General features: G+C 41.8%; 1 protein-coding gene across 2 annotated transcripts; it reads left to right on the forward strand.

Moving 5' to 3' along the window:
* The first annotated feature begins 55,732 nt into the window (after window positions 1-55,732).
* On the forward strand, window positions 55,733-224,865 carry SOL1 (carboxypeptidase D). Of its 2 annotated transcripts, none has more exons than XM_087666366.1 (15): window positions 55,733-56,252; window positions 96,734-96,821; window positions 96,965-97,060; window positions 146,583-146,613; window positions 146,864-146,920; window positions 147,025-147,120; window positions 147,878-148,000; window positions 148,378-148,470; window positions 148,556-148,602; window positions 148,732-148,857; window positions 157,816-157,918; window positions 187,145-187,207; window positions 187,309-187,389; window positions 223,673-223,736; window positions 223,990-224,865. In XM_087666366.1, the coding sequence occupies exons 1-15, from the start codon at window positions 56,183-56,185 to the stop codon at window positions 224,397-224,399; spliced, it is 1,548 nt and encodes a 515-aa protein (XP_087522492.1). In that variant the 5' UTR covers window positions 55,733-56,182; the 3' UTR covers window positions 224,400-224,865. The 2 variants fall into 2 exon arrangements, with proteins under 2 accessions (XP_087522492.1, XP_087522491.1); XM_087666365.1 differs by having other exon boundaries at window positions 55,734-56,252; window positions 148,366-148,470; window positions 223,990-224,864.
* Window positions 224,866-278,197: the final 53,332 nt, after the last annotated feature.

Here is a 278,197-nt window from a genome sequence, read left to right on the forward strand (position 1 = left end):
CGCACTGCCACATTAAGGATGTTTAAGTTTAAAGAGAAGGCATGTGGGGATCAATATAACAAGTTACTAGACTTTTAGAAGCCACAGCATATGTCAAAGTCTAGATTTCAAACTTATTTATATAAGGCATACAATAGTTTTTTGCAATGTGCTTAGTACTTTTAATAAACCTTGAAATTGTCCATTTTACTAACTATTCATGTAAAATATGATCTTCTTCTTTTTGTGATGTCCTTAAAAGACACTCTAGTTGTTTTCAATGTGCTTAATATGTCTAGTTTATTCTTTTCTACAAAAATATATATATATGTGGAGAATAGTAGTGAAAGCCTAAGAGACTTCAAAAGATGTATAGATTGTTAGATCAAAAGTACTATAATGGTATTGCATGCAACAATCTCAAAAGCTTTTGAGAGTACTTTTGGTAGATGTATATTTTCTTATCGTCTTGACCTAGTTTTCAAATGTTTTGCATCTGAATCAAGGTCTTCTTTTTCTTGAGATAAGACACACAAACATTGGCATTCCCACAAAGGGGCTTCATAGCTCCGAGAGTTGGGGGGCAAAGGGTGCCTTTTCTACCCTATGAATATTAGCCAACAAAATTATCAAGATCTATACATAATGAAAAGTGCATTTTTGTTACTGAAATTTTGTGTTCATTACTTAATTTTCAAATGTTTCTTGTTGCTTTATATCCAACAGAGCAGATTCACATTGAATTCCCTCTTACTTGAAATGTTAAAAGTATATTTTATATGAATGGTGTGGTTCTAGATGTTGATTCCAATTCTAAAAAGCATGCAAATGTGTAATTAGCATCAACTTACAAATTGCAACTTCATTGCTTGGTTATGGGTTGAAAAACTTTTCTTTTCTCCATTTCAATTCATTTTTTGCATTAAGCTAAATACTTTTCCTTTTTCCATTTCAATTGATTTTATCCAAGAAGGTAAATAGTTAAACATGAAAGTGCAATTCAGAAAGGAGCATCACAATTGGATGAAAAATAATTTCAATAAACTTTAACGACTTTGGGTTGCATCACTCAACATGATTAGTAGGTAGATGTTTTCTAGGTAATTGTCTAGGAACATCCTTGAAGACAAGAAAACAAATTATTATTGGCTTTCCTGTGTGTGTTTTTAGTGAAATCATTGAAGAGAAGAAGACATAACATGCTTGAAAGTTTGAATATGTTTGACAATCAACCATGCATTTGCTTGGAAATGTAAGCAACTTTTTTTAAAGTGGAAAAGTAAAAGTTTGATCATACCTAAAGTGCCATATAACTTGTCATATTCACATGCATGATGCTATTTGGAAACAACATGTTTCTCTAGATGATCTACTTGAGATGTCATTGAAAGCATCTAGTTTATACCTAAGGATGAGTTTTCTCTTTAAGGCACATACTCATGCTCACATGATAATGTGTTTTGCAATTGTTTCCTACTTCCTATTCACATTGAAGTTAATTATGTGTTGTTCACTTTGTCTCTCTCATGGTCATGTAAATTGATCTACTTGCATATGCAATGATGGCTTCCACAATACAGGCTTATACATGTGTATCATTGTCAAAACTATTCATCAAGGAAGTCATTATTATGGTTGTTTGTTTATGATCTCAATTTTGTAAATTTTTGGCTCAAATGGGCAACTCTTAGTGGGGGTAAAGGCACATGTGCTTAGCTGCCCATATATTAGTTACACTAATAGTACCCACATACCCACACACCTCTACACTACAGGTGGTGGGCACCCATCACTATCACTTCATTCTTTATTCTTTCTATGACATTTGAATAAAGGGAAGGCCGGTCACACATTGTAACTATTGGAGTTCCCACATATTGTGTGTGTGTCTCTCTCTCTTGCTCTTGCTCCTTCCACCATAGCTCTTGCTTTCACTCCATGCTTCCACTTCAGGGATCCCTCCCTTCAAGTGGCATCAGAGCAATCATCCCCAAGAGCTTGAGCCCAACCCAACATTGCTTCTTGTGGAGAAAAGATTTAGTTCACAGTTTCAATGGTAGTCATGGATTCTTCACCTCGAGGTATGATTTAGTGTGTTTCTTCTTCCCGTGAGCAATCCACCGTCATTTGACAATTCTTTACATTAATTTTGTAGACAATTCATTACTTGGTCAGTACTCCTTGTTTTCAACTTGATTTGGCAATTGTTTTAGGGAGAATGTTTGTAGTAATCACATCAACCTTCTTTGATAGTTTGTGCACTTGTTTGCCTTCACTATGGCTAGTGGCTCGAGTGATAGTGCTATCCTTAATATTGACAAGTTGGATGGCACTAACTATAGCTATCGAAAGGCCCAAATCTGGCAAGTTTTAGGGCAGAAAATACAGGTTAGGCCTTTGAAACATAAGGATGTCAAGGTTGAACTTATTAATGCAAAGGATTGGGTTGAATTAGATGAGCTATGTAAGTCCACCATCATATTATCCCCCTCTCAGCAGGTTTTATAAGATTGTCTCTAATGGGTAGTCTACATGGGATTATGGGAAAATATTCGCAATGTCTATGACAAGTAGAGTCCCGCTTCTCAAATGTATTGGGACAAAACAACTCATGGACCTTCGCATAAAGGATGGCACTTCTATGTCAACTCACTTAAATGAGTTTCATTCCATTATCATTCATTTGTCTTCACAGGGAATTGAACTCAAGGGCACTCTATTTCCCTTGTTCCTCTTAGATACACTACATGAATCATGGGATACCTTTCGTATTACTATGTATACCAGCATACCTATTGATGGGTTACCATTTGCAAGATGTAGAGGGTGCACTCTTGACTGAAGAGGTTAACAAAAATAATGTCAATGCTTCCTCCATCTCTCATAATTTGATAGTTAGAGGCAATAATGGTAGGGGCACTAATGGCCACCATGGGAGAGACTCTCAACAATCTCGCTCTTAGCCACGTGGTGTTGAGTTAGCTACAATGGAGCTTTTGTGTAGAGATGCATGTTGAGAGAGAGAAGAGACAAAGACACAAGATTTGTGGTACTGAACAGTACCTCAATAATGTTTTAGATAGGTATATGTACTATGTACAGTACGAGCAAACATGGTCACTGTCCTTTATCCGAACAACCTGCTCCCTAAAGGCAATATATCCAAAGGTAGAGGAAAAGAATCAGCTAAGTCTAAGCATGTACAAACCTAAAAAGACTATACCTATCCAATACCCATCATTTGTTGGCAATGGGTGAACTTCTCTGCTAGAAGACCCTTCATAAGAAGGTCTGCAAGGTTATCATCAATGTGCACCTTGACTAGCTCAATGCTCATGTTGTCAAGTACCTCTCTAATGAAATGATACTTCACCTGTATGTGTTTTGTCTTTCCATGAAAGACAGGGTTCTGTGCTAACATGATAGCACTCTGACTATCACAGTGGAGGACAGGAACCCCAGTAATCCCAAGCTCGGCAAACCAAACGTGACAGCCATAAGGCCTCTTTGCATGCCTCAGTGGAGCCACATACTCTACCTCCGTAGTAGATAGTGCAACACACTTCTACAGCTTGGATATCCAAGAGACAAATCCCCCTGTGAAGGTAAACACATACCCTATAGTGGACTTCCTGCAGTCTGCATGTCTAGTATAGTCTGCATCCGTAAAGCCAACAATAGATGCCTTTTTCTTACGAAAGCACATGCACAAATCATTTAATACCTTTCACTACTTCCTTATGCTTCTTGCTAGGGTTTTCCATGTACCTGCTAACCACTCCCACTGCAACGGCAATGTTAGGACGTGTAGCAACCATAGTATACATCAAACTGCCAACAGCGCAAATGAAGCATACGGAATCTTGGCCATTTCAACCTTTGCATCATCAAATGTAGGGTTGTCCTCTGCACTGAGTTTCACATATGGAGGCAATGGAACTCTGATTGCTTTTTCCCCCCTCCATATTGAAACGCTGCAAGATCTTGGATACATACTCCTGTTGAGATAGATAGAGTAACCCCTTCAATATGTCTCTAAGTATTCGCATCCCAAGGATGTGATTGGCATCACCAAGATCCTTTCATGTCAAAGCTGCTCCATAAAGACCTTGCTTCAATGAATCTAAGGCATGAGTATCCCTACCAGCAATCAGCATGTCATCAATATATAGAACCAAGATAATCAGACTGCCATCTGTTGCCTTCGGGAGAGAAGATCTTATCAAAGTCAATTCCATGTTCTTGCTTGTACCCCTTTGCAACCAATCTTTCTTTGTACTTTGGTGAGGAACCAGAATTGGCCTTCATCTTGTAAACCCACTTGCATGGAAGGGTTTTTTCCCCTTTAGGCAACCGCACCAAGTTCCAAGTAGCATTCTTTTCAGGAGATTCCGTCTATGACAACATGGCCTTGAGCCACTTCTTGTTGTCCAATCTAGTCATTGCTTCCTTGAAGCGTCACGGTTCACCACAATTCATCACACTTAAGTATCTTATCAGTCTAATTCTCTACCAATGCCAAGAATTTTTGAAATCTGTCAAGCACTTCGTCCTTGCTACGAATAGGGTAAACCCATACCTTCCATGTAGCATCATCAATAAATGTGACAATGTATTTCTTTCCTCCTAGAGATAGCCCTGGCATCTGACATACATTGGAATGTATTAACTCTAGTATTAACCTCAAAACAGGAAAAGTGAAAAAAGTGGAGAAGCACAAGTTAGGAGCTAAAAGAGGTGGCTCAGAAGAAAATCAAACACAATGGAAGAAGCAGGAAGGGAAATGCCAAAAAGTGCAAGGGTGGCCTCAAAAGCTAAGTCAAAGGCAAAAGCGCATTTTTAAATGCAAAATGCCCCTAAAACTTTTTGTAAAAGAGCACCAAGCTCCCTCCTATGCAAATTATAAAGGTAGATGGACGGTAGGAAGGAAGCTAAGAAGATAGAAGGACAATGGGAAAGAGGGCCTACGGCCATGTAAAAAAAAGTAGATGGGCGGTAGGAAGGAATCTAGGAAGATAGAAGGACAATGGGAAAGAGAGCCTAGTCGACCATGTAAAAAAGGGGATAAGGGGATGACCACACAAAGGGAATTAGGATTAGGGCTTTGTATAAAAGGCAAAATGTGAATGAAAAAGCTCATTCTTTGGTGTGTGGCAAAGTGGACTCATCTTCTACTCTCCTTCTTGCTTACTTGTGTGCACTTGAGAGAGGGAGTGTGAGTGTGTGAGGGAGTGAGTGTGTGAGGGTGAGGAATCAAGGAGAAGAAGCTCTCCATTATCTCCTCTCTTCTTCTCTTTTCTTCTCTTCTCTTTTCTTGTCTCGTACGCAGCTATCAAGGATGAAGCTAGAAGGTGGAGGCTTGAGGTTGCTTGAGGTTGCTTGAGCTTGCATGACGAATGGTGGAGCTACCTGTGTGCTTGAGGAAGGAGGCACCTTGGTTCCATTGCTGGGACCAACAAATTCAAGCTTGAGCACTTGCGCACCTCAAATCCAGCGACAAAGTAAGGGTTTCATCCCCAAACTAGAGCTTAAGATAAGTAGGAGGTTTTGGGCTTTTAATCTTGGCGACAAGTAAGTATTTTGGTTTTTTAATGATTAGGCAAGTAGGAGGAATAATTTTAGTATTTTGCTTTTGATTTTTGTTGCATTTAGAGTAGGTTAGGACCAAGAAATCAAAGGAAAATTTTGTAGGTTTCCTGCTATTAAACATGCCTAAACAGGGAGAAAAATGGGAATAAAGAGTGCTTAGAGGTGTTAGAATCTCATGGGGAGTGATCGGGTAGATTAAGGCTGAGTCTAGCAAGGGTTTAAGACCCTGGGAGGCAAAGGGAGACCTATTTTCAGGTTTTGCAGTAGAGAGAGAGAGAGAGAGAGAGAGAGAGAGAGAGAGAGAGAGAGAGAGAGAGCTTGAGAGCTTGTGCAAGATTTGGTGCTTCTGACGAATTGATCGAAGTCCACATGAGTTTTTTGCTTGGATCAGGTGTGTAGAAACCTTTCTGTGTATCTAACCTTGGATTCTAGTGAATCTTGCTAGCGTGCATGGCCAAAAATCATTGGCACGAAGAGATTTTTGTTGCCGTTGTTTATGGTGCCAAGCGGATTTGGACACAATCCGCGAGCATTCCATTCCCAAAATCGAACACTCAGACACCCAACAATCAAACCACTACCACCCGTCCAATCCTGAGGATTAGACACTCAAACCTATGACCTTGTCCGATTTTGAAAATCGGACTCTTGGACCACCCTATCTGATTTTGGAAATCGGACACACTCAAATCAGACCAACCTATCCTGTCCGATTTTGAGAATCGGACTCCCAGAATCGAATGCACGAAATCGAACACATAAAAATCAAACCAACCCATAATCGGATTGCCAAAATTGGACCACTCAGACCTAGACCTCATTCGATCGGTCAAGCAATCCGAAATTGGACATCCGATTCTGATAATCGGACTTCTAAGAATCGGACAAAAAGCTATCAAAATCGGACAAGTGAATAGAGTACAAATTTGGCTACGAATGGTCCTTCAAATCATGCATGGTATTTAGTGTAACGGCCCTGAGGGCTTGGGGGACTACCCCCTTTTGGACCCGCACAAAGGGGGGCTCTGCCCCCTCCACACCTCCCCCAAGTAGGCTGGAGAGAAAATGCACGTTGTGACATGTCCTCCAAATTAGATCCTAGTGTAGTAATGGATCTGCACAAGCATAGATTCTCACTTGCAAAAGAACAACCAAAAGCCCTTACAAACAGAGACCCTAGAACGTCAATGGGCCAATCTAGCCAACAAGGGCAAAAAAGCCACACCACAAAAACATATATATGTCGCATTCGGACTATATCTAGTCAAAACAAAATGCAACAATATCAAGTTACAACTGTGAGGATGACTAGGCATGATAGCCTTGACAATAGAGCACCTTGAATGGCACTGCACAGATGACCTATGACATCAGTAGAAAATCCACATACGATTGTGCGGTTGGGGACTCAAAGGCATGTATTAGAAGGCTTGAACTTATAAGCCAAGACCCAAAAGATAAAGACATAGTACCACCTGCTTATCTTAGGGTCAAACTCACCACAAAAAGAGAGCACAGTGTCGATGCTCTCATCGATGAAGGAGCATATTTTAATATACTGACCTATGAAGCATGGACTCTACTAGGCCAAGTAGAGCTCAAACCGACTAATGCAACTCTTATTCCTTACGGGGGGACACCTACAAGAACTTATAGGGAAGTGCAGAATCCTTGTAACTATTTAAACGGAAAGCTTGCCTATCCTATTCCATGTTCCTCCAAATAGTACAAATTGTGGAAAGGAAACCCTCCTAGGAAGACACTTCAAAAGGGTGACGAAGTGTGAGGCCAATTATGTAGCACAGATGAGGACACACTTGACACTACCAAGTGTGAGGATAATCACAACCTTTAGCAAGCGTGACGTCATCAAACCCCGAAGGAAAGACAAGGAATATTTTGACATACCGAGCAAGCCTAGTAAAGAGAGTAAGGGCTTATTGAAAGATTGATACAAGCGCATGTTGAACAGAGAGAACCAGTGAGCAAGGCCATGCTTGAAATAAGAAGGTTAGGAGACAATGCCAAGGATAGGCTTTGGACTTACAAATATCATAGAGGACCACAAAAAAATCCTAAGCCTTATAGACGAAGGTTTCAATGGAGAGCCAGCACAACACCGCGATGGATATCCAAAATGTTGCTATGTGCTCAAGCGTATTACGCAAGTAACCAATGGATGTGGGTACCAAAACCCCTTGCTAAACCACCTTTGTCAGCTGAGGCTAGATTGTATCAAATGCAAAGAAGCGTAGGAGGAAATCTAAATGAAAATCCGTCTCGAGTCAAAAACATTTTAGTGACTGAGCCCCTCACAATTGAAATCAAGAAACCAAACATGACTATTTGTTGAAAGGTTGATCCTCAACCTAGCGTGCTTAACAAGTAGATATCAGATGTAACTATCAAGTATGCACAAAGACCACTACTACCCAAGGAGCCTTTGACTTCCTAAGAGGATAATGAGCACCATAGGCGCAATGTTGCTCATGATAAGGTTGATTGCTCAACAAAGCAAATAGTAAAATCGTCTAATAGCCCACAAGCAAATCTTCCAACCAATGCCAAGTCCACCTAGGAGTCCTAAATGTCCTACACCCTCTTCCCCTAAACAAACACAAGAAGCACGACACCAGTTGTCAAGTGCAACTTCTCAATCCCAATCTCTATCTCCATCTGAGCTTCCAAATATCCAAGACATGGGACATGACACCACCCCTAATTCTTAGCCTAAGGATATACTTGTGCAATCCGACTAGCTCCAATCTACACAAGTGAATGCGCAAAGGGCAACAAAAGACATGACCACTTCTAATCTGCCTACCTTGACACCACAGTCTACCAACATTAGCAAGTCCATTGAACTAGTTGTTACTACTTCCAATCAGGAGAATCACAGCAGTCACAGCCTTTGGCCGTGATGGCACCCCTTGTGCGGAACGTGTCCTTAGCAATTCACCCGCGAAAGAGATGTTGCAACCAATATCATTGACACCTCCAGTAATTTCGAAGCACTTAAAGCCTAGGCTTGAGGAGAAATCTCTCAAAGATTTGGCCAAAGAAATAGCACATCTAACCAATGAGCCAGAGATGAAGTGCATGAAGAAGCTTGATCACAAGCTGACAGCCATCACACATGTGTATGTCCATGTGGACATCAAAAGGCCAACACTAGAGCACAAAGCTCATAGTCAAACCCCTAATAGCAACAACATGTTTGCTCCCGCTATGTAGCTTTTTTTGAGAAGTCATTAAGGACATCCCAAAAGCCATAGATAGAGAATTGTGCTTTTTGATACCCTCACTCTATACTGCTCAATGTGAAACAAATAGGGAAAAGCTCGAAGCAATCAAACGAAAAGGGAAAGGACAAGGTAACTTTGTGCAGAAATTATACTCCAACCAAAGTTTGGTAGCCAAAATTGGCCACTGACTAATGACACTCATTGAGCAAAGGAAAGCCCTTTGGACATCGATACATGATCCCACATACGTTGCCCTGACCTCTTTAAGAGTGTTGGCAATGGTCCATGAGGTTCAACTTTCTACTATTGTCCAAAAACATCCCTTGTATGATAAACTGTTTTTAGAAGAAGATCTATAAGTAGTTAGCAAGCTAGAAGTAGGAAGCATGGTACTTGATGTTAACACATATGTCTTCTGCCTCACTCAAGACCTTGCAATCCTAGATCTCTATGCTTCCCATTAATACAACCATGACTTCTTCAGCTGGTTTCGTCTAAGCCTACATGATAGAAATCCTAAATCATCTCTCGATTCTACACTAGAGTTACCCGAATCTCCAAATCAAGAGAAAAATAGCTATAAACACAATATCCACTCTGATAAGAAGCAATGGAGGCATGTTCCAATGGGTAAAGACAAGAGTCTAGAGCAAATGCTCAGACCAAGAGCAATTGGAAATGCAATCGAGGAGCTGAATGGAGAGGAATTAGGTGAAGACCTAGACTCTCAAAAAAGAGAGGCAGTTGTACCCACACAACCTAGCGAGGTTGTTCAATAGGCCATGGCTATGTCCCATGAGGACATACTAGAGAAAGAGAATGATGAGGCCCAACCAAGCACATCAATGGCTAACCTAGTTTAGGGTCCTGAGTCTTTAAAGGATGCACCTCGATTGCCCAAAAAAAAAGATGAGAAAACAACGAAAACAATGGCAATTGCAAGTGGCTATAGACACCAAGAAGATTGAGACCAAGAGCGATGAAGCTCTGAGGAATAAAGCATCGAGTCCACCCACAAATGAACCCATTTCCATCTCTCCTAATGGTGGTGAAACCTCAAACACATCCATGTATTCTAATAAATCAAAGCAACCATTACCATCAACAATTGCTTGCAACACTCAATCCACCGATAGCAGAACTTACATTGACCAATCACGAATAGATAGAACACTATCACAACAGGTTGATGAAACTATACTAGTCACATCTGAGGAGAACCATGACACAATAGTAGCAAAGCCTCAGGAGAAACATGACCTCAAGGACAGAAGCAATCCTAGCATTGACAAATCTTACTCATCTAGGACTGAGCCCCCAGCTATGCTCAAGCCTAGGGAAACTCTCAAAACCTTGCATGAGATAGCAACTGAGCAAGACCTCATAGAACATAAAAGTATCACAGAGAGCTTGACCGAGTTGGACACTAGACTCAAATTATTCACACATGCCTATGTCCTTGCAAACATGGGCACATTCCCTAGGGAGTAGCTTGAGGAATATTTTTTATATCCATTATCCTAGGAAGAGCAAGAATATCTTAACGGGCACTATGACAAGCTCCTACATGAATGCATACAACTCATCTCTAACAAGGAAGTCGACAAACTACGCTTAACTGTGACATTTAATGAAGCGCTTTTCCTACCAACTCTCTTAGACATAGAGCAACTAAAGCAACAATCTGAGGGTCGAAGTTAATTTGAAAAACCTTGGTTTGAAAACCGTGCTACAATGGCCGAACTTGGAGCCCACAGTCTTAAAGGAGCAACTGGCCAAATGGCAGTCTCAAAGAGACCCACAACCTATGTGGCGCCAACTTCCTTTCAAGTATTGACTACCATTTGGGGTATGGACTTAGCTAGAACTCGCCAAGAGAACTCTCTAATTGATAAAATTCTCATTGAGAAGAAGGAGCTACATGTTGCCAGTAGACTCGGATAAGGCACCATGCTACTCAATGTTGCAAAATATCTATTGTTATTAAGTAGGCTGTCACGATTTTACTAGATATGTATGCCCCACTCCAATACAATCCTGAGTTCCACATTTGGTTTTCATCCTCAGAAGTGACATGGATTCATAAACATGTACATAAATAAACAATGTGTTTTGTGACTATGTATAAATAATACCAAAAGAAGCAAAGGCAGCACACATACACAAGCAATGATAATCAAGCGCAGGTGATATGCATCGAAGTCAACACTATGGGATTCACATACGTGATGTATTTTTGAGCTGCACCTATTCATTATGGTTGAAGCATATGACTTGCATGTACTCTCATGAGTTGCCAAGTGAATGCAGGACGATACAAGTCTCTATATGAAAGCATTCAATGTCCAAGTCACCACAAGACCACCAACCCCACAAAAAGAACCGTTATGGAGAAAGCGATAGAAATACCAAGAAATAAAGAGCCATGATGCAAGCCTCACTGGAAGAGAAAATCACCCCTACAAAAAACACACATTGCATTTGAAGCATGGCCCAAAGCATAGTCATTGGTTACTCTCTCTTTCCTGGCCAAACTCTACATCCGAGTAGGAGCCACGCTCTCAACAATGACAAACATTTCTTCATCAACAAGGATTCAATTCACCAAATGATTTGTCCCTTGTCCATGCACAGCTCACTATAGTTGCTACCTCAATTGTTTCGATGTCTCACATGTTACAAAGACGAACCTAAAATGGCAAGGCAAGATTAAAGTAGCAAGCTCCCATTCACGGAGGAAGAGCAAGAAAAGTATAGCTTGATGGTAGAAACGAGGGGTTTCAACTAGTTCACATTCAATCTTACCCTAAACCTATAAGATGCCATCATGGAGGAGCCAGTCATAAAACAAATCATGGACCAGTGCAATCTATAGAAGTATGTAGAGAAGGTTGGACAGGCTATCAATTACAGCAAGTGCACACAATTTTCAAGGAGCTTCAATGCCAAAAGAAACTATGGCATGGTGTCGGTAAGAAGAGGAGAAGAAGCTTGCCAAGTAGAGGTGGAGTTGAGCCCTACGATGGTGGAGAAGGCCCTAGGTTTAGCCAACAGCAAGACTGAGAAACGCCCAAGGAGGGATGTGTATAACATGCTGGGGGTGAGCTGTCACCAATCTAAGAACAAGAGGGAGACAAATTCCATAAGGAACAATAGGACAACATGGGGAGAGTTACTAATAAAATGGATAATTGCCAACCATCTCAACAGCAAGAGCGAGAGGGGACAGTCAGTGAGCAGCAAGGCTCAAAAATTGTCGAGTCAATGGGAGAGGAAAAGATCACTCTCAAAATCCCCATGAGAATAGCTTTATCCGCCTCTAAAGGAAACAAAGAGCTGCAAAGGGGTGAGGAGGAATCAAAGCGACTAGAAGAAGAGTGTAGGAAAACGCCAAAAGAGGAGGAAGAATGACTAAGGCAAAAGGAGGAGGACAAAAATGGAATCAAAGATTTAGCCTACAAGCTAGCACATTCCAAGAGTGAACGCCTCCTAGTGGAAAGTAAAGTCGTGCCTATCAAGACAAGAAGGCTGGAGTAGCAAAGCACATCCTCCTTGAGCACGTTGAATGACACACAGCTGAAAAGCAGAAGAAACATTGGAACAACTAAAAAGAAAACTAGAGCTACCAAGGAAATTCTCTTAGACCCCCTCGAATTGTAATTATTGTAGAGCATCAAGATGATGTCTAGAGTGCTCTCTCCCAATAAATCTCCCGAAAAAAAAAGGCACCCACAATCACAACACAACACCTAGGGGTCCTCAAATTAGGTACATCCAATGACCTTGGTCAGTTGGCTGCGTCCCTAGTCCCCTAGCCCTTTACACATCCCCCACAATTGTTCATGACACATCAAGGGCAGGACATACCTAGGGTGCTTGTCTCACCTATGGTTAAGACCTGTCACCCTGAACCATTTGCACAATTCTTTTTCGCACTACATCTCAGTACCATTGCAATCAATAGTGGTGAGTAAGGCATGAAAGACCATGAAAAGTACATCGTACTTTTCAAACACTACAAGTAGCCACCAGCTACCAAAAGCTAAGGTGTCAATGAGCTCAATTATGCAACATCCTATTGTCAAAATCACAAATGATGTCTCAAGAAGTCTTCAAGTATGCTTCTCCTCAGCATCGATAATCTTTTCCACCCCATTGAACCCTCGCTTCATCCACACATTGCTAGAGGAACCAAACTAACAGTCTTCTAACTATGTAATCTCTAAGTATGCACATGCACTCACATAATATCTACACCACAATCTATACATAGTTTGGGTCCTCAAGAGCAGGACAATACTCCTCGACCTGTCTCCCAAACTCATCAAACTACATCTTGTGCACAATAAGAAAACTAACACTAACCCCTAAGGAGAGACCATATGAGAGGCTTTCAATACCACTTGAGATATGAATATTGTTGCATCACCCATGTATGGCTCCACCTACATTCACACCTTCAAGTCTCATGCCCCAAAAGGATAAGCATCCCCATCAACCTTCCACCCAAGACAAAAAGTAAATTGCTCTTAGAAACGTGCCTTGCACTAATGGAGAACCATTCAAGGCACTCAACATGTTAATGTGCACACAAGGGAGAACCATTGAAGGTGCTCATCCCCTCATGTAGGTGCCACCAAGCAATAATTTTTTCCATGCATGCCTAATGTCAAGTGCTTCAAAGAGTTAACAATTTGTCTTCAATTGACATAACACCTATATGGATGAGTTTCATACATGTCAAAGTTATTTTGATAAAAATTTCAAAGTGTTAAAAAATATATTAAAAACTTTATTGAGGAAGTTGTCAAATTGGACTATTTTTTCATAAAATATCCTTAATGATGCCCCTAAAAAAATACTTTTATTAACAAAAAAACATCTTTGTTTTTTTTTAAACTCATATTTTGTGTTACTATAAATCCTTGAAAATTATTCATTGATAAGATTTATTCAAAGAGAACTTTTGCTACAAGACTAGGGTTAGAAGAACATGAGGCACCATCTAAGTACCCTGCTTACCAAATTTTTGGAAATAAAGGGGCTAGGGATGGGTGTCCTAGCCTCCCATATTAGAGTTCATAAGGAAAAGAGATGGAGACAAAGGCTCAGGCCCAAGGGTAGCAGACAGCTCCCTTCAGTTCATTCTACATTATCCACACACAGTCACTCACAAGTCAACTGTATGTACAACACACACTCAAAGATAAACTGACCTAAATCTAATCATGGTTAAGTCAGTGTGACTTAACCTTATTCACTAAGGTAAACAACTGACAGAAGACAAATGAGCTTGAGTCTCAACACTCCCCCTCAAGCTCAAGTAGGATACTTGACTCCAAGTAACTCTCTAAAATACACAAACTTATCTTTACCCAATGACTTGGTAAAGATATCTGCAACTTGGTCTTCTGTCCTCACATGGACCAAATCAATGTCACCTGCAATCACTTTTTCCCTGATGAAGTGATAGTGTACCTCAATGTGCTTAGTCCTAGCATGATAGACAGGATTACTGGCTAGGAGCACACTACTCATGTTGTCACAATAGAGTGTGACAGGCCTGACTTCCTGCATGCCTAAATCATCAAGAAGCTTCATGAGCCATGCTGCCTCACATGCAGCTAGTGCAGCACCTCTATACTCTGCCTCAGTACTAGAGAGTGCAACTGTAGGTTGCTTCTTACTGCTCCAGCTGATCATACTACTACCAAGGGAAAATGCATACCCACTAGTAGATCTCCTGTCATAGGTACTTCCTGCCCAGTCAGCATCTGTATATCCTGTAAGCTCCAAAGGCTTACCATGCTCATAGAATAGACCATAATCTGATGTAGCCTTTACATATCTCAAGATCCTCCTCACTGCATCCAAGTGTGGCTTCATAGGCTTCTGCATGAACTGACTAATCACTCCAACTGAATAGCTAAGATCCAGTCTACTAATGGTAAGGTAAATCAGGCTACCCACCATTTGTCTATACATAGTGACATTCTCAATCTCATGTCCAATATTTGCAAGTAGCTTAACATTTTGTTCCAATGGAGTGCTCAATGCTTTGCAATCCAACATACCATACTTGGTTAACATATCCTATGTATACTGCTTCTGCAACAACTAAGTACCATGAGATGTAGAGATAACCTCAATCCCAAGGAAATACTTCAGATCTCCCAAATCTTTGACCTAAAATTCAGCATGTAACATTTCCTTGATCTCTCCAATTCCTGTGACATCATCACCTGTAATGATTAAGTCATCCACATAGATGACTAATACTACATAACCAGCTCTTGTCTTCTTTGTGAATAGGCTATGATCAGCATCCCAAGTCTAGGTGCTTGCTTCAGTCCATATAATGCTTTCTTCAATCTACACACATATGTAGAAAATCTGGATGTGTATAGCCCTCGGGCTGATCCATGTATACTTCCTCAACCAAATCACCATTGAGAAAAGCATTCTTCACATCCATCTGATACATGCTCCATCCTTTAGATGCTACCAAAGCAATCACTGTCCTCATGGTTGCCATTTTAGCAACAGGACTGAATGTTTCCTCATAATCAAGACCATATTGTTGTGCATACCCTTTTGCCACAAGTCTTGCCTTGTACCTTTCCAATGTGCCATCTGATTTGCATTTCACTTTGTATACCCATTTGCAATCAATAGCCATTTTTCCTTCAGGCAATTCAACCAAACCCCAAGTGTCATTTTCAGCCAATGCCGAATATTCCTCATCCATTGCCTTACACCAATGATCATCCAAAATAGCTTCAGAAAACTTTGTGGGTTCCTTGAAGCTAGTGACTTTTGCCATATATGCATAGTGTCTCACTGTGTAACCACTGTATGTAAGCCTATCCATAGGCTTCCTTACTCTTTCTGATCTCCTCAACTGAGGTGCAGTATGAGACTCTCCTCTCTCATGAGGTGGTATATATCTATGTCTCACCAGGAGTCACAACTGATGGAATACCAAACTCACTATCCAAGCTGTCAGTACTAGGTGAATCATAACCACAAGTGAGTGGCCCTGTAACATCATCAAGTTTTCCTTTGCCTTTATCCACATCTCTCCCCCTCACTGACATACCCGTGTCAGTGGACAAAGATGCTGAAGTCCTCAATCTACCTGTCCAAGGACTAACTGATGTAGTAGCATCTTTAGAAGACCCAAAAATTTCTGCACTTTCATTAGTACCTGCATGTATATAAGGCTCGTGATAGCCATCCTCATCATTCATCACAGTTATCTTCTTCTCATGCCATGATTTCAGCTCATCAAATACCACATCTCTTGAGACCAATGTCTCATGAGTGGAAGGATTGTAGCATTTGTACGCTTTCCTATCTTGTGCATACCCAATAAAGATGGCCTTTTCTGCCTTTGGATCGAGCTTTTTCCTCTTTTCATCTGGAACATGTACATATGCCAAGCATCCAAAAACCTTAAGATGGCTGATGTTTGGCTTTATCCCATAAAGCCTCTCATAAGGAGTCACCTCATGTATACCTGCTGTTGGTGTACGATTCATGACATACACTGCAGTCATTACAGCCTCTGTCCAATATGCATTTTTTAGGCTTTCTCATTCAACATGGCTCTAGCCGATTCCATGATCACCCTGTTTTTCCTTTCGGCCACACCATTTTGTTGTGGTGTGTACCTGCATGTCAGTTGCCTTTTAATTCCATGAGCTGCCAAGAAGTGATCAAAGTCTTTAGAAACATATTCTCCACCACTATCAGATCTCAAGCATGAGATATAGCAAGCCAATTCTTTCTCCACATGTCTCTTAAAATCCTTAAAAACATCCATGACATCACTCTTGTGCTTTAGCACATACAACCATGTGTACCTACTATAGTCATCTATGAATGACACATAGTAACGTGATCCCCCAAGAGATGCATTCTGTGAGGGTCCCCATACATCAGAATGTGCAAGCTGTAATGGTCTAGTAGTAGTGCTTACATGCCTCATAAATGGAAGCCTTGATTGCTTTCCAAATTGACAAGACTGACATACATGTCCCAATTCCGCATGCTTGAACTTAGGAAGTCCAAGTACAACTTGTTTATGCTGCATATTCTTCAATTTTTGAATATTTACATGTCCAATCCTTTTATGCCATATCTCAATGTCCCTTATTGCAGCATTTTCATGTGAGTACATAGCAGCATTCAATGCTGGAATTTTCGTATCCAATGTAAACATCCTGCCATTTCTTTTGCCTTTAGCAATGAGTTTGCATCCTTGACCATACTCTTCAATGTAGCATCCATCTCTATTGAATCTAACTTGTAGATTTTGTTCAGCCATTTGTCCCACAGAAAGCAAGTTTTTGGTTATGGAGGGTACATGCAATACATCATAAAGACTCTTTTTCCTGTCACCATACATCATCAAGGGAACAATACCTGTATGCATAATGTCATGCTGCGTATCATCCCCTATGCAAACATATCCATGAGCACCTTCTACCAATGTGTCAAACCACTCTCCATGAGGAGTCATGTGGTTAGATGCCCCTAAGTCTATATACCATACATCATCTGCTTTGTCGTGTACAGGCAACCCTTTCTTCACATGTTGCATTGCAAACAACCTATCATCCTCATGCATACCACTAGAAGAAGCATAATTACCATGTTGCTTCCCTCTTGCTCTCTGATCATTCTGCTTTTTGTAGCAATCCTTAGCTACATGCCCGTATTTGCCACAATAATGGCAATCCTTATTTGCATTTGATTGCTATCCATAACTCATTTGAGGCTGCTGCCAAGTGCCTCTTCCTCTAGGTGAATAACCTCCTCTTCCACGAGTATTTGAGGCACCTCTATTTGCTTGAGGCTGCCTATTTTGCCATCCAGTAGCTTGCTGTCCACCACGGGCTGCATATGCATTTCCAGCACCTCTTCCTCAAAAATTTGATCTTCCTCTTCCACCTCTACCCCTTTGATTTGAGTAAAAGACATTGTCCCTACTATTTTTAGACCCACTGGAACTTGTATTAAGTCCAAGTTTCACTTATTCATGCAAAAGAAGTGCTACAAGTTCATCAAAGTCAGGCTGCTCCTGACGCACTGAAATGGAAGTATCAAACTGCTTATATTCCTGTCCAAGTCCATGGAGGGTAGTAGCTACCAAATCATCATCCTCAACTTCAGCTCCAATTAATCCTAGTTGTTCTACAATGGACCTGATCTCACTGACATAGTCCTCAATAGACCTTCCATTCCTGGATATGTGGCTGAACTTTTGCTTTAGTTGTGTCTTTCTTGCATGAGTGACATGCCCATAATTCTTCATCAATAAGTCCCAAGCAGCTTTTGGGGAAGTACAATTTGCAATTTGCATAGCCTTTGTGTCTGACACACATAGTGACAACCAATGCAAGACCTTGCTGGCCTTTTCCAACCAAGTCCTGTGTGCCTTCAACTGATCCTGTGTTGGAGGTCTATCTTCCGGTAGCTTGGGCTCATCTTCAAGACCTGTGATGACTAGGTCCCAATAGCCTCTTCCAATTAAAAAATTAGACATCCTGAATTACCATAGAACGAAATTGTTATAGTCCAGCTTCTCACCAACTATCTGAGTGATAGTATCCTTCTCTCCTGTGTTTGCCATTTTAAAGCCTTAAGCTTTGCAAAACTAGTCAATTTTCCAAAATGCCACAGGCAATATACTTCAATGACTTGTAGTGCAACTAGTTTTTAATGTAAAAATGCATGTGCTTCTGTTTCCATTCAACTGCAGTTACAATGCATCAACAACTTTGCATAAGAGAGCATCAAGTACAGATATTAAAGTTTCACTTGATACATTCACTGTTGCTACAGAATTTGTCTCCAACAAAGCTTTTACATGCATCAACAATGGGTCTGTAGCCACTGCACCTGCAGATATTACCCACTATGGCAGATTTGCAAGTATCCGTATTTGAAGTGTCAGACTGAGCATTGTTCAGCCAAGCATACATGACATGTATATTTCAAGTGTGCATTGAGAACCATGAGAAAAATGCAATTCTTTCTTGCTCTACATTTCTCTACTGTGCCCTAGCGCCTGTTTACAAGTGCAACTGAATAACCCGTGAACTTGTCGTATGTTTGTGTAGCAACAATGTGCTGCTTCTGCAATTCAGAGTGTTACCTCAAGTTACCTCTGTTTTAAGTAGTCAAGTCTTGCTCCTTTTGCTATGTTTGTTATTTCAGAAGAGCTGAAAATGTGGATCCCAGTCAATGGTAACATCAAAGGGGAAATAATAGCATCAGCCTCTATTTTGGCAACACACATGTCTTCTGTTCAGATAAATACCATATCTTCAATAGCAGTTTCTGTGATTTCTTTGACAGTAAAGTGTTTCTTTTTTTTCTTTTCTTTTGTCCTTTTGGGAACAAAGGATAGGGAGATATGGATACAAAAAAATGTATCTCGAGAGGCTATTGTGGTATATGTATTGTTAAATACTTCTGAAGCCTTGATCTAAGCTTCAGCCCTGGTGCAGAGTAAACTAGTTATAAGCTCCAAGTTAAAGAGCTTCAGAAACCTTTCCTGACAGATGGGGCAATTGGGTGACCTTCCCATCATGAAAAAAAACTACAGAATTGAGGACTGTTTCTATCATACCACTACTTCCACAAATAAAAAAAAAACTTCCTATTAATCTGCTGCTTTTGCAAACCAAGGGCCTGCCTACCTGTAGAGTTTGCACCAGGCTACTGCTGCCGTTAGATGCTGAGAATGATATATGATCTATGATTGCTGCCGTGAACTGGCCCACTGACCATCACATGAAGTCAGCACCAGAACTGAGAGACCATCTCGAGATCCTACCCCCGGATTGCTTCCCAATACTCGATAACGCACCAGCTGCCCTGTAGCGCTCTACCATTCCAGCCCCTACTCGAAAAGCTTCTCCTGATCTCGAGTCCCAAGACCACGCTCCAACTCTAGCTTTGCATTCTGTACTACCTCCAGGATACAGTCCCAATGGCGTCGATTCTAAGATAGAATCGCTAATATTAATCACATGCTTCCTCCCTGGTATTAATCGCATACTTTGCGGCAGCCATTAATCGCATGCATCCTCCTTGGATTAGCAACTCCTGTTCCTCTAAAGTTTATGCTTGTACCTTTGGCAATTCAGAAGCTTGCCGAGTCCTGTTTTTGGTGAACCTTTCAGGATTGTCATTCATCCACAGGCTCCTCTTCTTCATTTGAGCAGGTCTCACAGAGGATGGAGGCTCTGATACCATATTAGAGTTCATAAGAAAAAGAGATGGAGACAAAGGCTCAGGCCCAAGGGTAGCAGACAGCTCCCTTCAGTTCATTCTACATTATCCACACACAGTCACTCACAAGTCAACTGTATGTACAACACACACTCAAAGATAAACTGACCTAAATCTAATCATGGTTAAGTCAGTGTGACTTAACCTTATTCACTAAGGTAAACAACTGGCAGAAGACAAATGAGCTTGAGTCTCAACACCCCATGCATATAGGTGAAGGGATGGGCAACCCCCCACATACCCCTTGATCCCCCACTCACCTCTCCATGGAGAAGAAGGGGGAGGGGGATGCCTAAGCAACTCACATCTCTAAACATTTCTGACATGAGAAGAACAAAATCAAGTACCCCCCTTAAAAAATCTTTTTGACATGAAAGGGTGGGGTGAAGAGGGGAGAGGAGGGAGGAGGGAGGGCCATGCTTCTCCCTGCACATCTGTGTTCGAGAAAATGGATGATGGGTGGTGGGTGACAACTTATTTACCCCTCTCAAGAGAAAAATAGGGACCTCACCCATCTATGTGAATGCAAACAAGTACAGTGGGCGGGGGCTGGGGGTTGGGGGCCTGGTGTTGTTCGATGTCCCCTCCTTCCCCACCCCTCTCCTCCCTCTCCCCCCTCTCGCAACATTTTCTTCAAATAAAGGGCCAAGGGGGAGGGATACATAAGTGTTTCCCTCCAAAATATTTTTGAAATGAGAAGGGGAACCAAGCATCCCCCCTTCATAAAAGCTTTTAAAATGGGTTTTAAATGAAGTGGCTATGGGGAAGGGGGGAGCTATGGGACCATACTAACTCCTTGCCCATCTGGATGAATGTAGACGAGCGAGATCAGGCTAGACTCTATCATGACGGATTATATCTACCCCATCAATTGAGTCCCCTCCCTACTTACTGCTTCTAGGGTTTGACAGGCAATTGAGTATTCAGTTTGCAACAGCTCGATGTGTGGACTATTCAGTGAGATATTTGATGAGAAAGTAGCCCATATAGTAAGCTTGAATTGCCCTATGCTCATAGGAAAAATGGCAGACTGTCTGGGTAATGACAGCAGTACGATAAAGGATGGGAACAGATAGGACAGTGAGGTCAAATTCTTGTAATGTCGGGCTCCAAGGTGAACAATGTCACACTTTGATGTGATAGGAAGCTGCACTAGGAGCAAAGGAAGAGTTTCCTAGAAGACACCTTGAGCTAAAATTGCATGTACAATGGGATCTAAGTGCTCAACTGAAGGTAGGTGCAGTCTGGTTATGGCTGCCACAAGGTCCAGCTAAAATTTGAAGTTGAAAATGGAGACATGAGATGAATGTGAGATGGTTAGAGATCACCAGAGTGAAGGGAGACTAGAGAGTTAGAGTATGAGCTGTGCCATGCCCAATTGGGCTCTGATACCATGTTGATAAACACGAGATCTAAAGCATAGCAGAAGCTATGGAGGATGGAAGATGAATGTACAACTCATGATTACATAGCCTTAAATAGACAAACTATTACACAAGTGAATTAGGTCACAAGATAGATTAGCTTGGACTCATAAGCACATTCTTGTGTAAGATGGACAATGACACTGACAATGACTCAAATTGATAGTTCCATTACCTTGTTATAAGTGTCAACCAAGTACATGCCATTATAGCTTTTTAGATAATACAATTCTCCTCACTATGCATATGGGATTCTGAACATCTCTTCCTAGAGCAAACATTATTAGCCTCTATGGGCAATTATCATTTGCTATTCTCAACACATTATGCTTATATGGTAAAGGTAGTTGAGGATGTTGAGCCTACTTGTTTTGGGGATGTTGTTGGTCATGCTCATTGGGATGCAGCAATGGATGTGGAGATGCCTGCATTAGAAGCTAATAAGACTTGGGATTTGGTACCCCTGCCTAAGGGCAAGAAAGCTATTAGTATAAGTGGGTTTACAAAGTCAAGCATAATACAGATGGTTCGGTTAGCAAGTATAAGGCTAGGCTGGTTGCAAAAGGCTATGCTCAAACATATGGCATATATTATGAAAAGACATTCAGTCTAGTTGCTAGGATGGCACCTGTTAGATGTGTGATTGCCTTGACAACAGAGCCAAAGGGTGGAGTTTGCAACAAATGGATGTTAAGATTGCATGGTGAATTGTAAGAAAAGATGTATATGGAGAAGTCAACAGGTTATGAGGATTTAGAGTATCCCACATATATGTGCAAGTTAAAGAAGATGCTCTACAGGCTGAAGCAAGCACCTGGAACGTGGTCTGATAATATCAGAGAGTATCTTGTCAATATTGGCTTTTATATTTGTGATGCATATCACTCACTTTATGTGAAAAGGGGATTGCAAGTTTGGTCATCATAGTCATCTATATGGATGACTTGATTATTGCAGGTGGTAGTGACAATGGAATTGTTGAAGTTAATGACTTCTTAAAGAAGAAGTTTGAGATGAAGGATTTGGGTGAGCTTAGATACTTTCTTGGTATTGAGGTGATCAGATATGATGATGGTATATGGCTATCCCAAAGGCAGTATGGCTTGGATATGTTGTCCAAGCATGGTATGACAACATGTAAGCCTCTTTTAGTACCATTGGAGAAAAACGTGAAGTTGAGTGTTGACATTGGGGATGAGATAGAAGACTCTACTATGCTAAGGAGGATAGTAGGGAGTTTGATTTACATGACTATCACAAGGCCAGACTTGAGCTACGATATTGGCCTTGTCAGCTAGTTTGTGCATATGCCTAGAAATCCTCATTTGGATGCAATTAGACGCATATTGAGGTATGTGAAGTCCACTTTACATTATGGACTTTTTTATGGGGCAGGTAAGAATGTACATGTCTTTGGATACACAGATGCAGATTGGGCTGGTACAGATAGAAGATCTACTAGTGGATTCATGTTTTCCCTTAGTAGTGCAGCAATTACATGGAGCAAAAAAAAGCAACCTACAGTTGCTTTATCAAGTACAGAGGTGGAGTATAGAGGTGCTACTATGGCAACATGTGAGGTGGTATGGCTGCAAAAGTTATTAGGTAATTTGGATGTGCAAGTAGATGGTCTAGTTGTCATTCATTATGACAACATGAGCAACATACAGCTAGCTAGAAATTTAGTGTTCCATGCTAGGACAAAACACATTGAGGTGCACTACCACTTTGTGAGAGAGAAGGTACTTGCAAAGATTGACTTAGTATATGTTAGCACACAAGATCAAATAGCTAACATTTTCACAAAGACATTGAGTGTAGAGAAGCTTTCAAAGTTTCGAAGCTTACTTGGAGTTGCAAAGATAGAGTTGAGCTTGAGGGGGAGTGTTGAGATGGCAAGCTCAACATGTGCAGACATTGATGATGGCTCGATGATGGACCACTTGGCTAGATGGGTCCGCACATCTACACTTAGCACGTCGGTGGTCATTATGATACTCGCATGGCCAATGACTTATCACCTGTTATATTTAGTTTGTTACATCTATCTACATTTGGCAAAGATATAGCGCGAGTCAATTAGCATAGTCTATTATGCACTATGACTTAGCAGGCCACTTTCCTTTATGTTGTATCTTATCTATACTTTGTGTACATTGTATAGTGTGTGAAAAAAGAAGAAAAAACTAGAAAGAAAATGCTTTGGCTTCCATCTCTCTTCTTGTGTTCTTGAGTGAGCTTCCTCTTGTGTGTACGATGTGTGTTCGATGCAATATAGCTAAAGCAAGTCCCCCCACAATGCGATTCTTGACATGTGGAGGTGGCTAGTATTTTTTGATGCAATTTCCATTAAAGAAGCCAATCCCCTTCCCATCTAGTATTTCGAGCTCCACATTGCTAGTTCTACTGATTTGACGGACCCTGAATAGCCCTAATCCACGAAACTTTATTTTTTTCTTATGGCCCTTGATCAAATATAGCAACACCAATTCGACTTTTTCAAAATTGTGTTGTTTGACATACTTATCGAACTAGGCCTCCCTTCATGCCTTTTCACAAATGAGTGCATATGTGGCAATAAGATTAGTTTCAGTTAGTCTTTCCAATTCATTTAAATGTTCAGTCCATGCCTCTTGGCCTTCCCATCTCTCTTGAATAGCTATCTTCTGCAAGCTTGGAACAAAGAACTCGATCAGTAAGATCACTTCCTTTCCATAGGTTAGCTTAAATGGCATTTTTTCGATAGCCATTTTGTAGGCCATGTGATACACTGACAAGACTACCATTAGCTTATTGTCCCAATTGCTATATGCGAAGTAGAGAGTTTTCTTCAGCACATTGACTAAGATTTTGTTTGTAGTTCTTGCTTGACTGTTGGCTTGGGGATAGGACGGTGATGACTTTCTATGGATGATTAAGAAGATGGACAACATGTGTTTGATTACTTAATTGATGAAATGAGTGCATCGGTTGCTAACCAGCTAAATGGGGCAACCAAAGATGACCTACTCCCAAAGAAACTTGGCAATGATACTTGCATCGTTTTCCTTATTGTCCTAGCCTCTACCCACTTTGTGAGGTAGTTTGTGGCTATTATGATGTATTTTGCTTGTGAATACTAAGCAACAGGAGTGACGAGTCCAATGAAGTTGATGCCCCACTTTTCAAATGGTTGGCATGCTATTACTAGCATCAACTCCATCTTGTCCTTACATATGGGAACTTTGGTGTGCTGGCACTCATCGCAATGTCGTTTAACAAACTTAGCAACATCATGGGACAATGTTGGCCACTATAATTGGGACTACAAGACCTTTTGTGTAGTGGTGTCCCCATTGAAGTGTCCTCTTGCAATTCTGCCATGTTCTCGAGTGAGCACCTCATGCATTTCATTCTCACATACACACCGCCTTAACAACCCATCATGCCCTAACCGATAAAGCTATCCTGCAATCATATGGTATGGCTAAATCTTTAAGATGAGCATCTCAATCTAGCTTTCTCGATGGGGCGATCAAGGATCCTATTCTCCAAAATCTGCACTATATCATCTGCCCAATATGCCGTGAGGTCCACTTTGAAAAAAAAAAATTCATTGGATACTTTGAAAAGGTGAGCATCAAGAAAATTATCCATGGTGCCTTTTCTAGCAATCTCTCCTATGGTTATGCAAGACATGTGATCTACCATGTAATGATGTTTTCCCTTTCGCACAACCATTGAAAAGTCAAACTCTAACAACAACAACAACCATCTAGCAATGTATCTAGTTGCACAAGGCTTGTTAATTAGATAAACTAATGCCTGATAATCAATGAAGAAGGAAAATGGTATAGTCAAAAGGTAATGTCTAAACTTTTTAATAGCAAACACCTTGCCAACCCTTCTCCTCTATTATTCAATAATTCGTCTCTACATTAGTGAGCTGCCTACTTGTGGAACTCATTGGGAAATCCATGTTATGTTCGCCAAGTTGGCAAAACACTACCTCCACTGCAAATTTTGATGCATCAATATGCATATGGAAGGTAATGGTCAAATTTGGGGCTGATAGGATAGGTGTTGATGTCAAAGTCTCTTTAAGCCATTCATAAGCTTGCTGGCACTCCTCTGACCATTCAACTACAATCAGTAGTTTGTATAATGGTCTAATGATCAGAGCGTAGTTCAACATGAACTATTGATAGTATCCAGTATGGCCCAGAAAAAAGCATTGAACTCTCCTATAATTGGTCAAAGGTGGAAGATCAACAATCACCTTCACTTTTGAGAAGTCAGTAGCAATTCCATTCCTCAACACAACATCAGAGAACTCTTTTAAGAGACCAACAAGATTAACCTCCTCATTTGTGGTTAGGTTGTCTGCTATTAACATTAGAGGGGGTGTTTTACCTTCGCCAGCCAAGTTGACCTCATTAACCTTGGTAGGTCCTTTGATGGTCTCATTGGTTTAACCTTGTCTCTTTGCTCCTAGTAATACCACTATCCCATCACCCTTCCTAAACTTTGTGAATTATTTGTGTAGATCTTAAAGTTTCTTATGCCCTTTAGAATTAGACTCCTTAGATTGTTTCCTTGCCTCCTCCTTCAATCATCTACACCTCAAGTGGATTCGAAGGCCTCCTTTGGTGCATTGAGTCCTAGGGGGTTTTGGAATTTCCATTAGAGCTTATTTTAGAGTTGGATTTTAATTCGCAACCTTCACTGGAAGAAGGAGTCTCACAAGGTGGTTGGAGCTCAGATGCTAATCCTATTTTATATAAACACATGATAGTAGGTTGGGTTAGCCCTAGGAGCTCGTAATCCACTATATTTAGATGTTTATACTAGGTTTTCCACCCTCATTACCCCTTTCTCTATCCTAAAGGCATTGGTACCCTTGGGCTTAGAGTCCGTAATTATCTATTCAATGGTTTTCTTGTCAATCTCATAGTCTATGGTTTTTGCTTCTTCCTCACTTTCCTTATTTCTAGAGTCACAATCCACATACTCGTCATTGAAATCCTCTTGCTCTAAAGGCTCATCCTCCTCTCATTTATCATCCTGACCATTTTTATTTTCTCTTAGTAGAGCCCAATTGTATAGTAGGTTAAAATCATGCACTCGGGTCCATTTCCATCTTATTTCTTCCAAGAGATGTGACTACTATACAAGCCCACTCACACCTCACTTATCCTTCACTCATACTCACACCTCATTCATACTCCTCTCTCACTAATCCCCCACCTACTCATCCACACTCATCTCTCACTCATCCCTACTCACTCATCCTCCCTCAACTCTCACTAATCACCCACTCATACTAACCAATCACTCCCACACTCACTCACACTCCCACTTACACACACACTGTTCCTCAAGGCTCACACATACTTGTCTTACTCACATTCTAAATTTGAACCTCTTGCTTTACTAATTTGCATCAATGTGTCGTCATTACTTGCTACATTGTTTGCATGACATGGTTGTGATACTTTGAGGAACTGCTTGTACCCATGCACATTGAATTGGAAAGGAAGAAAGCATGATTTTGCACACCTCACTCTTGCAATTTTTAAAATCAAAGTGTTGCAAAGTGCCTTGATAACTTGTGGGTTTTGAAGTAAATATCTTAATGACTTAAGAACTCAACAAGGAGTTTGTTAAACTAAGTTACCACCTCATCATATTGCAAGGACCTGGCACACATTACACATATTACCTAGGCAACCTTGGCAACACACACTGGGCTAACATTACCTTAGGTCATTTAGGATCGTAGTGCATAACCACAATAATAAATTTCACATTTACATATTATACACATTGCAAGTCATTAGGGGGGAAATCGTCCAACCAAGCTGCCATCATCATGTGCTCCATTCCAATCATTCCAAGGGTCCAATGAGTAAAATATTGTCGACCAAGCTACCATAAGTCCTAAGCCCCCTTTGAATCATTTTGAACCACATTCAAAGAAAGTGCCAAGATTGCAACAATTGAGAGGAGAAGCCAGCCACTAAGCCCATAATTTCACCACTTGCACTTTTAGTTCAAGATCACAAGACCAATTGACCAATGAGAGACAAATTTGAAGGATAAAGACTCCAAGAAATGAAGTTGCAAAATCCAAGAAGAACTGACAAGCCTAGAGAGTTGAACGAGAACACCCACACCAATAACCACATAAGACCATTGCAAGAAGAGTTGAAGAGTTTGTCATCTAACTATTAAGAGCCTTACACTCCATTGATGTGCCTCATACTAGACTCAACCTTAGGTCTTGAAGTCCTAAAACCTAATGAGTCAACACAAATGAGTGAACATTCCCATCCATATATCCATTCATATATTGCCAGAGCTAGCAACACAAGAGCCTAGGCCATAGCTAGCAAATTGGATGGTGATAGATCAATTTCTAAGTGCTAACCTTAGATGCATTGAGTGTAGCATCACTCACATTCATCATGACTATCCAACATGCAATGTTTCATGTAGTACCCTAAATAGGTCTACCATACCTAATATACAAAAGGTCTAATCCACACACACTGACCCAGAAGATGAAGAGCTAATCCCTCCTACATATCTTAGAGTCAAACTAACTGCCAAGTGAGAGCTCACCATTGGTGCTCTCATAGATGAATGCTTAGATTACAACATCTTGACCTATGAGGTATACAGACAACTTAAACTTGTCCCAACCGATGCAATTATCAAGTTGTATGGAGGATCAGCCTATTTCCTCTAAGGATGATGCAAAATTCTCTTAATTGTTGAGAGTGAAAGCATGCCCACAGTGTTTTATGTGCTTCCAAATCGAGAAGATATGGGAAATGAAGTCTTGCTTGCAAGACCTTTTAAGCTTGCAACCACATGCATTGTGGACTACAAAGCACACCGTATATACCTAAGCTTACAAGACGTGGTGATAATCACTGCTTTCAGCAAAATGGACATTGTCTCTTCTCTCTAGAGAAGGAAAATAAGCTTGTATTAGTGCCAGATCATTAAACACCTAGAGAGGACATCCGAAGAGTTATTAATGAACTACTCAATGAACACAAAAAAAGGACAAAATGCTCAAGCAGGAAATCTCTTGGAACCAAAGGAAAGGCCACAGCTACTAGAAACACTGCCACAGCTTCTCAAGCTATTAGTAATATAACTACATGTAGAAGAGGAAAGAGATTTAGGGCAAGTAATTGAAAGCATTAGATGGAGAGCTAGCACAACAGAGTTGTGGGCGTCCAAAGCACTGCTCCATGCTCAAGGGTTTTATGTGGGAAATTGTTAGATTGGGTTACCAAAACGCTTTGAAAAAGGCACTTGTAAGAAAATGATTAAGGTGCGAATTAGTTGAGATTTTGAAAGAATGAAACCGTCAAATTTGGTTGCTCAAATGTGATTAATGAGATAATATTTCATTCATTGAAGAGGTCAACCATTAATTTTCCCTCATCTTTAATTTATGTCAGGGTTACCTTTTCGGCTGATTTTGTCTTGAAACTTGGGAGAATTTATATTCTTGAGATATATCCACCTATATAGCATTTGTCTACTCCCACATCTCCTTTTCACACACTCTTTTGCCATTCTCTTCTTTGTGCTCACTTTCTTATCACTATGAGATTCATTTGTAATTGATTTGCTAAAATGTTTAGCAATACCTCTACAAGTAATACAAATGTGAGCACATGCAAGTACAAACTTACGATCCAACTAGATCCAATTTATTCATCTTGGAGAAGTTTGACTCATGTGTCCCAACCGGCCATGCCATAAGGAAATACTTGGTTTCTCGGTTACGGCAACAACATGGTCATGCACACTAGGCACATGGAGAGGATACAAAGTATTGTTCTTTGAGCCTTTAGCAATAACCTTAGATCCTCTATAGATCTTCCATTTCGCATCACCAAAGGTGTTATGAAATCCATCGTCATCTAACTGTCCAGTACTAATCAAGCTCTTCTTGAGCTGTGGTACATGCCTTACATTCTGAAGATTGAAGACATATCCATGTTGAAACTACAGTTACACACTGCCAATGCCTGCAATGTCACATGCATAATTGTTCCCAAGATGAATAACACCATGTTGACCTCTTGTATAGTCTGTAAACCACTCACGGTGAGGGGTGACATGAAAAGAGGCACCTGAATCCAAAATCCAAGTGTGCATGTCATCATTTGTATCAGCTCTATCAAAGCATGTGAACTAAAACATTAAGAGACAAAGAGTACATCATTCCCACGGTCACTCTCTCATGGCTAACTACATTCACCTCTTCGATCTTTACACTACTCTTCTTAGCAAGCTAACTCTCTTTCTTCTCTTCCTTGTTGTCATCCATCTTCTTACCCTTCCCTTTCTCTTTCTTCCATTTATAGTAGTCACGTTTGAAGTGACCCTTCTTGCCAGAGTGATGGCATCCAGCATCCTTATTATGTGATTTATTGCATCCCTCACTATCAGATTTTCCTTTCTGCTATGATCTACCTCTAGTATGCAAAGCATTGGAAGACTCCATGCAATGTTTTTCCGATTCATTTCTCCCATGAGTAGAGCACTCTCTACATCAGCATATAAAAGCATAGCACTAGAATTGCTCATAGCAGTCTTGAAGGTATCCCAACTCTCTAGCAAAGTGCAAAGCAAGAACGTAGCTTTGAACTCATAATCAATATTGATCTTCAAAGTGGCAAGCTGGCTGAAAATGGAGTTAAACTCACTAAGGTGAGTAGACACTGCAGTACCCTCTTTCATACTCAAATCCATGAGTTTCTTCAACAAGTAGACTTTGCTTGCAACACTCTTATAGGCATACAATTCTTCCAATCACTTCCAAATGTCTTAAGTAAAATCCAGCCCTTTAATATTAAGCAGCAAGGCATTAGAAATCAATAGCTCGATGGTCGAGCATGCAAGCTCGCTCAGCTCATCCCAGTTGTCCTAATCTACATCAGCTTGTTTTTTTCCATTTACTTTAATCGACTTTGCTTGCTTCTTCTACAATAAGATATTATAGCAGTGCTTTTGCCAAATTGCAAAGTTGTGTTCTCCTTCAAGCTTCTTGATATGCATAAGATGATTGTCACTATTGCTAGCCATGATTCACAGCCAAATAACTGGATGACAGTAAATGACAGCTAATGCCAAGCAATGGAAGCTCTAAAATCCACTTAGTAGTATGTTAGGAATATCCCCAAGTATGTAGCAGTAAGAACATACATCGGTTCATTGCCCAAAATACCCTCAAAAGAATTCAATGACAGTAAACATACCAATTTCCTGACAAAAACAGAGTGCAGTCCTGAAATTCTTGACAATCCAAGTGGTTGTCTTGCAATTTAGGAGTGCAGTCTTGACATTTGGAAAAAATCTAGTCCTAAAATTTTAGAACTGAAATAACCTCTCAGACTGACTGAGATTGAGCTCCAAAGATCATGCAAAGCTACTCAAAACATCACCATAATGTTCTTGCATAGAAACATATTAAATTTCTTGACATTGAGGTATGCTGTCTTGAATATGCAGAAAACTATCCTGAATGTACAACAATAGACCTATAGGTAAAGCCGATCCAAAAATGAGCTTTTATCACTACTCAAATGCATTTTGGGATTAAATCCAAGCATGTAACATCAACCATAAGCATGAATACATGGTTTAGAATGCTTGAGACCAAGTCTAGAAGCAAGACATAATGCATATGCAATCAAAATGTCATTCAAACCTATTATTCCAGCAGCCAAATCTCTATCAAAACCAAGCAAAATGACAATTCTAATCACCCCAAAATAATCTCTAATCATGGGCATAACATCTCCAAGTCATGTAGCACCAAATGGGCATCAGATAGTCATCGCATAAGTGAATCATAAGCATTATTCACTCAAGAAATAGTTGCTGCCCTATTTCTAGCCACAAATATGTCTGCAAAATGAGTCAAATCCTTGCCAAGATCAGCTCAAAATGGCCTCAAAATAATGACACATGGTTCCCAAAGCATCTAGTCTCAAGACACATCCAAATAGCTATCATATGAACATCAATCTCAAGAGAGCAGATGCTACCCTATTTATTACAAATCTAAATATTGTGTATTTCAGACCTGAAGCTGAATGTATATCAGTCCCCAGTCTAATACTACACTTCAATGCTCAATGCTAAGCATTAGATGCAAAGTCTAGAGCACAACCGTGATGCCAAATGAAGAGGAGTAGCTAATGTAGGTCCTAAGCATACAGAAAACCAAATCTGCATATCCACGTTGATGGCACTTTCAACCTTAAAGAGATTGGAATGCTAGTCCAAGTGCTGAAGATGATGAGAAGGGTTCCCAAGTGGCCGATGATGGCTACCAACAAGCTCAAATGAAGAGAAAAGATTCAAGCTTTAAGAAGAAGCTTCAAACCTTACTGCCATGCCTGCGGACTTTTTCATAGTGAACTCTTCTTTAACTCCAAGCTCCTGCACCTAAAGAAATGCCAAGCTTCTAATTGCATGAACCAAGCTCTAATACCATTTTGTTGAGTTAGTTGCAATGGAGCTTCTATGTAGAGATGCAGGTTGAGAGAGAGAAGAGACAAAGACACAAGATTTGTGGTACTAAAGAGTATCTCAATAATGTTTTAGATAGGTATATGTATTATGTATAGCCTAGCCCTTACAGTAGACATGAGTGCTGCCCTTTATCCCAACATGCAGATAGTCTCGTAGTAAGTCTTGTAGCCCATAAGTCCTCATTGACTTGTCATTACTGTGGGAAAGCAGGGCATAGTCTACCACATTGCCATAAGATGCATGAGGACAAGCACAAAGAAAAGGACAAGTGTAAAGTACAAGACAAAAATGATGATCGTAGCATTATCCTTAGCAAGTCATATGTTAAGATTAAAGAGATTAATACTATGCATACTAATTCTGATGATGATTTCATACTTGTAGATTCTTCTCTTTATACTTCAGAGCTGAATGATGCTTTGTCAGGGTATACTCAATGTTGGTTGATAAATTCAAGGGCTTCCTTTCATGTGACCCCTCATAGAGAGTGATTTTACTCCTATGTGGTTTGACTAGATCTATATGTTTGGGTAATGACCTTGCATTGGAGATAGTTGGTATTGGTGATGTCCAATTGCAGTTTGATTTAGGTTGCATGTTTACTCTTCATGATGTACGTTATATACTAGCTCTCACAAAGAGCCTTATCTTTGCTACTGGCACTTTTGGATGGTTATGTAGTTTGTTGTGGTGATTCCTCATGGAAGATGACCAATGGGAATCTTGTCATTACACATTGTGTTAAGTCCAATACTCTCTACCCCTTACTTGTATTTGGGTCAGTTGACCATATTTTGGTAGTGGATGCAATTCCATATGTATCTCTTTGGCATCATCACCTTGTGCATATGTCATTGAAAGGAATGAAAGATGCTTACTCGTTTGCAATACTTTCCACCCCTTGACTATAAGTGCTTTGAGTCTTGTGATCATTGTTTATATGGTAGCCAGATACGTAATATGCATAAAAAGTTTGGTATGCCACACATAGGTGAGTCATTGGCTCTTGTTCATTTGGATATATGTGGTCCCATGCCCTACAAGTCATTAGGTGATGCAAAGTATTTTGTTACTTTCATTGATGACTATAAGCATAAGGTTTGGGCATATCCTATTAAGTAGAAATCAGAAGTCTTAGCTACATTTCAACGATGGCTTACTTTGGTTGAGAACCAATCAATGTATAAGCTAAAATGCCTCATGTCTAATAATGGGGGTGAGTATGTCTCTAAAGCCTTTAAGCAGTTTTGTGATGAGAGGGGCATTAAGCATCAATTGACTACCATGTACACCCACCCCAAAATGGTATGGCTGAGCACATGAATAGGACGATTCATGAGCAAGTCCACAATATGCTTAGCTAGATAGGCTTACCACAATATTTTTGGGATGAGGCAATTACTACTGCCATACACTTGATAAATCGGTCCCTATGTACTACTCTTGACTATCAAGTTGCAGAGGAGGTATGGTCTAGAAAACCTCTCTCATGTGCTCATTTGCATATCTTTGGTTGTGAGGCTTTTTGCCATATATCCAAGGACAAGCACAATAAGCTAGATCCTAAGTCTAGGAAATACATCTTTCTTTGTTATGGGAATGTAGGTGAAAGGGGCTATTGCCTATGGGATCTACACACTCAAAAGGTTATCCGATGATGTTATTTTCCATGCGAAGAAAATGCATAAGTAGCCTGAGCATGTCGTTGAGGTAAAGAGGAGCCTCCTACTACTATACAGCCACCTAGACAGCCTATACCAGCAGTGGCTCATGCTCCAATGGCTCAGATCCCTATGCTCCACAGGATGTGCATGCCCCATAGCCAGCTTTGAGGCAATCTATTAGAGATAAATGATAGTCTGTATGGTTTGAGCCCTCTATGGATTATGTTATGGTGACAGATGCTGGCGAGTCTCTTACTTATGATGAGGCCATTCACAGAGGTAATAGTCACTCTTAAGAGAGGGCCATGCAATTAACATATGACTCACTACAGAAACATCATACATGGGATTTGGTTCCTTTGCCTAGTGGCAAGTGTGCTTTGCCATGCAAGTGGGTGTACAAGTTGAAAAGTAAACCTAGGTGCCCCAAGCCACGATACAAGGCTAGATTGGTTGCTAAAGACTTCAATCAGGAACATGGTGTGGACTTTGATGAAGTCTTTTCTCTTGTTGTAAAGATGACCTACCCTATTCTTGGTGTTATCTTTGGTTGCTCAACTTGACTTATATCTTTGTCAGATATATATTTAGACACCTTTTCTTCATTGGGACTTACATGATGAGATTTACATGGAGCAACCTAAGGCCTTTGTAGACATTGGTAAGGAACACCTAGCGTGCAGATTGCAAAAGTTTTTATGGCCTTAAGAAAGCACCTAGGGAATGGTGCCATAAGTTTTATGCTTTTATATATTCACAAGGATATGGATCCGTGTTTATATAGAAGAAGGCTCGTGATGGCAACCTTATGATTTTGATCCTCTATGTGGATGATATGTTGATTGATGGGAGTGCTTCTAATGAGCTAGATGCCTTGAAAGGTCAACTCAAGAAGAGCTTTGAGATGAAGGACATGGGACATGCCTCACATATTCTTGGGATGCACATTATGCGCGATCGCTCTAAGGGGCTCCCCTACTTGTTATAGAAGGAGTGCATCCAAAATGTCCTTGAGCACTTTCATACGCTAGATATTAAGCTTATTGGCTATCCTTTATCTTCTCATGTGAAGATTAGTCAGGTCAATTGGCTACAGTCTGATGCCGAGATGGTCAAGATCCCTTATGCATCTGCAGTGGGCAATTTAATGTATGCCATGATAGCCACTCGTCTTGACATAGCATTTGTAGTGGAAGTTATGGCATGCTATATGGCTACACCTGGCAGACAACATTGGGATGTCATCAAGGGTATCATGAGATACTTGAAGGGCACAGTAGCTATGTGTATATGTTATTATGGCCAGGATACAAAAGTCATAGGATACACTGACTCTAATTATGTAGGACATGCAGACAATAGGAAGTCCACCTTTGGCTATGTCTTCACCTTTGCTAGAGATGTTGTTTCTTGGATATCCAAGGTGCAAAAATGCATGACCCTATCTACTATAGAGGCAGAGTATGTTGCAACCATTGATGCTTGCAAGGAGGCTCTCTAATTAGGCTGTCTAGTGAGTTGGCCAAGAATTCTGTCTTCCATGTGTAGATGAAGCACATTGAGGTGTGTTACTACTTTATTCGAGAGGTTGTTGATGAGGACAAGTCCATTTAGCTTGTCAATATCTCAATTGATCAAAATCTTGTGGATCTTCTCACTAAAAATCTCTCAATGGAGTATTTTGCATTCCTTAGGAAGTTGATGGGTGTTGGATGATATGACGTCTTCCTCATCCTATTGTACTTATGTACATTTGTACTTTGTCACTTTTTTCTTATTCTCTCCTCACTAGGGACACATTTGCCTTTAAGTGGGAGGTTGTTAGGAGTAAAGGCACTTGTGCCTAGCTGCCCATGTATTAGTTACACTGACAATACCCACATACCTGCACACCTATACACTACAGGTGGCAGGCGACCATCACTATCACTTCATTCCTTATTCTTTCAATGACATTTGAATAAAGGGAAGGCTAGTCACACACTGTGACTGTTGGAGTTTCCACATCTTGTGTGTTGAGCATATGGGTAGTAATAGATAACATTGTACTGAAAGAACAACATGCTTGTGCACAATTCTAGCAATACATTTATGCAACCTAGTTGTGGCAAGCCATATGGACAAATTATTATTGTATGTCCACCATTAACACATTTATAAAATCATCATTGGATTTTCTTGAGCTTTCTTTTAGGAGTACCCCTTATATAGGCTAGTCATGTGCCCTATAAATTATAGATTTGAAAGTTAATCTTAAGCACATATAAGTTTTACATGGCCCTTACATACCTTCGTTGGGATAAGGTCCAATAGCCAAAGACCGAGTAAGCACCCCTTATGCTAGTATATACCATACAATCATATATAAGTGAAGATAATCAAGAATAAGAGTAACTAAGTATCCACCAAAAACCTATATCTATGCTTCCTCTCTCACACCCTCTTGCTCTCTCATTGCATTGAATCCTCTCTCTCACCCTCTTGCTCTCTTTCTCTCTCACTACATTAACTCTACACTGCACCATCACTTGCTCTCAATTACTATCATAATAGCATCCTTGGGAGCTTGTGATTGGAGCAAGGAGCATAGGGAGTCAAGTTTCATTGTGAAGTTTAGGATTCAAGCTTCATTATGACATTCATCATTGTTTGCTAGATTTGAAAGGGTCACAAATCTCACTATTAATGGACTCCCCGTTTAAGTATAAAGAAGGGAAAATACAAATACCCAAGGAAAATAGGTGAAAATATTGGCTACACAACTAGGTATATAAGATGTATGGGGTTCCATTTTTGCACCATGAGTTAATACAAATATCCTTTCATCTTCAACTTTTCCTCCTTCAACTTTCATGGTTTCCCCTACCTTCTCTCTCCTCTTCTTGGTATTCTCTCTCTTCTTCCTATCTTTGTCTCTCTCCTCCTAGTCTTTCTCTCTCCTCTTCTTCCTCTCTTTCCCTCTCTTCTTTTCATTCTCTCTCTCCTCAACCTCCTTCGTTATAGTTGGTATGAGAGCCTTGGTCTTTGATCATCTCTTCTTTCTCTTTCCTTGTATCCAATTACATTTTACAAAAAAAAAAAAAAAAAAAACCTAGTTTAGATAGGTACAACAAGGACAAAAGCTATAAGAAGTAGTAATGGAGTACCACAGGGTATTGGCAACCTTTCTTGGAGATCTCATAGGAGCCATGGCCATGTTGGAGGTACTCAAGCCAAATTTAGCAACTCATTTTCAACTTTGAGGTAAAATTTTAGGGCTTCTTGGTTGCAATAGCCTTTGGGGTAAAATGGTGAAGCTAAAGACAAACATAGTGCCCTTGTAATAACCTTCATTGGGACATATTATGATTTCAATGTTCAACAAGTATTCATTTACATTTGGAAAGGAGATGGATGTTGTCTTGGCCATATCCAAGTCACTGATAACTTTTTGAACTCTAAGTTTTGTAGTGCTTTGCTTTTTTAAAGGGGCTCCTCCATTAGCACTTTATGTAGATTGACGCATCTAGATCTACCATTGGGTGATTACACCCTTGTATCCCTTACCGATGTAGGTTCCATCTCCACAACTAACTTGTCAGATTGTGCAGCACAGTATAATGATTCTTTTACGCCTAATGCTAAGGTCATTAATGCTATCCAAGTTTTGAAGTAGGTAACTCTCAAGCCATTGATGCATGTTCTTGCTTCTAGGCTAGCATAAACATGTTCTTGACACGTTGCACTATTCTTAACCACACATTAGGGCCACTTTGCTACTCCTCCTCTTGTTGTGATGAACACAAAGCAACACAAACCATGTATTTTCTTAAAAGGCAATGATTACTGTTGATCCCATTAGCTTCTATAAGTTATAATTGCAACAAATAGAAACTAGTAGAAATTGGCCTCCAAAATTGATCATTGAATCATAGGCAAGGTCCTCTTGTAGCTAAAATCTATTGCTCCAGTCGTAATTAAAGGAGTGTTAGAGCCATCTGCATCCATATTTGATCAAGTTGTAGTTGAAACTGCCTTGAACATCCATTTGCAGAATTCTCTGACATGATCTACACAAACTCTACAAAGAGGTTTACATAGAGCTCAACCACCCAAGAAATGTTGCTGTTGAGCTCACGGATAAGGCTAAAATTCCTTGTCATTTCTTTGGTATTTTGCTTTCATGATTCTAATTGCTCTCTACTAAGCTTTTTATTCTAATCCAAGATATTTTGCACTTGACTAAAGCTCTTCTCGAAAGTCCCCCAATCATTATGTAATCCATTGACATTAGATTTTGTCAAATGGAGAAGTAGAGTTGATATAGCCTCTCCTCCTTGATTTTCAAAATTTTTTGCACTTCTATTAACATCCCATGAGAAACAGGGACTGTAGATGGTCGTGCAACACTTTGTCCCACTCCTATGAATCATCCAAGCTAGAGCCTTTCCTACAATCATTGGATAATTTAAAGAATGTGCTCCACTATATCATGAGGTACCAGTAGTTAACACTGTTGTAAATGCCAATACCCATACTTGCACTGAGGCATAGAGTTTTTCATCGTAATAGCAATCCCTACATAATTATGTTGAGAAAGGCTTTACTGGTGCGCAGATCGGATGCCGTATGCTTGCGTAGTGAATGCCGGAATGTCCCCAAGAACAAAAGAACTCTACTTTTTGCACAAAACTCAAGGTAAAAAGCATGCACGACATGAACAAGAGACCAATTGGGTGCAATCTCCCCCTATGCCTTGTGTGAGCGCCCCACAAAGCATGTATTTTATGTATTAATCATCTTCAAGCTCAAATAATAGCCCAAATTACAAAATAGCAAGCTTTTAGCTTTTGAGTTTGCTTTAGCACAAAGTAGGAATAAAGCTAACGGGCGATGCCCAAAGAGTCTGGCATACCCAATACAATGTCCAAGTACAAATAACATAATCGTGCGCCCATGCGCATACAAAATAATAAATAAATATCTAACGCCTCAATAAATAGGCACGACAAAATATAGGCGCCATGCCTAAGTTATGCGCCCATCAAAATATAAATGATAAATCGAATACTCGCTATCCTCCAATGCTTTCCTCCGCCACTGCTGCTATCTCTACACATCAACTGAAGCATTTACAATCGTTAGTAAAATAATACAATTAAACCGACAAAAGTGAATACCTAGCAGTCTTCAGCTACATAAATAAATCAACTGGTTAGAAATCAATCCTAACCTTAATTTATTACGAGTGCGTACTTTAAACTCATAAACGTTTATTAATTTAATATGTATTTTGTGGAATCACCCACTATGGAATCACCCATGTACACACTAAATTAATGAAACGTCCGAAAAGGATAGGCGTTCCCATCAACTTCTCGCACAAAGAATCCACTTTGTGTATGAGCCCCGGTCATCAAAGTTTACGGAATCCACCGTAAAACCTTACGAAATCCACCGTGAAATATGCCTCCTGGCATCATACCCCCGGGGTGCGATAGCAATTGACCTCAATTGCTATTAGCTCAATGTGGAGCTAGCAGAGTGGGGAAAGCATTTAAGTCTCTAGCGTGCATCCATTGGGCTTCTTCTACAGGATGGTTCTTAAATTTGACTAGATATCTAGAATATCTTCGGCCAGTTCTAGTGGTCATAAAGTCAGTGTCTATGATAGCTTTAGGTTCAAGTATTTCAGTCTTTTCCTCTAACAAAGGTGGGTTTTCATAAACAGGGTGTACAGGTAATTGGCCTCTAAAGGGTCGTAATAAACTAATATGAAATGTACTGTGAATTTTCCAATGAGGTGGTAATTCTAACTTGAATGCATTGTCATTAATTTTATGAATGATCCTAAATGGTCCATAAAATCTAGGTGCTAATTTCACAACTGGGTATCTATCTACACTTTGTAGTCTACATTTTTCTATTCTCAACCAAACATAGTCATCAACTTTGAAATTCATTGCTTGTCTTTTCTTATTGGCTTGTTTGGTATATGATTGCTGGGCTTTGGCAATCATGTCTTTAACCTCATCAAAAATAGTATTGTGCATACTAGCGATATCATCATCACTCTGAATTCTATTTGATAAAGATGCAACATGTGTAGACAGTCTATAGCCATAAATCACTTCAAACGGTGCTTTCTTTGTAGATGTGTGCGGTGTATTGTTATACGCAAACTGTAATAAATGCAAATATGTGTCCCATGTTTATGGTTTAGAAATTGTATAAGCACATAAAAGATCTAAAATAGTGCTATTAGTGGCTTCTGTTTGTCCATTAGTTTCAGGATGAAATGTAGATGAGAAATCAATTTTTGTGCCTAGGTTAGCAAACAAAGTAATCCAAAAGTTATTACAAAATCTAGAATCACGATCAGAAATAATAACTTTTGGTAATCCATGGTTAGTGAAAACAGTTTTCAAAAACAATTGTGCTGCCTGTGATGTTGTTAAAGTTTTCTTACATGGAATGAAATATGCTTGTTTACTAAACCTGTCTACTACTGTCCAAATCATATCATGGTTAGATTTAGTATTAGGTAAACCAGTAATAAAATCCATAGAAATTTGTTCCAATGGTCTTGATGGAATAGATAAAGGCATAAGTAATCCATACTGTTTACCATGATATCTCTTAACTCTTTGACAAATCAAACGTTCAGAAACAAAGTTAGATACATCGGTGTCCATATGCGGCCAATAAAAATCTTCAGTTAATGTACGTAAAGTAGATATGATACCTCTATGACCTTGATATGGAGGACAATGAATCTCATTCAAAACAAAAGATCTGAATGGAACTGTAACACATAATCTCTTTTCATAAAACATGAATCCATCATTATAAGATAGTGAATCAATAAGAATCCAGTTATTTTGAACTAATTTATTCCAATCAGCATGAAAAGTAATGTCCTGATGATAAGTATCTTTCATAGGAGTTAAAGAATCAAATGATATAACAGAAATATTATGAATGGCATGTTTTCTACTTAATGCATCGGCCACTACATTTTCTTTACCGGGCTGATATTGAATGATAGGATGAAAACTCTGAATAAAGGCTGCCCATTTGATATGTCGGTCAGATATTTGAGGTTGGCTAAGTAAATGTCTAATACTTTTTTGATCGGTCTTAATCATAAATTCAGAGCCCATTAAGTAGTATTTCCACTGTCTTAAGGCTTGTAATGAAAAATTACGCACAAACTTCCTGTAGAAACTAGCAAGACCTAGGAATGATCGTAACTCATGCACATTTTTAGGTATAGGCCAATTCAATATTGCTTCTATTTTCTTAGGGTCAACCTTAATACCATCAGATGATACTATATGACCTAAATACTCAATTTCTATTTTAAAGAACTCACTCTTTTTCGGATTTGCATACAGTTGATTATCTTTTAATAACGGGAAAATCAATGACAAATGTTCATAATGTTCTTTCTCATTTTGACTAAACACCAAAATATCATCAAAGAAGACAATAACACAATGCTGATATTTCAAAAATATACAATTCATCATTCTACTAAATGTAGTAGGTACATTAGTCAATCCGAAAGGCATCAATAAAAATTCATAATGACCAAATTGTGTCCTAAATGCAATCTTGAATATGTCAGACTTATCTAGTCTCACCTGATGATAATCAGATTTAAGGTCTATTTTACTAAATATGGTAGAACCTTGCAGTTTATCCATAAGGTCATCGACTCTAGGAATTGGATACCTATTCTTTACAGTGATCTTATTTAGAGCTCGATAGTCAATGCACATACGATAGGTATTATTTTTCTTCTTTACTAACAGAACAGGTGCACCAAATGGAGAACTACTAGGTCTAATCAATCCTCTATTTAGTAATTTCGCAACTTGATTCTGAATTTATTTTTGCTCTATCTGGTTATGCCTATATGGTGCTTTACAAGGTGGTTGTGTACTAGGAATCAAATCTATTTTATGATCTTCTCGACGTGAAGGGGATAAACTAGGTGGTAGATCTTCTGCAAAATAGTCTTTAAAGTGTGCAAGAAATTCTTTATGCCTAGGGTGCATATGGTGTTCTTTAACTTGCAGTTCATTCACCCAAATGAGATAAGATTTACTACTTTTGCGTAATGCACGTTTAGCTTGAGTATGCGAAAGCAGTGGAAAAGCATTAGATGCATGCATACCATACAATGTAATATGTTTTCCTTGAAATTTAACATTAATTGAATGTGTAGAATAATCTATATCAGGGTTATGCTGATGACGCCAAGGCATACCTAAAATAATATCACTGGACTGTAGTGGTACAACTAGAAAATTTCTTCTTTCAGTGTATTCACCAATTTGAATCTCTAAATCATGCACTTCCTGTGTACCATTATACCTAGTGCCTAAGAATGTTGCTTTGATGTGATAATGCATAAGTACAGTCTGTAACTTCAATTCTTTTACTAGCTTTGCAGAAATAAAATCATGAGTACTACCATCATCATGCAAAATAATCTTTTTCTTTCCATGCACTAAACATTTCATTGTTAATAAAGAATGTGGAGTTGGCATACTTGGTAAAGTATCCGAAGGAGTGGTAATGTCGTCTTCATCTTCCGTGAAATCGGGCATTTCTTCATGTTCGTCATCTTCCATTGCTCCAAGGTAGTTGATATGGACAGGTGGCTTCTTTGAATGACAATTTGCTACTAAATGTCCAGGTTGGTGGCATTTATAACACACTATAGGCTTGGCTTTGGTTACAGGAAGTCTAGGGATATTAGGATTTGGCTGTGGAATGGGCTTAGGGTTGTGATTGGTATTGGATGGTAAAGCAGGTGGTTTTGCCCAAGTTTTACGGAAAGATGAAGGAAAACGACCTTGATTAAATCTTCTAAAATTTGAGTTGAATTGCTTAGATCCATAGTTACCATTGGCTTGGAATTGCTATGGACGCTTGTCTCTTCCTCACAGCTTGTCTTCAGTGTCATGAGCTAATGAAATTGCGTCTTCAAGAGTTGCAAGCTTGAACATATTAACTTCAGCGTAGTAATGCCCAAGTAGTCCAGACATATACTTGCGCTTGTGTGTCGCTTCATATACGTCTTCAAGCATGCGTAACTAGAGTAATGCATTCCAAAAGTGTTCGGTGTACTGAGGAATAGGCTCATGATCTCGTTGCTGATGAAGGTCCAATTGCTTTATGGCTTTTTCATGGAATTGTGGAGGAAGGAAATTCTGCATAAACTTCTTCTTGAAATTCTCCCAAGTAGTGGGACAATCTATACTCTTACGAACCACGGTCCACCAAAGAGATGCTCTATCCACTAAATGATTAGTGACACACTTGATTTTATCTTTTTCTGCATATGTTTCCTCATGAAAGTAGTCATCGAACTGACTAATGAATGCAAGAATAATTTTTCCCTCTCGAGTGCCATTGAAAGTACGGAATTTGAAATTTCTTTTACTTATCTTTGTTTCCTTGCAGATGGATTGAGCTTCGAGAGTCGCGTCGATGGTACGTCGAATAAGGTCTTCAAATTGAGGTTCCTCTTTGTCGGTAGTCGTCCTTTGTAAATTAGCCAACTGAACTTGCAATGCTTGCCTAGCTCGTTGTTCTTCATCCAACTGCATCATAATTAAGTCCAGCTTTTGCTCCATTGTAGGTTCAGGTAGGTCGCCTTCAACCATTAAATCATCCATATGTGGTTCCGTCATCCTGCAAACTCAAAAGACCTCACACTCTCAAAATCAAATTAGCAGGATGAGCGTAGCTTAAGTTTGGGTGTACAAGGCTTATATATTTTTGGGTGCAGCTTTCACAATCTTCGTCTTTGACTATTGCGGGATTTGTAATCTTTGAAAAAAATCTGCATTTTATCCTTCTGTGTGTGCTGAAAATGCTTCAGCAAACCTGCGTATGCAAAGAGTACCTTCCAATGAACAACTTTGCAGTTCGGAGTTTCTGCGTAGGGACAGCCCTTCTATGAGTTTTGAACAGAAGTCAGTTTTGACTTCAGATGACTTGTCTGACTTACAGAGTTGCAGACTTATGTGACTTGCAGAGTTCCAGGACTTGCAGAACTTGGTTGATTTATCTAACTTGCAGGATTTCGACTTGAAAGACTTGCAAAACTTGGGAGCTTTTATGTGACTTGCAGAATTGATAGGACTTATGTGATTGGAGCTTAAGTAACTAAGCTTTTAAGCTTAGTAATTTAGAAAACGTCGAATCGTGGGGGGGGAGGGCATTTTTTCAGCTGGCACAAATTTTGGACTCCTCCTCTAATACGTCGCGATGAATTTTAGAAGCTTTTAAGCTCCTCTAAGCTTTGTAAGCTCTAGTTTTTTAAGCTTTGAAGATATGAAAATTGAAACTTATCTCTGCAACTCCACGACTTGTATGAGAGGATGTAGGAATGGTCCTCCGCTGCTGCAGACCGGTCCTTCGCGATCTGATGATGGAAACAGAGGTTCTTGACTGCCAGGAATCCACCCGTATTGACCGTTCGCGACGAGATTGACCGTAGAGCTCGATCGTTCCAGGAGCTCCGCCTTCACACAAGATGGGTAGTGATTGGAAGCTCTTGATCTCAGCTTCGCTCTGATACCACTGGTGCACAGATCGGATGTCGTATGCTTGCGTAGTGAATGCCGGAAGGTCCCCAAGAACAAAAGAACTCTACTTTTTGCACAAAACTCAAGGTAAAAAGCATGCACGACATGAACAAGAGACCAATTAGGTGCAATCTCCCCCCATGCCTTGTGTGAGCGCTCCACAAAGCATGTATTTTATGTATTAATCATCTTCAAGCTCAAATAATAGCCCAAATAACAAAATAGCAAGCTTTTAGCTTTTGAGTTTGCTTTAGCACAAAATCGGAATAAAGCTAACGGGCGGTGCCCAAAGAGTCTGGCATACCCAATACAATGTCCAAGTACAAATAACATAATCGTGCGCCCATGCGTATACAAAATAATAAATAAATATCTAACGCCTCAATAAATAGGCGCGACAAAATATAGGCGCCATGCCTAAGGTATGTGCCCATCAAAATATAAATGATAAATCGAATACTCGCTATCCTCCAATGCTTTCCTCCGCCACTGCTGCTATCTCTACACATCAACTAAAGCATTCACAATCATTAGTAAAATAATACAATTAAACCGACAAAAGTGAATACCTAGCAGTCTTCAGCTACATAAATAAATCAACTGGTTAGAAATCAATCCTAACCTTAATTTATTATGAGTGCGCACTCTAAACTCATAAACGTTTATTAATTTAATATGCATTTTGCGGAATCACCCGCTATGGAATCACCTATGTACACACTAAATTAATGAAATGCCCGAAAAGGATAGGCATCCCCATCAACTTCTCGCGCAAAGAATCCACTTTGTGTATGAGCCCTGGTCATCAAAGTTTACGGAATCCACCGTAAAACCTCACGGAATCCACTGTGGCACGGAATCCACCGTGAAATATGCCTCCTGGAATCATTTACAAATACAAAAAAACCAAGAGGCATATAGATATAGCTCAGAACAATTGTAAAATGACTTAGATGCAAGACTCAATGGTTGAGCTGGATAAGGATGGTTTTAAAGCCTACTGTCATCCTTAGATTTGCTATTACCACCATGAGTATGCATAATTAAAAACTATCTGAGTAGTGGGTTTGAGGTGTGATCTACTATTTGTGCAAAGACTAATCACTTTTCATCAAGAGGAGCACCAGATATAGTGGCTCCTAACTATGCAATGGATGTAACTGTTATTCCAACACCACATAGTGCAAGCATCTACATTGTTATACACAATGAAGGAAATTGTGTTTGTGTGTGATCACAAGGCTTACAACATTGAAATTTGCATACATTGAGGCAAGTTTTCATGTAGTATCTAAGGGGTTAATTAAGTAGGCTTTCATCAATCAAATTAAGAATATGAAGCATGAACATGCATCCATTGAAGTAGGTTGTCGTGAGTATCTAAGAGGTCCAATGGATACTGAGCAACTACTCAATAAACTCAATCATGCCTCCTAGTTCTAGCTCCTTTTCTCACTCTTGGCATCCCAAAATGAATGCTTTGAATTCTATTCTATGGTGACATGAAGCTCTCGGGACGACTGAGAGACACAACCAAATAATTGAGCAACACAGTAAATTAATGTTTATGATGGACTGAGTGATCTCAACCATCTTAGCCACCAATACTCAAGCCAAGGCAAACAATGACCAACTTGCCAGCCCTTACAACTCAAGTTGCTCAAATGGTTGCACTTAAAAGGATGGCTAAGTGTGATTATGAGCAGCAACATGGGCATTCTCATGGAACTTATGAGTATCATGATCATTGGTATAGGTCCAAGAAGCAAAGGTAGCAGCATGTGCTTACTCATGGTTCGCATGCATATGATGATTGTGCATATTATGAGCAACATCATGCATCTGATGCATATGCATATTCTTATGAGCTGCATTATAGTTATGGGCATGGACAACCATCTAGGCAGCCTTATGTACATGGGCGACATCATGTAAATGTATATAAGTATGTACATGGGGAGCAACATCACTATCAACAACAACAGAGTGATCGATATCATCAGCCACTTGATCATTACTATGAGAAGTATGAGCAACCTGATGCTTCCCACATACAATGCCATGAGGAGAGCATCTCACTACAACTTCATGAGAAGGAGACCCTTCAATCCAAGGCCTTCACTTTGACGGCGTTGTAATAGCCACAAATGTGGGGATCATGGATATGCAACACCTAAGGGTTGATGCAGTAAATGCAGTGGTGATTGCAATCCATCAGCATGGTGGTTCTTGATGAGCTTATGGAAGAGCCAATGTATGCTATCATGCTAGTCATTGAGGATCAGCTTGCACCACAATCAGTGCTCGAGGATGACACCATGACTCATTTCTATGATACATAGGATGCATTGAATCACAATTTTCTTTTGACCCTAATGGTAGTGTGGAGATCCATGCTTGTATGGATGACCCCTATGCTCGTGATCCCTACCATGCAAGTTATCCATTTGATCCCAGTACTCTATCAATCCCACGCTTCTAGCCTTGTAATACGTCCTACTTTTGGTTTTTGAGGACAAAATCATTTTAGGTGGGGATGGAATGTAAAGCATGAGAAATATAAATACCTAAGGAAAGTAGGGAAAAATACTAGCTACATAGGTAGGCATATAAGATGTATGGGGTTCCATTGTTGCACCATGAGTTAATACAAATACCCTTCCATGTTCATCTTCTTCTCCTTCAGCTTTCATGACTTCCTCTTCTTGGCATTCTCTCTCTTCTTCCTACCTTCCTCTCTCTCCTCCTCTAGTCTTTCTCTCTCCTCTCCTTCCTCTCTTTCTCTCTCTTTTGCTCATTCTCTCTCCTCTTGGCCTCCTTCATTATATTAAGTTAAACAAGTATTCTGATTAAGGGAACCATTAAATAAGGCTTGGTTTGGGGCTACCATAGCTGAATTCATAAGTGTTTGGATAGCAAATATAGTGGCCAGATTCATAAGTGTTTGGATAGCCAATAGAGGTTTGATTCAATGCAAGAATACCTTGGTTTTGAATGCTCAGGGAGAGGTTTTGATTCATGTACTCAATGTACACAAGTAGGGGGTTTCTTAAGCATAGGGGTAGCTTGCTAATGAGAGCAATGGGTCAGCAAGGGTTCTACTTATTGGAAGCTCAATGCCTGCTTGTAATTGGAAGCTCATGACTTAACTAGGGAGTTTGATGTACAATTTACGAGTTGAAAATGTCTCTATTTGGTGCATTTTCTAAGTACAAGGCCTAAGTACAAGGCAAGATTGATAGCCACGGGCTTTAGACAAGAGAAGGAAATAGACTTTTGTGAGATCCTCTCACCAATTATCAAGATGACCACCCTTCGTATGATACTTACACTGGTTGTGAAAGAGTATATGGTGCTTATACAAATGGATGCTAATATAACTTTCTTACATGGGGACTTGCATGAGGATATCTTTATGCAGTAGCTAGAGCGCTTTATTGTAAAATGTACGGAACGTTTGGCATCCAAGATCCACAAAAGCTCACATGGATTGAAATAAGCTCCTAGGGAGTGGCAACATCGATTTTATGGCTTTATGAGATCTTAACGATGCATTAGGAGTGAGATCAATTACTACTTATACACACGAAAGGCTATGGATGGTAGCCTTATAATCTTAATAGTTTAATCAGAAATTAGTCTAATTTCTAAGAAGTTGCTCATCGATGTGGATGCATTAAAGTGTTGCATGAAACCTTTGATATGAAAGACTTGGGGGAACGTTGGTCCCATTCTTGGCTTGAGGATTATGTTAAACATAGATAAGAAGATTCTCTATCTATCTTAAAAGGAGTACATTGGGAAGGTACTTGAGCATTTCAATATGGAGAGGGGAAAGGCTATCAATGTTCCATTGCCTTTTTATTTGAAACTTAAGCAAGAGGATAGGCCTAAAGTTGGATAATCAAAAGGCTAAAATAGCCAGTTACCATATATGTCAGCCACCATTGATCGCTTGAGATATATTATGGTTGCCATACAACCAAAGATTTTTTATGCAATGGGAGTGGTTATTATCAACTTTATAGAAAACCTTGGCAAGAAGCATTGGGAGGAAGTGAAGAGTCTTATGAGAGACTTAAATGGCAATAGAGCTATGTGCATATACTTTGGATCAAAAGGCACATTTGCATATCCAATGTTGATTAGGGAGTGTGGACTCTAGGAAGTGAATGAGATGTATTCTCTCTCTAGTTGGCACGGAATCCTATCTTCCTTATGAAGATAATGCACATTGAGGTGAAGCATCACTTCATTATGGATGTACTTGATTAAAAGTGGATTAAGCTTATCAAGGTTTATATAGATGATAGCCTTACAGAACTTCTCAAAAAGAGTTTATATTTCAAGCACTTTGCACACTATATAGTTTTAATAGGCATTGGATAGTATCTTCACTTGCTATATTCTCTTAATGGCACGTTAGTCTTCAAGTGGAAGGTTGTTGGAATAAAGGCCAATAGCCAAAGAATGGGTGGCCATCCTTTCTACTAGTACACACTATATGGTAAACATAATGAGAAATAAGTTTGACTAGTCCTCACCATGTGATGTAACCCTAGTCAAATGAGGAGTAGAGACATCACACATGGTATCAAATCAAAAACTATTAATGGAGTGACTGCAATTGTTGATTACATTGTCAATAACTTATGCTACAAGTCGGTGCCTAACTTCTTGTCAAAATGAGGACATCTCAATGAAAAAATCTATTGTGCAAAAGTGTATATGTGGGGGGGATATTGTGTGTGTATATGTGTGCATGCGCTTATGTGTGATTTAAAAAAGAAAAGATAATATAAGTTTGGTTGATTGCTAGTTAAATTGGCTAAGTTAGTTTAGTTTAGTGATGCATGTTAATAATTAGTCAGTTAATTAAATAGGTTATCTTATGTTGATAATAATAATAATACTGATCAAACTTAAAAAAAGAACTAGTAACTAAGGTAAAAGAGGGGAAGATAGGAGGGGTGCCCCCCACACACAATGTCATCACCATCGAGTCCCCTCAATCTCATCTTCATCATTTCCCCTCTCCAAGTTAAGCATCATTTCCTCCCATGCCAACAATGAAACCGTCGCCCCACCCTCTTCTTCCACTTATCTTTGTCCTTCCACTAACCCATAGGTGACACCCCCTCCCTCCCCCAAATTTTCCAATAGAAAAATATAATATAAGTCACCCCACATGTTTAAACAAATAAAAATATACTCAATTAATGAATACCCCACTCTTATATAAAGAGCTCCCTCCCCTCTCCTCCCCTCCCCTTTAAAAGGACCCCAAGGAAGGCTGCGAACCACAAGAGAGAGAGAGAGAGAGAGAGAGAGAGAGAGAGAGAGAGAGAGAGAGAGAGAGAGAGAGAGAGAGAGAGAGAGAGAGAGAGAGAGAGAGAGAGAGAGAGAGGTGATGAAAAGATTGAAAATAAAGAAATATATAGAGAGAAGATTAGAGAAAGAGAGAAGTGATAAAAAATGAGAGAAAAGAAAGAACAAGAACTAGATAGAGAGTGAGAGCATCATGGGTTGATGCACAGACGATGAAAGGAGATGCATATGCATAGGAGCATGACAACTCCCCCATTTTCTTCTTTCTATCTTTACCATCCATAAGATCTAGGTTTTTTAATGTAAAATTTGTTTAAATGTTTTACAAAAATATCATTATAAAAAGATCTGAAATGAAGGATGAGTTAAAAGGGACTAGGTTGATGTGTATTGGCTAGACCTAGATGATATCATGTTATTTTCATGTATGAGAACATATTGTTGTTAGAGATGCATTTTATATCCAAAATGGTAGGGCTAGCTAAGGCACGAGCATGCATATTATATGAAGTTGACTTATGTGGCATTTGGTGCCAGTGTAGATGGTTAAGGTAGAGACTAGAAGAGGAAAGTATGGCAACTAAAACAAAATTATTGGAAGGGTGAGTTAATAGGCAAAAGTAAGACTATTCTTAAATATTGATAACAACATCACCATAAGATGCGATACGAAGATTAAAGGGTTTACACCTAGGAATAATTAAAATTGTTCTAGTGAGTAGATAATCATCTTTAATATCACCCTAGGGTAAAAGCCTTAGAATTGTTGAAGTAAGTCCAATGAAACTGGAAGAGACTTAAGGAAACTATGAGGACCTATATCAAAAGAATATTACCTCAATAGGGAAGTGGATTGTTTATAGTTATGCTTGATTCCCTGAGCTAACAAGGATAGTCAAAATAAAAAGACAAATAACATATGCAATGGTATCTTGAACCCTACCTTATGATTGGAGTGAAGTGTTGTCATTGGAGATAGGTATCATGCAATAAATAGTGTGTATGGATATGCTATTAATTAAGATAGGGATTATGCAATGGTGTCAAGCTAAAATGTTTGCAAATGCCATGGTTTGCTTAAGACAAAATCATTATTTAGTAGAAATGCGTGTGTCGTGGTATAGTTGGTTGTGGATGTGATTGAAGAGATTATTATTGACTATTGTTGATGTGATGTCATTGAGAGGAATTAAAATATAAATAAGTAGAGGCAAGACTGGTATTGTACCCCCCGATGAGTCTTGCCAAGGTCAACTTTATCACCTAACTAGTTATTATTGTCTGAAGTGTGAGATCGCTACACTTAGATGATGATGTCAAATGTTATGAGGAAGGTTCCCTCCTATGGTAGCATGGTGCCATATAGGGGCTCTAGTCATGTTATCACTAAATCCTACTTGGCTATGATGAGAGAAGAAATCCTTACTAGGCATGGTTTATGGGTACTGGAGAGATCTCGATTCTAGAAAGGGGAAAGGGTTAATGAAAAATTATCTTATGTAAATGTTTGCCTCCAAGGATAGTGAGAGGAAAGGAAGACTAACAAGATGGAGTAACTCGTGTTGGGACTTTATAAGGAGGAGGTAGACACAATTTGTGAGAAACTAACCCTTAGATGGTAAATATAGAATATATGAGCCCTTATGAGCTATGCCCCTACAAGATCCCATGAAGTGATGTAAAAAAAGGTACATTTGCTACCACTAAGAATCAAGATCAATAGCAGTTTGCAAGAAGTGTCTAAAATGACCATAATATATGATGCAATAGCTCTAGCTAGGGTATGAGAGTAGTTGAACAAAATTGGCAAGCGACATAACCAATGAACTGGTAGTGACTCAAAATTTAGATGAAAAACATACTGAAGCAAGATTAGTAGGATCTATGCAATGCATTATGTCACGAGTGGTCATGATTGCATTCATTATGATAATAGAGATGCAACATGTGATCGTCTAATAAAAACACAACTACTGAGTGGTTTCTTAATAAAAATATATATTGCTACTAAAGGATTAATGGCCCAGTAATTGATGTACTACCAATGTCATAGAAACACTAACAAATTATCTCAGAATGTAGTTGTCATCACGAGCATTGCCACTATCCAAGAATGACACTTGTCACATGTGCCTTTTGCAAGAAATTAGTGCTTGCACATAGAAGTTATGTTAAAGGCTCCAAAATACACCATGTGAATAGTTGCAACTGGAGACTTATTTTGTGTGATTGTGCTTTAAAGATGCCCACCAATAAAAATGGTAAGATTGAAAGATCCCATGCAAGTAGTGTATAACATGGGCTAAAATAATCATAGAAATAAATGTGCACTATGACAATGGCACAAGAGGGGCAAAAAACTCAATAGCAAGTGGCCAATCCAAACTTGTATTTAGCCACAATGATCAAATAAGGGAACTATTAGTCATGGCTTGATGCACACTGTTTTCCCTTAGCATGGTTAGTACCTTAGTCATAGTAGTTCTATGTGTGAAGTAGTCTTTAGATGCCTCATGAAGTGTAGTTATGTAGGCAATTTTCAGGCATGATGTGAAGAGATATCTATGGTGTCTGTCTTATCTTTATCAATCCTAATGCTCATGACTTGTTGTATGATGGATATTCATGATGATATATGAGTTTTGGCACTTGGTGGGCACGATTCTCTATGTTTCTATCTATTTTTAGCATATTCTCTAATTTATGTTTTTGATTTGTTGATTATTAGTGTTGTAGTATGTATTCCCATGCATGTATGTCATTATTTTCTAAGTTTCCTATGAGTTGCATGATGTGGTATTAGGTATTTTTTGCACTACCTACAATAGTGAGATGTATTTCCATATGAGGCACTACATCAGGATTATGTTTTTCCATCATTCTTACCCTGCATCTCTTATTTCTAAGCCTACTTAAAAAACATCTCTCTTCGATGCTAGAAATCTACAATTTTTTTTGTCACAACTTGAAGTAGTTACAATTGCTTGAAGTAGTGATATATTATCTGAAGAGGGTGATTTAGTTCACAGGGTTAATTTTGCCTTTCTACTTGTATGATGAACAATTACTCTATTATTTTGTCTAGCAACAAGTCTCACAAATTGAAGAAACCATTTGCAAAGCAACAATAGTAGGAGTTTCTGAAGATTGCAAGAGGAGAAGCATGAAGATTTTCAATCATAGATGAAAATAAAGACAGGTTATTCGCAAAGAACTTTCAAAATGTAAGAATTATTGCACAAATACCCTCCCTATAACAAAATCTGGCTAAATCTAGTGAGAAAGAGGAAGCACTATCTTTTGCCTACTATAGGAAGCCTATGCATGATTCGTGAGAGAGCATTCAGGTTTCATTTTTAGTTCTGAAGTTTAGATTTTCAATTTGATTAATTGCAATGAGTAAATCGAAGGAGAAGAAAAAGAGGTGCAAAGTTTGTTTTGAGTCTAAACATACTTCAAAGAACTGGTTTTATGTTCATGGGTATTGTGAAGAAGGAAAATCTTGCAAGTTTGATCTATGTAATGAGTTTGATGGTATTTGCAATAAGTTTTCATTAGTAGTAGCAAAGAAGGGTTCAAGTTTGAAGATGGATAAAGCATAAGAGAAGTTGGATTCTTTTGAGGATATATCTTCATGATGATCATGAAGGCAAGAAAGTAAGCTCTTGTTCAAGTGTTAAGCATGTTGGGAGATTGCTTACAGTAGTTGAAAAGCTCAAGGAAAGATATGGAGATGTTTTAGATTCAGATGAGTATGATAGACTTTTGGGCATGATTACTAAGTTGCAAAGTGTCAAGCAACATGAAAATGTTAAAAATCAATCCTTAAATTACGATGTTGTGAAGGCTGATATCACTAAAGTCTTACATGATATCAGTAAATAGGTTAAGATAAGGGAACTTACATATGATAGGATTCATGATATTGATGCTTTATCTTTTGTATCACATGAGCATCATGCACAAGAACAAGTCCATCTCGTTGATTCTCATGACACTCATGAGGTTCTTTGCCTATCATTGTCAGATTTTCTTTCTTCCATCATATTTATGCTATGCATACTTATGTCTTATGACTATCCTTTGAGGGGATTATGCAACCATAGTAGAGGGCTATAAGTATCCTACTCGGGTGGCTCTACTTATCATTTCTTTGTGTGGCTTACTTCATAGCACAAGGCTATAAGTAAGGCATGATTTATCTCATTAGGTATGTCAACTCTTGATAAGGCATTTGACACCATGACATGCAAGGGTTCGAGTCATGGCTATACCAACCATCCACCAAGCTATGCCAAGTGTTAGCCATGGCTTGATGCACTATGTTTACCCTTAACATGGTTAGAACCTTAGTCATAGTAGTTCTATGTGTGAAGTAGTCTTTAGATGCCTCATGAAGTTGCATGCCTCATGAAGTGTAGCTATATAGGCAGTATCCAGCCGTAACCTGAAGAGGTACCTATGGTGTCTGTCCCGTTTTTTAATCATTCTTGATACTCAAAACCTGTTGTATGATGGATATTCATGATGATATATGATATTTGGTAGTTGGTGCCATGATTCTCTATGTTTCTATCCATTTTTAGCATATTCTTTTATCTATGTTTTTGCTGATTATTAGTGCTATAGTATGCCATTATTTTTCGAGTTTCCAATGAGTTGCTTGACTCAATATTAGGTATTTTCTGCACTACCTACAGCAATGAGATGTATTTTTTAATGAGGCAATGTAGTCCTATTATGCATTCCACATAGATTTAGGACCGCAAAATAGGAACGTTGTGTGAATAGTAGTTCATATTTACATGTTGTGTAGAGGATATATTCTGTCATTGGGAGCAAGAAATGCTGAGTTATTGTTGGCAATTGTGTTAATAACAACAAGCTTTGTTGTTGAGAGATGAGGCCAGGTTGATAGCTACAAGGATATCCACATGGTGGCTCATTATTGGACATGATTATTGTCGAAAAAGATGAGGCCTTCAATGAATCTAGGTAAAGAGAAGAAGCATGCATGGTCAAGAAGGAAGAGGGAGTGTTGGGGCAAGGAACAAGTGGAAACCCCCTTGCACATGAGGGCCACTCCAACACCATGGAGGAGATAGAGCTCAACTTTAGAGGCTACAAAAAGCTTTCATTCCTTGTCATGTGCACACTACCTTAGTTTAGAACCTAGTGTCTCTCTTTTCACATGCCTAGCTACTATGATTGGATCTCCCCAATTGCTTAGCGAAGAAGCATAATGCTATAACATCATCACCTATTTATCCACCTTTGACACAACTTTGCTAGTAATGCTAGTTGGAGTTGCAAGTGTGATAGTAGTTGTTGGTAACTCCAAAATCCACACTCTATCTCAAGGTTGCATTCATTATACTTCAACTGCATTGGAGTGAGTCTTGAGATGAGTGATAAATGGCTCTTTGTGATGCCATTAGATTGATGGTATGGCATCCTAGAAGCATAGCAAGAGATGAAACATGTGCATGGAAGAAGCACATTCAAAGGTGACCTTAGTGCATCTCTCTCTTTTTCACACACATTGAGGAGTAGCCACTAAGGCTAAGCAAGAAGAATAACAAGGAGACGATAGAAGAAAGAGGGCTAGGGGCATGTTAGTTGTTTTTGAAGCACGTAATTAGCTAACGAAAAAGCAAATTGCCCCCCAATCCACTCGGAAATGGGTAGACTTCCTTCTCGAAAGAAAAAAATTTCACCCAAAAAAGATAAGTGTGGTAGGTCCAAGGACTTAAGTCCACCACATAGTTAATAAAGGCTTTCCATAATTATACTAACCATGTGAGAATTTCACTTTTTTGTGCATTGCCTCTACCACCTGTGCACAAAAGTGACATAGCTCTAACAAGAAGAGTACCTTTTTCCACCACTAATTTTTGAATCTTCACTCATTAGCTTCTCTATCCTAGTAGCATACCCTTACAAGCACAATTTCGGGTTTTTCGGTGTCCGTGTGAACACCCACTTTGTGGCAAGGGTGCTTTTGGTGATGAGGAAAAAGCAAACATGTCATATGAGATGCATGCAAGTGATAAGAGGAATAAATGTCAACTAGAGTTGATGAGCAAACTGGACTTCACACGAGGAATAAATGTCAGCTAGAGTCTGATCATCAAACTGGACTTCGTCTTCCTAGCCGTTTCCCGTGTCATTTTCTTCCATTTCGTCTGACAAGATCAAAGGAAACGGGAGAGTTCTGACAGCAAAGACCACAGGTGGAGACGGAACTGATTTGGTTCACCGATCGCTTCGAACAAGAACGTAGTTACAGATCAAAGGCCAATCCAGCGTTCCGTTCTTGCAGATCAAAATCCAATTCACCATTTGTTCCTTGCAGTGCAGCAGAAGAAATGCACAGCTATACGGGCTGACAAGATAGGGAGGACCGTAGCCTGAGGCAGGCCAAGAGCCAGAAGCTGAAAAGAATCCTGTAAAAGAAGAAAGGAGCTGCTGTATGGTGTAGCAGGGAGCCGGCAAAAGTCGGTCATTACGGTGCAATGGAGGCCCTACTTTATCTTCTCTGGTTCTTGGGGACAAGTGCTTGTATATTGCAATGCATTTTAGCAGGTGCACCTATTCACATACCTGCATACGCATGTATAATTCAAATGGAGGCAAAAGAATGTCGCCTTTAGCTTGTACTGCTATTGATTTTATGCATTCAGCAGCTAGAGTTAGACAAAAGTGGTAATTAGCATGGATTTATTGCGACACAATGGCACATGCCTTTTGCACATGGCTTGTGTACTCTACCAGTTGAAATATTTATGGTTTGTGCTTTTGTTGCACTTGTTTTCTTACTTATCTTAGTTCCAGCACTTAGCTCAGCATTATGTGGACTGCTCCAGAAACTTGCATTTGCTGCTGTCCTGATTTGGGCTGACCCAGGCTATTGTTCCTACTGCTGGGTGGCAGTTTTCATCTAGGTGACTGTTGGTGGCCTGTGTTTTTGCTGCCAGACCCTGAATTTTGGTTTTCAGCCTGCGTTTCCTGTTGACCTGCTTACGTTTTTCCTGGACAGCTGATGTTTTGTCATCTGCAGTTGATGTTTTGCTGGTTGTGCAGTTGTTTCCAACTTCTTTTCGCAGATCTGCTCTCTGATGGTCTGTGTTTTCAGCTTGATCCAGACACTCTCAAAGGAAGGATCGCACGTGTCCATTGTTGTGCTTTTGTCACTACACTCTCCTCACATCGGTTCTTGTCTTTGTGTCTTGAATTGTATTGCTTGAGTGTTGAATTCATGATATTGAGTTGTGCATCAGCAACTCTCTCTCTCTCTCTCACCCCTTACCTTCTTTTATTTTCTCTGCACCTCACCTCAATGGCAAGGAGTCTACTGATGATAAGCTTAAAGGATGTGACTATCTTACTTGGAGTGCTGGCATGAAAGCTTGGTTTGTTTAGAAGCACATGTGGTATTTTGTTGGTATGTTGTCTCAGGAGCCATCTTACGACCTTGAATGCCCTCTCCTATTCTAGATGATTGGGACAGAGACAACTATGAAGATGGAGTTCTTTCTTGGAAAATAGACACTTCCCCTGCATACTTTGCTCTTCTTCAATGCATCTCTAAAGAAGTCCTTCTAGTGGTTACCTCATGCAAAACAGCTGTGGCTCTCTATGGTCAACTTCAAACTATGAAGTTCGAGGTGATTGATATGATTTAGTCAATTCCTTTGTTAGGTGACACAGATATAGGATCAACTTTGACACAGAAAATCTACCGTTCTAGAAGCACATCTTGTAGGGATCAATCTCTACAAGCTACTTGTCAAGTTTGATGGTGTGGCGAACACCTTACAAGCTAAGTTATTGGCAACATCTTTTAGCTTTGATCATATGACCTTTGTGCTACTTGAGCATATTGCTTCTTTGCAATTATAGGGGAGGTTAACATCTCAATATGATTGTAAGCAGGGTGCTTTCATAGCTATAGAGAGGGGTGACAAGCAGGAGAAGAAAGCTTAGTGTTAGAATTGTGGCAAGAAGGGGCATCTCCAAAAGGATTGCAAGGAACTAGCGGTATAGCGGAAGGAGAAGGAGAAGGAGAAGAAGAGTAAGGACTCATTGTCTTTAGATTTTGATTGTGACTTAGGCCCTTTGGCAAAGGCAAAGTCCAAGTCTATGAAGGCCTCCTCTTCTACGGTGAAGGTAAAGGCCTTAAGGCCTCCCCTTATGCCTTCTAGCCCTAGCAATGTTGGTATCCCTTGTGACTTTCTAGTACTAGAGAGGGTAGCTATGGTGGGGCTTCCTAGCCTCACTCATTGTCTTCAGATTTTGATTCCGACTCAAGCCCTTTGGCAAAGGCAAAAGTCCAAGTCTACGAAGGCCTCCTCTTCTATGGTGAAGGTAAAGGCCCTAGGGCCTCCTCTCATGCCTTCTAGCCCTAGCAATGTTGGTATCCCTTGTGACTCTCTAGTACCAGAGAGGGAGTGTGAGAGGGTAGTAGGTGGGGCTTCCTAGCCTCATCTATATGGAGGCGCAATTGCCCGAGATAGTGGCTTCCCATAGCGTTCAGTGCAATGGACCTAGATTATGGCTTTCCACAGTCTGGCAGTTTGAAATCCTAGAGTTTGCTTGACTTCTAGGTTCACGGTGGGCTATTTTTTGTGACAAAAAGAGCGGACTTTGCTCCTAGTTTGAGCTCACATGAGGGGACACTTTGGCAATTTGGTGCATAGGGAATCCATGGTCACAAATGCATTTGTGGGGCATTAGCGACCTGCATTGAGATTTGGCTATTTGCATTTTCTGTGGTTTAGGATTGGTATGATTGACATTTATATCAATGTCTTTTCGAGGCACCTTGGTGGTGGCTTGCACATCCATTGCTTCAATATCCATGGTCCTATTTGTTGGCATTGTAATATGTACTATGATGCGTCCTTTATCATTCTATACTTCATTATATTGATCGCCAATGATTTGAGAGAGGGTGTTAGCAAAGTCCATATCTTGGGTGTTAGAGTATTCAGTGTGGGTGCCAAGTCTCACAGCCAACATCCGTTTCATTTTCGTGATTGGTCACTGTAGGTTGGCCAACTGCATTTAATACACCTTGCATTGGCTGATTGGTCATTTTTTTGTATTTTAGTTCTAACTATTGTCGGCAGTCCCTCCTCAGTCATGACATCATTAGATATGATTCCTTCAACATGCTTGTTGATTAGTGAAGAGAGGGAGATTCTTGCGATCTATCGGCTGCACACTCAGCCCGTGCCATTGTACTGTTCTTGAGTCTTGGTATATGGATTTCATTTCCGAGTTTAATCTCTCCGAGTTCTCATATTCTATCTATTCTTTTCTGTTCTTTGTGTATTGCAATTTACATGAGTAGCATCTCTTTGCTTTTGTTGCTCCATAGTTTTCTAACAATATACTGAGCTTGTTGGAAGTCCATCCAAAATTTTGTGTTAAGATATCGATCCTTCGTGCTTAACCTCAACTAAATTGACATTGGCTGGTCACTTTCGAAAAGGCAATATTTAGAAAACATATATACATTTACATGGGAGAAATTGCACAAATATTGCTGGCTACTGTTATCAAGGACAGTGGATCCTTCATAGTAGTCATTTTGCTAGATGGTAAGGTGGACTTTTGTAATTATCGCAAGCACTTGCTAAGAGGTGCAATACCTCATTGGGTATGATTATTTTGTTTATCTTTTTGATACAATCTATAAATACAATGAGAATGTGATAACATTCAGATACACTTTGCTTTCTTGTTAGTAGCATTCCTATTGGTGATCTCCCCTATTGTGACAAAGTTAGGGTGATTTGTTGGGCAAGATGTTAGTTATAAGATGGAAGACTCAAATTGACTCATAAGCCATGGATGAGTGTATATGTCTCAAGCTCAAGAGTCATAAGATATAGAACAAAACTTGTGAGGCATCACTCCCAATCTAATCACACATGGGATAATTGAAGTGTTGGGCTTACGTGCAATAGATGGGTCTTTGATAGACTCTTATTCTTTCAAGAGATCCCTTTCTTTGAATGGCTTTAGGTTACCTCTCATTGAACTGGCTCATACATGTATCATGTATGTATGTATGTTCCAAAGAGAAAGTGAGGTTTAAATATCTTTATAAACTACTAAACTATTTTGTTAGTCCCGACCTTAGTCTTTGCTAACTATTTCTGGTTGTTAGCCATTGCTTATTATTTTTGTAGTTACTTTTTATGGTAGTTGTTATTTGTGACAACTTACGAAAATGGTACTCCTAGTAACTTCTAATGTCCTTGATAGTTACCTTCATGTTTTTGACTCCAACAATGACTATTTTTGGCAATGATAATTTTTAGCAACTCCTATTTTAATAGTTCTTGAATACATTTGTCTCCTCCTAGATGAGTGCAATTTCTTTGGCATTCAATGTTGAAGGCAATGTGCACCATAGACATGGAATGCTAAGACGTAGTTTGTTGGAGGAGCAATGGCTGTTGTTGATGGACATGTAGCTCACAATGTTAAAGGTGCAAGTTGCACTTAGCCTTGGGTTGATGATGGTTTAGGCCATGGTGAATGATTTGAGTTTTGTAGATGATTATGTTGTTGTGAATGGCAGTATACTTGATTGGTGGGTCCTTTCCATAGCAACATGGAATGGCAAGTTTTGGGTCTCCCATCTGTGTTCCCTGCCCCTATTCCCCATTCCATGCCTATTCCATGTGACTATATAGCCACATGGAATGGCAAATCATTGTGTTATCTGTTCTCGTTTCTCGTTCCATGTTGCTGTAGTCCTTCCATATTTATCATGATTGAGATGCCAAGAGGAGGGATTGTTTGGTATAGAAGAATGTAGAATTGAGTTTGGAATAGAGATGAAGATTCAATGTTCTCCATGAGTGTTGATACTTGCAATAAATGTGAGAGTGCCCAACGGAAGAAGAGCACGAACATGGAGAGAGAAGGGAAGAGAGAGACTAGACCGATATAAACTCAAAAGCAAGAAGGAAAGAACTTCATTGATTCGAATAGAATGCTGAATCCAAAGGGGATCGATTAGTCCTTGCACATAGCGTGAAGCGTCAATGAGGGCAACAAATCAGGCTGATGATGGAGAATGCACCGAATAATGGAGGACAGCCATTGAATGATGGAGGGCAATCAACAGATCGAGTGTGTTGGAGGTTTGCAAGCAAGGTTGTTACCAATAGAAGAGGGGGCCACTTGCAAGAATATGCCTAGATGTATAAACAATCTAAAACTATAATCAAGGTTGTCACCTTTGTCAAAACGCATAAAATGACAAACATACAAAGTATCTAAGTTCCTAATATCCTTGTTCGACTTAGACTGAGGTACACAAGCATGAGATATCTATGCATGACACGAATGCTGCGAACACCCCCTCTTAGATCTTGGATGTGGCTGAAGGCTAAAGAGGATGGAATGGATCTAGGGGTAGTAGGAGTACCAAAGTCCATTGATGAAGAAAACTTTGAAGAATCTCACAATCCTATGAACCCCCCTATGAAACATTGAGGGCCAGGGAATCCAAAATTGCATCACTGATATTGACCCTGCTTGAATGGAATGGAGGGCATGAGGGAACCACTGGAGGAGATGGTGGGAGATGGGATAGAACTTGTGGGATATATGGTGCACAATGGAGAATAGGTGTTGCAATAGAAAGTTGCCTTAGAGGGCTTTGCACAATGGAAGGGGAATGGAGTTTTTATAGCCTTCCTCTCCTGCTAACTTGTTGCAACTTGCAAGAATGGATTTGGTAGAAGAATCCTCAACAGAGATGGCTTGCTCTCAATGACAACTTGGATACTAAGTCTAGTAATGCCATGAACTAAGAGGAGATGGAAACCAAGTTTGGAACATGTGGGACTTTTGAAACGGAGGTCAATGGACAATCAAGCAATAGTGGCAAAATGCCAACACCACAAATAGGCACTTCTGAGTTGTCACCTGTAGTGACTGTACCCTCTAATGAACAAAGATCAAGCTTGGTGCTGATCTCCTCAAGGAGTCGTATGACCTCGAAGCACCATTGTCAATGCGCCAAGGCCTCTCTAAAGATGAGACAACCGAAGAAGAAGGCTCCGCCATTTGATGGATGTGAAGGAACATTGGCTCATAAGTAACAATTGGGACAAAGGTAGAGGAAGGCTTCAATGGTGTAGCTCCATCCTTCACTCCTTGACGAAGGTAAGTGTATCACTTCTCCTTGGGGATGTGAGGTCTTTCCATAGTGAGGACACTTTGGGATTTCCTTTTTGCTCTCCCTTTGAATCTATATCAGAATCTGAAGATTTTACAATTATTTAACGTGTTTCTCTTCTTGTTCTTTGCCTTCTTGTCCTTATTGCTTTCTCTTGAATGTATAAGAAATGATTTTGTGGATACAAATTCATCAATTCCAATCTCCTTGAGTTGCTCTTCTTTTTCCAAAACAAGTGAGGTAAGTTCCTTCCAAAGAAGAGTGTCTTGAACTTTGGAGGTGAGTAAACTAGTATAGAAAACAACCTACTTTGGAGATGGGAGATGAGTAATGAGAATCATAGCCATATTTGTTGGGTGTAAAGGCCCTTACACTACTCCCGTGTATATATTTCTTTACACATGTGAACACACCCTTGCGGGTGTAAGTGTACCATACCCTAAGTATAAATACATTCTTTCATTCTTTGTGTGTACCACATTGGTACACACCCATCTCTTGACTCTTCATAGGTGACAGCTGGTGGGGCCAATTGTAGGTATGATCGATAGCAGCGACGACATGGGGGCAGTTGAGAGGTCAAGAGTTGGACTGTTCGACAATTTTTGGACTTTTTTGACAGTTTTTTTAATTGTGTCTTGCAAGCAGCCCCCCTGCTCATTAACGGGGGTTCATATGCACAAGCACAAGGCTCGGATCTGTGCAGATTTATGTCAAAAAAATTGGGGATTTTTTCAGATTTGATGCTGGTCATGCAGAACAGTGACATCTAACCCAAAAATTGCAGACATTGTGTGCATCTGCTTAAAAAAATTGGGGCTTTTCTTATACAAGTGAAATTTTGCTCACGTGAGCCAAATTCACTGTGATTTGTGCACATTTGACCTCAAAATTTGGGGGTTTTGCAGTGAAATTTCTGCAACATTTACCCATCTTTGACACTGGGATGAGGAATTGATGCAATTGGGGCAGATTTATTGCAAAATTTTTGGGGCTTTTTGCATTGGTGTGCATTTTGAGCCAATTTGTGCTTTGACAATGAAATTACAGCAGATTCACTACTGAGTGGGAGAAATTTGGACTTGGGATGCATTAAATGTTGTAAAAGGGCAGCTTCTCTTGGTACATGTATTGCTGAATGCTCATTATGCAGTGAAACAGTGGTACATATAGTACTTGAGTTATTTCATTTGGGCATTATGGTGATGTATTATTGAAGTGGGAGTTGTCATTTATGCAAATGTATCAGATTGGATTCATGTACATGCTGTAATCAGCACTTGGGACTGAAATTGCAGCAAAATATTTGCTTCTTGGATACCTTTGGAAGTTCAAGTGTGTGTACTTGCTGTTATATTCAACAACCTTACCATTGGTAGAAAGTATTTAGCATTTTATTGTAGTCTTTTATTGATGAAGATGGCTGGCAGTGCATCTAAATCTGACACAAAGAATTTTTTTGGAATTTGTAAATTTGATGGCAATGGCTTTGATTTTTGGAAAGATAATATGTAGGGTATACTTTTTTTGAAGGATTGTGATGATGCTTTGGTAGAACATAAAATTGTTGCTTTGTCAGATGAGGATTGGGCTAAAATGAATAAAGAGAGCCATTACTTACATTAAAATGGCTGTCACAGATGATATCTTGGTTGATATCAAGGGACTTACCACTGTTTGTGCAGTTTGGGAGAAACTCAAGGCTACGTATGAGAATACAACTTGTCAATCAGGTATATCTCATGCAAAAGTTAGTCAACTTGAAGCTTGATGAGTCTAAGCTTGTCTCAGAGCATTTAAATGCTTTCGCTGGTATCTTGAGTTAGTTACAGGATATAGGCTTGCTGGCTTTTGATCCTAAGTTGAGGGCGATTTTCTTGCTTATAACTTTGTCAGATTCATGGGAAGCATTGGTTGTGTCATTGAGCAACAACTCCAACTTGACATTTGATGGTGTGCATGGTTCTATTCTCAATGAGAAGATTAGACGCAAGGCAAGTGGGAAAAACAATGGATCAGCCTACAATGTAAGAGGACGAATTGAAAAGAGGACAAATGTAGTGAATAAAAACAAAAATCGTAGCAAAAGCAAGGAAAAACATCAAGATGTCACTTGCTATCAGTGTGGATGCAAAGGGCATAAAAAGCCCGATTGCAGGTACTATAAAAAGGAACAAGAACGCAAGAAGTAGACTAATGCAAAAGGCAAAAAGAATGAGAAGGATGGCAGCTCTACCCCTAAAGAAACAAAAAAGGCAAATGTGGTAGCTAATGTTGTTATTGAGGAGATAGAATAAGATAAAGATACTGATTTGCTTATTGCATCTTCAAATTCATATGCTATGATAGTGGAAGATATGCATATTACTAAAAGGGATATGATAGATGCCTTGTTGTTTGCTCATCATGGTTTGTCACTATCGTGGATTGTTGACAATGGTGCTTCATTTCATGTAACTCCATCTTTGGAGTGTTTTTCTTCTCATGCAGTAGGTAACCTTGGGAAAGTCTACCTAGCTAATAACCATGCATGGGATATTGAAGGAATGGGCACCATGCACTTGGCTCTTGAAAATGGTTCGGAATTGATTCTTCATGATGTTAGGTGTGTACTTGGCATTAAGAAGAGCTTGCTTTTTGTTGGGCAACTAGATAGCAGGGGCTACTTCACTACCTTTGGAAGTGGAATGTGGAAGATATAAAAAGGATCTATGATAGTCACTAGAGGTGGTAAAAAGGGAACTCTACACTATCTTCAAGGCACTTCTTGGAAAGTTTATTGTAGTTGCAGAAGTGTAGTCACACATGGAGTTATGGCACAAGCGTCTTGGACACATGAGCCGAAAGGGTTTATAGGCACTTTCTTCACTTGGAAGAGTTGATGTGAAAAACTCAAAGCTTGACTTTTGTGATGACTGTGTTTTGGAAAAATATATAAAGAGTTCATATTCTCATGGAGCCTCTAGGAAGGCATATATCTTGGATTTAGTCCATTCTGATGTATGTACCATGCTAATAAAAACTCATAGTGGTTTTCGTTATTTTGTGTCTTTTATTGATGATCATTCTAGAAAGCTACGGGTTTGCTTGCTTAAGTTGAACAGTGAGGCATTGGACGCTTTTAAAAAGTTTTATGCATTTGTTAGTACTCAAAAGGGCTTAAAATTAAAATGCATTAGAACAAACTATGGGAGTGAGTATGTATCTAAAGAATTCAATAAATTTTGTGATGTCAATGGGATTAAACGAGAGCTTAGAGCTCCTTATAATCCGTCATCTAATGGTGTGATTGAGCGAATGAATTGCACTTTATGTGAGAAGATTCGGTGCATGTTGTCCAAAGCTGATCTCTCGTAATCGTTTTGGGGAGAGGCACTTAAAACCGCGGTACATATTTGCAACCGATCTCCACATCGTGCACTTAAAAGTGGCATCCCTAAAGAGGTTTGGTCTAGCAAACTTGCTTCATATGACCACTTAAGGGTCATGTACATGTACCTATTGATAGGAGAACCAAACTTGACACGAAATTCCACAGAGGCATCTTCATGGGTTATAGAGATGAAGGTGAAATGAGCTATAGAGTTTGAAAAGGTGCTATGCAGCCGAGATGTGGTATTTATGAGTCAAAGCTGCTGAAAAATGCTGCATCTAGTGACTCAGACAAAAAGAAAGTGAAATTTCAGCATGATCAGCAACTTGAACAACCATCAGCCACCACTGAAAATTCAGCTCCATTTGATGCTGGTTATGATAATCAGTGTACCATCATTGAGTGAGATTACAATGGGCAGCAAGGGGATGCTGAAAATCAGCTTGGGCAACAAAATCAGCATGTTGAAAATGAATTATAGCAGCCTGAAAATGTAGTTTAGCACCCACCCAAATAATGAGGTCATTGACATTCCTTTGGATGTGGATCCATCGCTGATAACACAGATCATTGGGTGAGGAGATCTACACATGTCAGGAGACCTATACCTAGGCTTGATCCCTCTCTGGATTGCATTTTACTCACAGATAAGGGTGAGGCTCTCACATATAAAGAGGCATTATCATGTGAGTTAAACCAAAAGTGGGAGCTAGCTATGTAGGAAGAAATGAAGTCATTGTATCAGAATGATACTTGGATTTGGTTTCATTGCCCAAACATAGGAAAGCCATTCCTAACAAATGGGTCTATAAAATCAAGTGTGTGGATGGCAAACTCAAATACAAAGCTAGGGTTGTGGCTAAGGGCTATACACAAAAAGAGAGGATTGACTTTCAGGAAGTCTGTTCACATGTTGTCAAAATGACCACTCTTTGGATAACGTTTGCTATTGTAGCATCTATGGATCTTGAACTTGATCAGATGGATGTTAGAATTGCATTTCTGCATGGTGATTTATAAGAAGAGTTGTGTATGAAATAGCCAGAAGGCTTTGTTATGCCAGGAAAGGAGCACTTGGTGTGTAGGCTTAAGAGAAGTTTATATGGTTTGAAATAAGCTCCTAGATCGTGGTATAAAAAGTTTGATGCCTTCATACTCTCACATGGGTTTAAAAGAAGCAATGCAGATAACTACTTATATATAGAGAAGGTTGATGATGGAAGCCTTATAATACTTGTGCTTTATGTGGATGATATGCTTATTGCTGGTAAGTATAAAAGCCAGGTTAATGCACTGAAAAGACAACTGAATTTAGCCTTTTCCATGAAGGACTTAGGTCCAGCTGAACACATTTTGGGCATGTGTGTGACAAGAGATAGAGAGCAGAAGCTCTTATTTCTCTCACAAGAAAAGTACATTAGCAAAGTACTTGATCGTTTCTCTATGGCAGATGCTAAGCCACTTGGTGTTTCTTTACCACCATACCTTAAGCTTAGCAATATAGATTGCTCAAAAGATGATAAGGCGGCCGGCTCTATGAAGGGTGTTTCTTATGCTTTAGCTTGTGGGTCACTCATGTATGCTATGGTTGCCACTAGACTTGGCATTGCTCATGTAGTGGAAGTTGTGAGTAGGTTTATGTCAAATCCTAGCAAAGCACATTGGAAAGCGGTAAAATGCATCTTGCAGTACCTTAAGGGCACACAAAGAAAATATATTTGTTATGGAAAGGGTACATTAGATTTGTAGGGGTATTGTGATGGAGATATGGTAAGTGACTCGGATACTCGCAAGTCTACTAGTGAGTAGGTATTTACTTTAACTGGTGGGACCATTTCTTGGTGCTTTAGATTGTAAAAGATAGTAGCAATTTCTACCATTGAGGTTGAATATATTTTAGCCACTGAAGCTTCGAAAGAAGTTGTTTGGCTTGGTCGCTTGGTCAAGGATTTTGGGCTGCCTACCAAAACACCTGTCCTTGGATGTGATAGCAAGCAAACCAAAGGGCAAATTGGTTTGAAGGCTTGCTAGTTAGTTTTGACAGCAAGAGGCACTTACATGGCACTTCTGCCTTGACTTACCCAAAACAAGGTGCCCACTCTTGATGATTGCTGAAAATGCCCAAATTGATAGGAAATGTGTAACTGTGCTTGAGAGAACTAGCTGCACCATTGTAGTTTGACAATGCCAGTCTAGGGGATGATAGTCTCTAACAGATACACCATGCCTTTCATGTGAGCTTGTTGAGGCCTTTTCATGGTGATGTGCCCGAGGATGTATTTGCTGAAATTCAACTAGAGGTTGAGGAGCTGGGTGAGATTTCGATACTTGGGTAGATTTTGGCACATAAAGAGAGATAGATTGGAGGCAAACTTTCCAAAAAGTGTTTGGTGAAGTTTCAAAATTATTCACTGATGGATGCCAAGGCTTTTCAGTCAGAGCCTAGGCTGAGTTAGGTTCAGTAGATTAGGGGTCCGGGGCATTGCTTGATGCTGAAGGGGGAGGTCATACTTCCACTTCTCTAGTGATGGACAGCTCTCGTGTATAGTGGATCTTGGATGTGTTTAGCATGCATCTAGGGTACTTCACTAACAATATGTCTACCATGAGGTTGCTATTTAGTGTACTAGTCATTGTAGTTGATATGCATATGGTATGGTTTTTCACATGTAGCTTTGAAACTATACATTTGCATTCGTATGCATTAGTGTATGATGATGAGAGATTGACTATGAGTTGCTGATTTTTAGTGGTTGGTCATAATTTCTCAGTGGTATTCAGTTGGTGTTGTGGAAAACATTATGTTTGATGAATGCCATTGATAGTTCAACCATGGTTTATGCTCAGTATATGCTTTGCTATGGTTGTGTGGCTACAACGGTTGAGATATGCTAATGAGAAATGCATTGCATGGGTTTCTGGCAGTAGTTTTGAATTCTTTATGAGTCTTATGTTTTTTTAAAGTTGGATGGAAATTTTGAATGAGTGTTTGATATTAGCATGGTTAAGTAGGAGCGGCCAATGTTGTTTTTACTATGACCCCTTTTGAAAAATTCCAATGCAATATGTTTTGCTTTGGCATATTGTAGTGCAATTGAGGATGATTGCAAGGATTTCAAGGGGGAGTTTTGTCTTATGAGGATGTGAAATTTTGGTGCTTTTCTTAGCATTTGATTAAAAGTTAATCAAATGTGCAAATGTGACTTGCACATGTGATGTGCAAGTTAATTATTTCAAAATGTGGAACCCAAGACCTTGAAATATTGTTAGAGGTGGATGTAACAATGGAAGCATAAAAATATATTGAAATAAACTGCTGAACAGGGCAAAAGGGAGAGAAAAGAGAAAACACAAGAACGCTGCAAAGGAGAACTTAGAGATGGGCTTGGGAAATGGAATCCATGTACCAAACATGAAACAATTATATACAACGGTGAGTCATTGGTTGCGTGGGCATTGCCACCGACTCCCTATCTCCAACAGAATCATGTAGTGGAATCTACATGTGGTGAATGAATAAACTATGGAGGAGGAGCCCAAATATATAGGACAAAATAATAAAGTTATCAGGTTGGCTAGCATTTAATGCTGGTTGGCTAGTAATAAATGCCCAAATGGTCACTATAATGAGAAATTAAAAAGATCTAAATAACACTAAAATGCCAATCCCGCTACTACACATGTCCAAACACACACATAAATTGACTAGCTTGCTAACACTCCCTCTCAGATCGTGGGTGATCTGATACGATACAATGATACAATGATAATGACTCATCATAGTCCATACAACAAAGACCACCAAAATAGGACCATGGATACCCAAGCAATGGGTAATCAAGCCACCACCAAGGTGCCTGAGAGAGAACTTGATATCGATGTTGATCATATCAACTCCTGAAAATAGAGAAGAACCGAACCATAACAGCTTGTAGTGTTGGTCAACAATGCCTTGCAATAGCGTCTATGATTATCTTGTCAAAAATGCCTTTGAGCATATGTAAATATGGATTTCCCACCTTTAGCCAAGACCACTAAAGTGTCTCTCTATGTGAGCTTGGACTAGGGGCCAATCTTGCTCTTTGTCAAGTAACAACCCATCATGAACCTGGAAGTCAATCTTGACTCTAGGATTTCAAAACCTATGAGACTTTGGTTGATGCACTAGGGAAGTCCTTCTTTGGAATCTATGCACTTATATACATGTATAGATGAGGCTCACCTGCCCCATCTCACTGCCCTCTCATACTCCTCTCTAGCATTGGAGAGTCGTGAGGGATGACTGCATCATGTGTACTAGAAAGTAGTAGGAGGGGCTGCTAAGCCCTTACCACAGTGATTTGAAAAAATGACCCTTTCGAGCTTTAGCCTTTGCCTTGGCCAAAGGATCCGACTTGTCGGAGGAGTCCATATTCTCCTCCTTGTTCTTCTCCTTTGTCTTTCTTGAAGCCACTAATTCTTTGTAATCCTTGTTCAAATTGCCATTTTGACCACAATGATAACATTGGGCCTTCAACTTCATCTTCCTGTCACCCCTCTCTAAAGCAGTAAATGCCTCTTTGGAACCACTATATCAGGATGGAAGCCTTCCTTGTAACCACAAAGATGCCTCATACTCAAGTGGCATGGAGATATGGGTAAAGCTCATTGGCATTGATGGCATCTGGGCCTGTAAAGCCTTGGGTACTCCAAACTCCAAAGGGAGCTTGTAGAGCACAGTCTCCACAAGATGAGCCTCTAGAAGGGTGGATTGCATATGACGAAGTTGATGTTGTACATGTGTAACATGAGGAAGAATGATTGGATAGTATCCTTCAGCTCAAACTTCATTTGCTGGAGCTGGCCATAAAGGGTAACTGCACGCATGGTTGAGGGAGCCTTGTACAACATCTGAAACTTCATCCATATCATTGAAGTAGTCTTGCACAAGGTGAGGGACGGAAGAATCTCTTTAGAGATTTAGTGAAGAAGAGCAAAATATACACATGTATCATTAGAATCCCATGTGAGCACAAATTCTTCATGGTTGTCCTCATCGAAATCATCAGGAAGAGTGGGGCGTTGAGGATGCACAATACCTCTAGAAGCAACGTCATATACTTTCTTTTGCACAAACCATGCTTTCATAAAGGCACTCAAGGTTAGGCAGTCAGGGCCATGTAGTTTGTCATGAGTAGAACAAAGGGGGGAGCCATCTGGAGAGGATAGAAAGAGATGATAAAGGAAAGAAGAGGAGTAGAGAGAGAGTACAACCAAAAGACAAAACAGATTGCACTGAACAAAGTTCACACGTAGTGTAGAGATAGTTGATTTAAAAAAACAAAACTGCTCCAAGAGGATAAAATCTGATCAAACACAGCCAAAAGGTGAAGATTGCAGCCAATAGAACCTTGTAAATACAGTCATCCAGCATGTAGGAGGAATGAATGCAGAACACACAGAAAAAATAGACATTAATTGCAGCCATACACAGTAAAATAATGTAGAAAATGCAAACACAGACTGCGATAGACAAAAGACAGGCAGCAGATGGCTGAAAACAGGCCAATGTGGATCAGTAGCAACTTGCTAGTCACACAAGCAACAATAGATAGAAGGAGATTAACAACGATCAGCTCAGAAGAGTGATGGAAGACCTGTAGCTCCAAAAAACAGCAACAACAGTGTGGATCCTGAAACCTGATACCTTATTAGAAGTGGATGCAACAATGGAAGCATAGAAGGATGCTGAATAAATTGCTGCCAGGAAAGTGGCTCCAGACGCCGGACTTCGAGAGAGAGAAAACAGAAAACACAAGAACACCGCAAAGGAGAACTCAAAGATGTGCTCAGGAAATGGAATACATTTACCAAACACGAGACAGTTGTGTACAATAGTGAGTCACTAGCTGCATGGGTGTTGATACCGGCTCCCTCTCTCCAACAGGACTCTGCACTAGGATCTACAAGTGGTGCTTGAATAAACTGTGGAGGAGCCCAAATGTATAGGATCAAATGATGCCAATAAAGTGATCAAGTTGGCCAGCAATAAATGCCCAAACGATCACCATAATGACAAATAATAAATACATAAATAATACTAAAATGCTGGGTCCACTACTACACGTGCCTAGACTCACACATTAGTTGACTAGACTACTAAAAAATATCAGTTGGTGCCAAAGACAAAAGTTATAGTTAGTTATGCCTGATAGGTACTAGGTGGTAAAAATGTCAGATTTGCACCCTCATGGAATATGTGTTGATACCCTTTGATCCATGATCCGGGCTCCCTAGGCATTTAAACTGTCATTAAATGCAATTGTTGCCCCTAGGTCCCAAGCACCAAGTGACACTAGGGTTTTTTGTGATTAAGTATCATTGTTCATGGATTAATTCTTTCATTCTCATTCATTTTCTATTAAATTAATCACACAATTGCTCCATGCTTGAGCCAATAGTGGTGTCAGAGCCACATACCTTTATCACTCTCGCCATTACTCGTTATCATTCACTACCAGCCATTGCCATTGAGCTCTTTCCGCTCAGCTGGCTGCCCGTGAGCCATCGCCCTCATGACGGCTCTAATTCTATCATTGGCGATTGCACTTTGTGCCACTATTGTTGCATATTCTTTACCAATTGCTGCTCAAGGTGCAACTGTTCCTTTCATTGTCTCCACAACTCAGACTCCCGATTCAGCTCCACCATTGCCGTTGCTACTTTTATGAGCAGACAACTAGCTATTTGATTGTTAATATGCTTGTCTTGGCGATTGTTCTATTGGTCTAGGTTGCCTATCTACATGCCTATCCCTATCAAAGATTTGCCCTAACACAACTTGACTGCCGCCTTCAAACATGTTGCGTGTCACCCTCTCTTAAGTCATTGACATGACCTGTAGTCGCTTCTTCAATTGCCACATCACATACTTCCTGTTGTCTATCCTAGCCGACTCAACTGTGCCATTGTCCCTCGACCAACTGACCTGACACGCTGCCGTTCATACGTCTTCGATAATTCAACTGACAACTTGGCTTGTCATTGTTGCAAGTCAGTATGTCACCATTGCGTCACTTGTCCTATGACCTTGTTGCGTTGACTCAAATGACTCCTCTTGCCAACCAAAATGGTCCCTGGGGCCTATGGCCTTTTCGCCATATCAAACACGATATCGTGCCACTTGACTGACATTAATCTTGTCGCTTTTTCAAAACTTGGGATTCTTCATCGACATTGAGGCTTAATTAATCATTGGCATACAGAGTACCCATACTGACGTTGTCTTCACGCTTCTTCATCATTGGGCTGCTAAAATTTGGGGCTTTTGCTTCAAATCATCTTCTTTGGCTGCGGCGCATTGAAGATGTCCTTTACGGGACTGTTCATACCCATTTCCATCAACATTGAGGACAAATTATCTTAATTTGGTACATTTATTGGGAAAATCTCTTCAAATTCTATTGCTGTCCGCGTTATCGAAGCGTCTTAGCCACTAATTTCTGATTTCAGCATATTGCTGATCGCCACCTTCATCGGTTAATATTTTATTTCTGAAAATAATTATGTTCTGCATATTTTGCTCTCTCCTCAGTAGGAAAGCAGCAATAAAAAATTATTATTCTTCGTATTATTGGACTTCATTGAGGCGGGTGGCATCTCTTCTATTAGCGGCTTATTCTTATTTGGGCATGTGTTTGCCCTCTCTTCACTTGGAAAATATTATTTTATTGCTGATTTTCACTCATGGCCAGCAATAATAATGATTTATTGGGCATGCTTGGTGGTGTTGATAAGCTCAATGGCACCAATTACCCAATGTGGTCTTACATGATGTGATATGTTCTTGTTGTGAAGAATCTATGGTATATTGTGAACGGCATTGAGTAGAGGCCGGTTTCTCCAACACGGGCACCACCTCCCACCTCTGCATTGTGAGGTGGGTCTCATGATGCTGAATCATCTTCCTCTTCCACAATGCCTCCCACTCAAGATCAAATTTGATGGGATGGCTATGACACCCAAGCGCATGCCTTAATTGCTTTATTCGTGAAGAGAGGTATCATTCCATACATCCGATCACGCAAGACAGCCAAGGATGCATTGCATAAGCTTGCATCATTATATCAAGTGCGTAATGAAGCACACATTGCTTACCTATATAAGCAGCTTGAAGATGTTTTCATGGAAGGTGGTAATATGGATACCTATCTCACTGGCATTAAAGATCTTATTAAATAATTATTAAATATTGATGAAGAGGTCCGAGATAATCAGCTTGTTTCTATCACTCTTAATGGTCTATTGGAGTCATATCAAGGTTTTGCTACCACAATGCGGTTGGTAACTACGGGTAACCAAGTTACCTATAGTTTCGATTTGCTTGTCTATTGTCTTGATATATATGATTAGCACCTTGCTGAATATCCCATTGACAATTCCTTATTAACAAAGGAATCCTTCCATGATACACATTTATGGCATTAGAGGCTCTAGTTAGAGGATATGGTCAAAAGTGTTTCAAAAATTCACTTGCCATTAAATCACATTTGTGAAGGATATTTACTTGGTAAGATGCACCAATTCTCCTTTCTTAAGGATTCTCATATCCATTTGCCATCTATTTTGCATCTCCTTCATAGTGATGTTTGTGTTCCTATGTGGACCAAATCCATTGGTGCATTTCTATATTTTATCACATTCATTGATAGTAGATTCTGATTCACTTGGGTATATGGGCTGAAATCTAAGTTTGAAGTCTTCTTTTGCTTCAAGACTTTCATTGCCATGTTAATTTGCATGATTCTTTTTTGGTTTGATGCAATTCTATGTGCCACTTGTGTTTTGAAGAGGTGTCCCACGAGAGCTTTACACACTATCACTCCTTATGAGGCACGGACTGGGTCCAAGCCCCCCCTCTCTCATATGAGGATTTTTTAATCATTGGCATATGCTGGTGTGCCTTCTCAAAAAAGATATAAACTGGATGCTAAGGTTGTTCGTTGCATATTTATTGGCTATAGTGCTGAAAGTAAATGGTACGTTCTTTATCAACCCTCTACAAGTAAGGTTATTGTCAGCCAAGATGTTATCTTTGCTAAAAATGCTTCTCATCCCTTGCTGGACTGTCAAAAACAGCCAATTTTTGATGTTTCAAACATTTTTGATAGCCTACTTCCAATTTTCCAAATGGTTCCATGGCTAACTCTTCTTCTCAAGCTTGATTTCCACCACCTATAGATACATTACAGCAGTCTATTCAGCCTGATTTACAGCCACAACAGCATCATGATACTTTGTCCGAAATGCCTCTTACACTCTTACAGCCCTTCTTGGAGTTCCTCCACTACATGATTTTCAGACATGTCTTTTTTTACTATTTCCAATTGTCGTTTGCATTCTGTGAGTTCTTCTCTTAACTTTGTGATGACCATGTTTCTTTCATGCATGCCCCGTTCAATTTCTTCTTTCCATGGCACAAATTGTGCATAGAAATGCCCTTCTATTTCAGCCTTATATTTCAATAGCATTTGTGCTTTATCAGCCTTGATGGGGCCTCCCACATGGTGCCCAGCATTTCATTTATACATATTCTCATTTGCTTTTGTACTATTTCTAGCTTGCTGTCCTGCATTTTGCAAATCTCATGAAGTGCATTTATGCAAATTTGCGCATTTGAGTCAACCATGTGTTTAGACTGGCTCCATACTGCACTATGTTTTCTGTCTTTCTCCCCCCTCATGTGAGAGGTGTTGGGGGATGACCCTGCCATTCCCCTTTGTTGCTACAGGTGAAGTAGTACAGACAGGTGGTGATCAGATGATGATTAGATTGGTGGACAGTAAAAAAAGTTTGCTATTTTAGGAGATTTTTAGAGAGAAAAAGAGAAATTATAGTGAGATAACTTGTGAATTAGGAGGAAATCTTCAATCTTTAGCCAATCAAAATGAATAAACAAACACTATTTTCTGGAAAATGTTGTTAGTAAAAATTCTATTATCTCTCTTGGCATTAATGTGAAAGCCGATCCAAGGGGTTAGGCAAAAAATATGAGATCAGTTTTTGAAAAGTGTTTTCCCCATAAAGGTTACTGAAATTAAGCACAATCAGATGCACAAGACTCTGTTTGGCGAGCATGCAAAAGCCACAACAAGAAATAAAAGTCCCCCCAAAAAACTCAAAAGTCTAACAGCAAGAAAAAGTAAACACATTGAAGCCCTTGAGCAGTAAGAGCATCCTGCACCATCACGCACAAGTGGTGACCATCAAACTCATGAAAATAATCTCTAACCATGGAGTAGCCATATCGGTGATGATAATCCTTGTGGAGTGTTGGGATAAAGGCCCAGTTTAACCTTCGTTTATAGTACATGCACATTGTACATGTGAATGCACCCTTACATGCTGTAAGTATAAATATATTTTATTCTTTGTGTACCAACACATTGTTGGTACACTCATATCGAATTGTACTTCACTCTGCTCTCTCTCTCTCTACACGTCACACTCACACTCACTCCTCGAACTTCCGTCACTCTTAGCTGAGCCTCCCAACAACTGGTACTAGAGCTCAAGGTTGTGCACGTTTCCTGAGACCAAGGGTAGCTGACAGTGTAGGTAGCTCGCGAGTAGGTCGTATTGAAGACAATCGACTGCAACGTGAGACAGGCAACAACTTGGCGAGACAGGCGACGCTAGCAGGCAGCACGGCTGCATGATTGCATGACAGACATGCAACTAGGTCCAAAACATGGCGATTGTTCCAGGCGGGTCGTGGGTTAGATTGTTGACGTCACTAGGCGGATTGGTCGTGACAGTTGATAGGCGCCGGCGAACTTCAACGGACTGGTCGTGACAGTTGACAGGCGCCGGCGGGCTTCAGCCTAATGCAACGCGGATTGACATTTGTCAGACACATCTGACATATGGATCAACGGACTAGTCATCCCGGTTCTCTGTTTTTATTGAAAGCATTATTTTCTTCAAAATCTTTTTTTTGAAACTCCTTTCTCTAACCGGGGGTTCACGCATGAAAGCACAGTTGTCAATTTTGTGCAAAATTGAGCTAGAAATTTGGGGCTTTTCCCAAATTTGACTTTGTTTATACATGTCGGTTATTTTGAAGTCGGAAATTGCAGACATTGCGTGTGGTAACCTCAATTAATTTGGGGATTTTGCCAAATTAGTCAAAATTTTACTTTTTTGAGCAAAATCTCTTGGCAGTGGATCCCAAAAATTTGGGGCTTTTCATGTATTGGCAAAATTCTGCTCAGCTGGGTCAGATTGACTGATATTTATGCAATTTTAGACTTGAAATTTTGGGGATTTGTGTAGAATTTGGTAAATTTCTGCATTTTTGCCCTTGTGGTGGCTGGTTCCTGTACAAACAACAGAGATTTATTCTTGGTGGAGAAAAAACAGCAGTGTATTTTTGTTGGTTCAGCTTGTGCTTCTGTAGTTTAGTGCATTTACTCTTGTGTTCGTGATAAAATGGTTGCAACTTCTTCCAGTTAAGACATCAAGAGTTTGATGGAAATCAAACGGTTTGATGGTCATGGCTTTGACCTTTGGAAAGACCGTATGCAGGGCATTTTGTTCCTAAAGGATTGTGAGGATGCTTTGCAGAAAGATAAACCCATACTAATGTCTGATGTAGATTGGGCCAGAGTAAATAAAAAAGCTGTGGCTTACATAAAGATGGGTGTCATTGATGACAACTTGATAGACATTAAGGGTTTAGATACAGGGTATGCAATATGGGAGAAACTGAAAACTACCTATGAGATCACCACACCTGTTAATTAGATGCATTTAATGCGCAAGTTGATGAATATGCGACTAGATGAGTCAAAGCCTATAGTTGAGCACTTGAGTGCATTTACAGGGATTCTAAATCAGCTCAAAGATGTAAATTTGGACTTTGATGATAAGTTAAGGGCGATCTTTTTGATCATGACACTGCTTGACTCTTGGGAGACCTTGGTGGTTTCACTTAGCAATAACCCTAATCTCTCATATGATGGGGTGAGGGGTTCTATCTTGAATGAAAAAATTAGATGTATGTCTAGTGGAGAAGGTAGGAACTCAGCTTATAATGTAAGAGGTAGGGCTGAAAAGAAAAATACAAGTGCAGGACAGAGAAACAGGAGCAAGAGCAAAGGAAAGGAAAAGAGTGACATTACTTGCCATCACTGTGGTTGGAAGGGCCACAAGAAACTTGATTGCAGGTATTACAAGAAGGAACAAGAGAGAGAGAAGAATGCAAGTGATAAAAAAAAGAAGGAAGATAAGATAGATGCATCTGAGGCAACCAAAGGCAAAGAAAAGGCCAATGTGGCCTCTAGTGTGGTCATAGAGGAGCTTTCAGATACAGAGGCCGATGTATTATGTGCAGTTGATTATGATTCCCTTGTACCTCACATGCAGGATATGTAGATTACCAAGGCTGATGTGATTGATGCACTTTTGTCAGTTGATGATGGTGTCACTCAGACTTGGATTGTAGACTCTGGTGCCTCTTTCCATGTAACTTCTTGCTAGGAGTGTTTTGCTATATTCAATGTAAGTAGCTATGGCAAGGTGTATCTTGGAAATAACTATGCTTGCAGCATTGATGGGATTGGCACTGTACACTTTTCTTTAGACAATGGTCAAGAGCTTGTGTTAAAAGATGTTAGATATGTGCCTGGCATTAAAAAGAGTTTACTATTTGTTGGTTAGCTTGACTTGCATGGCTACACCACACTGTTTGGTGGTGGTTTGTGGAAAGTAAAAAAGGAATCCATGCTGATTGCAAAAGGAACCAAGAAGGGCACTTTGTATTGTTTGTACTACTGTAAAGCCTTGAATGGCAAGTTTCTTGCAGTTGCTGAAATTTGCAGCCACTTGGAGTTATGGCATAAGAGATTAGGCCATATGAGCCAAAAAGGACTTGATGTCCTTACCTCTCTGAAGAGGGTTGACGGAAAAGGCTCTAAACTTGACTTTTGTAATGTGTCAATTTGGAAAGCAAATAAAAATTTCCTTTTACTCTGGTGTCTCTAGAAAGTCCAATGTCTTGGACTTAGTGCATTCTGATGTATGTAGTATGCCCGTGAAATGGTTGGGTGGTGCTGCATATTTTATCTCCTTTATTGATGACTGCTCCAAGAAGATTTAGGTATACTTGTTGAAAAAGAAAAGTGAAGTGTTCGTTGGTTTTTAAAACTTTTCATGCATTTGTGACCACTCAAATAGGTAGAAAGCTGAAATGCTTGAGAACTGATAATGGGGGTGAGTTCATATCGATTGAATTCAAGTTCTTTTGTGACTTGCATGGTATTAAGAGGGAGCTTACAACCCCTTACAACCCTTCTTCAAATGGGGTGGTTGAAAGATATAATAGGAATTTATGTAAAAGAATGCGGTGCATGCTGCCCACTCTGCTAATCTCCCTCAAGAATTTTGGGGAGAGGCACTCAAAACCACAGTTCACATTTGCAACTGCTCTCCAGACAGGTCCTTAAATAATGGCATCCCTGAGGAGGTTTGGTCTGGCAAATCGGCCTCATATGACCATTTACACATATTTGGCTGTGATGCTTTTCGTGCATATTAGAGATGAGTTGAGGAATAAACTTGACCCAAAATCCACCAAAGGCATTTTCATGGGCTATGGTGATGAGGGTGAATTTGGCTACAAAGTGTGGTTACCTCAGTCCAAGAAAATTATTCACAGCCATAATGTTGTGTTTAATGAGGCAAAATTGCTGAAAGGTACTTTAGCCTCTAATGAAGATATGAAAAATGTGAAATTTCAGAGTTTGCAGCCATCTATCATTTCAGAAAACGAGCCTCATGGTGCTGTACCACAGGCTGAAACTGACGATCAGCCGGTTTTTTTTGAGCCAGATTAGCATCTATGCCATCAAGTGTCTATTAACACTAGCACTGCACATCCATTCCAATATCTATCAAAGCATTTTGTAAAAGGGATTAAACACTGCCATTGAGCAAAAAACGCCAATTGGTAAGACCTTCCCGCATCAGAAATAATTTGCTTGCACTATGCACAAAGGCCCGATGTCAAATTCTATGACAGGTCAGATCCTATAAATGCTTGTCTATCCATTGAGCCAAATAAACTCCCAAAAATCATGTATCTCAAAGCTTTGTATCCCAAGAATTATGTCATGAATGCCAAAAAGAGCTTGTCAAGTCAAAGCCATGCAAGCACAAAGATCATGTCAAGAAGACTAAAGCAAAAAGAGAAGTACCACACATCAACAAAGGGAATAAAGAGCACAACAAAGGAAAAGAGCATGAAGACAAAGAAAACCAAGAAGACCAAGAAGATCAAGAAAAACAAAGGATGCCAAAGAAGCAAAAGAAAAATGAAGAAGATAAAGAAATTTCCGTTGCTGACAACAAAGAACTTTCCCTTAATGGATCATGTTTTTCCTATAGTGGATCTCTATTTCCCGTAGTGGATCTTGTTTCCCATAGTGGATGTAAAAAACCCTTACTAAAATGTAAAGTTTCAAGCCTTAACTTGACTAGGTTGTCAAAGAGCTAGTCTCTCGGGCCATGTCATCATGTAGGGGGGGCGAAAGCCAGCAAGGGTAGGAACTCATCATTTGAGAGGAGGTGTTGAGAATAGCAAATGATGCTTGATATGCATGCCTATAGAGGCTTGATGTGTGCCCAAAAGAGGCTTGCCCATAAGTGGCTTTGTATGAGAGATATGACAAACATGTATGCTCTAGGAAGAGATGACTGAATCCCATAAGCATAGCGAGGTATAGTGGTACTATCCAAAAAGCTATAAAGGCACGTACTTGACACTCATTTCAAAGAAATGGTACAATCAATTTGAGTCACTCAAGATTGTGTTTATGAGTCCAAGCCTAATCTATCTTGGAACCTAATTCACTTGAGTTACAATTTCTCATTCTGATCATGTATCGTGTGTTTGATTTGCGTCGACCATAGCTCATCTAGTTCTAGGTCCGTGATTCTCAACAATTACTACTTTCTTACTTATACAAATCTTTGTGTGGCTGCTTTGATCCTCTCATTGTAGATGGCTTTAATGAAGAGAAATAGGCATGCAAACACATGCAATAAAAGTGTAAATTGAAGGCTAGATATGGGAGCTTTCGCTGAACTGCCAAGATCCACGGACTGCTTATTGTTTCAAGCGTTTCAAGCGAGCTCTAATAGCTACCTCTCACATAGCCGACGCGCCCTTGATCCTACGAGTGTAGTGAGCTTACTTTGATGCCAATATGAGTTGCCTCCTCTCTTTCACACTCCGGTAGCTCCACGATCCTAGATGCTAGCTCAAGCATGCTCAAGCCTCCTCCTTCTCCAAGCTCCAACCGCGCGCGCAAGAGAAGGAAAGAGAAGAGAAGATGATAAAGAGCTTCACCCCTTGATTCCTCACTCCCACTCACTCACTCCCTCACACTCACAATCATTCCCTCTCTCAAGAGCACACACAAGCAAAGAGAGGAGGAGAAGAGAATAAGAGAAGAGCTCTTGTTGGGCACACATCAAAGAATGAGCTTCCATTCACTTTTTGAACTTTATATATACAAACCCTAAAACCCCATGGGCGCCCATCCTTTTTTACATGACCGGCCATTGTGGCAAGGTCCCTTATTCTAATTTCCTCTTTTTGCTTGATGCCCTAGGTCTATATTCGACTATTCTTTTACAGATGGCACAGGAGGGAGCTTGGCGCTCTTTTACAAGAGTTTTTGGAGTTTTTGAGGCACCTTTTATTTAAAACTACGCTTTTGGCCCCGGCTTAGCTTTGGAGACCGCCTGTGTTTCCTTGCTCCTTTTCCATCTTCTTTTTGCTTTTTCATTCGTCCTTTCGCCTTCTCGGCTTGGGTTTAACATTACCTCCCTCTGAGACAGGTGCCAGTCCCATGGCACTCTTGTCGAGTGTTTGTGTTTTAAGAGGCAGTTAGCGGAGCAATCATGTGAGGGCAGGGCAGCATGTAGACTTGGGTGCTCGTGGAAGCGTGGTAGTAAGGTTGGTTGGAGAAGTAACGGATAGCTAGTGGTTGATGGGGGTCTCCGAAGGCGGTGGGTAGGCACGCTGGTGGTGCCTGGAAGGACAGGGGGTGGTGCTCCACCTAAGGAGAGGGGTGTCTATCTTAGTGTATAGTGCGAGTGGCTCAGGGTGACAGGTCTAACCATAGGCGAGTGGCCTCCCTAGGTATGTCCTGCCCTTGATGGGCCCTAAGCGTGAAGTGGGGGAGCAAAAAGGGCTAGGGGTTTAGGAGCGGAGCCGGCCGACCGAAGCCACAGGGCACGCCTAATTTGAGGACCCCTAGGTGCAGTGATTGTGCTTTATGTGGTGCTGAGTGGTTGTGGAAGTGAGTTGTTTTGTTTATTCCATGCGTAAGGGTCCACCTGCACGGTGTGTTTTTTTTTTTTTTTTGGTATTATACTAGGAGAATGATAGCCTGTACCTAATCTTCCTTGTTTGATTGAGGTGGAGAAGGGGGTCGGATGGACTTGCTAAAAAATTGACGGCTTTGCATGTACCCTTTAAGGTTCACATGGACGTGGAGAGAGGTGGTGGAGAGGAAGGGATGGTTGCACCTAGTAAACTGGCTGTCGTTCATATCTTCTAGGAAAGCTAGGCAAAAGGAGGGAAGAAGGCTAGCTCTCATCATTAGGCGCGCCATGGTGCAACTATCAATAGCGTTGGGGTAAAAAAAGAGGGGAGGCAAGCTACGCTCTTGTGGGGTCGGGTCCTGCTTGAGTAATAGCTTAAGTAGCCTAAGGTAATTACAGGTAGTTATAAAGGCGGAATTGGGATAGGAGGAGAAGTCCGCGAGAAAGCGTGTCATGGAATCATTTAGGCTTTCTAAGTTAAAAAGGAGGGCATGCTCGAAGGAGGTGGCGTTGGAGTTGTAGACGATGGGAAAATCATGCCGCCCATGGAGGGTGGCAACAAAATCCACACCTACCCCGAGGATATGCCATGAATGTGGGGTCGTTCCTCTTGTAGGGTAGGGTGTTGCAAAACACCATCCAGGCGAGCATGCTAATATCGCACACTCTCCTCCTCCAAAGAGGTTGGCAGTTGTAGCCCTGTATAGTATGTGGTATTTCGAACACCTTGTCTTGCCAAAACTCTGCTTCCTCCGTGCCCCACAGAGTGGGGATCTTCTCTCTTTCTTCCAGCCATTTTTGGCCCAGTTGACCGCCAGTTGCGATCACCTCCTCCATTACCTTAATTGATAGGACCCTCCTCAGATTGTTAGGCATGAGGAAGCTGAAGGTGAAAGGGTCCTTTTCATTTTTTTGCCGTTCCCAAATCACCAGCTCCGCGTGGAATCTCGTAGGGAGGTCATCGGGGCACGGTGGGAGGGGTGCGGATGGCTGCACGACTGGTTCTACTGCCTCCTGGTTTCTTCAACTAATTTCCTCCATCGCTCCCTGAGCACGGTTTGTTTGTCTGAGGGCGGGTCAATTTGTTGCTGTGCTTGATCATGTGGCGAGGGGGGTTGTGGGATTATCTCTTCGCTGGTTCTCCTTATGACGAATTCAATGTCAGCCTTCTCCCCTTGCCGGTTGTCTAGTTGCGTTCCTTCCTTAAAGGCGAGTGCGTCCAACTCCTGGGGGGTTAGGCTGGCCAATAGTAGGTACTTTCGTTGCTCTTCTAAGCCTAGCCTAACCTTTGTAGGTTGGGGTGGCATCTGTAACCCCGTATGCAAGGCCCTGCGTACGATGCTCAGTTTCTTCTGTACCACCTCCAACGACTCCTTTCCCTCTGGCCGGGTTGTGTCTAGTAATGCGTTGAGGAAGGCTTGTTGTTGGGTACTGAAGGCTGTTTGGACGACGTCTGCTTTACTTTTTGCCAGGATTTTTTCTTTTTCCACCAAAGTGAGACGCCGCGCCAGTGTCTTCACCCGTTTCTCGTTCTGCGCGGCCCATTCCTCTGCCCTTTTGTTCATTCCTTCCATGCTCTCCCCTGCTTCTGTGCTAGGGTTATGAGCTTCTGCTCCTGGGCTAGTTCTCTGCTCATATTCTCATGCTCTTTCCTTTCGAGGTGTAGTTGATCGGTCATAGACTCGATCTCTTTTCGCTGCTGCTCTCTCTCTTGTCTTCTCTTCTCTTCTTTGGCATTTAGTTCCTCCATCATTTGCTCGATGTTGGCGGTTTTCGCCTCCAGTTCCCCATGTTGCATCAAGAGGAGCTTGTATTTCCACCGCATCTGTACCAGTTCTTGATTTTTCTCCTCAAACCACTGTTTGTAGCTTTCTTCCATGTCTTCCTTGGCTTTTAATTCTTGCTTGAGGTCAAAGATTTGTCGTTGTTGCAGGGCTATTATGTGGGTTTTCTCCAGCTGAAAGGCGGCTACTGACTTCTTTTCCGCCACCAACTCAGTCACCGCCATTCTATTTTTCTCCTTCACCGTCTACAATTGGGAGAGCAGCTCGGTGACGTACTCGTTGTAACTGGCTGGTGGCGTCATTGTTGTGTGGGTTGGGGTGGTCGAGGCCTCCACTCGCGGACGCTTCTGGTCCTGCCTCGACTCAGCATCTGTGGCTGGTCTCTTTTGCCCCGTGGCGGTGGTTTCTGTGCTCTTCCTCTAGGCCATTTCTTTACTGATGAAGTATTGCATCCAAGCCACGAAGTTGGAAACTTCCATGTTGGTGGGGATACTGGGGGTGAGTATAGTTGGTTCGGTGGAGGGTGCTATGAGGGTGGGGATAGGGTGGAGGAGGGCCTTGCCTTTGCCTTCCAAAATTGCGGGCGGTGCGACTTCTGGTACCTGCGTGCTAGTGCTAGGCCCTTTTTCCCTCAGCTGGCTCCAGGCTCCTGGATCATCAGCCGTGCACTGTTGCTCAATGGACCGGCGTGTGGCCTCGGCCAAGTCCTCCTCCTTCTTTCTTCTTAGTTCCTCTTCTTCCTCCGCAGCTCTTCTTTGCCTTTCTTTTTCGGCCTTCCTGTATTTTTCCTTCAGTTTCTTCTTTTCTTCTTGCTCTTCTCTTTTTCTCTTCTCAGCCTCCTGTTTTGACGTGTTTTTTGCCCTCTTGACTTGTTCTGTTGTTTCTTCTTCTTCTTCTTGTTTCCTCTTCTTCTTCCTCTTCTCGGCCTCCTTGAGGGATTGTCTTTTTGCTTTTTCCAAATCGTCTTTCTTCTTCCTGCGGTCTTCATCCGGTTTCTTTTTCTTCTGCAATGTCTTCTTCTTGGGTTCCTTGACCTGCTTTTTGCTTGATTGCTTTTCTTGCCCTTGTCCTTTCTTATCGGTCTTAGTCCTGTCGCTGGACCTCTCTTGGTATTGATGAGGGGGTGACCTGTTGGGTGTTTCCCCTTCCCCTTCTTCTGTATCCTGCGTCTCTTTCACTGCCTCCTGGATGAGTGCGGTTAAAACGCTTCCATAGGCGATGAACGAGGCCTTGGACACGGCCTTCTTTCTTTCTGTGGCCCTAGACGCTCTCCTCCTGCGGGCGTGCTTCCTAAAGCCAGTGCTTTAGCCGCCTGGTTGATAGTTTTGCGCATATAGCCGTTCCAATTGACTTCATGTAAGGTATGAGCCACTACGTTCTCCAGCACAGGCACACTGATTCGGTGCATCAATGCATTGTAGCGCTGGCTGGAGAAGAGTGCGTGTACCAGTTTTGCCTACAATCTGGTTTCTGCATCAGGGATGTCGTGAATGCTGATGCCGTCATTTGTCAGTACGTTCTCTTTTCTCATCCTGAGCATGGCGTACACATCTCTCTTCTGCTTTTTTTTTATTTTCGGCTCTAGTCCCAACGCCTTCTCCACCAAGGCGGGGGTTAAGCGAACCAGCATCTGCTTGGTGTTTTGTCCCCTTCCTATTGTGACGGTGCCGCACTCGTTGTCGGGGTCGTAAGACCTGAGAAATTCCACACACTTTTTGTGTGGTCGGGTTCTTGTGCGAATCTTTCTAGGTACTTGGTGAAGTTGCATTTTTCAATGACTCTCCTGGCCGCCGCCTCCTTGGCCACCAAACCTTCTATGTTGTGAATGGTTCGGAACTTTAGCTAGTTGTAGGCGCAGCTCTCCAGAGTGATGTTGTACTGCGCTCTTTTCTCTTCCGTGAATGGAAGTCGGTGGGCACGGTCTTGTTGCGACATCTTTCGTACCTGTCATAAACCCCAGTTTCCATTAGTTCTTCCAAATTAATAATACAAAAAAAATCATAGACTAAAAAGGAAAGACTCTATGTGTTTATTGAATCAAAGCCTTAAAATCCTATCCAATGTGGAGCCTTCCTTTTCAACTTCCTACCTCGCTCGTTGTCTATGTGCTTATGCGTTTTGCTTGATTTTCACTGGTTTTAATTGATCTCTTAATTCACCTTACTCCCCTTCCCTTCTTAGCTTGAGAAGAATCCTTACTAGGATTGAAGGTGTGGGAGATTGAGGACCTTCGGCAATGGGTCGTAGGAGTCATCGGGGTATAGAAACCAAGTGTAAAAATCGGGGTTGTATTCTAACTGAGCTGTGCAATCGAGATCAAAAGGGCGAGTGCCAACGTGTGTTATGTAAGTGAGAACATTTGTTAGGAAGTCACCGAAGGCATCGCAGCTAGCAATGTGTAGCTCCTCAGTTAATAGACTATCGAGGTAAGGATGTTTCTTGATGTGCTCTTCCAGGGGGCGGTTGCGAAGAGTGGTTAACACTCTGTACGAGGTTGGCGCAATATAAGTGGGGTGATACTCTGTTGTTTGATTGCGCGGCGCTGCTTCGCGTTGGTCATGACTCGGCATCCCTCTACTTTCCATTGCAACCTAAGAGTGTACCGGTGCCGCAAGAATGGGGATTCAGTCCCAGCAAGTTAGGATAATTCTGCAATTTCTTGGTCGGTGATGGCAGAAGTGGTTCGTTGATCGTATGATGTTATGAGGTGCTGTTTGAGGGCTTGCTCTTTAGAGACCTCGCTGTCGAGCAATACAGCAACGAAGTTTGTTGCCTTTGCGAAGGTAAGTTCAAACGTCTCCCAAGAACAAGGCATCGTGCGAATTTCGGTTGCAAAAGGCTCGGGAAACAAGCCTAAGTCCAAGCGGTCATAGCTTAGAGCTAGCTCTCTGAAGGTGGCATCGAGCCGTCTAATGCAATCAACCACATCATCCCCTGTATCTTCGGCTAGATCTGAGGCTAGTGTCAAAAATGACTTCCGCTCGTAGGAGGGTTTAAGACGCGCTGGTGGTTGGGGTTTGATGGCACTAGAGCCTTTGATAGTGGATAGTTATGGTTACGGGTGTGCCTTAGGTTGCAGTTGGGCTTCCTAGCTTAGGGTTGGGGGAGCAGTAACTACTTCTGATGGACTGCTGCCTTCAGAGTGGATCATTGTAGTCGGATGGAATCTAGTGGGTGATGGGTCATGCGACGGTGTCTGTCGTTTGGGTTGGTAGGCTTATTCGAGTCTCTCGGGCATATGTGTAGATGGGCTTGATGGATGTGGGCCTGGGGAGCACTGCAGCTCATGGTTTTGAGGTTTGATGGGGCTGGAGGTGATCAAGCTCGGGGGTAGTGTATGAGTAGCAGTCTTGGCCAGGTGGGCTTTAGGGATATATAACCAGGTCTTTCCCTCATAGTAGCCTTGCGCGTGCAGGAGGGCTTTGGAGACCCACCTTCGCCGGATCATGCCCTGATTTCTATAACTGTGCCTTAGTATCCTAGGTTTAGAGCTATGGGTCTTATGAGGTCGTGTGTAACGACTCCTAGGCAGCGGTTGCGGTTGTTTAGGCCTCCATTGGAAACTAGGCTGTTGAGCCTTAGCTTTTGTCACCACGAGTAGTGGTTCTTGAGAGGTGGTGGGGGGTGGCCGGGCACTATCCTTCTCCTTAGATTCGGATGCTAATAGTTCTATCGGTGGTCGTGCGGACTGTTTCATTGCGCAACCCTTGCTGAAAGGTGTATCAATGCGGATGTTGCCTATGGTGAGGTGAACGCGCTGCGACTCATAATCGATGTGGCAACGAGTTTTCTTCTTGAAGGTTCGCCCTAGCAGCGTCTTCGTGCCTGCGTCCTTGGTGTTTGGCAGTACGTAGAAGATCATTGGTACAGTTTTAGTCTCGATAGAAACGGCGGCCCTGCACTTGCCTAGAAGTGCATAGGAGCGGTCTCCATATGGATTTAACCTGGCGTTAGTGGGTTGTAGTGGTGGTTTGTCAAGTTGGGTCCAATGATCGTGAGCCAGCAGGACATTGAAGTCCGCTCTCTCGTCAATTAAGGCATTGAAGATGCATATTTGCTTGGTAGTGACCGCGATTTGCAGGTATGGAGGTTTCACGATTTCCTCATCCGCGTCATCGATTTCGGTGATGGTGGCTACCCGAACGTTGACTGGTGGTTCCAACATTGGTGGTTCATGCAAAGGATACGCGGGGGGATAGTATTTCTTGACACGGTTGCCATTGAAGAAGCCTATTCCTTCGCCGGCTAGAGTCTTGAGCTCGACGTTGCCCGTTTGGCTGATCGCACGGACCGTGAAAGGTCCAAGACCCCGAAACTTCATTTTTTGCTTGTGTCCCTTGACTGAGTATACGAGCACTAGGTCGCCTCGTTCGAAGTTACGTTTCTTGACATGCTTGTGAAACCAGCTCTTGCGTCGTACCTTCTCGCATATGAGTGCATGAGTGGCTAGAAGACCGGTCTCTGAGAGGCGTTCGAGTTCTACTAGGTGTTGCGTCCATGCTTCCTTTCCTTCCTATCGCTCCTGAAGTGCAATTCGTAGGCTAGGCACGAAGAATTCTACGGGGAGAATTGCTTCAGTTCCATAGGTCAGCCTAAAGGAGGTCTGTCCGATGGCTGTTTTGTAAGCTGTGCGGTAAGCCCACAAGGCCACCATCAGCTTGTTATCCTAGTCGCTGCGTGAGGCCGAGACTACCTTGGTTAGGATGTTGACAAGAATCTTATTTGTGGATTCCGCCTGGCCGTTTGCTTGAGGGTAGTAGTGCCCCCACAGCGATTTTAGAAGCATCTATATGCACGTGGAAGGTTATGGTCCAATCCGGGGCTCGTAGAATTGGTGCTGTGGTTAGAGCCCTCTTCAGCTCTTCATATGCGTGTTGGCAGGCTTCAGTCCATTCGAAGACAATCAACAGTTTGTATAAAGGTCATGCTATCAATGCATAATTCAATACAAACCGTCGATAGTATCCCGTATGGCCTAAGAAGCATTGAACTCCCTTGTAGTTGGTTGGGGGTGGAAGGTCGACAATAGCCCTGACCTTCGAGAAGTCAGTGGCAATGCCGTTTTTCGACACTACATGGCCGAGGATGCATCCATGTTTCACCCAAAACTGGCATTTCAAGGGGTTCAAGGAGAGACGATATAGGCGACACCGATCAAAGACTGCTTGGAGTTTGTTTAAGTGTTCCATCCAGGTCGAGTGAACGCAGAGGTCATCGACAAAGACTTCTCACTCCTTGCGAAGCATGTTTTTAAATATGGTGCATATGAGACGTTGGAAGGTGGTAGGGACATTAGTCAACCCGAAAGGCATGACTATGTACGCAAAGATGTCCCACTCGGTGGCGAAGGCAGTCTTATGCTTGTCGGTAGGATGCACTTGCACCTGGTTGTATCCTGAGAAGCCGTTCAGAAAACTGTAGATCTCCTTGCCTGCCACTCTTTTAAGCATGTGCTCGGTGTATGGCAATGGATAATTATTCCTTTTGGTAGCAACGTTCACTTTTTTATAATTGACGCACACTTTAATTTTTTCGTTTTTTTTCATCACAATGACTATGGGTGATATCCAGTCCGTGTGCTCAATTTCGTAAATGAATCCTGCTTTCATCAGCTTATTAATTTCTTTCTTGACAGCATGAGCGTGCTTAGGATTCATTGGGTATGGTCGCTGCTTCACCGGCGCTGCGTTTGGTATCATGGGTATGTTATGAGCCACTACACTCAGATCTACCCCTTTAAGCTCTTCCAAGGACCATGCGAACACGTCCAAATACTCTCGCAAGAGAGCGACCGGACTCGCTTCCTCGTCCTCAGCCAAGTCATCGGCAACGAAGACTGGTCGGGGTGTCTCCCATTCCCGGGCTAAGTTCACCTCTTTGACCTTGGCTGGTCCCTCGATTGGTTCGCTCGTTTTCCCTTGTCGTTTGGCACCTAGCAAGATCACTACCCTATCTCCTTTTTTGAATTTCGTAAATCGTTTTGGAAGGTCCCGTGGTTTTCGTTGCTCGTCTGTTCGGGTGTCCCTGGGTTGGTTCGCCCTTCCTTGCTTCAATCGTTTGCGCCTAAGGTGGACAGGTAAGTCCCTGGCTATGCGTTGGGTCTTGGGCGATCTAGGTATTTCTGGGTTGCTATCCGAGCTCACTTCTGAGTCAGAGTCGAACTCGCTGTCTTCGCTAGAAGAGGGGGTCTCCCTTGGTGGTCGCAGTTCAGATGGTGATTTTGCTCTAAGTACTTGTGTCACCCCTAGTTGAGCTAGGCCTGCTTGCTCAAGGTCTATGGCTGCTACGTGTTCTAACCAGGCACGGTTACAATTTATGTGCCTGAGTCCTAGCTCTGTCTTGTAGGCACTTCTTTTTTGCAGCTTGGAATCTACCCGTATTTGTTCTATTTCATGTCCCTCCGTGTCGTACTCTATCGAATCCACCTCACCCTCACTTCCATCCTTGAAGGGTTGGCAGTCTTTGTACTTGTTGTTGGAGTCCTCTACGCCAGCCGGTTCGTCGTCCCGGAGGGCTTGGTACTTCTCGTCGCTGATCAGGGATTAAGGCCCAGTTGTACATAAGGTTCAAGTCATGCACTCTGGTCCATTGTCACTCGGATTCGCCTAAGAGGTCCTGGAGTGGTGTGAGGTTTGCTGTTGAGTTGTCAACCAGCTTGACTGTTAAGTATTCCAGGGTCTCCTAGAGTTCTCTCTTGTTGCCTGGCACTTGGAAGGTGACGGGCTTAGGTCTCCCAAGATGGGTTCCTTCCATTATGCACACTAGTATAGAGGGCGTGCCGTCGGTTGTGCCCATCATCTTGATGGCTTGCTCATACGCTTCTTGGACCGAGAACGGCAGGTTGATTGTAGCAAGGACATGCATCCAATCTCGCTCGTCTTCTGGACATGGGATATACTTGGTCAAGGGCTCATAAGACTTCTTGACCTGACTGTCGCCCTTGAGCATCAAGGAGATGGCATCCAAGTTGACTGGTGAGGTTTTTCAAGTGTCCATCTACACTCTCATAGCTTCCGTCCTGTTGCCTAAGAATATCAAGGCGTTACCCCAATCTTCAATAACTTTGGCATTGCGCATCCAGGGTCGGCCTAAAAAGACATCGTAGTCCACCCCCTTCATGACTATAAAGTCGACAGAGAATTGGGCACCTGCGATTTTCACTGGCCAGTTTTGAAGTATCCTGAATGGCCTCACCCTCAGGCCGTTTGCTAACGTGACATTAAACCGAGCGGTCTCAACAGGTGGGTTTCCCTAGGTTTGCAGTACTGTATGGCTTAGCACACTAACCACGGCTCCCGTGTCTACGATCCTCTTTCTTATTGTGTCTCCTAAGGCTAGGACTAGTAACATTGCATGCATCTCGGTGCCTTCCTAGAAAGAGTTAATGTGTAAGGATTTTGGCACAGAGTGTAGCGTTAGACTCGGTATTTGCGTTTTTGTGTCCTGATCCTGCAGATCCGACGCTTGTTCTCGCGATTCCTCGACTCACTGCTTGAGGTTTCGCCATAGGGTGGGGTGTTGCTTAAGCAAGTCTCCTAGGCTTAACGTCACTAGGGTGGTCACTAGCGTGGTGAGGAGGTTGTCGGTTGCTCGTCTCTCTCCTATGCCGAATTGTCCTGGCCAATGGCCGTGACTAATTTGTGGGCCTTCAGCATCAAGGTTTGACCTAAGGGGTGCTGTCTGGGGTGCGGTTGCCCTTCTTGACTTTGGTTGAGGGGGTGAGTCTGCCGTGGTTATGCTGATGAGATCCTCGCTCCCGTCCTCTAGGATGGGCTCAACGTCTCTTAAGTGCACTTGTGCCTCTTTTACGCAGTCCGTCACCTTCTCTATGGCCTTGAGTTGGCTCTTCGGATGCGAGTATTCCCCTACCTTGGCACTTCCCTTTTCGGCCGTCTTGGGGGCTGAAGTTTCCGTCTCTGCGTCCTCGACTTTCTTTCCAACAAGCAGAGTTGTAGCACTCTCAGCTTTCAGTGCGATCTTAGCCTCCAGTCTCCTCTTCCTTCTCCTGCGGCTCTTTTTTCTCGTCGAGGCTGCATTGAGGTTGCTGGGCCCTGGTAGTGATATGCCGGCCTGCTTTGTCTGGGCATGGGTCATGACCCGCAACGGGATGTGTGTGGCCTCCCCATCAAGGTTCTCAACGCCAAACAGCCCCAATGGGACAGATGGTACTTTGGCTGAATTTGTAAGAAGGTTTTCGCTTTGGGCAATCGACGAAGAGATGGGTGATTTCACACTCTACACACCTTAGGTCAGCTTTGCCCATCAAGTTTCTCGACGCCAAATAGCTCTAATGGGACAGATGGTACTTCGGCTGAATTTGTAGAAGGTTTCCGCTTTGGGCAATCGACAAAGAGATGGGTGATTTCACACTCTACACACCTTAGGTCAGCTTTGTCTCTGTTCTGCTGCTCCCTCTCGGGGCAATGTAATGAGACATGGCCTGGGTGTCCACAGGTCCAAGAGATGATTGGATTCTGCGTTTGCCCCCCTAGGCCTCTACCTCGTCCTCTTCCTAATGCCATCACTGGTACTGGTCGATAGTCCATGAGGACGGCGTTGCCCTCTTCGTTGTGAGAGACACAAGGGTATAAGTAAGTCTCTTCCTCATTTGGCTCTTCCACGTAGTGGATTGGAGTGTCACTCGGTGAATGGGTCACATAGGGACCGGGCGGCCTAGGTATACCTGTAGGGCTTATGTCCATCCTGGGGACATTCGGCTTCATGTCGTTAGGCGCAGGAAGGGCCAATGGGGCTCCCCTTCCGAAAAGTGGCAGCGGTCTGTTTGCTAGGTAAGGCTGACCATATGGTTGGGAGTACGGAAGTCTCCTGGACAATCTGCAGTGCATAGCGTCGTGACCGAATCTGCCGCAGTTAGCGCAAGGTCTCGACCGAGGGTCTTGATACTCGATTGGCAAATGATTTCTGCCATAGTACACACATTGGATGTGTGGCCGCGTTGATCGTCTTCACAGGTCTTGCAGTTTGACTATCTCCATCTTGACATCAGCCAAGTCATGGTTCGTCTTGGTGGCCTTTCTCTTATCTTGGGATGATGGTGCTAGTCGCTCACCAGAGGTTGGTGCTCTTTCCAAACCTCGCGAGATGGTTTCTTCTGAGTTGGAGTTCTTGGAGCTCCTCTCTTTCAGTTGATCGTCAACTCTGATAGCTTTCTCAAAAACCCTAGCTAGCGTATCTCGCTACAAGCTCGAGTTGGCTACCAAAGCCTTGTATAGTTCCTCGTTTCGAATTCCGTTGATGAACACAGTTGAAACTGCTCTTTTAGTCGGTTGTTCACCTGTAGGGATTCTCTTGAAGAGGCTCTTTACATGGGTTACGTAATCGCGAATGTCCTCCTTCTCTTTTTGCTTGATATTCATCAATCGCACCAGTAGATTGTCGGAGTATCCAGGCTCGGCAAATCTCTTAATGAAGAGATCCTTGAGGCTATTAAAGTTTGCTTGCTCTACAGCGTCTAAGCTTGCTCTACAGCGTCTAAGCCCTTATCACCTAAGCAGAGTCCGAACGCTTGAGAACGCTGAGTCGGGTCGCTGAGGCTGTTGGCTTGGCAGACTTGCTCGAACTGCTCTACAAAGCTGTATGGGTCGTCATGGGGTTGGTACTTGTCGAGCTGCTTTGCGACTATCGGGATTTTAGACTGGCTCTTAGAGCCTTGAGTTGCTCCTAATCCTGCCAGCAGTGAGGTCGCTAGTGCTGCAGCACTTTGCTCTACTGCGGTGTTGTCTAACAATCACTTCATAAGAAGTTCGCTCAGCGTTAAGTCTCCTTCTAGGGCTCTCTCGTGATTCGTTCGGTTTCTGCTGGCTAAGCTCAGCACTCGCTGTACCTTGTGCAACTCCATGCTTTGCCTTTGACTCCTGACCTGCTGGTCTCTATCGTACGCGGCTATGCCTTGAACGCCTTATGGGCTAGCTTCCTCTCTTCTTCTAAGTCTGCGATGATAGCATTTGCTGTCCGACCGTGGTGCTCATATCGGGCGTGCGCATCGTAGTTGCTGAACAATTGTTGAATAGCCTTTGGGAAGATGCCCAAGTCGAGTTCCTCGCTAGACCTGCAGTCCGAGCTTTCCTCTGCCATAGTCGAGTTCTCGTGCTTCGCCAAGCTATCAATCGGATTGAGTGGGTTTGTCAAATCCCCTTCGTTTGCGCTGCTTGCTTGGTCCTACTTTGTGTGTTGATGGTTTGTCTCCGTCCGTGGGTTCTCTTCTATTCGTGGGTTCCTTGAGTGGCTTATTTGAGTGAGTTTCTTGACTTATTAAATGTAGTCCTCAAGTTATCTCCACTCTGTGTGTGTGTTTTTTATGGTGCACGTGTGTTCAATCAAGCTTTCTGTTTTTTTAAAGTGCACTTCAAGTGCGGAAATTCAAGGTGAGTGCGGCAAACAACCTCTAAGCATCTCATGCACCCTCGGGCCTGATAGGCTTTGTAGATCAATTCTCTGGCCGTCTAGACGGGATTTAGGGCCTTTCGGCTACGTTGCCTTGCCGTTTTTTTTTTTTTTTTTTTTTTTTTTTTTTTTTTTGTGGGCTCGATCAGGGTTTTATGGCTCAGCGGGTTATCTCTAGGTCTCTGGGTTTCTAGGTATTGTAACAGTCCACTCAAACTGTTAAGCGGCCATACCTTACGATTTTGTCTACTCGGTACGTCAATCAGGCTCTAAACGTTAGGAGGGCTTACGACAGGTTGCGCCGTTGAGCTCTAGTTGGGTCAAGTCAAATCTCTGAGACTGAGTTAGGCACACACTCAGTCCAACTGGTCCGAATTGCAGGGGCCGAGAGAGTGACTTGGACGGGCCGAATCTCGCCTGTCCGAGTGCAAAAAGTTTTTCGTAGGCCGAGGTCCGAGTGGAGTAACTCGGACGGGCCGAGCCAAATGTTGGGCTGAGGGCCAAGTATCGTGTCCTGGGCCAAGTGTTGGTTTGGTCAAAGAGTCGAGTGAAGTAACTTGGATGGACAGGCCGAGCCGAGTAACTCGGATGGGCTGAGTCGAGTATCGGGTCCGAGGACCGATTAGGGTTTTTGGGTCAAGGTCCGAATGGGCGGGTCCGAGGGCCGAGTCTGGGACTCGGCCTAACAAGGGCCGTTCAGACGGGCCGAACGCGGCGCGTTGAATGCCGCGCAATGACGATTTCGATCAAATCTCCCTAGTCAGTTAATCATTCCCTGCATAAACTTCTAGATCCTGGCTAAGGCACCAAGGAAAGTGATTGGTATACCTGGGGTGAGCGGTAGGCTCTCCGACGATGCGATTGAATCGAATCTTTGTGGGCTCTCTCTCTCTCTCTCTCTCTCTCTCTCACTGCAATGGTTGCAAATGAGCTCTCCCTTGGTCTCCTAGCCCTTAAACCCCTTCCCGAGCAGGGCTTTGACATTCTCAATCACTCACTTGTCGACATTAAGAATCCCAAGCTAGATTTTTGCTATTTTTTGCATGTTTTATGCCCTGTTTTGCCCTGTTTGCAACAGTAAATCCTACCCTTTCCTGGTTCGATTTCCTAATGCTATCCTACACTAAATGCAACGAGAATCGAAAGCAACAAACTAACATGATTTCTCCCTATTTTCCAATCATCAAACAAATAAACTAACCCAAAATACTTACTTGTTTCGAAGATCAAAACACCCAACCTTTCTACGTACCTCAAGCTACGTTTCGGGGGAGAATCCCTTACTTTGATGCTTGATATGGGGCGCGCAAGCGCTCAAGCTTGAATCCGTTGGTCTCGGCAACGGAACCAAAATGTGAGAGCTTTCGCTGAACCACCAAGACCCACGGACCGCTTATTGTTTCAAGTGTTCCAAGCGAGCTCTAATGGCTACCTCTCACATAGCCAACGTGCCCTCGATCCTACGAGTGTAGTGAGCTTACCTTGATGCCAATATGAGTTGCCTCCTCTTTTTCACACTCCGGTAGCTCCACGATCCTAGATGCTAGTTCAAGCATGCTCAAGCCTCCTCCTTCTCTAAGCTCCAACCGCGCGCGCAAGAGAAGGAAAGAAAGAGAAGAGAAGAGAAGATGGTGAAGAGCTTCACCCCCTTGATTCCTCACTCCCACTTACTCACTCCCTCACACTCACAATCACTCCCTCTCTCAAGAGCACACACAAGCAAGGAGAGGAGAAGAGAAGAGCTCTTGTTGGGCACACACCAAAGAATGAGCTTCCATTCACTTTTTGAACTTTATATATACAAACCCTAAAACCCCATGGGCGCCCATCCTTTTTTACATGACTGGCCATTGTGGGAAGGTCCCTTTTTCTAATTCCCTCTTTTGCTTCATGCCCTAGGCCTATGTTCGACTATTCTTTTACAGGTGGCACAAGAGGGAGCTTGGCGCTCTTTTATAAGAGTTTTTGGAGTTTTTGAGGCGCCTTTTATTTAAAACTACGCTTTTGGCCCCGGTTTAGCTTTGGAGAGTGCCTGCGTGTCCTTGCTCCTTTTCCATCTTCTTTTTGCTTTTTCATTCGTCTTTCCGCCTTCTTGGCTTGGGGTTAACACTAGAATTGAATGTTAAGAACTAAAACACATTGCTTGTCGGCAAAAAACTGAAGTATGTGTGGGTGAAGTTCATGGCCTCTCCCCCCCTAAGAAAAACCTTTTTTCGACCCATAGATCAATCTTGAAATGCATTTCGGAGTTTTGGAAACATTTCTAGAACGAAGTTTCTGAAATAGGGGTTCAAACTCTATTTTGGGATACCATGGTCACATGATAGTATAAGGAGGTTGGAGCCATGGAGACACACATATACACACAAGTTTTGATGATATAATGACACACATATTTTTACTGAAGACATGCTTGCTTTGTCCATGCAAATGAACCTCAATGCATTTACTGAAGCATTATTTCTTTTCGAATATGTCTAAAGGGGAGCCAAACTTGTGGGCAACATGAGTGTTTTTGGGGAACCACTGCTGAAATCAATTTCTACCATACCCTAATGTAGAATTTTAGAAATTATGGTGGAATTCTATGAGATTATTAGAATCAGCTCAGAGGAACTGAGAGTATGCCTCTTCAAAGCTTCTCATTATTGAAAGAAATAGTTTTTTTGGTTTACTATCTTGAGTGTTCAGTTCCATTTATACATGGCATCATCATTTATTTATTTCTCTCATTGTTAAAAGGAACAAATTTTTGGTTTTACCATGGGCCTCCTAACTTAGTTACGTTGCGATTGAGGTTTTGACATTGTTGTGTTGATCTTTGTCATTATCATCAATATCATCTCAGTATTGTATTTAATCATCATATGCAATTTTTCAAGGTGGATTCTGACTTCTTATTTGAGTCCGTGGTTGGAAATTGTTGTAGGCACTGCTAAGTTACAAGACTTTCAAGATATTGAGCAGTCAAAAATGCATTTGGTCATGAGCAAGAAAGTGGAAAATTCAGATCATCTGTATCCTGTATTTGATCTTCTTCAAATGTTGAAGACAAGCTGTAGGTTTCTTGAAAAGTTGGCAACCTTGGTGTACGGTTATTAACCTTTGGTGGTAAATTCTCCTTTTTTCTACAACCATCTTAACTCATTTTTTGTTGAAGTCCAAAGTGGGATTTCCGCTTTAAAAATAACTTGGAGTTGGAAGCCTATCTAAAGAAAATCACAAAGAAGTATCAAAATCTTACCAGACTTTACAGGTTGGTTTCCTTCTTAAATCCTTAGTTTGCATGCATCATGAAATTGCATAGGGGGCGACATGTGTTTACTTTGTCCGAGGAGCTATAATTGAAGGATTTCTTGTGCAAGTGCATTGGTCACATGTGTTTACTTTGGTTGAGAAGTTGTATATGGCTGAGAAGTTGTGTATACATGAGTTAGAATAGCCTTACTTTTTCAACGTGGTAAACAGTAAGTAGTACAATCAGTTTTCAGCTGGAGAAAACCCAACATGTACACGGTAAATCTGAAGTTGTATTAGATATATAAGTGTATGGTTACCATTAACTGTTTTATGTTGGGCCATTCTAAGTAGAGTGTTGTAGTACCTGTACAGATTATCTGCAAACTAAGGCTGCAAATTTCTGGCTTGGATAACTGGAGCTTTAATAATGGGGAATCTAAAGCTTTAAAAAGTGGATTAAATCATTTGGGAACAGATCCTGCAACGAGCCTGCATATAGGCTATTGGAAACATTTTCTTGATCAAAGATAAAATAGAATCTTTATCGGAGGATCATTGTTTGATGTGCTTATCAAACTATGCCTTACATTGGGCCTTTTTAGTACAAATAGGAAATGAGTTGCCAAAAATTGTTAAGTATTTGAGTTTTGTGAGGGGATCATCCATGGGCTATATGCAGGGCTAAGAACATGGATTCTACTTGGTTGTTTGCTTAAGGATAATATGGGCATATGCAGGACTGAGAATATGGACAATAGGCGTTCAATGACTTTGTTCAGGAAATGGATTCCTTGATCACTGACTATCTCAATGGGGTAAAGCCAAATCATGAGATGACTTGCTCCCATAAGAATTTTGCCATAGTTCAGGTAACATTCTTGCAAGTGGTCCTAGCCTTTGCCCATTTGGTCATATAGTCAGTGGTGAAAACAATGTAGTGAGCTTGGGAATATTAGGCAGCAAGATTAATGGTTCCCATGAAGTCTAAACCCCAATTTTCGAAGGGTTGGTGGCCGGGGATAACAGGGGATGAAAATGGATGCCCACAACATGATCTATATAGGGGATTTTTGGACATTTGTCTTGTTACCGAAATAAAATGCCGTTTTAGTGATTGATTCTTATTGGGGCAGTTTTATGGGGCTAAAGAATTTGTGTTAATATTGTCCCTAATTTTGGTGGCTCAAAACTCGGTAGTGCTAGCTCGCATGAGATGAAGATGTCCTAAAGAGGAGACATGATGTGTTGCAACTTTCTCCGCTGTCTACGATCCAGTTGGCTTGAAATCGTCAAAATCTCTTGCATATTGTGCAAAAAGTTGACCATGGACTGCATTTTTATCCCCTTGATCTCAATGACAATTGGTGGTTTCGGCTTGTAATTGTACACAAGTATAAATAGGGTATAGCTAGTAGCTGAATGCTTAGCATTGTTATAATTGAATTCAATTTGAGGAAGGTAGTGCTCCCAAGCAAATTGTTTGCAAGAGATGTATGCATGTAGTGAAACCAGCCTTCCTTCTTGGCAAGGGTGGTAATGACTTGATTATCCACTAATTACAACAAGCAATAATATTCAAATAAACTGAAATGCAAACATTGCTACTTAATCTTGGACAATGGACACCTTGTTGGTCCCAAAATTGGGGCATCTCACGGTATTCCTTTAACTCGTATTGCTAAAGGTTGAAGTACATTGAGATCTAGCCTAATCTCCTTCAATCTTCAATACATCTTGCTATCCATAGCAACTAACAAACCTTCAAACCAAATTTCCCCTTGGTTTGCTTGGGTTTTGGCCTTCAATATGCTGTTTTGATGACAAATGCTGCCCAAACTCAATGTTGGCTAGATAGCCTCTTGTAATCTCCTAAAATTTCAAAATTTTAGTTGTCGAATTTCAAGTTCTAGGCCTAGAATTCTGAGCATCCTTTTCAAGCTGGTTGCAGACCCCAATTTCTGCTGTAAATTAGGGTTTACTGCAATGAATCTTTGAATTCTTCATCTCCAATGGCTGAAATGGCTGAGATAACTTGAGAGATGGTTGGAGAATGAGAGAGAATGTTGAGAGGAGAGAAAATTCAGATTACTGCCAAGACAAGATAACTAAATATCATTGCAGCCCTTTCCACTCAGCCTTGGAGTTGTCACCTACAACAAGGGGCTTATAAATGTTGTTGCTCACTGTTGGATTGCTGTTGCCAGCCTGGACAAGGTCTTTCAGCTTGTGGCCTGCTGTCTTGGCTGTAGTGGCTGCATAGTTCCCTCTCTTGGTGGCTGTAGTAGCTCCTCCTCCAACCAATAGACTTCCAAAATGACTCTCCCCCTCTCTCTCAGCCTCCACTAGCCTCCTCTCACTTGTTGGGCAAGTTTTGCCAAGTGGCAGCCTTTTAATTGCATTTTTGAGAAAATTTCAGCCAAATTAACTTAATTTTCAGAATATTAACTATGAAAATTAATTGAACTATTAATTTTTTGTTAGAAAAATGATTTCACCATTCAATAATTAAATTGGCAAGGCCAATTTTTCATCCAACTATTCCTGAGCATTTATTAGCCCTTGAATTGGCATTACATCGTTTCTAATTTCACCGCTAACATTAATGGCCAATAAAATGATCTAGGCCAAAATCTTTCAATAGATACTAGTACCTATCTAGTACAGCTTTTGCCTTTGGCACCCACTAACTTCTCAAGGTTCTTGACCCATTGTTGTGAAGTAACTAACTTACACATCACATGAGGACCTCATATTTGTACATTTGTTTAACAACTTAATCATATGCTAGGCAAAGCATCAAAATTTCATGTTCTTGTGATAGATCTCCCCCTTGAAGTCCTTGCAATTGCTCTTGATTACACTACCGTGTGCTAAAAGATAATATGCATTGGAATTTCCATAAGGCATCATAGTAAAAATAATATCAATCACTATTGCTCAAATATGCTACTAGCACACACTTGTTGAAAATTTCCAGCAAACATAATTAAAACATAGGACTAAAAAAGAATCCAAAATTATTGCCAAAAACCCATAGGATGTATCCATTACTAATATAGAACAAATGTTCTGGCGCCAAACAACCATAGTAAAGCATAAATTGACCATGAACCACGGCAGAACTATCAATGGTGTTAAGTAACATATTGCTGTCTATAAAACCAATTAAACATCATTGACAATTGATGATCATCCACACAAAAACCCAACAATTGATAACCAAATTTTTAATCTTATGCATACATTTTTAAAGTTGCAATGAAACTATACTCATCTGCATATCAACTACAATGACTAGTATATTGAATAGTGATCCCATGGCAGTATACTGTCAACAAACAATACCTTGTTGCATGCTGAATACATATGAGATCCACTATACACTAGGGGTATCCATTATTGGAGGAGTGGACTTGCTCCCTCACTCTTGAGCACTAGGCAATGCTTTGGACCCTTGGTTTGCTGAGCTTGATCCAAAGTTAGCTCCAATTGAAAAGCGTCGAGGTAAAGCTGCAACAATTAAGAGTGATCTACTAAGTCACTCCCTTCCATCTATTTAGCATCCATTGGTGAATAGTTTTAAAATTTTACCAAGTATGTCCTAGAAACTTTATCCCTTATCTTTTTCTCTTTATGTGCCAATACTTGCTTGGGTAATAATATCTCATTCAGCTCCTCAACCTTTGACTGAATTTCAATAGATATATCTAGTGACACATCACCATGAAAAGGCCTCAATAAACCTATATGAAAGGCCTTACTAGTGGAACTATTCATTGTATTATTGTGTGCAAACTTAACCAAAGGCAAGTACTTCTCTCATTGTGTCTTGTGCCTCTTTGGACTAACCATTTTTGTATGGACAGAAAGATTAAAAAAATTTCAGCTTAATACTAATATTCTCAAATACTCCCTTCCAAAACAAGTTGGTCATTTGTGGATCGTGATCACTAATGATTGACTTTGGCATGTCATAATACTTAAATACATGTTGTAAGCATAATCATGCCATTTGATTAGTCTTTATCTTCTTCCTCATCGGAATGAAATGGGTTTGCTTATTGAACTTGCAAATGATAGTCCATATCCCATTCTTCCTCATAGATGTCCTAGGAAGATCAAAGATAATATCTATAGACTATCACAATGCTCTACCAAGGCCTATGAGGATTAGGCAAGGGCTACAATAAATGTGGCACCTTCTGCCTATCATACTTAACTTTTCGATATACAATGCATGTATGAATAAACTACTCAATATCGTGTCTCAAAGCAAGCCAATAGAAAAGTGCTCCACTATCTTAATCATAGCGTCATTACCTCTATGCCCTACATAAGGAGGAGCATGACTCTTAGTCATCACCTTTGGCCTCAATTGCTTTGTAATACACAGTTACCCGTGCATCATCAGAAAGTTGCCAATTTTGGGCTTGAGAGGGGATATTCTACTAAAAAATGCTATCTAAACTAATGAGCTCATTAAAACAGCTCCGAAACACAATTATTACCAAAAGTATCTACAAATAAACAAGTTGCCTACCACTAAGTCTCTTCCCTTGTTTTGTAGAGTATCCCAATTCTTCCCAGCCTCCATTCATCACGCACCTCTCATTCAGCCTATTGTCATGGCCATCTCTAGCTATCGTCTGTTGACCTAGTGGCTCATATTGGCTGTGTTTTGCCTAGCTTGTTGATGCCATCATTGTCCACAAATGGTCGTTTTTGCTTTTTTAGCACTTTTCTTCATTAGCCTCTGCTTGGACTGGTGGTTAGAGCACTCGGGATCCGTCTTTGATGGATGATAGGCATTGACACCTCCCCCATCCCGCTTCCCACGAGAGTCATCGGCTATTGGACAGTTCTCTCACATGCTAGTGCAAGTATAAATGGACAAGTATGACTGGAGGTAACTTTTTGAGTAGTCCTAAAGTGGCCATAGAAGTCTAACACTAGACAAATCTAGCTACCTTATCCTTCTTTTAAATCATTTGCGAATTCTTCAAGCAAATGGTTAAAGCATAACTAGTCCAATGTAAACAAAGAGTTTTTCAAGCACAACATTGCTAATGGGAGATAAATAGTTTCGAGGGTTTGCAACAGAAAACATTGACCACAACTTAAACACAAAGAACTCAAGTGCGAAATGCCAACACAAACACAAACAGAGAAGAAAGATAACTTTAAAGTGAATGAATGAATACTGTAAATAAATGAGGAGCTTGCTGGTGGAATCATAGTCTCCATGCACCGTTCCAACTCTGATCTAGTGCAATAGCTAGAGTGCAATAGCACTTACTAGCAACCCCGTCATTAGTTCAAAAACAAAGCACGTTGGTATGCACATCCTGCACAGTGGATATCTCAGTTTGTGGAGTGCTGTGCAGACATGTGGTTGAGGCGCCTTGTTTGCAGTTGTCAACCATCTTTCTAGCTGCATATTAGAGCTGCTGTTCATCATCATCATCTGCTCCAGCTTGTGCAGCTGCCACCCATCCTGTCTAGAGTGTACTTTGTACAGCCAGCTGCCACAACAGTCTACTGCTGCATTTGCAGCCTATTGCTGGCACCCCACCCATCAACATCATACAGAAGCTGTTGACCAACATGGGACAGCAGTATTTTGTAGCAGATCAACGTCTCTGATCAGCCACCTTGTGTTTTGTGTTTGCAGGCCGCCCTGCTGCCTACTGCTTTGATCAACCTGTTCGGACACTTCAGTCTGTGTTTATAGTAGCTGATCACTCTTAGAGGCTGCCTGCTGCGTTTTGGGATCTGTTCGGGGCATGACACACTCTCAAGAGCTGTCAGAGAGTCCTCTTCTAGCTCATGTTTGTTCCGTTCCAGCTGAGACATGGAGGTTCAAGGTTCATAGTGTCTTTGTTCATTCATTTTTCTCACCTCTGAGTTCTCTTCATCTTTGAGTTCTATGGTGTTCATTATGTTATTGGCATACACTTTGAGTTTTTTTTCTTTATTCAAGTGTTTTTTTATAGTGTGGAATCGGTAGAAGATGATAGTTTTGTTAGCAGATTAGTCAGTTCATGGTTGAGTTTGTACATGTGGTACAACAGGCTGGGCACAAAGATATTTTAGGCATTTTATTTGCTAGCATTTATTGTGTTTTGGCATTATTTGCAGCTAGTCGGCTAGCATTTATTGTTGGCCGACCAGTCATATTTTTGGCATTTATTTGGCCTATATATTCTCAGGCTTCCTCCTCCACATTCATTCATCACTTGACAGTTCTTGGAGAGAGGGAGCATGTGTCAGTGCCTCTACAGCCCGTGACTCACATTGCTTCTGTACTATCTCATGTCTTGGTATATGGATTCCATTTCCCAAGCATACATCTGAGTTCTCATTTGTATTGTGTTCTTTCTTTCCTGCCGACCAGTCATATTTTTGGCATTTATTTGGCCTATATATTCTCAGGCTTCCTCCTCCACATTCATTCATCACTTGACAGTTCTTGGAGAGAGGGAGCATGTGTCAGTGCCTCTACAGCCCGTGACTCACATTGCTTCTGTACTATCTCATGTCTTGGTATATGGATTCCATTTCCCAAGCATACATCTGAGTTCTCATTTGTATTGTGTTCTTTCTTTCCCTTTCTTTTTTGTCTTGTGTTTCAGCAGTTTATTACAACTTATGTTTATGCTTCCATTGGTGTATCACTTCTGACATGGTATCAGAGCTTTCAACCTCAAGGGTGATGGTCTTCACTGTCAGCGTTTTTACAAAGATCTGCATGCCACCACCCAGGCGTAGTACGAAATGTAGCGTGCTCTCTTTTTGGCTGCAAGGGTGTGCTCATCCTCTTGTCAATGGTATCAGATTTCAAGATTTGTGTTTTTGCTGTGTTTTCTTGCTGATTCAGGATTGTTTTCACCCTTGTTGATCAACGGCTGTTGCTCCAACTAGGCGACCTATTTTGCCTTCGTTTTTTGCTGACATCAGCATCTGTACAGCCTGTGCATCCGTTTCAGCCTGCGTTTTGGTGCCTCAGTATCTCCTCTTGGTTGGGCACTTGCATTATCAGATTTTGGGTTATATTGTATGTGAACTCTTGCTTTTTGCAGTTTGTGCTTGTGTTTTGGCTGTGTTCCCTCTCCAAATCCCTTTCTTTCTCCATCTACAGATGGCTTCTACATGCACATTCACTGATGACAAGCTCCATGGACCTGATTATTATACGTGGAGTGCGGTGATGAAGGTCTGGTTTATCCAGAAGTGGTTATGGTACGTGGTTGATAGAGCTATGGCACGTCCTCAACAGCCTTCTCTTGTTCCATCTGATTTTGATGAAGACAACCATGAGGAGGCAGTGCTTACATGGGATTCGGATGATGCCCGTGCTTATTTGGCCTTACTTCGGTGTATTTCCAAAGCAGTCCTATTGGCGGTCACCTCTCGCAGGACAGCTTCAAACGTATGGTCGAAGTTGTAGTTGATGTACGAGGCTTCTTCCACCATGAGGGCCATTACTCTCTATGGCCAGCTCCAGCAATTGAAGTTTGAACCCAAAGATGTGATCCAATTATTCCTACTTCGAGTTACCCAACTCTAGGACCAGCTTCGCATTATGTAGTTTGCCCTATCAGAGGCACACCTTGTTGGTACGATACTCTACAAGCTTCCTCTGGAGTTTGATGGAGTGACAAATGCTTTAAGGATGCAGACATCTACGACTCGTGTCAGTTTTTTTCATATGTCCTCGATGCTACTTGAGCATGAGGCGACTTTGTGACTATAGGGTTGGCTTCCATCGCATTATGGAGATTTAAGTGAGTCTCTTGCAGCTTCAGAGAGGGGTTCAAAGATGGAGAAGTCGAATGCCTAGTGTTACCACTGTGGCAAGAAGGGTCATTTACGGAAGGACTGCAAAGAGTTGAGATGAAGTGGGATGCGAACTCCTCCGACGAGTCATCATCTGCCTCAGATTTTGGCTTAGTTTCTTTGGCCAAGGCGAAGTCCAAGAAGGTGCGGAAGGGATTCTCTTCTTCCGATTGTGGGAAGGGCTTGGTGGCCCCTTTCTCAGTTGCTTTCTAGTAGTGGTGATGAGGTCATCCCTCACAACTCTTTAGTGCTAGAGAGGGAGTGTGAGAGGGTGGTGAGATGGGGCAGCTGCGCCTCATCTATATTTCTATACAGATGCATAGGATCCAGCGAGGGACGTCCCTGATGTATTGACCGAAGCCTGGCAGGTTCAAATCTTGGAGCTAGGATTGACATCCAGGTTCATAATGGATTGGCTACGTGACAAAGAGCGGGTGGCTTTCGTCTGGAGCCCACATGAGGGGACATTTTGTCGGTTTGGCCAAAGAAGGGGGATGATGGTCATTTCTGCGCTGCGGCATTGGTGACAGGATGGTCACATATGCTACATCAGAGGTATCATTGACAGACATTGAGAGTTGCTATGATCTTCTCTATCTTCAGGAGTTGGTACGATCGACATCGACATCAGGTTCTCTCCGAGGCACCTTGGTGGTGGCTTGTGCACCCACTACTTGGGTATCCATGGTTCTACTATGATAGACATTGTTGTATGCACTATGATGTGACATTATCATTGTATATTGTATTGTATCAGATCACCCATGATCTGAGAGAGGGTGTTAGCAGATTAGTTAGTTCATGGTTGAGTCTGTACATGTGGTACAGCAAGTTGGGCACAAAGATATTTTAGGTATTTTATTTGCTAACATTTATTGTGTTTTGGCATTATTTGCAGCCTAGTCTAGCGGATCGGTCATATTTTTGGCATTTATTTGGCCTATATATTCTCAGGCTCCCTCCTCCACATTCATTCATCACCTGACAGTTCTTGGAGAGAGGGAGCATGTGCCAGTGCCTCCACAGCCGGTGACTCACATTGCTTCTGTATTGTCTCATGTCTTGGTATATGGATTCCATTTTTTGAGCATACATTTGAGTTCTCATCTGTATTGTGTTCTTTCTTTCCCTTTCTCTTTTGTCTTGTGTTTTAGCAGTTTATTACAGCTTATGTTTACGCTTCCATTGTTGCACCACTTTTGATAAGTTTGGCCTATCCGAGGGAGCCAATAGATGTGTCTCACTATTCCAAGATTTGTGAATCACAAAGATTCTCACCTTCAATGAAACTCCCCATGATCCACAACTCTCATGTACAAGCAAAGGCCATAAGGCTAGGTTTCCTTTGGAAGGAGCTGGGCGTGACAGGGAATGTGTGGACCACCAAGGACATAGAGCATCCCATAGGACCGTTGCTTTGTTGTTGTCTAGGGGAAGTCATTGGAGTATGAAACTCGTCACCTCCTGGAGAAGAGGGTGTATGTCACGAGGATGTGAAAATTTGATGCTTTGCTTATGTTTAATTGACATTTGATTAAAGGATTAATCAAATGTGCAATTAAAAGATGCACATGTGTTGCACATGTGAGGTGCAAGCTACTTTTTCATAGTTGAAGGCCGAAGAACCTTGTGAAAAAGATGGGTGTCAAAGGCAAAAGTTGTAACAAGCTACACTTGTTAGATTCTAGGTGAATTTTGGTGTCAGTTTGCCTCTAGGGCCATTAATTGGCCATTAAGTGTTAGTGGTGACACTAGGGACTAGGCATTAGTTAATGGATTAATGCTTGTCCAAGGGTCAATTAATGCATGGGACCACTTTGGGTTGCAAATGGCCTAGCCAATTAATTTTTGGATGGGCAATGTCAATTTTCTGGGCATGGATAAAGGGCTGAATTAAATTTCAGAATTAATTAATTTTGAAAATTAATTAAATGGCTGGAAATTGCTGAAAATGGATTAAGAAAGTTGCCACTTGGCAAAACTTTCCCATGCAAGTGGGGGAAAGGCTAAATAGGGCTGAAGGGAGAGGAAAATCTCGTTTTTTCATTTTGGAGTTGTTAGAAAGAGGTGTTGGATTGTTGTTGACAGCTTTTGGGGCCATTTCCCAGCCATTGGAGACCATTTTGGTGATGGAGATTGCATATTCTTGACCTTGGGAAGCTGGCAATTGCTACTGATGCACTTTCTCTTGAAGATCACAGTCTCTGATACTCCTATTGTTGTTGGTCATCCGTTTGGGGCTGGTACAACAGGGCAATAGATGATTTTGATCAGTTCTTCACGACAAACCTTAGAATTTTCTCTCTCTACAGAATTCTCTCATCTCCTTCAGCCTATGCTCAGCCATTCTTAGCCATTTGGAGAAGATTTCAGCGATCTGTAATTTCTGCAGTAAAACCCTAATTTACAACATAAATTAGGGTTTAGCAGCCACCTTGGGATCCGTGCCAGAGATTGAAGGCTGAAGGGACTGAAATCAACAGCTGATAATTGAAGATTATCAAGGGATTTCAGGAGCCAGCCCATCCTGAATTGATTTGGGGCAGCATTTGGCTAGCCAAGGGTCAAATTGGAGAAGAAGTCCTAGGTGAATCAAGGGGCAAATGACCCAAAAGGCTTGCTGGTCATTTATGACAGCAAGAGCAATTGGTAAGCAGGAGGAGATTGAAGAATCTCAAGTTGTACTCCTTCCAATTGAATGAAAGCTAAAGAAATACCACAAGGGGCGCCAATTTTGGGGCCAACAGGGTGTCTACTGTCCAATAATATTATGGTAAAGTGTATATTTCTTTTTATGTGCATTTATTTATTGTTGTAATTAACTCTTAAATTAGCTTATCACCACCCATTCCAAGAAATAAGGCTGGTTTCAGTGTAGGAGAAGGAGTGATTGGGGGGGAGGGATGTGTCGAGGTAGTTTTGGTGGGTGGGGTATTTGTGGGGTGAAAAGGTAGTGGTGTCTTTGTGGAGTTGGCTATGAGAGAGGGGGAGGGGGTGAAGTTGGAGGGGGAGGAGGGTTGGACGAGGATGGGGGATTGTGGGTGGAGGGTGACGATGATTGCATGGACAAGGGTTTGTCGCTATTTTAGGGGGCCTTGTTGGTGTTAGAGGTTTTCGCTCTCGGTTGGGGCTGTTGGGGGGTTATTTGGCCCTTATTGCGGTGATGCTGAGCTTTGTTGAATTTGTCATGATCTATAGTTGGATGGGGCTTTGTCCAACAATTAGTTTCTGAACTCTTGCTAAGTGGGCTTTTGGTTGAACTAGGTGTACCTTGTGTGGTTTGATGTCTAAAGGCATGGCATCTAAGACACTTGCCAAGTTGTCTTTTAGTGATGATCTACTGCTTGATTGAGGAGGTAACCAGCCATTACTTGCAACTCTTTGGATAGTTCTTTCACATTGCAGTTAGTACCCATACCTTCAATATCCCTTTCCCTATCCTTATAACTACATTTGCAAAGAATGTAGGTAGAATAGTGCCCAAAAGGCATCCAAAATCCTCTTCTATCTAGCAATACTACATTGCCCGGCCATGTTAGTTATTGTCATCTTTGCGTGTGAACACACATTATTATATGTCTCTGTGCATAGCTCTAAACATCTCCTACACCACCAAGCATTTAATAAGGGTCAGGTTTGTGTGTGTACCTTGGCCTATATATTGAGGCTTTACCTTTTCTAGTTTCACATTGAATCACTTAATCTATTATTCAGATTTGTTTTGTATACTTGCAAGTCTCTCTGTCTCTCCCAGAGACCAGCTCCACCCAGAGGGACCTAGGCAGGGAGTAGTGACATATTTCTTTCATAGATTAGATTCCATAGACACTACTAGCTCAATAGACATAGATCCATCTCATCAAACTACCCCTACTCCATGCCCCTGAGTCACACTAGATAGGGCCATTGCACTTTGTCAAGCACAGCGATCTCGACCATGTGATTGATGAGTGAGGGGCCCATGCTATAGTCAAGTTAGAGCCATCATTATGAGACACATGAGACCCACTCCTTGATACATTAGCAAGGTGGCCCTGGATTATATCATGGTTGGGATCATATGTTGATCTTGACATTTAGAGAGGAGCTACTATAGCTAGACACCTTATACATTCGATTTTTTAGACAGAGATCTTTAGATGTTAGCCTAATACTAGGATGCATTTTTCTTCCACTTTCGTGATGAGATGACATTGGATAGAGATGTACTTTGGTTTTGTCTCATAGGACACATTGATCTTTTGTAGACATTAATATATCTTTCTTTCTTTCTCTTACTTTTTTATTCCTAATGAGTGATTATATTATATCAAATGAGTACAAAAGTCACGTGACTAAAAGAGCACAAAGAAATACAAAAGTCAGGGTAGGGTTATTGAAGAGACCGCTCGATGCCAAGCTGCCAAATCATCTCTAGTCAAGATATCAACATGCTGAATAAGATCAAGCTACCACTAAAGAAGTCCCTTGAGCTTTGCAACATGAGTTTAGATTCTCGGGGGCATAAAAAATAAATGCATTGCGAGTGACCCAGATATGCTAGCAACCCTAGAATGTGAGAAAGTGAAATAGAATCTTCATATGGGATTGTGTCAGACCATGGTGTTTAGCCTTTCCAAAGACCCAACCAAATGGCGCATTGTAGTTCCCACCATAGCATGCCAAATGTAAGAAAGGAGGACCTGAATATTTTGAGCAAAAGGATAGAGATGAATCTGTGATGGGAAGACTCAACTGGAGTGGTACAAAGAAACAATTCCCATTGAAAATGTCCCTATGGTGAAGAGTTGATGCAAGGGGAGGACCACCCACCAACATTCTCCAAATGAATACCTATAAATTGAATGGCGTCTTGTTGAGCCATCCCTCTGTCATTGTCAATTTCCACTAGACTTTAGATTTGTACAATCCCCAAAGTGCATTAGTTTTGGTGGTCGACCATGATTGATCTCTGATCATGAGTTAATGAATCTAAGTAATCGAAGAAGATTGGAGACTCAAACACCCCTACAAGGTCTCAATCCTGCCAGGCACAATCAGAATCTAGGATAAGAAAGGATTGACGGTCTTACAAGTCTTTAGATACCTTGCCCAAAGATCATGGTAGCCATGATGGATCTAAAAGATGTTTGATGGTGCAAAAAGAAATCAATGTGCCTTGAGGAAAGAGAGTGGCATCAACCACTGAGACCAATCCAAGGCAAGCCATGTGATTAAACTTAGGTCTCTTCTTTGATTTGTCCTTTCAAGAAAGCAGATGAGACACAACGAGAATTTTCATTTGCAATGAATTGGCAGCCAATTTGTCTTCTGTTGGATGCCATTGGACCTTGCAAAGCACCATTTTCCACAAGCACACCAAATGATTGAGAAGGACTGAAGCAAATGTAGAGAACCGGATCTCAACATTAAGAACATGCCACTGCAAGCCTTGAATTTTCATATTACCATACTTAAACCCTGATCCCTACCAAGGAAAAAACGAGCAATAACAGTCCAGGGTTGTTGATCAGCACACAGTGGGTGCAAAAGAGGCCAACAACGGAAGGCTACTGTATGTGTCTAAATGTCCAAAACAGCCCTATCCCCCATGGATTGGGGTGTACAAACATGACTCTCGGATATCCAAGATATATCAACATGCACACAATCTTTCTTCCATAGCATGAAACAGAATTGTCGGGTGAGATCCTTCGAGGCAACATTAGTCCAAGGTAGCAATGGCAAAAAGTAAGTGAGCATGGGGAGCATAATAGTCTACACCTCTTTAAGGCGCACATGAAATGGCCAAGTCTAAGATTTCCCAAAAATAAACTTGGCTTACAATCTTTGTGATATCCATTTCAATAAGAGTTTTGACTTTTGGCTACACATCAACACCCAAGGGATAGCCAAGTTACCTTGCAATGTTTCCCTGCAGTTCTTTTTTTTTTTCGTAAAATCTCCCTGCAGTTCTCTCTTTTTTTTTTCGTAAAAGGTAATTGTATTAATTACGAAGAAAGTACAAGATTACATGATTACACGAGTACAAGAGGCACGAGGGCCATAGGCCAACGTGTGGGAAATCCCCGGACTAGGGTACTAAAAAGTTACACCAATCATGGCAAGGACCCAGAGGCAATTGCCAAATGCCAGGAATACAAATCCTCCCGAGGGAGCAAGTCAGAGTGCCTGATGAGATCTAGCTGCCAATGCAAGAGCCCTTTAAGCCTTGCAATATGTCGCGGTACATTAGAAGCCGAATCAAAGAGAAAAGCATTTCGGGTGGTCCAAATGTGCCAGCATCTCCAGTATCTGAAAAAATGGAATAAGATCTTCATATGTAACGGTGGTGGTGTGGGATACTTCGGGCGCACAAAAACCCAATCGAAGGGAGTCAGTGAAGACCCCACCACCGCGTGCCAGATTCGTGACAAGAGTGACCAGATATTCTTGGCGAACGGGCAAGAAAGAAAACGATGTCGGGCCGATTCCGCCGAAGTGGTGCAGAAGAAGCAAGTGCCATTCGAGATTCGACGCTTGGAAAGGGCCGAGGCAAGAGGAAGACCACCAATCATTACCTGCCACAGAAAAACCTTGCATTTGAAAGGTGTCTTGTTCTGCCATCCCTCCATCAGCGTTGCCTGCCACCATGACAGTGATTTCCGCAGGCCCCAAACAGCATTAACTTTCACGCCCAACCATTGGTGATCTTTAATGAGAAGATGATACACCTGATTAGTAGAGCCCTTTTCCAGACTCAACCGGCCTGCAAGGTCCCAGTCCTGCCAAGGGCGATCCATAGCCAGGGCAGGAAAGGGTTGCCTACCCTGAAGTTCCGAGGAAAGCTTCCCCCATAAATCACGGTATCCGCGCGGGATCCTGAAAAGTCTCTTAGCAGTCCGAAATGATGCAAGGACATTGCGAGTGGCAAGGGTAGCATCCGCAATCGAAGTCACACCCAAACGGGCCATGCGGTTAAATCTTGGTCTGAGCTGATGTTTATCTTCCCATGAAAGTAATGTGGATACCGCCAACAATTCCAGCTGAAAAGAATTTGTCTGCACGCGGTCCCCTACAGGATGCCAACGAGCCTTTTGGAGCACCACTTTCCAAGAGCCGACCAAATGCACTAACAAAGAGGAAGAGGGACTGGAGAAACGAGCGTTAGCATTAAGGACATGCCACCATGAGGCTCGAAGCCGTGTGTTACCCTGGCGGAGGCCGCTGTCCTCAAGAAAATAACGGGCTATGATGGTCCACGGGTGATGATCCATACACATGGCACGAAACAGAGACCAACGAAGAGCCAGCATATGAGTTTCTGCATCCAAAATAGCTCCACCACCCATGCGCTTAGGGGTACATGCATGTGACCATGAAATCCAGGAAATGCCTGCCTGCAGTGAATCTTTCTTCCATAGCATGAAACGAATGGGATGAGTAAGAGCCTTCAAAGTACTGGGCGTCCATGGCAGTAATGGCAGGAAATACGTCAGCATTGGTAGCATAATTGTCTGAGCCACTTTGAGGCGGACATGGAACGGCCAGGCTTGCGACTTCCAATACATAAACTTCACGGCCAGTTTGTGTGAAATCCACTCCAGCAGGGCCTTTGGCCGTACATCCACCCCCAATGGGTATCCAAGATGCCTGACAATCGAGCCACGAGAAACCACCTGGCCCTGCCAGCCTAATGACTCTAAATCAGGCTCCGTGCAACTGAGAATGGCTGACTTGAAGGCATTGATGCGAAGACCAGAAGCTTGACCAAAGAGCGTCCAAACATCTAATGCCTTGCGAATGTTATCCCTGTCCGCCTGCAAAATCATAAAGGAGTCATCAGCCAAAGATTGGTTGATGAAGTGCTGCCCCAAAGGAAGAGATAACCCTGCCAGCTGGGCAGAAGCCGCCATGGAGGATAACATTGAAAGGACCGGGTGAGTCGCCAAGGCAAAGAAGAGAGGACTCAAAGGGCAGCCTTGTTTGAGCGAGCGTGCAAGGAGAAATGGCTCTGTGACCCCACCATTAAGCATAACTCTTGAAGAAGCCTTAGTACTAATGGTGTAGATCAATCGGGACATGCGGATCCCAAAGCCCATAGCAGACATAAGCTCTGCAAGGAAAGACCAGTCCACACAGTCAAACGCCTTTTCCAGGTCCAGTTGAATCAAGACCACTTGCTGATTGGAGTGCCTCGCATAATCAATAGCCATTTGCACATTCAAGATATTGTGCAAAATGTTGCGTCTCTTAATGAAACCATATTGGAGGGGGTGCACAAGAGCTGGAAGGTGCTTGTGAAGCCGATTTGCCAGCACTTTGGAAAAGATTTTATGCATCACGCCCATCAACGAAATTGGTCTCCAGTGTTGCAGCTTTGACGGCGAAGGGACCTTGGGGATCAGTTTGATGAGGCCTTCTTTCCATGAAGAAGGCATGACCCCTGTTTCCCAAACTTGCTGGAACATGACCACTAAAGGCTTTACCAACTGCGTGGCTGAGTGCTCAAAAAATTCATTAGTGAGACCATCCCAACCAGGACTTTTATCCTTAGGCAGGTGCAACAACACATCCATAACCTCCTCTTCGCAAATATTCGCCTCCAAAGAGGCTTGCATATCAAACGGAACCTGCTGGTGGACCAGCTGATAGAAGACCGAGCGGGCATGCGTAACCTGGCTAGACGGCAAGGATGAAGAAGCAAAAAGATCCATAAAATAATTTCTGCACATATTGATAATGGTTTGCGGATCAGTGACCATGCGACCTTCCGAGTCCTGAAGTCGAGTCATATTTTCGCGAGCCGGAGAAGCATGCAAGGCGCGAAAGAACTTATGAGACTGGCAGGCATTATCTTGCAATGTGTCAGTCAATTTATGCAGCTTGGCCTGCTGATAAGATTTCAAGCTAAAGACTTGAATAAGATGGGCCAAACGCCGCTCCAGTGACAGCAGAAAATCATCATCTGGGGAATCCAGGAGCAAGGAACGGACCAAGGCCAATAAGTCCTCTGCTGCAAGTCGACGGCGGCGACAAAGAGAGGCAGTGTGAATCCCATACTGCCGAGCAACCCGCTGCACATTAGAGAGCAGGCGTGCAAACGAAGCCAAGCCCTCAGAGGCGAAGTCCAATAAGAACCTCTCAATCAGTTGCTGCATATAATCCTGAAAAATTGGATGCTTCAAATAAGAGGAGTTGAAGCGTAAAGGGAGCTTATCCAGGAACTGCATAAAAGGTGCAACAGATTGTGCTCGCATCTCAAGCTGGAGGGGAAAATGATCCGACAACGCATATTGCTGCAAGACCTTCATCTCCAGCATCTCGGGAAGAAAATCATCCCCCTGCATGATATACATTCTGTCCAATCGCGACCAAGTGGTTGCATATTGCGCAGAATGAAAAGTAAAACCTGAAACAGAAGGGTGAAGCCACGACCAAAGATCTTGCTTAAGTATGTGCAAAGCAAAGGAGTTCCACACCCGGCTTTCTGGCGTATCCATTACCGAATGCCCTGAGGTGGACTGAGAAGAGTCAACACACATATTGAAATCTCCCATCAAAAACCCTCTGCGGCCAAGTGCCATGGAGCCCTGCAAAGTCAACCATAGATCCCGTCGGGATGTGGGATCATTGGGAGCATAAAGTCCCAGCAGCCATAAAATCTCGCCTTCAAATAGGACTTCGATTACCAGAAAGCGGCCGTGCACATCATTTTTAACAAGAACAGGCTGGTATTTCTCATGAACAATCATCAGCACGCCCGAATAATGCTTAGCATGTGTCCCTGCATAAAACAGACGAAATCCACGACAATCCACAACCTTTCCTGCCTCACCATGACTTTTGTGCTCCACTGCACATAATACATCCCACTGATTTTCATGCAAGACAGACCACATGGTATGCTGCTTATGGCGAGAGCAAATGCCTCGCACGTTCCACGTGGCAATCTTCATATATTTTCAAACAAAGGAAGTCAGGAACGAGGCGCCTGTTGCCTCGATTGCATCTTTTCCGCGAGGGCATCCAGGACACCCTCATCTAGAAAATCAGCCAATACTGCAAATGAATTCGGGCGACCTGCTTTAGAGGTAGAAGGGAAATCCACTACCTTGGGAGCAGGGCGGGGATAACGCCTATCCCAAGGAGTAATCACTTTGCCTTTCGCATCAAACGCCAGCTTAGCAGGTGGGCCCTTGGGGCCCTCGGAATAGACTTTCCTTGAAGACGGATTGCGGGGGGCTGACGGGGCCATGGTACGCACAACCTGCTGTGGGGTGACCATGTCTTTCCTGCGCGTGTACGTGCGCACGGAATCCGGGGAAACATGAGGCCCAGGATCTGCCAGGCCTGCGTCCAACTTTTTACCTTTTTTTTGTCGTGCCTCAATCCAATCAGAGCTAGGAGAATCCAAAGCTCGGACCTATTGTTTACCTTTTTCCATGACAGTAGGGGGCTGAAGGGTCTCCTGTGTCTGGGCATCAAGCACCATGTCATCCTTGGGCTGCACTACCTGCGCCTCCTCAGAAGACAGTTGCCGTTCCGGGCATTCAGCTACAAAATGCCCTAATTTACCACATGAAAAGCAGTGTCCGGCAAAATTGCCCCATTTCAGGCGAAAATGCAAAGGATGCATGCCGGCGCAATTGAGGCGAAGCCACGCAGGCCTTTTCCTGGCCGTATCCCATAACATGCATAGACGGTTTCGGTTCATAGCCCTGAGGCTGGGGGGAACCAGCACTGTGCCCACAACCGCCATCGCGTCTTTCAACAATGGCCAATATACCGCTGGACAATTTTCCACTTCCACTCACACCGGGCATTCGCGTTGAAGCAGACGCTGGAAGTCAGCCATAGGGCGCCATGGTACCACATGGACCAAGCGGCGGTCAAAGAATAGTGGCAACTTGGACAGTAGCTCAGCTCGATGCAATTCGGATTTCAACAGCACCTCATAAAAGCCGCGAGGTCCAAGGAAGATCTCCTCAACATACTCCCCTTGCAATAAGTGGTGCATCCACTGGCGAATATGTGAGAGCACTGGGATCCTGCCGGTGAAAAAAAGTATAACTGCACGGTCATAGAACACTGAGAAGGACCGCAAGACTGATTTTGGGTCCACTGTCGCTTCCAGCACATCATCCGCAGCCGCAGCAGAGAAAGTTTCATTATTATGCTGGACATAATTGCCAAGCAGAGTATTGGCAAAGTCCAGCAAATGCTCCCAGTCTATTTCCTGCGAATCCACAGGTTCGGAGGCAACCTGCGCATAGGAACGGTCCTGAGGACCCATTGGCTCGTCTGAAGTGTGCTTAGAGCGTTTGCCTGCCGGCGGCAGTTCAGAACCCGGAGGCGGCTCCTCCGTGCATGGCACCATATCCTCCGGCTCCTCGGTATCGGAATCAGGGCCAAGGGCTGCCACCGTCCGGTCGAGAAAATCCATATCCAGGCCAGCCATACCGCTGTCTTCTCTCTTTCGCTCGCTCCCTCACTGTAGCAGCAGGATGCACTGTCTACAGTCTCTGCTCTTCAATAATCTGCTGCCTCCTCGGCACAGATCTGTCCTTGTAAAATGTCTATCTGCCTGTCCCTAAACTGTCGTGTCCCGGCCTGTGCAGGGACGTATTCTGCAAGCACACCCTTTGATCCTGGCGATTCTCTGGTCAGGGCTTCCACGATGCAGCGCAGCACGGTTACAGGTAGACAGTGTGCAGGTCACGTTGGCGCGCCAGGTAGGCAGTGTGCAGGTGACGTTGACGGGCGCCCAGGGCCAGCACAGGTGACAGCAGCCCCGATTTGCTTGCTCTCTCTCTCGCTTTCTCTGCCTGAGCCCTGCGCACAGGGGACCACGCAGAGTCGCACAGGCCTGGGCACGTGGTGCTGGTTGCGCAAGCAGGCAGGGGCGCAAAACTGAAGACAAGTCGCTGTAGCGGGCTGAGAGGTGACGCAGACCAGAGGACGATCTGTGGCGAGCAGACAGGCGACAGCGCCCAGGCCTGACAGCGACCACCGACCAGGACCCGCAGGTCAACCAGGCGACGACTGCGACGATGCCTGATGTCACAAACGAGGGTTGCAGACAGATGGAAGAAGGAGATGGGCTTCAATCGAGCTCGCCAGACGCTGTTGCCGACGTATCGGATGCAGGCGGAGTCAGGGAAGGTGATGTTGACGACACGCTCGACTTCTCTGACGTAGTCCTCAGGAGGACAAGGCCCTGGCTCGAACAGCACATCCACCTGCCGCCTCGCCTTGAAGGGCACCACCTGCGCCGCGATGACGGCGGGTCTCCCTGCAGTTCTCTCTCTCTCTCTCTCTCTCTCTCTCTCTCTCTCTCTCACGGAGTTCCATTTTCTATAGTTATTGTTTTACTCTTGGGCTCCGTACCCAATAGTAGTATAGAATGGGTTCGACTGAACTACGTCGCCATTGTTGTTGCCTTTGAGCTCTTGAGCTACCATACCTTTGCCAACGTGCAACTGCCTTAGTGAGTCAACTCAGCTATCTTTGCTATTGAGCTCGTGTGTCATCAGCTCGACTACCGTAGCCATCGAGGTTCTAGTTTGACTCAATCGCTCCCTCGATCCACTTACGATGCTAGTTTCTAGATTTGTTGTCTTTGTCACCCCATAGTAATGCTCGTTGCCAACATCGATAGTGCTATATCCTTGGATATCCAAACGGGTGATAGTACCATTGGTCAGAGTGGCCATAAAGTGATCTAGTGCGAATGTACCAGGGGCACTTTAGGATTGGGGCAACTGGGCCATGAAAACGTCCCAAGAGCTAGCATCCCATAGCACCAACCCACACCATCCCAATGTGTGGACATGTTAGCCTGCGGGCCAAGAGTCTAAGAATGGTGATCACATGATGTGCATAATAGGACTTTGAGTCCTATAAATAGGACTTAGTTGCCCTACCCTAAAATGCTCCTAGTGCATTCGCACTAGGTCACTTTATGAGTCCTTGGGTAATCGGATGGGTGCTAGTAGTATTGGTTGTGGTGGCCAATGCTACTAGTGTCCATGTGGATATCCAATAATGTAACAAATAGTGCCTTGGTGTGTCAACAACATCATTAGCACCATGGCCAAGGTGTGGGTTTAATAAGGGTCAAAGGTTTGTGTGTGTACCTTGGACCTATATAATGAGACTCTAGCATTCGTACTTTCACAACAAATCATCCAATCTTCAAAAAGCTTTTGATACAACATTGAGAGATAGGTTTCCACACAAACTACATGATATGGGAGTCCCTAAGAAGCTCACTTGGGGGATTTTGGCTGTAAGCATCTCATGGTCTATGTGTGGATGCCCTTTGATCCATGATCTTGGTTCCTTGGGCATTCAAACTGTTATTAAAGGAAATTGTTGCCCCTAGTGCCCTAGACACTAAGTGACACTAGAGTTAGAGTTTCGTGTGATGGTTAAGCTGTTTAGGGTTAGCCTTATCATAAAAAGACACACGTGTGGCATTTTTCATTGTGATCACCTTGAGCATTCTACCCTCTCCCATTTATTTAATTCATCACCTCTCATTTTGTGATTGAGTTCCATTGTGGATCGATTAATTTTCACATTATCTTTCACTCTATTAATTAATTGCGCAAGTACTCCACACTTGGGCCAAGAGTGGTGTCGAAGCCACTTACCTCCATTCTGTTGCCATCATGTGCGACCATTCGCCACACTAGCCATTGCCATTGAGCCCCTTTCGCTCAGCCGGCTGCCTTACAAGCCATTGTGGCCTTGCTGGCTCAAGTCTTCTTGGTGATTGCACCTCATGCCGCCATATTCGTCCTCTCACTTCTAATTGCCATAGGTAACTTCACCCTCATTGCTTCAAGTTCTGCCCCTTGCCATAACTGCTCTTTTTACAGCTTCTGTAATCACCTACCCTGAAACAAACCTGCACAGTTTCCAGAATTCCCTGATTTCTTGGTGTTTGCCTTCAGAACAGCAGTATTGCCTCATCTTGTGCAAACCTGTCCAGACTTGCTCGTAAACCTGCCATGACTTGCTTGCAACAAGTTGGTGTTCATGCTGCCTTTACTTCGCAACATGCCTAGTAATCACTTTGCTGACCTACTCCTTGAGCTGCTGCAGCCTTATATTGACTTCCTCTCCACATGTACCTGCTATCGGAATCACCTTCCCAGCCATGTCGACGCTTCCAACCTGTTGCTTTGTCTTCATCCATGCTGACACAACTTAAAAAAAAAGGTTTCATTTCTAAGGTTTATTATTTGTTGTTTGAGACCAGCATGCCCCTATTTGTACACATTGCCGTTGCCAAGTACACTCCAGGTAAAAATTGGGGATTTTTCCTAAAACCCTCCAATTCTGTCCCAACTGGCAATTGGTACCATCATCACAAAATTTGAGGCTTTTCATCAAATTTGCCAAATTTCGCCCAAATTTCATTGATAAATTTGATGCTTTTCAAGAATTCAATGAATTGAAGCTAAATTTAACCTCAAGTGCAACATCCAATATCTTTCGGTGACATTCAGTAGCGTTTGGGTAAAGATTTCACCAAAATTCATTAAATTTCTCTTCAAATTCTTGGTAAATTTTGGGGCTTTTTGCTATTCAAGGCCAGTTTTGGCCAAATTTTTTGAAAAATTTTAGGGCTTTTATCAATTTCGACATCCTTTATGTGACTACTCATGTTGATTTCCATTGAGATTGGAGAGAAATTGCATCTTTTGGATGCATTTATTGGATGAACATTATTTATTTCTGCTGCTGTCCATATAATTGGAGTATCCTCAGCCATTAATCTTTGGTTTCAGAATATTGCCGATTGCTGCCTTGTTCAAGTATTTATCTCAGAAAATTATTATTTTCAGCATATTTTTCTCTCTCCTCAGCAAGAATACATCAAGAGAAAAATGTTATTTGTATATTATTCGACTCTATTGAAGGAGCCAACAACTCTTCTATTAGTGGCTCATTACTATTGGGGGATTTATCTTCTCTCTCTTCCTTTGGAAATAATTTTTTTATGGCTGATTTGCACTCAAGGCCCGCAATAACAATTGTGTATTGGGCATGCTTGGTGCCGATCACAAGTTCAGCAACACCAATTATCCTATGTGAGCATATATGATGTGGCATGTTCTTGTCGCAAATAAGATATGGAATATTGTGAATGGCATTGAGTGAAGGCTGGCTTCTCAAACACCGGCACTACCACTACCTCTTGCCTCTACATTGAGAGCTAGCTCTCATGCACATCCTATCATGCAAAATAACGAAGGAAGCATTGGATCAACTTACTTCCTTGTTTCAAGTGTGCAATGAAGTGTGAGTTACTTGTGTAAGCAATTGGAAGATATTCGTATGGAAGAAGGTAACATGGATGGCTATCTCTATTGGAGCTCAGCTGAGAGTGACAGAAGTTCGAGAGGAGTGAGCGTGAGTGTGACGGCTGGAGAGAGAGAGAGAGAGCAGAGTGAAAGTACAATTCAATATGAGTGTACCAAGAATGTGTTGATACACAGAATAAAATGTATTTATACTTAGGGCACGTAAGGGTGCATTCACATGTACAGCTAAATAATGTGTGTGTACTTTACATGGAGGTTAGACAGGCCTTTATCCCAACAACCTCCCACTTAAAGGTCCGACGTGAACCTCTAACCAACACCCACTAGCCGTATGCAATGCTCATGCTGAGCCTTGCTTAGATTTTTAGTGAGAACATTTACAGGGTTGTCCTCAGTTTTGATCTCGGTCAATGTGATTTGACCATCTTCCAAAATTTGTCTAATGAAGTGATATCGCACATCTATATGCTTTGTGTGTGAATGATACATGGCATTCTTAGCCAGATACAGAGCACTCTGGCTATCACATTCCAAAACTGCAGTACCCATAGACATGCCGAGATCCTCTGCAAGTCTGCTCAACCATATAGCTTAGAAGCTTCAGTAGCTGATATCTATTCAGCTTCAGTGGTACTCAGTGTGATGATGTTCTGCAACGTGGAACACCAAGAAACAGCCCCACTAGCAACTGTAAAGACATATCCACTGGTGGACCTATAAGTGTCCAAGTCACTTGCCATGTTTGCATCATAATAACCCTGCAAACTAAGTGCACCCTGCCCATAGCAAATACACTTTCTTTGTGTACCCTTGAGGTATCTAAGAACACACTTGACAGCCTCCCAATGTGTTTTGCCAAGTTTTGACATAAACCTGCCAACAACTCCCACTGCATGTGGACGAGTAGCAACCATAGCATACATAAGAGAGCCACAAGCTAATGCATAAGGGACTCCCTTCATAGCATTTGCTTCCACGTCATCTTTTGGGCTGTTAGCTTTACTAAGCTTAAGATAAGGAGGTAAGGGTACCCCAAAAGGCTTAGCTTCAGCCATGTTCAATCTGTCCAGTACCTTTTCAATGTACTTTCCTTGAGATAAAAACAACAATTTCTGCATTCTATCTTTGCGAATCCTCATGCCCAAAATATGCTCTGTATTTTCCAAATCTTTCATGGAGAAAGTTGATTTCAGCTGATTTTTGAGAGCATCCAAGCTAGTCTTTCTTTTTCCAGCTAGCAGCATATCATCCACATACAAAACAAGTATGATGGAGCTGCCATCTATATCCTTTTTCATGTACAAGCAATGATTTACATGGCTGCGCGTAAACTCATGAGATAGTATAAAAGTGTCAAACTTTTTGTACCACTGCTGTGGTGCTTGCTTCAGCGCATACAGGCTGTAGCTTACACACCATCCGCTCTTTTCCAGGAACTACAAAGCCCTCGGGCTATTTCATGTAGATTTCCTCATCAATGTCACCATGCAAGAAAGTTGTTTTTACATCCATTTGATACAGCTCTAAGTCCAATACAAGAGTTAGAGCAAAAAGCACACATAGAGTGGTCATCTTCACAACAGGTGAGAAGACCTCTTGGAAGTCAATCCCTTCTTTTTGTGCATAGCCTTTGGCAACTAGCCTTGCCTTGTACTTTGGTTTCCCATCAACTGTCTTGACGTTGTACACCCATTTGTTTGGAAGAGGCTTCCTTCCTTTGGGCAACGACACAAGATCCCAAGTATCATTTGCTCATAGAGATTTAATCTCTTCCTGCATAGCTAGCTCCCACTTACTGTTAAATTCACATGACTTGGCCTCTTTGTATGTAAAAGGCTCACCCTCATTTGCAAGCATCACATAATGCAAGGAAGGGTCAAACCTATGTGGTCGTCTTCTTACGCGTGTAGACCTATGTACCCAATGATCAACATTTTCAGGAATTGGATCTACATTTAGAGATATATTATTTTCAGCATTTATTGGTTGCTGTAAGCCATTTTCAGCATGCTGTTCATGCTGTACAACACCTTCATTTTCATTACCAACACCTGCATTTTTATAATCAGTAAGTCTATCTTGCTGTCCATAACCTCCTTGTGCTCTCATTTGCTGTCCATCATCATCTGGCTAAAAAATAATCAGCTGATTATCAGTTTTAGCCTTGGTAATAATCAGCTGATTATTAGTTTTAGCCTTGGTACAACACCATGAGGCTCGTTTTCTGAAGTAATAGATGGCTGCAAACTTTGAAATTTCACCTTTTTCATATCTTCATTAGAGGCTAAAGTATCTTTGAGCGATTTTGCCTCATTGAACACAACATTACGGCTGTGAGTAATTTTCTTGGATTGAGGTAAGCACACTCTGTAGCTAAATTCACCCTCGTCACCATAGCCCATGAAAATGCCTTTGGTGGATTTTGGGTCAAGTCTGTTCCTAAACTCATCTTTAATATGTACGAAAGCATCACAGCCAAATATGTGTAAATGGTCATATGAAGCCGATTTGCCAGACCAAACCTTCTCAGGGATGTCATTATTTAAGGACCTGTTTGGAGAGCAGTTGCAAATGTGAACCACGGTTTTGAGTGCCTCTCCCCAAATTCTTGAGGGAGATTAGCAGTGGACAACATGCACCGCATTCTTTCACGTAAAGTCCTATTATATCTTTCAGTCACCCCAATTGAAGAAGGGTGGTAGGGGACTGTAAGCTTCCTCTTAATACCATGCAAGTCACAAAAGGACTTGAATTCAGTCAATGTGGACTCACCCCCATTATTAGTTCTCAAGTATTTCAGCTTTCTACTTGTCTGAGTGGTCACAAATGCATGAAAAGTTTAAAAAACCAGCAAACACTTCAACTTTTCTTTTTCATTAGGTATACCCAAATCTTCTTGGAACAGTCATCAATAAAGGAGACGAAAATATGCAGCACCACCCAACCATTTCACATGCATACTATATACATCAGAATGCACTAAGTCCAAGACATTGGACTTACTAGAGACACCAGAGTAAAATGAAATTTTTATTTGCTTTCCAAACTGACACTCATTACATAAGTCAAGTTTAGAGCCTTTTCCATCAACCCTCTTCAGAGAGGTAAGGACATCAAGTCCTTTTTGGCTCATATGGCCTAATCTCTTATGCCATAACTCCAAGTGGCTGCAAATTTTAGCGACTGCAAGAAACTTGCCATTCAAGGCTTTACAATGCAAAGAATACAAAGTGCCCTTCTTGGTTCCTTTTGCAATCAGCATGGAACCCTTTTTCACTTTCCACAAACCACCACCAAACAGTGTGGTGTAACGATGTAAGTCAAGATGACCAATAGATAGTAAACTCTTTTTAATGGCAGGCATATATTTGACATCTTTCAACACAAGCTCTTGTCCATTGTCTAAGGACAAGTGTATAGTGCCAATCCCATCAATGCTGCAAGAATGGCTATTTCCAAGATATACTTTTCCATAACTGCTTGCATTGAGCATAGCAAAAAACTTCAAGCAAGGAGTTACATGGAAAGAGGCACTAGAGTCTACAATCCAAGTCTGAGTGACACCATCACATCAATTGACAAAAGTGCATCAATTACATCAGCCTTGGTAATTTGCATATCCTATACGTGGCATACAAGTGCATCATAATCAACTGCATATAATACATCAGCCTTTGTATTTGAAAGCTCCTTTATGATCACTCCAGAGGCCACATTGGCCTTTTTCTTGCCTTTGGCTGCTTCAGATGCATCTGTCTTATCCTTCTTTTTCTTTTTATCTCTTGCATTCTTCTTTCTCTCTTGTTCCTTCTTGTAATACCTGCAATCAAGTTTCTTGTAGCCCTTCCAATCACAGTGATAGCAAGTAATGTCACTCTTTTTCTTTCCTTTGCTTTTGCTCCTGTTTCTTTGTCCTGTATTTGCATTTTTTCTTTTCAGCCTTGCCTCTTACATTATAAGTTGAGTTGCTGCCTTTTCCACTAGACATACGTCTAATTTCTTCATTCAAGATTGAGCCCCTCACCCCATGATACGATAATTGGGATTATTGCTGAGAGAAACCACCAAGGTTTCCCAAGAATCAAGCAGTATCATGATAAAAAAGATCGCCCTCAACTTATCATCAAAGTCCAAATTTGCATCCTTGAGTTGATTTAGAATCCCTGTAAATGCACTCAAGTGCTCAGTGGCGGGCTTTGAATCATCCAATCGCATATTCACCAACTTACGCGTTAAATGCACCTGATTAACAGGTGTGGTGATCTCCATAACCTGTATCTAAACCCTTAATGTCTGTCAAGATGTCATCAGTGACACCTATCTTAATGTAAGCCACAACCTTTTTGTTGACTCTAGCCCAATCTGCATCAGACATTAGTGCGGGTTTATCTTCCTGCAAAGCATCCTCACATTCGTTTAGGAACAAAATGTTAGCGATCAGATCCTGTCGGAGTGTAGTCGGACTGCCATGTGGCAGTCCGACCTGTACCAGGACAGTCGGCTGCATTTAATGCAGCCGACCTGCATTTACTGGGTGCCTATTTTGTGGCTATTTATAGCCGATCTTCCAGCAGTCTTCGGACACTACAGATCGCAGGTTCTAGGTTGGAGATACGTGTAGATTACGTCTCTGTTCGCAGATTTCAAGTAGGAGATTGTGCAGACTGCAGGGGACTTCGAGATGAATAGCAGGTTGCATCGTCGAGGTGGAGACACGCAGTCCAGGGCACTGCGCCCGTGTACATATCAACATATCTTTGTATACAGCACACTTTATACAGTAGATCTTCATCTTCCACTGTCTCTTTCTCTCTCTTCTCTCTGCGTTCTCTCTCTCTCTCTTAGTCTTGGTTCCATGCTTCCGCACCACTGCACTCTGACATGGTATCAAAGCAGTGAAGAAGGGCTGACTGAGTAAAGAACCATCCTGAAAAGGAGATTCCATCGCAACACAAGGCTGCATTTCCAATGTTTGAGGGCGAGCGGGAGGGCTGCGCATTGGAACACGGCTGAAGCGAGCGTGGGTGCGCGGGAAAGGAGTCCAGTTGGTAGATTTGCTGTTGTTTACTGCTATTTGAAGAGGAGGAAGTTTGAGTTTTCAGCTTTCAAGTGCAGGTTTTGCTTTTTCATCGCCTCCGGCGGGTGAAGAAGGTTCGGGACGCGGAAGAAAGAGCCCTAGTAGGCTGCGTTTTTACAGTTAGAGGGGGCTGCTTTTGCGTTTGTGAAGGCATTACAGGTGAAGATGTCTACAGAGATTGACTTGGAGTTCCAGACGATCATGGACCGGAAGGTGCCTGTCTTATCGGCTCTTTCCGCAGATTAAAAGCTCGATGGCGACAATTACCGCATCTGGCGCGTGATGATGTTGGCCATCCTTGAGTCCTACGATTTAGCGGAGCTTGTACAGGAGGAGATCGACCGGCCCTCGGTGAGAGATAAGTCCAAACTCTCTTCCGATGCTCGTGCGGAGTTGGCCAAGGCACAGTTTCATTGGGACAAACTGAATGCCCGGATTCGTTCTTTTCTTTTTCTGTCTTGTACTACAGCCGTGATAGCCCACATTGAGCACTTGACGGTGGCTTGAGAGATATGGCTGGAGCTTGATCAAATGTATAACCGGATGATCCTTATGAAGCGGGTTTCTTTGGAGGTGCAGATGCAGACCTTGTCCGTGAACAAGTCTTCTTCGTTGCGGGAACACATCAACAAGCTTAGACAACTTCAGATGCAGGTTCAAATGGCTTAGGGAGTCAGTTTTCTGCGGTTTCAGCACTCACATGATTGCTCCTAAGTTTTATTTTCTGATTCTGCAGGACACTTTTTATCGAGTCTGAAAAGTGAACTTCCACCCCTACGTCCATTGTCAGTTGTTGCTCTTCTACTACTTCTCCATCATCTTGGACATGAACCCCTTAAGACTCTTCCAGATGGCACATCAAGTGAGTCAATTGCCATACATGGTAGTGATTGCGGTACTACATTGTTGCCAATCTTGCAGGAGGAAAACTTTGGGAGGGTGGTTCTGCAAAACTTGTCTTTGGATCATCTCTTTGTGGATATAGAGGCTAGAACTAGGCAAGGCAATGGAGGTAGATTGTTTGCAGAGTTTGCTGGTGCTGCAAGTTTAACGAGATGGATGCAAATTAGATTGCATGATTGGCCTAGAACATGAACCTGGGACTGGGCATTAAAAAATGACTCATTTTCACCAAAGTTTGCAAAGCTTTTTAAAAGGCTTGTTCAAGAATGTGGACCTGTAGTATTGGAGGCTTTTCGTGGTCCTTTGAATGAGGTTATAAATGCAGTAGGTGAGCGGGGACAGCAATGTGCTGCTGCAGAGGTTATTGCTGGATTTCTTCATACAGACATGGATTGTGTATTAAAAGCATGGGACGAGTGGCTACATCAGCTACTAAAACAGCTCCTTTGTCAGTCGTCAGTTGAGTCAACTGCAGACTGGAGTGCCTGCATTCGATATGCTGTAACTGGTAAAGGAAGATTAGGCAGAAGGCCACCTTTAATGAGAACAACAGTCTTGAACTGCTTAGCAGAACTGCTGTACAACACAACATCATCAAGTGCAATAGTAAAACACTTCGCATTTCTCTCTGCTGCTGTAACTGAGCTTTTCCCATCAAAGGACTTCCCAGAGGAAGTCTTATTCCAACACAGATTACTGATGAAGTCACTGACCTTCTTGCAGAATCCAGCCCCACAGGTAAATTATTGTATTGTAGCGTGTTTTTGTGCGCCTCCTTTAAGTTGTAGCTGCCAGAATTTTAATTACACACAGAATGAAGATGACCTTAGCAAAATTATGAACAGAAGTATAAGGTCTCACCGATTAATTAAGAGATGTAGGTTTCATAAGGGACTACAGTTGGGCCTTGTGCCTGTCAAATTGAAAGATGGTTATGCAAGTGTGCTTGTGTCTGTCTGTTCACTTGCATACATGCAGTGGCACAATTGGTGGAGAGAGCTGTCAAGCTAGTGACTGCACCACAAACTATTAAAAGTGATCACACTTGTATTGTGCTGTTCATGAGAGATCGACGAGCAGGAACACTATGCTAAGGTTCACATCCCTAGTTTTCAGAATGCGGGGAAGCCGATTTCCTCCGAAGACATGGCGATCACACTCTTGTCCCAGTTGCCGCCACGATTGGGTGCTTTCTACTCCGCCCTTATTGCTTCGGGGCATGAGTCCACTCTTCGATGGGAAGAGTTGGTTCCTATGGTCTTGGACCAAGAGGAACAACTGAAGGGACAGAATGCTTCCAAGACGGAGGCATTGACAGGTCAAGCCTCTCAGAAGAAGGGGAAGGACCAAAAGAAGAAGAAGGGGGACAACAAGTCAAAGAAGGACAAGGACAAGGAATCCACATGCCATATTTGTGGTAAGACTGGCCATTGGAAGAAGGATTGCCCTGACAAAGACAAGAAGGACACGAAGGATTCTGGAGGGGTGGCTGCACCCTCATTAGCTGCGTTTCTTCATTTAGCAGTCATTGAGGACTCTACATCAAATGCTTTTGATGCTGCGATGTCAGCTTCCCAGGCTCGAGAGTGGATTGTAGATAGTGGTGCCTCTCGGCACATGACTCCTTCATTTGATGGTGTTGCCCAGTTGCGACCTTTACGTGGGCAGATTCTCATTGGAGATAGCTCTTCGGTGTCGGGGTGAGATGCAGCTTATTCCAGATGGACGTGGTGGTACCCATACCTCAGAGGTGTTGCATGTGCCAGGGTTAGGGTATTATCTACTTTCGGTTCATAAGATTTGTTTCCTTGGACTTTTGGTGGAGTTTGACAGTGATTCGGTGCGAGTCCTTGATCGTGGGTCAAGGAAAGTTCTCTCATCAGGATATGAGGAGAATGGCATCTACAAACTGACGTCTTCTACTGCCCTCCCTACTCTTCTTCTTACCTCTTAGACACAGTCAGAGCTATGGCATGCTTGGTTTGGTCACCTCAACTATGATTATCTTTGAAGGGCGTCACGTGGACAGCTTGTTCGAGGGTTGCCGGACATAGTGGTGAGCTAGCAGCCATGCGTCTCTTGCATTCGTGGGAAACAACATAGGGATGCGATTCCCAACAAAGCTTCGCGGCGGTCTACTTCACCGATGGAGCTTGTATCTACGGATCTTTGTGGCCCTATGAGGAACGAGTCCTTGCGCGGGAGCTCGTACTTCATGTTGATCGTAGATGACTATAGCAGGATGACTTGGGCCTATTTCTTGGCATTGAAGTCGGAGGCCTTCTCCCACTTCAAGGATTGGCTTCTCTTTGAGGAGAACCGCTTGAGCCGGCGATTGAAGACCTTGCGATCCGACAAGGGTGGTGAATTTGTTTCTACTGAGTTTGCTCGTTTTTATGCAGATAAAGGTATTCACCAGGAGTTTGCTAACACCAACACTCCTCAAGAAAATGGCATTCTTGAACGGAAGAACCGAAGTGTGATCGAGATGGCGCGCACCATGATGGAGCACTGACAGATACCTCAGTTTTTGTGGGCCGAGGCTGTGGCTACTGCAGTCCACATCCTTAACCGATCCTCCACTTCGGCCGTTGATGGGATGACACCTTTTGAGACCTACTTTGGGACTAAGCCCGATGTTTCTTATTTTAGGGTTTTTGGATGTGATGCCCATGTTCACATTCCCAAGGCTCATCGTGATAAATTTGAAGCAGCTTCCCGAAAACAGGTGTTTGTTGGCTACAGCTCTCAGTCCCAAGGCTATTGTTTGTATGATCTCGTCAAGCGGGATGTGTATACTAGTCGCGATGTGTGGTTCGTGGAGATTCCGGCCATAGCAGCGGGTGAGGAGCAGCTTGTTCTTGGAGATCCAGGGGAGAGTTGGGCTCCTGAGACAATTTCTTTGGAGCCCGCACCTTTTGATTCCGATTCTGTTTCCGATACTGTTCCACCGGTCACCCCCGAGGAGTTACCACCGGTGGATATCCTAGAGTCTTCAGTTGATGGAGAGCGACGAGGAGCGGTCCGGCCTCCTCCTCGTTGGGCCCGTGACATACTCCGTGATTCAGGGATCGAGGGGGTCTCTGAGGAGTGGAGACTGCAGGATGGTCCGCGGCGGTCACGGAGGCACCATGCATATTTTACGGAGATTGTTTGCTCTAACTATTGTTTGATGACTTGTGTTATGCAGGATCGAGAGCCCACCTCCGTGAAGGAGGCTTTACAGTCCGCACCATGGAAGAAAGCTATGGAAGCCAAGTTGGAGACTATTGAGAGGAATGGCACTTGGTATCTCGTGTCTCACCCCCCGAATAAGAAGGTGATTGGCGTCAAATGGGTCTTCAAGACCAAGTACCTTAGCGATGGTTCTTTGGACAAGCACAAGGCTCGCCTTGTTGCTAAAGGTTTTGCACAGCGCCCAGGGATTGATTGTCATGAAACTTTTTCCCCCACTGCTCGTATGGCGACTATTCGAGCTGTTCTTGCCTTGACTGGCCATAGGAGATGGCCTGTCTACCAGTTGGATGTGAAGTCAGCCTTCCTCAATGGTGATTTGAGGGAGGAGATCTATGTAGAGCAGCCTCTTGGCTTTGGATCTTCAGATGGGAAAGTCTACAGGTTGAAGAAGGCCTTGTATGGCCTCAAGTAGGCTCCGCGTGCATGGAACAATAAGATTGATTTGTTCCTTCAATCATAGTTGGGATATGGGCGTTCCAAGGCCAATCCGCAGCTTTATGTACACACTTTCCGAGACTGGTTGTGTGCTTTTTGTGTTGTATGTTGACGATTTGATTGTCACAGGTGATCATGCATAGAAGGTCAAAGAGACGAAGGTAGCTTTACATCAGACGTTCGAGATGACGGATTTGGGTCTACTCCATTTCTTTTTGGGCCATGAGATTTATCAGTCTCAAAGGGGGATTTTCATCTCTCAGTAGAGACATGTACAGGAGCTCTTGGTTTCTTTTGCGATGGAGGATTGTCGGACCATTTCTACTCCTATGGATCCGAACTGGAAGGCCACTTCACATTCAGCTTCTCCCATGGCGGATGCTTTCCGCTATCGTCAGTTGATTGGATCATTGATTTGGCTCCTCAACACTCGTGTTGATCTTTGTTTTGCTGTTGGTCTCTTGGCGGGGTTCATGAGTGAACCTCAGATGGTGCATTGGCAGGCTGCCCAAAGGATACTTCGGTATTTGAGGGGGACATATGATTTCGGGATTCATTATCCAGCAGGCACACGTGGTTCAGATCTTGTACTTGCAAGTTGGAGCGACTCGGATTGGGCTGGTGATGTGGACCATAGGCGGTCTACAACAGGTTATTGTTTTACCTTGGGTGCAGGTGTTATCTCATAGAGTAGCAAGAAGCAGTCCACGGTAGCCCTTTTGTCTACTTAGGCGGAGTATCGAGCCGCCTCTTCCACCACATGTGAGGCTGTGTGGCTTCGGAGATTGTTGGAGGAGCTTGGCTGCTCCGAGACTCGTCCTACTTTGCTGCAATGCGACAATGAGAGTTGCATTGCCTTGGCACGGAATCCTGTTTTCCATGCCCGGACGAAGCACATAGAAATCCAGTACCACTTCATCAGAGAGAAGCTTCTGGATGAGACCATCGCTGTGGAGTACTGCAAGACGGAGGACAATCTTGCAGATTTGTTTACGAAGGCACTTCCCCAGGCTCTACTTCGGAGACATGCCAGATCCCTCAAGCTTCTGCCCCGCCCAGGCTCTGAGAGGGGGTGTTAGCGATCAGATCCTGTCGGAGTGTAGTCGGACTGCCACGTGGCAGTCCGACTTGTACCAGGACAGTCGGCTGCATTTAATGCAGCCGACCTGCATTTACTGGCCGTCTATTTTGTGGCTATTTATAGCCGATCTTCCAGCAGTCTTCGGACACTATAGATCGCAGGTTCCAGGCTGGAGATACGTGCAGATTACGTCTCTGTTCGCAGATTTCAGGCAGGATATCGTGCAGACTGCAGCGGACTTCGAGGTAAACAATAGGTTGCATTGTCAAGGTGGAGACATGCAGTCCAGGGCACTACGCCCGTGTACCTATCTGCATATCTTTGTATACAGCACACTTTATACAACAGATCTTCATCTTCCACTGTCTCTTTCTCTCTCTTCTCTTTGCGTTCTCTCTCTCTCAGTCTTGGTCCCACGCTTCCGCACCGCTGCACTCTGACACAAAATGCCCTGCATACAGTCTTTCTAAAGATCAAAGCCATGACCATCAAATAGTTTGATTTCCATCAAACTCTTGATGTTTGAACTGGAAGAAGTTGCAGCCATTTTTTCACGAACACAAGAGTAAATGCCTTGGACTGTAGAAGCACAAGTTGAACCAGCAAATACACTGCAGTTCTTCCTCAAACAATAATACATCTCAGCTGTTTGTACATGAACCAGCCACCACCACATGGGCAAAAATGCAGAAATTTACCAAATTTTGTACAAATTACCAAAATTTCAAGTCCAAAACTGCATAAATGTCAGCTAATCTGACCCAGCTGAGCAGAATTTTATCAATACATGAAAAGCTCTAATTTTCTGGGATCCAATGTCAAGAAATATTACTCAAAAGAGCAAAATTCTGACTAATTTGGCAAAATCCCCAAATTAATTGAGGTCACCATACGCAATGTCTGCAATTTCGGACTTGAAAATCATTGCCAGTCATAAACAAGGTCAAATCTGGGAAAAGCCCCAAATTTTCGGACTCAAAGTTGCATAAATTTGAGTTTTGTGCCTCCAACGTGTGACCTCCAGTTAGAGAAAGGAGTTTCAAACAAAAATTTGAAGAAAATAACGGTTTTTGCAAAGAAAGAAAGAAAAAAGGGAACCACGGAATGATGGGTCCGTTGACCCGTCAGGTCTGACGGTACCTGATCCAGCTGCATGGCTCCTGTCGACTGTCCTGTTCGTGAGCTGTGCGCCGCGTTAGTGCCTCGCTGGTCCCATTCGCTACGCCGGCCCCGCTGGTCACGTTACCACACAGCAAAGTGACACTACCCGACACACTGTGCTTGCGCCTGCCTTGTCGCCGTGTGCCACGATTGCTGCCTTGTTGCGCCTTCTTGCCTGGTCGCACACACAACAGACTTGTTGCTTGTTGATCAGGCGACTAGCACCTATTGATTGTCATGTGCAGTCCGTCTGCAACCCACTCTAAGCTAAGAGCCCGAGACTCCTGCTTGACTGACTTTCTTTTGCCTCGAGGTTTGATCTCGGGAAGCGTGCACTATGTGCTCTGATACTAGTGTTGGAGCTTAGTTGAGAGTGACAGAAGTTCGAGAGGAGTGAGCGTGAGAGTGACGGTTGGAGAGAGAGAGAGAGCAGAGTGAAAGCTTGATTCGATATGAGTGTACCAACAATATGTTGGTACACGAAGAATAAAATGTATTTATACTTAGGGCACGTAAGGGTGCATTCACATGTACAGCTAAATAATGTGCGTGTACTTTACACAGAAGTCAGACAAGCCTTTATCCCAACAATCTCACTGGCATCAAAGATCTTTGTGAACAATTATTAAATAGTGATGAAGTAGTGCCAGAATATTAGCTTGTTTCTATCAATTTGAACGGTCTACCAGAGTCATATCAAGGTTTTGCTACTACTTTGTGGCTGGTAACTATGGGCAACCAAGTTACCTATAGTTTCAACCCTTGTCTCTCTCTTGTTATGGGAAGAACAAAAGTATCTTAACCACAATGCTACCATGCCAATCAAACAAGTCTTTTCTACCCACCATCGTGGAAAAGTTGAGATCAAGTGAAGAACAAGTACGCTGGTCAAAAACCAGCAAATACCCATGTTGGTCGTTCATATTCTTCATTCAGTGATTCCTCCAGCACACCTCTCCATGTTAGTTCATCCTCTTTCAACCTTTAAAAAGGTGCATCCAATAAATCCAAGGGGGGCAATTAGTCCCAAAAGATGGGCCATGACATCACTAAATGTGGCAAGTGCATTGCAACAAAGAAGAAGAAGAAGTCCAGTCTCGCTGTCACGAATGAGATTGTCAACCTTGGCAAGCATAAGGGATATACTTTTTTTATCAAGTGTCAGTATAATTCTTCTTTTCATGATGCTTGCTTTTCTCTCATTGTTACGGCTTCTACTAGGTATTTCTAAAATGGTGCTTCTAAGCACATGACTTCTTGTCAATAATTATTTGTATCTATTTCTCATGTACCTTAGGAGGCACAGTCGTGTGCAAACAATGCGTCTTATCTAGTTCAAGGCATTGGTAATGTGCAAGTTTTTCATGAGAACGTGAAATCTTGATGCTTTGCTTAGCATTTGATTAATAATTAATCAAATGTGTAACTGTGACTTGCGCATGTGAAGTGCGAGCTAATTAGGAGCTAGGAACACGAGATATTAGTTGGTGCTAAAGGCAAAAGTTGTAATAAGTCATACATGATAGGTACTAGGTGGTACCTGATGTCTAATTTTGGCCTAGACCAATTTATTGGCCATTAATATCAACAAGTGATATTAAAGACTTGGCATTAATTAGTGGGTGACATTAAAGACTAGCCATTACTCAATTAATTAATCTTGGTCTAGGGGCTAGTAATTACTCAAAGATACTTGGGAGACAAATTGGCCTAGCCAATTTAATTATTGGTTGGTGGATTTTTTTTTTGGCACTAAAATAATTATTAAATTAATTTTTAGAATTAGTATTTTACAAATTAATTTAATAAGTAGGATAATGGAGGGAAATGGGATTAGAAGGTTGCCACTCATGAGACAAAAAAGTGCATGGTCTACTAGATCTTGTTTTTCTCCTTAAAGAAATAGTTCTCTATGAAGTCTACGATGGGAACCATTGCCCCATCTTGAAACAAAGAAATATAGTCCTTCGACTATTATACTTGCCACCTAAATACAAAATTGTGAATGATATACTTCTTCAAGTGGTCTCAGTATACTTGTAGAAGTTCTGAAGGTAACATTTTCTTCTAGAGAATGCTTTTCATCGTGCTCTTCCTACCTTTAATTTGATCCACGAATACTTGCTATATTTTGAAAGACATTGACGGGTATCTACTTACTCTGCTCAAGATATTCTCTTGGGTATAAGTGAATTTAACTTACATCACAAACATTACATGTTCCCATTAAGATGATTTGTGAGAATGGAAACTATGATTAGAAGGAATAGGATAAAGTGATACTGTTATTTGCGTTCTTGGATGCAAGACATCCATTGCTGAGACAAGTCCATCATGATGACCAGAATTAAAAAAATTTGCATGTGCAAAAAGAACCATGAGGGTCAAAACTTTGAGTGCACATGTGACTTACGACTTCTTTAAGGAAAATTATGCAAGTGGGGAGAAGGCTGTTGAAGGTTGGGAAAAGTCTATTCCAACAATTTTTGAGAGGGCGGAAGATTGTTAGAGTGAGAGGAGAGGCTGCTGAAGTGAATTACAATCATTAGAGACTTGTCCTACAGCAGGCAATGGCATTTTCAAGGCCTATAGCTGCAGGCGACAGTTGGGAAGGAGCTGACACAGCAGGTGACTGATCTAGAAGGGTTGGTGATAGCTGAATTTGACCTCTGGGTTGTAGACAAAAATATTCAACGCTTTGTGGGATAGGGCAGCAATAGTTTTGCTCTGGTTTTCATGAAGAAATTTTGAAATGTCTCTTTCTACAGCATTCTATCTCATCCTCTAGCCATTTCTTAAGTTATCTCAGAAAAATCTAGCTATTAGAGCCATCAGAGGTAGAGATTTTGGTTAATCTCTGATGTAAATCCTAATTTGGAGGAAAATTTAGAGTTTGACAGTTGCCTCAAGAAGTGTGCTCAAAATTAAGGGCCTAGGACTAGAATTCCAGTAGTTGAAATTGAAGGATTTTAGGGAGATTGAAGAGGCCAGCTAGCCAATATTGAACTTGGGGCTAAGTTTGTATCTTAAGGAGCAAGGTGAAGGCCGATCCCCAAGAAAACTAACCGGCAAATTGGTTTGAAGGCTTGTTGGTCATTTATGATAGCAAGAGGAACTTGGATTAGCGAAAGAGATCAAAGAGTCTCAAAATTGTATTCCATCAATTTGCAATTGAAGATAAAGAAATACTATGAGAGGTGCCAATTTTGGGGCCAACAGGATTGCCATTGTCCAAGATTAAAGTGGTAAAGTGTACATTTCAGTTTATGTGATTTATTCACTTGCTATAATTATTGATTAATTAGGTTATTACTATCCTCTCTGAGGAGGAAGGCTAGTTTCATGGTTCCATCGCTAGGATACCATCAAATTCCTTGACTTTGTGGGCTGAGGCACCTACTTGAAGGTCAAAAGTATTGCTCTAGTGCTGAAATTGTATTCAGTTGAGAATTTATAAGTATATCTTCTTATAGTGAGATAGGATCAAGTAGTAATGATGGATCTCATTCTGAAAATGCACATAATGAAGGGGAAAATGCAATGCCTAATCTTGGAATAAGCTTATAGAATGAAAAAGAATGAATAAATGTGGTTGTTGACCAAGAACTGGGTCCTTCTAGGCAACATGATGCTAATGACTAGCAAGAAGGTGAAGAATATAATGACCAATTCAAGGATTGGCTGAATGGAGCAGCTGATATCGTTGTTCCATTGGTCAAAGATCCACAATTTGAGATATTTTTGAGTTCTCCCAAAAAGGATAGGAAGCACAAGAAGAAGATGCCATCTTCAAAGGCATTTTGGACAGCAAGAAGCTTCCAAAGCACAACCACTGTAGCCTTAAGATGGCCCAAAGGTTGGGGATGAGCAAAAGTAAGTGATACTAGTGGGATTGGCAACTTGAATGCAAGGCTATCTTGGTAGTGCCAATCCAATGAGTTTTGGACAACTGGGTATGCATGTTATTATGGGGAAGCTAGGCTACCTTGGTGGTGGTACTATTTTTCATGCTATCATGGGTTAGAGATGTTAAGCAAGGATGTATGACATAACTCCTTATGGTATGCAATAACCAATGCATGGTGTGCAAGACCTAATGTATGCATATATGGCTGGTAATATGCATAATCCCATGTATTGCAGCATTGGCATGATGCGTGGAGCACAAAGTTGCATGTATGGTACGCATCTTCACCCCTTGGTGCTTATGGGGCTCAAGGAATAAGTGTTGGTCATGCAAATTCTTCCTATGGTGTTGATCATGATGCAAATAAAGAAAATGCACCCTTTTTGTAGTAGCTAATGTATGATAACTTGACTTCCAAAGGGGCAGTGGAAGACCATGATGAGGTGTGAAAGGGGTTGAAGTTTGAACCCTTCAGTGGGGCATAAGATAAACTAAAAGCTTCAACTTTTATTTAACAATTTGATGTAGTGTATTGAAGGTAGTCACTTTCTTGAAGGGGAATGCATTGTATTGGTGGTCCATACTCTTAATGTAAGGTAGAGCACCGTCAACATGGAACAATTCAAGTAAATGTTCGCATCAAATTGGTTGACAAGTACATTTGAGGTGAACATTATGATCGCTTGGAATAAGCTTGATGCAATGCAATGTAAAGGATTTGGAATAATATAATAAGAAGTTTTGGGATGCCTTGTTGCCAACTACTTCTTATCATCTAGTTTCTCTTTATGAGCAAGTGGAAAAGTATATTTGTGGGCTGCCTAAAGAAATGAGAGATTTTTACATTAAATCCATTGTCTAGCATGTCTAATCTCATAGAAATAGTTGCTACAATTGATGCATTGTTGCATGGGAAAGATTTGGGCCTCCAAGACAGTTGTGAGAAGCATAATAATAATTTTTCAAAGGTTGAGAAAAGGGGAAGATATGGGAATTAGATTGAAAAGAGGTCAAAACAACAAGGAAATAGTTGGAAAACAACTGCACAATGAAGGGAATTAAGACCTGCAAATAAATGCTTTGTTTGTGAAGATGAGGGTCACATGGCTAAGGATTGTGCCAATAGGCAGCAGGTTGGAAAAAAATTTAGGGAGATCCCAAGGGAAAGAAGCCCAAACATTTGTTAGTTTTGTGCCAGATGTTATTAGTGACTAGCCCAATGATGATACTAGTGAGTTATGTAGAGCATGTGGCAAAATCAGAGATCGGCATACATTGATATTCTTTGATAATGGTGCACAAGCCAAATTTATCTGCACTGACTCAGCATCCCATCTAGGTATCAAAGATGATGAGATCAGACCCATAGCAGAAGTTGGTTTGGCATGCAAGGGCCATGCAGAGTGTGTTATAATGCTCATTGGAAAGCTGCACTTGCACATTCAAGGATATGTGGATAGCGAATGTTTTCATTGCATTGCTTGAGGGTTGTGATGTCTTGCTTGGTATGCCTTGGTGCCATTGTGTGCATGTAGTGATTAATTCACATGCTAAAGTGATCACTATGTAGCATAAGAGCAAGGTCCATATCTTGAATGTAAAGTTGAAAGGAAAATATGTCCTTATTGTGTTGACTATTGTCATTTGTAAAGTAATGAAAAATCACCTTTCAACATGGTTTTCATTAAGGATAAGGTTGATAATGAAAATGTTAGAAACATGTCCAAGTCAGAAAAGGATTGTATGTCATTTCTGAATATGTATGTTGATCGCTTTTTTGAGTTTTTATTGAGGCATGCCGCATCTTCTACCTGAAATGTTGGAAGATTATAGATATTATCCTTGGAAGTAGCACTCCTAATAAGCCACCTTATAGGGTAAGTGCAGTCTAGCAGGAGGAGATAACGAGTTAGGTGTTGGGAATAAAGGGCCATCGTGCCTTTTATATGTGCACGGGTGTGAACACACCCTTAGCACATTTGTACTTTCATATATATCTATCTAAAACCTAAAGAGGTATACACACAAAAAAAATTGTACACAAGAACATCGTGCATCTCTCTCTCTGACTTTGACTCTCTACTCTTGCTCATGTTTTGCTCTCTACCTGATATTTTCATCATAGGACATTGCATCGCCATTGTGCATCACTCACTTCAAACTAGTATCAGAGCTACGGCTAAGGTGTTCGCGCTTCTCGGAGTCCACTCAGGTCAGCTCGTCATTGTTCTTTCATTGGATAGATAGGCAACAGTTCTAGGTTGCATGCAGGTCAAATCATCATTTCTTGGTCAGACGCAGTCACGCGCAGGTCACGCACCTCAAGCGCAGGTCAAAACATCTTTTTTTCAGGTCACGAGCAGGTCATGTGAGCAAGCGACGAGTTAGCAGCTGTAAGCGGGGCAGATTCGTCACTTTTCTTTTGCAAAATTATTTAACTTTTTCAAAGGTTTCCTGCAAGGAAGCCCTTTTCTCATTGACAGTCGTTCATGTGTGTAAGCACAATTCACAATTTTGGGCAGATTTGTACAAAAAATTTGGGGATTTGTCCAGATTTGATGCAAGCAAGACACAACAGTGATATTTGTCTCAGAAATTGCAGGAATTTGTGACATGTTGGGGCTTTTCATGTACATGCAAGAATTGGGCTGAAATTTATCCAATTTCTTGACATTGATACACATTGGACCTTGTGCAATTTGGGGCTTTTGCTGTTTGGGCGAGATTTGTGAGCCATTTGGTCATTTTGTGTACATGCGGGTTTAATTCCATGCAATTTGGACATCTAGCACTTGAAAAAATTTGGGGGTTTTGCTGAAATTGCTCTATTTTGGCAAAATTGGCCTATTCTATGCATGTCAGAGACAATGCAGATGTAAGGTTGATGGTTTGAGCACAAAATATTTGGGGCTTTTGACCATGCGTGTCAAATTTTGTGCCCATGGGTGCATGTACAACAGAAATTGCAGCTAAAATTTGGGACTTCTCATGTAATGCAATATATTTGTCCTTGGAACAACTGTAATCAGTTGTGGAGTGCTGTAGCGCAAGGTTTAGTGCTTCTGAAAATTTATTTGCAGATCTGAAATTTCTGCTTTTACGTGGTTATTTATTGTTGGTTGGTATTTGTTTATACCTTGGTCACTTGTGTGACAATTTGGGCCTGGATTTGCTAAATTTTTTGGTCACATTTGGGCTGAAAATCATGGCTGGCAGCAGTGACAGCAGTCATCTCATGCACATAAAGAAGGTTGAAGGAGCACATAACTCTGCAGTCTGGCAAAAATAGTGCTATGATATCTTGTTGTAGAAGAAGTAGGCAAGGCCGATTAAGACCAAAGGGGCAAAGCCCGCAGATATGGAACAGGAAGATTGGGATGAGTTAAATGAGCTTGCCATCGAGCTATCGATTTCTGATGCCTTGTTGTTTAACATTGAAGGTTTGGATTCTGCTTATGCTGTTTGGACTCGACTAGAAGAACTGTATGCCCAGAAGAGTGCCGCAAGCAAAGTTTACTGGCTGAAAAAGCTTATGGATTTACGTATGAAAGAGGGTATAGCAATGTCTACTCACTTGAGTGAGTTTAACTCCATTTTCAACCAGCTGGTTGCCTTGAAGTTCAAGATTGATAAAGAATTTAAGACTAGTTCTTGCTTTGCACTCTACCAGAGAGTTGGGATACATTGAGGACTACTATGAGCAATTCTAATGCGATGCTTTTGTATGCTGATGTAGAGAGTGCTCCACTCATGGAAGAAATGAATTGGCAGAACAATGCATCTAGTAAGTCTTCCAGTGCTTTGCATACTAGGGACAGATCACGACAGATAGGCAAATCTAATAGCAAGGGAAGCAACAAATCACGTGGTAAGGATGTTGAATGCCATCACTGTGGCAAGAAGGGTCACTTTAAACGTGACTGCTACAAATGGAAGAAAGAGAAAGAAAAGGGCAAGAAGATAGATGATAGCAAGGAAGAGAAGAAAGAGAGTCAGCCTAAGAAGAGCAATGTCAAAATTAAAGAGGTGAATGTAGTCACTCATGACAGTGAGGACAGTGGGAATGACGTACTCTTTGTCTCTTCACACTTTAGTATACATGCTTTACTTGCAGATACGGATAATGACATGTACACTTGGATTCTAGATTCAAGTGCTTCCTTTCATGTCACCCCTCATCGTGAGTAGTTTTTTTACTATACAGGGGGTTGACATGGTGTTGTCCATCTTGGGGACAACTATGTACGTGACATTGCAGATATTAGCAGTGTGCAGTTGCAGTTTCAGCATGGTTCTGTCTTCACACTTTAGCATGTACGACATCTACTGCAGCTCAAGAAGAGCTTGATTAGCATGGAAAATGAAAGATCTGTAAGGGATCTAGAGTGATTGCCAGAGGTTGTAAAAGTGATACCTTGTATCCTCTCCATCTATCTAGTGTGCGTGACCATGTTGTTGCTATGACCAAGCAGCCAAGTGTTTCTTTGTGGCATGGCCAGTTGGGACACATGAGTCAAACATGAATGAAAGTGCTTTCTCGTTTGGGTTACTTGCCTTGTCTTCATTATGCTGATTTTGAGTATTGTGATCATTGTGTTTATGGTAAACATGCACAGACGTCTCATAAGAAGTTTCTTTCGTTGAAATCTTCCCCTTTAGAGTTAGTGCATTTCGATGTATGTTGAAGGCCAGGGTTATCTTTAGGGAGAAATAAATGCTTTGTCACCTTTGTCGATGATGCTACATAGAAGGTATGGGTTTACCCTATTCGTAGCAAGGACAAAGTGCTTAACAAGTTTAAAAAATTCTTGGCATTGGTTGAAAATCAAACTGATAAACGTAAGTGTCTTCACTCTGACAATGGTGGGAAAAATGTGTACAAGGCCTTTTAGGCATTTTGTGACAGCAAAGGGTTAAAGAGGGAGCTCACTGGCCCTCATAATCCACCCCAAAATGGAGTTACAGAGCGTATGAATCGGACCATGTAGAATAAAATCCGTACTATGTTGTCTCATGGTGTATTACCCCTTGGCTTTTGGGCAGAGGCTGTTATGACATCTATTTACTTAATTAACTGGTCATCGAACAGGTCTTTGGTGGGGGAAATCCCTCAGGAAGCGAGGTCGGGCTAGCCACCTTCATATGCTCACCTGAAAGTGTTTGGCTGTGAGACTTTTGTGCACATTCGTAAAGAAGAACGCATCAAACTCGAGCCAAAGTCTTGTAAATACATTTTCCTAGGATATGATGACGAGGGGGAAATGGGGTATAGATTATGGGATCCCGAGAAAAGCTAAATAGTACGCAGCAATGATGTTATCTTCTGGGAATATGGCATGTATAAACAACCCAAAAAGACTGAGGAGGTTCGTAGGGTTGTATTACGGGAAGAAATACTTTTTGGACAGTAAAATGTGCCTGCTGTACAACAGCAAATACCTGCTGTAAATGAACATGCAAATGCAGAAAATAATGTTGGGAATGATCAGCCAGCCACTGCCCATAATGATGAGCCACTGAATATGAAGGAATAGCCAAGACAGCAAGCTGTTAATATTGATTTGCAGGCTGAAATGCAAGGACAACAAGCTGAAAATGGAAATTTGCAGGCTCAACAGCCAGTAAACAATGATCATTGGGTTAGGAGATCATCTAGGGCTATTAGACAGCCTGATAGATTCGTTCTTGATGCAAACAATGTGGCTGATTATGTCATGTTGACAGACTGTGGTGAACCGTCTTGCTTCAAGGAAGCAATGGATAGATAGGACAACAAGAAATGTTATAAAGCCATATTGTCAGAGATGGAATCTCTTGAGAAAAATGGCACTTGGGACTTGGTGCAGTTGCCTAAAGGGTAGAAAACCCTTCAATGCAAATGGTTTTACAAGATGAAGGTCACTTTTGGTTCATCACCAATGTACAAAGCAAGATTGGTTGCGAAGGGATATAAGCATGAACATGGAGTTGACTTTGATGAGATCTTCTTTGCTATAGTCAACATGACTACATTGAGAACCATTTTGGGCTTGGTTGCAGCTGAAGATATGAAGCTCATACAGATGGATGTAAAGACTACATTCTTACATAGTGATCTACATGAAGACATATATATGCAACAACCTGAAGGGTTTGTGGCAAAAGGAAAAGAGAAGATGGTATGTAAACTCAAAAGGAGTTTGTATGGGCTGAAACAAGCACCAAGAGAATGGTATCATAAGTGCGATACATTTATGCAGTCTCAAGGTTTTCATAGAAGTCAAGTGGATCACTGCTTGTACACCAAGAAGGCAGCAGATGGCAGCTTGATTATCTTGGTTTTGTATGTTGATGACATGTTGAATGCTGGCCGAGATACTCATGCCTTGGACACTCACTGAAGCGAAGTCTTTATGAAAGCTTTGACATGAAGGATCTTGGTGATGCAAATCACATTCTTGGCATGCGTCTACTCTGAGATAGGTCAAAAGGATTACTCTATCTATCTCAGCAAGAGTATATCTTCAAGGTTTTGCAACGTTTCAATATGAAGGGAGGGAAAACAATTGGGGTTTCATTGCCTCTATATGTGAAACTCAGTGCAGAGGACAACCCTACATCTGATGATGAGAAGGTTGAAATGGCCAAGATACCATATGCTTCAGCTATTGGCAATTTGATGTATGCTATGGTTGCTACATGTCCTGACATTGCCTTTGCAGTGGGAGTGGTTAGCAGATATATGGCAAACCTTTGTAAAAAGCATTGGGAAGCAATGAAAGGTATTATGAGATACCTTAAAGGCACAAAGGATTTGTGCATCTGCTTTGGAAAGCAGAAGGCATCTGTCGTTGGCTTTACAGATGCAGACTATGCTGGTCATGCGGACTGCACAAAGTCCACTTCTAGGTATGTGTTTACCTTCACAGGAGGAGCAGTCTCTTGGATCTCCAGGCTACAAAAGTGTGCTGCATTGTCTACTATAGAGGTAGAGTATGTGGCTGCCACTAAGGCATGCAAGGAGGCTTTATGGCTTTCATGTCTGGTGGGAGAGCTTGGCATTACAGAGTTACCTGTTCTTCATTGTGATAGTCAGAGTGCTATCATGCTAGCACAAAATCCCGTCTTTCATGCAAAGACGAAGCACATACAGGTGAAGTATCACTTCATTAGAGATGTACTTGACATCAAGAGCATTGAGCTTGTCAAAGTGCATACAGATGATAATCCTGTAGATCTTCTCACGGAGGGTCTTTCAGCAAAGTGGTTTGCTCATTGCTGACAGATGATGGGAGTTGGATAGGTATATGTATTTCAGCTTTGTACATACCTAGACTTGGCTGATTTTTTTCTCCTCTTAAGGCACATTGCCTTTAGGTGGGAGGTTGTTGGGAATAAAGGGCTATCGTGCCTTTTATATGTGCACAAGTGTGAATACACCCTTAGCACATTTACACTTTCATATATATCTCTATCTAAAACCTAAAGAGGTACACACACAAAAAAAAATGTACCCAATAACATCATGCATCTCTCTCTCTGACTCTGACTCTCTACTCTTGCTCACATTTTACTCTCTACCTGACATTTTCATCGCAAGACATTGTATCGCCACTACACATTGCTCACTTCATTAGGTGAATGGAGCTGTTGGAAAAAGGATTGATTCGGCCCAGCTCATCCCCCTTTTGTTTTCTAGTATATTTGTTTAGAAAAAGTATGGTTCATGGTGTATGTGTGTTGACTATCATGCTTTGAATAAAGTTACGATAAAAATCGGTTTTTGATCCCTTAGATTGATGATATTATGGATAGATTGTAAGGCGAATCCATATTCAGTTGTATTGATTTGAAAAGTGGGTATCATCAAATTCGCATCGCACTTGAGGATGTAACTAAGATAGCTTGTAGGTCATCTTTTGGATTTTATGAGTTTCTAAGCAGGGATGTCCTCTTTCTTCGATACTATTTGGCCTATACATAGATGGGATTTGTGATTATATATCTCAGGGAGGAGATAGAGGAGCTTTACTAGTTGGCACTTGGATACCTCTCTTACTATATACAAATGACATTGTGTTGATAGCTGACTCTTCACAGGGCTATAGAGACATTTAGATGCATTACACCCTTATGCATTGGACAATGGGTTTTTAGTGAACTTTAGTAAAATCATGGTTATGATGTTTAATATTGCATCAAAGTGGGTCAAGAGATTAGTACCTAGGTTTACGAATGGACAAAATTTGGGAGTTCTATTCAGAGGCTGCAGTTTCTCTATGAGAGAGGTAGCACATACTTGGATTTACACGACACCACAGTGGGTGGTTTGGAGAGGATGTGCTCACAGGTACAATTCTAGGAACCTTACACTAAGTTATGGCTATTCAACACATTAGTTACATCCACATTACTCTATGGAGTGTAGGTATAGGGGCCCAATCTTGATCACCACATCTGATTAGGTCATACTTATGATGGATGGATATTGATGGAGAGGTCCCTTGTGTCCATGATTCCAGGATGATCAGATGTATGGCCTTGGTCCCACATGAGGTCATCAGAGCTGAGTTAGGGGCTACATTGATTTTAATGGAGGCACTCACCCAATGAATCTCATTCATATACAATCTATCGGATCTACCTAGACATAGACATGCGTGATTGGCTCTTGAGTCCTCTTGATAGCTTGCTAGAGAGGGAGATATCTCATGTTGGTATGTGCAAGTGTCAACCTCGTTTGAGCTACATGGCTTTAGCATGAACAGACTCTTGAGTCCTCTTGATAGCTTGCTAGAGAGGGAGATATCTCATGTTGGTATGTGCAAGTGTCAACCTGGTTTGAGCTACATGGCTTTAGCATGATTGGCTCTTGAGTCCTCTTGATAGCTTGCTAGAGAGGGAGATATCTCATGTTGGTATGTGCAAGTGCCAACCTGGTTTGAGCTACATGGCTTTAGCATGAATAGACTACCCCCCTTTTAGTATTCCCTCGATGTACCATCTCTTTCTATGAGCTGCTCAGAGAATTGGCAGGATCAATAGAGTGGACCTCACCCAGTTGAATACCAAGATGACATGGTTGGCACCCATATAGGAGTTGGGGATGAAGATAGCTTTTCACCCAGAGGATCTTCTTCATACTACAGATGTTGGCTTTATTTTCCGTTCAAGCTACACGGACACCCACCTTTTCCGTGGGATTAGATGTGCTATTGGCGAGTTGTGCACCTCTTCACTTTCGTTAGAGATTGAGAGTGGATGATATCGATCCATACTCCTAGAGGAGCGCATATGCCATATATGTCAACTAGAGCTAGAGATAGAGGAGAACTACATTTGCGGCTGCCTAGCATTTTGAGATTTGGGGCCGCGATGACGGCTTAGAGAGGCACTCCTCAAGAGCAGAGCCCTCGGACACCAAGGACCTATCCAATGGCAGCTTATAGATTTCTTTGAGGGAGGCCTAGGAGGCTTTAGAGCAGTCCTAGTCTCAGTCTACATTCAGGAACATTGAGGAGACTCACACAATCACAACCTGCACCTATGCCAGGGGGCAGGGACACTGATTGATCGAGTGGTCCAGGTTGGCCAATCTAGATGTCTTGGATAGTAGACCTCGACACAGGCATCAGCGAGACATGCATATGAGGATACAGGAGATAATTGCTCGGCTGGAGCCAGTGCTCATGTACATCCATGATATTATTAGTCTTGGTCCATGCACATTAGGCTTTATCACTCCTGATTGTATTAGCTAGGGCTTCCTGTTAGCTGTTAGTTCTATAATTTTATAGCTTTCTGTTACTATTCATTTACATTTACTGTTCTTTTTCAGACACAAACAAGCCAAGAAGCTGTCATGTGAAAGTCCAACCTGGTGAAGATTGAACTGTTGGTCAGCCATTCAAATGGACCATTCCCGAGAAGTATCTGACTTCCCTTATTTAAGGGGTCTCCCCCCTGGAGCATAGGGGCCTTGACTGCTTTTCATACATTGCACATGCATGCGTGCCCTAGTATTATCTTAACCACTGTGACCCATGCTACCAATTCGTTGCTTGCCCTTATTAAGCATGCAATAATTTTAACTAACTGACTATCAACTGTTGGGCAAAATAATAAGTAAATTATGCTAAGAATAGATTTGTTGAACTTGTTGTAGAAGGATGTTGACTAACATATTAAGTCTACTAATTACTATGGAAAATACCGAGTTACAAAAAATAAAATAATAATGGACACACATTAGTTTTGATACATTAGATGGCCTAATAAAAGTACTCACATTGCCTCCCTTTTTTATATGTAAGATGCTATTCCTTTAGTGATTTTTTCAAACAATAATCTACCTAGGATCCTCTCCTAAATCTTGACAGGATGTAGGGTAACATTTTTGTGTGCATTCGACATTTCTGACTTTTACAAAGAGTCTGTTTACAGAATTGTGCTTTGTCTTGAGAATGTTCAACTTTGTTATTAAAGTAACCAAAGTGAGGAGTCGTAATTTTATAAAGATGCAGTGTCAGTTCCGTGTAAGTTTTCCTTTTTATTTTCTTAAACATTTATTTTCTTCGTCTTCAAAATTTTCTCATTTGTTTCCAGCATTGGAAGAAGCGTGCTGGGTTCTCCTCTGGTACGTAATCACTGCAATTCATTTCAAAACTTGAATACAGATAGGGCATTTTTTCCTCCTGAGAATGACTGCCGATAGGGCTTCTATCTTCTTAGTCTCGTTCGGTACTATCTTCCTAGTCTAGTTTAGTAGTTTGCACTGCAAATGGATATACTAATTGGGAATTCAAAAGTACTGGGTTCTTGATAGGACTTTCTTTTTCCTAGAATTTGTTAATGATGCTAAGAAATTTGTCTGGGACAATTGGCAGTGGGTTTTAGAAATTTCAGACAAGGCAGGTGAAACAGAGGCTGAACCTGCTTTTAAGGTAAGGTAGATAGCTAATGCTGAAATGTTTGTGTTGAAGAAAGTTATATGTGTAATTGCTTGTAATTGCCTCCTAAATCCAGAGGATTTTAACTCCACTGACAGTATGTAGGGAACCTGCATGGAGATGAACCTGTCGGACGTGAGCTCCTTTTGCTTCTTGCAACTTGGCTCTGTGACAATTATATGAAGAATCCTCTTGTAAGTACTGTTGACATGAAATTAGCCAAGCCTATGCATTCTGACAATTTGACAATTCATTTACTCCTTAAGTCAACAATTCAACTGGTCACTTCTGTCAATGGGTAATATCCATTCCAACTTGTCAAGTGATATCATCCCTGTTTATGTTTATGACTGGAAATCTGTTTTTTCTTGGGTAGATGTTGAATTAGTGCCACAAACAACATTCTGAGAGATCTTCTGGAACAGAACAGAGGTCTTCTATTTTTACATCATATCCTGGTTGATTTCTAGATCTTTTTTTAAAAACTTAATATGCCCTTTCAAATGTTTTTCCTCTGATGGTAGTTTTTTGATACTTGAACTCAATATGCCCTTTCAAGTCTTTTCCTCGGATGGTAGTTTTTTAATGCCAAGTATTATTACATAACTTCAAAATTTCAAACATTGATCTAGATACGAAGTGTACATTATCTGCTGTTTAGAATTTAATTATACTGAAGAGTGCCCTTGCAGATTTCATATGGACTGCAATTAATTCAGCAAAGTGTATGCTAGGAGTGGTGGAATTTGCATTTATTCTATTTTCTCAGACTGTATAAGCAAGGTCTTAGCATGTGTACAGCAGGACCCACAGTAGGTTGTCCAGTTTCATGCCATCATACTTGCAATGACTCATTCTTGCTTCATGAAGTCTGAATGTTTTAAATCTTCATGGTGTTAACTGCAAAGCTAAAGTCTCCTATTTTTTAATTAAGATCTAATCTCTTGTCAGGCCACTCTTGTTGTAAGAGATGTTCACCTCCATCTCTTACCTTCAATGAATCCTGATGGTTTCCTACGGAGGTCTCGGAATAATGCCAACAATGTGGATTTGAACCGTGATTTCCCTGATCAGGTGATGCTCAGCTCTTATATTGTCTTCAAAGTGTGATAAAGCTTCTCTATCTTATAACTTGAAGAAGCCGCAACTGTGCTTAACTGGTTGTGTCTGGTGTTCTTCGAAGTAGACTGCCTGTTAATGATTGTCTGTCTCTCTGTCCCAAAGGTGTGGCATCCTTAAGGAAAGGGGGTCAATATTCAGGAGGAGCCCACACAAACAAAAAAGCCACCCCATGTTCCTTCTCTCCCTTCTTGTGGTTGCCTGGATGTATGAAGTTCATTTTCTTTAAAAAAGTTGATGCATGAGAGAGTTACTTTTCAATTGCAGTTATTTGCCAGCAAGGTGGGTTGAATCTAGCTGACAATTGAACCTCTCCACAGTTTTTTCCTCAGAATAATGATGAGAATGAACGGCAGCCAGAAACATTGGCTGTGATGAATTGGACCAGAAATACCAGATTTGTGGCATCGGCAAGTTTGCATGGGGTAAAATGTTTTGAGGGTACCTGTGATCTACATAAATATTGTGTAACTAATCAGTGATTTTGATTGTTAAAGTTTGATTATGTAGGGAGCTCTTGTTGCAAACTATCCTTGGGATGGCTCTGCAGATGGAAGGTATTGAGTTTTTGAAAATAAAATCTCCAGCATAAAAATTAATGGCCTTGCTTTTAGAGGAGATACTTAAATTTGTTTTATATTTAATGTCTTTACTAAATCGTCTTTTTATGTTTGCTCTTGACACAGCACAAAGTACTCCAAATGTGACGATGACAGCACTTTCCAGTACCTAGCAAAAGTTTACAGTCACTTGCATGTTAACATGTCTAGTAGTAAGGAATTTCCTGGTGGCATTACAAATGGAGCTGCATGGTTAGTTGATTTTTTAATCAGCATTCTTTGACTTCTTAATGGTTTTTTTTCAACAAATCTTAATTTTCATCAGATAGTCTCCCATCTCATCTGTTAAAGTAGTATGCTGCATTGCCACAGCAAGCCTTGTCATACAGCTGAATGGACTATCAGGAGAATACCATATTACGTTGAGATGGAAATCAACTTTCGGCTTCTTCTAAATAAAGATGCTCATTCACCAGCCTATTTCTTTGCACATCTCTTAGCACAATTTCTTGGTCTCTGACACAGCACTTCTAAATAGCTTGCGTCAGGGATTTGGAAGGGTCATACAGCTGCATGGTTAGTCAATTTTTTTATCAACATTCTTTGAATTCTTAATGGTTTGTTTTCAACAAATCTTAGTTTTCATCAAATAGTCTTGCACCTCATCTGTTAAAGTAGTACGCTGCATTACCAGATCAAGCCCTATAGAGAGAATACCATATAATGTTGAGATGGAAATAAACTTTCAGCTTCTTGTAAATAAAGAAGATGCTCATTCGCCAACCTATTTCTCTGCACACCTCTTAGCACAATTCCTTGGTCTCCGACACAGCACATAGCTTGCGTCAGGGATTTGGAAGAGTCATATGGATGAAAGCACACATGTAGTGCAAAATTGTCAACATTGATTCCTAGGGTCAAGTCTTAGAACCGACTAAGCATGGTTTTAGGGGACCAGTGTGGGATTATGCATTATGGGAAGAGGGGTTGATGCTTAGCTCCCCGTGGTTTCTCACTCTCATTGAACCAAGTGTAGTGCTTGCATGCCTTGAGTCTCCGACGGATTCAAAAAATTGTGACTATCTTAGCTTGATGCTAGATTGTCAATAGTGACCGTAGTTGTGTCATTAGGATCCCATAGATCAATGCTCGTGGAATGAGGCCAAATGCTTTGCTTGTGAGGCAGACCTAGGGAACACTTAGTTGCCTCAATCTTCACACTCATGGCATGAATGGTGGCAACTAGGATAGAGAAGAATTGCACTTACCCCCCCTTCTAGGCTTCATTGCTCCAAAACCCAATGCTCATGCTCCATTAATAGTGAAGTTTGAAGTGCAGCTCGCATGATATAAAATTTTGCCACACAAGCACACAAAGAAGAAGAGTTAGCAAGAAAGAGTGGATAGCAAGCCACTTCTCCAATCCTTCAGATACTTCTTCTGTAAGTGTCTAGATAGTAGAAATAGCAGGCTGCTGAGCAGCATGCTCAGGGAGCAGGTATGCATCAATAAAGGGGTTATAGACAGACTGAAACTTGTTAAATACAGAAATAGTAAGTTCCTAAAGAAGAGAATGGCGTTTATAAATTCAGGTGCAGCAAAAGAGAGGAGCTACTTGTTGTGGATCCTCTTATGAGCAGAGAGAGCGATTTTGTAGGTGCAAAAAAAGCTAGGCTCTGCAGCCCTCTACATATTGGAGGCAGTCTAAGGTAGAATTGGAGAGACACAGATTGAAGTTCTCTTCTCTGTTTTCTTTTCCTCCACACAAGCAGCTCAGTTTGTGAAGTTTTATGACCTTATTGGATTTGAGCCATATCAGATGTATGAGTAGCTCTAAGTATGAGTTTTTAATTGGTGCTGAAAAGTTTGTGAATAGGTAAGGGTAGATGCTCCATTTTGGTGTTCGTTTTAATTATGCATTAACATCTCTTGGTTGAGAGTTGAGCTACTAGAAGTATAATTTGCACTAGAGTGTGGAAACATGGCTTGGAGTGTTGTCTGTGATAGAATTCAGCCTCCGTTTCTGTTTGTTCAATGCTGTGTCAGATTCTAGAGCATGTTTGGCTATCATATTTGATGTAGAGGCTCCAGAATTGAGTTTTGAAGGGTCTATTGGTTATTAAGTTTGACACTGATGCACGCTTTGCTTTTGTGTTCATGATTATATTGAAGTAGCGGATATAGACATAGAGATGGATGATCGAGTTCTCTTTTGGGTGTTGAGCAGCCAAAGTCATTAGATGCATTAGCATTTAATTACATTGCATTAATTCATAATTTTGGTCCCCACTAACAGCTCCAAGAAGGCTTTATTTGTATGATTGGCATTTATTGTGCATGGTAGGACAAATGCTCCAAAATCCCCCACACGTAGGGCTTGCATGGACATTCTTACCGTTCCCTTCCCCCCACTCACCCCCAAAATTCATTGATCAATTATTCTTCAGCAATCACTCCTCTCAGACCAGGTCACACCCTCTTCACTCCTCTCAATGCTTTGTCTGGACTCTCTAGGTGTTGCCTGGGGCTGCCCAGCCTGCCATGACCTTTTCCAGAGCATTATAAGCTGAAGGTGACCATCACCAACCTTGCGTTGACTGATTTATGCTGCCACCCAGCATCTTCTGTGGCTTCTCGAGCTGCTGCCCTGCTTCCACTCCCCAGTACAGTCAGCAGACAGGCCAGCTTGCTGCATATGGTATTCAATATCATCACCAGATCTGCATTTTCTGTCCAGGAGGTCTTTGGGTATGTCAGACCTGCGTTTACTGCTACTGTTGCTCTCAGACTGCTAGCCAGCTTACCTCTCATCTTCTCTAGTTGTCACCTACCATTCAGCAGCTTGTGTTTCACTGTTTTGAGGTTTTAGCCTGCTGCTCATCTTTGTATTTTATCCTCCGGTTGGCTCTCCAGCAATCACCTTGAGAGCAGCCATCATTCTGAAGAGATTTCAGCATCTTCTTCCTCATTGATAGCTCCTAAGGACTGTGTTTTGCTCCTTTCATAGAGCATCCTTGTCCACAAGTGCTGTCACCCAATCAGCCAAGACAGTGCAGTCATCTTTGAGCTATGATCAGGGTCATCAACTCGACTCTTCTCACCTCAATGCTGGTTGTAGAGACTCGAAACCTTGAGGTCTCCTCCATTGTATCAACATTGAGCATGATTCATTATAGCATTCATCTTCTATGTTTCTAAGTTTTGTTTTATAGTGTTTGCCATACACACTTTGTGGTCCTCCTTGCAAACCCTATCATTTCTTTATATGGTATCATAGCAGAGGGGCTTCAAGAACTAAAGTTCTTCATCCTCGGTGAAAGGTTGTGACGAGCAGCAACATGACCTCTAATCCTAGATTCCTAATTTTTGTGTGTCATCCGAGAGATACCATTATCTTTTTCTCCTTCCCACCCTTCCATTACAAGTTCTTCCCCATAGGGTAAAGCATGAACCACTGGGTGCACCTACTTTGGCAAGAGCAGTCAACTCCCTTGAAGATTATCGTCATCAACCTTTGCTCTCTATGCCATTGGAGTTATATGCATCTACCCCCAGGGATTGCTTGTGCTACCTCACCATTTTGGGTGACAAAGATTGTTTTGCACCGACTATCCAATTTCTATGCTGAAGGCAATAAGACACATATAACATACACTATGCCTTCTCAAGCAAAAACATAGTTGTCAAGTACAAAAGGTACAATATGGTATGACAAAATATGGTACTATATGATTTCTTAAGAGTTTATAAGGCACAGTACGATAGTAGTATGGATTTTTCAAAAAATTTGACTACTTTGGACTTCGAATGATAGAACACATGTTTAAAGCCAAAATAACAATGCCATTAGAGTATATAAGATTACATGAGGGTAACACGCCAAAACCTATATGGCATATTCTACTTGTGCAACATGTGCTACAACTTATAGTGGATAGATGGGAATGGATACATCATGCATTATACATCATGGATTATACAAAAGTGGCAATTCTTCCATACTGAGGGGCAGTTTTCATACTAAAAAGGGGTGGAAAAAGAGGGTTAGTTTTCTCATACTAAATCATACGAATATGTACAGTATGGTACCCGTATGGATCATAACCATATGAACTAGTTTGTACCACTACATATGCAACTATGAGCAAAACAATACATTATGATTTCCTAGAGACCACCACAACAAACTATGGAGTTTTCTTCCTCCTATTTTCAACTATGAGCAAAACAATACATTAAGACCTCCTAGAGACCACCGCAACAAATTATGGAGTTTTCTCCCTCCTATTTTCAAGTCTAGTGGCCCTCAGCTTTGTTGTCCGCTCCACTAAGAACTGAGACTATTGGATATGGTCTTCTCGATGGTCCTCTTCTTTGAGAGAGAGAGGTTGTTGGACTGCTTTCGCTTCGCAATCTAGTCCATGGAGAGACAACAGTTGTTTGCCACCACCTTCAATCCACAGTCCTTTCTATTGAGAGATAGAGGCTATTGCCCACCTATGGCTCCATAGAACTTGCAAATAGCAACTCCATTGTATTACTCCATAGACACTGACTCTGATGAGGGCATAAAAGAGATCATATGTGATTACCCTCTTCTTTTTGAGTGCATTTTATGATATCCCTCCGTCCATCCCTCTTTTGCTCAGTTTTGGAAGAACATATTAGGAGCGATTTGGCCTCTACTCCATTCTAGCCTCAAATACCTTTCTCGACTCTACTAATAATAATTGCTTCATTAGCCACACTAGAGATTATAATTCATGAGTTTTTGGATTCCCTATCTTCTTTGGAAGGGGATTTCCAAAGGTGATCTTCTTTCTCCAATTTCAAAGGGGGTCACTTGCTATTCTCATCATTTGTTAGAGGGTTGCACTTTGATCCCTTCACACCATGGGCCATTTGTGCATCTTGGCTAGGGCCATGGTCTTCATTCCCTTTCTCTTTCGACATGGACAATTAAGACCTACAGGTTCTATTGAGGCTAGAGCCTTGGTTACACCTTTGCATCTTGTCTAACATGGAGATGACGATAGCTTCCTCTCTCTCGAGGCTTAGGACCACACATGCTTTGCATTCTCACCAACATGGATATGGAGCTAGTGGTTTCTCTCCCGAGATTGAGTTTCATGCACAACAACATCAGCTATCACCTTGTCTGTTGTTCTTCCTTGCAGGTTTCCTTTTGGGTGGAGTTCTTGGATTGCGGGTGCTTCTATTTCAGCTTTTGGAAGTGGGGTGGAACACATTGCATGCCGATCTCAGCTCCTATTTACCCTCATCATTGAGAAACCTACCTCTTACATCGTCCATATTGTAGTTTCTACACATTAAAAGCTGTATGTGCAATTTCGCTCTCTTTTTTTTTTTTTTTTTTTTTCATAAAAGGTAATTGTATTAATTACGAAAAAGTTTTTGCAATCTCTCTTTTTTTTTCGTAAATTTTGCAATCTCTCTCTCTCTCTCTTTGTGTGTGTGCGTGTCCCCCCCCCCCCCCCCCCCCTTTTCCCCCTCTCTTAGGGTATCTTTTGATTTGGAGAGGGGGCATTGAGCAACCAAAGAAGATGTATTCTCTCTAGCTTCAAGTGTACACATTAATATGTACAAATCAGCTCTCATAAGTTGCACAAAATGAGACTTACTGGCATTGGATTGGCAAGGGAAGGTGGTAATGCAGGGCAACATTATGAGACACTTGGGTGATCTTGTAGGTGTACACCTCTTGCCTAAGCATCTGCTTGATTGGATTCAGCTTGTACTGCAAACAAATTTGTTTACAGAAATCACAGGCATGGCCTTTTCATGTGAGCCTCAAAATTGCTTAGACAATAAAGTTGTCCACAATCTGATACTATGTACCATTGCTGCCTTGAGAGACTGTCTTGCAGAAATTCACATGGTCTGTCTGCTTCATGTTGTAGAGAAAACACTCTACACATTCTAACATTACTTGGATTTCCTAGGATCATATTTATAGACCTAAAGAAATGGGGGTTGGTGCAAATTTACATGTGGCGATACACATGACAGCTTTTGATGGACTTTGTTCAATGTCATGCATGTTGGGCAGCAACCTTGGATTGCCATTGCTAGATGTTTTCAGGAAGATGTGTAATTTGCATGGCAACGCTTGAATTCAGGCCTCATGGGTGGCGGTTAATGTTGATCATCCCATATGACTGAAATCCTCCCCACTGTTGACTTATATTGTTTGCTCTTGGCAAGTGGTTCTCAAGAAGTCCTCTTGGCATCTCCCAGAAAATCAACTCTGGCCAATTCCTTGCGAACTGAAACTGTCTACTTCTAGAATTATTTCTTGGGATGCAAAACAAGTAGCTCGCTCCCAGTTGAACAAGATGGCCAGACTTGGTCTAGTCTCTATCCTTGATGCTTGGAGCCCTCAAGAACTATGTTCATTCTATTGCTTACGAAAGAGCTTTCATTACCTAGAGGGTACCATGATCTATGTATGCCTAGAGGGTATCATGTTCTATTGCCCATGGGCAAAATTTTTGGATTCTTTGCTTGTTTGGCAACCTTTCCCCTACCTAGACTTCGAACACCCTCTCACTGAATTGGAAAATGTAACAATCAATTGATCTTAGAGTGAGCATCTGCAAATCAGATTTATCATTTGCTTGTCAAGGGTCATGCATGGTTAATGGATAATGGAATTCTATGTAGGGTTTCTGCAAGGGGAGAACTTGGTGAAAATCCACAAATATGGTGGGAGGCTCAATACAACCCCTTCTAAGTGCAAAGACTTCATTTGGAGGTTGGTGGGTGGTCTCTCACTTGTTGCAGCCATCTGGAAATGCACCGTTTCAAATGGTTCCTGCTTGTTTTGTACTACAGCTGAGGAAGCCTCTTGTCATAGGTTTTTGGCTTGCCTGACACTTAGTGGCAAGTGCATATGGTCTCTCTTGTCTCGAATTTGGTGTTTCAGTCGCCAAAAGCTCTGTGCATCCTCGGGACTGGCTTTTTTGAAATGTCAAATTTACAGGATCTGCACAGGCACATGTATTGGGGGTTTTCCACTTTCTATGCTTTTGGGGATGCTGGCATAACTGGAGTATATGTAATGCTATGCAGGCCTCCTTACTAGGGATGATCTGGCTCCCTTGCATGCTGCCATCTCTCCTGTCGCTTTGTGTGATACCGAGTAGTCTTGTGAGTCTTGTACATTTTTGGTAATTAGTACAATTACCCATTGATTGATTGATATACATATATGTATGTATGTATGGCAATTAGTGGAAATATTTTGTGGATATGTATGTGAGAAGACAAGATGGCACTTGTTTGGGTGAATAGGGATCTTCCAAACTTATCAGCGTGGCACCTTTGTCAGAGCATGTTTGGCTATCATGTTTGATGTAGTTGTCTAGGAGTGGGAATGTGGATTTGTCTATTGGTTTAAGTTTGACCCTGATGCACAAATTTTCCTTTATGTTCACGATAATATTGGAGTGGATATTGACACAGAGATGAATGATTAGGTTCTCTTCTGGGAGCTATCTTTACTGGAAGAGGTTCTGATGTAGTGTACTTTAGATCTTTTTTATGTGTATGTTCAGCCCTAGTCAAGTATGTCCTTCTCTTTGTGATGTGACATGGCTGAGTGAGCAAGAATTTTTATGGATCTTTAGGTGTGAGATGAGGCTTGTTGTGTTGTCTCAGAACAATGTGTGTGATGCTCTTGAGAGAGCTTGTTGTACATTTGAAGAATAAGTAAGGTGGTTTACCTGCTTTTGCATTCAAAACACAGATTTAATTATCATCAAAGGTGAAACTCTTGTTATTTTACTTTCCTTAGCATTTTGCGAAGCAATTGAAGTAGATTGAAGTGGGGTCTTGGTACTACATGTGTGGAGCTGCAGATTGCAGTCGAGCCAATTTGCAGGCAAATCGTTCTTGAAGTAAGCCCAAAGAGGCACTATATTCATTCTAGTTTTGTTCTTTGCATTGTGACTTTCTTTGCAGGTGGAACGAGGTGAGTCAGAGGTCCAAGAATATTGCTTGTTTGCCAGTCTGGAGAGTGACATCCACACCCCTTGTTAGCTAGAGGGCAAAAAGAGTGATGATTCTCTCCTCGTCAACCATAGAATGGACCTTTAAAGCCCAATTTGCTAACCATGTCTCAGTTGATTGAATCAGGCCACCTCGATCATTGTCCAATTATTTAGGAGGTGTCACGATTGGTAGCATTGAGGACAATGCTGAGGTGCTGATGGCCCACAATTACCTTACCCTCCAATGGATGTCTGTAGGTAACAGCTCGACATGAAGCTCTAGTTTACCGGTTCCTAGCCATTGTAGCATGTGCTTCTTTTGTCTGGGTCCTAACAATCTCTTCTGCCTCCCTGCTGGACCAAGAATTGGAACTTTGGGCCCTGATGACATAGTAATTCAACCCATTAGAAGGAGCCAAAAGTCGGACCTTGCCATTCTGAGACATGGGGCATGAAAATCCCCACCCCCAAAGGGAGTGCCACTATAGCAAAGTGCCCAATGCTTCACAAAGAAAGCATTGGCAAATGCATCCCAGGTACTCTGCCCGCTATGAGGTGAAGCCTTGTTTCTGGCAAGGTGAATCTTTTTGCTTCATCTCAGCCCATTCACGAGACAAATCTAGGGGTATAAAGTCCCATAGTGGCAACAAATCTCATTATTTTCAGAGGCTACGAAAGCACTAAAACTTTGTGGTGAGAAGAAGTAAAGAGAAGACTAGTCTGTCTGAGAAGAAGTTCAGAAAACCTTCATCTTATAGAAAATAGGGGAAAAGCAATTTAGCTGTGGATAATGTATGTCAAAGCTTGTGCATTGCTTGGTGCTCTTGTTACTTGTAATTGGCATAATCATTATTGTGTTAATTATTATCTAGTTATGGCATTGCTTCTTTATAGTCCTCCATAATGTCTCAATTCCTTATCTCCTATCTCATAATCTGGTCTAGTTTTATGTATGACAATTTAGTGCATAAGGTAGAAATCTAATGGGCTCATGTAGTGCTATTTGTAATGTCCTGCATCTGACTTGAATTAGTCCATGGTTTGGTTTCTATGGGGAAGTTTGTTGTGTATGAATCATCTCAACTTGTAGGACTATTTCTAAGTGCATATTGCTCTGTGACTAATGCAAGAGCTATAACAAAGTGGAGAAAGTTTGGAAAATTTGGTCTTGGGGCATTCCATCTTTGTCTTGTCATAGGTACCCTCTATATGGAGGCATGCAGGACTGGAATTATATTTATGGAAAATGCATGGATCTCACTTTGGAAATAAGCGAGAGCAAATGGCCAGCAAACTCTGAGGTACTCTTCAACTCTAGTAGTATCAAATATGTGGCTAACCTGCTTGGATCTGGAGAATTTCAAACTTGATATCTCAGCTTGTGCTGTTTGAAGATTTCTCAAAAGTTATTTCTTTCCAAGAAAAGAAAATTCTATTAATGACACCTCATGAAAGTTCTTAAGGTAATAAACAAGTACAAAGAAGGTCCAATAAAGAGCAAGTGAGTACATTATAAATACAATGGTTGTGTGAACAACTAATTTGTTGGGCTATTGTGCCAGACTTTATGAGGTGCTAGGTGAAAGAATGTGCTAGAATCCCATGACCACAAAAAAGCATCTCCCCTTCTCCTTATCCTCTTAAAACCACCTTGCAGCCTCTCCCATCTCCTGTGAAGAGTATGAGTGATCTATGTGAGATCTAGAAAGTGTCACTGTAGTGGAAACATCCTAGCAGTCTATAGTATGGCTACATCTCGTAGTCCAAATGTACTAAACAAAGATATCAGCAATCAACTCCCACCTATGACCATGTCTTTTAGTCCATTATGCTTGCCAGTAGTTTGGAGTGGGGATCCTGCTCAAACTCTGGCCAACAATAAGAAAAGAGTGGCTCCCTAGAACATCCTCATGTCCACAGGCTGGGCCTTTGTTTGTGACCCAAGCTACTGTCCCCCAAGTTGCAACCATAGTGTCTGCTATGCCATGAAAAGACCATCTTGAGGGCTCTCCTCTGCACCTCTTGAGCTTTGGGACAATGCCATAGACAATTCCTTTGAGTCTCCTCTAGCTTTCTACATCTCCAATGTGCCACCAGGTCCTTGCCATAATTGAGCCATGTACCAATCACCAAACTCTTGGGAACTACTAGCCATAGGAACAAGGAAATCTTCGTAATCTTAAATCTGTCATCCAGTCTCATCCAAAAATCTAACAAGAAGGGATTCAAGATAACCTCTCTCTGCCAAATCTAACAAGAAGTGGCGGCTGGTACTACTGTGATCCTGCTCATTTGAATCTGCCTCCCTAGCCTTGTGGTGTGGCAAAAGAAGGCTACTTGCATGGTCTATCTTGGAATGGGTCTCTTCAAACCCACTCTCTTGGATCCCACTGTGATCTCTGAAGAGGTCTCCTCTAATAAGCCCAATGCCCTCATCCATCAATCAAGCAAGTAGCTGAGTCCGGGTCTATTTATCATCTCCTCTCAGAATGTGCCACTACTTTAATCCTCTATCTAAAGAAGCCTATGAACTTTGCTTGAACCAAATATGAGATCTATCTTTATTTTCAAACTCATTGATGCACAAATTTGGTTGAATAGCCAGCAACTTAGGTTTTGGATTGATGGCCTTTTTCCTTGTAGAATGATTTGGTCCGTGAGGCTGGATCATACTTCAATCATTTCTTCCATACCTGTCAGTATTTGCGGTACAGAACGTATGGAAAACTACGTAGACTCCTTTGGTGAAACCTAATTCCTGTGCAAGATCTCCTATTGCTGGTGGCTGCTCAAATTGCTTACCTCTACAGCTGCCATGACAACATTCTTTACAACTACTATTGCTCCAGACTGCTGCAACTAGCACTGCTCTGATCCTGCTCATTTCCTAGCCTAATGGTGTAGCTAAAAAAAGGGCACTTGCATGTTCTATCTTGGAATAGGCCTCTCCAAACCCACTCTCCTGCATCCCGCCATAATCTGTGAAGAGGCCACCTCTAATAAGCTGGGTGCCCCCATCCATCAATTAAGCAAGTGGCTGGGTCCAGGTCTATATACCATCTCCTCTCACAGTGTGCCACTATGATCCTCTGTCTAGACAAGCCTATGAACTGTGCCTGAACCAAGTGCACAATCTCATCTTTATATTCAAACTTATTTTACAAATGTGGTCGGCAAACCAGTAACTTGGGTTTTGGATGGTTGGTATTTTTCCTTGTAGAATTAGGGTTACATATGATTTGGGTCCTTGAGGCTGGATCATAATTCAATCTTGCCTCCACACTTGTCAATGTTTGCACCATAGTTTTTTCCATACATCTATGGTTGAAGTATCATAGGTTTGCACATGTATGGTATGGAGAAGGTATGAAAATATACCATGAAAACATATGAAAAAAATACCATACTTTGCCCTGGTGAAAAAGAAAAGTGGCAAAAGAACGTATGCTGATCACTCTGCAAGAACTAGAAGAGTTAGGTGAGAAGACTTCAGCCATGAAAACAAGCACAAGTTCAAAGCTGAAGGGTCACATGTTTTGGATGATGCTAATGTTGATGCTGATGGTGATGATGATGATGAAGGGGATGATGATAATACTATTGCTGCTGCTGATGATGAGCACTGAGAGCTCATACATTGATTGTCCTTTTTTTTTTACAGCTTGCTGCCTTATGAGTAATGAGTCTTTTTTCTCTTGCCTATGCCCTAGAGTTTTCAGCTTCAATGCTAATAGGCTAATAGCTATCATGTTTTGAAGTTTTTTGTACACCCGTCATGTTTCAGCCTTCATCATTGATGTATTTGGCAGCAAATGTTTAACGAATCATCGAGTGATAAGTCTATGGGCTACTATTATCTGGTTCTCTTTTAAGTTCCAAGTTTTGTAGAATATAATGTTTGAACTTTTGACCTTTTAAATGTTCATGGTTTAAACTTAAAAGGTTTAAATTTAGATTCTGTCATTCTAGTATGTACATAATATATTCTTATTTTTTGAAATTATAGAAATTTTGAAGGTCCCGTATGGTTCACCCAGGGGCAGTGAACCATACTTATTCCATACTTTCATATCTAGATGCATATGCCATATGGTAATGTATGAAAAAGACTATGATTTGCAGCATGGAAATGCATGGAAAATTGCATAGACTTCTTTGATGAATCCCCTTACTGCTGTGCCAACATCTCCAATTGCTGGTGGCTGCCAAAACTGCTGCCTCTACAGCTGCCACAACAACATTCTCTGTAGCTATGACTGCTCCAGACTGCTGCAACTGCTGTTGCTGTTGTCCAGGGTTGTCAGGTACGAAAGGTACAATACGGTATGGTATGATAAAATAGAGTACTAATTGGTACCTTATGATTTTATAAGGTATGGTACGATATCAGTACGAAAAAACAAACAAAAACTCGGTTACTTTGGATTATAGATAATAGAACACATGTTTAGAGCTAAAATAGCAATGTCACTTGAGTTAATAGAATGAATACATGAGGATAACAAGGAAAAACATCATGTACAACATGTGCAATGCGCTACTAGAAGACAGATGGGAGTATATATGTAATACATCAAAGAACAAAGCAAAGTTTAGGGTGGATGGACAAACAGGCTCTTCATTCTTTTGTGTGTGTGTGAGAGAGAGAGAGAGAGAGAGAGAGAGAGAGAGAGAGAGAGAGTATATTAACGTCTCTAAAAGGCCAATGTGGCCTATGAGACCAAAGCAATGCATACAATGATGGTGTGTTTCTCATCTGGAACAAGAAAAGAGGAAAAACATGCCTATAAGACTGAAAAAATGAAATAGTGTCCTATAAAAGGGAAACATGTCAATGATCTAAAAGTGAAAGTAGAAAAAGGAAAACTCTCCATCAATGATATGTTTGTCCTCTAAGGAGGTGTATCTCTGCATGGCTGAGGCGTCTCGGCATTTGTCTCCTGTGGCACTCAATGATGGCTTTAATTTGTCTGTGATGTGGATGTCTAGGCCTTCGTCCGGGTGGACGTGGGTGCCTAGACCGGCTAAAAGTGCCACTGCTCTATCCAAAGGGACACCTATAGAAGATGAGGTCCAATGATGATGTACTCCTGTAGGTTGTGTAGCAGTAGTAGTGGTATCTGCCATACTCTGTCGTGTATCAGTGAAAAAGTCAGTGATTGCTCTCTGTCTATGTGAGTCGAGGTGTGGGGGCCTCCTACTCCGTAGAATTGTTGCTCTGCGCCTTTGGAGCTCCAAGAGAAAGAATCCCAAGCATCTCTGATCCTCAAACTACATGATCCGTCTCAGGGGTCTAAAACCCTCTCGAAACAGCCAGTGGTATCTACCTCGTATATCATAATATGCAGTGCATCGGTAGATGTAGTGTTCCTTTGTCTCTGGCTCTCTGTCGCATAGTGGGCATATGCATTTCTCTGTCTGTATTATCCTCCCATCTGCCTGTCTCAATCCTCAAGTGGTGCGATGAGGTGCGGATCTAACCAATACTGTGTGTAGTCCATGAGGCAGCTGTGTGTCCATGTAATTGGGTCGGGTGATGAAACCATCCTTAGATACCTGAAGGAAGTGGGTCTGGTAGTGTGCCATCCTCGTGCCATGGGGGTCAGGGGGTCGGATCCAGGTCTTCTCCGTATCTAACTTCAGTATGTCTGCTCTGATCACATGGTTTAGCTCTGATCGACTTAGGTCAAGTGTGGGGCAATCCAGGCTATAGTCAAAGGGGGGTAGTCTATCAATCTGCAGCCCATGTAGACTCATCCATGTACTCATCTGAGCATACCAATAATGTTTGTCACCATCTACTGCTAGTTGTCTAGAAGAGGCCAGGGCTAGCCGTGGGTATCTATCTTGGGGGAGCTCCCATAGTCTATGTATGAAAGTCACTGCCTGGACCAAGGCCTTAGCCACCATGGGTGATACTCCCAACTCAGCTCTGATAATTTCATGTGGGGTCGAGCTCTTCGCTCATATCATATGTGAGATCATCATGACCAGTGGTCTTTCCATATGCTCCCACCTGTCATAGTATTCCTTCTCTGGTCCATCCTGGTCTCCCAAAGGTTGTCTCCTCGTGTGAAAGAGACTCGGACCCCAAATAGTTGCCCCATATAGGAGTGTGGGTGTAACCAGGGTGTCAAAAAGCCACAATTTGGTGCCCGGCTCATGAAATTGTATGTGAGTACATTGCCTCTCCAATGCACCTAAGGCTGCATATGCTTTTGCCAAACGAGCCTCTGATGTCTCTCTCCAAGAGAACTGTGGTCCCTTCAATGTGACCCCCAAATAGACATATTGCCTAACCATCTCCATTGGCTCTCCATCAAAAGTAAACTGGTGCTCAGCTCTTGTCACCCAAGCAGCTGAAGTGTTAAATACCATAACTTTAGTTTTCCCAAGGTTCACCTTAAGATCTCTATCTTTGCAAAAGGCTGATAATGCATCCAAGTGTCTATTTAGTCCCTTAGGTGAGTCAGATATAAGTACAATATCGTCGGCATAAAGTAGTAATGGTATCAGCACTCCAGCTAGGCTGGCTCCGGCTCCACCAGTTCTGTCCACATATTCTGAAATTTCATCTATGTACTATCCAAATAGTGTCGGTGAAAGTGGACAGCCTTGTTTCACCCCAATGGTGCTATTGACTATATCTGAGATCCCCTCAGGTGTTCGTACTCTGCCCGTCACTGTCTCATACAAGGCATAGATACTCCACTGTATCTCTACAGGCACATCAATGTTTTGCATTCTTCTCATGAGTCTAGCACGTGGCACTGTGTCAAAGGCCTTGCGAAAGTCCACAAAACAGGAGTAGATCTTTTTCTTGAATGCCTTGCCTTCTTCGATGATTGCCCTCAATGTAAAGATATGGTCTAGAGTTGTATATCCCCCCCTGAAGCCAGCCTGGCCTTTTGATCTTAGGCCATGCATCTCGGCCCATTCACTCAATGCTTGTTCCATGATAGAGCCATATATTTTGGCCAGCATGTGTCCAATCATGATAGTTCAATAGTTACTAGGTAGCGTAGGGTCTCCACTCTTAAAGAGCGGCACAATAATATGGTCTGACCAACAGGTTGGAAATCCCTCACAAACTGCCCTATTAAAGATGTGAGCCAGCGTTGGTGCCAAGATATCACAAGCATGCGTGAAGTGTTCAGCTACTAAGCCATCATGATCTTGGGCTTTTCCATTTTTCAATTTCCGTATGGCATTCCTCACTTTTTTTTCTCTGAAAAATCTGCAATTTACTGGTCTTGAGGTTGAGGGGAGTGGCATAGGCTCTTGGCCAGGAACATCATAGAGTGTGCAAGCATATCCATGCCAATCATCCGGTCTAGTAATCTGTAAGGGTGGCTGGTTCTCATGCATCTTTTTCCATGCTCTCTTGCTGTCCTGTCCCAAGAACATGGAATACATTTCTGTTTCTAATCTGCTCAGGTATTCCCACTTCTTTTTGCGTACCAATCATCTGAAGAGTGTTCGAGCATGCTTATGTGTACATATGTCAAGTGCCATCTCTCGCTGAAAACGTGCTCGTGTCTCTCTGCACTCATCATCATACCAGCCATTCTGTGGGGCACTACCTCGTGGAGGTTTATCTGACGGTGTAGTGTGTGGGAAAGCGTAGGCTGCTGAAGTGTGTATTATCTCGGCCAACTGTCCTGTAAACTCATCCAGAGAGGCCTGTGTGTCTAGCTCCCTCAATGCATCTCACAGTAGTGTTGTATATGTGTGAGGTCGCTTCCACAAAATCATAGCATGGTAATTTTGGTATGTGTGGCTGTGCTTCGTGTATATGCCCATATTGCATTGTGAAAGCTAGAATAGCATGGTTTGCTGCTAATCCAATTGGTCTGTCTGATATTTCAAAGCTTTTTATGTCAAGTAGCAAGTTGGGTGATCCAATCAAATAGTCCACTGTGCTTGACCCTTTCTTGTTATTCCAACATGTGAAACCATTAGATCTTGTCTTAAGGGAGCTATTGCAATTCCACAGTGTGAACTTCGGGGTCTCATAGGCCGCGCACCGTCATGCTGTCCTTTTCTCTGTGATGATGACTCTTCCATCTCTATAGACAGCCCATTTACCTGCTTTTCGTGCCTCTAGAACACGTGGCATATTTTCCCTCATGTGGGCTATCTGGGCTGGGGTGAGGTCTTCACCTAGGCAGATCTTTTCTCCTTTGAGAGCGATCCTCTTGGAGAGGAAGGCTCTCTTCTTTTCCAAGTCTCCAAACTTCAAGACCAGGACTTTTGTTTTTGTGTCAGCTTTCCCGACTCGCCAAGCCCCAATGATGGATACATTTGTAGCCCCAATTTTGGTGGCAAGAGCTGTAGCATCTTCAATTAGGGAGCTTTTCTCATCTAGTCCAACCACTCTTACGTGGAGTGCGCGTACCCGTCTTTTTGCCTCTTCTACCAAGGTGGCATTCATAACTTCCTCTTTGTTGCCATGCATTCCTTTGTTCTTTTTTGCCACATCTATCCATTCTGCATTTTCTTTGGCAGTATTCTCAACATTCTCCATTTTCTTTTGGGTGCCTTCCACCACACTTGCATAGGTGCGCATATCCTTTTTTAAGACGTCCATTTCTTTTTGTAGTTCCGGTGTGATTTGTGGTTCCTTTTGTGCGTCCAGTTTCTTTTTGCATTCCTCTAGTTCTTCTTGTAGATTAGAGATCATTGAGTCTTTCTCTGCCATGTGTGCATCCAATGTTTTATGCATCTCCTTTTTTAGTTCTTCCATCATTTCAGCTTGAACCCGCTCATTTCCTTCCTTATGATACACATTTCAGCACGGAGTATGGTCAACATCTCCTCATATAGTGTTTCATTAATTTTGCGGGATGTCTTCCCATATCTACTTGACCCTGGAGAGACATTCCAATCTCGGGTTTTACGCCCATAGGTTTTGTATCTCATGTTCTTTGGCGGTGTATGAAACATTGTTTCCATGGTTGGTTTTGTGATTCCTTCATTGTCAATTTCTTCCATCATGATTATAGTATGTGCTATAGCATAAAACTGTTTACAGTCTAACTAGAGTAGTAAACTAGTAACATAAACTATCACTATAGCATGAACTGTCAGTATATCATAAACTGTCAATGTGACTGCATCATAAGATATGACTGTAGCATAAACTGTCAATGTAGCATAGAACTGTCAATCTCATCTAAACTGTCACTGTAGCATGAAATGTTAATGTGCGTCAGTCTGAATTCACGTAGGTCTCCAATCTACACAACATGGCAAGGTTCACATCAGTCTGAGTGCATCTGCAATCTCAGTACATTCACACAGGTCTGCATTCATGTCAGTCTGAGAGAGTCAATAGATTTCTTATACAGTCACAGTCATAACCCAAAACTGTTCCATCAATCACCATTGCGCATCCCTGCATATACTGCTCACAAGGCCCACCATTGTTTACTGCAGGTACATCCCGTCACTGTTTACTTAGTACTCCTGCGTCAGTACATTTACAGCATTCTCAGTGCTCCTGCATCAGTACCTTCGTCACAGTATTCTCACTACTGCATTCTCATTTGTCACAGTACATTCGTCACTGTTGCCACAGTACATTCGTCACAGTACATTGCTCTGCCAGACACGTATGCTAGTGTCACTCCTGTCTCGTCCGCATCCGTCTCGTCACCCCTGTCGCATCAGCATCTGTCTGTTACGCTCGTCTCATTAGCATCCCGTCACACCAGCGTCACGTCCGTCATGCCCGTCACGCCAGCCATTCCATTACCTCGTCAGAGAGAGAGAGACAGAGAGAGAGAGAGAGAGAGAGAGAGAGAGAGAGAGAGAGAGAGAGAGAGGAGGGGTGAGAGAGGGAGAGAAACGATCGAGTGAGCGATGGTGCCATGAAGCAATGGCGATGGCGGATCAGATTAGCTGTGTTCTGCGGGCGCGCCTCCTTGCCTTGTGTGTAGCCTAAGTTCTTCCCTCAAGGCCGTGCAGGTTTGACCTGGCCCTATTTACGGAAAGAAGGCAAGAGAGAGAGAGAGAGAGAGAGAGAGCGAGAGAGAGCCGTCTTCCCTGCCCGATAAACCTGGCCCTACGTACAGAAGGAATGCGAGAGAGAGTAAGCGAGAGAGAGCTGTCTTCCCTGCCCGACACGTCGAATCCTGCCCTTGCCTTCCAGAGGTCCTTTTTCTGTCTTGCACGCACTCTGTCCCAGCAACCCCGGGTATCATCATCGACTTGATCTGCATCCTGACATTCCTCTGGCACACTGCCCTATGTCTGACTCCGAGGATCTGTCTGTGACGGCTTGCTCTAATCCCAAAAGGAGATAGATTGTGTTAAAGTTTGTACAAATAGTACTGCAAAATATAGATTTGTGCAGAGGACCTAAGGTACAACAACTTGCACAGAGAGAGAGAGAGAGAGAGCCCTATAAATAGTTTCAGATCTCGGGTTAAAGTGGTGATACAATATGGCTGGTCTGGACTTGGCCTTTATCGACCAAACGGTGGCAGCCCTTGGTCCAGATTCTGAAACAGAGGAACCAGAGGATATGGTTCCTTGCACAGAGGAGATGCCACCTGGTTCTGACTTCCAGCCTGTGGGCAAACGCACCAAGCATACTTTGGAAGACACAATGGATCATCAGGAACGTTCTTATGCTCAGGTTGCTTCTGCTTCTGTGGATTCTCAGGATGTTGATTGGGAGCATTTGTTGGAGTTTGCCAACACTCTGCTTGGTGATTATGTTCAACATAATCATGAAGCGTTTTCTGGCTTTGAAACTGAAGATGTTCTGGAAGCCACTGTGGATCCTAAAAATGTGTTGCGCTCATTCTCAGTGTTTTATGAACGTGCGATTATACTCTTCTTCATTGGTAGGATCCCAGTGCTTTCCTATATTCGCCAGTGGCTCCAAAGTCTACTACAAGGGGAGTGTGTTGAAGAGATTTTTGTTGGGCCCCGAGGCTTTTATGAGGTGTTGTTGAAATCCGAGCAGCATCGTGCCGATCTGTTGACTAAACTGCCATTGTTTTTTTATCGCCGTTTGGTTCATGTTGTGGCATGGCGCCCAATGGCAGATTTTCAGCGTTTGCTTCAACTCGAATGCTCGGTGTGGGTTGAAGTGGAAAACTGTCCGGTTGTCAACAGCTGGCCACTGTTAAAGGATGCCATGGCCGTTGTGGGCACGGTTTTGGTTCCTCTGAGCCTAAGGGCTACGAATCGTAACCGTTTGTGTATGTTATGGGACACTGCTCGGAAAAGGCCTGCTTGGTTGTCTTAATTGCTCTGGCATGCATCCTTTGCACTTTCTTTTGAAATGGGATAACTTTGCAGGGCATTGTTTCTCGTGTGGAAAATTGGGGCATTTTATGGCCAAATGTCCAGCGAAGCAACCGACTTCAGATGCTGAGCGTTTTGCCTCCCATGGAAGATATGGCGCTTGATGCTCTGTCGCAGGATGCGACCCAGGCACCTAAAGTATTGGATAAAGGCAAACAACATGTTTTGGGTTTGGATTCCCGTGACAATGATTGGGTAGATGTACGTGCTAAGAAAGGTAAAAGGTTTGATGCTGGTTTGGCGGATACTGTGCCTAATGCTTCACAAGATTCCTTGTGTACTTATATGCGCAGGAAAGACATGTTGTCTTCAGAGCATACTGCTCATGCTATGGTCTCTTCTATTCCTTGCAATCAGCCCACTAGGAAAGTATATACGGATGGTTCGAAGGGCCCACCTGTGAAGTTGGCTTTTGATGCTAGAGGTAACGTGATTACCCCATGGGATCGTCGTTATCCCCGTTCCATTCCCAAGACAGTGGATACACCGTCTACCTCTAAATCAGCTCGTCGGAACTCTTTTGCCGTGTTAGTTGATTTTCTGGATGAGGGAGTCCTTGACATTCTAGTAGAAAAGATTAAATCGAGGCAAGCTTTGCCTCATTCCTGATTTTCTTTTTTGAATATACATGAAGATAGCCATGCGGAATGTGCGAGGCATTTGTTCTCACAATAAGCAACATGCCATGTGGAGTTTATTGCATGAGAATCAGTGGGATGTCTTGTGCGTTGTTGAGCACAAGAGTCATAGTGAAGCAGAAAAAGTTGTGGATTGTCATGGGTTTCGCTGTTTTATGTAGGGACACGTGCCATGCATTATTCGGGTGTGCTTATGATTGTACATGAGAAACATCAGCCTGTTCTTATTAAAAATGATGTACATGGTCGTTTTGTGGTGATTGAAGTTTTATTTGAAGGAGAGATCTTATGGTTATTGGGCTCTATGCTCCAAATGACCCCTTATCCCGCCGGGATCTTTGGAATACTTTGCAGACCTCCTTGTCACTTGGGAGACGGGGTTTTTTTATGGGGGATTTTAATGTGTGTTGATTCTTCACAATCCACATCAGAGCAAGCCCCATGTGTGGAATGTGTTTGCTCTTGCCATACTTAAGCAAGATCTCTGGTCACGGCTACACCCTTCTTCTACAGGGTTTACTTTTCATTCTGCGCAGTATACAACTACATGGTCGCAGTTGGACCACATGTACATCATGCAGGATGATGCTTTTCTTCCTGAAATGCTGGAAATGAAAGTGTTGCAGCAATACGCCTTGTCGGACCATTTTCCTCTACAACTTGAGATGCTTGCACAACCCATTGCACCTTTTAAGCAATTTCTGGATAGACTCCCTTTGCGTTTCAACTCGTCTTATTTAAAGCACTCAATCTTTCAGGGTTATATGCAGCAATTGATTGATAGATTTTTATTGAACTTTTCCTCTGAGGGCAATGCTTCTTTTGAACGATTGCTCTCTAATGTGCAGCAGGTTGTTCGCCAGTATGGGATTCATCATGCCTCTCTTTGTCGGCGGCGTCGACAAGCAGCGGAGGAATTACTGGCTTTGGTTCATTCTCTACTGGTGGAGACTCCAGATGATGTATTTCTGCTACCATTGGCTATGCATTTGGCTGATCTTATTAAAGAGTTTCAGTTAACATCTTATCAGCAGGCCAAATTGCGAAATTTGACTGAGAATTTGCAAGATAGTGCTTGTCAGACTCATAAGTTCTTTCGAGCTCTCCATGCATCCCCTGCTCGAGAGAATATGACTAGACTCCAGGATGCAGACGGTCAAATGGTCATTGATTCTCAGACTATTGTGAATATGTGCATGAATTATTTTCTAGACCTTCTTGGTTCTACTCCTTCACCTTCTGACCACATTACTCATGCCCGCTCAGTTTTCAATGATTTGGTCCGCAATTAGGTTCCGCATGATATGCAAACTACATTGGAAACCGATATTTGTGAGGAGGAGGTTATGGATGTTTTGTTACACTTGCCCAAGGATAAAAGTCCCGGTTGGGATGGTCTCACCAATGAATTCTTTGAGGTTTTTGCTACCCGACTGATGAAACCATTGACGACTATGTTTCAGTAGGTTTGGGAAACAGGGTTCATGCCCTCCTCATGGAAAGGACTTATCAAACTGCTTCCAAAAGTTCCTTCACCGTCTATGTTGAAACATTGGCGTCCAATTTCTTTGATGGGTTCTATGTATAAAATCTTTTCCAAAGTGATGGCGAATCGGCTCCATAAGCATCTTCCTGCCATTGTGCATCTGCTTCAATATGGTTTCATCAAGGGCCGAAACATTCTGCATAATGTCTTAAATGTGCAAATGGATATTGACTATGCAAGGCACTCTAATCAGGAGGTGGTATTGATCCAATTGGACCTGGAACAGGCTTTTGATTATTTAGACTGGTCTTTCATTGCAGAACTTATGTCTACTATGGGCTTTGGTACTCGGATGTCTCGTTTGATCTACACCATTAGTGTTGCGGCTTCTTGGCAAGTTATGCTGAATGGTGGCATTACCAAGCCATTTGTCCTTGCACGCTCTGTGAGACAGGGTTGCCCTTTGAGTCCTCTCTTTTTTACCATTGCGACTCATCCGGTTCTTTCGATGTTATCCCATATGGCAGCTTCTAATCAGTTGGCTAGATTGTCTCTTCCTTTTGGACAGCACTTTATTAGTCAATCATTGGCTGATGACAGCTTTATGATTTTGCGTGCGGACAAGGATAATCTTCGCAAAGCATTAGATGTTTGGACTCTCTTTGGTCAGGCTTCTGGTCTTCATATCAATGCTTTGAAATCAGCCATTCTCAGTTGCACAAAGTCAAATTTGCAGTCATTGGACTGATAGGGAATGGTTGTTCCACGTGGTTCCATTGTTAGGCATCTTGGGTATCCTTTGGGTGTTGATGTTCGGCCAAAACAACTACGAGAGTGGATTTCACAGAAACTGGCAGCTAAGTTTCTGTATTGGAAGTCACAGGCATGGCCCTTCCATGTTCGCCTCAAAGTGGTTCAGACAATTTTGTTGCCAATGCTCACATATTTCTTGCCGTTGCTGCCTTGGACTACTACTACATTGAATGCTCTTACTCAGTACATTCGTTTCATGTTATGGAAAAAGGATTCCTTGCATGCAGGCATTTCATGGATTTCTTGGTCGCATGCATGTAACCCCAAACGCATGGGTGGTGGGGCTATTTTGGATGCTGAAACTCATATGCTGGCACTCCGTTGGTCTCTTTTTTGTGCCATGTGCTTGGATCATCACCCGTGGGTCTTTATAGCCCATTATTTTCTTGAGGATCACGGGCTTGTGCATGGTAATACCCAAATTCGGAGCTCCTGGTGGCATGTTCTTAATGCGACTCTCGGTTTTCTAGTCCTTCATCATCCCTATGGATTTAAAGTTGAACAGAGTGTTTATAGAGACTAAGATCATGTGGCAGCTACAAGATACTTGACAATCAACGTGGATTGAATATGATTTTCGGATGCAGCATGTTCATGGATGGAGGATGGTGGTGATCATATCGATGATAAAGAGCATGAGTAGCCTTCAACCAAAGCACAAGCTTTGAAGCAATGGCATAGAGCATATTCAAAAGCAAAAGCTAACCAATCTTAAAGCTTTAGATTTAAGCTTTGGTATGAGATCAAAATATTGGGATATTTCATTATCTGTGACCTTAGACAAACCCCTAATGCTAGCTGTTTTTCTCAGAAAAAGCATGCCCAATTTTGAGCTTAAAGCTTTTCACACAAGAGCTAAAGGTGTCATACCTATATAAGGGCACCCTCACCTCCACAAAAAATACAACACCTGCCCTCATCCTCTTCAATCCTCAGATTTGGCCATGAAGAGCTCAAGCATTGTGTTGCTCTAGAGCCATGTAAAGGATCGTGATGATGGAGTGTAGGAGGACGAGGTGGGAGCTTTGGTGCATTGTCCACCTTGAGAGATCGCAGAGTTGGCCACCTCAAGGAGCCTTGAGGAGTGAAGGTAACTCATGCTTGATTGTGCACAATTTTGATTGGTTTTGCTTGATGCTTTGTATGCGTTTTGATTTGGTTTTGCTTGATGCTTTGTATGTGTTTTGTATGCTCTTTGTGTCGTGTTCTTTATAGAGATTCGATCAAAATCTATTGTTGCTCTTACCTTGGATGTTTGTGTTCATGAGTTGTGCCTGTAAGGTTGCAAGTTTCAGATTTTGGTTTGAGCTACTCCTTGACTAGGAGGTTTTGTGGCGATACATTGACTTTCTTAAATTCTTTTGGTCTTGAATAGAGCTTGAGGAGGGGTTGGGACTATATTTCCATGTTCTCTCTTGTTCCTTACAATGGTATCAATTTCTCACAAGGTAGTAGAGCTAAATACTCATCATTTGAACTATTATGAGCATTTTGGCTAACAAAAGCACGTGAACTAACACTTGATACCTCAACTCTCTCTCACACACCATGGAGAGAAGTCCACTATTCTTCCATCAAAGTGGTTATCAATTAGAGAAGTTATTACCATGGGAGCAATTGTCATGATCTATTAATAAGGCTTTGCAGGAATGGTATTGAGAAATAGGTTTGGACCCATATTCACCTAGGAGTTGTACTACACGTTCATCTTCTTTGACCCTATAAAGAAACACCCTAACATAGAAACACAAATACAATTGTACAACAAAGCACAAACTGAACAAAACACAGGGTAACTGAGAGACAATGAACATAGTGAAGTTTCTAAAATGAATGAATTTGAATGATACAATGCTCATGCAGCAAACACACTTTGTAGTGAAGGAATACTTTACCTCGAACTCGTGTCTCCAAGACCAAGGCAGAGGTAATGAGCTAGAGAGTGTGACATACTCTGACAAATCTTGAAATACAGCAAGGCAATCTCCAAAGACATCTAACAGCAGCAAACACAGCAGTAATGCCGGATCTCTCATACATGGAGCAATGAGGAGAGAGAGAACTGCAAAACACAGCCTATTGTGTGTGAGCCATTGAGTAGACAACATTGGAGTATCAAAACACTAAAAAATCTGCAAACGCAGCCTATTGACCATCAAACGCAGAGGTAATGAGCGAGAGAGTGTGACATACTCCGACAAATCTTGAAATACAGCAAGGCAGTCTCCAAAGACATCTAACAGCAGCAAACACAGCAGTAATGCCGGATCTCTCATACATGGAGCAATGAGGAGAGAGAGAGAACTGCAAAACACAGCCTATTGTGTGTGAGCCATTGAGTAGACAACATTGGAGTATCAAAACACTAAAAAATCTGCAAACGCAGCCTATTGACCATCAAACGCAGCCAGGAGGGAAGTTACCAAGTGTTAGGAAGAAGGCGAGTGCAGTAACTATAGCCTATAGACTATGGCCAGCTGCAAATGCAGCCTTTGGAGGGCAGGTGACAGCAAAAGACAGCAACTAGGGGGTGTAGGCAGCATTGGAGGGCTGGGAACAGGTGCCGAATGAGTGAAGGCAATGTCGAGTAGCTTCAGCTGAGATGTCCCTAGTGAACAAGGCATGGGGGAGTGAAGCTAGATCACCAAAAACTTGCAAAAACGAGATTGGCCGAATGGGAGAGCATGTTGTCTATTTGTAGAAAGTTAGGGGCCTCCCAAATTAGGGTTTACTTGTGGACATTGAAACTCTCTTGAGCCGCTCTTGCTTTAAAAGAATGATAAAATTCAGTAATTAACTTAAGTTTTGGGCTGTTTAATGAAAGCTAATGGTAATTTAGCTCAACACCCCCTCTCATGCCCAAAATTGGAACCAAAAAGAGATTGCAAACAAGCCCAAGCCCTTTGTCTTTTTGTTTCCCCAAGGTGTCCTATCCCAAAGCAGTTAGGGCATTGGGCAAAAGGTGCACATTGGTTACTTAGTGACCTACTAGGACTATAGAGGTGATGGTTATCTTACCAAGGGAGCACCAAGTGTTCACCCCAAAGAGAACAACGCATCGACTCAAGAATGAAACTCAAGCAATAAGCCCTACACCAACTCAAGAATAACAGACGCATTCCTAGCCTTCCATGAGCAGATAACCTCATATGAGACAAGTGCAAGGTCAGGTTAGGATTCCAATCCCTGCACAATATCCCATAGGTTTTAGGAGTCGAGGATATGTCTCATCAGCTTGGAACAAGTAGTGAAGTTCGACTTATTAAAACAAGTATTGTTAGTAAAGGCATGTTTGGCTAATGAGGAAGAACCATGAGATGTCTAATAGGTGGGATAAGATGGATAATGTGGATAAGTAGGAAGTGGCGGAGGGAGATAAGTAGGAAGAAGAGGAGGTGGTGGACAGGCAGAAATAGGCTACAAGTGTCCAATGGGTACCAATTGATGCAGAGGCACTAAAACATGAATGCTTCCATAGGATACCAATGAAGTTGGAGGCAAAGAGACACGTGAGCCTTGTCCAAATGTCAGTTAGGGCACAACAAAATGACCAGAAGGCTTGCCCGTTAATGCCATCATGCCAAACTGTGGCACCAACGGATCCACACTCATGGGTGGCATTCCTAGGCTGTGAAATTCCCAAAAGTGTGGGGATGGGAGGATGAGCCTTCATCATGGGTACACCACCTGGCTGAGAGAAAGAAGGAGACCTAAAGGCTGTGCCTAAAGGTTAAGGACTTTCCTATGTGATGTGAGAAGGCATATGAGGTGCACTTAATGGAGACGGAAAGGAAGGTTCAACGGAAGTAGAGGGTGGGATGGGTGGGAGATTAAATGGATTGGTCAATGCAATTATTGGAAATGATTTTGGTTTCTTTTTTCCATTAAATGCATTGAATGAAAATGAAGATGGTTCACGTACTTCAAAATGACCTTGAGAAGTGAAAAATTGAAGAAAAAGAAGGGAGAGAACTCACAAGTGTTTGAATTAATCTTTTGTACTCATCACCTTTCTTTGTGTTTAAAAACAAAAGCCTATCTTCTTCAAGACTTATGAACTACTAAAATGTTTGCAGTCCCTTCTTCATGAGAATTACCTACATCTTGTTAAAAAGAGGAAGTAAACTCCAAAGATGGAAATGTATAGTTTTGCGTACATAACATAGAAGTGAATGAAGGTGAAGATGAAAATGGCATAGATGAAAGAGGTAGAGATGGAGATGAAAGTGGTAAAGAGATGAAGGATTTGTACTCCATGCTAGTTTCCATGCTTGGATGGTCAATCCTTTGTGGAGCTCCCATCCTTTCTGTAAAATCATTAGACCAATGCATTGAATCTAAAGGGGAAAACTTAGATTTACTTCAAGTTGTTATTGAGCCCGATACATCAGAATGAGATCGTATTTGGCTCTTGATGTCTTGTACATTCTTTGGACTCTAGGGTAGCCTACCAGCCATATCAAAAGTTGGCAGAGCAAGCTCTGGAACCCTCTCAAGCTTGTTTCTTGATAGATGTGGCTCGGGAGAATGAAGCATTGATGTTGTGTTCAAAGTCATCTTGCCCTTCTATTGTTCCTACCTCTTGTGAAGGGCTTTCAAATCAAAGGCTTGAGTTTTCTTGAAAGAGATCGTAGCTCTAATACCATGTAAAGAAATACCCTAATGCAAAAACACAAATACAATTATATAACAAAGCACAAATTGAACATAACATAATTAGGGTTAGGGTAACTCAGAGACAATGAGCACAATGAAGAGCTTGAAATTGATGAATCTAAATAATGCAATGCTCATGTAGCAAATACACTATGCAGTGAAGGAATATTGTACCCCAAACATTTGTGTCTTGAGGACCGAGGCAAAGGTAACGGGCTGTAGAGTGAACCATACTGTGATAGATCCCGAAACACAGCCAAGCAGCCTCCAAAGATGTCTAGAAGCAGCAAACCAAGCAGTAGCTGCCAGATCTCTGATAGACAGAGCAATGAGGAGACAGAACTTCAAAAAGCAGCCTAATATGTGTGGGTGATTGATTGGACAGCACCAGGAGGATGAAAACGAAGCCAAGAAGGAAGTCGCCACTGATCAGAAAGAACGCTAGTGTAGTAAACACAGCTTGTAGATTGCTGCCAGCTGCAAATGCAGCCTTTGGAGGGCTAGCGACAGAAAAAGACAGCAACAAGGGGTGTAGGTAGCATTGAAGGGCTGGAAACAAGTGCTAGATAAGTGAAGGCAATGCCAGCAAGCTTCAGTTGAGATGTCTTCCGTGAAGGGAGTGTGGGCAATGAAGCTGATCACGTGAAACCTGCAAAACGAGATTGGGTAAATGGGAAGGTAGGTTGTCTATTCATAGAAAGTTCGGGGCATGTGACACCGAAACTCTCTCGAACTACTCCTGGTTTTAAAAAATGGTTGAAATTCATTAATTAACTTAAGCTTTGGGACTGCTTAGTGAAAGGTAATGGTAATTTAGCTCAAAAGACCCACCCCTTTGTGCTAGCATTATTGACCCCCCCATTGCATAGTCAAAGTGAGGTGCACTTTAGTCGAGGCAAGTAGCTAGGGAGAGTTTTGCAAAAAGACAAATTGTGAGACGATTGGCAATTTGAGGTCTTCATCTCAACAATGTTTGATGGTAGGTTTGTATATGCCTTTTGATTTGTATAAGCGACATCCTTCCTTTGCTTATTTTGAGGTCCATCTACATGTTGTAAGTCACCCTACAGACCTAGGTGTATACCAAAATGTAAACCTTAAAAATGAGATAGAAGATTAGAATTAGGTATGCCTCAAGAGTCATAACACATTTTGCATCATATGAGCATATTGTAGGTGCATTGACATTCTCAAATCCCACCACATCCATCCTTTTCTAGTCCTATTGTAGTGTCCATACAACCATCTCTACTTGTTTTACCTCATCCTCTATATACCTATCTACACTTCCAAGTCCTATCTTTATATGCCCTATACTCAACTCATCAGCCATGTGCCACTACTGTACCTTATGGTGCTATGTTGTTAAGAACTCTTTCCATCCATGCACAATGCATCCTACAACACTACTTTACCTTATGTTTCTCCTTTCCTAAAAAATCCACTTGTGCACAATGCACTTACACTTAACCTCAAGCAAGTATACCGCAAGGATCCCCATAATAAGCAATGGAAATTTAGGCCAAAGTTATTGCTAATAAATTACAATATTATTGGCGAATTTATTCTCAGCTCTAGAGTGAACCCAATATGAAAGAAAGACACTTATTTTGATTGGAACAAAACTCTATAAAAGGAGCAAAATGGGGTCTACCACACTTCATCCCTTTCAATCCCCAAACATGGATCTTGAGTGCTATATCTTCTCTACCACTGTCCAAACTAAATAATATGCACTCATGTGAATGTTAAGATAGCCATGTTGTTTAAAGGGTTGCTTTACTAAAATATGGCAAGATAAAGTTTGAACCATCTCGTGCATGAAAGAAAAACACCATAATACCAAATTGATGTGCTAGAGAAAAGTTGTAAGCATGTGGCCTTGCTAATGTGGAGACAATAAGTTCGTTAAATCTAGAGTGGATCTAGAAATCCATGCTGTGAACTCCATTTGTCAACTTCTACTACTGTTTATGTAAACATATACTAGGGTTTGCACTAAGAAAACACAGAATGTATGAACACGACTAAAACACAATAACTCAAATAGCAACGCAATAAACACAAACCCTAAATGCAAAACACAAACTCAAAACTCAAAACGCAAAAGAAACACAAACACAAACAAAGAGATAACTTTGAAGTGAATGAATCAATCTAGTAAAGGAATGTAAGAGTGTACAGAATGCTCAAGGGGCAGAGGAGTGAATGATGTTAGACAGTGACGTCCATCGAGGATAGATCTGGAGTGCTGAAACCACCAATCAGAGCTGTCAGAGTGTGGAAAAGTGTAAAATGCCGATCAACAAGTTAGTAGGCAGCCAAGCAATAGCAAGAGGAGGTGTTTGATGATGAAGCAAACAACAAATCTTCAAAACAGAGCAATGGAAGGAGTGTGGAATGATGTGTTGGGGCCTATATTGCAATTTGCAAAACAAAGCCCGAGCAAATGCTTGGACAGCAAGGCGGCCTCCTTGATTAGCAAATACAGCAGTCTAGAGGGGTTGATGATGTCAAAAGCAGTTGGGAGTAATGGGCGGCCTCCTTAATCAGCAAATATAGCAGACTGGAGGGGCTGATGATGTCGAAAGTAGCTGGAATTGATGGCCAGCAGCAGTCAATAGGTCACCAGGGGCTGATGATGACCTGACAGCAGTTTAGAGGGGCTGGTTAGGCGCGGAAAAAGACTACTGCCTGAGATCTACATGTAGATGTGAGATACATGCACAGAAGGATAGGGCTGAATGGTGGGCAGCTTGTCTATTTATTGATGCAAAAGGATCCTCCCAAATTAGGGTTTTGCATGTGGGACCTATAAACTCTCTTCCCGCTTAACGACAGTTTTGGTAATGTTTTGGGGCTATTGTAAAGAGCTAATCGGAATGGAATGCATTTTTAGCTCAACACTCCCTCTCATGCCTAAAACTGGAACTAGGAAGGGATGGAAAAAAGCTCAAGCCCATTTTTATTTAAAGGCATTGTGCCCCAAAGCAACCAATGCATTGGACAAAGGGTGCATGTTGGTGCCCAGTGGCCTACAAAGACTATAGAGGCCATGGTTATCTTATGAAGGGAGCCCAAGTGATTGTGAAGAAATACCCTAACACGGAAACACAAATAACATTGTACGACAAAGCACAGACTGATAGTAGAAGAACACAGTTAGGGTTAGGGTCACTCAAAGACAATGAACACAGAGAATAAATGAAATGATATGACTATTGAATATACAATGCTCATGCAACAAATACACTAAGTAGTGAATGAATACTGTACCTTGAACTCTTGTATCTCAAGGATTAGGGCAGGGGTAATGAGCTAGAGAGTGTGTCGTACTTTGAATGGATCTTGAATCGCAACAAGGCAACCTCCAAGTATCGAACACTAGCAAACGCAACCAAGCAAGCTGGATCTAATGCAGACGGCAATGCAGGAGAGAGAAAGACTAAAAACGCAATTGAGTAGAGAGGCTAAAAATGCTAGCTATAGGAGAGAGAAAACAGGAAACTTAGGTTGCAAGAGAGAGAAAAACTAAAAACACAAGAAAGACCAACAGCAGTATTCAGTATGCTGAAATCAGCTCCGAATAGTGTGTGGTAGGTTGGAAATAGGTGCCAGAGTGTTGTAGATAGCAATGGCGAGCTTGGACCGCGATGTCCTCCGCGTCCAAGGTGTGGGTAGCAAGCTGAAATACCTGAAACCTACAAAAACGAGATTAAGGCTGAATGGAGGGTAGCATACCTATTTATAGAAAGTTTGGGCCCTCCCAAGTGGGTTTGTGCTTATGGAATACAAACACTCTCTAGGAACGCATTTCTTTTTCAATAAACAAGGTTTCTTCGTTAGATAAGCATGTTTTGGGGTTGTTTAAGTAAAGCTAATGCATTTTTAGCTCAACACCCCCTCTCAGGCCCAACAACAGTGTCACGAGAAGTAGACTAGCCAAGCCCTTTTAAAAGAAAGAAAAAAACTTATATCCCAAGGCGTCCCACCCCAAAGCAGCCAGAGCATCGGCCATTGGGCAGCTAAGACTATAGAGGCAATGGTTATCTTACCAAGGGAGCCCAAGTGATCACCCCAAAGAGGCCAGGGCATCGAACAAAGAGTGCACGTCGGTTGCCCAATGGCCTACCAAGTCCTACGAAGGCGGATGGAATCATCTCTAGATTTTATTTTATTTTTTGAATGGCTTTGTAGTTTTGATAGATTTAACATTAAGTGAGGGTTTGAAATCAATTTTTATCCTATTAAGTATTCGTGCCCCAAACAGGAGAGTGATAAGGGATGGTTAGACTCAAGACCTTCACAAAACAAGCATACTATCCCTACCAGTACTGGGTGTCGGTGCAGAAGGAAAATGACTAAGGTGTGGGTGACACAAATATAGCAAAGATGTGAAGCAAGCAAGACAAGCAAAGTGAGCAAGCAAGCTAGGGGGAACTGCCTTAGAGACTACCATGTGGAATGACACAAATATGGTGGATCCAGAGTCGACCACTTCAAAAGACCGAAAAGAGATAAATGCACACAGATGCATGTTTACATGAACAGAATACCAATGCATGGGGTAATGCAAAGGGAGATGCAAGATGTCATGGTCAGGCAAAATGCAATGCAACGGTGTCACTTGGAGAGTGCCCTCATAGGGGAATTGTTCACTTACCCAAGTGCCCTTTTACAATCATGTCATCCTGACAGTACGGATGAAGTTATAAATGTCCATAAGTACAATACAAAAGAATAAATGAATGAATGTCTAAAAACTGTAAGGATCGTCATTGTCACTATCAAAAGTAGTCGTCGTCCCCTCTCAAACTGGAAGGGAAAGCAAGATGGAAGCATCCTCTCCCCATCAATCTGAAGAAGTAGGGGAGAGTTTTACCACTCGATCCTGGGTAAAATATATTAAAGAACCGGCTGGTTAACCGCTTCAATCAAAATGTCTGCAAAATTATCTGATAAAGGCACAAACTCTAGGTAGATAGTGCCTAGCTCAACTGCTCTCTGAAAAAGTGGAAGTGAACTCCCACATGCCATGTCTATGGTGTGATGATCAGATTGATTGCAAGGGCAATGGCACTCTGGTTGTTGCAATAGACAATGGTGGGAGAGTAACAAGGGAAGTGAAGCACCGCCAATAAACTCCTCAAGTAAATGGCCTCAGTGGTGCCATCGAAGAGAGCCCTATGCTTAGCCTCGGCTGTGGAAGCCACCATTCCCATCCACTATTGCATGACCAATGCAATTATGGAAATTTATCAATAGGAAATTGTGACAAGAATTCCTTATACTCAGGATAGTCCATCATTGGTCTTCCTTGTCTTAAGATATAAAAAAGAGTCTACACGTTAAAAAACCATTATAATTTGATATTACACACAATAAAAAATATATTGGGTCTCCTGTCCAATTAGAATCAATGTACCCTTGCAAACATAAACCAGAACCATAAGTCAGGCCATAAAAATAAGAATACCATAAAACGCAACACTCGAAGACATGCAATCCAACGTGGCATCCTAGGTACTGTAAAATACTGATTGAGAATACTAACTAAGTAAGCTAAGTCTAGCCTAGTATGAATTAACCAATGAAGTTTTCCTATTTTATCATCAGACGTTTGTGTGTATGTATGACACCCGAAGACTCTGAAGTGGGATATGGCAAACTGAGAGCCAAAGAATGCCTCGTACGGGGTCTTCTGAGGAAGAGCTGCACTTGGGCACCAGTTGAGGATGTACACCACAATATTAAACAACATAGAGTGTGCCATTTCCATGACTGTCCGGTTCTGACGCTTTATGACTCCATTCTAAGAGGGGGAGTTCGTAGAGGTGAGCTAGTGAGAGATGCCACGCTGCTGTAGAAACTCCAAGAACTCGTGGAAGATGAACTCACCACCGCTATCACTCCTCATGCAACCAACATGACGACCCATTTGGTTATGAACCAGTAGCATCCAAGTAGAGAATTATGTGAAAGTATCTGACTTATACTTGAGGACGTGTACGCGCATGTATCTCGAATAATCATCCACTATAAAAAAGTACAGTGCACCGTTCAAGGCAGCAGTCAATGTGGACCCACAAAGATCAACGTGAATCAAAGAGGCACCTTAGCTCTATGTGTAGACTACTGAAGAAATGGGGTATAGTGCTACTTCTGGGGATGACATGCTCTACAGACATCTCGAGCTAGCTTCAGGCGAGGAAGACCTTCAACCATCTCACGGCTAGACAACTCATAAAGAGAGTCATAGCCAAGATGCTCTCGGTGGAAATGCCAAAGACTCTCATTGTTCATAGGCTCCCGAGATCTGGCTAATACATGGAAGCTATGGAACACGGAGCCTCGGCTGTCAGCTTGGTAAGAAAATAGGTCATGTGGTATAGGCCATTAGGCTGTGCCTCACCGCAAGTAATCACTAAACCAGTTTGAGAGTCAAGGACCTTGACAGTGGTCATTGTAAAGAAAACTACTCGCCCCAACCAGCAAAGCTACTGAACGGATAACAAGTTCGCCCCAAGCAAAGGAACATGGTATACATTGTCCAACGAAGCCAGATGTGAACCCTTGTTAGTGGCAAAACTAACGCAACCTTGAGCCTAGATCTTTATCGAGGAGTTGTTTCCTAAGCGAGCCTTGCCCGGCTCTTGTAGAGGCTCAAGTACGGAAGATGTTGTCTATAGGAGTCATGTGATGTGTAGCTCCACTGTCCACAATCCAAATAGATATTGAGGTACTTGACTGTGACAAGTGGACCTTTGCAGTAACCTTGTTGGGAGGCAACTCACAGATGTGGACGAGACTCACATCAGATGTCTCTACGGAGATGATGTGGGCCTCTGCAGACCAATCAAACAAGCCTTGTAGAGTTGATAACGTTGTCGACTAAGATGGTTGACCAGTGGCAATGTGAGTCTCATCTTTCCATTGCCCCTTGCCATCACCTTGCCTCCCTTGAGGGGGGTTGCCCGACTAAGGGGCAACGGTCTATGACTTGGGTTTTGGTGTTGTGTCTCTTACCTTTGATCGACATTCTTGTCTAAATGGCCAGCCTTTTGACAATGTTAACAATACCTATTCTTCTAAGTTACATTGTGCCACTTGGGTTTGAGTTGAGAGTGGGAGTTTCCTTATGATTTCCTTGTTTGATTTTGATTTTGATTTGAAGTTTATTTTTGTTTACCCTTCCCTTGTTGCCCCTTTTGAGAATGAGCAACAAGAGTCCCCCTTTGAAGGATTATTCATATGCAACTAATCAAACAATTGTGCATAACACAATAGCTGACATTCAAATTCATAGAATGTGGATAAATTGGGCAGAGAAACCACTTGTGCAAAATTGAGATATCTACGCTGTAGCTTGTTAAGAAATGATGTGATCTAATCGTCAAAGGACTTAGAAGTCCCTGTAGTGGAGAATTCGCCAAGGAGACCCCGATACTCACCTAGCATGACTTTCAAGTCATCCCAATCAAAGATTTTGAAGTTTTGAAGATCATGATCAAAATTTATTTGACAGGTCCATCACTCTGACGCTAAGAATGAAACTCAGGCAATAAGCCATGTATCAACTCGACAATAGTAGAGGCATTCCTAGCCTTACATGAGTAGACAACCTTGTATGGAACAAGTGCAGGATCGGGTTGGGGTTTCAACCCTTGCACAAGATCCCATAGGTTTTGTGAGTCAAGAACATGTCTTATCAAGTTCGACCAAGTTGTAAAGTTTGACCCGTTAAAACGAGTCTTGTCATTGAATGCATGCTTGGTGGAAGATGAGGTAGAATCATGAGGTGTTGGGAATGTGGGATAAGATGGATATGGAGGATAAGATGATAGTGGTGGTGGTGGTGGTGGTGGTGGTGGTGGAGGTGTCTGATAAGGAGGGGGAAGAGATAAGTAGACAGAGACATGTTGCGAGTGTTGATTGATGCGAAGGCACTGAAAGATGAATGTTTCCATAAGGTACCGGTGGAGGTGGAGGCACTAGGACACGTAAGCCCTATCTAAATGTCGGCTGGGACACAACATAATGACTAGAGGGTCCACTAGGTAATGCTATGGAGGCGAACTGTGGCACCAACTCATCCACACTCGAGAGAGTGTGGGGGGAATACCCAGGCTACAATGATCCCAAAAGTGTGTGAGGAAAAGGTGGAACACCACGTGGCTAAGGAAGAGATGAGGTCCTAACGGTTGTGCCTAAGGTTGAAGAACCCCCCTGGTGTGGTGAATGAAAATACATGTGATCCTACATGAGAGACAACATGCAATGCACTTAATGGAGGCTGAAAAGATGTGGTAGCGGAATAAGAGGGTGGAATGAGAGGGAGATTAAATGGATTTGTGATAGATGTAGATGTGGGAAATAATGTGGATTCCTTTTGTCCATTAAATGCATTAAATTAATGATGATGAAGATCCACCTACTTTTTTTTTACCTTCGAAAACAAAATTCTTTGAAGAAAAAGAAGAGAAAGGAATACTCACAGTTTCTTGTTTCAACTGCTTACCTAGTCTTGAGTTCATAAAGAAATATATGTCTTCCTCATTACTCATAAACCAGAAATTGTTTTACATACGTCCATTATGAAAATCATCCATACCAATAGGAGAAGGGGAATCATCATTAACAGAATTTGAAATGGTAGATATATGTGGCACCAACAAGAATAAGTATAAAGGCGATGGAGTGTACTCTATGCCAGTTTCCACTTGTGGATGGCAAGTCCTAAGTGGAGATTCCGCCCTTCTTGCACAGTCAATGAATCAGTGCACTGAATCTGAAGGGTGAAATTCAAACTTAACCTTCTATCTGCTACTAGGCTCTATGCATTAAAATGAGATTATACTCAGCTACAGTGATCTTGTGAGGTCATGGAACTCCATGGTAGTCCAATGTTTTCCAACCATGTTGGGAGCTTGTGAAGCAAGCTATGAGGCCCACTTCGACTCATTCCTCAATGGATTTAGCTCGAATGTGAGAAGTGGTGCGGAAGTAGTGTTCCAAGTCATCTGCCCTTCTGTTGTTTCTACTTCTTGTGTAGAGCTTTCAAATCAGGGTCTAAGTTTTTCTCAAAGAACTTAGCTAAGACACCATGTGAATAAATACCCTAACACAAAAACACAAATAACACCATACGACAAAGCACAAATTGATAGTAAAAGAACACAGTTAGGGTTGGGATAACTCAAAGACAATCAACATAGAGAATGAATGAAATGATATGACTATTGAATATACAATCCTCATGCAGCAAACACAATATATAGTGAATGAATACTGTACCTCAAACTCCTATATCTTAAGGATCAGGGCAAGGGTACTGAACTAGAGTGTGTCGTACTCCGAATGGATCCTGAATCCCAGCAAGGCAGCCTTCGGATGTCGAACACCAACAAACGCAACCAATGAAGGCTGTATTTGATACAAACGGTAGTGTAGGAGAGAGAAAGACAAAACGCTAGTGAGGAGAGAGAAAGACTAAAGACGCTGGCTATAGAGGAGAGAGAAAACAGTAAATGCAGGCTGTAGGAGAGAGAAAAACTAAAACGTAGGAAAAACAGGCAGCAGCATTCAGCAATGCTGAAATCAGCTCCGAACAGTGTGTGGCAGGCTAGAAACAGGTGTCAGACTGTTGTAGACAGTAATGGCCAGCTTAAACTGCAATGTCCTCTGCGTCCGAGGTGTGGGCAGCAAGCTGAAATACTTGAAATCTGTAAAAACGAGATTAAGGCTGAATGGAGGGTAGCATATGTATTTATAGAAAGTTTGGGCCCTCCCAAGTGGGTTTCTGCTTATGGGATACGAACACTCTCTAGAAATGCATTTCTTTTTAAATAAACAAGGTTTCTTCCTTAATTAAGCATGTTTTGGGGTTGTTTAAGTGAAGCTAATGCATTTTTAGCTCAACAGTGATCACCCCAAAGAGGTGAAGGCATCAAACAAAGGGTGCTTGTCGGCTACTAAGTGGCCTACTAGGACTTGCAAAGGCGTATGGAAGAATAGATATGATTTGTGGCCTTTCAAGTAATTGTGCCTTGTGTGGAGAATGAAAAGGGATTCTTAGATGCAAAAGAAAGAGATTCCGGAGGTGTGGGTGGGACAGGAGAAATGAGAAGTGTCAAACTCCATGCTCAAAAGAAACAAAAGATACAAAAGAAAGAGATTCCGGAGGTGTGGGTGGGACAGGAGAAATGAGAAGTGTCAAACTCCATGCTCAAAAGAAACAAAAGATGAAATACCACATATACCTATAGATGCATATCTATATTTAGAGCCTCCTCATTTGAAATTAACATACTGAAAATTATCTGGATCCTACATACCACCAAAAGGAGAAATAAGAGAGGGTTTTGATTCATATGACTCAAAGGGGTTATATGAACCTAACACTGGGCTTGTCTAAGATGAAGAAGATGGTTCGCTACTAGCAGTCATCCCAATTGTTGTATGTCTCCTTGATTAGAGAGGTGGCGAGCCTCACCAACTAGTCTAGATGTAGCAAGAAAATGCAAAAAACACAAACACAAATAAAGAGAGAAGAGAACTCTAAAGTGAATGAATCAATGTAGTAAATGAATGCAAGGGTGTATAGAATGCTCAAGGGCAAAGCAGTGCTTGATATTGAAGGGTGATGTCTACCAGAGATGAATCCCAAGTGTTAAAACTACTAGTTGGAGCTATTGGAGTATTGGAAAGTGCCAAACACTGATCGCCAAGGCAATATGCATCCAAGCGATAGTAGGCGGAGGTGTTTGGTGATGAAGGGAGCTGCAAATCTGCAAAACAAAGCAGCTGATGGAGTGCCGTATGACATGTTGGGGCCTGCACTGCAAAACACAGCCTGAGCAAATGCTTGGACAGCAAAGTGGCCTCCCTAATCAGCAAATGGAGCAGTCTAGAGGAGCTGATGTGTCGCCAACAGTTGGGAGAGATGTGCGGCAGCAGTGGACAGGTCGCGGGTTGATGATGATGTGGTAGTGGTCTGGAGGGGCTGGACAGCCACACGAAGAAGGCTGATGGCTGAAATCTGTATGTAGATGTGAGAAACCTACAATGGTGGTCTATTAATAGATGTAGAAGGATCCTCCCAAATTAAATTTTTGCATGTGGGACACAAGAACTCTACCTTGTCTTGCCTCAGTGCATTGCTTGTGTCTTTGGGAAAATCTTTTTTGCAGTTTCAGTGTAATTTGATAAAGTGTTAAATCATCTGTTGCAAGTCCCTTCAGCATGCCTTCAAAGGAATACCTCAACTAGCTCAGGTAGTTAAAAAGCCTGTTTTAAAAGGTTTGTGTCTGAGTTTCCCTTTTTTCCAACTGTACCTTTGCATCTTTGTTTGTGTTTGTAAAGTGTGATGTTGCTAGAGAGCCTTACACACATCCTGGATATGCTCTCTTCATCTTGACAACTAATACAAATCAGAGTTTGAACTATGAGCTTGTTTACCAGAAAGCTATGTACTTGACAGCACAACTCAAATGTACAATGTGCTGGTTTTTGTTCCATTTTCTTTGCACACACTCAAGAAAATGATTCTGTGGGTTCACATAATGAACAGAAAAAGTTTTACTACTAGTCTTTCTAATTGATCTATATATTTGAAGCTAGAAGATATTTGGGCAAAAAATCGGTGGAGCATGCTTTCACTAGTTGCAAGTTTGGTCAAGGTAAGCCAGAATGGTACATTTGCTGTTGGTACATATCACCCCGTACTTTCTTTCTAGTAGATGATCCGCTTGAGCTTAGTGAACAAGTTGTGTGTCTGCAGTTTGGTGTGCATGGAAAAGTTATCACCAATGATGGCCACCCTCTAGCTGCAAGCATTTCTGTAAAGGGCACCAATTTGACTGTAAGTTGTTTGTGATTCTCACCAGAAGAATGAAGCTCTACAGAGGAGATCGTCAGCTTAATTGTAGTGCCATTAGTTGCTGCAGGAAAATAGTTAGCTTAATTATGTGCCTGATGATATACCTATCACAGGATCTCAAAAATATTTCTCATTGGCAGATTGCTTGTAGGAATGCAAATGTAAGAAATTTGATTCTTAAATATGTATATTTAAAGTGGGTATCTTTGATGACAACAATAATAATACAGTTCAAGCTGATTTTGAGGAAAATCTCCAAGACCAGGCAAGTCCTTGAAGAGACAGCAAGAGAGAACCTGTAAGATAAACTAGGAAAGAGAAGTGATTCTTGTGAAAAAAGGAAATGGTTTGGTGCAGTTTACATGGTCCACAAAGCCGAAAACCTAGTCCAGCCTCCAAGTGATCAAAAGTGAGAAATTTGGCAATGGAGAAGAAAGTAAGCCAAAAATTGAAACATTCTTTCCAAAAAAAAACTTGATGCTGCTCAAATTCATCAAATAGTCTATCGTTATTGAATAACCATATGTTAAACAAAATTTGTGTCACTTAAGTAACCCTTGGTCGTTGAAGGTCTTCTCCACTGACTTGAATCAACCTCACTTATAATAGGCATGATTGGCAAAGTGGAGTTTGGGTTGATATGCTGATGGCTTCATGTTTTGTTGTACTCCTTCGTGGATGGTGAAATTTACTATTGATGGCATCTTGACCTTTTGAGCTCAGAAGGGGGATAGAATGTGCCAGGAGTTCTATAGGGTGCTTTCCCCATGAGCCCTGGGAGATCAAATTCATAATCATAGATATCGGCATGGAAGAGTGCATGCCTTTCTCATGGAGGTTAACAGAATGGTAATGGAGTTCTGAACAGCCCTTTCTAGCATCAAATAGTACTTTGCTGTAGAAAGGTGGTGTGGATGAGCATTTCAACTTTGGTAACGAAGGTTGTGATAAGTAGGTAAAATACTTCCAGCTCTAGGCATGATAGACATTGCATTAGTAGTGCATGATGTGGGCAAGACCTTGGAATTATTACTTGTTAAAATTTAGAAGTGATATGATGAGATATTCTCTTGTACATGGATATGTCTCATAGTTTGGTCTTTAGTAGTGTCATAAGTAGTGGTAAGCTATGTAATCTCCATTAGAATAGTCATGTGGCAAGGGTGTAGATGACAAGGATTTAACGAGGTATAGACGAGATAATGCTGTCAATGCTGCAAATAGGAACCATTGCACATGTGAAACATTCTTTGAGGAGGTAAAAGGGAGAAATGCTTACACACAATGAAAGGGTTTTCATTTGGAGGGATGCCCACTCTCGTAGGTTTTGATTTGTTTCAAACACTCTATTTTACAAAACACAACACAATGCAAGAGGTAATGCGAAATTGGAAGCATGAAGGCAGTAGGTATCACTTGAGCATAGTGCCCTCACAAGGGAATCATTCACATACTCAATCACATATTAGGTTGAGCACCGTGAGATTAGAGGAGCTTTGGTTGATGTAGCTCCATGGTTTGGGGTAGGGGGGGAGAGAGAGAAAGAGAGAGAAATATATATTAATGTCTACATAGGGCCAATGTAACCTATGAGACAAAATCTAGAGTACATCCATGTCTAATGTTATCTCATTAGTAAGGTAAAGATAATATTAAAATAAGTGGCCTACAAAACAATGCTAACAATAATTGTACAATGGGACTATGCTAGAGTAGAACAATGTCTAGTGTTGTCCCATCGGTAGAAAGAAAAGGAAAACCTAAGTTGACATAACTATTTATAGAAACTGTGGTGGAGACTATAGGTTATAGTTGATCTCAAGATCTATACATGATGTGAGCTATGATGTGGTCCCTAACTACTCCATTGATATACCTTGTGGTGAGTCTTCAATGTCTTGTGATAATGGTTGTGTTTCGACTATGGTACGGCCTCCTAGAATGTGGTCCTAGTAGACGAGGTCATCGTGCTCGATCAAGTGAAATGGCTCTATCCAATGTGACTCCACGGTATGGAATGGAAGGTGTCTAGCGAGGTGGTTCCATCTCTGCTAGGCTAATAGTGTTAGCATGGTCTAATCTATGAAAAAAGTTTGTCATTGCTCTCTATGTGGGTCCTTCTAGAGCTTGTGAAGAAAACCCCAAATGCAAAAACATAAATGAAAGCGTATGACAAAGCATAAACTCAACAAAACACAATTGAGTTAGGGTAACTTAGAGACGATGAACACAGTGGAAATCTGAATCAATGACTGAATATTGAATATACAATGTTCATGTAGAAAACAAATTGCGCAAGGAATGGAAACTATATCCTGAACTCTCATGTCTCAAGGACCGATGCAAGGCAGTCTCCAAGATGTCGGACATCAGCAAATGCAGTAGGTAATATGTTGGATCAATGTCAGGCACAGAGGAGAGAGAAAAGCAGCAAACGCAGATTCAGCAAATGACATGGCAACTTGTAGATAAATGCAAATCAAAGATGTTGGATCGGTGTCCAATAGGCAAAAGAGAGAAAGCTGCCAAATGCAAATTGTTAATGATGGTGGCAATCAAGGCAGCAGCTGAGTGGACCAAACACAGCAATCTGAGGATGAAGAAGTGCAAGGCAGTGAGAGTTATGCCCAAACACAACTAGTAGATGATCACCAGGGAGAAGACAGCAAATACAGCCTTCAATCAGGTTGCCAAGCTGAATGCAGCCCTCCAAGAAAAAAGGTGACAGCTGGTGGTAGAAAACTGGTGAGAAAACCTACACAAGAGGCTGGAAACAAATAGTTGATGGATATAGATAGTGTCAGCAACTGCAACTGAGATGTCCTCTGCAAACGGGGTGTGGGCAACAAAGCTAGAGCACTTGAAACCTACAAAAATGAGATTGAGCTGAATGGAGGACAGCCTATCTATTTACAGAAAGTTTCAAGACCTCGTATTGCACACCATTTTAGGGTTTCATTAATTAAGCATTTTTGGGGTTGTTTAAGAGGCTAATTCAACATGTAATGCATATTTTAGCTCAACACCCCTTGTCATACCCAAAAGCTAAGCTAGAAAGAAAGTCCCACACAAAGTTTTGTGCTTTTTGTGTTTATTTTTGGTTTTACCCCAAAGCAACTAGGGCATTGAACAAAGGATGCATGGTGGCTGCCCAATGGCCTACCAAGACTACAAAGGTGATGGTTATCTTACCAAGGGAATCCAAGTGGTCACCCCAAAGAGGCAAGTGTATCAAACAAAGGGTGCACATCAATTGCCCTACGGCCTACCAAGTCTTACAAAGGAATGGAATCACAATGAACCTTTCTTTATGAAAGTATTTGTTTCAAAAAAAGCAAATTGCGGTCGATCAAGTAACAAATAGGAGGCAAGTGACAAACCGAAAAGCTTTCACAAAATAAGCAAGCTATGCCTATCTCTATTGGATGTCGATGACGAAGGAATAGGAAAAGGGTGTGTGAAACAAATATGGTCAATATGTGGAGAGGCAAAAAAGTTGTATGGAAAGCAAGTCAACAAAGCTAAGGAAGCAAGGAAGATTGCCATGTGCAATGCCACGAATATGGAGATTTGTGCTATAGTAGCAAAATCTGAGCCAGTGATAAGTAAATCATTTACATATATTAGGATATAGCTAACCCCCTCTGAAGTGATGCAGATATATAAGTTTAGGTCATAAGGGATAGAATGATATCCATGAGTTCTAAGGAACTCATCCATCCTCTAGAACCAAGACTGTGGTGCTTGCTTTAGCCCATAAAGAGCTTTCCACTGGCAAAAGACCTTATCTTTCCGATCAACAAAAGAAAAGTCGGATGGCTGATCCACATAGATTTCCTCCTCCAAATAACCATTCAGAAAGGCACTTTTGGCATCCATCTAATAGATCGACCAACCATAGTGAGCTGCAAGCGCAACCAACAAACAAAATGATATCAATCGCATAGTAGGAGCAAAGGTCTCTTCATAGTCAATACCTTGCTTCTATCGAAACCCTTATATCACAATGCAAGCCTTGTATTTGTCTAAAGTCCCATTTTTAGCTTAGTTCTAAAAATCCACTTCATCCCGATGACTTTCTTATAGCTCGAACGACCCACCAAGGTCCAAGTCTCATTTCGGTCAATACACTCTATCTCCTTTTCCGTAGCCTCTTGCCATTGGGAGTACTAAAGCGCCTCCTGCCAACTATCTAGCTCAAAATGCACTATGTACTCAATATAAATAGCGATGCAAAATATGCTTGAGGTGCAAGCTGGGCAAATCTTCAAGGGCCCTCCAAAGTGAAATCCGGTGGAAAAATCTGTGAATTCCACATAATATGATGATATTAGCGAGGTAATGGGCCTCATGAGGCGACCTAGGAATTGAATAATCTAGAATGGGTCAAGAGCGGATAGTAGACTCTACTCAACACTAACTCCAAGAAAATAAAATAAGAAAAGGGTTTAGTATCTAGTACAGAAAAGTGCACAATGTCCCTCTCATACATCACTATATCTCTTCGAATGAACACCTTGTTTGTCCAAGGATCAAACAAACAATAGGCTCTCTTCGAAGAAGTATCCTACAAGAATCAAGAGATCGACTCGAGAAGTAAAGCTAGCTTGTCTATCTTATCTTAGGGATGTGCATGCAAACATGTCTCCCAAAGGCTATAAAGTGGAAAACTATATGCCAAGAGCCAAAAAATGCCTCATACGGAGTCCTCTAAGGGACAACTGTAGTTGGGCACCGATTGAGGATGTACACCGGAGTGTTAACAACCTCGACCCAAAGGCAGGGAGCTCTACTACAAACAACATAGAGCGTACCATGTTCATGATGGCCCGGTTCCTACACTCTACAACTCCATTCCATGAAGGGGAGTTGGTAGAGGTAAGCCGGCATGAGATACTGTGCTCCTACAGAATCTTGAAAATCTCATGGGAGGTGAATTTGCCCCCACTATCACAGGTCATACATCCTACACGACAACCAGTCTGGTTATGTGCGAGTAGTACCCAAGTAGAAAAATATGTAAAGGAATTGGACTTACGCTTGCGAAAGAACACTCACATGTCTCTAGAATAATCATCCACAATCAAACAGAAGTACAATGCACCCTTCGAAGCAACAGTGGATGCCGACCCACAAAGATCAACATGAATCAATCTAAGAGGTGCCTCAACTCTATGTGTAGACTATTGAGGAAATGGGGTACAATGATACTTCTCGAGTTAGCAAGCTTTATAGATATCCCACGATAGCTTTAGGCTTGGAAGGCCATCAACCATCTGTCGACCCGACAACTCATAAAGAGGGTTGTATCTGAGATGTCCTAAGCAAAAATGCCAAGGACACTCAATGCTCGTAGGCTCTAGTGCCATGGCTAAAGAGTTTGGAAGCGGTGGAACTCAAAGCTCTCAATTGTTGGCTTGGAAAAAAACGACTAAGTTGTGCTTCACCTTGACCAATCACTGAACCAATCTAAAAATCAAGGACCTTGATTGTGATTGCTATGAAGAAGATTGCTCGACCCAACTGGCAAAGTTGTTGAACGGATAACAAGTTCACCCCAAGCTGGAAAACATAGTATATATCATTGAACGTAGCACAATACATGCCTTGGTCAGTGACAAAACTAATGCAACCATAAGCCTAAATCTTGACTGAGAAGTTATTCCCAACTCAAACTTGCCCTGTTGTAGGGGCTTGAGAAATGAAAATGTCCGCAATGGGGGTCATATGATGAGTAGCTTTATTATTCACAATCCAAGCAGTAGCTAAAGTACTTGGTTGTGACAAATGGGTCTTTGCAATCACCTCATTATGAGGCAACTTGCAAATATGGATGAGACTCACATCCTTAAGTGTCTCTACAAAGATGATTTGGGTCTCTGTAGACCAATCAAATAGGCCCTCTAGCATTGAGAACGTTGTCGACTGTTATGGGTGATCTGTGGCAGCATGGATCTGGCCTCGCTACTACCCCTACTGAGGGTTACCACCACTCTGTCTCCCCTACTAGTAGTCATGTGATTGAGGGGCAAGGATCGAAGTCTTAGCATTTGGTGTTGTACTTGTTGTCTTTGATGAACACTTGTCATCAAAGTGGTCAGACTTCTGACAATATTGACAATACTGATTTTTCTTATACATATTCTGCTGCTTGGGTTTGAGAGATAACTAGGAGTTTCCTTGGGTCTTACTAGATTTATTTTGATTTTGATTTTGGTTTTGGTTTTGTTTTTTATTTTGATTGGAATTTTGATTTTGTTTACCCTTGAGAGCCCCCTCTAAAGAGGTCAAACCATGAAATTAATTGAATAGCTGAGCGTAAGGCAATAGCTAATACTCAAATTCATAAAATGTGAGTATAGTGAGTTGTAACATCACTTGCTGCACGAAATGAAAGTATTTCCTCAATAGCTTATTAACAAACAGTGTGACCTGATCATCTAAGGACTTGAGAGTCCCCGTGGTAGAGAACTCAACAAGAAGATATCGATACTCAGCCAACTTGACTTTCAAGTCATACCAGTCAATGATCTTAAAATTTTGAGCTCACAATCCAAATTGATGCACTGGGTCTTATCTTGAGCCGCATAGCAGTCGATCAAGTGTACCCAACATTCAAATACCAAGTCAAAATGTTGAAGCTATAAATGAAATTCAGGGAATAGAATTTGCATCAACTCGACAATAGTAGAGGCATTTGTCATGAGAACATATATTTTTGAAACCTCACTTAACATGTGGATTAATCTTTAATCACATGGTTAAGTAAATATTACACATGTGACGTGTAACTGGGGTTAGAGTAAATTTATGAGCTTGGGACCCGAGAAAATCACGGGATGTAAAAGACAAAAGTTGCTATAAGTTATGTTGCACAGGTACTTGGTGGTATCTGGTGCGAGTTGTTAGCCTAGGTCATTCATTTGGCCATAAGTGTCAGTTGGTGATACTAAAGAAGTGGCATTTAATGGTACCTAATACCAATGTGAGAGTTAAAGATGGTGCAAAGACACTCAAGAATGAAAGTTGCCCAGTCAATTTAATTATTCGCCAATCACATTATTTTTCTAGGCACCGAAATAATTATTAGATTAATTTTCAGTATTTAAAGATTGAATTTTAATATTTAATTATAAGTAATGCTAGAGAAACCATTTGGAAAGACTGCAACTTGTAAAAAATGCCCATGCAAGACTAAAAAACGTCTTTAGAGGCTGGAGAGAGGCATTTTAGTGCATTCAACTTGCAAGAGAGAGAGAAGATGTTGCTAATCTGATCTGAAGCCATTGAAGGACCTTCTGAGGCAGCAAAGGGCAAGAGAAGATCAATTTGCAGAGCAGGCAACAGCATCTATAGGTTGTTGAGATAGGGCAGCAGTAAATGATTAATTTTCTTCAGTTCTTCACAAAGAAAGTCTGAATTTTCTCTCTTCTCAGCATTCTCTTGCATCTCCCAGCCTTTTTATAGTCTTTCTCCGAAGATTACAGCATTGAGATCACCAGAGACTGAGAAATTTCAGATTTCTCTGTTGGAAACCCTAATCTACAGAAATTAGGTTTTAGTAGTAGCCTCAAGAAGCATACCAAAAATTGGAAGTTGCAAGACTTGGATTCAATAGGGTTGAAGCTGTTTTTAATCAAATTCAAGTGGAGGGACCAGCAAATCAATGAATTTGGGGCATTTTCCATCTCCATCACAGTGGGTGAAGGCCAATTATCTGCTCGAATCAAGGGGCAAATTAGATTGAAGACTTCTTGGTCATTTTGGACAGCAAGGGGAGTTGGAATATGGAAAGGGATTGGGAAAATCCCATTGTACATCAACTTCTTCTTCAATTAAGTTAAAGAAATACCGAAAGGGGCACTAGTTTTGGGGTTAACATGGTGTCCATTGTCCAAGATTGTGAGTTAATTTGCATTTCTTAGTTTTGTAATAAATGTTGATGTTGTAACTAAGTTGTAATCAGGGAATTACTACCCATCCATAGAAGGAAGGCTGGTTTCAGCATTCCTAGCCTTCCATGAGCGGGCTCAAAACGGTCACCTAATGGACGTAGACAGTGTCCAGCTGTTTCAGCTAAGATGTCCTCCATGAACGTGGTGTGGGCAACGAAGCTAGAGCGTTTGAAACCTGCAAAAACGAGATTGAGTTGAATGAAGGGTAGCCAACCTATTTATAGAAGTTTCAGGACCTCGTACCATGCACCATTTTAGGATTTTCATTAATTAAGCATTTTTGGCCTTGTTTAAGAGGCTAATTCAGCATGTAATGCTTATTTTAGCTCAACAAAGCTGGCCTCTTGTCTTGTACTAGTGTTGTGTGGTGCCTCTAGAGCTCTAGGAGGAAAAGACCTTGTTAGCAATGGCTCAATATATCATGTTTAGTCTTATTATGATTTATACCTTAGTCCTTCGTATTTTCCTTTGTGAGTAGACTTTAGATGTCTCATGAAGTATAATTATGTATGATGTTAGAGGCGTGGCCTGAAAGGGTGTCATTCATGTCTCATTATAATTGATCACATGATTTGATGTATGATGGGATTTTCTAATTATTCACGATATCTAACAATTGGCGCCATGTTCTCTCTCTCTCTGATTCTTATATACTCTCATCATATTCTCTGATTTTTCTCTTTGTTTTGTTGTTATGAGCATTCTGAAATGTATTCTCATAGTTCTATGACATTATATCTGAGTTTTAGGTTGATTGCCTAATATAGTATGGGTTATTTTCGGCACTTCCTATAGCAGTTTGCCATATTCCTATATGCAACATTGCAGCCCTATTCTAGAATGTATTCTCATAGTTCTATGACATTATGTCTGAGTTTGAGGTCGAGTGCCTAATAGGGTATGGATTATTTTCCACACTACCTACAACATTTTGTTGTATTTCTATATATAGCATTGCAACCCTATTATGTATTCTACTTAGATTAGGGGCTATAACAAACCTAGGCATCTCTAGTCCACGTACTCTATAACACAACAAAGAGGTCCAAAACCATCACAAAAGAGGTTGTGGTGTCATGCTCGTATGGCATAGTATATTATACATGTGTATATGTAGTTCTCCTTTGTCTCACACTCTCGTCCACAAAGCTGGCAAGTCTGATCCTTTGCTGGAGTATCTATCCATCTGCTTGTCTCTATCTATAGCCTATGAGAGGTGTGAATCTGTCTAATAGCAGCCAGTATGCTGTGGGAGAGATGGGTGCCCATGTATGCTGGCCAAATAGTCAATGCATCATCAGAAAGACAGAAGAAGTGACTCTGGTAGAACTCCATGCTCGATCCTACAGGGAGTGGTGGGTGTATCCATGTTCTCGCTGTCTCAATCCTCAAGGTATCAACTTTGATCACGTGGTTTAACTTTGATCAGCTGAGAGAAAGTGTAGGGAAATCAAGGCTGTAATCAAAAGGTGGAAGGCGGTTAATATGCAAACCATGAAGGCTCATCCAAATAGGCATTTGTGAAAACCAACTGTTCTTTTCACCCTCTGTTGCTAGTTGTCTAGGTCAAGTTAGTGCCAATCTAGAGTATCTATGATGTGAAAGCTCCCATAATTATGCCAAAAAGTCACTGCCCTAAAGAGTGCCTCTCTAACTATAGGTGCAACCCCTACCTGTGCTCTGACAATGGGATGTGGAATGAAGGGTTTACTCCTAATCATATGTACTATCATCATGATCAATGGCCTTTCCATGCTATCCCAATCATCATAATAATCTCTCTATTCCTGTCTGATCAGTGAGTGGACTAAGATGCATGTGGTACAAGCTTCAATGCCATACCTTTGCTCCATATTGTAGTGTAGGTGTGACTAGGAAATCATACAACTATAGTTTGGTGCAAAGCTCTTGGAACTGTATGTGAGCGCATTGACTCTCGAGTGCTCCTAGTATTGCATAGCCTCGTGCGAGACATGCCTCTGATGCCCCTCTCAATGAAAATATTTGGCTAGAGAAGGTGACTTCCAAATACATGTGTTCCCTCACGTGCCCCATTGTCTCCTCCAAATGTGAATTGGTACATGAATATAGTTTACCCACGCTGCTGAAGTATTGAAGACCATGGTTTTGGTCTTCCCAAGGTTTATCGTAATCAGATACTTCATCTATGTATAAGCCAAACATTGTGGGTGAAAGCAAGCATCCTTGTTTCACTCCTATGGTACTGTCGGTCCTCTCTGATACCCCCCTAGGTGCCCATACATGACTTGTCAATGTCTCATATAATGCATAGATACCCCATTGTATGTCCTCTAATACTCCAATATCTTGTAGTCTTTGCATAATGCGTGTACGAGGCATTGTATTAAAAGCTTTGTGGAACCACAATGTAATAATAGATTCTTTGTCTTAAGCTCAAGCCTTCTCAATAATGGCTTTGAGTGTGAGGATATGGTCCCATGTTGTATATCCACGTTTGAAAGCTACATGTCCCTGTGTTCTCTTGCCCTGCATCTCAACCCACTCATTGAGTTCATGCTCCACTATAGATCCATATATCTTGGCCAAAGTATGGCCAATCGTGATAGTCTTGTAGTTGCTAGGGATCAAAGGATCACCACTCTTAAAAGAGTGGAATTATAGTATTGTCTGGCCCAACTCATAAGGAAAGCCCTCACATATTGCTCTAGTGAATATATATGCGAGTATGGGTGCTATTATGTTGCAACTATGTGAGAAATATTCTGCCACTAGCCCATCCTCATCCTGTGTTGCTGTCTTAGTAGATCATACAATTGTCTGCCATAGTCAAGCCAAGCATCTAGTGATGTAATCTGTATGGGGGCCCGTCTTTCATGAAACATCTTTCATGCACTCTTGCTATTCCATCCCAAAAATAGCTTATATATCCCTATCTCTACTTTCACCAAGTAGTCTTGCTTCTTCTTCTACACAAGGCATTTAAAATATGTCCTTGCTTGATGATGTGTCTGAGAGAGAGAGAGAGAGAGAGAGAGAGAGAGAGAGAGAGAGGACTCTTGCAAGTATACAACAAGCTGAGTAGGTTGATGTAATAATTGAGTGATATAAAAGTACAAGCCTAGGGGTTTATTTTATAGCATTGGGATTCCCCCAAACCCTAATGATAGACTTACACACATTACATATTAATGTGTGCACAACATAATCCAAGGGGTAATGCAAAATGAGAAGCATGAATGTAGTAGGTGTCACTTGAGCATAGTGTTCTAGCAAGGAGAATCGTCCACATACTCAAGGAGTTGTTGGGTTGAGCACCTTGAGATTGAGAGCAGGAGCTTTGGTGGATGCAACTCCATGGTGTGGAGAGAGAGAGAGAGAGAGAGAGAATGTTGCCAAATCTTCCCTTATTCTCTTATTGCTTGCACGGGCACCAATTTGCCAGATTTAGGGTGGATAGGTATCCTTGTTCAGCAAGGAGACATTGTAAGGCACCTTGGTTATCCCCCGAGGGTGTTAAGAAGAGTGCTAGGGTTTGCACTAAGGACACACAAAGTGTACGACCACAACAAAAACACAAAGACACAGACACAGACACAGAGGGCAAAACTCAAACCCTAAATGCAAAACTCAAAACTCAAACACAAACAGAAGAAGGGAGAGAGAGAACACAACTCTGAAGTGAATGAATGTTGTAAATGAATGTAAGAGTGTACAATGTGCTCAAGGGCAAAGCAATGTCGGAATGTGACGTCCACTGAAGACGGATCCCGAGTCTATGACTACCAGTCGGAGTTTAGGAGTGCTAAATAGTGAATGGCAGCAGGCTGGTCACCAAAACGCAGCAGTCTGGAGGCTGGAAAGTGGTAAACGCAATGGTGTACCACCGATGGGGGGCTGAAAACTGTACACAGTCTGTTGTAAACAACAGGCTGAAGCGGTGTCTGAGAGTGTCAGGGCCTGCAATGCTGAAAACGCAAGTTGGTTGACCTTGGAGATGATGGACAACAGCCTGAACAGCAGTATGGGACAGTTTGGAGCAATTGCCAGCAGCTGAGAGCTATTGCCTATAGCAATGGACAGGCTGAGGATGATGTGGCTGCAGTCGATGATGGCTAGACAGCAGATGGAGGCGGGCTGCAGGTTGGAAATTGGGCGCCAACAACAGCAGAGGGTGTGTGGGCTGGTGTAACCTGCAAAAAAGGATAATGGTTGAATGGGGGCAGCCTGTCTACTTATAGATGTGGAAGGGTGCCCCAAAAATTAGGGTTTCCACTAAACTTTCTTGAACCGCTCCCTGTTTTAGGGTTTCCACTGAACTCTCTCAAACCGCTCCCCGTTTTAGGTTTTACTCCAAAAGAGCATTTTTAGTGTGTTTTGGGGCTGTTTAAGAGGCTAATCAGCAAGTAATGCATATTTTAGCTCAATACCCCCTCTCGGGCCCAAAACTAAGCTGAAAGGTTAGGCCAGCCATTGTGATATTGATATACCCCAAGGCGTCCCACCCCAAAGCAGCCAAGGCATTGAACAAAGGGTGTACGTCGGTTGCCTAGTGGCCTACCAAGACTGTAGAGGCGATGGTTATCTTACCAAGGGAATCCAAGTAGTCACCCCAGAGAGGACAGGGCATTGGACAAAGGGTGCACGCCGGCTGCCCAATGGCCTACCAAGCCCTACAAAGGCAGATGGAACCACATTGAACTTTGTGTGTGTGTGTGTTTTTTTTTTTTTTTTTTTGAATAAGTGTGGTAAATTTTATGGGATGTGGCCGTTTAAGGAATAGTGACCCAGAAGACAGGAGTAGGGAGGGTACACCCAATACATCACAAAACAGTACAAGCTAACCCATCCACTCAGGGTGTTGATGACGAGGAAAAATAGGTGATGAGATATCCATGTGATGAAGAAGGATGGTGGTGTGGTAACAACAGCCGCCTTTGGAAACAGCTTAGGATCCGCTCAAGTGGTGCTCTTCACAATGACATGCAAAGTATGCTACATGCTGAAGAATGCTCATGTAGCAGGTGCCACTTGGACAGTGTCCCTCATGGGGAAATTGTTCACTTGCCCAAGCGCCCTAGTACAAAGATGATGAAATCATGCAATGCAAAGGGTAAGGTATAACAGGAGGGAGAAGCCGATGTCGAAGACAAAGTGCTAAAGCCTGTGGAATACCAAGAAGGGTAGAAACCCCCTCTCAACCTGAATGTAGATGTTGAAGAAGGAAGAGGAGCCTGATGTCGGTCTTCGTGTGGTGCCGAGAACCATAAGGAATGAAGAGAAGGAGGAAGTATCCCAGCTAGAAGAGCTAGGTAGAAGTCACCGCCATGATAGCATCAAGAGAGATGCTACGATCCACCTTGGGAGGGGAAGTCTTCATGCTGGTAGAAGAGCAAAACTCCAAGGATGATGAAACCATGAAGAAACGGCGCACATCCCAAGTCTCCAGCCCAGGTAGGATTGGGCAAACTTGCATGTTAGCCCTACACTGAAAACAAAACCTGCAAAGGAGATCAAAGTCTGCAATCACAGAGGTCAGTAGTGAGATGCTCCAAAAACTAAACTAAACTAAAATGAAAAGCTAACTGAAGGAACAAGTGCAAAGATGCAAATATGTATATGTGTGTGAGTAAATGCAGCGGAAGACTTAAAATGTAGAGACGAAAATCCTATGGGTCCAACTCTAAGAGTGCGAAAAATGAATGCTAGACTGGCCTAGGGTATCCGAAAGGACCTAGAGACATGCTAGTCTAAGAAGGTGGCCACCATCGCGTACGTCCAAGAGCAAGGCTCTACCAAGGGAACGCCTGACGAGGTGGGGAGGAAGATGAGATAGATGCATGAAGTGCAACAGGATCAGAACCTACAGACCAATCAACCAGTCCCTCAGGGGTAGTGAAAGAGATGGGTTGCTGAGGCTGTACTCGAGCCATATGTCCAGCAGCAACAGCGGGTGCTGAAGGAGCAGATGAAGCAAAAGCGAAAGGCGTAGCCCCACTGGACTGTGGAGTCGCAGCGGTCTACTGAGGCTTTTTAGGTGGAAAACCTTGGACCTTGGAGCAACACTCCTCGTCCACATGGCCTGCTCTCTGGCAGTGTGTGCAAAACCGGTTTTTCTTAGGGAGTTGCTGCCAGAGAGGCCTTGATTCTTTGGTTCCATCTGAGGAAGAGGAATCACCCTTCGATTGGCTTGCCTTCGCATCTAGCGAGTTCTTGCCACCACTGGTGGTTTTCCCTCCCGAAGAAGAGGCAACCAATCCCCTCTGCTCTGAATAAGGCTATGATGAGAATTTCTTGTGGACTTGATCATGCAGTCTTGCGTAACGCAAGAAGTGGCACTCAAACTCGTAGAAGGCTGGCAATCGAGGTTAGGAGATGATGTGTTGAATGAAATCGAAGTATTTTGCGGGCAACTTATTCAAGAAGAATGTAACCTAATCATCATTTGACTTTGGAGAGCTAGTAGTGGCGAACTCGGCAAGTAACCGCCTATAGTCAGTCAGCTTGACTTTCAGATCATCCCCTTAAGAGAGAACTCTTGAAGCTCAAAGTCGAGATTGATGCGCCGAGTATGATCACGAGCCACATAGCGGTCGAGAAGGTGACTCCAACGCTATGACGCGAGCAGGAAGTGCTGCAACTGAGAGTGAAACTGAGGAAGCAATCCCTACATCAGCTCAACATTGGCTGTAGCATTGCAGACTCTCCATTGACGGATGTAGTCAGGGTGAGCTAGTCGAGGGTCCGGCATAGATTCTAGACCAATGACGAGGTCCCAAAGACCCTGAGACTCAAGCACTTGTTGCATGAAATTCAACCAAGTAGTGAAATTTGACCTGTTAAAACGTGTCTTATCCATGAAGGCATTCTTGGCCGTTGCAACAGGAGTGGTAGTGCTCGCAGATGGATAGTGTGAAAAAGTGTAGTGGGGGTAGGATGGAGGAGTGGAGTACACTTGGGAATGGGCCCCAGAGTACCCACCAGTCATGCGGGTAGTGTGCAAGGTGGATCCATGGGTAGGGATGGGCTGACTAGGCATAGGCATGGTAGCCACATGAGGAACCCAAGGAGGTGGGATGGGAACACTGGGAGCAGAAGATGGGAATCCCTGCGTAGGTGTAACCCAAGGAGAGTGTGAAGACGCACCATAAGCTGAGGATGGAAACCCCTGTGTATGAGTAGTCATGGGAGATGTGAAGCTGGGGATAGTGAGGGGGATGCTCATCACAGTCGACCCAGGAGTTATGGGTGTGCTCATTTGCTAAAAGATGAGAGGCACTGTGTTAAAGGGTGGCATTCCCCCTAACGAAGTACCATGGTGCAAAGAGGTAGAGAATGGGGTGGAGAAGAAAAAGGTGCTAGGAGTGGAGATGGAAGATCCAACCCCTAGGGTGTGTGAAGCAAATGTGGAGTGTAATCCAAGATTTTGGAAAGATAATGAGAGATGATCAAGGTGTGATATAGAAGAGGGTGGGATGGGAGGAAAGTGAGAAGTGTGTGTGATATACTCAAATGAAATAGAAGTTGTAGATGTACCTGAATTCTGTCTGCTTCGTGAGCCCCCTCTATTGAAGTTCACATACGCAAAGCCATCCGGATCCTATACCTCAAAAGAAGAAACAAGCGAGGGTTTTGATTCATGCAACACAAAAGAATTGTACAAACCTGACATTGGACCTGGCTAAGATGATGAAGATGGATCACGAAACGTTCTGAATGCCGTATGTCCTCCATGATTAGAGAGGTGGCTAGCCTCACCAACCGGTCCGGATATGGTAGCAAAACTGGTAGGAGGGGTGTAAACATCACCGTACTTGTTGCGATAGTACTCCTCAAAGTCCTCCTCTGTCATGTTAGTGAAATCTGGTGAAGGTGGAGTGTCGTCCTCCTCACCGAGTCCATAATGCCGTCTCAGGGCTTCCAATGATGGAGAAGCCTGATAAGACATCATAGGAACTAGAGAAGGTGTCTGGGACATTGTGATTCAGTTACGAGTCATATTGTGTGCCTCGCACAAAGACTAGCTCTCAATAATATCCGCAGGATACTCTTTTCAAGAGCACTGGCTCTTGTCAGATGGGAGAGGATCGAGGTGCAGCTGAAGTGTAGTAGACAGTGTGAGAGTGAGAGACAGAGTTGAGCACGACACCCAATGCAATAGTACTGAATAGAGTGTTAGCTGAAAGTACAAATGATAACCCTTATACCTTAGAGTTATAAGGGGCTGTTCACACCCGAACACAGTAAGTGCCCGTAAGTGTGCACCACAAGCACATACAAAATAGTACACATAATCTGGGGGAAAAACCTCTCCTACCGAGAGTAAAAAGTGCCCCAGTGTCCTAGTGATCACCCGCACACTCCCATATGAGCGTAGGCGTAAGTAAGGCGTGTGAGATACCCAACAAACCCCCCTGGAGTGAAGAGTGATCAAGTGTACAAGGATCATCCGCCACCAAAGGACGTCAAATTCAAAGCATCGCGAAATGCTTCAAATTTGTCTCGTGGAAGAGCTTTGGTGAAGATGTCTGCCACATTGCTGGTGGTAGGACAGTAGACAAGGCTGATATCACCTGCATGTAGCCTCTCTCTGACAAAGTGGTAGTGAATCTCTATGTGTTTCGTGCGAGCATGAAACACAGGGTTCCGTGCCACTGCAATGGCACTCTGACTGTCAGTATATAAAGGAGTAGGCTCCGTAACAGATACATCCAAATCAGCAAGTAAGCGTCTAAGCCATACGCACTCAACTGCAGTAGTGAAGGCTGCCTTGTACTCAGCTTCACATGACGACGTGGCAACAGTGGATTGTTTCTTGCTAAGCCAAGAAATGCATGACGAGCCAAGAAAGAAACAATTGCCACTAGTGGAGTGACGAGTATCAAAATCACCAGCCCAATCAGAGTCACTGTAAGCATGTAACTGCAGTGGTCCCCCCTTGGCATAAAGCAATCCAAGAGCTCTAGTACCCTGCAAGTAACGAAACACACGCTTCACAGCTTGCCAATGCGACATACGAGGCTGATGCATGTACCTGCTCAAAACTGAAACGGCAAACTGTATGTCTGGCCGAGTGTGGCATAGATAGATGAGACATCCCACTGCTGGAGCATAAGTATGGATATCAAACAAATCACTGTCATCATGTAATGACAGTTTGAGCCCAGGTTCCATGGGTGTACAAACTGGCTTGCAATCCTGTAAGCCAAACTTCTCAAGAAGTTGCCCAATGTACCTTGACTGACATAATCCAATGCCTCTAGCATCATGTACAAACTGGATGCCCAAGTAATAGTGCAAAATACCCAAGTCAGACATGTCAAAAGTTTGCTGTAAATTATTTTTGAATGCTGAAATCTGATCAGCACGTGTTCCAGTGAGCAAAAGGTCGTCTACATATAGACACAAAATCAGCATGGATCTGCCCTCTTTATGTACATAAAGGGTAGACTCAGATGGGCTGTTTACAAACCCCTGACTAAGCAAGAAAGCATCTATCTTTGCGTACCAAGCTCGTGGAGCTTGTTTCAAACCATATAGAGCTTTTTTCAGCTTGCATACTAAATTTTCTGAGCCTTCAACTGCAAAACCAATGGGCTGCTGTACATACACTTCTTCCTGAAGTTCCCCATAGACACAAAATCAGCATGGATCTGCCCTCTTTATGTACATAAAGGGTAGACTCAGATGGGCTGTTTACAAACCCCTGACTAAGCAAGAAAGCATCTATCTTTGCGTACCAAGCTCGTGAAGCTTGTTTCAAACCATATAGAGCTTTTTTCAGCTTGCATACTAAATTTTCTGAGCCTTCAACTGCAAAACCAATGGGCTGCTGTACATACACTTCTTCCTGAAGTTCCCCATGTAAGAATGCAGTCTTTATATCCAGCTGATGCACTTTCCAACCAAAATGTGCAGCCAAGGCAATCATAGACCGAATGGTCGTCATACGGGAGGTAGGAGCAAAGGTCTCCTCATAGTCAATGCCCTTTTTCTGTGCGTAGCCTTTAGCTACCAGCCGTGCCTTGTACTTATCTATGGATCCATCTGCATTCCTTTTCAATTTGTAGACCCATTTCGTACCAATGGCACGCTTGCCAACTGGCAAAGACACCAAATCCCAAGTATGATTCTTATGAATAGAATCCAATTCAGCTTGCATGGCTGCCATCCAATGCACACTATGTCGTGCATCCTCAAAACATTCAGGCTCCTCATTATCATGAGTACATGCTGCCATAACAAACTCCATGGAATGTGCTGAATCATGCAGTCGAGTTTGCCTTCAAGTACGACCAGCCAAGAGTGTTTCCAAATGACTATCTCTCATAGTCTGCGTGTACCATCTAGGCACCTGTCTTGCTTCCTGACTGTGTACAAGTTCCTGCTGAATTTCAGTTTCAGCAATGTGCTGATTTACTGCATGTTCCATAGGAGCAGCTGGCTGAACATTAGGTTCATTTGCTGAAGTACCAGCTGAATCACCAAATGTGATGGGCAGCAGCCCTTCAAAGACACCACGGGCAGCCTGATATGTATCAAAACCAGCCAAGGATAATTCTGATTTTTCATCAAATACAACATCCCTGCTGACAAAAACCTTCTTGGTCACGGGATCATAGAGTCTGTAGCCTTTGCTTTCGCTGCTATATCCCATAAAGATGCATTTTACAGCCTTGTTGTCCAACTTCTTTCGAAGTACCTGTGAAATATGGGCATATGCAAGACACCCAAAAGTACGGAAGTGGCCAACAGAAGGTTTGCGGCTGTGCCAAGCCTCAAAAGGTGTGACGGTTTTCAAGGCCTTGGTAGGGCATCTGTTCAAAATGTGGCAAGCGCACATGACGGCTTCCATCCAAAAACTATGAGGCAAACTCTTTGCCTTCAGCATACATCTGGCCATCTCCATGAGTGACCGATTTTTCCTCTCTGCTACCCCATTCTGCTGTGGAGTATATGCAGTAGTGTACTGATGGATAATGCCCTTCTGCTGCAAATAAGAATTCAGCATAGAGGACATGTATTCCCCCCCTCGGTCCGAACGGAGAGTCTTAATCTTGCAACCAGACTGAGTTTCCACAAGTGCACTGAAAGCCAAAAATGCATCATACACTTCTGACTTCTTTTTCAAGCAATAGACCCAGCACAAACGTGTAAAGTCATCAATAAATGTTACAAAATAGTAACAACCACCCAATGACTGTGTCTGCATGGGCCCACAAACATCCGAATGCACAAGCTGCAATCTGGCTGTTGCTCTAAAAGCAACATCACGGGGAAAAGAGAAACGATGCATTTTCCCCAAAATGCAACCCTCGCATAAATGCTCAGGAGGTCTCTCCAAGAGAGGTAATCCATCCAACATCTGAGTACGCTGTAATAGCATCAAGCTGCCATAGTTTACATGCCCCAAACGAGCATGCCATAACTCTGCCTCTAACATAGCAGGAGTAAGAGTGGATGTCAAATATGCAGACTGATCTACCGAAAGAGCATCCAACTCATATAACCCATGACACAGAGAACCTGTCAAGACCAATGTCATGTGTTCCTTGTCACGGACCATGCAACGGTCATCATCAAAGGTGACCTGCAAACCACAACGTGCCATAGAAGAAATGGAAAGCAGATTCTTCTTAATGCCAGGCACATACAAAGCATCCTGTAGGCGGAGAATTGAGCCATCAATGGCTGTAAGCTGAATCTCCCCAATACCACGAACAGGGTATGATGCATTATTAGCACACTGAACAGACTTCCCAACGGGAGGTGCACCAAGAGAAGCAAACAAATCTCTACGAGATGTGATATGCCGTGAGGCACCACTGTCAAAGAACCAAGTGTCAGCATCTTCTGTAGAGCTAAATGCTCTATCAGCCCAAGAGACATCATAACTGCAAGTGTAAAAACAATAGTCCCTGTCTGCAACAAAGGACGCGGACTCACTAGCAGTGGAAGGAGCTGCAGAAACAGGCATCCCTGACTCCTTCTTCTTCTCTTTGGCGATGCGCTTCCTGCACTCAGTGATGTAGTGGCCAGGCTTCTTGCAGTAATGGCATTTTCCTTTCTTGGCTTGCGTGCCCCCCTGTTTCTGACTTGTCTGTGAAGTGTTACTACTACCAGAACTCTGCGAAGCATTTTTCCCTTGGCTGTTTTTACCCTTCTGCCTTGACATAAAAGCCTGCTCAGAGGCTATACCATCCACACCACTGTTCCGTCTAGTTTGCTCTTCCTCTAGAAGCAAACTGACAAGCTGAATGAAAGTGATGGGCTCTTTCGAAATCCTCATAGTGAGGTTCAAGGCAGTATGAAAAGCCAAGTAAGAGGGAGCCAGTGAATTCAATGTCGTAGAAATCAGCTGGGCATCTGAGTAGTACTCATCCACATTCATGAGTTGCTCCCGCAAGTCCTGAATTTTGTTGAGATGATCCTGCATAGAATCACCCTCATTCATCTTTAGAGTCTCTAGCTCTTTCTTCAAGAAAGAGATGCGAGTCTCATTCTTTCCTGCAAACATCTGCTCCAATATCAACCAAGCTTCTTGTGAAGAAGCTGCTGAACGAATATGAGGAATGATAGAACGCTGAACTGCCAATGCAATCAGCGACATAGCCTGTGCATCCCGTGTATCCCAAGTTTTCTGAGCTACAGTTCTTGGGGGAAGTGGCTGAGCGGGGTGAGGTGGAGGGGGCTGAGGTTGCCCTCTTGCACGTCCTCCTGGAGGAGGAGTAGCGGGAGCCACAACTCCCGGTCGTGCTTCCTCTCCACTGACATAATCCCACAAGTTTTTTGCCACTAATACATTCTTCATCATGAAAGACCAAAGGGAATAATTGTTCCCATCCAATCGGTCTTCCTTGGACACATAGGTGAATACATCTCCTCCCTGATTTGCCATTATTTCCCAAAAGGCAATAGAGCAATGTCAATGCAGTACGAGCTGGAAATCTGCAAATTTCCAGAAATTGCAGCAAACACAAGTCTGCAATTAATGTGCAAAGGGTACTCTGTCAAAAAAAACTGTCACTGATGCACGCTTCCCAAGGTGCAATTAGTGCTCAGCAGCACTAAAACATCAAAAGCCCCAAAATTTTCTGCCCAAAATTTCTGTCACAAATGTCTGTCACAAAAGCCCCAAAATGTGCATTCAATGTGTCACAGATAGACACAGCACGTTTCCCAATGCTGAAAACTGAACCTGCTGTTCAGCACGTTTCCCAATGCTGAACCTGAACCTGTTGCACGAACTCCTGTGTAAAAGAAAAGTGCAGAATGTTACCTCTGCGTGTTGACGACGGGCACGATTCCCGAGGTAATGACTGCTGGGTACAGTCGGACTGACGCACAGGTACAGGCGTGCAGGATGGCGCGTCAGGACACAGGCGGCACGTCAGGGCACTGGTGGCGTGTCAGGAGACAGGTGGCGGGACAGGGTACCAGTGGCGGGACAGGGCGTCAGATGGCGGGCAGACAGGAGCAGCTCGTCAGACGGGCGGGATGAGCAGTCACGAGCTGCTGACGCGAGCAGGCGGCCAGGCGAGCTATGCGTGGTCAAAAACGGCGTCTGCAGACAGGTGGCACGCGCAGGTACAAATGTTGACGGCGCCTGCCAGGTGGCACGCTGGGACAGGTGGCGCTGGGGGCGTCTGCAATCAGCGCGCTGGGCAGAGAAGGCTGCGCCTGGACTGAAGACGTCTGCAGATGGCGCGCTGCGACTGGCGGGTGGAGCTGTGCGCTGGTGGCTGGAGCTGACGCTGGCGGGTGGAGCTGCACTGGCGTGGCTGCTGACGAAGGTACAGGCTGCACGTGCTGTACCAGACAGGTACTGACGAGCTGTCAGTGCTGACGCAAGTCCTCGGGAACCGAACAGAGCTGCTGACCAGCTCTGATACCAAATGTCAGATGGGAGAGGATCGAGGTGCAGCTGAAGTGTAGTAGACAGTGTGAGAGTGAGAGACAGAGTTGAGCACGACACCCAATGCAATAGTACTGAATAGAGTGTTAGCTGAAAGTACAAATGATAACCCTTATACCTTAGAGTTATAAGGGGCTGTTCACACCCGAACACAGTAAGTGCCCGTAAGTGTGCACCACAAGCACATACAAAATAGTACACATAATCTGGGGGAAAAACCTCTCCTACCGAGAGTAAAAAGTGCCCCAGTGTCCTAGTGATCACCCGCACACTCCCATATGAGCGTAGGCGTAAGTAAGGCGTGTGAGATACCCAACAGCTCTGATACCATGTTAAGAAGAGTGCTAGGGTTTGCGCTGAGGACACACAGAGTGTACGACCACGACAGAAACACAAAGACACAAACACAGACACAGACACAGAGGGCAAAACTCAAACCCTAAACGCAAAATTCAAAACTCAAACACAAACCGAAGAAGGTAGAGAGAGAACACAACTCTGAAGTGAATGAATATTGTAAATGAATGTAAGAGTGTACAGTGTGCTCAAGGGCAGAGCAATGTCGGAGTGTGACGTCCACTGAAGACGGATCCCAAGTCTGTGACCACTAGTCGGAGTTTAGGAGTGCTAAATAGTGAATGGCAGCAGGCTGGTCACCAAAACGCAGCAGCCTGGAGGCTGGAAAGTGGTAAACGCAATAGTGTACCACCGATGGGGGGCTGGAAACTATGCACAGTTTGTTGTAAACAACAGGCTGAAATAGTGTCTGAGAGTGTCAAGGCCTGCAATGCTGAAAACGCAGGCTGGCTGACCTTGGAGATAATGGACAGCAGCCTGAACAGCAGCCTGGGACAGTTTGGAGCAATCGCCAGCAGCTGAGAGCTATTGCCTATAGCAATGGACAGGTTGAAGATGATGTGGCTGCAATCGATGATGGCTGGACAGCAAATGGAGGCGGGCTGCAGGCTGGAAACTAGGCGCCAACAGCACAGCAGAGGGTGTGTGGGTTGGTGTAACCTGCAAACAAGGATGATGGCTCAATGGGGGCAGCCTATCTATTTATAGATGTGGAAGGGCGCCCCAAAAGTTAGGGTTTCCACTAAACTTTCTCGAACCGCTCCCCGTCTTAGGGTTTCCACTGAACTCTCTCGAACCGCTCCCCGTTTTAGGGTTTTACTCCAAAAGAGCATTTTTAGTGTGTTTTTGGGCTGTTTAAGAGGCTAATCAGCAAGTAATGCATATTTTAGCTCAACAGGGAGTTGATGTGCAACTAAGACTTTTGTTGAAATGGATAGCACAGAAATTGAAAGCCAAGTTTGTTCATTGGAAATCTCAAGATTGCCCTTTCCATGTGCACCTTAAAGTGGTGCAGATCATTATGCTCCTCATGCTCACCTATTTCTTATCATTGCTGCCTTTGATCAATGTTGCCTTGAAGGATCTCACCCAACACTTCCATTTCTTGCTATGGAAGAAAGATTATGTGCAGCAAGTATATCTTAGATATCATGGAGTCATGTTTGCACCCCAAAATCCATGTGAGGTGGGGGTGTTTTGGATGTGGGGACCCATATGACAGCCCTCAATTGGTCCTTGTTTTAAGCATGGTGTACTAGCCAACAACCCTAGACTCTTATTTCTCGGGCATTTCTTGAGAACCAAGGCCTTTGGCATGGTAATATGTAGATTCAGGTTTAGCAACGGCATGTGCTTAATGCTGAGGTTCACTTTTCTATGTCTACTTTGGTTCTTCTTAACCATTTGGTGTGATCATGAAAATGGTACTTTCCAAGGCCCAATGGCATCTAGCAGAGACAGATAGGTAACTAATTCATTGCATATGGAAATTCTAGGAGTGTCACGTTTACTTTCTTAAGAAGGAAAATCAAAGGAGAGGCCTAAGTTTAATTTCATGGCTTGTCTTGGATTGACTTTGGTGGCTAATGCCACTCTCTCGCCTCGAGGCACTTTGATGTCTTTTCACACTATCAGACAAGTCTTTCAGGTACCTTGTGGCTATGGTAATCTATGGGACAAAGTCTCTAATCTTTTGCAAGACCGACAACCCTTCCATGTCTTGGATTCTGATTGTCCTTGGTAAGATTGGGATCGTGCAAGGCATTCGACCTTTGAGTTTTCTTCAGTTAATCAAATCTATCATTTCATGATCCGAGATAGTGCACGGTTTACCACCAAAGCCAACACACTTTGGGCATTGCAGAAATCTAGAGTGTGGTGGAAATTGACAATAATAGAGGGATGGATCAATAAGACACCATTCAAATGTAAGGTATTCATTTGGAGAATGTTGGTGTAGGGCCTTCCCCTTGCATCAACTCTTCAACGGAAAGGTATTTCTAATGGGAATTGTTTCTTTTGTACCACTATGGTTGAGTCTTTCCATCACCAATTCATCTGTTGCCCTTTTGCTCAGAAGATTTGGGTTGTCCTCTCGGACATTTGGCATGCTCTAGTGGAGACTAGGATGTATCCTCCTAATTGGCTATTTGGTAAAGCTAAATATCATGATCTAGTGCAATCTCATATGAAGATTCTGTTTCACTTTTTCAAATTTTGGGATTGCTGGCATATTTAGCTCACTCGCAATGCATTCATATTTTATGCCACCTCAGGCATTCAGCGTCATGTTCCGCAGCTTAAGGGACTTCTCTAGTGGACAACTTGATCTTATACATCATGCTCTTATCTTGGTCAAAGATGATTTTGTTTCTGGCATCCGGTGGTCTCCTCAGTGACCTTGCCTTGACTTTTGTATTCTTTTGTACTTTGTCTATGATATAATATAACAACTCATTATTGTGGGAGAGAGAAAGAAAGAAAGAGTATATTAACATCTCTAAAAAGCCAATGCGGCCATGCACCATGCTTAAAATATAATTGCAAGCAACTCGAACTGCTATTAGTAAGAATTTCTTGAGGCCCCAACAAGAATTTACAATACTAGAGGCACATCTATACTATAGAATGAGGCTCAATGACCACATTTTGCACATCCAACAAGCACACAATATTCTTACGTGCATATTTTTGGCAAAGCCGAGCATAAAACTGATGGGTTTGATAGTTATTACCATATAGGGCATCCAAACGGGCCAACAATTTATATTTTGCATACTACTCATCTTGGAGAGCCTGTACTCCACATTTCAACAATTCAGAATAAGTGGTCAGCTCATCAAATGCATCCCTTGCTCACTACAAAGTGACAAATTTTTCCAATAGGGATTGCAAATGTTGTAATTCAGCATTAAATGTAGATGTTTGCTGAATCCCATAAGCTCTAGACAAGGCCCTTGGATTATTCCAAAAGATTTCCCATGCTTCCAACCCCTCAGAAATAGCTTGTTTGCCAAACAAAGCTATCAATTGCAGCATGTATTCCAAGAACTAATCATACAAGAGGAAGGACTAATTGAATCCCCAAGGTATACGCCATAGTTGGGCCTTGAAAGCATCCACTAGGTGATGAATCATTTCCAAGATCAAACGATAATGGTTGGAGAGGACATGTTATGAAACCATCCTTCCTCCTCGGATAGGATGCTAAATAACCTGATTTAGCACTAATTACAGCAAGCATAAAATTATCATATACTAAAAATGCACACTTTACCACTTTAATCTTGGACATTGGATACTTTGTTGGTCCCAGAATTAGCATCCCTTGTGGTATTTCATTATCTTCTATTGCAAATGGAAGAAGTACAACTGAGATCTTGTAATATCCTCTGCTAATCCAAGTGCTTCTTGTTGTCAAAATCGACCAGCAAGCCTCCAAACCAATTTGCCTCTTGGTTTGCTGGGAGATTGGCCTTCACCCTACTCCCTGAAAGACAAATTCAGCCCCAAATCTGATATTGGTTGACTAATCTCTTGAATCTCCCTAAAATTCCTCAATTTCAACTGTTGAAATTCAAGTCCTAGGCCCTTAATTTTGAGCACATATCTCAAGGTGACTGTCAAACCCTAGTTTTTGTTGTAAATTAGGGTTTACGGCAAAGATTGACTAAAATCTCTTTCTCTAATGGTTCAAACTGCTGGAAAATGCTAAGATAATTTGAGAGATGGCTAAGGGATGATAGAGAATACTACAGAGAGAAATTTCAAAGTTTCATCATGAGAAATGTTAAAAATCTACTACTACCCTACTCAAACAACCATGGAAGCTGTTATCTACAACTTAGGACCACCAAAAAGACTACTACCCTCTCCTACATATTGTCATCTGTACCAAAAGGACCTTGGGCTGTTGTCACCGCCTCCTGGAGGGCTCAAAACTGCTGTCAAATGCTGTAGGACTAATCCCTGGTGGCTGCAAATCACATCAACAAGCTCTCCTTGCTCTCTAATAGCCTTCTTATCTCTCACAATGACTGGTATGGACTCCACCAGCCCCTAAAAACGTTTTTTCCACTTGCATGAGCAAGTTTTGCGAGGAAGAGGTAGCCTTCTCATCCCATTTTTCAGCATTATCAAGCTTATTAAATTAATTTTCGAAATATTAATTGTAAAAATTAATTTAATAATTATTCTAGCGCTCAAAAAATTAATTTCACTAGCAAATAATTAAATTGGCTCGGCCAATTTGTCTTACAAGTATCCTTGAGCAATTATTGACCCCTTAGACTGGTATTAATTAATTAATCAATACCTAGTTTTTAATGTTACCACTAACATTAGTGGCCAATAAATTGGTCTAGGCCCAAATCTGACACTGGGTACCACCTAATACCTATCAAACATAACTTTTTGCAACTTTTGCCCTTGACACCCACTACATCCTCAGGGTCCTTGGCCTATTACCATGAAATAACTACCATGTGCATCACATGTACTAAACAACCTTGCACATTTGATTAATATCTTAATCAAATGTTATCAGCAAGATTATAGCATCTCAAAATTCCACGTCCCCATGACATGTTGTCTCTCCATCCACATATTAAGCATTGTCGGAAGGAAAGAATCACTCTAACAAACATACATCCTATCCAATCCAGCCCAAGTATCACCATGTTGAAAAGAAAGAAAGGTAAAACTTGGCTTTAAAGAATGGAGCCAAGACCACATGTCATGTTTCAAAGACGAGGCTATCAATCATCTCATGTCTATCGTCCTGAAGCATCCATCATAGAATGAGGTGAAGTTGCGTATTCTATAACATGAATTAAAGCCATCCACCTTGGCGAGCCAAAGCAAGACACTACAAATCCACCCAAAGTTGTCGACGATCCTGAGCAGTATTGGGAGCATACACCCCTACCAGCCAAAGAGCCTCCCCCTCATACATAATCTCCACAATCATAAACCTGCCTCCAACATCCTCGCAAATCAAGGAAGGCTGTAGGAAGGAGCAAATAGCAAACAATCCCAAATCTACCAAGTGCTTGACCACTAAAGAATACTGTAAAATCCATATATACATAAGTAGAACCAGCCATAGCTCCACTGCACATAATATATCCCTATTGCCAACAAAATTAGACCACCATAGTCTATACATTTTACTTCCAGTCAAGACACCTTTTACATTTCATAATGTTATTATTTATTATAAAATGGACAAGAAAAACTATTGCTGCAATGCTTTCCCTTTTACATCTGCAATTTTAGTAGCCTGAAACCACTCCATTTACTACAAATGACATCTATGAGGTCAACTCTTTGCATGCTGGAAAAATCGACACTTGGGAAGGATATTGTTGTTGCTGAGTATGAAGAGTTTCCTTCGGTGGAAGCAATCTTCCCAGAAAATCAAAACACAAGGTAGAATTTGAAGAGCTTTTCCCTCCCATACCTGGTGCAAGCAGCCTTGAATGAAATCCCTTTTCCCTTCTTTGAAATGTTTGAGTGACATTCTACAGGGGAGTATGCATAGGGGCAGGATGAGAGTCCTAGGGAGCATTACACTTCACCTCTATCACCCAAGGGGCTTCCTTAGAAGCTTGATCTTGATAGGAGGGTCAAGACGACTCCACTTGTCTAACATTACCCAAATCCTTAGGTCTTGATTGCCCAAGTGAAAGAGGAGAGACATGTTGCTCTTGAGATGGAGGTTGAGGCACTTTCATATGCATGTGTGTCTTGTCTTCTTAATCCATATGATGCTATGAGTCCACATGATCCTGATTACATTCACACATAAAATGTCCCAATTGTCCACATCTAAAGGAATGACTTGCAAAGTCCCCCATCTCAACTCATAAAACAAAGAAATGCAACCTAGGGGCCTGAAAATATATTTTAGTCAAGCAAACTTTAATGGTATCCTAGAGTAAACAAGCATCATTTCTATTGCGGGAAGCCAAGTGGGGTTCCACAAAAACTTGCTTGAGAGAACACAAGATCAACGAAAGAAGCTGCCAAAGATGTGAAGGTAAGTCAACCACTTCCACCCAAATAGGACACACTTGTCTAAGTACATCCTGAAATTCCTCCAAGGGCTTCCATGGAACAACAGTAATCAAATACATCCATTGTTACAATGCACCTTAGGCATCTTGCCATATAGGCAAAAGGCAAACAAACAATGGATAAAAGGGCAATACTATGTTTTTATGACCCATAAGAGTGTGACTATAGCAAACATCATAACATGTGTATCGAAGATAGCTGTAATCTTTCATAGGTTTATTTCTTGGGAGGTGGGATACGGAAGTCTCTAATGATTGCTTTTTTTCCTCTGTACACTACCTACTTGTCATTCTTCCTTGCTTCTCTAACTCGAGCTAGAGTGGAGTCAACTCATTTGCTATCCATACCTTTGGCCCTTGGAGAGACATTGTTTGTTTCATAATTGCTATTATCTCTACCATGTCCATATACATTACTCTAGCATGTACGCCTCTGGGTATTATACCAATGGGCTCCCATAAGTACACAATTGGGACTGCTTTACTCAACTATTCCTCAATACATCTATTTCAAGGATGAAATTCCCCTCTAATTGTGGTTCAATATTGTGCGTGTCCCATCCTAGGGAGAACCCTCAAATTCTAATCTCCTTTTTGTTGCTGTCAATCCTTTCGTTTTCTTTCATTAATTGAGACCACTTTTGTGAAAAAATGTGCTGAATTTGAGTTTATCTTCAGCTCCATTTGGAGTCTCTCTTGCATGGGTTCCTCCTTTACTTTCTGTTGTTCACCTTGCATGCCTTTCGCTTGTTCCTATAGTTCCATAATCTGCTCTTTTTTTTTTCAATCATTTCTTGCTTCATCTCTGCCATCTCTCCTTGTAGCTTCCTTAGTTCCTACTACAACAAATCGGACTTCCATGCCGATGGTTTATCAATGGGGAGAGGGACCAAGGGTGACTAGTTGTTGACAGCAACGGCAAAAGACTTATTCTTATCCATATTAAGTTGCAACAAGTAAAAGCTAAGCATATTAAGATGCTAGGCAGGAAGGCAGGATCCCAATGCTTTCTTGGATCTGCCAATGGTTGCACTCAATACTATTGGATGACTGTGTGGAGGAGATTTTTGTGAGATCACGGGGCTTTTATGAAATAATGTTAAAATCTAAAACACACTATGACAATCTCTTGGCAAAGGTGCCTTTGTTCTTTGATTAATGCTTGGTTCATGTTGTGGCTTGGAGACTAATGGCTGATTTTCAGCACTTGCTTCAACAAGAATGCTCGGTGTGGGTGAAAGTGGAAGCTTTCCCTACTATGTATTGGCCTTTGTTAAAGGAAGCTATGGCAGCTATTGGCATGATCTTGGGGCCCCCCAACTTGAGAGCCATAACTCACAACCACATGTGTATGCTATGGGATACCTCTCGCAAGAGGCCTAACTAGTTGCAATTGAATTGTCTTGCAATGCCATCTTTGCATTTTCACTTGAAATGGGGCATTTTTGCTGGCCATTGTTTCACTTGTGGAAAGTTGGGGCATTTTATGGTTGAGTGCCTAAAGAAACATACAAATCTAGAGGTGGGCATTGCCCCGGTTTGTTAATGAGAATCTCATGACTAAAAGCGTCTAGGATAATGAGACTCCTACATTTATAAATGTAGATAAGGGGGAAAAGCCTATGCAGTCAACGGACCAACTGGAAAATGGTTGGATGTATGTTTGTTCTAAAGGACCTCTATATGACTCAATATGTACCTATGTGCAGTGGAAAGATAAGCAGCCCATAGTGCATACAACTACTAATGAAACAATTTCTTTTGTTCTCTGAAACCTCTATTGTTAAACCCTATGTGGACCATCCTAAAGATCCACTGGCCAAACTTGCCTTTGACACACAAGGTAGGGTGATTACTCCATGGGATCGTCACTATCCATGGCCCATTCCCAAGAAGGGGGATGATCCTTCTAAAAGTTGGAGTTTGAACTCATTTGCAATGCTGGCTCATTTTCTTAATGAGGGTTTTTTGAGATGTCAGCAAAAAAAGTGAAATCTAGGCATTATGCATGATGATGCCTTTCTTCCAAAGATTTTGGACATGCATGCCTTGTGGGATCATTTTCCATTGCAATTTAAGATGCTTGCACAGTCAATTGCTCCTTTTGCATAGTTTTTGGGCAAACTTCCCTTGCACTTCAATTCATCTTACTTGTAACACCATGTTTTTTATGGTTATATGGGGCAACTTGATCAACCACTTCTTGTTGGACTTCCCATTTGAGGGTTTTCACTCTTTGATCAATTGATTAGCAATGTGCAAAGGGTTGCTTGGCAATATGGCATTCACCACACCTCCCTTTGTAGACAACATCGACAAGCAATAGAGGAATTACTAGCTTTGGTTTGCTCGTGGCTTTTGGAATCCCGAGATGATGCATTCCCATTTCCATTGGCCACACGATTGGTTGATCTTATTTAGCAGCTTGAATTGAGATCATATCAACACGCTATTTTGAAATCTCTGATCCAAAATTTGCAATATGCCTCTTGCCAATCTCATAAATTCTTGTGAGGATTTGTACCCTTCCCTAGCCTAAGAGAACATGGTTAGACTCTAGTATCAAGAGGACAACATGGTTACAAATCCACAAACCATTATTCGCATGTGTAGACACTACTTTCTAGATCTTATTGGCTCGTCTCTAATCCCCTTTGAGCAAACTTCTAATGCCCATTTGGCTTTTTATGCTTTGTTCAGGGACCAAGTTTCACCCGACATCCTTGTTGCCTTGGAAAGTGATATTGATGAGGATAAAGTTATGGATGTCTTATTGCATTTACCTTCGGATAAAATCTTGGTTGGGATGGCCTCACTAATGATTTCTTTGAGACCTATGCCACCAACATGGTGAAACCCCCAATAGTCATGTGGCAACAAGTTTGAGAAACGGAGGTTATGCATGCATTATGGAAGGAGCTATTAAATTAATCCCCAAAGTGCCTTCTCCATCAATGCTAAAACATTGGAGACCTATCTCCTTAAAGGGGTCGATGTATAAAATCTTCTCGAAAGTGTTGGCTAACTGCCTTCACAAGCAACTCCTTAATATGGATTCATCAAGGGTAGAAACATTTGCATAATGTGTTGAATGTGTAAATGGGAATTAAGTATGCAAAGCATTCCAATCAGGAGGGGGTATTAGTGCAATTGGACTTGGACTAGTCCTTTGCTGCAGAGCTTATGCATATTATGGGTTTTGGCCTACACATGTCTTAGTTGATATATACAATCAATGTTGATACTTCCTCACAGGCTTGTTGAATGCCGATGCCACTAACCCCTTTCATCTTGCGCGTTAATCAAACAAGGATGCCATTTGAGCCCTTTGCTTTTGCTTTGGCAACACATCCGGTGCTCACCATGTTATCCCATATGGTGCCAACTCAGCAATTGATTGGTTTATCCCTTCCTTTCGGACAGCATTTTGTTGCCAAGTCATTAGCAAATGACACGTTCATGATCTTGCATGCAGAAAGGGATAATCTTCGCAAGGCACTTGATGTTTGGAATCTTTTGGGCATGCCTCTAGCCTCCATGTTAATGCTGTGAAATCTTGTCTCATCAGCTTCACTAAATCTGATTTTCAGTCCTCGAGGATGGTGGGGGTGGGTGTACCGGTATTACACCATGGCAATATTGCCAAGCATCGAGGGTATCCCTTGGGTGTTGATGTTAAGCCAAAACAATTGTTGGAATGGATCTCACAAAAGTCGGAGGTTAAATTTGTGTATTGGAAATCTGAGGCTTGGCCCTTCCATGTCCATCTCAAAGTTGCGTAGACCATCATGCTACCCATGCTTACTTTTTGCCACTCTTTCCTTGGAATACCACTTTCTTGAATGCTCTTACTTGGCACATATGTTTCATGTTGTGGAAAAAGAACTCCTTCCATGCAAGTATTTCTTGGATTTCTTGGAGTCATCTTTGCACCCTAAAAAGCATGGGTGATGGGGCTATTCTAGACATGAAGATACATATGGTGGCTCTTTGTCAGTTGCTTTTTAGAGTCATATGCACTAATCATCACCCATGGGTCTCTATTATCTGTTTCTTCTTGAAAAACGAGTCTCATACATGGCAATACTTGCATACATGCCTCGTGGTGGCATATTCTCAATACTAATGCCCACTTCTCAACATCTTCCTTCTTTTTGGTAAATCATCTGGTTTGTTCTTGGCAGCTCATTCTTTAGAAGGTTTGTTGGCATCCGACAAAGGATTGATTGGTGGTTAATTCCTTTTAGTTAGAATTGTTGGCTATGTCACACCTGCTTTCTTAGGATGGGAAACAAGACTAGCCAAAATCTAGTCATATGACATGTCTTGGTTTGTCTTTTGTTGCTGATGCCACTTTGATGAGCTGCAGGGTGCTACTGTCTTTCCATACAGCTAGGAGACTTTTCAAGATTCCTCGTGGATATGGTGATTTATGGGGCCAAATTGAGAGGGTGGTGCAGCCTATGCAGCCCTTTCCTGCACTTGATTCTAGCCATCCTTGGCAGGGTGGGAATCTTGCCAACCGTCATGATCTACAGAAGGCTTCAGCTAACTAGGTATATCATTTCATGATTAAGGATCATCATTGGCTGGTCACCAAAGCCAATTCAGTTTGAGGCATTTGTAAATCTAAGAATTGGTGGAAAATGATGGTGATGGAAGGCTAGCTAAATGAGACCCCCATCAAATGCAAGGTCTTTCTTTGGCGAGTCCTTATTGCTAGGCTTCCCCTTGCCTCAGCTCTTTCAAAGCATTGATTATTGAATGGCAATTGTTTCTTTTGCATGACCAATGTGGAATCCTCATGTCATTGATCTATCTCCTGCCCTTTAGTCAAGAAAATTTGGACCCTCTTGTCAGATATTTGGAGAGTTATGGTTGACTTGTCGCTAAGCCTCTCTAATTGGGTTTTCGCTAGGCCAAAATAGACCACCCCAACACAGCTGTGTATGAAGATTTTGTTCCGTTTTTTCAGATTTTTGGGTTACTAGCATAATTGAGTTATATGGAATGCTTTCGTCCACGAGCATCGAGGGACATATTGCTAGGATCAAGGGTCTTTTGCATTAGTAGTTAGATCTTGTTTAGTATGTTTACTTGATTCTTCTCCCTAGGGAGGATTTACTTCCTTTGCATGTGGCAATCTCTTTTGCTTCATTGCTGTGACTTTTGTATTGATTTGACTTTTGTGATCCGTCTATGATTTGATTTGAGTTGATTTGATATAATCCAAACACTCATTATGAACAAAAAACAAAACAAGAGAGATTTGGAGCTTTGTTTCCTGTGTGTGGACCTACATGACTTGCCAACGGGTGTGTCTGTTTTTGGGTCTTGGGCAAGATGCCTTCTTTGTCCACTTTGCAGTCAAATCCATCCCTACCTCTTCCATTTTCTCAAATAGACAGCTCTCTAGCACATTTGGCACACCCATAATGCCTTCACTTTTTATTTGGCATTGGATATGCGTCAGCATGTGGCCCGTGTTCAAGGATTGCTAGTATAGTAGATCTCTTCAATGGTTTGGCAGTCCTGGTCATCCTTGATATGGTTGCTCCTTGGCTGGATATTGTTCACTCTACTTCTATTGTGCCACCTATATGATATTTGTGTACTATGTTTTGGTAGCCTTTTGGCTTGACTTATAATTGTTGGGATTTTCATGGTTTTTTATGGCTGCCCAAAAGGCCTAATGTAAATACTTTCATTTAATTTAAGCTTCTTCATGAAAACACACACACACACACAATTGGTTAAGTTAAACCGGGTGGTGACTAGAAGGTCTTTGGTTTAACCCCTATATCCCGCACACTCATTTAATATAGGTGTTACAAAAGGGAGCATTGAACCCAGGTCAATGGGTTAGTAAAAACAAGTGACTTACCATGAGGGTAGCCACTTGATTGCGAAAAAGCCCACCCAAGGGGGCGGGGGGGGGGGGGGAGTGAAAAAATGCTCTAAACGCAGAAAACACAAAACCAATCATACAACAAAGCACAAACTAATAACACAAAACACAATTAGGGTTACGGTAACTAAGAGATAGTGAACACAATGAATGATAAAGTGAATGACTATTGAATATACAATGCTCATGCTACAAACACACTATAAGTGAAACCTCAAACTCTCATATCTCTAGGATCAAGGCAAAGGTTATGAGCCAACGCTAGGGTGAGAAGGTTGTCGCCAGGTGGTGAGAGTGTGGCAAAGCAGTTTGATGATGACACCAGTCAAGGGAAGGTCTCCAAACAGCCAAACACAAGAATAACTGTCATAAAGGGAGGAAAGCTATCACCAATGTGTGAATGTTGACGCCAGATAGAGGGAAGCTCCAAAACGCAAAACTTAGTGATGTAGAACGGGCCACTTGAAGCAGAGAATGAAGACGGAGAAGGCAACCATGATGTATGAACTGCAATTGCCACCAGAAGGGGTGTGAGGGTAGTGGAAGGGCTGGAGAGAGAAGGGAAGGATGTCTAATAGCGAAGGAAGAGGGGTGAAGAATGATTGAAGTGAGTGTAGAATGAATAAAGTAACAATCTATTTATAGGCATAAGCTGTCTAGGGTGGCATACCACTAAGTGGACATCCACTGACGAAATGACCAAAATGTGGACACCAACCCTTTTTGGGGCTATCAGTGCGAAACCCTGAATGAAGTGTGTAAATTGAAGAAGTAGATCCTCAACACCCCCTCAAGCCCAAAAAGGGATGAAGAAAGAGAAGCGAAGAGAGATTCAAAGAAGATGTAGAGGATCTCAGAGATCCAGGATTTCCCCTGAAAGCTAACCTGTAAGGAATAGTAGATGGGATGAACTATAAAACTAGACTCCACCTCGAGAGAGAAGCCACTAGCTCCTTAACTCCATACTGAAAGGAATTCGAAGGCCTCATCACCATGTTGCAATTGAATCTCCAAGGCCCCAATCTAGGTAGTATCTGAAGATCTTGGATATCAATACGAGAAATTACTCAAACAGCCCCAAAGAGTAAATGGTGGGTGAAGAATTGCAAGATGAGTAGGAGTCCCCAAGGGTGAAGATGCAAGGGGACCCTCTAAAGCAGAAGAAGTAGGAGTCCCCCTCTAAGGGCCTGGAAAGAACATCCCCCTCTGAATTCCCCTCGGTGAGAGAGAGGGAATCTAAAAACTCATGAATCACGGACTCCAAATCATCGGATGACAAAGGAAGTGCTGTTGATCATGCCGAAGAAGGTATCTGGGGTGGCAAAGATGTCAAAGAACTCCCAAAGGTAGCCTCTCGAACCTAAGTAGTCGAGGGTGGGGAAAGGTGAGGCACATGCGGAGCCAAGAGTGGGCAATAGGTGGCATCTCTCAATGGAGTGGGCTGCAGAGCCGAAGTAATGGAAGGTGTCAAACAGCCACTGTCTTGCAAAGGAGTGGACTGCCGAGAAGACTATGAGGAGAGATGCTTGCTTAGGACTTGGGGCTTTAGCATTTTGTTTCACTGTCATCCACACATGGTTTGGCACACTAGACCTCTGTAATATAGACTCCTCTCTATCGTATGTTTTTTGTTTTGGAAGTACATTACAATGCTATTACTTTTTGCCTTGGAATACTTTGTCCCAAGGGGATTTATTAATAGAATCATTATCTCTGAAAAAAAAATGACTCCCTAACCGAGACAAGCTCTCCAGTCAACGAAATAGGTAACTGCAGTGTGCCAACCTTGCTCAACTGAACTACTAAACTCGGCAAGAACCTACTTGCTTTTATAGATAGCATCTTAACTGTAAAAAGCTCAGCTATTTCTTGTGCTGGCCATTGCTTTGTATCTAAAATGATTGTTTACGAATATGCATCATTGAAATTGGCCCAGGAAGATGTTTTCCATCTTGCCATTAATATGCATTGCTCGACCATGTAAAACAACTTGCTTTTAGAGCTCTTATGTTCTCGTCACTTAACTCAAAGGAACTGTCACTTTAGTAATGTCTTCTCCTGTATTGAATTTCAGATCTCTGCGAGCAAAGAGTTTGGTGACTATCACAGACTGTTGAGTCCAGGAAATGATTATGAAGGTACTCTGTTCTCAATTGTGTACCGAAAAAACTTCTTAACTTGTAGATTAGAAATAATTGGTTGCACTGTAGGTACCTTTTTCTTAATGGTATGCCTTTTTCTAGTGTTTGTTAACTGGGAGGCTGTCCATAACTGGTTGCATCGTTTAGGTGGTGGGTGAAGGGGGGGTTACACAGATGTTCTGATGCCCAGAAGGGGTAGTGGACGTTGAATATCATTGTTGAAGTAATCAAGTTTCTGTTTAATTGGCAGTAACCGCAAGCATGACTGGCTATAGGAGCAAGACATTGACTGTTTCACTTAAACGGGAAAGTATAACACACCTCAACTTCGTGCTTCAGCCTGTAGCTGGGAAAGGTAACACAACAGGAGAGTATAGCAAAGCACAGACTTCCATGCAAGATGATAATGAAGAGGAGGAAGCTGAACAGGATATGAAGGTATCAGGGATTAACGACAATATTTTGAACAGCATCGTCTTCAGCGGAAAACAGTTGAGGACAGCATACGATGGAGATATCATCACTGATTTGGTAGCTCGTCATCTGAAAGTAAGCAGCATCTGTTTGATGCTTGGTATACTGGTTTTATTCATCCTGTTTGTCATGAGATGTAGGGGCCTGTCCAAACATCAGAAGACCAGACAATCAAACAAACATTGAAACACCCCATAAAAGTTTGGGGGGGTGGTGGGGGGGTGGGAGGGTTGAAAAACGTCGCTCTGCCTTTTGATTTCACACAGGTGGTTATTTACGGAAAATCCCAGGAGCTAATATCCCTTGCATGATTTACCCAAATTGGGGCTTTCGACACTTGGTTGAGAAGATTTTCTGTAATATTGGAAAAGTAAAAGCTCCCAGATGCACTTCCATAACATTTGTTGCAGCTGCATATGCACTTCCAAAACCAATCAGAGGGGAGAGTAATCTTTACTATTAGTTAAGGGGAGGTTGGGGGCGGGTGCCACGTGGCATCCCCCAACCTCCCCACAAAGAAATGCGGGGGCGAGTGCCACACATCTAGCACCCGCCCTCACCGCAAAAATCGCACCCGCCCGGCGCTTTGGGGCGAGTCTAGGCGCGGAGTGCCTAGTAATGTTACTACGAGGTTTGGGAGGCGTGCCACGTGGCACACCTCCAGAACCTCCAAGATTTCTTTAAAGTTTCGATTCTTTTTTATTGGTAGATTATTTTTCCTTATTCCTCTTCTTCTTCACGCTTCTCTCCCTCCCTAGGTATTCTCCTCCTCTCTCTGTCTCTCTCTCTCTTTGCGACACAGCTTGTCATGGGCTACAAATTCATATGTTTTCACCTATACTCGCCCATATGTCCGTGATAATGGAGCGCTCTCTCTCTCTGTCTCTCTGCGTCTCACATGCAGCTGCTAGCTACGGACGGTACAATCCTTTTAAACCATAGACGAGGTTGACGACAACACTGCTGGGAATGGCGCCCAGGATGTCCACTACAACGCCATCTATTGTTACGTGTTCAAGTTGATGACAGGCCTTTTTTTAATTATTGAGAGTGAACCCAACAACATCTACTAAGTCAAAGACTACGACAACATCAAGCATCTTCTCGAAGGCTACCCTTCCAAGATGCCGGCCGATCAAGGGCTTATCAACAGCAGACAAGTTGATGACAATTAGGGATCCCATGTATCAAGGTCGAGCTTGCAAAGTAGGGGCGGGTTGTGGCATTTGATCTTTGCCGGTCCATGAGGAGGATTTGCAAGCTGGGGTTCTAAGCAGTCTAGGGCGGCCACATGCAGGCGAGAGCGGGTGGGCAACAGAGTTGGACGGCTGACGAGAGCAATCAGAGGCAGCTGTAGTTAACAAGGTTTTGATAGTAATATTTTGAATATTTACTATTATTAGTATGAAATATATAATATACGTTAGCATATATATTCTATCAATTGAAAATATACATAAACCATATTGCATTTGATATACATTAATTCAATTTATAACAATCGTTAACATTATTAAATATTTACAAAGTATCAATCTCCTAAAACTTTTTAAGTTTAGAGGGAGAGAGAGTATCTTTGATTCCACCTTCGAGGTTCAAAGTCATATTGTTGGGCTCAAGGGTCTTCTCCATTGGCAAACAATGTACTTATATATACATTCTCCAAGGTACAATGCCAAGTTTGCATTCTGTCCCTTACACCAAAACTCATATCCAAAGCACTTAGATAATCATGCTCAACTTCAATGAACACAATCCACATAATCCACCCTTTATTTAGAATAGAGTTTTCCAACATTCACAAACATTAGGCCACAAATGTTTTGTATCTCCATTCTAGGCCCAACATGTGGTGTTCAAAGCCTCCCTAACTCACACACTACCATAGGAGCAAACCTAATGTTGATGTATACATGACAAGTTCTCCCTTCTTTCGAGTGTGTCAATGATGGGCAAATTCCTACATAGCTCTCTCAACACAAGTTGTGCACCTATAAGGAGGTATATTTTGATACACACACAGAGCTATATTAAAAATGACCACAAAAAGTAATTCTTATACAAAAGGTTACAATGAGAACCTAGTCAAAGGCATTGAGGTATGTATCTATTGAGGTAAAGGACAAGTGCCTAAAGCTTAGACTAATTGTGGATGCACTATGCACATATAAATATGGTTCCTTGAGTTATTAGGTTTCATTACTCTCTCTTTGTTTTGCTATAGGCAGACAAAAAAGTTTGTCTCATATCATCCCTCTCTCACAATTACTTGTGGTATTATTGAGAAAAAAACTAAACCTTATTGAGGATACCCAATGTGGATACATATCCCACACAACCCTCTCGTTGGTCTCACCTACCTAAGATACACATGAACTTGGGGTACTTTCTCAATGTGCACAAAGATGAAGAAGAACTCTTAGCCATCTCAAAATGTCCCTAAGTGAATTAGATTGCAATGTAGGCCTATATCCTTATCCCTCCCATGTGCTAATATATACAAGGGCCAAAATGGGCTATCTTTACGAGGTTGTACAGATTATATAGTAGTTTACATGTTAGGTAGAAACCTTTATTTTGAAAGCTAGGTCAAGCTTGCTAATTCACGTCCAAAGGAAAACTCATGCCTTATTTCTAGGGTTGAAAGTAGACCCTATCAACAAAAATTACATAAATGCAAATATTGATTTAATAATTAGGCTAGAAGTCAAATATGTGGATTAAAGCTAGATGACATAAAAGTGAATTAAGTAGTGTAAGCTTTAACTAATTTAAACTACTTTTAATCATTTTTCTAATTTTAATATGGCTTATTGTGGCTATACATAGCATTACTTGCATGTGCACCATGCATTAAGGAGCATGCACTCTATTTCACATGCACGATGAATGGGATGCCCCTCCACTCGATTAGGAACCCTAAGTCAATAGGAAAACATGGAGGTGAATTCGAGGGTCATGAAGGTTAATAATGTCCATGAGGAATGGGCTTTCCAATTATCATGAGTGTTGGTAAGCAAAGGGGATAGAGCATAGGCCTCTTTCTTAACTATAAGCGCTAAGACGAGTCTAAAGGACATTAAATATAATGAAAACCCTATGTGTATTGCACTCGTGCATAATGCACTACACTATTGTCCAAGCTAGGCATAGCTTCCTTTAATGCATTCATGCTCATCATGTGCCATATAGAGTGCTTGAAATATATGCATGTTTTTTCCATTTGCATCTCTTCTACATGCCATGATCAATTGAGTATGTTGTACATACCAAAACCATTGTTTTCATCATGAAATTGTACATAGATTCAAGCAAGTTTAAAGGAAAAAATAGGTGATTGAAGATTTAAGAGATGCTCGTAACTATATTTCCACTTACATATTGTCATTTACAAATAGTTATAATCACTACATTTACCGGTCTTGAATGGCTCTCACAATGGGATTGGCAGACCAACTTGGGTACAATTTTGGCAAACTTAAATTAAAATAGTGTGAGTGTTTGCCTTTTTAATTCCATTTCTCAAAAGAATTTATCACGAGAAAGCCAAGAAGGATATACAACTTTGAATAATCAATTGGTGATGGAAAAAATGAATATATCTATGCACTTTGGAGTTAAAAGAGGCATCAAACCAGAAGTAAGAGAGAAACGAATTTTTTGTGTATGGGATCAGCAATTACAAATGTGGAAAAGGAGGTTAGCACCTCAAGGGGCTTTTCCAATGGTGAACACAATTTGTATTATTCTTAATAAGGAACTGGTAAGAAGCAAAAGAGCCTAAGGGTTGAAAATCAAAGAAAAGATAAGTGGCCATTATAGCAATAAGTTGATATAAGCATTCACAAGAGAGCTCACATATCCATGGCAATGAGATTAACAATTGACAGTAAAGATTGCAAACTATCCTTAATAGTGAACGTGGTGCTAATTGTGACCTATAGATTTGCAGTAACATGTCCATGATGTGTGTCTCAAGATCATCATCGATTTAGAACTTTTCTTAAATAAGGAGATAAGCTCCATCTAGAACACACTAATTAATATCATCATTTTTAGAAAACGCATAAGCATGATCATGATTTGGCACCTCCCCATTTTTGCATCCTTTCCTTTGGTGACTAGATGCTTGTAAAAAATGCATTCTCCTTTCCTTAGCAGAATCATCTATTCCTCATTGTGCATGATTTTTTCTATGGAATAAAGTAATCATATGAATCTTGTTAGAGTTGCCACATTATTGTGTCAATATTTATTTCTTGATGGTTGATGGTGCTTCTTTCTTATCTTGAGTTATTCTAATGATGCACAAGCTTGCAAGTTTGTTAGGACCTTGTGGGATAGTCTTTGTTTTGTCAAATGAGCACATACCCTTCATTGTTGTCAAAAGCTATTGGATTTATGTGTTGATATCTACTTGTGTATGGTTCTAAGAATTTAGGATATTATTATTTTACATTTATTTGGAGCTTGTAACATGTTGTTGATTGTTGTTATTATAATTATTAGTGATTGTTGTTAGTATAATACAACACCTAGGCATTGCAAGGAGGGTCCACGTGTGCTATTGTTGTTTCAAAAAAATTGAAATTTTGAGTTCTAATGGTTAAAATAGTATCTTGATAATGGATTAAGAGAAAACTTTGCAAAGCTAGACATGCACGTGCATGTGCACACACACCCATAGAGAACACCATGAGGATTAAATGTTCAGCTTAAAATGGTGGAGTTTTGTAGCATCTCCTCTAGCTATAGTTCTTATTGGACTATTTTGGGTAGTACCTCCTCTTGTTCTTGCAAATTCTATTGGATCAGGTAAAGTTTTTATATGGTCACTCAATACAAACAAGTATATGGGTTTTGTTACAATCTTTGTTACAAATGAACTAAAATAGCACTATCCTTGTTATATATATATATAGAGAGAGAGAGAGAACACCATGAGGATTAAATGTTCAGCTTAAAATGGTGGATTTTTGTAGCATCTCCTCTAACAATAGTTCTTATTGGACTATTTTGGGTAGTACCTCCTCTTATTCTTGCAAATTCTATTGGATCAGGCAAAGTTTTTATATGGTCACTCAATACAAACAAGTATATGGGTTTTGTTACAATCTTTGTTACAAATGAACTAAAATAGCACTATCCTTTATATATATATATATATAAAGAAGCAACAGAAGAAGAAAAAGGACAACAATAACAAGCAATGTGTTCTTGAGAGCATGTTCATGAACTTTTGATACTAAGAGAGTTGGAAATTGTCATATCATAGTGGATATTTTGAGGTTATTTATGTAGTTCTATGCGATTGTAGTTGAGAGGATTGCGTGAAATCCTAGTAACAAAACCAAAAGGTCCTAGAGTTTGCTGAGGGTAAAGGTGCCTATGCCTAACTGCCCATGTATTCATTACACTAATAATATCCAATCCACATCTTGTGTCTTGCTCTTTCTCTCTTGCTTCTACCATAGCTCTTGCTTCTGCTTGCATGCTTCCACTCAAGGTTTCTCCCTTCAACTAGTATTAGAGCATTAGTTTGAGTAGCTTCCCCATCATTCATTTCAACCTGAGGCAAAGCTTCAACTTGAAGTTTTCAAGGTAGTTCAGCCCTCTTCTTCCTAAGATATGAATCTTGCTCACACTTCTCCCTAGCTTTCTCCCATATGCTAAGATCTATTCCAAGTATTCAAGAGACCTTGTTGCACATTGTTAAGGGCTTAGTAGTAGCCAAGAAGACCTGTAGAACCAGCACAGTGATCAACCCACTCGGTGTGATTTGTGCCTGAATTTCAAGCCCTTTCTTTAATCTACAACACTCGGTCACACTTCTTACTCCTCTCTAACACTTGGCAAAGCCTATGATATCCTCCCAACATCAATATATTGCATCTAGAGATTACTTTGAGCTCACAAATTTCTATTATTGTTGATTATGGACAGTAGACCTATGGTATGTAGATTTGATATATAGGTGTAAGACGATTGGCTTTAGATCTTGAAGCTTATATGTATGTTCCTCCTTATGCCTATTTGGTACTTGAATCATTAATGGATGTCATGATGATGTCTTGAGGTACTTTTGGCTCGACTTTGAGCTTGCATTGGCTCCATTCAATAGTCATTTTCATTGTTGTACACAGTTCTAAGCAGCAAGCTTTAATAGGGAGGAAAGCTTTATGCCTATTATGCATTGATGTCTGACATGGTTGTTCTACGTACTCGATTATGCTCATTGAGAGCTCTTGAGCTATGATTTGGGCTTGGTTACATCAACATTAGCTTTGATTTATAATATTAGCTACTACTTTGGATACTTAAATAAGAGCTTGAAGAAAATATTGGGCCTTATGCTCCCAAATGTATATCACATGTATCTTGGATGCTACACCTTTGATATATTGAGATTTTTCTGCTCATCTGGCATTCACTCTTCATTCTAGTGGAAGCTTTTCTGACATTTTAGATGTTAAATAGAGATGTACTTACTTCATAAACATGGTCTCTTGATATGTATTGGATGTAGTTATACTATAGTGGGCTGATTTGATCACTTACTTTAGACATGGCACTTACATCTATCAGTGGGTTGTCATTGATATTTATATTCTTCTGGGTTATACACTGAGCTTTGTTCAGTGGATGATACATTTGGCAGTTCTCTTCTCTTTACCCTAAGATCTTCTGTATACATGATGTTTATACGTACCGCATGTATGGTTATTGACATACTCTAGTTGTGACAGCTTTCACTACTGGTTGTTTGCGGTCTTTCTTTCTTGGTTGCTCACACTTGGTTATTGGCATACTGTTGTAGTTTATTACAACACCCTTTCATTTCAATTTTATGTATTTTATTTAAGGGCAATTACTCGATTGCAATTTGTGGACACCTCACCATTTTGATAGTTCCTCTTACTTAGCCCTTGATTTAGCTATGATTTTGGAGCTATTTGCAATCATTTATAGCAACCTGCTTGTGTTATATTGTGCATTCATTTCTTGCATTATGGCCAGTCAATTGAGGGACAATGCTATCTTTAACATTAACAAGTTAAATGGCACCAACTATAACTATTGGAAAGCACAAATCTGGCAAATTCTAGTGCAAAGATTATAAATTAAACCATCAAGATATGAAAGTGACAAGCCCGAATGCATTGATGCAGAGGATTGGACTAAACTAGATCGGCCATATAAATCTACAATCATTTTGTCACTCTCTAAGAAGGTCTACTTTAATGTTGTCTCTAATGGATAGTCCACCTGGCAGTTATGGGATAAGATTCATAATATCTATGATAAGCAAAGCCCTACCTCTCGTATGTATTGGCTGAAGCAACTCATGGACTGTCATATGAAGGAGGGGGCTTCCATGTCTACCCACTTAAATGAGTTTCATTCTATTTTCAACCACTTAACTTTATAGGGGATTGAATTTAAGGACAATCTTTCCTTGTTCTTATTGCTAATTACATTGTCTGAGTCATGGGACACATTCCATACTACTATGTGTGCAAATATGCCTATTGACAAGCTAAAATTGTAGGATGTAGAGGGTGTGCTTTTGAATGAAGAGGTTAACAGAAAGAATGTAGATACTTCCTGCACCTCTCATGCTTTGACAGTCAGAGGCAATAATGGTAGGAGTGGTAATGACCTCCCTAGGAGACTCTCAAAAGTCTCATTCTCAATCACACGAATAGCCTCACAATAATTCCCATGGCCTTAAGTCTATATTGACTTGTTACTATTGTGGGAAGCAAAGTCTTATCCATGGGAATCTTGTCCTAACATGATGTTACAAGTCTAGCACTCTTTCCCTTAGTTATATCTCAGTCTATCGAACATGTTTTGGTAATGGCAGTAGTACCACGTGTCGTTATGGTATCATTGCCTTGGGCACCTGTCATTAAAGGGAATGAAAATGCTTACTCGTTCTTTGCAATATCTTCTGCCCCTTGACTATAAGTGTTTTGATTATTGTGATCATTGTCTTTATGGCAAACGGACCCATAGACTGCATAAGAACTCTGGCATTATATGCATGAGTGAGTCTCTAGCTCTTGTTTACTTTGATGTTTTGTGAACCTATGCCTTGCAAATCGTCAGGTGGCATGAAGTATTTTATTACTTTCATTGATGCTTACTTACATAAGTTCTGGACATACCCCATCAAGTAAAAATCAAAAGTCTTGGCTACATTTCAGTTTTGGCTTAGTCTTTTTGAGAACCAATCTGGATATAGGCTTAAATGCCTACGATCTGATGATGGGGGAGAGTATATATCTAAATCTTTTAAGAAGTTTTGTGACAAGAGGGGTATAAAAAAAGTGAAAGTTGACCGCCTTGCACACCCCACCCTAGAATGGTATGATTGAGCGCATGGATAGGACGATTCAAGAGCGAGTCCATAATATGCTTAGCCAGACATGCTTACCATAGCACTTTTGGACTAAGGCAATTACTACTGTCATACATTTGGTTAATTGATCCCCATGAAATGCTCTTGACTATCAAGTTACACATGAGGTGTGGTCTGGAGGAAAACCTCCATCATATGCTCATTTACATGTCTATGGTTGTGAGGCTTTCTACCATGTTCCCAAGGGCAAGTGCAATAAGTTGGATCCTAAGTCTGTGAAATGTATCTTTCTTAGTTATGGGGATGTAAATGAGACGAGCTATCACCTATGGGATCCACAGGCTCAAAAGGTCATTAATAGCCATGATATTGTTTTTCATGAGGAGAAAATGCATAAGCAGCCTGAGTAGATCGTTGAGGTATGCAAGGTGATATTTCAAGAGGAGCCTCCTATTACTATACAACCTACCGTAGCAGCGGAGATGATGCTTCAATGGCCCAAGATCATGATGCTAGACATGAGATACTAGGTCCAGAACATGTATTGCGGTAGTCTACTAGAGATAGATGTTAACCTAATCGATTTATGCCCTAACCTATTTAATTTATACCCTCTATGGATTATGTTATGGTGACAGATATTGGTAAGCTTCTTACCTATAATGAGGCCATTTGTAGAGGTGATAATCTTAGGAAAGGGCCATCAATCAAAGTATGACTCACTATAGAAAAATTATACATGGGATTTAACTCCTTTGTCTAGTGAAAAGTGTGCTTTGCCATGCAAGTGGGTGTACAACTTGAAAACTACCCCTGGATGCCCCAAGCCTACCTATAAGGCTAGATTGGTTGCTAAGATTTTAAGCCGGAGCATGGTGTTGACTTTGATGAAGTCTTCTCTCCTATCATCAAGATGACTATCTTATGCTTAGTATTGGCTTTGGTTGTACAACTAGATCTGGACATCGATCAGATAGATGTCAAGATGGCTTTCTTACATGGAAACTTGTATGATGAGATTTATATGCAATAGCCTAAGAGCTTTGAGGAAAAATACAAGAGCCTTTATTGCCTTAAGCGGGCACCTAAGGAATGGTACCACAAGTTTGGTGCTTTCATATATTCACAAGGATACACTCATAGTGATATGGACCCGTGTTTATACATAAAGAAGGCCCATAATGGCAGCCTTATGATTTTGGTACTCTATATGGATGATATGTTGATTTGTTAGGAGTGCTCATGATGAGTTGGATGTCTTAAAAGGTCAACTCAAGAAGAGCTTTGAGATGAAGGACATGGGATAGTCCTCACATATTCTTGGGTTGTACATCACGTGTGATCGCTCTAAGGGGCTCCTTTACTTATTTGTAGAAGGAGTACATCTAAAAGCTCCTTGAGAGATTTCATATGCAAGATGTTAGGCCTATTACATGTCCTTTACTTTCTCATGTGAAGGTTTAGTCATGTTGATTTTCTATAGTCTGATGAGTAGAAGGCTGAGATGGCCAAGATCCCTTCTGCATCCACAGTGGGTAGTTTGATGTATACCATGATAGCCACTCGTCCTAACATAGCATTTGCAATGGGAGTTATGGCACACTATATGGTTACACCTAGCAGGCAGCATTGGAATGTCATGAAGAGTATCATGAGGTACCTTAATGGAACTGCAAATATGTGTATATGTTCTAGTGGCTAAAATACAAGAGTTGTGGGGTACACTAACTTTGATTATGCGGGACATGCAAATAGTAGGAAGTCCACCTCTGGCTATATTTTCACCTTTAGTGGTGGTGCTATTTCTTGGATGTCTAGGGTGTAGAAATACATGGCCCTATCCACTATAGAGACAAAGTATATTGCAACCATTGAGGCTTGCCAAGAAACTCTCTAGTTAGGCCTTGGTATTACTAATGTGGTCCCTACATTGCATTCAAATTCTATGAGTGCTATTCAATTGGCCAAGAATCCGATCTTCCTTGCGAAGACAAAGTATATTTGAGGTGCATTACCACTTTATCATAGAGATCATTAAGGACAAGTACATCAATGATGTCAAGATCTCAATTGATCAAATTCCTATAGATTTGCTAACTATAAATCTCTCAACGGAGCCTTTTGCCTTTCTTAGAAAGCTTATGGGTTTTAGATGAGATGATATATTTTCTCGTCTTGTGGTACTTTATGTAATTTGTACTTCGTCACTTTTTTCTTATTCTCTCCTACTAGTAGGGACACATTCACCTTTAAGTAGGAGGTTGTTGGGGGCAAAGGCACTTGTATCTAACCACTCATGTATTCATTACACTAATAGTATCCACACACATGTACACTACAAGTGGTAGGCGCCTATCACTATCACTTCATTCTTTATTTTTTCGGTGACATTTGAATAAGGGAAGGCCAGTCACACATTGTGACTATTGGAGTTGCCACATCTTACGTCTCTTGCTCTTGCTCTCTTGCTTCTCCCACCATAGCTCTTGCTTGTGCTCGTGTGCTTCCCCTCAAAGCTCCTCCCTTCAATTTTAAAACACCATTACTAGTGCTCTACTCTCTAATGATGATGACTAGGATAGTATTATCATTGTCACACTCTCACATATCATATGTTCTAGTGCGCTACTAAGGAGCATCAAATAGTCTTTGACCCTAGAATTGAGGCAAGGACTAGAACTTGTAAGGATGGCTGACTCTTTTCTAGAATCCCATGCATATAAAGGGGAGAATCCAAAGATATTTTTAGAAAAAATAGAATTGGGATCCTTACTGCAAAAGAAAATGGATCTAGTATCTAAAGTTAAAAAATCTTAAGATAGTAACAAATTGAATGGGTTAGAGAGTGATTAGAAGATTATGAGAGGTAGTTGAGTCAATTGAGATCCCCATAGTCGGTAGATTACAAAGCAAAAAAACTAACATTCTTGGATATTGCAAGATTATGAGAGATGTCTGAGTTGATTCATGTCCTAGTAGTCAATAGGCTATGAAGCAATGAAACTGGCATTCTTGAATAGGTTCAAGAAAATTGATAACCATTGAGTTTTGAAGAAAAATAGAGCTAAAAAGAAGGGCAATCTTTATAAATCTTCACTTTAGAGTTCACCAAGATATAAGACAAGTGAAACTTTGTCCTAGGTAGAAAAGAGAAGGCCCCAACCATGCGAAAGATAAGTAGTTTTGTGAGTAAGATACAAAAAGATGCAAAAATGAAAGTTCAAATAACATGACTAAATGCATTCAAGGATGTTACAATAATAGCCATATAATAAATCAAAGGAAAAATGAGAATGAGAAGTACAGTAGAAAAGCATGTTCCAAGGACTAGCAAGGGAAAAAGAGGAATAAATAGGGAACGCAAAGAAGTACTCAAAGGACAAGAGTAATAAACCTAGGGTCCCTTGGAGATACTATAATACTGACATATCTCTTTATGAGGGGAAAGAAAGTTATAACTTAAGAAAGGACATCATGGGGCAAAAGGCAAATATCACAATTTTCCCAACTTATGAAAAATCATGCCCCAAAACAAGGAGACAATGGAAGAAATAATTGAAGCCAAAGACCAAGGAGAAGAAGAAAGGAAAGGTGACTACTTCTAGTGGATGGTTGGAATAAGAATCAAAAAAAAGGGAAGGCATATTAGATGAGGTGTGCAAATGAGCATGATAACAAGCTTACATTAAACAATTTGGGCTTTGAATTATTGAGGGATTTAGATTTCAAATCAGGCCAGCCAAGTCAATATAAAGTATCAAAACAAATCATACAAGATCATGAAGTGAAAGTCTATGGAATCCCAATAAAGATAAAATTACCATGAAAACCCTATCAAATTAGGGATGTTTCCCTTCATTTTGGGACATCCTCAGTTTCAAAAGGCTAAAGCCATAGGGATAGAGGGACAATCACACTATGTATACTAGGAGTGGAATTGCAATGAAATTTGACATGGCATCTAGAAAATAACTAAAATAGTAAAAACAAAAGTGATGATGATGAAGAATAATCGAGTAGCATTGATATCTCTAATGATGAGGAAGAAAATGATAAGGATATAGAATCTAATTCTATCTTGTCTCTTTTCTCACTTAAAGAAACAAAGAAACTATTAATGGTTGAGAAAGCTAAAGAGGGGTATGGCAAAGATGATATTATCACTTTGTTAGATGAGGCTATACAAAAGCTTTATGTGAAAGGCTATGAGGTTGAACAAATTGTGTCACAAAAGAGGGAATGAACTAGAGACTAGAGATCCCTTAGATCTAACCATCACCAAGACTTTTTCTTGTCCAAAAAGGAAAATCAAGATTCGAAGGATTGATGCTCTAAATCAACAATAGAGAGTGACCATAGAGCCAAAATTTTGGAGGTAGAGCCTAGTGAGTGACAAGAAAAAGTTGAGAGAGAGTTTAAGATGAAAGGAGTGAGCCTTGAGTGGAAGCACATGAGCAGAAGCTATAGCTATAATGGAAGAAACAAGAGCAAGAGAGAGACGCACACAAGTTGTGAAAACTCCAACAATCACAATGTGTAACTGGCCTTCCCTTTATTCAAATGTCACTAAAAGAATAAAGAATAAAGTGACAGTGATGGGTGTCCACTGCCTACAATTTGTATGTGTGCAAGCAGCACTATTAGTGTAGTAATACACTAACAACTAGGCACAATCGCCTTTACCCCCAACAACCTTCCACTTAAAGGTGAATGTGTCCCTATTGAGGAGAGAACAATAAAAAAAGTGACAAAGTACAAATTTACATAAGTATAACACGATGAGAAATGATATCATCTCATCTAATGCCCATCAATTTCCTAAGGCAAAACGCTCCATTAAGAGACTTTTCATGAGTAGATCTGGAAGTTTTTGGTCAATTGGGATCTTGACAAGCTCAACAGATTTGTCCTCAATGACGTCATTGATGAAGTGATAACGCACCTCAATGTGTTTCGTCTTCGCATGGAGGATCGAATTCTTGTCTAATTGGATAGCATTCATAGAATCCGAATGTAGTGTAGGAACCATATCAGTAATACCAAGGTTTACCACGACATGGCCTATCCAAAGAGCCTCCTTTCAAGCCTTAATGGATGCAATATACTCGACCTTAATAGTAGAGAGGGCCATGCATTTCTCTACCCTAGACATCCAAGAAACAACGCCCCTGGCAAAGGTGAAGACATAGCCAAAGGTGGACTTTCTACTATCTACATGTCCTACATAATCAAAGTCAATGTACTCCATGACTCCTATAGCTTGGCCACCATCATATATGCGCATAGCTATTGTGCCCTTTAGGTACCTCATGATAGCCCCCTTGACGGAATCCCAATGTTGTCTACCAGGTGTAGCCATATAGTGCCACAACTCCCACTGCAAATTCTATGTTAGGATGAGTAACTATTATGGCATACATCAAACTACCCATGGTGGATGCATAAGGGATATTGGCCATCTCGGCCTTCTGCTCATCAAACTACGGACAATCATCCTAACCTTCACATGAGAGGGTAGAGAATAGCTAATAGGCTTACCATCCTACATATGAAACCGCTTAAGGACTTTCTAGATATACTCATTCTAATAGATAAAGAAACCCCTTAGAGCAATGGCATAGGGCATGTTCCATGTTCTTCATGTCAAAGCTCTTCTTGAACTAACTTTTTAAGGCATCCAGCTCATCACGACCTATCCTAGTAATAAGCATATCATCCACATAGAGTACCAAATAGTAAGGCTACCATCACAAGCCTTTTTTGTATATAAACACAAATCCATAGCACTATTGGCTATACCCCTATGAATGCATAAAAGTATCAAACTTGTAGTATCATTTCCTAGGTGCCTGCTTAAGGCCATAAAAGCTCTTTCTTAACTTACACACTAGGGGTTCCCTACCTTTTTCTTCAAAGCCCTTAGGCTGCTGCATATAGATCTCATCATGCAAGTCCCCATGTAAAAAAGTTGTCTATACATCCATCTAATAAAGGTCCAGATCTAGCTAAGCAACCCATGCTAGTACTAAGCATAGGGCTATCATTTTGACCACAAGAGAAAAGACTTCATCCAAGTCAACACCATATTCCTACTTGAAACCCTTAGCTATCAATCTGGTCTTATAAGCGGGCTTGGGCATCCATGGATACTTTTCAACTTGTATACCCACTTGCATTGCAATGCCTTCTTGCCACTAGGAAAAGGAACCAAATCCCACATACAGTAGTCTGTAAGGAGTCAAACTGTGACTACATAGCCCTATCCCATAAGTGACTATCATCTCTATGCATGGCCTCATCATAAGAGAGAGGCTCGCCTACATCTATCACCATAACATAATCGATGGAGGGCATAAAGCGCTTAGGCTGATGTCTAGCTCTAGTAGAGCATCTCAAAGTAGGCTAATCCCACACAACATGCAGGGCTTGGGCCAGTAGAACATTAGTTATTGCTGTTGTTGTTGTAAAATGTCTAGCTAGCTATATGGGAGCGGGACGCTCCTCCCAAAAGATCACCCTGTGTATCTCACCTACCTACTCAAGCTACTTATGCATATTTTCCTCATGGAAAATGACATCATGGCTACATATAACCTTGCAAGCCTGCGGATTCCATAGGTGATAGACCATCTCACTTGTATCCCCATAACCAAGAAAGATGCATTGCATGGATTTAAGATGCAAATATCGCGCTTGTCCTTGGGAACGTGGTAAAATGCCTCACAACCAAAGATGTGTAAATGAGCATATGATGGAGGTCTCCTAGCCCAGACCTCCTCTACAACCTGGCAATCAATAGCAATGTAAGGGGACTGGTTAATTAAGTGTACGGCTATAGTAACTACCTCAGTCCAAAAGTAATGTGGTAAGCCTACCTAGCTAGCATACTGCTGACTATCTCTTGAATCGTCCTATTCATGTGTTTGTGGCACTACCATTTTGGGGATGGGTATAAGGGGTAGTCAATTGACGCTTAATGCCCCGCTCATCGCAAAGCTGTTCAAAAGCTTTCGAGACATACTCACCCCCATTATCAGATCTTAGGCAACGTATTGCATGTTTGCCTACCATATAAACAATGATCACAAGACTCAAGGCACTTATAGTTTAGGGACACGATATTGCAAATTGGTAAGCATTTTTATTCCTCTCAAAGACATGTGCCCAAGGCGATGATGCCAAAGAGATACATGTGAAACTATAGCCACAACCATAACACGGTGAACTGATCTAGATACAAGTAAAGGATAGAGGGTCCTAAACTTAGCACCATGTGCAATAACAAGATTTCCATAGTTAATCTTCTATGAGGAATCACCAAAAGAGACATAACTTGCACCATCCAAGGTATTAGCCGAGATAAGGCTCTTCATGAGAGCTGACATCATGAAGAGTGAACATGCTGCCTAAACTAAAACACAGCTGGACATCACCAATACCAACGATTTCTAATGCTAGGTCATTACCCAAATAGACAGATCTAGTCATATTGTGATAGGAGTAAAGCCACTTTCCATGAGGGATCACATGAAAGGAAGCCCCTGAATTTATCAACCAATAGTGAGTATATCTTGACAAAGCATCAATCAAGTATAAAGCATCCAAAGAAGAAGCTACTAAGATAAGATCATCAAATACAATCAAATAGATAAGATATTTTGGAAAAGGTGCCATGAAATTAGACAAGCTACACTTCTAATGGGGAACCACACCCAACTAACCCTATAAAATGATGTCATAGAAGCTGCTACGATAAGATCATCAAATACAATCGAATAGATAAGATATTTTGGAAAAGGCGCCATGAAGTTAGACAAGCTACACTTGATTACATAGGGCTAACATAAACATGGAATATGACCTAGTATAATTTGCCCCTACCACACTTCAATTAATAGTAGGCAAGTTGCACAATGGATGAACTATTGAACCACCCATTATGGAATGACATCCTAACAAAAGAAAAAGCTATGCATGGCAAGTGTTGCTGCCCTATCTATGCAGAATACATAGCAAGACAGAGAATGCTTCATGGGATAAATCCCAAATCTCATAACCAAAACTCATAGAAACTCAGAACTAACCACATAGAGATATAGAAACACTAACTTTAGCACTACAAATCGGAGAATAAGAAATGAATCATAGAGAACATGCTAAGATAGATAGATAGATCCTCAATATACCCAGATAAATCCATCATACATCAAGTATAGACATCACAGATGATCAAAACCATGAGAATGACACACAGAAATGCCCCATCAAGTTACGTTTTCTAACTGCCTCAAAACTGCCCTTCATGAGGCACTAAACTTCATAAGACAAATAAAGACTGCCTCACACATAAGACTAACATACCTAAGGTCCAACCATGCTAAGGGTATAATACATGATCCATAAAGTGTGAAACCATGACCATGGCTAACACCTGGCATAGCCTGGTGGATGGCTGGCATAGCCTGTGGATGGCTGGCATAGCCTAGTGGATGGCTGGCACAGCCATGACAAGAACCCTTGCATGATCCCTAAAGTCAAAATTCCTTATCCAAAACCTGATATATCTAATGAGAAAAATTATGCCTTACCCATAGCCTTGCACCATGAAGTAAGCCACAAAGGAAAACCATAAGTAGAGCCTCTCTAGTAGGATACTTATAGCCTTCTGAATGGTTGCATAATCCCCTCAAGAGACAGTCAAAACAAAACATAAAGGCATACATATCAAGTATGAAATAAGTATGATGGACAAACAAAGAAATAGATCTGACAATGGTACATCAAAGTACCTCATGAGCTAGGAGGCTCATGAGCATCATGGCAGTCCGTAATAGACTGCTCCTGGTCATGTTGCTCATGTGATCTAAGAGATGAAATAGCCATATCATGAGTCCTATCAACTGTGAGATCCCTAATCTTAACCTGCTAGTTAAGATCATGCAAAACATCACTAATATCAGTCCTAACCACATCATCAACATGTACAAGCCGATTTTTAGCACTATGAAGCAGCTTAGCATGTTGCAATCCATCAAGCATATCCACAAGTCTATGGTACTCAGCCTGTAGACCATCAAACTTCTCTTGCAACATGTCTTTCTCATGTATCAATGCTTCCATATTCTCGGATACAAATGTCTACTATAAAACTACATATGGCCAAGATATAACCTGTGGCATCCTAGTGGCAATACCCACCCACTGATCATGCATCAAAGTAGTCAATGTAGCACTCATTGAAGCCAAATCTTGCTGCATAAAAATAGACCCATCTAGATTAACCTCCAAGTCATTCAAGAGTTGCTTTTCAACCTTTAGAAGAGGTTGCAAACGAGCATCCAAGAGTACTCTATCAGCCTTAAGCTTAGCATTTTCCTTAGCCAACAAATCAAGTTCACCATTGAATTTATCATGCATATTAGCTGTACATTCTTTGAAAACAACTAAAGACAATTTACATTTAACCAACATATTAGCATAGTCATCAATCTACCTTAGTAAAGCACCCACCTCATTATCATGCAATTCCCTCATCTTTTCTATCTCAATATGCATTTGTTTCCTTTTAGTCTTCATGCATGCCAATTGCTCTTGCAAAGATTGCACTACATCCAACTTCACTGCACCACTAGCATGCATTTCAATCATAAACCGATGTAAACCTGTCATAAAAGAACAAGCTTCCTCAAGATTTTGAGGGACATAGGCATATGAAACCACTTTCCTATCATAAGGCAAACCAACCCTACTCCAAAGAATCACTATGTTTAGGCATAGACATATTCTCCATCTTGAACTTGGAGAATCTTACCTTTTTCTTTACCCCTGTAATCACTACATCTTCATGAACATTGGCATTTTTGACATCATCGTTCAACCACTATGAAATGTCCAAAGGCATAGAACCTCCCAAAGCATTAACATGTGAGATTTCATGAGAGAAAATATTCATGAACAAAGGATCCACAAAGTTTTTTGCCTTATCATTTCTAGCATCAACCGAAGCATTAGCATGAGAGAAATCTTTGTCATAGAGATCAACAAGTATGCCGTCCACCAATTTTTGCCTCTTAAATACTCTAACCCTATCCATTTTTGGAGACTCCCCAAAGAGATGGATGCAAGGTCAGGCACACAACCTGCAGATGAGCATACAAGGCCGCCAACATAGATCCAATCCTACTTTTCTGCTGATGTTTCCAAATAGATGGTACGTGAACTTCTTGCATCAGCTTATCATACAAGGTTCTAGGCCAATTAGAAACTCCAACATTTTTAGCATACCATAAAATATTGAATGTATCCTTTGTAATGGCATCTGCCTTAATGAACAACAAAAACCTTTGCATGAACCACTTTATGAAGAATCTTCTTTTTGGGTCAACATGTCTCAAGACATATTGATTTTCAGCACTAGTAGCACATCCAAATTCCTATTGCATGACTTCATCGGTACACCTCCAATGCTTTGGTCTATCATTTATTTCAAGAGAGAATACTTGAGCCAAAAGAGAAGGAGTAAGTTCCAATTGACCACCAATTTTGCCACTCTCTCGGATCATCAACAATTTATGCTGGGCATATACATTGTTACTCAAAGCATCCCAAGGCAACTCAGCAAAATTAAGCAAACCAATCTGCTTCAACCAGCACCTGGTATTGGGACCATTTGTATCTATAAGAATAGAGCAATCAATCATTGGTGTGGACAGCTCACCATCGTCATCACTCAACATGGTAGACAATGCCTTCGGTGTTGAATCCTTGGCTTTAGAAGGAATAACATCTGGAGGACTATCGCTCCAACCCTCATCATGATCAAGAACATCTCTTGGCTGTTGTCTTCCTCTCTTCACACGGAGTTTAGAAACCTTTCTTTGCCTCATTTTTACCATGGTAGCTTCCGCCACAACCTGCTAAGAATCGAGAGATAAAGAGATTAAGAATACAAAGAAAGAAGATGGCATGGAGTTGTAGGATGGCGTTGGATGGGCACAAGCATCAACACTCGTGTCTTCTTTCCCATGCTTTGCCCTTTTTCTTCTTGCCCTACTTCACAATTAGTTACACTCCTAGAAAAGAGAGAGTGTATCACACAATGATAACAAGATGTACTTACTAGGAGTTTGACATGTGTCTAGAGTCTCTTCAAATAAGCCTCATGCAACTGAAACTCAATGTCTTCATGCAGTTCCATTCCCACAAGAACTGGAGTTGAAATCGGTTGCTCTACTAAACCATCATGCACAAGTCCAAAATTAAAAGATAAAAGGCATTTCAATGCACATTCCCTCAATGCCATGATAAGACTTTGCCAAGTCATAATATCTTGTGAGAAGGCTTTAAAAATATAACCACCACATAAACCAAATTCCCATGGCCCACTTTTAATGTAATAAAATGCCACCACTTCATGAAGCTAATTTGCTCTTGTAACAAGACAAAGAATAACTCTTTAGTATCCTGCACTTCATAAAGCAACATTGAAATTTGCATAGCTTTCTTATGAAGACTATAAGTAATAGAAAAGATAACATCATCTGCCAACGTTTGACAATAAATTAATGGTTTTTTTTTCTGTAAAGAATCAATCCAAGCAACCCTAAAAACAATCATAAGGTGTAAGGAATCAGAAACTGCTCTATGGGGTAAAATCCCATTACTTGCTCCATGTGGCAACATTGCTAATGGTTGAATCAAATTAACAGCAACTGTTGGTTTCTCCTAAACTTCATGAGGTACATCATCATAATCCAGTTGTACTAGTCTTCTTAATCTAAACCCATTTATTGTAGGCTGGAGTATGTCACTTTGCACAGTAGCCAATACAAAAGTACCTGGACCCACATCTTTTACAACCTCATAAGGACCAGTATACCTCAACTTTAGCTTTCTCGGATGCTTTCCAAGCCTTGAATTATAAACCATAACAAGATCTCCCTCTTTAATTATCTTTTCCTTGATGTGTCTATTTACCCATGCATGTCTTCTTGATTGCACCATTGCTGAAAGGTAATGAGCTATGATCTGATCTTCTTCTAGATGCATTAACTTCTGCAACCTATCATGAACTTACTCTTTAGGACACAACATATAAGTAACTGCCACTCTCAAACTAGGAACCAAGAACTCCATGGGGACAACTGTCTCAAGGCCATAAACTAACTTGAATGGTGTTAAACCAATAGACACCTTATATACTGTGCGGAAAGACCACAATACTGAGTCCAATTTAGTATCCCAATCCTTACGGTTATCATCAACTATCTTCTTTAGAATCTGAAGCAAAATCTTATTAGAACTTTCAACTTGCCCATTTGCTTAAGGGTGGTAAGGGGTAGATTTCTTATGCAGAATCATATGTTTAGAAGTCAGTTCCTTAATCACATCATTCAAAAATTCTCACCCCAATCACTTACCAACTCTATGGGAAATCCAAACCGAGTCATTATGTTAGAATAGAGAAATTGTGCCACACTTGCTGCCTTATTGTCCCACAAAGCTTTAGCTTCAACCCACTTAGTACAATAGTCAATACAAACCAAAATATACTGACTTATACTTTGACGAGCAGCTAGCTTGATGGGACCCACAAAATCAATACCCCACTTTTGAAAATGTTCTAAATTTAAAACTGGATTATCTTGCATTTGATCCCTAGATTGTGGTTGACCTTCCTTCATACAGATCATGCACTCCTTTGCATACTGATAAGCATCCTTAAGTACAGTAGGCCACCACAAACCAACTTGAAGAATCTTCTTACATGTAATTTCTCCTGAAAAATGACCTCCAGTGAGTCCTGCATGTGCCTCATGCAAAACAACAGGTTGTTCTTGCATAGTTACACATCTCCTTAACACATTATCAATGCCCCTCCTATAGAGCACTCCCATAATAACCTGAAAGTTTCTACTCTATAATGCCAACCTTCTACGGCTGAAAGTTTCTACTCTATAATGCCAACCTTCTACGGTGGTCTCTTGATAAGTCTGCAAGCATCACTCCATCATGAAGCAAAAAATTCAACATTTGATCATAAAAGGAATTGAATTGACTTACTTGCACACTGAACAGCTCTCCATCAGGCAACTGATCATTTACCCCCAATGCAAGGTCCACTAACTCAAGTTTACTCAGAAAATCAGCCACCACCGCATGCTCTTTACCTGGTGTATGTACTATTTTGTAGTCAAACTCTTGCAAAAGTAACATCCACCTTGCCAATCTTCCCATAAGCTACGGTTTGTTAATGAGATACAATAAAGTTTGATGATCAACATGAAAAATGACTTGATTTTCCAATAGGTAATGCCAAATTTTTTGCAATGCAAATATCATCCCAAGAGCCTCTCTTTCAATTACTGTATAATTCTTTTCGGCTGATGTAAGCCTTCTACTTGCATAGTAAACATGCCTAAACCAACCAACCACTCTTTCCTACATTAAAACTGCACCCACTGCAATGTCAGATGCATCTACAAACACATGAAATGGTATATCCCATTGGGGAGGTTGCAAGATTGGAGCCACTACCAACGTCTTCTTCAATATCCCAAAAGCATTATCTTGATCATGCCTCCAAACAAACTTAACTCCCTTCTTAGTAAGCAAAGTACGAGAAGCACAAATATGAGCTAAGTACTACAAATACCGACTATGCCATTTGACTTGCCCCACAAAGTGCATCACTTCTGAGACTATGGTAGGAACAGCAACCTTCTAAGCAACTTGAATTTTCCTTGGGTCAATAGCCATACCATCCTCTGATATAATATTTCCAAGAAGAACTCCTCTTTTAGCAGCAAAAACACATTTAAATGGATTGAGTGGCATTCCAAATTGTCGGCATCTCTCAAAACACAATCTAAGATGCTACAAATGATTCATTTTCTTACCAAAGACACAAAAATCATTTATAAAGACTCACGTGAAATATGTAAGATATGGATCAAATGTCTTATGAGCTGCACCTTGAAATTCTAGTGGTCCATTCTTTAACCCAAAATTCATAACAATACTCACAATGCTCCCCACTCCGTTATAAAGGATGTTTTGTCCATATCATCGGGATGCAAGTGGATCTGATTATATCCAGAGAAACCATTCCAAAAACTATATATCTCATGGCCTGCTACATCATCCAATAAAGAATCTGTGAACCGAAGAGGAAATGGATCAGTGATTGTTGCTGCATTCAATTTCCTATAGTCCACACAAACCTGTATCTTGCCATTCTTTTTAGGCACCACAACAATAGGTGACAACCAAGTCACTTCATTGATGGGTTTAATAAAACCAAATCGAATAAGTTTGTCAATCTCTTCCGTCACCTGCTTAGCATAATTTGGATTCATACAGTAGTGTTTCTACATAATGGGCTTTGCATTTGCCTTTAAATTAATCCCAAGCAAAGATATCCTGAAAGTATTTACACAAATTGATCAATTACTGCTTGAATTCTTCCTTAGCAAAAATACTCACCTTTATCTTAGAACTTGTTTCAACTTCCAAATATACTTCCCGAACATCATCCTCAAACACCCTAGCTGACTTATTCATAGTGTGCTCATATTTCAACTCTACAACAATAATAGCTTGATGACTTGCTCTGTCTAGATCCTCCTCTGTCTCTAATGAAGGCTTATTTTGCTCTTTAAGGGTTTCCAAATCAGGTTCTTTAGTCTCCTCAGGAGTAGCATTGCTTTCCACAACCAAAGTACTATTCTACTGTATGAAAATCACTACTCTGCTCTATAGAGTCACTGTTTTGCTCTATGGAGTCATTGTTTTGATCCATGGAGTCACTGTTTTGCTCCATGGGATAATTGTGTGTTGCATGGAGTTACTATGTTCCAAATGTGATATTGCTATAAGAACATTATATTGAGACAAAATCTTTTCAACATCCACTTCAAACACCGGTATAATAGTAGGATTAGCTTGCATAAAAAGTTCCTCCTCATCATCTTCAATCTGAGGGTGTACATTAATTGTTTGAGCAACTAATGGACAGTATTTAGACTTCAATACCACTTGATTCTCTGTAGATAACTTGACTTCCCTCCCCCCATGAGGGTAATTGTTGTATTAGAACCCCAATCTTGTTTCAACTTGGCTAATCTGAGCCAAGGTCTTCCCAACAACATATTATAGGAATCTCCTAAGCCTTCCATACGGAGAACTAAAAAACTAACCTTGAACTTCAATCCTGCTACTTGAATGAGTCGATTCCTTAGTATGCCCAAAGGTTGAAGTCTCCATTGATCAACCACTTTAACCTGAAATGGTGCTGCAACAAGTTCTTGCAATTTGTGTGCCACATATAGTTCTTAGGTAGAATATTAACCCCTGAACCTCCATCTAGTAGTACATCATCAAACTTACTACCCAAGTATTCAACTTGAATAGTTGGAACCTTATAATCTACCACCTCCAACTGTGTGGGGATTATTGCTTGACACTCTGAGATCAATCCATTATCACCATCATGATGGTTCCATAGCCTATCCTGATTAGACATAATCTTTGCAATAAGCTTTTCTTGAAATCCTGGAATCAAATCAAGAATTTATTCCAAAGTTAACTGTAAATAAGATTTAACTAATGCAGCAAATAACTCATGGGAACCATGAAATGACTCATATGGGTCAAAACTTGGATGTTGGTCACTAATTTGCTTTGCTGTCAAAAACCTATCCTACTATTTGTCCTCATGGGGCACTTGACTCTACTGAACCCCATGGGGCAATTCTGCATCTTTACACTATTTTGAGTGCTACTTCTTTTGCAACTTCATAACCTCCTTAGAGACCACTTCTCTAACCTTTTCCTAATCCTCTCAATTTATCTTTTGCTTAGCTTTTGCCCTAGTAATGGCCAACAAAACTGTTGTCTCATCCGAACAATCTTCCACAACTATGCAATTTGGACAATCACAACCCAACTGCAGTTTTAACCCATGATTGGGTACATCTAAAATATCCTTATTCGGCACCTCTTTGTGACAAACTGCTTTAGTTTTCTACTCTACCGATTGACTTAATGCTTGGCCATCCGTGACTTCATAGGGTATCTCAACCAAGACATTGTTGTGGGTCTCGGTGGTTGTTGTCCATGGGGTAATCCTGTTGGTGGCATTCCTTGTTGCTCTCCGGTCTGCATTCCCCTTTCAGCCCTATGGTGTACCCATAACTCACAGTTAGGTCTTAACATATGTCCTTGCCTGCCACAATAATAGCAAAGCCCTTGTTGCCTTTGCTAAGCATTATTCCACTACCTTGGTTGGTCATTGCCCCATTGCTTAGGTGGCTGACCCTTCCTACCACCCAAAACCTCTAAATCCTCTCTGTTGTAGCATTTCTGGTACAATTTGATTTACCGATGCCACTAGGGGTGCTGTATGTTGTCTTGTATTCCACACTACTAGGTTGTACCAACATTCCCTAGCTTCATGGCCAACTTTCTGACATATACTACATGACTTTCCCTTTCTTGAAGAAGTCATAACTTCCGTGTCCAAGAGCTGTTTCTTTATCTTCTTTTCCAACCTCTTTTCAAAAGTTGACTTTTCTCCTTTCTCTTTCCCCTTCTGCTTCTCCTTAGAGAACTCTTATCCTTCTTAGATTTCTTTTTATGCCGTATTTGCCTCCTTTTACTTCTTTCATTATCCGAATCACTTGATTCAAAATCTGTCTCAGAACCTGATGAGGTATCTTCATCATTGTTAACCCTCAAACAAATAAGGTGGAAAACCTAGAAAATCTAAAGCAGAAGACAATGCCAAGGCAAAAGCAGAATGGAGAATGAAGACACGCCAAGAAAAATCGAAAAACACAAGAAGTGTGAAAAAGTCCTAAATCAAGGAGAGGCACTCAAGAAAAAGCACAAGTCAATACTTTTACAAAAGAGCACAAGGCACACGGTGATTTATTGTAAAAGCGCTGGGCTCTTACCTGTGCAAATTGTAAATGTAGATGGGCAGTATGAAGGAAACTAGGAAGATAGAAGGACAAAGAAAAAAAGGATCTAGGCTATGACCGGCCATGTAAAAAGGGGATGACCGCCCAAATAGGATTTAGGGATTTGTATATAAAGTTCAAAAAGTAAATGAGAGCTCATTCTTTGGTGTGTAGCAAAGTGGACTCATCTTCTTCTCTTCTTCTCTTCTCTTGCATGCTTGTTGTGAGTGCTTGAGGGAGGGAGTGTGAGGGAGTGAGAGAGTGAGTGTGTGAGAGTGAGGGATCAAGGAGGTGAAGCTCTCTACCATCTCCTCTCTTCTTCTTCTCTTCTCTTCTCTTATCTCGCATGTGGCTATGGAGGATGGAGCTTGGAGGAAGAGGTTTGAGGATGCTTGAGCTTGCATCACGAATCATGGAGCTATCGGAGTGCTTGAGAGAGAAGGCAACTCAATCGAGCATCAAGGTAAGCTCACTACATCCGTAGAGAGGTAAGGTGCATCAGCTATGTGAGAGGTAGCCATTAGTGCTCGTTTGAAACACTTGAATAATAAGCGGTCTGTGGGTCTTGGCGGTACAGCTTGTGCTCGCCTCTACATTTTGGTTTCATTGCCGAGACCAATGGATTCAAGCTTGAGCACTTACGCACTTCGAATCGAGCATCAAAGTAAGGGTTTTATTCCCGAATCAGAGCTTGAGGTAGATAGGAGATTTTGGGTCTTTAATATGTGCTACAAGTAAGTAATTTTTATCTTTGATGGTTAGTTTAGTAGAAAAAATTAGTTCAGTACCTTGCTTTTGATTCTTGTTGCATTTAGAGTAGGTTAAGGTTAGAAAATCAGTTGGAAAAGTGTATGGTTTGCTGCTGTAAAACAGACCAAACAGGGCATAGATCTGTGAAAAATGGGAGAAAGGAGAGCTGAAGGGGATTGAGACCAACAAGTGAGGGGGCAGGAGTGGCAAGAATTTTGTGAAGGAGGGGTTAATAGTTAGAAGACCAAGGGGGGAGCTCATTTGAACCCCTGGTTGCTCGAGAGAGAAAGAGAGTGAGTAAGAGAGAGCTTCGATGAGTGGACCTACTCAATCTCATCGCCGACGAGTTCATTGCCCACTACAAGTATTCCCACATCTTCTCCTACATGGGTAGTTAGGATCTAGAGGTGCTCGAGCAGTGCGAAGGCTTTGATCGCTCGGCGCGGCGAATTTTGTGTTAGCTCGGCAAAAACATGTCGCGTTCGGCCCGTCCAAGTGACGGTGATTCGGAACCGAGTCCCAGAATCAGCCCTCGGCCCACCCTGTATTCGGCCATTTGGCCCACTTGGCTCGGGCAATCACCGCTCAGCCACCGTCCGAATCAACCATTCAGACATACTTGATATTGGGCCCTCGGCCCTAACAACTCGTCCCAACCCCACTCGGGCAAGTTGACATTCGGACAATCTTAGTCGAACACTAGAAAATTTGGCCCTCAGTCCCGTCCACTTGGCCCTCTGACCAGTAAATTCGGCCCACTATCATTCAGCCACTCGGCCCTCAAACAACCTCATTCAAACTGGCCAAATTCGACACTTTGACGAATTGCATTCGGCCCTCGACCATTTTAACAGGCCAAATTGGATAATCGACCCTTGCAATTCTGCCCCTTTGTTCCAAAGACCACAAAGCGCTAGAGAAGCCTTTCTGGCACAAGGAACAAAGGGATCGACGAGAAGCAAGCATAGAGGCAACACTAGTCGACCATCTAGCGATTATGCTCGACAACGGCATCGAGTGGAGACTTAGAGCACTATCGAATCATGGCAGGGCATAGAGAGTAGCAGAGAACCCTATAAACCGGTGAGGATGGCAAAAAAATGAGCATACAAGCCTATCAAACTAAACCCACGATGAGAGGATAGAGTCATCTAGGCACTTGTCTTCTCACTCACTCTGAATTCCAGCCCTCTAAGCACAATTGAGAAAAGCTAAAAGCCTAATTTCGCACAATGCACAGAAAAGAGCACACACTCGCACACACCCACAAAGTGAAGGTAAGTTGAGGGTTGGTTGTAATTAACAAGGAACTCACCCAAACGTAAGAACCTGAAGGAACCCACCAATAGGAGAAGACCCAAAAACATAGGCGGGCGATTGAATCCCCGAAGGTAGGACCAAGCGAGGAACACAGCTAAAAATCAAACACGCACTATTGTGGAAGTGGATCTACCCGACCTTATTGATCTGATCAACAACTTGGCAGAACAGGAAATCTTAGACATGGAAGAGGGTAGCTCATGCCGTAGAAGCAACAAGGAGCTTAACCTAGGAGACTTTCTTGAGATTGTTCAACATTTAGTGAACCAATACGATGCTCAAACCCAGTTAGAACACCATGGTAGGCCGGTAGAGGACATCATAGCAGACCTAGAGAAAGAGAGAAAACAGGCCTACAGGGCTCTGCAAGGCCTAACTGCATACAACCAAGATCAACAAACTAGGAACTTACGCCACAGTTTAAAAATACGAGAGATCTAGAGAGTGCTGGCCCTAGCATGCAAGAATCAGTCAGAGAGAAAGAGAGCCCTAGAAGAAGATCTCACACTAAGCGAGCTCATGACAAAGTGGCTGCTAGATAACACGATCACAGAACAAAGTGCTACAACATTGGAAACATCGCTACTGACAGGATTAGGAGAGTCAAGCAAGTCTCTAAGAGCTAATCAAAAATCCCTATGGTATCAAAACAACTGGACAAATACAAAGCTACGGACGACCCATATAACTTCATGGAACAATTTGAGCAGGTATGTGAGGCCAACGGCCTCACTGAACCTACTCAACGCTCCCCCAAGCCTTTGAACTATGCTTAGGCAACAACAATGGTGGACCTGGAACACAAGTCTAGATGTTGCGAAGCATGCCGATTTTAATGGCTTTAAAAATCTCTTCATTAAGAGATTTTTCAAACATGGATACTCCGATAATCTGTTAGTGTGGCTTATGAACATCAAGTAGAAAGAGAAAGAGGATATTCGGGATTATGTGATCCATGTGAGGAGCCTCTTCAAGAGAATTCCCACGGGCGAGAGACCAACCGAAAGGGCTATATCCACAATATTCCTCAATGGAATACAAAGCAAAGATCTCTACAAAGCCTTGGCCGACAACTCAAGCTTATAGCGAGATGTACTAGCTCCGCCAAATGATCTACCACTACTGCGAACGGACTCACCTTCTGAGCTACAACCGTTAGGGGAGAGCCCCTCTTCTAGCAAAGATGGAGAGTTCAATTCTGAATCAAAAGTCAGCTCAAATAGTGATCCTGAAATACCTCGACCTCCCAAGACTAGATGCACCAAAGGGGGACCTACCCATCCACCTAAGGCGCCAACGGTTAAGGGAGGAACGACGGAAGCTACCTAAAGAGATGCGGACAAAAGAGCAGTGAAAACCGCAAGACCTACCAAAACGATTCAGAAAGTTCAAAAAGGGAGATAGGGTGGTGATCTTACTGGGAGCCAAACAGCAAGGGCAAGCAAGCAAACCAATCAAAGGACTCACCAAGGTCAAGGAGGTCAATTTAGCTAAGGATGGGGAGACCCCATGACCTCTCTTTATAGCGGATGACTTGGCTGAGCAAGATGAAGCAAGTCTCATTACTCTCTTATGAGAGTACATAGACGTGTTTGCTTGGTCCCTAGAAGAACTTAAAGGGGTGGACCCTAGTGTGGTGACTCACAACATACCCATGACATCTGATGCAACACCGGTCAAGCAGCAACCATATCCCATGAATCCAAAGCATGCTCACGCTGTTAAGGAAGAAATTGACAAATTGATAAGAGTAGGATTCATCTACAAAATTGAACACACGGACTGGGTCTCGCCCATAGTCATTGTCCTAAAGAAAAATGGGAAGATTCGAGTGTGTGTCAATTACAAGAAGGTAAATGTAGCTACAAAAAGAGATAATTACCCCCTGTCATACACCGAGCACATGTTAGAGAGAGTGGCTGGCAAAGAGGCCTACAATTTCCTAGACGGCTTCTCGAGATACAATCAAGTACAAGTGCATCCTAACAATAGGCATAAGATGGCATTCGCCAACTGAATGGGGAGTCTTTGCCTACATAGTCATGCCTTTTGGATTGACTAACGCACCAGCCACTTTCCAATGACTGATGTGTACAATATTCAAAGATATGCTGAGGAAGGAGTTAGAAGTCTTCGTGGATGACTTGCGTGTTCACTCTGCTTGGCGAGAACACTTAGACAGGCTCCAAGCAGTCTTTAAACAATGTCAGTTATACCGCCTCTCATTGAACCCCTTGGGTGAAGCATGGATGTATCCTAAGACACATAGTGTCAAAGAATGGCATTGCCACAAATATCTCGAAGATCAAGGTCAGTGTCAATCTTCCACCCCCAGCTAATTATAAGGGTGTTCACTGCTTCTTAGGACATACCGGGTACTATCGACGGTTTGTGTTAAACTACTCATTGATTGCTAGACCTCTATACAAGCTGCTGATTGTATTCAAATGGACCGTGAAATGCCAACACACATATGAGGAACTAAGAAAGGCTCTAACCACCGCTCCGATACTACGAGCCCCCAAATTGGACACTCATGTTCCACGTGCACATCAATGCTTTGAAATTCACCATAGGAGCTGTGTTGTACCAACCTAGTGAACACAACCTGGATTATCCAGTGAGCTTTGCTAGCAGACAACTCACTAAGATTGAAATGAATTACTCGACAACAAAGAGAGAGGGCTTGGCCATGGTATTTGCTGTAAAGAAATTTCGGCACTATCTTTTGGCTACGCCTTTTACCTTCTTTGTTGAGCATCAAGCCTTGTTGTATCTAGTTAATAAACCATTCGCTACAGGACGCATTGCTAGATGGCTTCTTTTGCTTTTGGAATTTGACTTCTCTATGGTAGTGTGTAAAGGGAAGCAGCACTACATAGCTAACCAACTGTCTCGTATCTCCATAAGAGAAGTGGCTGGCCAAGGCATTATGGATGAAGTGCCAGACACACACCTATTCCACTTATCCAATGAAAAAGATTTGTTTAGAGCTGACATGACACCATATTGGGCAAATGACATAGTTCAAGTGCTTAAGCATGGACTACTGGAGTGATCGATAAAGCCTGACTTAGGTGGCTCATCCTAAGGATTCAACCATACCACTTAATAGCAAGACAACTTTACAGGATGGGACAAGATAGGTTACTGCGCAGATGTGTGTGTGAACATGAAATGCATGATGTGCTAACAGAGGTGCATGGTGGAATCGTCGGAGAACATTTCAACGGAGAAGCGACAACTCGCAAAGTATTGCAGTCCCAACTATGGTGGCATGCCTTTTTCCGAGACACTACACACTTCATGAAACATGCAACGAGTGCCAAAGGACCAAAGTCCCGATTCGTAAGGATCACATGGAGCTAACTCTAATTATCGCACAACAACCCTTCGAGAAATGGGGGATTGACTTCATCAGACCCATTAGTCCTGCAGCACAGTATTAACAAGCCAAATACATTATTGTGGCTACTGATTATCTGACAAAATGGGTAAAAGCGCGAGCTACAAGAAATATGACACTCGGACCACCGCCAAGTTCCTATGGTAGCAAGTGATTTTACGATTTGGCTGCCTCATCGAGCTAGTTAGCGACCAAGGCACTCACTTCATCAATGAAGTGATAGCTCACCTCCTGTCCTCCTTCCTAATCATCTATCAAAAATCCCCGCCTTATTATCCACAAGCAAACACTCAAGCCAAATCAACAAATAAAATCTTAATCAACATCCTGACTAAGGTCATCTCTGCTTCACGCAATGATTGGGATAAAAATTTGATGGCGGCCTTATGGGCCTATCGCGCGGCTTACAAGACAGCTATAGGATAGACCCCCTTTAGATTGACATATGGCGCAGAGGTAATCCTCCCCTTGGAATTCTTCATACAAGCCTCAAGATCGCCCTTCAAGAAAGATGGGATGGAAAGGGAGCATGGATGGAATGCTTGATTGAACTCAAACGCTTAACGAAAACTTGACTTCTAGCCACCCATACGCTCATATGCAAGAAGGCAAGACGCAAAAGCTGGTTTGACAAGCATGTCAAGCAATGCAGCTTCGAACAAGGTGACTCAGTATTGCTATATTCAGCCAAAGGGCATAAGCAAATGCTAAAGTTTTGGGGGCTAAGACCTTTTAAGGTGCGAACCATCAGTCGAACTGGCAACGAAGAACTCGAAACCCTAGAGGGTGAAGGCATAGGCTTCTTCAATGGCAACCACATAAAGAAGTACTTCCCTCCCACACACCCATTACATGAGCCCCCAATGCTAGCACCCCCTGTCCACGTACGAGTAGCCACTATCACTAAAGTAGACAGTGAAGATGAGGAAGCAGTACCACCAACTTACCTACGCATGACGGTCACTGCTAAACACACATGCACCATCAACGCATTGATCGATGAGGGAGCTGATTTTAATATCCTGACTCATGAGCATTGGACCCAAATCGGCAAACCGCAGTTCCAACCCACTAATGTTAGTCTCACCCCTTATGGAGGCCAACCCTACAAACTTTTGGGAAAGTGCAAGGTTGCAATTTCTATCAAGTCTGAGAGCATGCCGATAATTTTCTATGTATTGCCCAACACTAAGGATGCAGACACAGAATCTCTGTTAGGACAAACTTTCAAGAAGCAAGCTCATTGCAATGTCGACTACGATCACAGTGCATCCACCTAGCCATCAACACCGTTCTCATTGTTACATCTTTCAACAAGGGAGGCATGATCCTTTCCAAGTCTGCAGAGCCACCAATAGAGCAACCCACAGTCACACTTAAGAAGGAAGGTTGTGATTTGTCACAACAACCTATCCAACCTCGAGGCCAGCAACCCACTAGAACCACCACTGAAGCCCATGAACCCCAGTTCAAATGGGTACCTAAACAAGGAGCACCACCTATGAATAGAAACCCATGGCCTCACAAGGCTAACAATCTGCACCCAAAACCTAGGAGGCCAAGGCGAAACCATAAACATTGAAGCACGGTCAAGCCGCAATGGATCCATAAGACCTTATTGCACGCACAAGGCTACTATGAGCGTAACACCTCGATTTGGATGCCTAAAGCCAGAGTAACCAAAGACCCTGCGCAAGCGCCACCCTCAAGCTTGACCACCCACAACATCATGCCAGAAACACTCAAACTGCCAGTGAATCAAGCCACTAACCTCCAAATCCTAGCTCTACAAGGCCTGAACCAATCTATTTCCCACAATCACCGACAGCTACTAACAAAATGCCCAGTTCTAGCGCACATGATGCCACTCAGATCTCACATGCACCTAATGGCACGACAACGGCAGTCACCACCAAAACCATCAAATGGGAAACCCAACTTCAACCTAAAAAGTAAACCACGGTGCAACCATTACTAGCTAAATTATCTAGCCATGTCAAGCCTCAACCACCCCCCGGCCTTCGACCTTCTTATGAGCGACGCTCAATTCTAATGTTGGCTGCAGACTTAGTTGAAAATACAGGGGACAACTTGGTTTCTTGCCTCTGACACTTGGACACTACTTTCATGACATTGGTTAAAAGCTACGAACGACTAGACTTAGGCCTCTTGGAAGAACCTATAGCAACGAAAGTCCAAACACTCCCTTGCTCTTGGGAAGAGTCAGAATTTGTGTTCGTTAAGGCTTCCGAAGCAGCTTAGGAATTAATTGCAACTGAGATACCCCAGGAGCAAGCTATCAAGCAACATCTCATTATGTTGTATAACAAGGCTAGAACCTCGGCCACAAATCAAGAAATTGAGGGGTTGAAACAGCTTACTAAACACTACTCCTCCTTCTTGCAGAAATGGTACACTCTACGGTTACAATGGGAGCAAGCGGGATACCAAATAATGACCAATGGTGAACAGCGGCCGCAATCAAGGCATCTGAATACGACCTAACCTATGTTGCTCCAACTTCCTATAGGGTGTTGACTTCTATTCGTAACCAACCCCTAGAAGAACACATTGAGGGACATCCGTATTTAGATCGCATCATCACTAAGGATGAGTTGCATGTCGCTAGTTGAATGGACTCCGATGACTTCTTGCTTGATATCCTCACTTATATTACACACGTTGGCATCTGCCCTTTCGACATGGATAGCTATGCTAACCTCGAGTATAATCCAAATTTCTATGACTGGCTCATGCAAAGGTAAAACCCTCGCATTGTGTGTTGAACGGCCCTCATCCTCTAACCCCTTAATCCCAAGAAAAATTATTCTCAATTCATGGAGGGGGAGGCAAGGTGAAACAAACCAAAACACATAACACAAACCATAAAGGAAAATAGCACATGGAGGACATGAGGGACATCAATGGTAGGTCAAAGTAACTTGTGACTGAGGAATTGACAATAAAACTTGAAAGCAATGGACTTAGACTATTGAAGGAAAAAGTCTAATCATGTACTAAAAATAAGCTTAGCTGCCAAGCATGAAATCTTTTCTTCCAGTAAAGCTAGGTGGAAAAGCACTAATGGCAAACCATGGCTTATGACAGGAGCTGAAGATATCACAGCAGGACCGAGCCCACTGCCTACCTTTCACGGAAGAGGAAAGAGAAAAGTACAGCCTATCCCTAAAAAATCGGGCATACAACCAACTCAGATTTAGGAGCATCCACAACATCAAAGGGGTGGTGACCAGCAAAGAAGCTATTAGGAGGATTGTGGATCAGTGCAACCTCGCTACGTATATCGAAAAGTTGACAAGAGCCTGACAACACTAGGTGTGCGAAATTCCTGAGGACGTATGACCCTGACAAGGATAGTGGGACAGTGTCCTTGGCAAGAAGGGAAGAAACCAAGCAGGTGTAGGTCATGTTCAGCAAGACCTTAGTGGAAAAGGCACTGGGATTGGAACCAAAGGTGGAGAAGAGGCACAAAAGAGACGTCTATGCCATGATAGGGATAAAGAAGGAAAGTGTCTTAACAAATGATTGCATAAGCATCCAAGACATCCCCGACGTGGAGATCAGATTGCCAACAAAGGTGATCCACACCCTCTTCTCTAGCCTAAGGTACAATTTGCTCATGCATAGAATCAGTGTGCTCGTGCTAGAGAGCGTGGTGGTGCATTCATTGCATAAAGTGGATTGAAATGGCTATGTCAGGAAGACCATAGATCAATCATCCAGGACGCTAGCCCTTGGAAGTAGGCCAACAGGTGGAGAATCACCAGCATCAAAGGGAACTGATAGGAAGAAGCCATCAGCCAAGGCCACATTCATAGGGTATGGAGGAGTCTTGACTACACTTATCTGAGAGGTTATAAAAGAGGCACAAGACGGAGAAGAGGAATCGGGTGAAACGCCTGAGAAGTCACCTCCTCATCACAACAAAGAACCATCAAGTGAGAGGACAATTAGTGAAGAAGAGGGAGAGCAAGAAGCTCAATGTAGCAAACGGAAGGCAAAGACGCCTAAAAAGAAGGCAACGAAGAAGAAGCACAAGGAAGAGAGGAAGAAAAAAGAGGAAGCAAACCTACTTAAAGCCAAGGCTGAGTCGAAAAGAGCTACGAAACAAGAAGAGGATTTGAGAAGGAAAGAAAAGGAGGACTTAGCACAAGCTATGCACATGTCCATTGAACAGCAATACATGCAGGAGAAACTAGCAGCAATGAGCCCGCCTAGGCAGGACAGAGGCCGAGAACCAATGCCCAAGCGGCAAAAGACTTGCCTCCACCCATCCCTGAAGGAAAGGGCAAAGTCACGCTCCACTCAACCCCACCTACCCTCTTGCCCACTACCCCAACCATCACAGTAATGCCAAGGCATCCCAGCCATAGTGGACACTAGCAACCTCATGGCATGGGTATAGTTCCTAGTCAATAAGGCACATACCCCAATGCCCACCTCCAGTGCGGAAACCCCAACTACAGGAGTGAAAAGATCGGCTACTGCAGACGCCGCATTGCAACAAGGACCCAAGCGACCAAAGGTAGATACTATCACCACAGAGCCCACAGGCCGCAGACTAGGACAAGCATGTTAGGGAGCTCTACGCTCAGTTGGAAAGGGCAAAGGAGGAGAAGAGAGCGGTAGTGGTGATGCTAGAAATGGAAAGGGAAATGGCAAATGCCTCCCAACTAGAAAAGACGTGCCAAGTGGCCTTGCAACACAAAGAAATCCATGTGCTAAAAGCAAAGCTAAGGGCCAAGGAAGACGATGAAGAACAGTGGCAAAAAAGACTGGAGAAAGGGAATACAAGCTAGTCACAATGCAAAGGGAATACAAGCTCCTAGTTCTACAACAGGCGGAGCTCGAAGCACAGGTGAGAAAACTTCAAGAGGGCATGGAAGAACTCGTTGCTGGATTGGAAGTAGAGAAAGCACAAGAGCAAGAAGAATGGAAAAAAGAGAGAGAATAAGTAGAACATGGAACGCAACAACAAAGGGAAGAACAAGCAATACTAGAGGAGAAGATCGAGCACCTAACAGAAGAAAAAGAGGACCTTGTACAACAATGGAAAAGGTAGGAGCTGGTGATAGTGGCACTGTCACATAGGCAAAGCGAGGGCATGGAAGAAATAAAAAAGAAGGCAAGGGAATGGGAAGCCAAGAGCGAGGAGTAAGTGAAGGATCTAGCGAGCCGCTTGGCCCTTGCAGAGAGAGGCTGAATATTAGCAAAAGGCAGGGCAAGCGCCACTCAATCTAGCCTCGAAATCCAACAACATGCCTTCCTCAGCACAATCTTAGATGTCACACTCTCTAAGGACGAGGAGGCAGTTGATGTGCTTAAAAGGAAACTAGAAATAGCCGAGAAGGCAATCAAAAAGGGTTGTGCTCCCAAGTCCAAGATGCAAGCCTTGACCCAATCAGTCAAGATCAGCAAGGGAAACGGTTAGGAGCAGGCTTGACACCATAGGAGATTGACGCCCTGGAACTTCAAGAATGACAACCCCAAGAGGCAGGGGTAGGGTCAAGCCGTGAAGGAAAGCAATAAGATGAGGAGTGGATCCCACCATCACCCTCACCACAACCAAAGCTCCCTCAAGAACAAGATGCCATAGCGGAATGTAAGGTAGAAGCAAAAAAGAAGAGGGCCAGAATGTTAGATCAGGCACGCAAAAGAGCTCAAGGACAACCACTTGCAATTCCACAGCCACGCATCCCACTAGAAAGGGACTGCTTACCCATGAACTGGAATACAGAGTTGTTAGTGTGGGAGTAGTGGGAAAATCATTGCCAACCCTTTGACTTCACCTTCCAATATCCAGCGGATTTGAGCAAAGTACTATCCACCAAAGCAGCTCCGTAGGTAATCACCATGGAAAAAAGGCTTGGTGAAAGATGGCTCACTGAAAGAGAGAAAAATCCAACAGCTTGGAGGACAGAGTCCCCATATTACTAGGAAAACAAGATTGAGGAGGTACCCCACATGGTGAAAGGCTACAAATCCCAACCTAAGTGGAGGAGAAGAGTCTAGAATGGCAACATGGAATGTAGATGTCGTTTTGTGACTCCCTACCCTTCGAACGGAATGACCCGACTTATCTACCATATCCTCAAAGGGTGGGAGTAGATTTTGACCTTGACTTCCATGGCCGATACGACTTCTTGAGGATCTACCATGTCAACGCCACAAAACCAGAGGAGACACTCGCCTTCTCAAAACAAGATCTATGGGACTCCATGGCCCATTTCCTAATGGGATTCTCCTCTTGCCCAGACCTTGTCTTTGTAACAACATGTAACTATATTAGATTACTTAGGACTCTCCTCAAGCAACCCCCCGCACTGGCAAAGTGCCATCTTCTACCGAAGATGGACTTGCCCCTCAACATCCCTCCAACACCAAGGATCATATCCAACTCCAGGGCCTCCCAGTTCCATAAATCCCTCTAACAAGTCCATCAATCCCTCCAAGACAAGGGATCATCTCCAACTCAAGGGCCCTACAATTCCATAAATCCCTCCAACACGCCTTCCAACATGACTCGTACCCAAACTCAAAAAGCTACTTGGCTACTCCAGCCAGAGCCCAGCTCATCCCCCAACAAGTACCATGGAACTGGCACTCATCTAGGAGGGGGGTAATGTTAACCCTCAAACGAACAGGGTGGAAACCCCAGAAAATCTAAAGCAAAAGACAAAGCCAAGGCAAAAGTGAAATGGAGAACGAAGGCACGCCAAGAAAAATCGGAAAACACAAGAAGTGTGAAAAAGTCCTAAATCAAGGAGAGACACTCAAGAAAAAGCACAAGTCAATACTTTTGCAAAAGAGCGCAAGGCGCATCGTGATTTATTTTAAAAGCACCAAGCTCTGACCTGTGCAAATTGTAAATGTAGATGGGCGGTAGGAAGGAAACTAGGAAGATAGGAGGACAATGGAAAAAAAGGCCTGGCCATGTAAAAAGGGAATGATCACCCAAATGGGATTTAGGGCTTTGTATATAAAGTTCAAAAAGTGTATGAGAGCTCATTCTTTGGTGTGTAGCAAAGTGGACTCATCTTCTTCTCTTCTCTTGCTTGCTTGTGAGTACTTGAGCGAGGGAGTGAGTGTGCAAGAGTGAGGGATCAAGGAGGTGAAACTCTCTACCATCTCCTCTCTTCTTCTTCTCTTATCTTCTCTCGTCTCACGCATGGCTATGGAGGATGGAGCTTGGAGTTAAGAAAGCTAAGATCAAGGGCTTCCAATCGCTTACCATCTCGCGCGAAGGCAAAGCTACTAGAATGAACGGGCTCTATAGTCAGTCTCATGATGAACCGTAAATACCAACGTGTTTCTGGCTGTGAAGAACCCCCTGCTGTGTTGTTGGATCGCGAAGGACTACTCTTTGTAGGCAGAGGACCACTCGGGAAGCTTCTTCATAAATACTTTTTTCTTAGAGAACCAGATAAGAAATTTTCATTAAGTTGAGATCACAAAGCTTAATAAAGCTTAAAAGAAAAGCTTAAGCTCTCAATTTTATCATCTGTGGCATCAGCATGTACTGACAGGCACCGAATCCGCCATTGACGTCCTCTTGTCCTGTCAAATTCCAAAGAAAATCATAAAGCTTTTATAAAGCTTAAAGCTACTAAACCATACTAAGGTTTAAAGCTCAATCTACAATCTTTTCTCATAGTGGACATTCACACTAAACTTACCCCAAACTACTCTCGAAAGCCTCAGCAAGTCCCTATTTGTACCTGCACTCTGACAAAGCCAAATTCCAGCAAAGCAGATTGTTATACACAATCTATATGGACAAAGTATTTGTTGGAAAAAGACCTTCATCAATTACAACCGTAAAGAAAAAAGATCGCAAAAATGTATATATATATATTTTTTAAAAGAGCAAGCCTTGTAAACCCAAACTTGAGCTACGCTCATCCCTCTAACGAGATTTCGAGTGTATAAGGTTGTTTGAGATTTTGGAGGATGTTTGATCAAACCATGGAAGATTTTATGGCTGAAGGTGATTTACTGGAACCAACGATGGAGCAAAAATTGGACCTAATTATGATGCAACTTCAAGAGGAATGAAGAGCACGTCAAACTTTGCAAGCTCAACTAGCTACTCTTCAACAATCTACTATCAATCAAGATGGACTGCAATCCGAAGATGTTATATGACATACGATTAATGCGACACTCGAAGCCACAATCTATCAAGAAAGAAGCCAAGATAAGTAAAAGAAATTTCAAATTCCATACTTTTAATGGGCTACATGACGAAAAAATTGTTCTTAATTTTATCATTCAGTTTGATGATTATTTCCATGAAGAATAGTATGCCAAAAAAGACAAACTCAAATGTGTCACTAACCATTTAGTAGACAGATTATCGTTATGGTGGACTATTGCAAGAGTATTGATTGTCCCACTACTTGGGAGGCTTTTCAAAAGAAATTTTTGTAGAATTTTCTTCCACCTCAATTCTATAAAAAAGCAATCAAACAGTGAGATCTTCTACAACAAAGAGATCGTGAGCCTATTCCGCAATACACTGAGCGTTTCTAAAACGCCTTATTGCAACTTCGAATGCTTGAAGATGTACTTGAGGTGATCCACAAGCACAAGTATATGTCCAGTTTACTTTGTCACTTCTATGTGGAGGTGAACATGTTCAAGCCAATGACTCTAGAGGATGTGATTTCTCTAGCCCACCATGATGCTGAAGACAAATTTCGTGGACGAGAAAAGTAACCACAATAATTTTGAACTGACGGTAACTTTGGTACAAAGCAATTCAATTCTAACTTTCAAATATTCAATCAAAATCGCTTTGTTCCTTCTTCTTTTCATAAATCCTGGACACGACCCCCTCCTTTACCATCGAACACAAATTCAAATCCTAAGCCATCTTTTTAGCCAAATTGCAACATACCTAAACTCCCCGTTGTTACCAATAATGTTTCCAAAGCCAAGTTTGTAATTCGCCACAAATGTCATCAACTTGGACACCTAGTGGTGAATTGTCAATCCAAGAAGCCAATTGTTCACATCAACTACTTGGATGAAGACCATGAAGAAATGCTAGATTTCACGGAAGATGATGATGATATCGGTACTACTTCAAATACTTTACCAAGCATGCCAAATCCTCATTCATTATTAACGATGAAATGTATTTTGCATAGTAAAAAAAGGATTATTTTGCATGATGATGAGAGCGCACATGATTTTATTTCTGTAAAATTTGGTAAAAGAATTGAATTTACATACTATTGTAACTAATTATCGTATAAAAGCTTCATTATTAAGCACTAGATACAATGGTACATGAGAAGTTCATGATTTAGAAATTAAAATTGGTGATCATGTTGAGCGCAGAAATTTCTTAGTTGTGCCTTTGCAAGCTAGTGATATTATTTTAGGAATGCCTCGGCGTCACAAATATAATCTTGATATAGATTATTCCACACATTCAATGAAAATTCATTCTAACGAAAAATAAATCACATTACATGGTACACACACCTTAGATAATTTTTCATTGCTTAGTCACACACATGCTAAACATGCATTGAGAAAAGGTAGCAAATCATACTTAGTATGGGTGAATGAAATTGAAGCTAAGGAAAATCAGATGCATCCTAGGCACGCACAATAACTTTCACAATTTAAAGATTTTTTTGCTGCTACCTTACCACCTGGTTTACCACCTATACATTTTGAAGATTATAAAATAGATTTAATTATTGGTTCTCAACCACCATATAAAACACCTTATAGACATAATCAAATTGAACAGAAAGAAATCCAAGCCCAAGTTGAAGAATTGTTAACTCGAGGACTCATTAGGCCCAGTAGTTCTCCTTTTGGTACACATGTCATATTAGTCAAGAAGAAAAATAATACCTATAGGATGTGCATTGACTATCGTGCCCTAAACAAGATCACTATCAAGAATAGATATCCGATCCCTAGGGTAGACGACCTCATGGATAAACTACAAGAAGCCACTATTTTTAGCAAGATAGATCTTAAATATGAATATCATTAAGTACGATTGAATACACGTGACATTTTCAAAACTGCATTTAGAACTCAATTTGGTCATTATGAATTCCTTGCTATGCCTTTTGGTTTGACTAATGCACCAACTATATTCAGTCATATGATGAATCGTATATTTTTTAAGCATCAGCATTGTGTAATTGTTTTCTTTGATGATATATTGGTTTTTAGTAAGAATGAGAATGACCATTATGAATATTTATCTTTGGTTTTCAAATTATTGAAAGAGAATCAATTATATGCTAACCCTGAAAAGAGTGAATTTTTTCAAACCCAAATTGAATACTTATGACATATTGTCTCATCTAATGGTATTTAAGTTGATCCTAAAAAGATAGAAGCAATTTTGAATAGGCCGATTCCTAAAAATGTGCATGAGTTGCATTCTTTATTAGGTCTTGCTAGCTTTTACAAAAAATTGGTGATAAATTTTTCATTGCTTGCATTACCTTTGACAAATTTATTAAAGAAATATATTGTATATCATTGGTCTGATAATCAACAAAAGTCTTTTGATTTATTGAAACATACTTTAACCCATGCCCCTGTTTTGCAATTACCTCACTTTAATAGACCATTTTTTCTAGTAGTCACTGATGCTAGTGGATTAGGAATAGGAGTTGTCCTTATGCAGATTCACATCCCATAGCTTATTCTAGCTGCAAACTTAAACCCTCTAAATTGAAGTATTCTACCTATGATCAGGAATTGCTAGATGTAGTGCAGGCCTTACGTCAATGGAAACACTATCTAATGGGATCTGAATTCATGATCAAACATGACCAACAAAGTATTAAACATCTCCGTAGTCAGCCACAAATCTCTGACCAACATATTAAATGGACTGCTTTTATTCGAAGTTTTCATCTACTTATCCAATATCAACCCAAAAAAGAGAATGTTGTTACCGATGCCTTAAGTAAAAGATCAAGTATCCATAATATCTCTGTTATATCTTTTGATTCCCTTATCCCTATGAAAGATACATATGACCAAGACCCTAGTTTTCAAGCTGATTGGAATAAATTAGCTGCTAATAAATAGATTCAAATTGATTCATTGTCTTATTCTGATTGATTTATGTTTTATGAGAAAAGGTTGTGTGTAACTATTCCATTTAGATTATTTGTGTTGCACGATATTCATTGTCCCCCATATCAAAGCCATAGAGGTATTATTTTTACTTTATGTACATTGATTGAAGATTTTTATTGGCCACAAATGGAATTTGATGTTTTCAACTTTGTTTTGAGTATTTAATTTGTCAAAGAGTCAAGTGACACCATCGTAAGAAATATGCTTTGTTAATGCCTTTACCAATTCTTGAACGACAATGGAAACATATTTCAATGGATTTTATCACTGGTTTGCCTAACACACAAGCTAATCATGATATAATTTGAACTACATGCATATTTTCTACCATGTAAGAAAACTTTAACTGCATTTCAAGCTACACAATTATTTTTGAAGACTGTTTTCACTAACCATGGTTTGCAAAAAGTTATTATTTCTTATCATGATTCTAGATTTTGCAATAAATTTTGGACTACTTTGTTTGCTAATTTAGGTACTAAGATTGATTTTTCATCTACATTTCATCTTGAAACCTAATGGGCAAACATAAGCTACTAATAGTACAATTCTAGATCTTTTACGTGCATACACAATTTCAAAACCATAAATTTGGGATGCACAGCTGCATTTACTTCAATTTGCATACAATAATACACCACATACAGCTACACATGAAGCACCTTTTGAAATCATTTATGGACATAGATTGCCTACACATGTTACATAATTATCAAACAAAGTTAAAGCTATTGATGATATTGCCAATATGCATGCTACTATTTTTGCTGGAGTTAAAGATATGATTGTGAAAGCCCAGCAATCATACACGAAACAAGCTAACAAGAAAATGAAAGCTATGAGTTTTAAAGTTGATGATTATGTTTGGTTACGCATTGAAAAGAGAAGATTGCAAAGTATTGAGAAACATCCTGTTGTTAAGTTAACCCCTAGATTTTATGGACCTTTCAAAATCATTCACAATATCAATGACAATGCATTCAAATTAGAACTACCTCCACACTAGAAAATTCATAATACATTTCATATCAGTTTGTTACGACCTTTTAAAGGCCAATTACCTATTCACCCTGTCTATGAAAACCCTCCTTTGTTAGAAGAAGAAACTGAAATCCTTGAATCTAAAACTATTCTAGATACTAACTTTATGACCACTAGAACTGGCCGTAGATATTCTAGATATTTGGTTAAGTTTAAAAATCATCATGTTAAGAAGCCCAATGGATGCACGCCTACGACCTTAGTACTTATCCCTCATTGCTTGCTCCACATTGAGCTAATAGCAATTGAGAATAATTGCTATCCCATCCCGGGGATATGATTCTAGGAGGCATATTCCACGGTGGATTCTGCAAGACCACGGTAGATTTCATGAGTTTTTTTTATTCCATGGTAGATTCTATGAGGTTTTGCGGTGGATTCTGTAAAACTATATTTATTTATCGGGGCTCGTACACAAAGTGGATTCCTTGTGCGAGAATTTGACGGGGATGCATATCCTTTTGGGGCATCATGTTAATTTAATGTGCACGTGGGTGATTCCACATCGAGTGATTTCGCAAAATACATATTTAAATTGATGGGCGTTTATGAGTTTAGAGTGCACTCATATTAAATTAAGATTAGAACAGAGTTCCAAACTATTTATTTATTTTGTAGCTGAAGACTGCTAGGTATTCACTTATGTCGGTTTAATTTTATTATTTTCTAACAATTGTGAATGCTTCAATTGATGTGTAGAGCAAGCAGTGGTGGCATTGGGAAGCACTGGGTGATAGTGTGTATTCAAATTACCTAAAAGAAATTATCATTTTTAATGGGTGCATACATTATCATTAAAGGCGTGGCGCTAATATTTATTTAGACATGCTTATTTATTGAAGCATTTGATAAATATTTATTATTTTGTATACACATGGGCGCTTGGTTTAAATATTTCATTATTAGACATTGTATTTGGGCACAACTCGACTTTTGGGGGGACCAACCGCTTTATTCTTTATTTGGACAAAAGCAAACACAAAAGCCAAAGCATGTTAATTGTAAAATTGGGCTATTTTTTAGCTTTGAGATGAATTGTACCTAATTTGTCTCTTTTCTTCATGTTGTGCAAATATTATTTGTTGTTTTATGAGCTTTAGTAGAGTTATTTTGTTCTTGGGGACCTTCCAGCGCTTGCTACATACGCATCCAACATCCAATTTGTGCACCAGGTAAGCTCACTACATTCGTAGAGAGGTAAGCCGCGTCAGCTATGTGACAGGTAGACATTAGTGCTCGCTTGAAATGCTTGAACAATAAGCGGTTCGTGGGTCTTGGCGGTAGAGCTTATGCTCGCCTCTACAATCATTAACACTATCATCTGAATCAGAATCTGAAGAATCCTGATTACTCTTCTTCTTAGACTTGCTCATACCAAGACTTTTTTCCACTCTTTGTGCCACTTTAGCCAATGCATCAATGGTATTATTATTTTCCACCTCTACATTAGCAATGGCTCTTGCAATACCCTTATCCAACCCCTTAACAAAGTATGAGTATTATAAATCCAATGAAGGCCTATCCTATTGATTCAACCTATTCACTAGGTTCTTGAATTTTTAGGCATAATCATGCACTAACATATTCTTTTTCTTGATTTTCTTTAACTTTTTAAAAACATCTTGAGTTGTCTTATATTTTCTAAATCTGCTTAGGAAAGCATTCTTAATATTATCATATGCTGTGAAATGTCCAACATCATAAGTGTTGTACTAATCCATAGCTTTATCCTTGAAGGTTGCTGCAAACTGTTGTAATTTGACCAATCCCCAAACATATTATTGTAATGAAGCTAACCTAGCTTAGCCTAAATTGGCCTAAATCCATGATTGGATGATCAACAAGAAACCAACAAGACAAATTGAAAGGGAAGGAACTAATCAGCATTAATCATGGCTAATAGCCATAGCTAAACTAGGAAAGAAGTACAATAAAGTTACCAAAACATGAATTCTCCAAATGATCCAAAGATGATGCTACATTTGGCTGGCCTTACCTTTTATAGCTAACCCTAGCCAAATCTAGCCAACCCTAATCCTCTAATTATAGGGTATATTTACATATGTCATCCCATTTCATGGTTGCAACGGTATCCTAGATACATGGAAAATTTTCCTACATTACAAACCATCCCCTCCTAGAAAAGCTTTGTCCTCAAAGCTAAAATTACAATGAATACAAGGATGGATGCATGTAATAGGAGATAATATAGGACACAAAACTCATGACAAACTCCAAAAGTGGATATTCAACAAATGGTCTTCATAGGATAGGAGATTTGCCATGAAACAGTGAATTTGGGCTGAATAGGGTAGTTGTAGAAAAATGATCATAACTTTCAATAGGAGCATCCAAACGGGGCATGTGAACACTAGAAACGAAGTTCATAACATAAGCTATCAGCCCATAACAAAATTTTCCCTATTCAATGAAGTTATACTGATTAATTTTCTCACAGAAAATTAATACAACAAACTATCCCCTATCTCCAACCACATGAAATTCTCCCAAAATCAACCCAGATTGTAAGGGATTCCAAAGTAATAGTCATATATAGCCCAATGAACCCAATCCTCACCCGGATCAAAGGGTATTCCATCGTAATAGCCATCTAGGGTAGGAAAAACAGCATCAAAGCTGTCGACACAATATTGATCACCACCTAGGTCAAAAGGATAAGAAGAGTCTTGCCCATGATCTGCATAATCAGCCCCATATACCTCAAAGTCATCAATATCACCATCATTCTCATCAAACATGTGTATACCTTGATAGTAGAGATTGTCATCATCAATAGGCTGATAAGCATCGTGATGACAATCTCTACTATCACTGTATACACATGTTTGATGAGAATGATCTTGATCGTGATGTCATCAAGTGTATATCCTTCTTGGAAGACAAAATGATCTTGAGTGTCTTCAATGTCATCTTCCTCTCCTTGATCCCCTTCTTGATCATAATATTGTTTCTCATTTACTGCATTGTCCTCCTCTTCATCTTCTTCTTCATTATCTTCTTTATTTTTAAAGCTGTCATGTACTTCATATTCTTCATTTTCTTCAATGCTGCCCACTCCTTCAGCTTTCTACTCTTCTCTGTATGCATTATTAACATCAATTAGTGTGGAACACATCCCCGCATTAAATGATGCATGGTACTGTCCATTCTCTACTATATATGGTTGAGAGAGAGTAGCATGATTCCCATTAGGATATTGTCCATTGGAGCAATCATAACCACTGCATACATATGTGTAACGCTAATCACAGCTATAGGCATTTCGATAAGCACTGTCATACGTATGCTGTCCAGAAGCATTTGAGTATAGTCTTGAAGAAGAAACATAGTCATTAGGTAAATATGGCTGACCAAAAGAACCTTGCTATTGTTCAAAACCATGAGAGTATTGTCCAACTTCATGATAGGAAGAAAAATAAGTTTGTGATTGTTTAACACAACCATCATAGATATGGCCACCATGATCATTCTCAAAGGAAGATGGTACACAAGAAAATCTGTCATAAGAGTGGCCCTAAGAGGACAGAAGATCCGGAAGACAACAACATAGAGAATCGGACGCTGCCAGAGTTACTCAAGTTGATCAACGACCTGGTGAAACTGGAAGTGGAAGCAATGTCAGGATCTCAAGGCGGACAAGGAGAGAACCGATTGGACTTGGGAGAATTCCCAGTCATGGTGCAGGAGCTAGTCAACGAGTATGACTTGTTGGCCAGGACGGTAGTTCAGGGTAGGCCAGTAGAGGAAGTGGTAGCAACCCTAGAAGAGGAAAGAAAGGCAATCAGAAGGGCACTAGAGAGCATGATCGCCTATAACCACGAGCAAAAGGCTAGGACACTCCAACAAGACATGGATATGTACGAGGCCCGGCGCGTGCTAGCCCTGGCTGGAGCAGCAAAAGCACGACCAAATGTGGAGAGAGAGCGAGCAGTGGAGGCCAACTTATCATTAAGCGAACTTGTAACCAGGCGGCTCATGGACAACATGTCTACTGAGCAGGGTGCAACAGCCTTAGCCATAGCCTTACTCTCAGGATTAGGGGTCACACAAGGGGCAAAGGGGCAATCTAGGATCCCTATAGTGGCGAAACAACTGGACAAGTATGAACCTAGCAATGACCCATATAGCTTTGTGGAGTAGTTCAAACAAGTTTGTGAAGCAAATGGCCTCACAAACCCTGCACAACGCTCCCAAGCTTTTGGACTGTGCTTAGGTGATAAGGGGAGGGTGTGGTACACTAGTCTAGATGTAGCCGAGCGCGAGAACTTTGCCCATCTTAAAGACCACTTTATCAAGAGGTTCTTTGAGGCAGGATACTCCGACAACCTCATCGTCCGCTTGATGAATGTCAGTCAGAGGGAAAAGGAGGACGTGAGAGACTACGTCACACATGTATGTAGCCTCTTCAAGAGGATCCCGGCCAATGAGCGACCTAACAAGAAGGCTGTGTCTACAGTGTTCATAAATGGAATCCGTAGCAAGGAACTCTACAAGGCCTTGGCTAGTAACTCCACCCTACACAGAGATGTGCTAGCTAGGGTTTTTGATGAAGCAATAAGGGTGGACGACCAGCTTAGGGAGCGAAGCATGAGGAACACTAGTCAGGACGGTACAGGCCAGAGGGCTTCAGAGCAGTCAACGACGTTGGGTGAGAGAGAGAGCTCTAGCGCACGGGATAAGGGAAAGGGAGTTGACCAAGGCCAGGACTTGGCTGAGTGAGGATGGAGCTTGCATGTTTTCAAGAACAAATAAGGAAGCCTACGCGAACTCACGTGTGGTGTATACACTGTGGTGGAAACCACCTTCCAATCGAGTGTCAAGATCCTAGATCTAGGCCGTGTTCGAACTGTGGTAGGTTCGGTCATGACGCGTTGCACTGCAGATTGCCCAGGAGGTTTCCATATACACAGCAATACAACCCTCCTTACCTAGGCAACAGGCCATCTAACTTCCTTGGCAGGGGAGCCCAGCTGGCACTTCCAGCACCAAACGACATGAGACCAGTCATCCCTAGGCTAGAGATAAACCCAACAGGCATACCCAAACCACCAGGACCCTACGTAACCCAACCACCGAGTGACACTCCTGTTCACTATGTGGAGGAACCTAGTGAAGAATAGAGCTACGTAAACCCATACATCTCCTATGATGAGGAAGGCAATCCAATCCTAATGGATTATCGACCAGTGCCGGTGATGGCACTGGGCAGAGGAAGAGGCAGAGGCTTTGGAGGACCAAGCCAGGACCCAATCTCATGTTGGACCTGCGGTCATCTAGGCCATATCTCATCACGCTTTCCAGAAAGGGAACATGCAAACCAGGATAAGGCTAACCTTCGATGCGCCGAATGTGGGATCACACACTTGTTTCCTGACTGCTTTAGGCGAAAACCATCAACTAGTCTGGCCAACATGCCCTCTGTGCCCTTGGGGCTATTTGGGGTGGAGACCTGTGGCGGGGAGGACACACCCATCCCACTGCATGTCATGACACGAGTGCAAACAAGACGTACAGGCATCTCACTGCCTGGACCAAGTAACCTGGATGCAACCTCACTGGGAAAGAAAAGCCAGAGGAGAAGGAGAAAGAGAACAGACGCAAGGATCACTCTTAAGACTGAGGAGGCTACAACCTTAGTGGCGAGAAAGGGGGTCACAGATGCCAAGGCAGAGACCTCAGCCCCCAAGACGGCGGAACTACGTAGTGCCAAGGTGGGGGAATACCCTCATCCCAGATGGCAACTTGAGGCTATTGCCAAGGTAAAGGAGTGGATCAAGGATGCCCAAGAACACCTTAAAGATGTAGAACCCATATTGGAGGATCCGATGGAGGACCTTTCTAGTGCAAGCACACCCGATTCGCCATCGCGACCTCAATCGGGGAATGCGCTAACACCACAAGAGATGCCACAAAGGCAAGACCAGGGAGAAGCTTGTCAACAAGCTAGCCACGACATGTGGTTGAAGAGTGGTGACCAAGGTGGAAGCCAACTACCCAGCAACCTCCTCACCACCTTAGTAACCACCCCAGTGACCGTGAGCTTGGGAGACTTGCTTCGGCAGCACCCTCCATTGTGGCAAGAATTGAGGCACAGGGTGGAGAGCAAAGGGGAGCATGTTGCCACTGACTTGCATGAGTAGGATGCAGTCACGCAAATTCCAAGCTTAACACTGTACTCAGCTCCAAGGTCACTGCACATCAACGCTTTCTGGGAAGGCACAGAGATGCATGCAGTCCTACCTGTTTTAGCCTTGGGGGACGCAACATGGAAAGGAATTGTAAACACCGGCGCCGGGGTCAGTGTCTTGAGCCACGCAGTTCTACAAGCCTGGGGAAACCCACCTGTGGAAGCAACTAGGTTTAATGTTACGTTGGCCAACGGAATGAAGGTCAGACCATTCGGGGTCTTAAAAAACTAGCCAATGAAGGTCGCAAGAGTGCAATTTTCTGTAAATTTCATTGTCATGAAGGGGGTGGACTACGACATACTACTAGGCTAGCCATGGATGAGGAATGCACGAGTGGTTGAAGACTGGGGAAACAACCTCATATTCTCGGGGAATAGGACGGAAGCGGTAAGGGTTGAGATGGACACATGGAAGACTACCCCAGCCAACCTCGATGCTATCTCGACCATGCTAAAATGTGATGCCCATGCACGCAAGCCCTATGGGATATTGACCAAGTACATCCCCTGCCCTAAGGACGAGAGGGATTGGATGCATGTCTTGGCAACCGTTGACCTGCCATTCTCATATGAGGAAGAGTTGTATAAGCGAGCTGCTAAGCCACCAAGCATGCCAGCAGAGGAGCCCACTGTGCCACTCTGCATGATGGCAGGGAGCTCACGGGATCCAGGGAGACCGGTCTCGTTCCACACCCCCACTAACAAGCTCGAGCTTCAGGGAATCGTAGAGTACCTGACCACTAAACTGAAAGGCAACAAGGCGGCTACTCTAAACCAAAGTTCACAATCTTAACCTATTATACAACTGGGCTTTAATCACCGACGAAGAGGAGATCAGAGAGGAAAACCTAGGGGATGATGAGCAGTCGGAGAGGCAAGATTCCAGTGATGAGGAGTACGAGCATTGTTGCTCTGAGACGGACGAGAGCGAAGAAGAGTTTAACACAATAGATTATGACACTGAAGGGAGAGCAATCGAATAGATCGAGGCAGACTCTAGGCCAAAAAGGGAAAGGACATGCATGAATGGAAAAGGAGTCATATGGATGGAATGCGATAGGACCTAGCTGGAGCAGGTGGGATCCATGGATTATAAGGAGGCAGGGGCGGCACAATCGCTGGTAGTCCCAATACTGAAGACGAATTCACCTACTAAACTACGACCCCCGGGCGAAACCCCTTCCTCTAGCGAGGGATGTGAGTTTAACTCGGAGTCTGAAGTCAGTACAGAGAGTGATCCCAAAATACCCCAACCCTCTAAGGTCAGACTCACCAAAGGGGACTTGCCAGTCCACTTAAGGCACAGACGGATCAAGGAGGGAGCCAGGAAGCAAACTAGAGACTCAAAAGTAGAGAGGCAAAAGAAACCACAGGACCTCCCCAAATGCTTCACGAAGTTTAAAAACGGTGATAGAGTGGTGGTTTTGCAAGGAGCAAACAAACAAGGGCAAGCCAGTGAACCAATTGAGGGACTCGCCAGGGTCAAGGAAGTCAACCTGGCAGGGAAGGCAAGAAACCTCGACCTGTGTTCATTGCTGATGACCTAACCAAGGAGGGGGCTAGACTAGTTGCTCTCCTGTGAGAGTATGTCGATGTGTTCTCCTGGTCCTTGGAGGAACTGAGAGAAGTCGATCCTAGGGTTGTGACCCATAACATTCCAATGGTCCCGGAAGTGGTGCCAACGAAGCAGCGACCTTACCCTATGAATCCCAAATACGCCCATGAGGTGAAGGAAGAGATCGATAAGCTCATGAAGGCAGGATTTATATATGAGACCGAGCACACAGATTGGGTATCACCCATAGTGATCGTTATGAAAAAGAACGGCAATATTTGAGTGTGCAGGTCAATATGAGGAAAAGTTCAATGAAGATTGCACCAAACAGAAGGATTCCTTCAACAAGGATGGAAAATGTTGGCCACATGTGCTCGCTCAATGGCCTCAATTGCAACTCTGCATGTTGCAGAACAATGAAAATCACAAATAGTCCAAGCTCCTGATCCTTGAATTGCTGGAATTCAGTGTCGCATGAAGAGGAGGACGATGGAGATAAATGGATAGCAGACAAATGTTGATCTACAGAAAAATTGAATGGTGGAAAATGATGGTAACCTGTACCCACTCAGGGCCTCAATTACAGCTCTGTCATTTGAGATTTGATCATCCACAGCATGCATAAAGTCTTTAGGCACTCTCACGACCAAGATGTCATTGTCGTATCTCACAGATGCGTCCTGGAGCTGCGATGCTCCTGGAGCTGTGATGCTCCAGTGCTCTTACTGTTTGACCGAAATGGAAGCCCTGCCGAGCGAGAAACACCTCCAAACAAGGATTCCTTGAGGGGCTTCAAAGTGGGGCTTCGAAGTGTTGGATGGCTTGAAAGCCACCCTTGAGATTGTTTGTTTGAACACAGTTTCCTACGCATATTTAGTGGTTATGGTAGCCAGGTAAACCATGGTTTAGGCTAGAGGATCTTATTACAGTGTAGCCAAAGGCATAAGTGATTGTGTTAACTTATCGGCCAAGGCCACAACAGAGCAACTTCCTCTTTTGGACTTCAATATTGCAGAAACGAAAACCTCATTTGCAATGTGTCTTCAACTCTAGTTACACAGAAATGATGTCTGTAACTAGATCTTCCATGAAAATGACCTCCCCAGCTAGATCACAATCATGAAAATGATGGAATTAAAGCTTGCCTTGGATCAAAGCAAGGCTCTGATACCAATGTAATGAAGCTTACCTAGCTTAGCCTAAACTGGTCTAAATCCATGACCAACCATGGATGATCAACAAGAAACTAACAAGACAAATTGAAAGGGAAGGAACTAATCTGCAATTAATCATGGCTGGCAGCCATAGCTAAACTAGGAAAGAAGTACAATAAAGTTACCAAAACATGAATTCTCCAAATGATCCAAAGATGATGCTACATTTGGTTGGCCTCACCTTTTATAGCTAACCCTAGCCAACCCTAATCCTCTAATTATAGGGTATATTTACATATGTCAGCCCATTTTATGGTTGTAATGGTATCCTAGATACATGGAAAATTTTCCTACATTACAATTATTAAAACCATTGGCCACCCATCTTGTTTGAAACTATGCAACATGGCAGTCAGGATCTTCTTTCTTTTTGCCAAAGAACTTAGATACCCTAACCTTAGGGTTAAGGGGTGGATTAGAATTCATGGCTCTTGGCTTATTCTTCTTTATTGGAGGCAAGGGATCAAAAGTAAGAGACTTCTTTGTTGTAATTACTCTACTCCTCAATAAGACGGTACTTCGTAACACCAAATGATGCAATCTTTCTGCTGCTCTATCAGGAGGAGTTGAAAAATAATCCAATTTAGGTATTCCATTTTCATATTCAATGGGACTTGGAGGAGATTCATTGGATATGGCAGGAGAATGATATGTTGTAATGGTAGCAGCAGAGGTACCAATATCCTGAACCTCCTTTCTAAACATGGAAAGCACTTCTTCATCCCCCAGGATGGGATTTCCTCCGACTTCCCCAGCATCATTTTGCAATAACCCCTGTTGTTGTCCTGCCAATAACCCTTTGAATTCTCTGGATTTGCTACGAGTTAAAATAACATTTTGATGGGTATTGGTAATTCTCTAACATATATGCAAAATGCAAAGTTAAACGTTTAATCTGCATCATGTTGCTTCAAGCAGTCTACCACTGCTTCAAGAATCAACTAGATTCTCAGATTTATATCATCAAAGAAGATTATTTTGATTATGCTTTAACATCCAAAATAGAGAACAATAGAATAAGGATGATCCCGCTTGCTATAATACTATTGCTGCTTGCAACGATTTTGCTTCATACAGAAATTTGCTTCATGCAGGAAACTGCTTCATGCAAGAACCCTGCTCCATACAACAAATTCAAATTGTTGGCCTCAACCTTTGCCATTTTAAATGGTGTTTTAACTCAAAGAAACAAGAAAGCAATGGCAGGATCGCCAAAGTGTTGCTTCCCTATCTATGCAAAATACATAACAGGACAAAGAATGCTTCATGGGGTAAATTCCAAATCTTATAACCAAAACTCATAGAAACTCAAAACTAGAAACACTAACTTCAGCACTACAAATCATAAGAAGTGAATCACAGAGAACATGCTGCAAATAAGATAAAGATACATTAGATGATGGCGCCAACTGCTAGATCCTCAATATATCCAGATAAATCCATCATACATAAAGTATAGACATCACAAACGATCAGATCCATGAGAATGACACACAAAAATGCCCCATCAAGTCACGTTTTGTAACTACCTCAAAACTACCCTTCATGATGCACTAAACTTCATAAGACAAATAAAGACTGCCTCGCACATAAGACTAACATAACTAAGGTCCAACCATGCTAAGGGTATAATACATGATCCAAAAACTGTGAGACCATGACCATGGCTAATAGCAAGTCATCTCAATGAACCAATGATAATAAAATGTGTACTCGTGTACCAACATAACATGACATCCCCCCCCATGACACGACACGACGTGACGTGCCTCCCTCCCCCTCCCCAACATAACATGACATCCCCCCCCATGACACGACACGCCCCCCCCCCCCATGACACGACACAACGCGACGCACCCCCCTCCCCCTCCCCAATATAACATGACATCCCCCCCTCCCCCTCCCAAACATAACATGACATCCCTCCCCCCCCCCCCCTCCCCTCCCCTGACACGACACGAGTGACACGCCCCGCTCCCCCTCCCCAACATAACATGACATCCCTCCCCCCCCATG

This window comes from Lygodium microphyllum, chromosome 25 (assembly GCF_053477565.2).
Source record: "Lygodium microphyllum isolate KBCC chromosome 25, Lygodium_microphyllum_v1.1.10, whole genome shotgun sequence".
In the NCBI taxonomy this organism is placed as follows: domain Eukaryota; kingdom Viridiplantae; phylum Streptophyta; class Polypodiopsida; order Schizaeales; family Lygodiaceae; genus Lygodium; species Lygodium microphyllum.

What these genes read in the sequence shown, in the direction of transcription:
- SOL1 (XM_087666365.1), top strand. Translation starts at nt 56,183, where the DNA reads ATGGAGGCCCTACTTTATCTTCTCTGGTTCTTGGGGACAAGTGCTTGT. An exon ending in AGGCTGAACCTGCTTTTAAG is followed by an intron (nt 146,921 to 147,024) that starts GTAAGGTAGATA and finishes CTCCACTGACAG; the next exon opens with TATGTAGGGAACCTGCATGG. An exon ending in AATGGCCAGCAAACTCTGAG is followed by an intron (nt 157,919 to 187,144) that starts GTACTCTTCAAC and finishes ATATATTTGAAG; the next exon opens with CTAGAAGATATTTGGGCAAA.